This window comes from Chiloscyllium punctatum, chromosome 24 (genome assembly GCF_047496795.1).
Source record: "Chiloscyllium punctatum isolate Juve2018m chromosome 24, sChiPun1.3, whole genome shotgun sequence".
Taxonomy (NCBI): domain Eukaryota; kingdom Metazoa; phylum Chordata; class Chondrichthyes; order Orectolobiformes; family Hemiscylliidae; genus Chiloscyllium; species Chiloscyllium punctatum.
The window spans coordinates 70746898-71000888 of NC_092762.1; the positions used below are offsets into that span (position 1 = coordinate 70746898).

General features: G+C 40.5%; 4 protein-coding genes across 8 annotated transcripts; 2 read left to right on the forward strand and 2 right to left on the reverse strand.

Moving 5' to 3' along the window:
- Window positions 1–7500: 7500 nt before the first annotated feature.
- cimap1d (CIMAP1 family member D) lies at window positions 7501–16709 on the forward strand. The gene is made up of 4 exons (XM_072593590.1): window positions 7501–7608; window positions 13095–13205; window positions 14522–14635; window positions 16231–16709. Exons 1-4 carry the CDS (start codon window positions 7557–7559, stop codon window positions 16707–16709), a joined length of 756 nt encoding a protein of 251 aa, XP_072449691.1. The 5' UTR covers window positions 7501–7556.
- Window positions 16710–26599: 9890 nt separating this feature from the next.
- On the reverse strand, window positions 26600–38156 carry polr2eb (RNA polymerase II, I and III subunit E, b). 2 transcript variants are annotated; one of them, XM_072594154.1, is made up of 8 exons: window positions 37988–38156; window positions 32534–32708; window positions 31521–31636; window positions 30503–30583; window positions 29842–29900; window positions 29032–29110; window positions 28853–28926; window positions 26600–26738 (listed from the first exon to the last, which is right to left on the reverse strand). In XM_072594154.1, the coding sequence occupies exons 1-7, from the start codon at window positions 38042–38044 to the stop codon at window positions 28861–28863; spliced, it is 633 nt and encodes a 210-aa protein (XP_072450255.1). In that variant the 5' UTR covers window positions 38045–38156; the 3' UTR covers window positions 26600–26738; window positions 28853–28860. The 2 variants fall into 2 exon arrangements, with proteins under 2 accessions (XP_072450255.1, XP_072450256.1); XM_072594155.1 differs by lacking the exon at window positions 37988–38156 and adding an exon at window positions 31755–31809 and having other exon boundaries at window positions 32534–32679.
- Window positions 38157–79557, forward strand: LOC140494682 (phospholipid hydroperoxide glutathione peroxidase-like). Of its 2 annotated transcripts, XM_072594152.1 has the most exons (9): window positions 38157–38238; window positions 53083–53173; window positions 64633–64727; window positions 68517–68661; window positions 70203–70354; window positions 70688–70712; window positions 73293–73352; window positions 75156–75254; window positions 79236–79557. In XM_072594152.1, the coding sequence occupies exons 1-8, from the start codon at window positions 38174–38176 to the stop codon at window positions 75216–75218; spliced, it is 696 nt and encodes a 231-aa protein (XP_072450253.1). In that variant the 5' UTR covers window positions 38157–38173; the 3' UTR covers window positions 75219–75254; window positions 79236–79557. The 2 variants fall into 2 exon arrangements, with proteins under 2 accessions (XP_072450253.1, XP_072450254.1); XM_072594153.1 differs by lacking the exon at window positions 75156–75254.
- A 3920-nt stretch (window positions 79558–83477) lies between these two features.
- On the reverse strand, window positions 83478–243552 carry sbno2b (strawberry notch homolog 2b). 3 transcript variants are annotated; one of them, XM_072594157.1, is made up of 32 exons: window positions 243417–243552; window positions 220584–220810; window positions 185562–185647; window positions 164711–164828; window positions 145387–145524; window positions 141249–141326; window positions 139718–139814; window positions 136837–136997; window positions 135096–135229; window positions 133392–133482; window positions 131897–132040; window positions 131071–131206; window positions 127598–127703; window positions 123057–123210; window positions 121028–121204; window positions 119860–119957; window positions 117331–117413; window positions 114655–114861; window positions 112405–112535; window positions 110631–110762; window positions 108611–108746; window positions 107110–107222; window positions 105914–105985; window positions 103823–103931; window positions 103499–103573; window positions 101969–102112; window positions 99617–99711; window positions 97505–97597; window positions 95717–95848; window positions 92603–92679; window positions 91386–91576; window positions 83478–87491 (listed from the first exon to the last, which is right to left on the reverse strand). In XM_072594157.1, the coding sequence occupies exons 2-32, from the start codon at window positions 220698–220700 to the stop codon at window positions 87157–87159; spliced, it is 3960 nt and encodes a 1319-aa protein (XP_072450258.1). In that variant the 5' UTR covers window positions 220701–220810; window positions 243417–243552; the 3' UTR covers window positions 83478–87156. The 3 variants fall into 3 exon arrangements, with proteins under 3 accessions (XP_072450258.1, XP_072450257.1, XP_072450259.1); XM_072594156.1 differs by having other exon boundaries at window positions 145372–145524; XM_072594158.1 differs by lacking the exons at window positions 164711–164828; window positions 220584–220810; window positions 243417–243552 and having other exon boundaries at window positions 145372–145524.
- Window positions 243553–253991: the final 10439 nt, after the last annotated feature.

Below are 253991 nucleotides of genomic sequence, written 5' to 3' on the forward strand. Positions count from 1 at the left end.
TATTGGTAAGACCATTATTTATTTAAAAGTGTTTCAATTTTACGCACCATATTTCAATCTATTTCCCAGTTAGCATGAAACTAAGTACCATGCAATCTGGAATTACTCACTTTAAGTAAGAACTATGATCATGATTAAGAAAGATGTGGGTTTACCATACGCTTATGAGAGTTGAACATCACGATTGCATTCAAAGAAACATCAGAACAGGAGTAGGTAATTAAATCCTTTGAAAGTATTCTGCCCTTCTGTTCGATCTAGACAAGTCTGTATCTCATTTCAATCTACCTGTCTTGATTTATAGATATTTCCTAAACCTGTTTAGAGATGTTATTACACACCTGTAGAGCAGGTGAGACTTGATCCCAGGCTTCCTGGTCCAGAGGTAGGTACACTACCACCACACCACAAGAATTGTCAATTGTCATATTTGGAACATATATCATGCTGATAGGTCAGAACAATATATATAAACCAATGCAACTGGATAACTTGTGGCAAGCAGGAACAAAACCTAATTAAAAATGAGCAAAATAAAGCAGCCAAAACATAAAATAAGGGGGGAAATCACGGTTCCAAATATTATAAATTTGATCAGATACTGTTGTTCACTCTCAGAACTCAATTCTATTGACCTTTGAACAAAAGATTTGAGTTTACTGAGCTTTTCTTCAAAGCTTAAAATGTTGTATCTCAATTCCAACACATTTCATCGGAATGTGGCAACAGTATAATCAAGACAAGCAGATTGAGTTAAGGTGTATCAATCAGGATCTAATTAAATGGCAGAATTTACTCGAAGAACGGAATGATCTAATTAACCCTGGCCAAAAAGATTTGACTAGATAGTACTGCAGACCCACAAAGGCCAGCATTTCCATGGTTGACAATTCCCAGGGTTGTCTCAAATGACTGACTGAGAGACTGTTCACAGCGAAGACAAGGACAGACTCTTAGATCATTCACCTCCTTCCTCTCTCAATCAAATCTTTTGGCAGGATAAAGCCTGGAATGTATTTTTGGAGGTTTGATTTTTAAAAAAGTGATAAGGCAGTTTTTTGAGTATAATGTGATATATATATAAGAATTATTTATGAACTTCAATTGAAAGGAGCCATTACAACCAGGGCTTTTGCCCGAAACGTCGATTTTGAAGCTCCTTGGATGCTGCCTGAACTGCTGTGCTCTTCCAGCACCACTAATCCAGAATCTGGTTTCCAGCATCTGCAGTCATTGTTTTTACCAAACCAATCCACAGACAATCCTGTAGCACTTTCTCCAATCACTTCCTTCACCTCCTTGCAGCATACTATCCTACTTTGCATATTTATGGATAAATGTCACAGTGTTAGTTTACCCATCTCAACTCTTGACCTTGGCTGTGCAGTTATGAAATCTGATCAGTATTTGAATGCATTACTTTGCGGTTCTGATCTCTAAATACCTGCTGCTGGACGAAATAATGATGCGACCACTCACTCTAGTGAAGGGGTGAGGCAGTGCTACATGTCGGAATGGCCATCATGAGATATGACCTTAAATGAGCACCCATTCTGTGTGCCCTGGCAAACGAAGGTAAACAAACCCATAGCAATATTCCAAACAAGAGGAGAGTCAACATCACAAATCTAAATGATCTGCTCATTATCATGTTGCTGGTTACGGGATCTTGCTGTGTGCAAATTGCCTGAGTTTCTGACCTTACAGATGTCACTAGAAGATCGGTTTGCTTAGATGGCTGGTTTGCAGTGCAAAGTGACAGCAATGGTATAGATTCGATTCCTGTAATGGCTGAACTTGACATAAAGGGCCACCTTCTCAACCTTGCCCCTTGCCCAAGGTATGATGACCCTCAGGTTAAATTGCCGCCAGTTGACTCTCTATAATGAGAAAGCAGTCCTCTGGTCCTCTAGGATTATGGCAACTTTGTCTTTCTTTACACTTCAGAAATACTTTAAGTGGCTCTGAAGCATTTCAAAATTACCTCTCGTCATGAAAAAGGCCAGAAAATTGATTTTTCTTTCCTTTGTAACATGGAGAAGAGAGGTTCACTGGTTTACTTAACTTACTTTGGTATGTTGGTAAAACATTGATACAAACATACATACCCCTTTGGCCCCCAAACCTGTTCTGTTATTTAATAAGTTCATGCTGATCCATTTATGTTTAAAATTGCACATTCCCACTTGCCCGATAACTTTTGATTCCCTGCTTTAATATGGATCTATCTACCACTGACCTAAAAATGTTTAATGACCCTGTCTCCATCAGCCTCTGAGGCAGAGAGTCGCTCAACCCTTTGAGAGAAAAACAAATCTCCTCAACTCTGTCTTGAGTGGGCAACTTCTCCTTCTAAAACCATGCCCCTAATTCTGGACTCACCCATGAGAGGAAACGTCCTTTCCAGGTCCACCTTGTTCAGACCCTTGAGGGTCTTACACACTTCAATCAAATCACCCCCTCATCTAAACTGCAGCGAAAATAAGTCCAGCCTGTCCAATCTATCCTCATGAGTCAACCCTCTCATTCCACATATCAATCCAGGGAATGTCCTGTGAAAATGCCTCCAATGTATTTTATTCTTCTTTAAATAAGGAGCCAAAAACTGAACATAGAATTTGAAATGTGGTTTCACTAATGCCATGTACAACTGAAGCAGAACATCCTTGCCTCTATCTTCAATTCCTCTCAGAACAAAGCGTAGCATTCCATTCAAAGGCAAGTAAAGGCAAAATACTGTAGATGTGGGAATCTGAAACAAACATAAAAGATGCCCTGCAAATTCAGCCAGTCTGGCTGCTTTTGTGGAGAGAGGAACAGAGCGAATGTGTCAAGTCTATGGTCTTCAGAAGTCGAACTCAGTTCTGAAGAAGTCATACTGGACTCGAAACATTAACTCTATTTCGCTCTCAACGAACACTGCCTGACATATCGGATTAAAGGTTTCACCTTGTCAGAATTGAAAAATTACACTCAAAATACCTTTGAAATTGTGCTTATGTTACACTTCAGCTTTCTGGTAAAATTCAATTATATAACCTTCTATGATCCAACAAACTATAGAATTCATTTCTTGAATACATTTTTTGCAATTAAGAGTGGTAAGCTGGAATTTGATTATAGCTGAAAATGGGTTAATCACCAAATGTAAGCAATTTTAATAAGTATCTGCTGCTCAGGGAGGGTTCAAGATGGCGGCGATCTAACAGGTCTGCCTTGCTGAGCTCTGCACCATAACTCAGGCAAAGTGGTGCTTTTACCCTCCATATTTTATCTATTCTGGGAAAAATCGGCAATTTTAAGTGATTCGAACAGAGATCTCTTTAAAGCATTCTTGGATGTCAACTTGGGCATAGCCAGCAATCTGTCTGTGCTTTGGGAGACTGCCAAGGCCTACACAAGAGGATAATCATCTCTTCAGCTAGATGGAAACGACAGAGGGGACAGCAGCAATGTCTGCTCGAGGCCCGGCTGAAGGCAGCTGAGATCGTGTACTTTGATAGGCTATCGGTGTTTAAGTTAGAGCAAATCACAACTCTCCGAGCTGCTCTGAAATCCGCACTTACTCAAACAGCAAAGAGAGAGATCTCTTTTGCGAAACAAAGGTTGTTTGAGTATGGGTATAAGCCAGGTAAATACCTGACATATTTGGCTAGGAAAAGAGCCCCCCCCATCTATCACATCTATCAGAGAGGGTACTGGGAACTCTTACTTGAGACTCCAAAACGATTAATATAAATTTAAGGAAATTTTACTTTGAGGTGTATCGGTCAAAAGGCTGTGAGGACAGGTTGGTGCAGATGGAATCCTTCTTTAAGAACCTGGACCTTCCAGGTGTGACTCTGGAGCAGGCATCCCTTTTAAACGTTCCCTTGACAGTGCAAGAGAAACAAGAAGCAGTAAGACAGCTCCAAAGTGCTAAGGCACCCAGCCCAGATAGCCTTCCAAGTGAGTTTTATCAGGAATTTATGAATACATTGGCTAGGCCAATGCTGGACAGCTACAATTATTCATACAGTCAGGACTGTCTCTCTGACAGAAGCTAATATTTCTCTCATCCTCAAGAAGGGAAGGCCCGGAGGACTGTGCTTCGTAAAGGCCCATTTCACTGCTAAACACGGTTTTAAAATTTTATCTAAGACACTTTCATGTTGAGATTGGAGAAGGTGTTGCCCTTTATTGCAAAGGAGGATCAGGCAGGTTTTATTAAGGCCTATAGGCCCTCTAATAATATTAGAAAATTATTGAACATGGCCCAAGATGTTCCAGCAGAGGTCAATTCTGGGCTTGGTGCTCTCCCTTGATGGGGAGAAGGCGTTTGACTGGGTGGAATGGGCGTATCTTTTTTATGTTGTGGAGTGGTTTGGTCTCAGTGGCGTCTTTACCAGATGGTTACTAATGACATAAGATCTTATCATTTTAAGTTTGGTAGGGGCAGCCGGCAAGGTTGTCCCCTCTCACCACTGTTGTTCACGCTGGTGATTGAGCTATTGGCTGAGGCTATCCGGACGGGCCCCAACATAGTTGCCCCGGAAGTGGGATCGGGGCGCAGATGATGTTCTCCTTTTCCTATCAAACCCAATAGTGTCTGTGCCTCATTTAATACAATGTATCAACTTACTTGGTTCTTTCTCAGGATATAAGGTTAATTTTATGAAGTCAGAGGCCATGCCCGTCGGGGGGTCTTGGGGAATATTTTATCTTGAAGGTGAAATGTGATTCCCTTTTAGGTGGTCACAGGGAGATTTTCCTGTACCTAGACACTTTGATCAGTTATAAAAGGCTAACTTTGCGCACTTGCTCAATAAGATAAGGCAGGATCTTCAGCATTGGGAGCTTCTTCCAATATCCTGGTTAGGCTGAATAGCTCTTATTAAAATGAATGATCTTCCTCGCTTAATATACCCCATGCAAATGCTCCCTCTGATGTTGCTTAGGCAAATGTTGCTTAGGCAAACGTTACGGAGATTCAACAGTTGGCTTGGTTCTATTATTTGGTGTCACAGTTGGCCCCTCATTATACTTACCAAATTGCAGCTTCCCCAGGGAAAGGGTGAGGTGGGGTAGACTTTCCAGATATTAAGAGGTATCAAGTATGGTCCCTGCTATTCTTTGTAAATGATTGGATATGAGGACCCGAAGTCAATATGACTGGACATCAAGGCCTACCAGGCAAAGTGCCCTCTTATTAATCTGTTATTTATGGATAAGATGAGGACAGTCATGCAGTATTGTCGGGACCCAATTGTCGTCAATACGGTTGAAGTGTGAACAGCGACGCAACAAAACAAAGGCACTTTAACTAAAACCTCCATTCTCAGTCCTATGGTAGGAATGCCAGGATTTCAACCAGGGGTGATGGACTCTGGTTTTAAGTTATGGGTATCCAGAGGAGTCTGTCATCTGGGAGGGAGGTCATGATGTCTTTTGATCAGTTGAGTTGCAAGTATGAATTGCCCAGCAGGGACCTTTTTCATTACTTTCAGGTCAGGGATTTTATCCAGAAAAAGACTACACTTCTGATTGATCCTTTTCGGTCTGAAATAGAGAGGAGAGTACTTTAGATTACAGATACTCTCTCGGTTAGCACCCTTTACCATTTACTGGGAGGTGGCACCTCAAAAGATATTGAGCGGCTGCATGGGGTCTGGGAGCATGAGTTTGGAGTGGAGATTTTGTCAGAGCTATGGGAGGATATTTGCGAGAATGTGAGGAAGATCTTGATCTGCAACAGGATGTATGTTATGCAGCTGAAGGTCATTCACAGGGTTCATCTGGCCCCGAGCAGCTTGCAAAATACAAAAAATGAGTGTCTCTGTTGTGCCCCAAATGCAAAATAGGTGTATGTACTCTTTACCCATTGTTTGTTGTCATGTTACAAGCTTTACAAGTATTGGGGCGCCATAGTGAGTGTCATGGCAGGGATCCTGGGGGACTGAGGTCAAGGTAGATCTGGTGTCTCTTCTCTTGGGCCTGCCAGATTTGCCTTCATTTGATGAGCATTTGTGAGAGGAAGAAAATTTTGATGAGTTGGGCCCTCTGGGCCTGTCGGGATAGAGTCATAGAGATGTATAGCACGGAAACAGACCCTTCTGTCCAACCCGTCCATGCCGACCAGATATCCCAACCCAATCTAGTCCCACCTGCCAGCACCTGGCCCATATCCCTCCAAACCCTTCCTATTCATATACCCATCCAAATGCCTCTTAAATGTTGCAATTGTACCACTCTCCACCACTTCCTCTGGCAGCTCATTCCATACATGTCCCACCTTCTGCATGAAAAAGTTGCCCCTTAGGTTTCTTTTATATCTTTCCCCTCTCACCCTAAACCTGTGCCCTCTACTTCTGGACTCCCCGACCCCAGGGAAAAGACATTGCCTATTTACCCTATCCATGCCCCTCATAATTTTGCAAACCTCTATAAGGTCACCCCTCAGCCTCCGACGGTCCAGGGAAAACAGCCCCAGCCTGTTCAGCCTCTCCCTATAGCTCAAATCCTCCACATCCCCTTATTCTTCCTTACAAGCACCAGAAAACAGAACTTTTCTACAAGATGTGGCAGCCCTTTCTGAACCATCTAGAAGCAGATTTGTCGGCGATACTAACTAATGTTTTTGTTTAGCCTCAAGGCTTGGGTCTGATGGGCCAGGTGCCCTGAGAGGAAGAATCCTGAATAAATAGGGGTATGTTAACTGATGCTCCCAGTGATGGGGAGCTTCGGTGGGGTTGCATTGAGTGGTGCAATTTAGTTTAATTTAACTTATGTCAAGTTATTTATTGCATTGTAGTATGAGTAGCTTTTCTTTTTGTTATTATTTGTTTTGTAGTATAGAGCAGTAGTTTATTGTAATTGTTATACTCTCAGGTTGTTATATTTTTTGTAATTTTATAATTTTGTAAAGAATAAAAATCTTTTTCAATAAAAAGAAAAAAATAAGAATCTGTGACTCAAGCTGTGAGTAACCCTGATTTGAAATCACTAAAAATGTATTTTAAAAATCAATACAGAATCATTTGTTTAATAGATCCATCGCTGTACACCAGTTAATTTTGTAATAAATCGTATAATTCTGATATGACAAAACTTTCAAAAATGTACCCCAAGGATCTGTCATTCTAAGAAAGTCAAGGCAGTCTCAAACTAGAGCAATTGGAGATAAAAGTGATGATATCAGTCTTTTATTTTCAGGCTGTTAAGACCGGATTCAAATTTGTACACTGCAGTAGTGGGAGATGATCTCATGTTCCCTGGTTAATGGACCAGTAACATAGTCGTGACGCTGCATTATACATCTGTCAGGTATGCATCCTGCTTTCAATAGGACAGAGAGTACAGCCTAGTATAGAAGCGCATGTCCCACTCGAATGCATAAGTAACTGTATGCCTGGATGAGCTAAGTGCAATTGCTTCCATGGAAACTTGGTGGTTGTTAAAAGCAGCAAACATTGTATCATTGCTTCACCAGGGCAGTTGTATTGCAAGGATAACATTTCAGTATCTGTAATCATTTGAACTGCTCAACCCTGCTCAACAGGTTGATATATTCCCAGAAGATGGAGAATAACACGGAGAAAGCATATCCCGCCATTGCAGCTCGTGAGAAAGGTAACGTTTTGCTCTAGCATTAATAATTTCCTTGTAGTAATTAAAACACTATATGGACAACTTTTCTCAATTCAGTCACAATTTACATAAAGTTGTGCTGAATAAGTCCAAAGCTGGTTATTCAAAAGTAATATTTAAGTTACAGTTACTGCTGTAAACATATTTGAGTGTTAAAGGTTATAGAATGGAATTAAAGTTTATACTTATTACATGTTTAATTTCGTAAAGCTGTTTTATTCATCTATATGAGTTGCTTCCATTAATAAGAATGTTGATAGCCAGAGGACACATATTTAAGATAAATGATGAAAGAACCAAATGGGAGGTGAAGAGAATTTGTTTATAGTCAGCTGTTATGACCCAGATTTTATGGGATGCAATCTTGGTGGATCAACAGGTTCAATAATTTTCAAAAGGGAATTGGATATATACTTGAAGAGGAAAAATTATGAAGTGCCATGTGCAAATAACAGAAGACTGTCACTAATTGGATAGATTCACCAACAACCATCAAAGCCCATGCTAAAGTATCCTCCGACTGTGTTGTATGAGTCATCCAAACACTGCAAACAATATTGAAGTAAATATTATTCAATTCTGAGCTACAATGCAGCCAGTAATTACAGTGCCCATTCTATCTTGGGCTTTCGCTCTCAAAGCAAAGCTTCAAATTCTGTTTTAAGATTGCTACCTCCAATACTGATACATTTTATGCAGAATAAAGTATCAGTACTGCAACAATTTGCAAAGTATATGGCAGGAAGAAACTGAAAGTTGGAACTCAGCAATGTTCGAATACAGTTTGAATTATAAATCCATTGGATCAATATATTAAATGCTAGATAAGAATATTGAGATAATTACACTTCATTGATTTTGGAACTTTAAACAAAGGCCTTCTTTTCTTTCAGTTATGGTGCCATTGCAATCTGTGTGTAATTATCGATGTATCCTGTTCAACTTGCTTGTAAATTGTGAATGAACATCTGTTGAATGAACATGATGTATATACCAAAGCCTCAATTGGGAAGGAAAATTTAAGGGTGTCGCACCCAGTCAAAGTATTCTTCCATTTTATATTAAAAAGGGTATAAAACTTTTCATAACAGCAGGTTTCTCTATAGTATAGAAACTCTGAGCCTCTTGACCTCTTCTTTGTAGCTGCAATGGCAAAAACATGGAAGACACAGCACTCTGGAACAGTTTCATAAACATAAAAGTATTGGAAAATATGTTATGAGTCAAGCTGTGCCAAATTAGTTTGGAAACATTCAGCTTAAAGCCAGAGGATTGCAACATTAAGATTCCACCCCAGGACTTGAGGACTTTTGAAGGAATGCTGCATTGTTGCAGATGCCTTACAGTGGATTTGACATAAGTCCCTGTCTGCCTGCTCAGGTGGATGTCAAGGAAGAGTAAATGTGTCAGCCAAAATGTGTCGGGGTGGCACAGTGGTTAGCATTGCTGCCTCACAGTGCCAGGGATCCGGGTTTGATTCCATCTTTGGGCAACTGTCTGTGTGAAATTTGCACTTTCTCCCTGTGTCTGCGTGGGTTTCCTCCCACAGTCCAAAGATGTGCAGGTTAAGTGAATTGGCCATGCTAAATTGCCCATAGTGTTAGGTGCATATATAGGGAATGGGTCTGGGTGGGTTACTCTTCAGAGGGTCGGTATGGACTTGTTGGGCCGAAGGGCCTGTTTCCATACTGTAGGGAATCTAATCAACAAAACAGCTGACCATTAATTTGTTGCTTTTCAGGTCTTGATGAGCACAAATTAGTCTCTTACATAAATAAAAATGATCATCCCTTGGCTATAAAATGCTTGTAGGCACCCTGAGAGATAAGACAATATGCAAATTATTTGTTGGATGCACTGCAAAACCTCATTTCAGAGAAAGATATTACATATATGGGTTAGTTAGCTGAAGACAAAACATAACTCTTGAATAGGCACATGGAAGGTAGTACAATATAGTTAAGACTGATCTTAGAGTAGATGACCAGTGGTGTTCCACAGGGATCTCTTCTGGGACCTCTGCTGTTTGTGATTTTTATAAATGACTTGGATGAGGACATGAAGGGTGGGTTAATAAGTTTGCTGACAACACGAAGGCTGGTGGAGTTGTGGATAGTGTGGAGGGCTGTTGTAGGTTGCAACGGGACATTGACAGGATGCAGAACTGGGCTGATAACTGGCAGATGGAGTTCAACCTGGAAAAGTGTAAAGTGATTCACTTTGGAAGGTTGAATTTGAATGCAGAATACAGGGTTAAAGGCAGGATTCTTGGCAGTGTGGAGGAACAGAGGGATCTTGGGGTCCATGTCCATAGATCCCTCAAAGTTGCCACCCAAGTTGAGAGGGTTGTCAAGAAGGCATTTGGTGTTTTAGCTTTCATTAGCAGGGAGATTGAGTTTAAGAGCTACGAGGTTATGCTGCAGCTCTATAGAACCCTGGTTAGACCACAGTTAGAATACTGTGTTCAGCTCTGGTTGCCTCATTATAGAAAAGATGTGGAAGCTTTAGAGAGGGTGCAGGGCAGATATCAGAGATAGGTTCTTTACGCAGAGAGTGGTGAGTGCATGGTATGCACTGCCAGCAGTGGTAGTGGAGTTAGATACATTAGGGACATTTAAGCGATTCTTGGATAGGCACATGGAAGATAGTACAATGAAGGGTATGTAAATTAGTCTGATCTTAGAGTAGGAGAAAAGGCCGGCACAACATCAAGGGCAATATTGGCTAGGATTTAATTCTTTATAAAATGATGTGTGTATATTGATTTTATTTTTGTTTACAACAAAACACCAATCAACAGCAATTCTCTAGATCACACAATATTCTTGTGTTGCACTAACCTCTCGAAAGTACAATAGCAGGAAAGTTGTTCTTGATGGTGGGGGGGTTCGGAACTAAGGGTCACTCTCTAAGATACAGGGTAAACCATTTACAACTGTGATGAGTAAAATTTCTTCACCCTTAGAGTGGTAAAGCTGTGGAATTGACTGTCACAGAGAGTAGTTGAGGCAAACTATTGTATGATTTCAAGAAGGAATTGGATGTAGCACTGGGGGCTAAAAGGATCAAAGCAGGAAAAGCAGGAAAACTATTGAGTTGGATGATTAGCCATGATCATAATGAATAAACGCTCCAAACGCTAAATGGCTTACCCCTGCTCCTAATTTCTGAGTTTCAAATTTTACTTCCTGATTCAAAGTTACGTCATGTCCAAAATAATTCTGTAAAACAGTTCAACCTGACTCATTTGTCTAAATACTGGATTAGTGGTGCTGGAAGAGCACAGCAGTTCAGGCAGCATCCAACGAGCAGCGAAATCAGGATGAAGGGCTTTTGCCCGAAACGTCGATTTCGCTGCTCGTTGGATGCTGCCTGAACTGCTGTGCTCTTCCAGCACCACTAATCCAGTATTTGGTTTCCAGCATCTGCAGTTATTGTTTTTACCTCATTTGTCTAAATGTTTTGTTGTGATCGAAATAAAAAAGTAAACTTGGAAACATGTAGCACTCATTTTGTTCTATTCATTTGAAATAAAATGATGGAAAAAATATTTCTCACAGATTCAGACTGTGACCCTTCTGTCTCCATGTCTCTACAGAAGAAAGTGCACCAGGAAAGATCAAAGTTGCAGATCTCTAACACTGTCTTATTTTTCCCACATTAAATTTGACCTGAAATTCATAACAGATTGAAACAGAACTGGTTAGACAAATCTTTGCTTAAATGCTTCCTATCAATTAAATAGTACATGGCAAAGTTTATCACCACATTGTGTATGAGTTTTTAAAACAGAATCCCACCTGGAAGCCAGCCTGAATGGCTGAATTTCAGGCAGCCCAGCAATATGTAATTTCAGGCTGATTGGGGTATAGATCACAAAGTACTGGCGAGTGCAGTATGGCTTGTGGGAACACAAGTGACTGCAGGGCGTTGAAATGTGATTGTTGGAGTGACAGTTGGCCACTGTGAGGGGTTTTTCAATCATGGGGGTGTAAGTAGAGGTTGCAGGAGGTTTGAAACATTGGCCCTTCTAATTGTGAGAGAAGGGATAATCACTGTTAGTGGTTCAATTGTGCGAGGGATCTAAGGTAGGTTGAAGAGTCTGGGAGATGCATTCTTGGGTGATTAATGCAATATTCACTGCTAGTGTCTGAAAGGGTGTTCATTTTCTGTAATGAATGACTGTTTCTGCCACACTATTACACTAGGATGAGATATTTGATAAGAGAATGCGATAAGAAACCAGTAGTGATGGAGAAATGTATTAATGCCCAAGAAAACACAGAGCACCATTGCTCCCAAAATTGACAGGAAAATTGATCCAGCAATGAAATATTCCTGTGGGACTGAGACAACGGCACCTCTGTCCAGTGTGTTGCACCCAACTTATGTTTGCCTCAAACATAAATTCATCAGTTACATTATACAGGACTTTTTAAAGAAAATTTGTGTATAGACTTCATTATATTTAAAAAAATGTTTTAAAAGTGTTTTAGATTTATGGGAATAATTAACTTGTCAGTTTTCTTGTTTATTTACAATGTTTGGTGCCTTGGAAAAATACTTCTGTCACATTCACGAAGACCTCCTGTCGTGTGTTTGTGCAGAATCCAGATTAGTTATGTATTGGGAATGTACTGCATGCAGGCAAGTCACAGTTTGGCTCAAAGCCCAGCTTAGGCTTTGAAACCAGTCAGGGCTAACAATTAAAGTAACTATGAACATCTAACAAATTATTATTCTGACTTCACATGAATGCTGTCAAACAGTTCATTCTTTGGTTAAAAAATGAACAAGTGGAAAGTGGTCTAACAAACCACAGGTGGCATAGTGGTTAGCACTGCTGCCTCACAGCGCCAGAGACCCGGGTTCAATTCCCGCCTCAGGCGACTGACTGTGTGGAGTTTGCACGTTCTCCCCGTGTCTGCGTGGGTTTCCTCCGGGTGCTCCGATTTCCTCCCACAGTCCAAAGATGTGCAGGTCAGGTGAATTGGCCATGCTAAATTGCCCGTAGTGTTAGGTAAGGGGTAGATGTAGATGTAGGGGTAGGGGTATGGGTGGGTTACGCTTCGGCGGGGCGGTGTGGACTTGTTGGGCCGAAGGGCCTGTTTCCACACTGTAAGTAATCTAATCTAATCTAATCAAAAAAAAACTGACAAGCAGGTCAATTGAAAATCCTGACTTTGTGGGAGATCTGAAGCAGTTCAGCAGGCAGATGGGTTTGTAGCAGCTAACTCTTTTTCAGTTGCTGTCAATACTGCTGATGGCAAACTTCCATAAACGACAAAAATATGCTGAAAGTAATAAAGTACAGCTCTACAGAATCAATTCATTTGTTCTTAGAGTAGGATGATTCCACTTTTATGTGAAAGATTGCCATTCATCGAGCACCTTTCACTGGACATCTCAAAGCAATTTCTTGTGACCTTTCATTTTGGAGAAAATTCCCATTTTCTCATTTTATATAGGACCTGGACCAGGAACATATGGACTACCCCCAGCAATTGGTTTTGTGGGACATGATTATACCAAACACACAAATCCAGCTTACACATTTGGGAAAAAACACAGCAGTGCATGTAAGTAATCAGAATTCAATTAACAAAATAACTGTCTTTTCATTATAGTGTGACAAAGTGACAAATTTTAAACATATTCCGTCAAAAAATGTAGTATTGAGAGAATCTTATAGGTTATTTTGGATGGTCCTATGGTGCACTGATAATGCCCCTACCTATGGGCCAGAAACTCTGGGTTCCAGGTCCATGTCTGGGCTTGCTGGCTGTGGAAGGGGCATTCATAACTTTAACAAACAAGTTGACTGTCCATACGAGTGGCAGAGTTTTCTGGTCAGCCATCCTGCAGAAGGAAATGATGAACCATTGCAGTTGTCTATTAATGAGGACCAATCCAACGGAAGTCCATGGCCCAAGACTCGGAAACAAGAATGGAAGAATCAGCAAACATATATAGGTCATTGCTTCAGTAAATTAACTAATATTTCAAATCTACTGCCAATAATCTTTCCAGTAAAAAAAAGTCTTCCTCTTAATTATTGAGATTCTATTGTGTGCCAACTGTCAATAGTAAAAATGGTTCTTATAGAAATACTATTCGTAATTTTTAAGAATGTGAAAAACAGAATCAGGACCATCTTGCTGCTATCAGGGACTGCTGTTTTGCCTAATGGACATGGGTGTGAGTCCAAGTATACATCTACACTCACCTATACCCCTAAGTCCATTGTCTGGGCAGTATGTGCAATAGTATGAGATAATGCAAGGATAACAATTGAGCTGGTCACTTGAACTGACCTAGCTAAGGATATCTAAATAACTACCGAGCCATTACTTTGAACTATTCAAATGTGAAGTTGAAATATTTTACTTTAGCATTTTAGGAGTATATCACATAAATGTTCTTTTCACAATATATAAATAACGGATTCTGTATTCCATTGAAACTTTCAAATAGTTTACTTGTATTACTTTGAAAAACAATTCATTTGTTTCTGCAAATTATAGTATGCATACTGGCTGCACAATGTATGCCTATAATTACTTTGTCTGTTATTTTAAAGGAGATTTTGGGCACAATAATTAATTATATGGCTACATTGTGTTATTGTATGCTAATTTTCCACATGATAATTTATAGGCAATATTTTCGTGACAAGTAACTGTGCCTGCTACAGTGATTTATAATCCACTTTTGAGCAGATCATTCCAATATTTCAGTTCTTGAGAGCAAAAGCACTGTCATTGTCAATATTAAATCAAAACGCAAACATATCCTGCAAGAGATAACAAATGAAGAATATGGAAGTATGTTCCAATTCAAAATATTTAAGCAGACACAAAAAAGAAGTTTTAATGTATTTACAATCTCTTGACAGTGTACGAAGTCAACTGCAGTCCAGGACCTCAGTATTACGTTGATCCAAAGATCACACGATTTGGTAGGAGTGGAACACCTGCATTCTCCATTTTAGGAAGAGTGAAAATCTCTGGTGAGAAAAGCTATCAATAAATGCAGTATCAATCCCTTCAGGTTTCTAAAGATTTTACTCACATATTTTTTATCATTTGAGGAGCTTTTGTTTTATTATCATGGAACACTGAGGTAAAACAGAAAATTAAATACAAAATGTTAGAGAAAAACTCATTATATGTTTGAGTTCTAAACTTGGATAAAACACACCGCTGAAGCAATATTGCTGATAGTTATTAATTGTGAAATTAGTCATGAATTTAAGCCCCACCCAGTAAAAAATCACATTAAAGTCTATTTGTGAAAAGCTCTTGAGTCTTTCAAGACATTCCTTTCATTGTTAGGCTGCTTAGTGGCAAGGTGGATGGCCCAGGAACTCTATTCCACTCCGTTAACTCAAAATTGCATGTCACAGGTTCCTGATTTGAATGGATCATGGCACTTCTCTCCATTTTTAACACTGCCTCTGAACTCCCACCCGATCCCAGACCACCAGCAGCGTGGTGACTATTTGGACAGTGGGAACAGAGTACTGGGAACAGGGTACCTCAATTGTGCTGCCATCTCATTCTCACTCTGAAGGAGAATGAAAATCTGCTTTTTAAAAATGGGTTTTAAATGGCCTAACTATTATGATATAAGCTAAAAAGTCTGAGAAGACCACAGGATCTGATCCCTAATCTATTCCTGTTCTGTGCTGTAAAGATTTTTTGGCTAATTTCCATGACAGTTCTCCTGATCTTCAGTCTTAACTGTAAGTCATAGAGATGTACAGCATGGAAAAAGACCCTTCGGTCCAACCTGTCCATGCCGACCAGATATTCCAACCCAATCTAATCCCACATGCCAGAACCCGGCCCATATCCCTCCAAACCCTTCCTACTCATATACCCATCCAAATGCCTCTTAAATGTTGCAATTGTACAAGCCTCCACCACTTCCTCTGGCAGCTCATTCCATACCCGTACATCTGTGTGAAAAGGTTGCCCCTTAGGTCTCTTTTATATCTTTCCCCTCTCACCCTAAACCTATGCATTGGAGACTGGCATAAAAAGCCATCCACAATGTTGTGTCAGGATCTGCAGCCGAAGTTACAATGGACAAGCAGGAAACTCCAATGGAAATTTTACCCGTATCTCATTCGGACCAGCAATTTGGATGATCAAATGCCCTGAGAGACCCCTTGTCTCATACAGTTCAGGTCTTGTACTTGACACTCCAGGGAAGGATTGTGTGAGATAGAAGGGTGATCAGGTTGTTTTAGCTGTTTGAAAGGCCATAGTTTGAAGCCAGTAACCATGAGGAGAATTTTAGGCTCCAACAAATTATAGATCAGGTACTCCCCTCACATCATTCTAGATGACAATTGAGACTCAGAGCTTCAGCTTCTACGCCCCAGGACTGTCTAGAGTGGGGTTCAAACCCCAGCCCACCATCTGCTGTCAAGTTCATGTATGCAGAATGGTCATTTGGTCAAGAAGCCACAGTTAGACAATCTGTGGAGCCTTCTCTTAATGTGAGTTAAGGAAGAAAATTTCAGTGTAAAATGTAGTATTTGTTTTGATAGTATTCTGACTTAGTACCTGGTTAACATTAACCTCTTGGCCTATTCAGATGTTTCGCGGAAACTGGGAACACCTGGACCAGGCACATATAATCCAGAGGCTGCACCCCACCTTAATGAGCACAGATCACCAGCATATTCCATAGGATCTCGAACGGAATATCGCAAGTTGGATGTAGTTCCTGCACCTAATCGCTATACACTTCCCTCTCTATTGGGACCAAAGGTTCCTACCAAGCCTTCCAGTGCTAGTTTCTCAGTCACTGGGAGGACAAAAAGAAATGATCTATCAAAAACCCCAGGGCCTGGCAGGTATAACCGTACTGACCCAAATATTTACAAGCGGAAACTTCCATCTTACTCGATGCTGGGTCGATATGACTTGCCCACCTATTATACTCAAAAGCCAGGACCTGGAGCACACAGCCCTGAGAAAGTGACCGTAAATAAGCCAAGACCCCCAGCATTCTCTATGGGATTGAGGCACTCAGAGTTTGTCACTCCACTTATTATTGATATTTCAGATTGAAGTTAAACCTGTTACCTAAAATCTAACGCAGATTAAATCCAGATTGAGATTTTGTGAGTCTTAACATAGGCATTCTGTAACCTTCAAAGCCAATATCTAATTTATATATTATATATTTTTATTGCTCTGTTTGATGGATTTTGAAGTATATACATTGACTAGAAAGACACAGATGGATTAATTAGTACAATGATCAGTACAACATCGGTCTCAACTGTTTGAAAAATTCAACAGACTATACAGTTAGTAGGCATTGACTGCAAATTTTTCCAATCAGAAAATCAGTTATGTAATGTCAATGATGGTAGTTTTTTTGTAGATGTCACAATTGTCAATATTTTTGAAGGTGAAACTGTTTTTCTACCTGGAAATGGATCACCGCTTGAGATTTAAAGAAATGTATGGTAAAATCATGATAAATCACAGCTCTGTCACTTTACACAAAATTGGAGGTGCAGTGGATAGCCAAGCAGGTTATTTTAGATTACAATGGCATCTTGATCAGATGGGCCAATGTGTATCAGAAACTTAGATGAATGTGAGGTGCTGCATTTTGCTGAGGTAAATGTTGCTGCACAAAGAGATCTTGGAGTGCAGGTTCATAGTTCCTTGAAAATGGAGTCACAGGTAGACAGGATAGTGAAGAAGGCTTTTTGTACACTTGCCTTTATTAGATAAAGCATTGAGTATGGGATTTGGGATGTTATGTTGCTGCTGTATAAGACATTGCTTAGGCCACTTTTGGAATACTGTTCAATTCTGGTCTCCCAGCTATAGGAAAGATTAGATTAGATTCCCTACAGTGTGGAAACAAGCACTTCAGCCCAAGTCCACACCGACCATCAGAAGAGTAACCCAGCCAGATCCACTTCCCTCTGATTAATACACCTAACACTATGGACAATTTAGCATGGCCAATTCACCTGACCTGCACATCTTTGGACTGTGGGAGGAAACCGGAGCACCTAGAGGAAACCCACGCAGACACGGAAAGAATGTGCAAACTCCACACAGGCTGTCACTCAAAGTTGGAATCAAACCTGGGTAAAAACAATGACTGCAGATGTTGGAAGGCAGATTCTGGATTAGTGGTGCTGGAAGAGCACAGCAGTTCAGGCAGCATCCGAGGAGCAGTAAAATCAACGTTTCGGGCAAAAGCCCTTCATCAGGAATAGAGGCAGGGAGCCACCAGGGTGGAGAGATAAATAGGGGGTGAGGGGTGGGGCTTCTCACATAAGCAGCATCGTAAGGCTGCTTAGTGGCAAGGTGGGTGGCCCAGGAACTCTATTCCACTCCGTTAACTCAAAATTGCATGTCACAGGCTCCTGATTTGAATGGATCATGGCACTTCTCTCCATTTTCATCAAACCCGGGTACCTGGCGCTGTGAGGCAGCAGTGCTAACCACTGAGCCACCGTGCAGCCCTAAAGATGTTGTGAAACTTGAGAGGACGCAGAAACTATTTACAAGGATGTTGCCAGGGTTGGAGGGTTTGAGCTATAGGGAGAGGCTGAATAGGCTGGGGCTATTTTCCCTGGAGCATTGGAGGCTGAGTGATGGCCTTATAGAGGTTTATAGAATCATGAGGGGTATGGATAGAGTGGACAGCTAAAGTCTTTTCACAGGGTAGGGGAGTCCAAAACTAGAGGGCGTAGATTTAAGGTGAGGGGGGAAGAAAATTAAAAAAAACCTAAGGGACATTTTCAGGGTGGTGTGTGTATGGAACAGAGGAAGTAGTGGAGTTTGGTAGAATTATAACATTTAAAAGGTATCTGGATGAGTATATGAATAGGAAGGGCTTAAAGGGATATGGACTAAATGCGAGCAAATAGACTAGATTAATTTGGGACATCTGGTTGGCACAGACGAGTTGAACCGAAGGGTCTGTTTGCATGCTGTACATCTCTGACTCTATGAGTATGAACCCCAAGTCCCAGTGGGTTTCATTTCATGAAGTATACCTCACAGGCAATTGGATCGTCAAATAAAAGATTAGAAATGGGAAGAGTAGGCAGTTGCTTTCTATTTGAGGTTGAAATTGTTTGAACTCAGCAAGACAGGAATTGAAGCATTGACTTCCTCATAGGAATGGATTAGCAAAAACCTAAAATTGATCATGGAACATTTCTTCAAATTGGAGCTTTCAGCACCATGATATTTACTGCAGTTATTCTTTCAACCATTAGAAAAAATTCTATTTATTTAGCATAAATTCAGAAGATAGATATTAAACTCAGCCACCAACTATTTTGGAATACTAGTCTCACATACAGTTGTCAGATTATCATTAATAAATTGTGTCAATTATTCTTAGTCATTAATCTTCTTTTTGCTCTGTAGTTATGTTCCTTCTTGATTTTTCCTGTTCTCATTGGTGCAGATTTCACACTGTTTTGCAACAACATTAAGCTTGTTACATATTATTTGAAATCTCATAATCCATTCTAAATCCCTTTGTTTTAAATAGTACTGTTATCTGGAACAGCCTGTCTCTAAGACCTCGCAGACTCCTCAACCAGTGTACAGAATATTAATTTACCCAGGCATCTTAGCATGTATCAGGAAAGGACTATACAGCACGAGTTTGCAGTCAGTGAACCAGGTTGCAACTTTATTTGAAAGCAACAAAGGTTAAGAGTTAAACTTTACATTTTTAACAATTCTATTTCTAACTATCTGATTTTTTAGAAACTTAAAATACTTCCCAGATACTCGTAACTTCTGTCCAAGTGTTCAATTTGTTCCTCTCTTCATGGGTTGATTCTTTCTAGTTGGATAGCAAACTGCTCCGGTCACTGCTGTGTCCTGATGTGCCTGTAGGTATGCTGAGGTGTTCCAGCACCCTCCTGGCTAACTTTCCAAGGACTTGATTAATCAGAGGTATCAAATTAATTGATTTTATCACCTTGAAATGCTGCTAATGGCTCTCAATGGCTTGCTTAACAGCAACCCCTTTGATGTGTCTATTCTTTGGCCTGGATCAGGCATTCCCAGCATGCTTTGTCTTTTGGGCAATTTTAATATCCTGTTTATTTCGGTTGCTGTGCACGTATTTCTGGCCTTTGTTCTTAATGACTTTTAAGAGAGTGGTGAGCATCTAGAATGGGCTGCCAGAGGTACTTGTGGAAAGTGAGTACAATTTTGTCATTTTAGAAACATTTGGACAGATATGTGGATGGGATTGGTATGGAGGGATCTGGACCAAAGATAGGCAAATGGGACTAGTTTAATTGTGAAAAATGGGCCTGTTTCCATGCTGTAGACTTCATGACTTGTTCACTTGAGCAGTTGCAGACTGCCACAATACATAAACAAATAATGTCCTGTGAAGGACAGATCATAGTCAAGATTAGAGTGGTGCTACAAAAGCACATCAGGTCAGGCAGCATCCGAGGAGCAGGAAAATCAATGTTTCGGGCAAGAGCTACGTGAAAACCATAAATATGGACACACACACCTCATTAAATTCCAAATCAGCAATCTTAGTTTATAATCTATACTCTGGAAATGAACCAAGTCAGTATTACATTAAATAGACGTATATAATGTTGACTTTTATTTAAAATGGGATACGAGTTGCTATCATATTCTTTGAGAGTGTGATAGCTGGCAACCTGACAATGACTGTTGGCTAACAATAAATAACTGCTGAAGTTACCAATACAGTGATTCCAATAAGCCTCAAATAACAGGGGCCTTTTGTGCTTCTATTTCAATGCCATTTATTTGAAGGTAAGTGAAAAACAAGGCTGATTTTTAAAAAACCAGTCATGTTCGAAGAGAACATTTCAAACAGATTGGGAGACTATTTCAGGACTTCCACAATACTTTTAAAATATTCTTTCAGAAAATATGAGCACTTCACATAAAAAGAGAATGCAGGTATAATTCTGCTTTCTAGGAGCCATCAGGAGCAAAGATATTGTCATGGACATCTCACTTAGGATCCTTCTTGGTCTCCAGATGAAATAGGAGGCAGATATGAGGTCAGGCATCAACACCAGCTGCTTTAAGACAGGGACAGAGGACAAGGTAAAATCAAACCCTGCTTGAGTTTCCCATAGCATCTACTATTCTAGCCTTTCCCAGTGGAAAGTGCTGTGAGAGGAGCCTTGACAAGTTACTGCAGTGCATCTTATAGATAGTAAACAGCTACTACAGTATGTTGTGGTGAAGGGACTGAACGTTGAAGACGGTGATGGGATGACAATCAGGCTACTTTGATGTCAAGCTTCTTGAGTGTTTTCAGTGTTGCAATCTTCCAGTCTATACAGGATGGAGCTGTGGTGAGGACAGTTCTTCACTTTGATGGAGCACACTCTTCTGACATATATCCATGCATTAAAGGTTCTCATATAGACCACTACTATCTGTTTCTCCACAGCACAAGGGAATGTGATATCTGCTCCTGAAAATTCTCAGCATGGAGTACTTGGGGTGAAAGTCTCCTGGTACTTCTATCAAACAAGCATATATGCAGGTTTGGCTATAGGCAGAATGCCAAGATAATTGCTGTGGAGTGTGGTTCCTAGTTTCACTAATCGTGTCTGAATCTCACAGTAATAATGTGACTTAAGAGTTAAAGGTGAAGCATGCAAGAATAATTGAAACTGGGTAGCGGTGCCTGACAGCATCCTGGGAACATTTACATTCGCTGGCTGTAGAGTTTGAGGAAAGTGCCCAGATTTGAAGACAATAATAATAAAAAAAGGTGATTTTGTAAACATTTCTGAAGTTACAAGGAACTGATAAGAATGGTCAAGGTGGCAGATGGATTTCAATATAAGCAATGACAAGGTTGTATCTGTTAAGATTTAACTGCCCGATACTGATTCACTCGATCAGGTACTATGATGTGGTGATGCTGGTGTTCACTTTAAGGAGTGGCACCCTGAAAGCTTGTGATTTTAAATAAACCTTTGGACTACAAGCTGGTGTTGTGAGACTTTTGGCTTTGATCAGGTACTAGGCAGAGGTAGAGAGATTCTTGATAGACAGGAAATATGAAATAATTAGATCAGCTATGGTCTTACTGATTGGTGGAGTAGACTCAAGTGGCTAACACCTACTCAATTTGTGTGTTCAGTATTGCCATTGAATAAGGGATTCTTTCTGTGCAGGCAAACACACAGCTGGTCGACTTGATCTGATAGAGACCATTTTCACAGCAGCAAATAAAATTTAAAAAGTAGTACAAGTAAATCACTGCTAAATTTGAAAGGACAAAATCAAGAAATGTGCTCTATAAATATAAACCCTTCCTTCAATGTTAGGATTTTCTGACAAACTGAAAATGTTGAAGCTTCTCAGAACTGGCAGCAGCTCTGGAGAAAAAAAAGTTAAGGTTGAGTTTTATGACCCTTTGAGGGTGAAACACCTTCCCAACTGCTCTACCTTCTTTTAAGGCACTAAAAACTTCTCATTGATCGATGATGTTATCTTGCCAATACTGTAGCTCCTACTTTGTATTAAAAAAGTGACAGATCAAAATTATTAATTACTCCCATTCACTTCTTCATTATTGAATTTCAAACTTTAGAGAAAGAAATGAAACCCAAAATTGTGTTAACCAGGGAAAAAAAATCTTCTTTAAAAAAAAAGTTGATGTACAACAAACAGTGGCAGGACTTATATGATGGTAGTACTGTAGAACAAAGAGACCTAGGGGTTCAAGTACATAAATCTTTGAAGTTCGCATCAAATATAGACAGGGTGGTTAAAAAGGCATTTGGGACACTTGCCTTCATTGCTCAGTCCTTTGAGTAAAGGAGTTGGGAAGTCATGTTCAGGTTGTACAGAATATTGAGGCCTCTTCTGGAATACTGTGTCCAGATTTGGTTGCCCTGTTATAGGAAGAACATTAAGCTCGAGAGGGTTCAGAAGAGATTTACCAGGAGTGTTGCTGGGTATGGAAGGTTTTAGTTAAAACAAGTCCCAGACTTTCTTTATAAGAATTGGAGCCCAGGTAGTCGAGAGGTGACCTTATAAAGGTTTATAAAATCATAACGGTAGTATGTCTCCCATTCCCTAGAATGGGAGACATACTATGGCGAGAGGAGAGGAGAGAGATTTGAAAAAGACATGAGGGGCATTTGTTTTTTTAAAAATACAGGGGGTAGTTCACATGTGAAATGAACTTCCTGAGGATGCAGGCACAATTGCAACGTTTAAAAGACACTTAGATAAGTACGAGTAGGGAAGGTTTGGAGGGATATGGGCCAGGAGCAGGCAAAAGGGACTAGTTTAGTTTATGATTATGTTCGACATGGACTCGTGATTCTGACTGTAAGATCATGCTTTTAATTGTGGCTCTTAGCAGTTTGGGACAATCCACAAGTTACTCGAACATACCCCCTAGTGGACTCACCATGTATTAGCGTAATAGTGCAAGTGCTACATCCTTGAAGCTTTGCGTACTGTATGATGTTAAAGTAGAGAAATGTTAAATCTACTAATACACGTGTTTTGTAACTCTAAACTTCAAAATTTAGCTTCCTGATGAAATAGTAACTATTTTTCTTCAGTATTTTTAAAAAAACATTTGATATGCAACATTTGTCATGATGTTAGTGCCTTCCTTTATAGAAAGTAAACATGGTACAGTTAGGCTAAAAACTTTAGAACATTAAGTTTAAATGGTATACATTTCTAAATGTTTTCATTCATAATTAAATAGCTTTCAAAATAAAGTTTGGAAATACATTCGTAATAAAAGTATGGCTGTGCAATTTTAATATACTGTATTTACAAACTATGAAGTTTTAGTCGACCACACTCCATCTAGTGGCAAAGGCTTGACATTGGAGGCAGTGCTCCACCAGATGGGGCAAGGGATAAATGAGGGACTGCAGGCAGGAGCAAGAATAGGAGGAATGTTAAAAGGAAATGGAATGTAGCCTTGAAAATAGGCTAGTTATGGAACAGCAAGTCTGAAGTCAACAATTCAATTTTGAAGTTAAAACATTTTCACTTAAACCATGAAAAGTGACAAGATTTAATCAAGTTTAAAATGCAAAATTACCAGTCCTTCGCATCATACAGGATCCAAATGAGTTATTTTTGGGTTGGCAGTTAAGACCTATCACAAAGCTGTTAATGCCTACACCGACCATTACTGTTAATGCCTACAAAGAGATTGGACAAACTGGGCCTGTATTCTCTAGAGTCTTGAAGAATGAAAGGGGACTTGTCAACACCTACAAAATACTTTTTCTAAAACAGACAGAGACTAGGTAGATACCAGTAAGGTGGCAATATTTCCTCTGGTTGGGAGTCATTAGTGACAGGCACAATTGAAGACAGAAACCAAGAGGGGGTTACAGGCTGAATGGCCCATACTCGTCCCTAACACGGTAGCATAGTCAGAGATGTTATAGCATGGGTGGCACGGTGGCACAGTGGTTAGCACTGCTGCCTCACAGCGCCTGAGACCCGGGTTCAATTCCCGCCTCAGGCGACTGACTGTGTGGAGTTTGCACGTTCTCCCCGTGTCTGCGTGGGTTTCCTCCGGGTGCTCCGGTTTCCTCCCACAGTCCAAAGATGTGCAGGCCAGGTGAATTGGCCATGCTAAATTGCCCATAGTGTTAGGTAAGGGGTAAATGTAAATGTAGGGGTATGGGTGGGTTACGCTTCGGCGGGGCGGTGTGGACTTGTTGGGCCGAAGGGCCTGTTTCCACACTGTAAGTAATCTAATCTAATGCTGAAACAGACCCTTCAGTCCAACTCATCCATACTGACCAGATATCCTAAATTAATCTAATCCCATTTGTCAGCACTTGGCCCATATCAGTCTTCCAGATGCCTTTTAAGTATTGTAACTGTACCAGTCTCCATTTCCTCTGGTAGCTCATTCCATAAACACCACCCTTTGCGTGGAAAAGGTTGCCCTTTATATTCCTTTTAAATCTTTCACCTCTCACCCTAAACCTCTGCTCTCTAGCATCCTCGTTACTGTTCTATGCAAAACTCTCACAATCCTAGTTTGTAAATTTTCTACTGCATACCTGTGGATGTGGTGTATATGGACTTCAGCAAGGCATGTGATAAGGTTCCCCATGGTAGGCTCATTCAGAAGGTCAGGAGGAATGGGATACAGGGGAACTTAGCTGTCTGGATACAGAATTGGCTGGCCAACAGAAGACAGAGGTGGTAGTAGAAGGAAAATATTCTGCCTGGAAGTCAGTGGTGAGTGGTGTTCCACAGGGCTCTGTCCTTGGGCCCCTACTGTTTGTAATTTTAATTAATAACTTGGATGAGGGGATTGAAGGATGGGTCAGCAAGTTTGCAGACAATACAAAGGTTGGAGGTGTCGTTGACAGTATAGAGGGCTGTTGTAGGCTGCAGCAGGACATTGACAGGATGCAGAGATGGGCTGAGGGGTGGCAGATGGAGTTCAACCTGGATAAATGCCAGGTGATGCATTTTGGAAGGTCGAATTTGAAAGCTGAGTACAGGATTAAGGATAGGATTCTTGGCAGTGTGGAGGAACAGAGGGATCTTGGTGTGCAGGTACATAGATCCATTAAAATGGCCACCCAAGTGGACAGGGTTGTTAAGAAAGCATATGGTGTTTTGGTTTTCATTAACAGGGGGATTGAGTTTAAGAGTCGTGAGATCTTGTTGCAGCTCTATAAAACTTTGGTTAGACTGCACTTGGAATACTGCGTCCAGTTCTGGTCACCCTATTATAGGAAAGATGTGGATGCTTTGGAGAGGGTTCAGAGGAGGTTTACCAGGATGCTGCCTGGATTGGAGGGCTTATCTTATGAAGAGAGGTTGACTGAGCTCGGACATTTTTCATTGGAGACAAAGAGGAGAGGGGACCTAATTGACGTATACAAGATAATGAGAGGCATAGATAGAGTCAATAGCCAGAGACTATTCCCCAGGGCAGAAATGGCTAACACGAGGGATCATAGTTTTAAGCTGGTTGGAGGAAAGTATGGAGGGGATGTCAGAGGCGGGTTCTTTACACAAGAGTTGAGAGAGCATGGAGTGCGTTGCCAGCAACAGTTGTGGAAGCAAGGTCATTGGGGACATTTAAGAGACTGCTGGACATGCATATGGTCACAGAAATTTGAGGGTGCATACATGAGGATCAATGGTCAGCACAACATAGTGGGCTGAAAGGCCTGTTCTGTGCTGTACTGTTCTATGTTCTATACCCTTTATAAAGCCAGTCTTGGAGCTGATGGGCAACCAGGGTCCTTCTGCGTGGCCCTGACTCCAAGGTATGTATCCAAGCTGAAAATTTAAATTTGAAAGTTATAGCGAGTTTAACATTCTTGAAAGGATACTGGTTGATACATCCTACACATCACCGAACTAACATGAAGCTCTGTAGAATTCCTTACATAACGAGGGTGCCTGTGCCAGTTCTTTGACAGCAATCGAAAATTATGCCTATTGCCTTTGCCCTACATTTTTGCAGAAATAAGCATTTCATTCAAACTCTTCAAACCCCACAATCATTGAAAAAAATTCCAATTTTGGAATTTTATGAACTCGCTAATCTTTACCTACCTTTATCACATGCACCTTCAGTCATCCAAGTCCTAACTTCAGTTTGAGACTGTGCTCTCGAAATTTCTTGAGTCATGTTTATGTTAAAAGCAACACACCAAGACTGTTACTTAACTTCCACTTTAAACAGTTGTCTTTGCCTCAATTATTTTCTGCAACAAAAGCATTCAATTCCCCAACTTTATGGAAAGAAATCTTGCTTAACTGGTCCATTTATTCTGTTAAAGAGCATTTGACATTGTCAACCCAGTCACTAACTCTCAGTGGACGTCAACTATTCAATTGTTCACTGTATAAAATCCCATGCAGTAAAATGCTCCTACTTCTCAACAGAATTTAATTGATTTAATATTTAACACTTAAATATCTTGCTTTTATGAAAATGTTTATTGATAAAAATTAACCGTGAACTGAAAGACCATCCATTGTTCAAATCAAAAGTCAGTAAAAAGCAGCAACAACTTGAAGTTTTCAATGTTTGCCTTGTGGTTGATGCCAGTTTCATACCTAGAGAGGAGAGAAAAAGATTAGTCTCGCCTTTCCTTTACATTTGACATCGGTTAAATTGGACTAGTTTTAAGTTTGCCATGTGTCATGAAGTTTAATATATGGATTATACAGGATTTCACACTTGCTTTCATTTGAACAAGGATAACAAACAGTTGTTCTACAGAAACTACCCAGGACAAAAAGAAGCCCAAATGGCACCTTGATAGCCATGATAGTCGGCAAGATTTAAAAATCTTTAGTTAATATGGATTTCCTCATTTCTGTACCACTGCCAGCTGGCATATTCAAAACCCTAATCGGGAAGAACTAATATTGTAAGTTTGCGTTTGTTTAAAAAAAAAAGCAGTATCAATAAAGCTTTCACAATGGAACAACTGCATTCCTCTTTCATGTCTTTTCTGACCCCACATCCATCAAAAGCCTCACAGTGAAAATAAACAGAACTTCAAGTACTATTGTGCCCACTCATGGAAAAAGACAAACTTCAATTTGAGAAAACTCCTCCAGAAGATCAAGCTTGGCTACTACTTCACCAAAATTTCAAAACAAACTTTAAATTTTGCCTTCCTATCACTCGAGCCTGGTCTGTTTGCTTACATACTAGTGGGTATATTATGTCATGGAATTCAAGGCATTTTAATCTTTTAATCAAGCTGATACTTTTAACCAAGTGAGTATACAATAAATACCTTAATTTTTGATCAATTTAAGAGAACTGGTTGGCTTGGCTTCTCATTGCCCTTTACCATGTGTAAAGCTAATTAAAATTAACACTTTTTGAAAATTTGAACTGTCATAGCCAATCTTAGGAGAGAAAGATGAATTCATTCAGCACTCTGGACTTGTTCACCACATACCTAAAATTGCATTCCAAGAGAAGTCAGTTATTCAAGATGGTAGATGAGCTTTTTACCCTACTTCACCAATAGATTATGCTGAAAAATTGATGTTCAGGTGAATATAATAGACCGCAGCAAGAAAAACAAATTCTAAAGTTAGGGTCACATACAGTAACTTCCATTTAGCACAGGGACTACTTAGCCTTTGTTCTATGCTAAATGGAAGCTAAAAGTTTGAGTACTATAGTTTTCCTGTTACTGTTAAAGGTTAAATATTTTGTTATTTAAGATGGAATTGAGATTTCTTCACACACAGGGTATCAAACCTTGGAGCTACCCTAGAGAGTTGATAGCCCTCCACCATTAAATAAATTCTAATGAAGTCAGAGATAGAAAGATTTTGACCTCTCAGAATAAAGTTAGGGAAATGGTGCTGAGCTAGAAGAGCATCATTGCTCCAGAGACAATATGGTCTTCTCCTGATAAAGGCCTTATGCCTTATATAGTTAGTTTATGAACTATTTTGAATAAAATTAAATTCCTGGAAGTGGTCACTGGACCCAAAACATTAACTCTGCTTTCCCTCCATAGGTATTGCTTGACATGCTGAGCATTTCCAGCAATGTCTGAATGAGAGGAAATCTAATTAAAAGTATATTAAAATGGTATTAAAAAGGGGATTGGCAAAGTAGGCATAGAATGGCCCCACAATGGCAATGTCCAATCTAGAAAGAGGGGTCATAGTTTTACAATAAGAGGGAAGCAGATTTGAGGATGAGGACTTCTGTAAAGGTTTAAGAATCTGTAGAATTCATCACCCAGCGTACAGGCCACCAAGTAAGTTTAAAGATGATGGATAGATTTTTAAATAATTGGTCAAAGGGTTATGAAACCGGAAAAAGGGGAGTTGGGGCCAAGATTTTTTAAAAATCCATTATGATATTAAATGGCAGAGTAGGCTCAATGGGCCAAACTGCTTCCTCCTCTCCTCATGTTCTTAAGTTTTAAAAAGATGAATGATGGCCAGGAGTGTACTTTAATGCGCAAATCAGGGAAGTGATAAAAAGATATGAATGTGGGTTTTAATGATTATCTGAGGTAGAAGCAATGTTAAAAGACATGTAGCAAGCAACTTAGGTGATTGAGAGAATACAGTTATGTATTTGGTTTAACTCTGATTTTTCTATGATTATAAATACTGGTTGCAAGTGAGAGACAGGCATGAAGAAGTTGATGGGTATATATTTGTCAAAGGTTTTAAAACATACTTACAGTGTGTTTCACTGCACAAGTCTGTAGGTAATGTATCTTCCTGCAGTCTCACTAGGTCTTATAATCTTAACCACCTATAAAAGAAATAGCAAAAAATCTGGAGTGCCACTTGAATGTCTTATACCAATTGCAATGATGCACTTGATGATTCAAGATTTGTACAATATACAGCAACAAACCTGTCCTCTTTTCAATCCAAAGTATCGTGCCACTGGATCACCTGCTTGTATTCTTGGCAACTGGCTCTCCTTTAACTTACTGGTAAACATACTTAAAGCAAATAATTGTAACCCAGCAAAATGTTGAGATAGTTCCTTATTTTCTGTTAAGTGACCAATGTTCATTATTTACAACTTTTTTCTTGGTCACGTTAAAAATACATATCAGTAATGATCTAATGATTACTGCTGGCAGACGGTGTGGAAATCAAGTGAGAAAACATGCTTTTCCTGATGTGGTCATAAAATCTTGCTAATGTTTGTGCTCAAGGGTGACATCACTTGATAAGAATAAAGACATTCAGTAAAGGTAGCAGAAAGGAACCCATCAACAAATCTTTTAAGGAGATCTTACATCTATAATGCCAAATTGTAAATTCAGAAGATTGGTGTTTTTCTTCATAGCAAGGTGAAGAAAGGTGAAGTTCTCTCCATGAACAGGAACGTGTACATTCTAAGTTCTGGAAACAGAGCATAGGATAACTGCAGATTTGCAAGAAGAAGAATACAAAACATAAATACTGCAGAGAAGTTAAAGGGCAGCACAAAGAACAATTCTACACAGTAAAACTTAATGTAAAATTGGGACTTGAAAACACCCATGAGAAATTCCAAAATTCAGTTCGTGTATTACTGAAGTGCAAACCTCAAAAATTAACTTTGGTCACATTGTCAATGTAATGTTTGGAAAAGCACAACTCTGATAAATCAAAGAGCAGAGCTGCATCATTTGAAATGTTAAATATTTTCAATATAACACACAAAGGATACTATCGTGCCAGTAGCTCTGTAACTTCCTCCTTGGTCATGACTATGTGCTCTGGAACAAGCTAAAGGACATAATTACATTCAATTTGTTTACAGAAAACAGGATCTACTTTAGATAGCCTGACAGATTCGATATTCTGATTGTAAAATTTCAAATATTTCCCCAGTGCATACTTATGAGTTACTTTCATCATACTACTATGGGAGAGCACCTGATATTCTTTAAAGAAAAGAAATCAGTGCAGGTAAAAAACTGACCAAGAGAACTATTTTAATGCAAATCATCATTTAGAAAAGTTTACATCAAGGTTTATGCACATGATGTGTATAATATTTGTGTAGGATTTTAAAACAAAATATAAAACCTGCTGAGTATTTCCAGTTTATTCAAAAACAGAATTCGGCTGGATAACGTTTTTGAAATCCAAAATATTCTTGATTAAATAACAAAGCCAAGTTCATGACAAAGGTTACACTATGTCCAATCATATACATTGTGAAGAAAAGTTTTTAAAATGTGAATTAGAATAGATTTGATTAAATGGTTAAATAAAGGTTAGATCAAACATGGAGGATCATTTGTATATTTTGTTGCTTAAGACTCCGAATAGTAGCTTGATCTTCAAACCACTATATATTTCAAGAAAGTTTTTTAAAAACTCACCTCGTGTTCTGTAATGTTAATTAGGAGTTCCTGTTGAAGGAATTGCTCAAGGATATACTTAGGAGCCATGTCAACAAGAGACTGAACAAAAAGAAATGAAATAAAAATAATTTGGGATTATGTTCATTTTACTGTCAAAAACATTGTTTTCCTCAATCGTGTACCACATTTCTCTCTTATAGTCACCAGGCTCAGAAGCGGACAGAACACTCCTCCCCTGTGAGCAAACACTTCTCTTGCTTTTTAAATGTTCCAAAATTTTGCACAATGTAAAGGCATCCAAAACTAACACTGTGCAACAATAAACATAGTAAATTTGAAGATACCAAAGTTTTTCATTTCTCCTTTTCCAGTAAAAGGGAAGGATGCTCTATAAAAATAAGAGTAGGCCATGTAACCACTCCAACATTTTCAGTCATTGCATAACAATAATGCCCCAATCTGTATAATCCCATTTGCCTCACATTTTTAAATAAGTCTATCTATTAAAATCTATCACTCCCAGTTCTAAAATTAACAACTGATCTAGCCTCAAATGATATTTATGGGAAATGTACAAACTGCTAGCTTTTACATGTGAAAGCATTTTGCAACTTCACTATGAATGTCTAGACCTAAGTTCCCTAGTCCTAGATTCCACAATAAGCAAAAACGGTTTCTCACTAAGCATCATTTAGGATGGTACACCTCAATCTAAGTCACATGCTGGTTCACAGCAATCATTAGTATAGTCCAAACAACCACAATATTTAGGATATGAATTTCATCTATTATAGTACTGTCTTGAAGGGAAAAGGACAAGGCAGACATGAAATTGACCTGATTACCTTGTGAGGATCGCTGATACTACCTAACTTCACATTAGCAAGAATTTCTATTTTAATACTCTGCATAATTTAGTTTATTTTTCCACTATCTTATTTGTTTGTACACTTGATAACTGAAAATTAACAGCAAGCAAGCAGAAGAAAAAAATACTTCAGCAAATTTTTGTAATAGTTAAATTTTCACTTTATACCTGCTTTGCTGATGGGGTCATCCCTTGTTGTACCACAATGATGGCTCTGGTAATATTTTCTTCCTGCATGCGTTGACAATACATTTTAATGGTTTTGATCCCAACTTTTGGCTCCTCTAATAAAGGAACATTTTTTAATATCAGTTTCAAACAAGTCTACATTGTTCACAGGGAAAAATCAGTTGAAAAAAGCAACAATATGCTATTTTCATTGAGTAGACTAATAAATACTACCTAGCGAATATAAAACAGAAAATGCTGGAGACCCACTCAGCAGACCTGGCAGCATCTGTGAGCAGAGAAACAGAGTTAACATTTCAAGTCTGATATCACACTCCCATTCATTTTGTAAATGTCACTCATCTCAAGTGGGGTTGGGCCACTTCATCTTTTCAAATCATGTGAGGAATATTAACAGGAATAGAGTTGTCACTATTGAAGTGACACTGATTCTTGATTGAACAATTGAAGACACACACTGCCCCGCCAATTAAACAAGTCAATAGGCTTGCTAGTCATGTTTAGTAGTTAATTTAAGGCAGTATATGCAGTGGGATAGGAGTTGGAAGTGTTGTTCATATCAGAAGAACAGATCTCAAACGCCACGTATGTGATTCCAGGAAAACGTGCGGTATTATAGTTAACAATTGCTATGAGAAGAATGCAAAAGTACCATAATGCAGACATACCTTCTCACATTTGGATCCGGTTGCTTAAGACTAGATATCTACATTAACTTGCACACATTTTCTTATCATCTTGTTCACAGGCAGTGTGTCATATTTCTGAGTGGGTGGAACTTGAACCCAAGCCTTTAGGCCCAGAGATAGAAATACTGCCTTTGTGCCACAAGACCTTCATGACCTTACACATCCATGGGGTAATCATATATTTCTCCTGATTACCAGCTACTGGTAAACATGCTGAGTGATGGTGGAAAGATGGATTACAAGTGATTCAACCCTTAAATGCAGAGGAAAAAGGAAAAACAACAAATACTTTAGCTTAAATACCTGGAAAGAAAACGAACATCTGATCAGTGGGATCATCATTATGAGCAACAAGCACAGTAAGGTCTGAACGTCGTGGCCGCCCTTCACTTGGCTTATCTCCAAATTGACCCCTAAATTCTTCCAGTGTCTGATCCAATTCATCTTGTGTCACCAAATATCCACGATCATGGCAAAGCTGTAAATTCCATAGGATAAAAATTCCTTTAAATACTTATCACCAGTTGTCAGTTTTTAAAAAATTGTTCTAATTATTCTAACTATACTGATCAAGGAAAAAATGTAAAATATATGGAACATGTTGCCCAAAGGGCAAATTCAGAATCCTGTTGCAGCCAAAGGGTGATTTTGCTGATACTAAAATGCAGATTGAAGCAAGGATTGTCAAGATACCGGAAATTGAAAGTTTCTCAAGGTAATAGTTTATAGTCCATTAGCAGGCAATTTATTCACCCGTTTAACACTAACATTAAACACGCAGCAAGAAAGCACTCAAAACAAAATTGTGATAAGGCTTTTGATTTTGGGCTCATCAGGACATTTTGGATGAAGGTTTGCTCGCAGAGCTAGAAGGTTCATTTCCAGTCGTTTCGTCACCCTACTAGGTAACATCTTCAGTGGGCCTCAGCCGAAGCACTGCTGATAATTCCTGCTTTCATGGTGGCTCAGTGTTAGCACTGCTGCCTCACAGCACTAGGGTCCCAGGTTAGATTCCAGCCTCGGGCGACTGTGTGGAGCTTGCACGTTCTCCCCATGTCTGCGTGGATTTCCTCCCACAGTCCAAAGATGTGCAGGTCAGGTGAATTGGCCATGCTAAATTGCCCATAGTGTTGGTGCATTAGTCAGAGGGAAAGGGGCCTGGATAGGCTAGTCTTCGGAGGGTCAGTGTGGACTGGTTGGGCCAAAGGGCCTGTTTCAACACCGTAGGGAATCTAATCAAGGTTGAATTAACCATTTTGTAGTGCGGTGTGGTAGCACAGTGGTTAGCACTGCTGCCTCACAGCACCAGGGACCCAGGTTCGATTCCAGCCTCGGGCGACTGTATGGAGTTTGCATGTTCTCCTTGTGTCTGCGTGAGTTTCCTCCGGGTACTCTGATTTCCTCCCACAATCCAAAGATGTGCAGGTCAGGTGAACTGGCCAAGCTAATTTGCCCATTGTGTTAGATGCATTAGTCAGAGGGAGTGGGTCTGGGTGGGTTACTCTTCGGAGGGTCGGTGTCGACTTGTTGGGCCGAAGGGCCTGTTTCCACACTGTAGGGAATCTAATCACTAAGTGTTAGCCTTGATTTGGGGCAGCACAGTGGCTCAGTGGTTAGCACTGCTGCCTCATAGCACCAGAAACCCGGGTTCAATTCCCCCCTCGGGCAACTGTCTGTGTGGAGTTTGCACATTCTCCCCATGTCCACGTGGGTTTCCTCCAGGTGCTCCGGTTTCCTCCCACAGTCCAAAAGGTGTGCAGGTTAGGTGAATTGGCTGTGCTAAATTGCCTATAGTGTTAGGTGAAAGGGTAAATGTAGGGGAATGGGTCTGGGTGGGTTGCTCGGTGGAGGATCGGTGTGGACTTGTTGGGTTGAAGTAATCTACTCTAATGTTTGGATTTCTTTGGGTGATGATGTCATCTCCTGTGGTCAAAATTATGTCCTTCCTCATCCGAATGTAAGGATACTAGTGAGAGAGGGTCATGTCTTTTTTGTGGTTAGTTGGTGTTCATGTATCCTGGTGGCTGGTATTCTGCCCGTTTGTCCAATGTAATGTTTGTTACAGTCCTTGCATGGTATTTTGTAAATGACATTAGTTTTCTTTGTTGTCTGTATAGGGTCTTTCAAGTTCATTAGCTGCTGTTTTAGTGTGTTGGTGGGTTTGTGGGCTACCATGATGTCAAGGGGTCTGAGTAGTCTGGCAGTCATTTCAGAGATGTCTTTGATGTAGGGGAGAGTGGCTAGGTTTCTGGGCATGTTTTGTCTGCTTGTTTAGGTTTGCTGCTGAGAAAATAAAAAATGGCATACTGTGTTCATTGGGTACCCATTCTTTTTGAATACACGGTATAGGTGATTTTCCTCTGCTCTGCGTAGTTCCTCTGTGCTGCAGTGTGTGTTGGCTCGTTGAAATAAATGTTCTGTTGCAGCTTCATTTGTGGATGTTGGGATGATTGCTTCCGTAGTTCAATATTTGATATGTATGTGTTGTTTTCTTGTAGACGCTGGTTTGAAGTTCCCCATTTGCTGTTCGCTCTACTGCAACATCTAGGAATGGCAGTTTGTTGTTGTTTTCCTCCCTCTTTAGTGAATTTTACGCCTGTAAGGGCATTATTGATGGTGTTGAAGATTTCCTCTAATTTATTTCGTGTAGTGATGACAAAGGTGTCATCCACGTAGTGGACACAAATTTTGGGTTGGATAGTTGGCAGATCTGTTTGTTCAAGTCTCCGCATTACTGCCTCTGCTAAGAACCCTGATATCGGAGTTCCCATGGGTGTTCGGTTGGTTTGTCTGTAGGTTTTGTTGAAGGTGAAGTGTGTGCTAAGGTGTAGGTCCACTAGCTTGATGATACTTTCCTTGTTGATGAAGTTAGTGATGTTTGGTGTATGTGTCTTTGGGTCTTCTAATAGCGTAGTCAGTGTTTCCTTGGTCAGGTTAATGTTGATTGATGTAAACAGGGCTGTTTACATGGGTACCCAATGAAGACAGTCTGCCGATTTCTCAGCAACAAACCCAAAACAAGCAGACAAAGCACGTCCAGAAACCCTAGCCACTCTCCCAACAGCAAAGACATCCCGGAAATGACTGCCAGACTACTCAGACCTCTTGGTAGCCCACAAACCCACCAAAAACACTAAAAGAGCAGCTAATGAACTTGAAAGACCCTATACAGGCAACAAGCAAAACTAATGTCATTTACAAAATACCATGCAAGGACTGTAACAAACACTACATTGGACAAACAGGCAGAATACCAGCCACCAGGATACATGAATACCAGCTAACCACAAAAAGGCATGACCCTCTCTCATTAGTATCCTTACGTACGGATGAGGAAGGACACCACTTCGACTGGGACAACACATCCGCCCTAGGACAAGCCAAACAAAGACATGCATGAGAATTCCTAGAAGCATGGCATTCCAATCGGAACTCTATAAACAAACACATCGGGTTAGACCCCATCTACCACCCCTGAGAAAAGGAACCGGAAGTGATGTCACCACAGGAAATTACATCACCAACCCAAAGAAACCCAAACATATAAAGCAGGAATTATCAGCATTGCTTTGCCTGAAGCCCACTGAAGATGTTACCTAGTAGGGTGACGAAATGTCTGGAAATGAACCTTCTAGCTCAGCGAGCAAACCTACATCCAAAACCTCAACCTGAGCTATAAATCTTCTCAAAGCGTATCAGGGCATTTCACAAGCATACAGTTTGAAAGTACAAACTAATATTATAGTGCAGAAGGAAAAGGAATGCCAAATAGTTGGCAAGTATTCTGACTGGTAGAGGCATTGCCACACAGTTAATGCCAAACTTGACAAATTTTGAAGCAGGCAGTTGACTGATTTTGCTGTTACCTAGCCCAATGCTGTAACCCCTATTTTGCTCAATTGAAACAGGAACATTGCATGTACATCTTCTGTCTACAAACAACAGGGCCCTTTGTATTAGCGTAGCTTCCAATATACATCCCAAATAGCATTTCCCCTCTGCTATTTGCAACAAGCAAACTATGATTACCTAAACAGTCCAAGCATGCAAAACTCACAATAATGTCTAATATTTGATCAAATCTGCAACTGACAAATTTGAAGGACAATCCTAAATGAGGGAGCAATTAGACTGGCAATTAATTTAATTTTGTCATTCAAGTTCAGTGTGGCACATCAGCATGTACTGGATAGTGGCACCAGCAAGCTGACATCTGCCGCTGAAGTGGGACTTGTGGCTCGGCAGCTGCCTGCTTGGCCTCAAGGCCAGGACTCTTGGTTGCAGGAACAGTATGGGTTCAGTGGCATTAATGAAATGTGTCTAGCGGTGAAGAGATAATACTTAAAGTGGGGTGACTCCAGCGCAGGCAGCAACAAGGCAACAGAGGTCTCGCTTAAAGCCAGGTGCCAGTACGCACTGGGTCAGAAAGATTAAATAGAAATAAATTTGAAAAATAAAGTTGTAAAAAGTTCACTATGACCTAAAACAGACTATTTCTTTAGTTTTCTAATTTGCTTTTTTGTTTCCTAAGTATTTGAAATTAAGTATTTGTACCTAGGTACCCTTGTATATAGGATGGTGTTGTAATGCAGCAACTGTAAACTTTTCACTACTCATTTAAAGTACATTACAATAAGGCCAATTCAATTCAAGCTATATTCATTATACAGGGCACTGTTCCTTGCAGAAAGAAAGAACATGGACAGACCCGCTGTCTGTTTCAGACTGTAACAGCACTCAGGTTCATTGAGGAGTGGAAGCAGAAGATTAGCTGAACATAGGAAACTCCTTTGAATTGCTGGTTCTTGTGGTGCAATGATTGTGTCTCTACTTCTGAGCTAGAAAGCCTCAGTTCAACCAGCTCCAGAGGTGGGTCGTAACACAGCCCAACAAGTAAATTAAATATACCTCTCATGATGAATTAACAAAGAGGAATCTTGTGGCACAATGGTCGTGCCCTCCCTGTCTCTGAGCTAAGAGAGGCAAGTTCAAATCCCACCTGGTCCAGAGTTGTATAAACTCTCTGTTCAGGTCAATTAGCAAACTAGACTTTATTAGAATCAGGGAGAAAACTTTGGCTGGAATCATGCCTGGCATGTACAAAGATGGTCATGATAGTTAGTCATCAGTCATTGCAGCTTCAGGACATCACCACAGCAGTTCATTAGTTTGCTAATCGGACCTGTTCTGAAAAGTTATACACCTCCAAAAGGCAGGTGGGACTTGAACCACAACCATCTTCCAACATGCCAAGCAGGACTGCAGCCAAACTTTTCTCCCTAATTCTAATAAAATTCAGTTTTGCAAAGGCTTCTTGTTACTGCAGTCTGTCCACACCTATAGGGATAGAGAGAGAGGCCAAGGGAGGGGGGACAGGACGGGATACAGATGGGCCAAGGGGGTGGGGTGAGAAAGTGGCCAAGGGGATGGAGGGGGGTGGGGGAGGGGTGAGAAAATGGCCAAGGAGACGAGTGTGTGTGTGGGAAGCCAAGGGGATGCGCGGGGCATTGAGAATGTGGGCGAAAGCGAGGATGCAGATGCTGGAGATCAGAGTCTAGATTAGAGTGGCGCTGGAAAAGCACAGCAGGTCAGGCAGCATCCGAGGAGCAGGAAAACAGACGTTTCTGGGCAGGAGCCCTCCATCAGGAACGATGAGGTGAGAAAGTGGCCAAAGTGGGGGGGGGGGGGGGCAAAGTAGATCGCGGAGCGAGAGGGTAAAAGGGAGGCGAATAGATGGTAGGTTTGCTGACGGCCCACCTGCATGATGGTTTTGCGGATCTTCCACAAGCGATAAGTCTCCTCTTCATCGTCCATTCCCACTCCCCCCCGGCGCCCCGCTCGAGGCCGCTCCGCTCGAGACGCTGCTTTACAACGGAAACCCCGAGCGCGCACGTTGGCCGCCTGCGCAGGCGCGATAGCAACAACGCCGAGCGTGCTGTGTCAATGCGCATGCTCCACAGGACTCCTTCCGCGCAGGTCAGACTGTCGGCAAGTGAGAAATCAAAATTGTACGTTAGAGCGAATAGATAGACTTCTCTCTCTATAGTTATCTTCGAGCTCCTCATCGTAGTGTTTTTATTTTGCATGACATTTCTCCTTGCTGATGATATTTAGTCTAGTTTTATTTGAATAGGTAGAAACCCTCATAACATTTAAGAAGTATTGAGATGTGCACTTAGGATACCAAGGCTACTGGCCAAGTGTTGGAAAATTTGTTTAGAATAGTAAGGTGGTTGTTTTTGATCACTCAATGTGCCAAGGAGTTGTGCTATAGACCTCAATGACTCGATGATCTAACGTCCAGTGGCCTCCTGTTTTGTTATCATTAAGAAACACAAGGAAGTCCTAAATTCAACAATTGAACTAACTCCACCAGTCTGTACAATCATGGGTACCCCCAAGCAGCCTCCTCCAGCGGTTGCTAGTATTATCAATTAATTTATAAAATTGAAGGGAGCTCTTTGGAGTGTCTCAATGTTGAAATACCCTTGCTCTTTCTCCCAAGTGCTCATCTGAAGCTTTCTGCTGTCTACTGGGGCTCCCATGTGAAGAAGTCCTGCCCCAGGTCTTCTGCAAACTCTGGCATGAAGGATCTGGTAATCCTCTACCATGTGGTTTGCTTTTCAATCCAATGTGTACACTTTTTTGGATTCATGGCTGTTCACTTAATGATCTTGGACAGTACTTTTTGTTTGCATTTTTTTACACTATCATATACTCAACTTAAGATACAATTATAATGTAAGAATTATTGGATCTAAATCTTAACATACAGACTGATGAACTTGCATTCAGTGTCTAGAATGCTAGCAAGTAATAATATTACTAGGCCACATGATGCATAAAATGTTTATATTTTCCTCAGGAGCTCAGAACTGCAGAAAAAACAGTGGGCAGAAATTGTAAGTTGTAACTCACATGGCTTCTAACAAGGGTGACAACATTGTATAGATTTTCTAATTAATGACAACCTCTGAAGCAGAACTTGAACCCAGGCTTCTTGGCACAGGGGTAGGGAATCTACGATCATGTCACATGAACCCATTTGACAAAGTTATGTACCAACTTCACTGAATATACCTGCCTAGCAATGGTACCTTGCAATTTTTGCTCTTATACCCAATGTAAAAGTTTGCAGCTACTGGGAATGCGCCCTCAATAATGAGCAAATTAAATAAGCACTTATCTGAAAAGAATAGCCCAAATTCGGCCAATCCAGTTTTGATTTGGCAACACAGTGTAGGTGCTCATAGAAAACAGAAAAGCAGGTTCACTGAAAGAGCTGTACAAGTGAACATGGATTACATGCCAGGCTGTCCTCTGTGAAACAAAGGGGTAACTCAATCAACAAATCAGAGAAGACATCAGATATGAGAGGCATTTCTAAATCTGCTAAAAACAAAGCATATAATGGTTGCACTTACTGTGACATCTGAACTGAGCTGAAGGTTAAACAGTGGCAAGATGTAAACAGAAAAATGGAGATGGTTGTATGTGAAGCTTAGAATACTGTATATTAAGAAGTCTATTTATGACTAGAAAAGTTAAAGCTGCAAACGTTTGCTTAAGTGAGTAGTATTTAGCCTTTGTTGATAGAATATTTAACATATGAGTGTTGTGACATACACTAATAATGACTTGATAATGGGAAAAAACAAGCAATAGGGAAGAAATACAGCAAGTAGAGATGTGAAAATGCAGTTAATAGCATTGTATTTATAGACACGTGACAATTTTAGTGTATTTAATCATCTCTTTGAAATACTGCCATGGAGGCCAAAAAATATACAGATTAGCCACTCATTATCATCCTTCTTGCAGACAAAGTTTCCAAATATTAGAACACACTAAATCAATCAGCATGATGATGCAGATGCAACGCTTTACTAAATTCATTTAGGATCTTCACAGGATGGAAGAATAAAAGGTGTTGATGATATACAAACTGAGACATTCACATTTCCTGCACCTAAATGTGTGATCATAAAGTTTATTTTAAATGAGTAGTTTTTAGCAATTTTTCATCAGAAATGTTGTGTTTTGTCCTTGACACCACAACAAGTCTATGAACATACATGTACATACAGTATATGAATTAGGAGCAGAAGCAAGTCTTCTGTACTCACAAGCCAGCTGCCATTTAGTAAGATCAGATCAAATTCCACATTCCCATCTATCCTGATAACATTTGATTCCCTTGTTTAACCAGAATCTGGATCTCATCTGCCTTAAAAATATGCAATGATCTGCCTCCACAGCCTCTGAGGCAGAGTTCCAAAGTCACACATCTCTCAGAGAAAAGAATTTACCTCATCTCTGTCCTAAACGGATGATTCCTAATTTATAACAGTGCCTCCTAGTTCTGGCCTCATTCATAAGACACAATATCCTTTCTGCGTTCACCTTGTCAGGAATGTTTTGGATGTTATACACTTTAATCAAGGCACTCCTTACTGTTTGAAACAAGCCCAGTATGTCCAACCTTTCCATGCAAGATAAGGTATCAAGCCAATAAGATAAGGTATCAAACCTTCTCTGAATTGCCTCCAACACACTGGCATCTTTTCTTAAATAAGACAACCAAAACTGCACAATTAGAATAATGATCCTTCAGAGGAGCATATTTCTCCATACTCTCTTCACTGCTGTCATAAACTCAAGCAAACACCAGGTGCGCATTGCTGGCAAGAACAACATTTGTCATCCATCCCTAATTACCATTGAACTAAATGGCTTGCCAGATTATTTCAGAAGACAGTCAAAAGCCAGCTACATTACTTTGGATCTGGAGTTGCATTCGGACGGTGGATTTCCTTCTCTAGTGAAAATTAGTGAACCAGACATGATTTTAGAAAAATAATTTAATGGTTATCATTACTGCAATTAGCTTTCCATTCAAGACTTTATTAATCAAATTTAATTCCATAAGCTGCCATGCTGGGAGTTGAACCCACATCCCTTGAGAATTAACACAGGCTTCTGGATGATTCATCTGGTGACATTACCATTAACATGGGGCCATTCTGTAGATACTTTAGGTTTCCACCTAGCACAGTTACTAGTTCACTTGAATTTGTCTTTGAGTGATTTAAAGTCTATTGGAGGACCACTTTTCAAAAGTGGTACCAATTAGTGTTGAGACATAAGGTTTTTATTAACATACCCTGTGTCCACTGATAAAAGATGTGTCTCAATGCATTTAATCAAGGTAGAACAAAGGTTATTCAATCTGTACACAGACCAAATATTAAAAGAATTAGGTGCAGTTTCAGGAATAAAAGTTTGAGGCAATAGCACAACAAACTTATGGTATGGTGACCATGCAATATTACTGGCAGAATCAGAAGAGACCCTTACCATGGATTAAGCAAAATCTAGAAGTTTGGAAATGTGGATTTGAGTATAAATACCAATAAAACTTAAAACTATAGCAGTTAGAAAGATTTTTTTACAAACTAGAGTGAAGATTAAAGTGAATACTGTCACAATGGAACATGTTGATAGGTTTAAAACAACAAGGTAAAAACAATGACTGCAGATGCTGAAAACCAAATACTGGATTAGTGGTGCTGGAAGAGCACAGCAGTTCAGGCACTGCCTGAACTGCTGTGCTCTTCCAGCACCACTAATCCAAGTTGATAGGTTTGTCTATTTTAGACAGATGGTAGCAGGAGATGGCAGGTGTGATGCAGAAGTTAGACAAAGGATAGAGATAGAAGTAATTCTGTGAAGATGAAGGATGTAATACAAGCTTGAACTTTCTTGTTAACAGAGGACAAATCTCATAATGTGGTCCATTCCATTGACTTTCCTGTGTGCCTCAGAAAACTGGACAATAAGAGAAGATTTATGGAATAAATTAGGGGTTTTGAAGTTTGGAAGAAACTATAAGAGCAAAGAGGAAAATTATCATTATTTTAGCCACTTGATCACAATTGAAAAGCTGTTCTAGAAAGCAATGTGGAAAGTAGCAAAAGGGGAGTTCCAATTCAGGCAGTTGCATGACAAAAGTCACAGAGTGCGGGCAGACAAGCTATAGTGGAGTGTGAGGATGGTACCAGATAGTCAAGCAGAGCATACAATAAAAGTTGTATGGGCTTTTGTGGTGCAGTGATAGTGTCCCTACCTCTGAGACAGGAGGCTTATGTTGAATTCCCACTTGCTCTTGAGGTGTGTAATAATATCAATGAACAGTTTGATGAGAACGTATCTACCATGACAATAGATTTGCAGGAGTAATTGCAATAACAGCAGAGTAGCAGTATTCACTGACTCCACAGGCATTGTGGTAGAAACTTGTGTTTCTTATCAAACAACCACCTTTTGACCTATCCATGCTTAACCATCCTCCTCAAATGTGAGTCTGTTCTCTTATTATCAGCTCCATTTCCACATCTTACAAATTAACACATTACTAAACAGAAGCCTGGACTGAGATGTAAAATTGCATCAACCTCATCTTTTAAAAATAGTTTTCATTATAAAAATATCGTACTTAAACAATACTTGTTTGGTTTTATAGGAAGTTGTCTGTCTTACAGTTTATTGGCAAAGTCTTATCTCATATATAACAGCTGTGCCTTAATTTGCATCAAATTGACAGATGAAAATTTTTTTTTCTTCTCTGTAAGCTACAAATTGGGAAATTATTGGCCAGGATTTTTTATTTAATATGCTTATTTCTTAGAATCATACAGTAAAGAGGCCCTTTAGCCTATCAAATCTACATCATCAAAGCTACACTAAATCTATAGTGTCTCATTTTCCAGCCCATAGCCTTGAACATTGTGGCATTTTAAAATGCTACTCCAAGTACTTTTTACAGGTTGTAGGATTACCCACCTCATCGACCCTCCCTGTTACCCTGAGGGTAAAAAACATTTCCTCATATGCTCTCCAAATTTCTGCCTTTTACCTTCACATGTTCCCCTCTCATTATTAACCCTTCAACTCAGGGGAACAACTAATTTTTGTTCACCTTGTCTGTGCCACTCAGAATCTTGGAAACATTTATTAGGTTCCCTCAACCTCTCTACTCCAAACAAAAGAACCCAAGCTTATCCAGCCTCCCTTGATAGCTAAAATGAACTATCCTGGAAAATTTCCTCTGCACCCCATCATTTGCAATCCCATCCTTCCTATGATCAGAATGGCATACAATAAAGTAATGTACAACACAACATAACATCTATGCTCTTACAATCTAAGCCTCAACGATAAAGGCAAGTGTCCTTTATGCTTCCTTAACTGATCTATTAACCTGCCATCTTTAGGGATTTGTTTGCATACCAAACACCTTCATTACCAGTGACTCCACTTTCAAGGAGCTATGAACCTGCACTCCAAGGTCTCTTTGTTCAGCAACACTCCCTAGGACCTTACCATTAAGTGTATAAGTCCTGCTAAGATTTGCTTTCCCAAAATGCAGCACCTCACATTTATCTGAATTAAACTCCACCTGCCACTTCTCTGCCCATTGGCCCATCTGGTCAAGATTCTGTTGTAATCTGAGGTAACCCTCTTCGCTGTCCACTATATCTCCAATTTTGGTGTCATCTGCAAACATACTAACTGTACCTCCTATGCTCGCATCCAAATCATTTATGTAAATGACAAAAAGTAGAGGACCCAGCACCGATCCTTGTGACACTCCATTGGTCACAGGCCTCCAGTCTGAAAAACAACCTTCCACCACCACCCTCTGTCTTCCATCTTTGAGCCAGTTCTGTATCCAAATGGCTAGTTTTCCCTGTATTCCATGAGATCTAACCTTGCTAATCAGTCTCCCATGGGGAACCTTGTCGAACACCTTACTGAAGTCCATGTAGATCACATTTACTGCTCTGCCCTCATTAATCGTCTTTGATAGTTCTTCAGAAAAACTCAATCAAGTTTGTGAGACATGATTTCCCACGCACAAAGCCATGTTGACTACCCCTAATCTGTCCTTGCCTTTCCAAATACATGTACATCGTCCCTCAGGATTCCCTCCAACAACAGGAAGCATTGTCTGAGACAAGCTGTGGTCAGTTCAAGTATGCAGCTTTTATCAGGGTTAAAAGCCATTTTATGCAGCTTTTAAGCAAAATTGTCAATTTGTAGCCTAGAAGCCATTTTGTCATGATACTTGCATTAAGAAGCCATTTTACTGTTGCCTATGTTAGCAAGAGCATGTATTAAATGGTTGTTCCTGACAGCAGCCTGTATTCAGATTTCAGATCCTCACATTTAGACCCAATTTGTCAAATTATCCTTTGAACCAATATGCTTTTACCTTCTTTATCAGTCTCCCATGTGGGACCTTGTCAAAGACTTTGCTGAAATCCATATGAACTACATCAACTACCCTCATCAACACACTTGGTCAGCTCCTTCAACAATTCCACCAGACTTAGATAAATGTGAGGTACTGCATTTTGAAAAAGCAAATCAGAGCAGGACTTAAGCACTGGTCTTAAGGTCCTGGGAAAGTTGCTGAACAAAGAGACCTTGGAGTGCAGGTTCATAGTTCCTTAAAAATGGAGTTGCAGGTAGATAGGATAGTCAGGACCTGATTAGGTGTATGCTAGAACTCTGTGGGAAGCTAGGGAAGTGAATGATGGGCCTCTTACTGAAATATTTGTATCATCGGTAGTCACAGGTGAGATGTTGGAAGACTGGAGGTTGGCTAACGTGGTGCCATTGTTCAAGAAAGGTGGTAAGAACAAGCCAGGGAACTATAGATCAATGAGCCTGACATCGATGGTGGGAAAGTTGTTGGAGGGAATCCTGAGGGACAGGAGGTACATGTATTTGGAAAGGCAAGGACTGATTAGGGATAGTCAACATGGACTTATGCGTGGGAAATCATGTCTCACAAACTTGATTGAGTTTTTTGAAGAAGTAACAAAGAGGATTGATGAGGGCAGAGTGGTAGATGTGATCTATATGGACTTCAGTAAGGCGTTCGACAAGGTTCCCTATGGGGGACTGATTAGCAAGGTTAGATCTCACGGGATACAGGGAGAACTAGCCACTTGTATACAGAACTGGCTCAAAGGTAGAAGACAGAGGGTGGTGGTGGAGGGTTGTTTTTCAGACTGGAGGCCTGTGACCAGTGGAGTGCCACAAGGATCAGGGCTGGGTCCACTACTTTTCGTCATTTACATAAATTATTTGGATGTGAGCATGAGAGATACAGTTAGTAAGTTTGCTGATGACACCAAAATTGGAGGTGTAGTGGACAGCGAAGAAGGTTACCTCAGATTACAACGGGATCTTGATCAGATGGGCCAATGGGGTGTGAAGTGGCAGATGGAGTTTAATTCAGATAAATGTGAGGTGGCTGCATTTTGGGAAAGCAAAACTTAGGAGGACTTATACACTTAACGGTAAGGTCCTAGGCAGTGTTGCTGAACAAAGAGACCCTGGAGCGCAGGTTCATAGCTCCTTGAAAGTGGAGCCGCAGGTAGATAGGGTAGTGAAGAAGGCATTTGGTATGCTTTTCTTTATTGGTCAGAGTATTGAGTACAGGAGTTGGGAGGTCATGTTGCGGCTGTACCGGACATCGGTTAGGCCACTGTTGGAATATTGCTTGCAATTCTAGTCCCCTTCCTATCGGAAAGATGTTGTGAAACTTGAAAGGATTCAGAAAAGATTTTCAAAGATGTTGCCAGGGTTGGAGGAGTTGAGCTATAAGGAGAGGTTGAATAGGCTAGGGCTGTTTTCCCTGAAGCGTTGGAGGCTGAAGGGTGACCTTCCAGAGGTTTATAAAATGTTGAGGGGCATGGATAGGATAAATAGACAAGGTCTTTTCCCTGGGATCAGGGAGTCCAGAACTAGAGGGCATAGGTTTAGGGTGAGAGGGGAAAGATATAAAAAAGACCTAAGGGGCAACCTTTTCACACAGAGGGTGGTATGTGTATGGAATGAGCTGCCAGAGGAAGTGGTGGAGGCGAGTGCAATTGCAAAATTTAAAAGGCATCTGGATGGGTATATGAATAGGAAGGGTTTGGAAAGATATGGGCCAGGTGCTGGCAGGTGGGTCTAGATTGATTTGGGATATCTGGTTGGCATGGACGAGTTGGACTGCAGGATCAGTTTCCATGCTGTCCATCTCTATGACTCTATAAAGAAAGCATTTGGTATGCTTTTCTTTATTGTTCAGAGCAGTGAGTATAGGAGTTGGGAGGTCATGTTGTGGCTTGACAGGACATTGGCTAATGCCCGAAACGTTGATTCTCCTGTTCTTTGGATGCTGCCTGACCTGCTGGTCTTTTCCAGCAACATATTTTCAGCTCTGATCTCCAGCATCTGCAGTCCTCACTTCCTCCTAGGACATTGTTGGAATGTTGTGTGCAAATCTGGTCTCCTTCCTATCGGAAGGATGTTGTGAAACCTGAAAGGGTTCAGAAAAGATTTACAAGGATGTTGCCAGGGTTGGATGATTTGAACTATAGGGAGAGGCTGAATAGACTGGGGCTTTTTTTCCCTGGAGTGTTGGAGGCTGAGGGGTGACCTTGTAGAGGTCTACAAAATCATGTGGGGCATGGATAGGGTGAGTAGACAAAGTATTCAGTGGGGGAGTCCAGAACTAGAGGTTTAGGGTGAGGGGGAAAAATAAAAAAAAATTATAAAGGGGCAACTTTTTCACATGGAGGGTGTTGTGTGTATGGAATAAGCTGCCATAGGAAGTGGCTGGAGGCTGGTACAATTACAACATTTAAAAGGCATCTGGATGGGTATATGCATAGGAAGGATTTAGAGGAATATGGGCCAAGTGCTGGAAAATGGGAATGGATTAGGTTAGGATATCTGGTCAACATGGATGAGTTGGACCGAAGGGTCTGTTTCTATGCTGTACATCTCTATGACTTTATTTGTTAGGCAAAGCTATGCTGGCTATCCCTGATCAAACTTGCCTCTTTAGATGAAGATTAATTTTCTGCTTCGGAATTTTTCCAATAGCTTCCCTACCGCTGATGCGAGACTCCTAAACCTGTAATTCTCTGGCTCATCTTTACCATCCTTCTTTAAAAGGGGAATCATGTTAATTGCATGATGTACAGCACAGAAACAGACCCTTCGGTCCAACTCATCCATGTTGACCAAATATCCTAACCCAATCTAGTCCCATTTTCCAGCACTTGGCCCAGATCCTTCTAAACCCTTCCTATGCACCTACCGATTCAGATGCCATTTAAATGTTGTAATTGTACCAGCCTCCAGCCATTCCTCTGGCAGCTTATTCCTTACATGTACCACCTTCTGCGTGAAAAAGTTGCTCCTTAGGTCCCTTTTAAATTTTTCCCCTCTCACTCTAAACCTATGCCCTCTAGTTCTGGACTCCCCCACTGCAAGGAAAAGACTTTGTCCATTCACCCTATTCATGCCTCCAGTCCTCCAATCCTCTGGCACCTCCCCTGTGGCTAGAGAAAAATTAAATATTTAGGTTAGGGTGATTTCCTCCTTTAACTCCCACACCAGCTTGGAATACAAGTCATCTAGGTTTGGGATTTTTAAACCTGCCAAAACCTTCATTACTTTCTCACTCCCTATATCATCTGCTGAAGAACCTCACAGCCCACCTTCCCAAATTCTGTACTTGTAGCTTCCTTCTCCCAAGTGAAGATGTGAATTATTTGTGTAACATTCTACCAGTTCCACGTACAGATTTTCTAATGGGCCCTACTCTTTCTTTGATTATCCTCTTCTCCTGATATATTTGTAGAATATCATGGGATTCTCCCTAACATTACCAGTCAGTATTTTTTCATCCTTCCTATTTGTTCTCCTAATTACTTTCTTAAATTTCCTCTTGAACCTTCTACTAGGGTCTCCATTGATTCTCCCCCTTTGTACATCTTACATACCTTCTTTTTATCCAGTCCTGAGTATTTTTAGATATACAGGGTTCTTTGGTCCTGTTGCTCATTCATTTGCATGTCCTTGGGGGAGTAGGAGGGGCAGTTGATGAGGTTGGCGACAGAGGGTTGTTGTGTGCATGTCCCAGAGATGGTCCCTGAAATGCTCTGTGAGTTGACATCCTTTCTCCCTGATGTAGAGAGGACCACATCAAGAGCAGGGATGAGGTGGGTGGATGCGCAGGAAAATCTGTCCCAGATGTGAAAAGATCCTTTGGGGTCTTGGAAGGAGATGAGGGGAAAAGTTTGGGCGCAGGTTTTACACCTGCGATGGCAAGGGAACATGCAAGTCCTCGGACTCTTTCACCACCAAATCAAAGCCAACTACCAACTGGATGAAGAACTCCTCATCTTCTCCCTTGGGACCCTTCAACCACATGGCATCAACATCGAGTTCACTTGTTTCCTAATCTCCCCTCCCCCTACCTCATCCTAGATCCAACCTTCTAACTTGGCACTGTCCTTTTGACTTGCCCTATCTGTCCACCTTCTCACTGACCTATCACAATTACCCCCTACCTGCATCCACGTATCGCCTTCCCAGCTACCTTGGGCTCAGCCCCTCCCCATCCCCCATTTATCTCTCAGCCCCTTTCCCCCTCCACACTCCTGATAAATGGCTTATGCCTGAAACATTGACTCTCCTGATCCTCAGATGCTGCCTGACCTGCTGTGTTCTTCCAGCACCACACTTTTCGACTTTGACCCTCCAGCACCTGCAGTCCTCACTTTCTCCCAATTTACTGCAGTACCAGGCAAGGTTGTTTTCACAAAATGGTATGACTGCCAGTTGGGACCTGTCTGTCATTTAAAGGGTAATCTTGCATTGAATGAAATTAGCTGCTGTGGGCTTTTTTTATTTCACTGGACTCAGCAATCAGCATTTTTAACCTTCTACATCTCTGGGCCCTTGTACCGTTAAGAATCTGGGTTTTTGTAGCCCATTTCATGCTAGACATCCCATTACAGTCAATGAAGTACATTTGAAATGCAATCAGTGTTATCATTAAGCCAATTTATACACAGCATGATCAACGAATGGTAATATGATAATGACCAGATGATTTGTATTTATGTTGATCATTGAATAAATAATAATTAGGATATGGAATACACTGTCTTGTCCTTCTTCAAAATAGAGTCACAATCTCTTATGTTCACCTGGGAGCAGATTGATTTAATGTAAAACATCAGAAATTATAGAGGTGCGAAAGCAACACTGCCTTGAATTGCACTGTAGTTTCAGCTGAGATTTTTGTGCCCAAAGGATGGTTTTTCAGAATAGGACTTAAGACCCAACACCCAGATGAATCCTAGTTCCTGACATTGCTTCTTGCTTGTATTGCTCTTGTAACATAATATATAAATGCAAGTTGCCCAACCAGAGGACAGTATATCTCCAGAAAGCAGGAACTACCAGCCAGGCACCAATGACAAAGATGGGCAACAGCTATTTTGGATGTTGCTGTTGTCTTGCCAAAGAGAGCAAGTAACTCTTATTCCAGGAAATTCAATGCCGTGGAATGTGGCCATGCATATCAAGGTTAGGACCAGTGACCATAGTACATTTGTGAGCCCAAGATTTGGTAGATTAGATTAGATTACTTACAGTGTGGAAACAGGCCCTTCGGCCCAACAAGTCCACACCGCCCCGCCGAAGCGTAACCCACCCATACCCCTACATCTACCCCTTACCTAACACTACGGGCAATTTAGCATGGCCAATTCACCTGACCTGCACATCTTTGGACTGTGGGAGGAAACCGGAGCACCCGGAGGAAACCCATGCAGACACGGGGAGAACGTGCAAACTCCACACAGTCAGTCACTGTGGAGTGAATTGAACCTGGGTCTCTGGCGCTGTGAGGCAGCAGTGCTAACCACTATGCCACCGTGCCGCCCACAAGGTATAAAAATAACTATGAAGAAATTTGGTTGGACCCCACAGGGACCCCAACATCTGTACACTAACGTACACAAGACTGTTCCAGCTCGCCAGGAAAAAAAGTACCATTGCAGTCCCAACAGACAAACCTCTGAAGAAGCCCCTTAAGAAGCTTAAGGAGGTGTTATGTAGATGTGATTTCCCCCAACCCCCAGGTCTCAAACTCACAGCCCTTTGAAAATGTGGCACCAACTCTTTGGAGTGGACATCGATAAAATAGCTTCAGGCACAAAGGCTAATCTAATATTTTAAATATCAGAAAGACATGTCAAATTGTATTCATGTTAATTTTCAATATCATACAATAACTATCCTAATTATTAATTATACAGTTAACCTTTTGATTCTTTTGCGTTTGAATACAATTTGATAGCAACTCCTGAAGAAAAGTTTGCTCTGTAATATGCATTGCATCTACTAAGCTTTAGGTTAGACCATCCAAATTACTTTAATGTAATCTTATCATAGTCAGCAGACTAAAGTTTTGCAATTAGCATCTGGCCTGTATTTAACTTCAAGCCACATGAACTGAGCTGATTCAGTGTGCTGGCCTGTCCTTTATGGAACAAGTACAAAATAAAAGACTGCAGAACAATATTATAAACCAGATTTAAGTTGGTAAATTTAATTGCTAAATTGCCACCCAATTACAGACTTGAACATAGCATAATGAATAACAAAGCTAAATTTTTTTTAACCCAGTTTATACGTAAGATAAATTTAGCAATGTGATCGACTGAGTATTAATTTTGCTACAAATTATGGGATTTGTGGTGCATTATTTAATAAAAGGCAAATAAAATCTCCCGTTCTCAGCCTTGGGCCATTACCACCCAAGTTTTAACCTAACTTCCTGATGGGATTAGGGTAAGTTTGGAACTGATGCCTATTTTACATTCCCAGCTAATTTTAAGCTGTGTTAAAGTAATATTAATTAAAGGATCTGTACTGAAGAGTTAATGAAGATTAGGACAAAATCATATGTTGCAGAAGGGGATTTGATAAAGTAAGTCAGGTAAAGCTGTCTCGACTGGTAAACGAGTCAAGGTGGGAGCAGCAATAAGATAATCTCTAAAAGAAATAAGAGAAGGTAGAATAAAACAGAGAAATTTCTTCACTCAGGTGAATTTCTAGAATTTTGCAGAGGGGTATGGATGCTTAGTCCTTAAGTGCATTCAAGTTGAGATTGATAGGGATTGATTGGTTCATTTAGTTGTAGTGCGGTATAGAATAATGCCAACAGTGTGAGTTCAGCCCTTATATTCGTCAAAGTAATCCTTGGGGGGTCTGTGTCTGTCTTTTGTCCCATTTAATGATATTATGGTATGAGTTATGACTAGCAGTCCTTTAACGATGTGGACACCAACATAGCTGGCAGGAAGAGCATGCTATTCATAGCTCAGCTTTGATTGGTCGGTCATATTGTTCACATGGAGGAATCCTGTATATAAAAGACTGTACTCTACAGTAAGCGGAATTCAAGGATCTTCACCAGAGGGCATCACAAATTCCAATAAAACCAAGTTCTGAAAGCCAACCACAGAGCTTGCTAGTGGGATCCCAAACATGGACAAAAGCAATCTTGAACAGACTCAAATGGAGAAGTCTCTGCCATCAAACTATTTCAACTTTTGAGATGAGAGTTATTTTCTCCACCGTATGCATGCAGTGGTTATGCAAAATGAACTTGCTCTAACATCTCACAAGACAGACATCAACCTAGACTCTAAGCTAGTTTTCTTTTTCTGTTGGTTCATGAAATCTGCTCACCACAACTTTCTCAAGGTCAACTAGGATAGGTAATAAATCTTGGATCAGCTAGGTATGCTCATGGTACCAAAAGGATTATGGATCACAAACCCACTCAAGTTGATCTACAACAGATTCCGCTGAGAGACTTTGCCGTTACACCTCTCGCAAACTCCTCAATCATCTCGTGCACCAACTCTACAGCAGGTCCCATAACCTTGAAATCAAGTTAGAATCCACACTCTCAGCTTGCACTCAGGATTCCTGATGAAGGGCTTATGCCTGAAACATCGATTCACCTCTCTTTGGATGCTGCCTGACCAGCCGTGCTTTTCCAGTGCCACACACTTTAATTTTGATCTTCAACATCTGCGGTCCTCACTTTCTCCTCAGGATACAGCAGTCCAGTTATGAGGCACTGCCTAATGGACAAGTTGGCAGAACTACACCACGTGCATGCACACCAAAAACAAGAAACAGGAGAAACTTGGCATCACCACCAGCAGTAGCCAAGCCTCCCCTGGCACCAGGGTTGAAAACATTATCACCAGGGGGAAATCAATCAAATTTATTGGACCACGCCCTTCAACTGGAAGGGACTGAAGTTCTCAGCTGAGGGCTCAATGTGTGCCCCACCATCAAAATGGACCACATTGGGTCTTGGGGTAGACACGGAGGATCAGTCCAACACAACCTATGAGTAAATAAAATGAACACATCCACCTAAGCAAGGGGGAAAAAAAAAACATTATAATTGGGATTCTAAAGGAATAAAGTGGTTGGGCAGGAAAATATAGTCGAAGTCGATGATAAGCCATGACTATCAAATAGTGGAGCAGGTTTGAAGGGCTATCTACCCAAAGCACACAGCTCCTGTTTGATATAAGTTTCCCTCACAACGCCCCAGTCAAAAGGGCAGTGGGTGCAGATTCCTTAAGATGTGATTAAACACTTGAAGATAAAAGATCGTCTGTTCCAAGCGCAGAAGATTGAGACTGGGTTTTGTTTTACCCCAGAAACCCTGTGCAAACATTAACACCGAATATATGCTTTAAGATTGACTAAGAACGTTTGCATAGATTTAAAAAAAACATTTGTTTGCTGGTGATCAGACAATGCAGGGAATCAATAGGCTGAACTCGTTCATTTGTATGTGCTATTTTTTCCAGTCCTGTTCGTGAGAAAGAGCCAGTGGAGGCGAGTTTAAGTGTCTCTGGCCCCGCCCTCACGTGACTCACCATCTCGTGTTGTTACAGGACGATGATCAGTTGTACTCAGCGATTTATAAAGCGAGCGTTTTTGGTGAGTCTAGCAACGTGCAAGGAGAAGGCAAGGACAAGAGCAATGGTGAGTGTTTGGTCTACCACAAAGAACTGCGGATGCTGGAAATCTGAAACAAAAACAGAAATTGCTGGCGAGACTCAGCAGATCTGGCAGTAGTCTCTTTTTACAGTATTTTGAAAGACCAGCTTGCACAGAGCAGTTCAAACGTGATTAAAACGTAGAGCCTTTTTCACCACGCTCTGTCTGAATCTGTTCATTTTACCCATTTCAAGGGGCTTTCAAATCCTGGAGCATTGCAAGAGCTGCATTTTTCAACCTCCCCATTTCAGGCCTGCTAATGCTGCTAACCGCCTCTTTGAAACAAAACGGATTAAACCCTCTCGCTGGGTTTTATTCAGCGTTAACCCAAAAGGATTTAGAACTGGAGCATGCTTTAATATGACAAGCTGGGGACATGGGATTCTGTATGAAGAGTGTAACAAATTGCGGTTACATTTAACGATGCCCCCCCCCCACTGGATGGGGGCCAACGCACGAATTGTGAAACACCGTGCAGGAACAAAAACAGAAACGGCTTCAAAAGCTCCGGTCTGGCAGCATCTGTGTAGAGAAATCGGTTAATGTTTTGGGTCAGGTGACCCGTCCTCCATAAAATGCAGAAACTCACCAGCTCTGGCAGAATCTGTGAACAGCAAATCAGTTTCATGCCCAGTGAACCCCTGCGTTTTTCCATTTCTTTCAGATTTTCAGCATCCGCAGTTCTTTATTATGAGCGGATGAAATGGGGTGTTCCTTCCACAACATGTAGGGTAACGACAATCATTGAAACCTTTCAATTTCGCTTCGTTTATTGTCTTTTCGGGGACACCCGATATCGTAGGAGCGACATTAGCAGAAACTTTTTTTTGTACGTTGCGGGTGGCAATGCTGGAGTTGCACCTCAAAACAGCTGTTCTTCCAAATGAATAGGTAGTGGTCAGGTGTAAGTTGCTGCAATATGCAACCCCAGTTGCACCTACCTCAGACTGCGTGGCCTCCCTATTTTCCCTGGCTGTGATGGTGAAAACATTTTACAAAGTGCCTGCAAAATACATTTCAGATTTCAGTATATTTGAAATTAGGTACAGTGCCATGCTCTTCCAAACTGATTTTCACCAGTTTCCTAATCTACTCTCACCATGTGTCATCCAAGCGTCCCAACTCAGCACCACCCTTTTGAACTGTCTATCTTCTGTCTCACCTGAAGCATTCCACTTCCCTGTCTACCTTCCCTCCGCCTCCTTCTTTCAACCCCCCCCCATTAAATATTGCAACATCCACATGCCTGAACCTATCTCTACCTTTGTGTAAACTCAAAATGTTGATCTGCCAATCCTGTCCATCTTTCAGCGAAGTCTCGATTGTATCTTCGATATCAAATGATGAAGGGCTTTTGCCCGAAACGTCGATTTCGAAGCTCCTTGGATGCTGCCTGAACTGCTGTGCTCTTCCAGCACCACTAATCCAGAATCTGTGATATCAAACGCCCACCTGCTTGCTTGTGTTCTTTGCTCATCCTATCTATTTTGTGTTTTGTTTTCTTCATTGCAGTAGTTTTCTTTTTCCCATTGCTTCTAAAGTCTGCAAGATTTGCCTGATCCCTTTAGTGATCCACACTAAGCCAACTTATTCTGATGCAATTCACAAACAAACAAGTTATGATTGCATGTGCCGATAACACCTCTCTTGCACCAGCAAGCATTTTCTTTCCAAAAAATCAAAGAACTGTGAATTCTGGAAATTAAACTATTTTGAAGGGTCACTGAACCTGGAAGGCTTAATTCTGCTTTTTCTCCACAGATGCTGCCAGGCTTGCTGTGTTTTTTCCAGCCATTTCTGATTTTGTTTTTAAGCATTTTCTTTTCATACCTAAGTTTCTTTTGCAGGTCTTATTGTCAAAGGCACAACATACGTGAAATTGTCAGAATTAAGCTCAGTAAAGAATTTTAACAAATACATTTAAAAAAAATCCACAGCACTTCAGTGTAATAAACAGCACCTTGTATATGTCAAAACAGCAGCATATCAAGTGAGAACCAAGTAGAAAAAAGAAAATCCAATTTGCTATTTAAATGCTCCTCTTAGAGGCCCATTGAACATCTGCATTTGCTTTAAAATTTACATCACTGGTAGACAGGGTCGTTAAGGTGTTTAGAATGCTTGCCTTCATCGCTCAGATGTTTGTGTAGAAGAGGGATAATGTTGAGATTGTGCAGAATGTAGGTGAGGCCTCTTCTGGAGTGTGGTATGCAATTCTGGTTGCCCTGTTATCAGAATGGTATTATTCAACTGGAGAGGCTTCTGAAGATTTAGCAGAATGTTATTGGGAATGGAGGGCTTGAGATATAAAAATAGACTGGAAAGTCTGTGTCTCCTTTCACTGAAGTCTAGGTGGCTGAGGGATGGCCTTTATTGAGGCTTATAAAATCATGAGGGGCATAGATGAGGTGAATGACCATGAGGTTCAAAACTAGGATGCATATTGTTGAGGTCTGAGGAGAAGGGTTTCAAAAGGACATGTGTAACTTAGTGGTTCATGTGTGGAATGACCTGCTAGAGAAAATGGATGCAGATGCAGTTAATGTTAAAAAGATATTTGGATAAGGAAAGGATTGGATGGAAATGGACCAACCTTAGGCAGGTAGGACTAGTTTAGGAGCATGGTTGGTGTGGATAGTTTGGACTGAAGGGTCTGATTGCATGCTGTATGACTCTGACTCGAAGTGTTGGTGGAAAGTTTGAGGAAGGGATTTCCAGCACCTCAGGCCAATGCAACTGATGAATGGAGTGATTTTTTTTTTGCAAATTGGATGTGAGAGGCTTCAATTACAGGAGCCCATCTAGCTCTGACACCTCCCTCCCCTTCCTGGACCTCTCCATCTCCCTTAATGACGACCGACTTGACACTGACATTTTTTTACAAACCCACCGACTCCCACAGCCACCTGGATTACACCTCTTCCCACCCTACCTCTTGCAAAAATGCCATCCCGTATTCCCAATTCCTCCGCCGTACCTGCTCCCAGGAGGACCAGTTCCACCACAGAACACACCAGATGGCCTCCTTCTTTAGAGACCACAATTTCCCTTCCCACGTGGTTAAAGGTGCCCTCCAACGCATCTCGTCTACATCCCGCACCTCTGCCCTCAGACCCCACCCCTCCAACCGTAACAAGGACAGAACGCCCCTGGTGCTCACCTTCCACCCTACCAACCTTCGCATAAACCAAATCATCCGCCGACATTTCCGCCATCTCCAAACAGACCCCACCACCAGGGATATGTTTCCCTCCCCACCCCTTCCGCTTTCCGCAAAGACTGTTCCCTCCGTGACTACCTGGTCAGGTCCACGCCCCCCTACAACCCCCCCTCCAATCCTGGCACTTTCCCCTGCCACCGCAGGAACTGTAAAACCTGTGCCCACACCTCCTCCCTCACCTCTATCCAAGGCCCTAAAGGAGCCTTCCACATCCATCAAAGTTTTACTTGCACATCCACTAATATCATTTATTGTATCCGTTGCTCCCAATGCGGTCTCCTCTACATTGGGGAGACTGGGCGCCTCCTAGCAGAGCGCTTTAGGGAACATCTCCGGGACACCCACACCAATCAAGCACACCGCCCCGTGGCCCAACATTTCAACACCCCCTCCCACTCTGCCGAGGACATGGAGGTCCTGGGCCTCCTTCACCGCCGCTCCCTCACCACCAGACACCTGGAGGAAGAACGCCTCATCTTCCGCCTCGGAACACTTCAACCCCAGTGCATCAATGTGGACTTCAACAGTTTCCTCATTTTCCCCTTCCCCCACCTCACCTAAGTTCTAAACCTCCAGCTCAGCACTGTCCCCATGACTTGTCCTACCTGCCTATCCACTCCACCCTCTCCTCCCTGACCTATCACCTTCATCCTCTCCCCCATTCACCCATTGTACTCTATGCTACTTTCTCCCCACCCCCACCCTCCTCTAGCTTATCTCTCCATGCTTCAGGCTCACTGCCTTTATTCCTGATGATGGGCTTTTGCCCGAAACATCAATTTCGAAGCTACTTGGATGCTGCCTGAACTGCTGTGCTCTTCCAGCACCACTAATCCAGAATCTGGTTTCCAGCATCTGCAGTCATTGTTTTTAGCTCCGATCTGAAAGACTTGTCTGGCCTTGATTAGAGACCCTTGTACAGCCAAGGGTCAATAGCCCAAGATTGAACTGCTGGAGAATGATGGTATCGTGCTCCATTTTGGAGTGTGAAAATATTATTGGAAGTGACTTTTTGCTCATCTAATGTCTTGGGTTCTTGGACTCAAATCAAAATTTAAAAAATTAGTTTGCATATGTATGGCTGTGATCGTTAACATGTTAAATCACAAATATTTGAACCAAAATAAAAGTATGCTTTTTACAATATATATTAATGATATAGAAAATGGTATTAGTAATAACATTAGCAAATTTGCTGATGATACTAAGCTGGGTGGCAGGGTGAAATGTGAGGAGGATGTTAGGAGATTACAGGGTGACCTGGACAGGTTAGGTGAGTGGACAGATGCATGGCAGATGCAGTTTAATGTGGATAAATGTATGGTTATCCACTTTGGTGGCAAGAACAGAAAGGCAGATTACTACCTAAATGGAATCAATTTAGGTAAAGGGGCAGTACAGAGAGATCTGGGTGTTCTTGTACACCAGTCAATGAAGGTAAGCATGCAGGTGCAGCAGGTAGTGAAGAAGGCTAATAGCATGCTGGCCTTCATAACAAGAGGGATTGAGTATAGAAGCACAGAGGTTCTTCTGCAGCTGTACAGGGCCCTGGTGAGACCACACCTGGAGTACTGTGTGCAGTTCTGGTCTCCAAATTTGAGGAAAGACATTCTGGCTATTGAGGGAGTGCAGCGTAGGTTCACGAGGTCAATTCCTGGAATGGCGGGACTAACGCTGGAAGACTAGAGCGACTGGACTTGTATACCCTTGAGTTTAGAAGACTGAGGGGGGGGCATATGATTGAGGCATATAAGATTATTAAAGGATTGGACACTCTGGAGGCAGGAAGCATGTTTCCGCTGATGGGTGAGTGCTGATCCAGAGGACACAGCTTAAAAATACGGGGTAGACCATTTAGGACAGAGATGAGGAGAAACTTCTTCACCCAGAGAGTGGTGGCTGTGTGGAATGCTCTGCCCCAGAGGGCAGTGGAGGCCCAGTCTCTGGATTCGTTTAAGGAAAGAGTTGGATAGAGCTCTCAAGGATAGTGGAATCAAGAGTTATGGAGATAAGGCAGGAACAGGATACTGATTAAGGATGATCAGCCATGTTCATATTGAATGGTAGTGCAGGCTCGAAGGGCAGAATGGCCTACTCCTGCAACTATTGTCTATGCTCAAGCATGAATTAAATTTGAAGATTTGATAAAGATGCGCACCTTTAAGTGCTCTGCCTGACTCTGGTGTGTGAAATTTTGCCTTGGGTTTTTTGCATGCTCTGTACAAAAGCATTCCCCTGCACTGCTTTTTTTTTTGACATTGTTACAGTGTTATTCTTCAACATGTTCATGTATATCTTTCAGCTTGTTTCAATCCAGTACACAGAGTGCCAGATATTTCTCACAAATAATTAAATCTTTACTACAACAATTAGATTGTGTTCTTCTATCTAAGAAAATAAAGTTAATTAAACCCAATTTGTCTGCTAACTGCTTGAAACTGCTGCAGTAATAAGCTTCTTTTGAGAAATGTCAATACCTACATTTTTCCCATCTCCTTCAGAATTGGTCAGTTTGATTTTCTGATGCTTTCTGTTTTCAGCATCAGAGTTGATTGGTTGCAAAGGCACTTAATCCCAAAAACAAAATAGCACGTCAGGTACTAACAGATTTTGCTTGTTTAGAAATGTTTCTGATAAAGTTGGGTAAATTTAGTAATTCTTTAATGTTTTTCCATGAGATTTCAAATTAGTTGTCTCTCCAGGCTGTTGGCTACAGATGGTGTGGGCTTTTGTATACTTATAAATAAAGCAGACTTTTGTATTGTGCATACTGTGTTTTTAGTGAAGTATAGGTGTGATTGTTTTTTTTGTCAAACACCAGTTTTATCTTGCCATTAGACTACAGAAACATTTACACTTTCCTTCAGTGTTCAATCCCACAAATGTTGACAGCTCTTGGTCTAATCTTTATACATGTTCCCAGTACATGAGTAAGCTGTACTCTTCTGGAGAAGGACCCCCAACCTTGTCTATTTGTGAGGCTTGCAGCACTTTTATAAGTCTCCAAGCCTTGACATGGATCTGCTGTGATTTGGATTTTGAAATGTCTGCAAATTAATCATATAGGATGGCCCAAAACAATGGGATGGACTATCTTAGTTTGCCCAAAAATTAGGACAACTGTCGCTTCTTGCTGAAGTGCACTTCTTTTTGCATTTGTGAGCAGTTGTTAATGATGCTGACCCTAACTTCATTTATTCATCTTTCTTTAAAATGAAAGAGCAAGTAATTCAAAAATCTGCACAATGGATTTTTAATCATGAATCAGCTGGAGATGATTTTACTGATTATAGAACAATGACTAATATGATAAAATTTGGCTTAATTCAGACAAATTTTTTTATTTCATGTATTTCTCCTTTGACTCTCCATTCTCATGTGAACCAGAAGCTGAATGGAACGATGAGTAGCAAATTTTGACACTAATTTCCAAAGGCCTCGGGTTTTGTGGCATTCTTCTGTGGACAGTGTTCTAGGTATTGAGCTAGTTTCTAAGTGTTTATTTTGCACTGTAACCTAGTTATTCAAATTAGTAGAACCTATCACAGGTGAGGTGCCGGAAGACTGGAGGTTGGTTAATGTGGTGCCACTGTTTAAGAAGGGTGATAAGGACAAGCCAGGGAACTATAGATCAGTGAGCCTGATATCGGTGGTGGGCAAGTTGTTGGAGGGAATCCTGAGGGACAGGATGACCATGTATTTGGAAAGGCAAGGACTGATTTTAGGGATAGTCAACATGGGTTTATGCATGGGATATCATATCTCTCAAACTTGGTTGAGATTTTTGAGGAAGTAACATAGAGAATTGAGGGCAGAGCAGTAGATGTGTTCTGTATTTATTTCAGTAAGGCATTCGACAAGGTTCCCCATGGGAGACTGATTAGCAAGGTTAGATCTCACTGAATACAGGGAGAACTAGCCATTTGGATACAGAACTGGCTGAAAGGTAGAAGACAAATGGTTGTGATGGAGGGTTGTTTTTCAGACTGGAGGCCTGTGACCAGTGGAGTGCCACAAGTAATGGTGCTAGGTCCTCTACTTTTTGTCATTTACATAAATGATTTGGATGTGAGCATAAGAGGTGCAGTTAGTAAGTTTGCAGATGCCACCAAAATTGGAGGTGTAGTGGACAGCGAAGAGGGTTACCTCAGATTACAACAGGATCTTGACCAGATGGGCCAACGGGCTGAGAAGTGGCAGATGAAGTTTAATTCAGATAAATTCTGTTAAGAAACATATAAAGTTAAAAGAGAAAAAGTATAACCTAGCAAAGATAGGTGGGAAACGGAGGACTGGGAAGGTTTTAAAGAACAACAGAGGATTACGAAGAAGGAAATACGCAGAGGAAAAAAATGAGGTACGAAGGTAAACTGGCCAATAATATAAAGGAGGATAGTAAAAGTTTTTTTTTAGGTATGTGAAAGGCAAAAAAATGGTGAAGACTAAAATTGGGCACTTGAAGACAGAAACAGGGGAATATATTACGGGGAACAAAGAAGTGGCAGAAGAATTGAATTGGTACTTCAGATCTGTGTTCACTCGGGAAGCCACAAGCAATCTCCCTGAGGTAACAGTGGCTGAAGGACCTGAACTGAAGAGAATTTATATTTGCCAGGAATTGGTGTTGGAGAGACTGTTTAGGTCTGAAGGTTGGTAAGTCTCCGGGGCCTGATGGTCTACATCCCAGGGTACTGAAGGAGGTGGCTCGGGAAATCGTGGATGCGTTGGTGATTTATTTTCCAGAGATCGATAGATTTGGGATCAGTTCCTGCGGATTGGAGGGTGGCTAATGTTGTACCACTTTTTAAGAAAGGTGAGAGAGAGAAAGCAGGAAATTATAGACCAGTTAGTCTGATCTCAGTGGTGGGAAAGCTGCTGGAGTCTACCATAAAGGGTGAAATTACGACACATCTTGATAGTAGTAACAGGATAGGTCAGAGTCAGCATGGATTTATGAAGGGGAAATCATGCTTGACTAATCTTCTGGAATTTTTTGAGGATGTAACTCTGAAGATGGACGAGGAAGATCCAGTAGATGTAGTATACCTGGACTTTCAGAAAGTTTTTGATAAAGTCCCACATAGGAGGTTAGTGAACAAAATTAGGGCGCATGGTATTGGGGGCAAAGAACTAACTTGGATTGAATGTTGGTTGGCTGATAGGAAACAGTAGTGATAAACTGCTCCATTTCGGAATGGCAGGCATTGACCAGTGGGGTACTGCAGGGATCAGTACTGGGACTGCAGCTTTTTACAATGTATGCTAATGATATAGAAGATGGTATAAGTAATAACATTAGCAGATTTGCTGATGATACTAAACTGGGTGGCAGGGTGAAATGTGAGGAGGATGTTAGGAGATTACAGGGTGTCCTGGAAAGTTAGGTGAGTGGGCAGATGCAGTTTAATGTGGATAAATGTATGGTTATCCACTTTGGTGGCAAGAACAGAAAGGCAGATTGCTACCTAAATGGAATCAATTTAGGTAAAGGGGCAGTACAGAGAGATCTGGGTGTTCTTGTACACCAGTCAATGAAGGCAAGCATGCAGATGCAGCAGGTAGTGAAGAAGGCTAATAGCATGCTGGCCTTCATAACAAGAGGGATTGAGTATAGAAGCAAAGAGGTTCTTCTGCAGCTGTACAGGGCCCTGGTGAGACCACACCTGGAGTACTGTGTGCAGTTCTGGTCTCCAAATTTGAGGAAAGACATTCTGGCTATTGAGGGAGTGCAGCGTAGGTTCACGAGGTCAATTCCTGGAATGGCGGGATTGCCTTACACTGAAAGACTGGAGTGACTGGGCTTGTATACCCTTGAGTTTAGAAAACTGAGAAGGGATGTGATTGAGACATATAAGATTTTATTAAAGGATTGGACACTCTGGAGGCAAGAAACATGTTTCTGCTGATGGGTGAGTGGCGAACCAGAGGACACAGCTTAAAAATACGGGGTAGACCATTTAGGACAGAGATGAGGAGAACCTGCTTCACCCAGAGAGTGGTGGCTGTGTGGAATGCTCTGCCCCAGAGGGCAGTGGAGGCCCAGTCTCTGGATTCATTTAAGAAAGAGTTGGATAGAGCTCTCAAGGATTGTGGAATCAAAGATTATGGAGATAAGGCAGGAACAGGATACTGATTAAGGATGATCAGCCATGTTCATATTGAATGGTATTGCAGGCTCGAAGGGCAGAATGGCCTACTCCTGCACTTGTTGTCTATTGTCTAAATGTGAGGTGGGAAAGCAAATCTTAGCAGGACTTATACGCTTAATGGTAAGGTCGTAGGGAGTGTTGCTGAACAAAGACCTTGGAGTGCAAGTTCATAGCTCCTTGAAAGTGGAGTTGCAGGTAGATAGGATAGTGAAGAAGGCATTTGGTACGCTTTCTTTTATTGGTCAGCGTATTGAGTACAGGAGTTGGGAGGTCATGTTGTGGCTGTACAGGACATTGGTTAGGCCACTATTGGAATATTATGTGCAATTCTGGTCTCCTTCCTATTGGAAAGATGTTGTGAAACTTGAAAAGATTCAGAAAAGATTTACAAGGTTGTTGCCAGTGTTGGAAGATTTGACTTATAGAGAGAGGTTGAACAGGCTGGGGCTGTTTTTCCCTGGAGCGTCGGAGGCTGAGGGGTGACCTTTATAAAGGTTTCCAAAATTGAGGGGCATAGGGTAAATAGGCAAAGTCTTTTTCCCTGGGGTTGGGGAGTCCAGAACTAGAGGACATAGGGGAAAGATATAAAAGAGACTTAAGGGGCAAATTTTTCAGAGGGTGGTACATGTATGGAATGAGCTGCCAGAGGAAATGGTGGAGGCTGGTACAGTTGCAACATTTAAGAGGCATTTGGATGGGTATATGAGTAGGAAGGGTTTGGAGGAATGTGGGCCGGGTGCTGGCAGGTGGGACTAGATTGGGTTTCCATGTCTGGCCGGCATGGACGGGTTGGACCGAAGGGTCTGTTTCCATGCTGTACATCTGACTTCTGTTTTGAGGTGATATTTGGATAGGAGTAATGATTTTTCATTTGAAACATTTATATACTAAGCGTTGTCATTGCCAAACAGGCTGCCATGCTAATAGTGGGTTGTATTTAACATTCAAGTTGTGCATTAAATCTTTAAATGGCATTTAACTTGGTTGTCTTAAATATTATAATTTCTTTTTCTGAAGTAGCTGAGAATCTCTCTAGATAACAGGAAACTGCATTTCTAGAAGTGCTTCAAGATTGCTGTAAATTACTTGAATTATTGACTTCAGCTAGGATTCTTTCCAGGGTTGTTTTCCTCTTTCATCAAGAGAATGTCTGTGGACTGTTTAATCTTGTGGCTTGCCATGTTCTGATGGTGGTGTGGTAACTAACCTTTGCACTACAGAGTCTTCCCTTTGACTGCTACCCTGTGAATCACAGGGATCAAAAAAATTTGATCTGAGCAGAAACAAAAATCGGGGCAAACTTGGGTCTGACAGCATCTGTGGAGAGAAATCAGTTTATGTTTTGAGTTTAGTGACCCTTCCGAACAGTAGTTTTTCAGAACTGACCTGGTGTTCTGAAGAAGGGTCACTCAGACTTGCTGAGTTTTGCCAGCAACTTGCATTTTTTTTGTTTCGGATTTCCAGCATTTGCAACTCTTTGGTTTTTCTGATCTGAGCAGCACGCTTGCTGGAAATAAAATTCCAATTTCATAGTGTGACAGGTTTTCACCTGCACAGTGATGGAGGTGAGTTAAGGCTATTAATTAATGGAGCTGAGCAAATGAAGGTTTTATTCTCTGCCAAATTTAATTGACCTTGAGGTGACCGTGCTGCAGTTGTACCATAGCAATGACTGGGGCTTGGCACTTTCCACTCATCTGGTAAAATAGTACTTGTCTGCATACTTGCAAAAAAAAATAGTAAAAAGTATGTACAGTTGTGGGACAAATCTGCCTGTGGAACAATAATCTAGATTGAATGTTTGTTTATTTTTATGCATCCTAATTGGGTATTAATTAAAACAACTTTGTTAACTTTAACATTCAGTATGTTCTCAGCATCTATCTTTGTCCATTTTCAAGATGGACAGAAGGGGTCCAAATAGCTGAAGTATTTGACAATACTTACGGGTTTATGTTGATGTGTTTGTTTGATTACAAAGAAATGTACATGTTCCCTTTTTTTTAGCTAGATGTAAAATTAGTTTCTAATGAATGGATTGGACACTTTTTTTCTACTCATGAAATTTCTTTCAGAGTGCGCAACCAGAAGACTGGAGTAAGGCCACATCTGTTTATCAGTTTACAATCACGGACATAGATGGCAAAGAGGTGAATCTGGAAGAATACAAGTGAGTGAACAAGCATGTTGCTGCCTTGTTCAGTTCCATTTACAGAATACTTGAACTGCTTCTAAAAGCTTGCTTACAAAGTTTCCAGTGTCTGTCTGAAAGTTATGCTGTGTTCCTTCATTTCTTGAGAAATACAAGCTGTTTACTGAGCAGCCTGTTCAGAATTGCTATCTGGAGCAGGAGGGACTTGTACCTGGGCTGGAGATGGGGCCACTGCACCATTTCTCTCTTCTGAAATGGTCTTCGAATCGCTGTGTATTTCTGATCAACACAGCATTTATTGTCCTCTTGCTTGAACAACTGCAATCTCCATGTGTAAAGAAGGGGATTCTAGGGTTTGAGCAAATGGAAGTGAAGAGATTGTCATAGTTCCAAGTCAGGCTTGGAGGGAAATTTGTAGGTGGTGTTATTTTGTATCTGTTCACCTTCTCTAGGTGACTGCGGTTGCAAGTTTGGAAGGTGCTGTCAAACGACCCATGGTGACTGTCATTGGAGGAAGTGAATATTAGTGGTTGATGGGATGCCATTCAAATGGGCTGCTTAGCCTGAGTGGTAGTTACCTCGAATGTTGCAGCTGCACTCCTCCAGGCACCGACGGTTTGTGCCTTGGAGACGGTGGATTAGTGTCCCCTTCTGACTCCCCAAAGTCTGTAATAGCTGTCTGTGCAATCTACGAAGATGTACTGTAGAAATGTACAAAGATTTGGAAATAGCACCTTCCAAGCTGTTGACCACCAACATCACAGAAGGAGAAGGTAGTAGCTACATTGGAGCATCACCACCTGCAAGCTTTCCTCCAAGGCACACTTCATCCTGACTTAAATATATTGTAATTCCTTCAATGCTGCTGGATCAAAACCCTATTCTCTCCCTGACTGCATTGTATGTCAGATGGACTGCAGTGGGCTGAAGAAGGCATCTCTCTACCTTCTGGAGAGCAACTAAGAATAGAAACTAAGTGCTGGCTATGCCAGCAACACCCACTTTCCATGAATGAATAAAACAAATCCACTTTGGCCATTGCTAATGTTTCCTTCTCACTGACGGCTTCCTGTTTGTCAAGTTGCTTTTGGTTTTCTGGCATGTATTGGATTTCCAAAATAGACCATCTCTACTACCTGTCTTTGCATTTCCCAGGAATTCCCCCACATGGTTTTGATTCAGGCACATAATCCATTCCACACGCAAGCCTCTTGGAGAAGCTTTGCACACAAATGCATTAGATATTCAGTTTTATACGAGGTTATTTCAAGTGAAAGGTCCAGCCCCTGCAAATTATGTAGCAGATTTCTAGACTATTTGACTGATATTTAGAAATATTGCAAATGCAATTAAATGAAAATATGGAGTGACTTAATTTGAAGAAGAGTGGAGTGGAGGGCTGAAGAAGGGTTTACTCCCGAAATGTCGATTCTCCTGCTCCTTGGATGCTGCCTGGCCTGCTGTGTTTTTCCAGCACCACATTTTTTAACTCTGGTCTCCAGCATCTGCAGTCCTCACTTTGTCCCACTCCACTGTTCTAGGAGAATGTAAATTAGTAGAGAAGTTGCAAGACCAGGGGCTTGCATATCCCAATCTTTGGCAGGACAGGTTTGCTGATTAACAAACCTACAGGATATTTAACTTTTATGATTTAAAAGTACAGTATAAAAATGTTTTGTCTAAAACTTAAGTCACTTTCTTTACTGATTTTGTTTGCTGTTGACCAGTAGCATTCTTGCTTGAGGGACATCTTGTTTCATTGCTCCTTCTCCATCTCCTTTCCCTGGAAAATTGGCTTTGTCATTCAATCTATACCCTATCTCTTACACACACACTTCAGACATTATTCCACTCACTCCTTGCTCATAACCTAGTTTGGTAGAAGGTCACAGGCCTGAAGCATTAACTAACTTTTTTTTCCATGCTGTTGTTCAGATCTGACCTGTTTATTTCCAGCATTTTTCTTTTATGCCAGAATTAAAATAATTGAGAGCTGAAGAATTTTTAACGTAACAAGTTATGAACTGGAATGTATAGTGAAAGGATAAGTCTGTAGAAATCCTGTACTCTTTTATTAAAACAAATTGCATTTCTACTTGAAAGAGAATTTACAAGAGGCTAGACTAATTTAATTAGCTAGCTTTCAAAAACTAGGCATAGTTGCTCCCATTAAGAAACTGATTGATTGTAACTGGATTATTCATAGTTATACATTTTCCCCACCCAAACCTGACATGAATCAACATATTTTTAAAATTCAGTTTCACCATTTGTCTTGGCAGGATTCAAACCCAGGTCCTCAGAACATTGCTTGAGTTTTTGGGATTAATAGTCTATTGATAGTATGCTTAGGCCATTGCCTCCTTACTAAAGTACACTAATTCTAATTTCCATTTGATGTCACCACTTAATTGTTCAGTGTTTCAAATTTTGCTTCTGTCTTGCAACAAGCCCAAATTTGTAATTTGTCTGGCTTGAGTAAGAGGGCAGAAACCCAGTTGTGGTTTTTCTTTTCTCCTCTAGCATTTACCATTTGAAAAACAAGTTTGACCAGTTTCAAACAAGGTGATCTGCAAGAGATGATAAGATTCTGAACCAGTTCTTCAATTCAAAACTTTGGCAGGATTTTGGAATGACCTTGTGGATCTTTGGCATTCCTTTCAATGAGTTCTCATTGGGCCCAAAATTGGCTAAAGATGAGTCTGACTCTGGAGGGTTTTAAAAATAAAAGCATTGGCATTAGACTTAAACCAAGAGACGATAAATTTCAAGACCACTAACATTGTTCTAAAACCTAATGCACCATAACACACTAAGGGGCTCTGTGCCAGAAGACCAACATCTCCTTGTAACTTGACAGCTGTGTTCTTTTCACTACATCTGACCACTCTAATGATGTTCATAGAAAATAATCCACACTTTATTCCGTAGTGATTCACTTTCACTTTCTAATTGTTCCCTGTCACTTGGTAACACTTTGCAATTCAGTGGAAAACAAAATATGAAAGATCTCATTCTGTGCTGGTGTGGATCAGTTTGATTCCTAAATTTCAAGCAGTCTGAAAATCTTGATATGCTGTATCTCTGGGGTCAAAGGCCTTTTTCTTCACCTCAATTATTTTGAGTTTCAAATTTTATTTTTGTTCAGAAATAGGCTTTTTTTTTTTTTGCTTTGCTGTCTCCAAGGAATTTTATTTTAAACTTGTAGGATGCGTGTCACAGGCTGGGCCAAGGTTTTTGTTTGTTTTGAGAACTGCACTAACATAGCTTTTTATAAAGTGTTTTTTTGTATTTGCCTACGCTAAGCAACTGCAACCTTTCAGTCTATGCAATTCCTAATAGAATGAAAACCTGTTCCACCCTTGATGTTTAACTTGTGCAAGTTCCAGTAGTTAGCCTGCGGAGTGGCTGTACTTTCGTGCATGTTGTTATTCTTGAGGAATTTTTAACCCAGAAATGCTAAAGTAGCTGCCACACAGACCACCACTGACAGCCTGCTGCAAACAGTCACAGGAAATCTTTACATGCATGCTGTTGATATAATGAGGGGCCCTTCAGAATCCGAAATACTTCAGAGCCACGGCTGCGTACTTGGATTTTCTTTACTGTTCCTCACTGCTTCTGTTAGTGATGTATCTCCTTGTTCAGATGTCAAAATGGCTGCTAGTGCATGCATTCATTAGGATCCATGACCACTTGACTATGACTGTACCCCACCAGTCAACTTGTGGTTAGCATCACTGTCGTTACTTGATTTGTCTGTATGCTTGAAACAAATATGTCACAGTCTTGTTTATTTTTTTTTAGGGGACTTGTCTGCATTTTTGTAAATGTGGCCTCCAAATGAGGAAAGACTTCCGTAAACTACACTCAGCTTGTTGAACTGGATAGTAAATATGCTGAGAAAGGTTTACGGATTTTGGCTTTCCCCTGCAATCAGTTTGGTAAGCAGGTAAGCTTGGGAAAACACCATGTTCAGCATGCAGATTTTCTCCATCTTTCCAACCTGTTGGTTTTAATAGCATCATGTTGCTGTTTCTTCATATACAGCCCTAAAAGGGTGTATTTTATTAGATTCCTATCCCCTCTAATCTGTGTAAACTCAGTGGAAAATTATGGGAATAGGAGTGGGCCATTCAATGCCTTGAGTCTGTTCTGCCATTCAACAAGATTATGGCTCTTCTGTGGCTTAACTCCATATGCCTGCCTTTGGCCAGTTCCTTTTATACTTTTGTTTGACCAAAATTGATCTAACTTACATTTTAAAACTAACAATTGACCTAGCATCAATTGCTATTTTTTTTTCCAGGAGAACATTCGAACATTCCAAACCTGTTTGCATGTAGAAGTGCTTCCTAATACCTTTGCTGAATGGTTTGGCCCTAATTTTTTTTAAGACTTTGCACCCCCCCCCCAGTTCTGGAACTCCAAATAGTGGAAATCTATTATCTTTATCTACTCTGCATTTTCCTGTTAATGACCTGAACTTTTGATCAGATCATCCCTCAATCTTCTAATTTCTAGAGAAAACTTGCTTAATTTGTGTAATCTGTCCTCAAAATTCACCCTTGAAATCAAGGTATTTATTCTCAAATGTACTTTGCAGTCTGTTCAAAACCAAAATCCTTCCTTGTTGCCCAGATCCATTTGCAGAATTCCAATTGGACTGCAACCAGAGCTGTACACAGATGCAGTAGAAAGTCTGCATCCTTTTACTCCTGTCTTCTCTTTTTTTTTCTAAAGGCCAGCATTCCATTTAGATTTCTTGATTATTTTTTCTTCTGCAACTGTTCATAACATTTTTAAAGATGAGCTCCCCAAATTTGTTTGGGTATCCAAACTTTGTACCATCTAGAAAGTACCCTGATCTATCCTTTTTTGGTCCAAAATGGATAACCTTGTATTTTGTTACATTGAAATCCAATCTGGCACAACTTTGCCCAATCATTTAGACTGACATTATCCTATTTGTAATAGAAGTTATCACTGCTGTAGATTTGGAACTGAAATGAGATGGAATCTCTTCAGCCAGAGGGTGGTTAATCTGTGAACTCATTGCTGCAGAGAACTGTGGAGGCCAGTCAATAAGTGTATTTAAGACTGAGATTCTTGACTGGTGAGGGGATCCAGGGTTACAGGGAGAAGACCGGAGAATGAGAACATATCATCAGGCAGAGCAGACTCTGGGCTGTCCGGCTTGCTTCTGCTGCTTTCTCTTGTGGTCTTATGATTTCTGATTTGAACTTACTTCAGACTGAATGAACTGTTTAACAATTCTGACTGCCTCTTTTATTTTAATGATTTATAGATGTTGCAACAATTATCCATCCAGGTACTGGTGTATTATCTACTGAAGTTGCATTCCCAACACTTTCTGGATGGATACCTAAAGCTTTTGATCATTGGAATTGTAATTAATTGAGTTTTGGACACTAATGAAATCGAAATTTAAAAGTACAGACTAAAACATTTTAATATTGCCATTTGTTTCAGGAACCTGGAGATGAGAAACAAATAAAAGCATTTGCAAATACATACAATGTAAAGTTTGGCATGTCCAGCAAAATTGATGTCAATGGGGATAACGCCCACCCTTTGTGGAAATGGATGAAGGAGCAGCCAAAAGGGAAAGGACTCCTTGGAAAGTATGTTTATATCTAATATTTTGCTAAACCAAGAATTTCTATTATTTCTATTAAATAGAATCCTTTATTTCAGCTGTGTATCAAAGGCACCTCTCAACACTACTTCAGCCCAAAACATAGTGGTATCTTGCACAATTATAATTAAGAAATCCTTAATTCTAAGTGCTAAGTCTCTCTCTTTATAGGTGCATACCCAATTCACTTTTTTTTAAAAGAAAGCAGCTGAGGTTTGACCAAATTCTAAATCTCTTTAATGTAGAGTTAGCACTTAATATTAAACTGAGTAAGGTCTCTCTCCCAAAACAATTTAACACTTGCATTTTGTTTTTACAGTGCCATTAAGTGGAACTTCACAAAGGTATGGAAGCTATTTATTCTAGTATTGAGCATGTATATTTTCTATAAAGGGCATGTAATAAAAATCCAGAGTCATCGAGATGTACAACATGGAAACAGACCTTTTTTGGTCCAATTCGTCCATGCCGACCAGATATCCTAACCTGACCTAGTCCTATTTGTCAGCACTTGGCATGTATCTCTCTAAGCCCTTCCTTATCACATACCTATCCAGATGCCTTTTTAAATGTTGTAATTGTACCCGTCTCTACCTCATCCTCTGCTGCTTGATCCATACATACACCATCCTGTGTAGAAAAAGTTGCTACTTAGGTCCCTTTTTAAAAAAAAATAATTTTTTTTCCCCTTCCCCCTAAACCTGTGCCCTCCTAGGTCTGAACTCCCAAACCCCAGAGAAAAGCAATGTCTATTCACCCTATCCATGCCTCTCATCATTTCATGAACCTCTATAAGGTCACCCATCAGCCTCTGCTCTAGGGGAAACAGCCCCAACCTTTTTAGCCTCTCCCTATAGCTCCAACCCTGGTAACATCCTTGCAAATCTTTTCTGAACCCTTTCAAGTTTCACAACATCCTTCTGGTAAGAGGGAGACCAGAATTGCACACGACATTTCAATAGTGGCCTAACCAATGTTCTGTACAGCTGCACCATGACCTCCCAACTCCTGTACTTATACTCTGACCAATAAAGGAAAGCATACCAAACACCGCCTTCACTATCCTATCTACCTGCGACTCCACTTTCAAGAACAATGAACCTGCAGTCCAAGATCTTTGTTCAGCAACACTCCCTAGGACCTTACCATTAAGTGTAGAAGTCCTGCCCTGATTTGCCTTTCCAAATTGCAGCACCTCACATTTATCTAAACTAAATTCAATCTGCTATTTCTTGAGCTTTTTTTTCTCTCCCGTGTTTGAAATATTTCAAAGTGTTTTTAACATGTCCCTGACGTTTGTTCAGAAAACAAGTATGACCATCACCTCCGGTACAAGAAAAAAGCAGATGGATTACTAAGGACAGAAAGGGAACTGGCGGGCAGTGCAGGGAGCCCCGGTGGCTGGTCCCCTCAAAAACCAATATATGGTTTTGGATACGGTTAGCGGGGAGGGGGATGACTTTTTATCAACGGTAAGCCATAGGGTACACCTCTCTGGCACGGAGTCTGTCCCTCTTGCTCAGAGGGAAAGAGAGGAGATGAGCAGATTTAGTTATTGGGGACTCCATAGTTTAGGGGACAGATAGGAGGTTCTGTGGGAACAAGAGAGACTCATGGTTGGTGTGTTGCCTCCCAGGTGCCAGGGTTTGTGATGTCTCTGATTTGTGTATTTGGGATCCTTGAGGGGGAGGGAAGCAGCCCCAAGTAACTGTCCACACACCTACTAACGACATAGGTAGAAAATGGGATGGGGATTTTAGGCAGAAATTCCGGGAGCTAGGATGGAAGCTTAGTGCTAGAACAAACGGTTGTTAGCTCTGGTTTGTTGCCTATGCTACATGCTAGTGAGGTGAGGAATAGGGAGAGAGGAGTTGAACACGTGGCTACAGGGATGGTGCAGGGGGGAGGGTTTTGGATACTTGGATAATTGGGGCTCAGTCTGGAGTAGGTGGGACCTCTACAAACAGGGTGGTCTACACCTGAACCAGAGGGCTACCAATATCCTGGGAGGGTTTAAACCACTTCTGCAAGGGATGAACACCTAAAATGTAGCTCCAGTGGTGGCAACTAGTTTAATGCAGAAAAGTGTGAGATGATTCACTTTGGAAGGAGCAACAGGAATAGAGTACTGGGCTGATGGGAAGATTCATGGTAGTGTAGATGAGCAGAGAGATATGTGTCCATGTACATAAATCCCTGAAAGTTGCTACCCAGGTTGATAGTTGTTAAGAAGGCATATGGTGTGTTATCTCAATCCCCCTACTAGTAAAAGTCTTGGAGCCACGAGGTCATGTTGCAGCTGTACAAAACTCTGGTGTGGCTGCAGTTGGAGTATTGCGTACAGTTCTGGTCACCACATTCCGGAAGGATGTGGAAGTTTTGGAAAGGATGCAGAGGAGATTTACCAGGATGTTGCCTGATATGGAGATATGGATGAAGTGGAATACAGAAGCAGTCTTTTTAAAAAAAAAAAAGTGCCTCTACTTTTGAGAGGGTTCAAAGTCTAGGGCTAACATGAGCATGGAGAAAGAATTCTGAAGCTGAGACACGGGTGGAGATCAGTCCTATCAGAAATTGCCTATTCCAACCTTGGTGATCAATGTGTTTGAAAGATCACTGCCTATGTCAAGAATGACATGATGCCAAAAGTTTGCTTCAACCTCTACCCACTAGGTTAAGGGAATATGCAGAACTGCAGATAATATCTTCAGCCTTTTCAATATATAACTGGAGATATAACCTGCTCATGCCAAATGTCTGATCTCTCGGAGGTGGTGGATTGAGGAGATGTTGCAATAAGGTAGAATTGAATTTCATGGGTGCATATTGACATGTTTCTGAATGTTGCTGATGGGTGGCTTGTGGAAAGACTTTGGACTCTGCATATGATCCCAAGTGGCAACTTTATATTTAATCTCTTCTAGTTTTTGATTGACCGTGAAGGTCAAGTTGTCAAGAGATATTCCCCCATGGATGACCCTGTGGTAAGTTACTTTTTTTTTGTTTTAACTTAAACCAACCTTGTGAACTGTGCTTCCAATTTGAGGAGGTAATTATTAGACCAAATTGGTGCCCAACTGGAACTGAAACAGTACCAAACCAAATGTGCACAGCATGTGTTCCTCTTGCTGATACCTGCCTAATTTCTAAAATCATCATTGTAACCATAAGACAGGAGCAGGATTAGACCATTTAGTCATCGCTGATATAAACACACAGTTCCAAACTTGTGTTGCAGCATCCTTTTTTCAGTAACCTTTCTCTTCTCTTCCTTCCATGAGAAGTAAAAGTACATTGTCCAGCACCGGGTTTAGATGCTCATCCAATGTTTTAAATCCGCAATATTTCAAATTGTCTCTGAAAAGGTAAATTTTACTCTTGGGTAATGCAGAGAACATTTTGATATTTTACTGTGAACAATTCCATTCAGTAAGTGAGTTATAGCAGCTAACGTTTCCCTTAACCTGTTGCCATATTGATGGCTACATTCGTTTAGAAGTGAAATATTTCCCCTCATCCTCTTGCTTTGCTCTTGGTTTCTTTTTATTAACATACTTAACTTTAGGCCAGGTTAAACCCAGTGTGCCCAAGCTGACTCCAAATGCTCCCCTGGCAGGGTGGTAGGATGCCATTAATGGGTGCCTGGACAAATTTGATTGCCCCCACTGGCATCACTATTTTGATCACTAACCACCCAAACTACATTTAAGCCCAGAGTGCAGTGCTGGCAGTTCAGAGCTGGATCATTTACCTGTAAATAGCTGGGGAGACACTATTCCTAACTAAGGAACCATGGCACCTTATACCGCACGTGGTGAGAGTGCGGTGGAGGCACGCTTAATGTCCAAAGTATTGGATTAGGCAGAATGCTATAGAGATTATGTGGGGAGTGAGTGCAGACCAGATGATTTGAATGACCCACTTCTGTACTGTGTGAAATTTGTGCAATTCAACCTTTTAAGTTGTAATCCAGCTGTTGAGAATGAGCTCTTCCTGTATTTAATGTGCTGCCCGTACTTTCTAGAAAACATGTCTCTTAGTTGATCTGGTTTGACACATCTTGGTAATAAATGGTCATCTCTGTAGCAGATTAGTGGACTGATTAGAAGGCTATTTGGCTGAACAACGTAACTGATCCAGCACCAATCCTTCTGCCACATCCCAGCTGGAAGTGTTTTGAGATCAGTGAAATTCTATTCTTGCCTGCTAATTGTGGCACCACCTCCTGTCCTCTGAATAGTCAATAGCACATAAAATTTAGACAGGAATATTTCTCAATTTATGTGGGTTTGCCACATATTAAATTGCAGACTGAACCATCAAGAGATGATGGATGATAAGTTTCCTTATTTTCATTTTATCTCCTGGCTTTAGCCCCATTCAGTACTTTCAAATAATAATCAAAGTATGACATGGTGATATTCAATTTTTTTTTTTGGTGAATTCCTGTATCTTTGCTTCTGTTATGTATAATACAATGTGGGATTGAGTTACACCAGAATTATTCAGCATGTAAATATAGCTGGTGTAAAAATATTTTCTTTATAGCTGGTGCATCATATTTCTTTGCTGTAAAAGATGTTGAGGACATTACTTTGCAGTTGGTTCCTCTGGTTCTTGATTTAGCAGTAAACTAACTTTTTTTTTGTGTGGTGTTTTCTTGTGGAGTAGCTCCTGCGTTTTGAAGCTTCACATCACTTCCCAGAAGAGAGACTTTAGAAGTTGTCATAGTTTTGGCCTTATATCTTGTAGGAAAGTTTCTTTTTCTTTTTTTGTTTGAACTTCAGTGCAGTGAGGGTCAAAAGAGACCAGCAGAGCAAGAGCATTGGCAGAGAGACAAAACCAAGTAAGTAGAAAGGAGAGGAAAAAAAGACAATGAACATCAGGTAATGGAAAATAGTACTTGGCTTGAAATCTAATGGAATCGTGACGTTCTCACTGTAACAATACTTGCAGCTTGAGTTTGTATCTAGACATTTTGCAGTTGAACCATAGCCACTAATAGAAAATGTATCATTCTAACTTTTTTAAAAAAAATCACCACTACTTCTCATTTGACCCTGTACACTAGCTCTAAATATTGCAGTTGCCCCTGGATTTTGTCTTCCAACATCAAGGATAGAAATGTTTAGTGACATATAGTTGCTTTCGTACAGGGAATATTTAGTAATCTCCATATTGATGGATAATATCCTTCAAGTTATCCTTCTTCCTTCATTCTAATTTTTGGGAGGAGCTGAAGTTGATACAATTCATGCAAGACCTTTTTTTTTTGTAGGTTTTTAGCTGAGTCAGTTATACAGCATGGAAACAGGCCCTTCAGTCCAACTTGTCCATGCTGACCAGATATATCCTAAACTGATCTAGTTCCGTTTGCCATTATTTGTCCTATTTCCTTCTAAACCCTTCCTACTCATGTATCCATCTAGATGCTTTGTAAATGCTGTAGTTGTACCAACCTGCTCCAACTCCTCTGACGGCTCATTCCATACACTTTCCACCCTGTGTGGAAAAGGTTGTCTCTCCAGATCCCTCTAATCTTTCTCTTCCCCTTTAAATTTATGCCCTCTAATTTTGAACCTCCCTACCCTGGGGGGGGGGAACAGACTGTGTGGCTGTTTACACTAATCATGTCATGTCATGTCCCTTACCCCTGATGACCACTCTAGAAAAATGTTCCAATATCCCACCCCTGTGCTTAGTTTGGTACTTTTTTTTAAGAAGCAAAAAATCTGCCACCACAGAATAGAAGTCTCAAAAATGCCCTAGTTAACATTTTCTGCCAAACTGTGTGAAATTTGGTTGTTTGCCTATCAGTGATTGCACTTTATAAGCTTTTAAGTATAAAGTGCCCTGGGAAAGTAACTACTGTACATAGAAATTAAGACTTATTTTAAAATCAGAATTAGTTATCCCATTTTACTATTGATTAAAATAATTAGTGACCTGAAACTTAGATGAAAGTGCTATGGATTCTGGAAATGTGCAAAATAACTTAAAAAGGTATGGTTCTTCCTGCAAAATATCAAAGATATATGAAGGAGTTAGATTACTGATTGATTATAACTGTCACAATTGTTGCTATACCTGTGTCCCATAATTAGTGCCTGTTATAAAAATGAAGTTTGCGTTGAGTCAGTTAAACAAAAAAACCCCTTTAATTACTGTAGTTTCAGGTTGAGACAATTGGGGGGGGCGGGTTTCACCTCCATCCCGGGTGAGGTTGAGAAGACAAGACTTTCATGGTAACCTCAGCTGGTATGGGAAATGAATGTGTTTTGGTGGCACTCAGCATTGAAAATCAGTCAACGAAGCTACATGATCTCCTCCACTAATTATATGCACCAATAAAGTGAATATTTTATATAGGTGACACACACTAGTCACTTGCAAGTAACTAATATACAAACTTTTATTTTTTAAAATTCACTTCCCACAAATCCAGAGGGGCTTTTTAAAAAAAAACTAAGCGTGAGAAACTTTAGTAACATTCCATCCAATAAATGGTTAGTTATCAACATACTGAGCATACAGGATGCCCATGTAAAGGAAGAATTGCCAATTACAGCAAACTTTAACTGGCACCAATAAGACCAGGAATATACTGGTTGATTTGTGGATGTACAAATCAGTCTTAAACACACAGTAGTAGAAACATCGCACAGGATATAAACATCACTTGTACTTTATCTACAGCATAAATCGGTTAGTAATGCACCTTTTTGTCTTACATAAAACTTAACAGTATAGGACCTTCTCTGAAGGCATTTGGCTTTCAATTTAATGCATTCATAACCTCCCTTTCAAATTTCTTTTTCTTTTCATCCATGTCCTCTGCAGGACATGAGATACAAAGAAAATCTACAGCCCAGGAGCAGGCCCTTCGGCCCTCCAAGCCTGAGTCAATCCAAATGTACTGTCTAAACCTGTTGGTCAATTCCTAAGCATTTGTATCTCTCTGCTCCCCACCTACTCATACATCTGTCCAGATGCATCTTAAATGAATCTACTGTGCCTGCCTCTACCACCTCTGCTGGCAATGTGTTCCAAATGCCCACCACCCTCTGTGTGAAGTACTTGCTGCATGTATCCTCCTTATGCTTTCCACCTCTCACCTTGAAAGCATGACCTCTCGTTATTGAATCCTTCACCCTGGGAAAAAGCTTGTCTGTACCCACTGTGTCTATACCCTTCATGATTTTGTAAACCTCAATCAGGTGCCCCCTTGATCTCCTTTTTTCTAATGAAAATAAACCTAACCTACTAAACCCCTCTTCATAGCTAGCACCTTCCGTACCAGGCAACATCCTCGTAAACCTTCTCTGCACCCTCCAAAGCATCCACGTCCTTTTGGTAATGTGGCGCCCAGAACTGTACACTGGTTCAGCCGCATTTAGAATACAATGTCTTGTACAATGTTAACATGACCTGTCAGCTCTTATACTCCATACCCCTTCCAATGAAGGTAAGCATACCATATGTCGTCTTGACCACTCTATCCACCTGTGCAGCAACCTTCAGAGTACAATGCACCTGCGCACTCTGATCTCTCTGCCCATTGACTTTTTTCTAAGGCTCTTCCATTCATTGTGTAATTTGCTCTATAATTAGACTTGCCTAAATGCATCACCTCACATTTTGTCTAGATTGAAAGCCATCTGCCACTTTTCCACCCAACTCTCCAGCCTATCTATATCCTCCTGTATTCTGACAGCCCCTTATGCTTTCTGCTACTCCACCAATCTGTGTGTCATCTGCAAACTTGCTGATCATAGCAACAGTGCCCTCTTCTAGATCATATATGTATATTACAAACAACAGTGGCCCCAATACTGATCCCTGTGGAACACCACTGGTCACCTTTCTCCATTTCGAGAAACTCCCTTCAACTACTACTGTCTCCTGTTGCTCAACCAGTCCTTTATCCACACACCATATGACTTCACTTTCTCCATTGGTCAACATTGGGAACCTTATCAAACACCTTACTAAAGTCCATGTATTGACATCAATGGCACTTCCTTCATCTAACAACTTGATCTGTTTCTACTTTTTCCATTTTCATCTCTTTAGTCTGTCTCCCCTTCTTGCTACCTGACATCCAGGGCTGGCCTTTTGCTCTTTCATTTCCCAACATCCTTGTGAGCCCACTTGCCTGGTCATTTGCTCCCCCAAGGCAGGCAGGTGGCTAAGGAGATTTGGATTTCAGCTCAGTTCAACTCATAGTTGAGCCCTGTAATCCTCATCTCCATGTACATCTACCATTCCCACACTTCCAGTTTCTAGTCACCACAGTCCTAACTAATCACAAGGCTGCATTCACATTTTAAGTGATCCATCTGTCCTCTCCCACCTCCCAGTAATGGGAGAGGTTGAGAAGGAGTCCTTCACGGTAACTTAAGCCAATGCAAGCATTGAATGCACTGATGTATCTTTAAAACTAGCCATTTAGCTAACTGACCCCCTCCAGTCTCCACTGTACAGAAGCAGTGAACTATATTGACAGTACAGTTGATGGGCCAAAATGCTTTTTTCTGTACTGTATGATTCATATTAACATTGACAGGTGTTTTAAATGCTCTGAAACCTGACCAAATAAGAAATAGCCCTCATGCTTTGGATGTACTTTTTTTGTGAATTGACAATCGGATAGTAGTTCAATAAGAAAACCAGTAGTCCTCAAGTCAAAGCAAACAACTGCCATTTGAACAATTTTTATTACAGTAGAGGTCAAACAAAGCTGGTACACATTATTTTGCAATTGTAAACATGAAGGTTGAATGCATCAGTCAGTCCTAGAACTTAGCAAACATTTCATGATGAGGCCATCCATCTGAAATTTGTCTTATTGTCTTTATTTCAAACAGGTGATTGAAAAGGATCTTCTGAAGTACCTATAATTGACCAATACAAGCAGCTCATGGAAATATAACTCAATCTACTGAATTTATATCAGCCTTTCGGTCCAGCTAATGATGGTCTGCTCTTAAACCACCTGATGTGGAAAAGTGGATCTGATAAATGTGACTTGCATACCTGGTGGAAATTCTGATGTATATATCAAAATTGAGTTTCTTGGCAATAATGTATTTCAATAACTTGTCTGTAATAATTAATACTAAATAGTAACTTTAGACTGTTTTGTTGACTTTCTTGTTTTATGGCAATTAAATAAAAATTATCACACTAGTTTTGGGTTGAATGCTTAATGGTTTGTCTATAAAAATGGTATAGGTGAAATGAAGGGCTGTTGCCCGAAACATCAATTTTTCCTGCTCCTCTGATGCTGCCTGATTTGTGCTTTTCCAGCACCACACTATTGACTATTTAAAAAAAATGACCGACATCTCCATAACTGAGACCCTGAAATGTGCTTTCCTTTTCCTGCAACTGTGAATCTCTCTGTTTGTTACTGCAGCACTTGCTAATCAGTCAGATACAAATTTCCTTGTAACCTTGGTGAATTTTGAAATTACTTTCAAATCAAACCTATTGAGCTTGAGTTGGGGTAGGAAAAGGTGTCAGCCTCTTCTGTGAGGTGACGATGTTTAAAGCTGTTTTAGCTTTTATACCCAGGCAGTCCAGTTTCACCAGGTACCTAACCACTGCAAGATTTAATTGAAACACCAAATAAATCATGCTGTACAAACTTGGACATAGACACTTGTAGTGGTTTAAAATGGTGCACTGAAACAGCTAAGATAATTGTAAACAGTTTCTGCATTTTAAATACAGACCAACAGATACATTCCAGCGTAGTTTGTTTAATTTGGCATTATCTACCACAGCTGACTAATCATCCTGATTAGTAATGCTATGTTTTATGTCTATTTGTCATCCTGACCTCAACAAGGTAGCTCATTTGAAATGTCAGTGTGGCCTTAGCTTTGAAGCAGCTACAGAGAGGACTTTGCCACAACCTCCTTCCTTCCACCCAACCCTCTCCTAATGACTTTTTGACTTGTGTGAGAGTGCTGTCAACTGTAATTTATTGATTTGCAGTTGTACAGGCTGTATGCTTGAGGCAAACTGGAAGATAAGGTGTTGTGGTTCTGTTCACCGAGCTGGGAATTTGTGTTGCAGACATTTCGTCCCCTGTCTAGGTGACATCCTCAGTACTTGTGAGCCTCCTGTGAAGCGCTTCTGTGATGTTTCTGCCGGTATTTATAGTGATTTGTATCTGCTGCTTCCGGTTGTCAGTTCAAGCTGTCCGCTGCAGTGGCCAGTATATTGGGTCCAGGTCGATGTGCTTATTAATGTCTGCAGGACGAAATGTCTGCAACACAAATTCCCAGCTTGGCGAACAGAACCACAACTAGTACCCGAGCTACAAATCTTCTCTCAAACCTTGGAAGATAAGGTGTAGAGTGAATCTGCCTTGCTCCATGGTCTCTTGCTGACTGTAGAAATTACAAGATATCACCTAGGCCACATTGATACTTTCCCTCACTTGATAATTTGATTGAGGTACTTAACAAATCCAAATTTTGAAGGTTAAACATTCTAAAGGCACAACGGCTGTAGAGGTGTGTAATTTAGATCTGAGGTCTGTTAGAAAATGGATATTTTTAAAAAAAAAAATTATAGTAACACAGAAAACATTCAAATTGAACTCAATATTTTAAATATCAGGCAGATAACAGGTATCCACTGGTCTCTAGAGACAACTAATCCTTCTGAAGACTGCATGCTCCCTTGGATGGGATGAACTATAGTGACGTGCTGATAAAGTGGGAATTAAAGGCAGCTAAATTCATCACTGCTGATTACTTGAGTAGGGGGCTCTTGTGATGCCAATTGTAACATTTCAATTTCTGAATGAGGCGAGCTGGGTTTAATTCCCACCTATTCTAAAGGCATAGGATTAATTAGATCTGAACAGGTTGGTTGGAAAATAGGATCACTGGAGTAACTATTTTTCAGCCTACAACTCTGTCCTCTTACAAATAATAAATTCTTACTTCTCCCACTTTCGATCCTGCTTCTTTGATATTGTCAGCTTATTGTATTGTTGGCTTTTATACAATAGGATGAGCTTTGAACAGTTCACTGCTACTTGCAGGTTCCTCCTGTGACCCCATGGTATTCTTAACCAATTTTTCCTCATTGCGATCCCTGATGGTCCTTCTCATTTCAGTATTACCTTTTTGTTACAAGTAAGGTTTCCCTTTTATCCCTGGAGCCTGATTTATTAAAATGTCTGTGCCCTTGTATGGCCAGGTTCCCTTCCCATATCCAGACCAAAGTGACCACAAACTACCTTGAACCCCAACTTCAAGACGGTTCTAGCAGATCCTACCTGATTATTCAACTTTTGGGTCTATCACATTGATCATTGCCTCTGCTCGTCATGACTTAACTGGTAAATGCACAATGATGATGTTGCCCTAATCTTCCACAGACTATCACAAAAAATAAAATTTCAATTACTGCACTATATTCCTGGCTGTTACTGTGGGTCAAAATTTACACCAGGTTTCATCAGTAACACAAAAACTAGTATCATAACAATTTTAACAAGTGGGTAAACAAAATTTGGAAGATTGAATTTTCTCACTAATTTTTCATTTTGACCATAACATCACACTGATATTTGTAGAATGATGCACAACCATCAAATTAGAAAAGGTTTTTTTTGGTCTGTTTTCATAGGGAAATGGATGATCTTTGCAGGCTGTGTGGAGGGTTTCTCCTTTGCTGCACAAATAGTTACAACTTTCGTATTATTCAGCAGCTCCAGAGCTGTTGTCAGGCAGAATAGTTTTAACTCTAAAGATTCTGTTTCTCTTGGTCTCAAATTCTTTTTCCCCTTCATTGCTTCACAAAGCAAAGTTGTATTATGCCAGCTCAACAATATACATCCGTGGAGAGTTTAAGTTGCAAAACTCTTAGCACTTTCATTAAAGCAGTTCAATTTGCAATTCAATTTATAAAAAAGGAAATTTGTCTCTTGTGTGGTGAATATGAGCCAGCCAATCACCAGACTTGAGCTGCCTCAATGAAACCATGGATGGACCCTAAAAAACCCACTGGTTCATGAATGGTCTACCCCCAACTAACCATGGCCTATAGCCCAGACACATTGTGCAAAATTGCCCTGAATAACCACAACATACCCTGGAATGAAGTTGCAGGTTGCCCTGCATGACTAACCATGGCCCAATCAATGCTAGAATGGAGCAGATTCCCAGACTTCTGGTAGATGGACTGTGGCGAACTCCCTAGACTAGAAATAGACCAAGAGCTTGGATTGGCTGATGGAAGTCCACCCTCACTCCACTATACATGCCTCCATTTTCGTTTTGACACATCACAATGCTCTTCAGGCATGTTATTTGCTATGTAAACTACAGGCTTTTAGACCAACCTTTATGTTGATACAACACCATGCCGTAACAATATCTTTCAGATTGTCTTTTTAAATTTTATAATCACATGATCCTGCTTTGCATTCCATTCTGAAGTGGTGTGTACTGTGACCATCTGCCATAAGCTATTTGCATTTCTTCTGCATAAAAGTAGTGTTCTAATACAAAAGCTACTGCTGGAGTTGTATGCTAACATCAGCCATAGAGCTGAAGCAGGTTTGTTGCCATTCTCCAGCTTGGTAGAGCAATGGATCAGGGATATTTTGTGCCTTAGTCTCCATGGTGTCTCACACTGCAGTTGCAGACATTACAGAGAAAGTGATGGCAAGGATCATTAAGAAGGTATTGGCAGAGGTAACCAAAACACTAGGTAGACCTTGGTTTATTGGTGTCAGGTTTCTAAAGGGTTGAATAGCTCCATAGGCAAAAGTTAAGTGAAAATGGGAAGAGCTCTGATGAAAAGTCATCTAGACTCGAAACAGGAGCTTGCTCTCTCTCTATGGATGCTGTCTGACCCACTCTGATCTCCAATATTTGTTGTGTTCACTACACTTGTCATTATTGTTGCTACCTCAGTGGAAAATCACATTCCTTTATGGGTTTAAGGCTTGAACAAAGCAAAAGGCAAAAACATTTGTACAGGGTAATAAGATACAGGTATAAGAACTGTCGATATGCATCCATTTACTGATGCAACCAAAACTGAAGTTATATTTAACTGAGGCAATCAGTGACATAAAATTTCTTTACAGAAACTTTATTATTGTATGCTACAGAATAATACCATAAAACTGTAAAATGAGGATGTTTCATTATGCATACATAGACATGTAGTGCAACTGTCTTGGGATTTGGCAATTTACCATGAAAGCAAACTGTTCAGTTTAGTATTGGTAGACATTTGCTTATTATATTACAAGAAATTATTGCTAAATAACAAGGACACATTCAGAGACAGTGAACTGCAAGTTGTAAAAAAAGATAATTGCAGGATTTTTTTTATTTATCATAAAAATGAAAGCATGCTACTATTTTCCTCCTTTGAAAGTAGAAAATTAAGAATAATTAGTTTAAGGCACATTTTGATAATTTTTTTTACATATATACCACTTCATTTCCTACATTTATAAATACAAATAGAAAACAGAGACAACCCAGTAAATTGTAAGTAGGCAAAAGTGCTTGCATTGTTTACAGATACCCACAGCATATACAATAGCTACAATCAATAGAACCTTATCGGTTAACAAAATAATTTATGTAAAAAAGTCAAAATGTATTGTTTAATGAACAAAAGCAACATGAATCATTCAATTCATGTAGACAACCCTGATATAAAAAGTAGAAAAGGGCCATTGGATTGGTTCCTGAGGCAAAGAGATTTCATAAGCAGGCAACTTAAGATGGTGAATACTTTGGTATTTGTGTTCTATCCTTGTTAGAATACTTTGTGAAAATAGTAATGTACGGGCACAGAAGCAAATAATATCTGGTTTCTAATATTACAGTGCATTCAAAATTTTGAATGACAGATTAATACAAATTTTTAAGTTTTACAGCAGTCCCTGAATTAAATTTGTTTAAACTTACATTAAGCTGATAGAACATTTGTAGTTGGGTGCTTTTCATTAGCAAAAATTACATACATCTTCCCTATTTCACCATCTTCTCATTGTTCCCTGTTACATGCACACAACCTATGTTAATTGTTCCTTTCTGTATATCAAGCAAACAAATACAACTGGGCTTGTGATTACGGAGAACAAATAATGCAATGGCTGGAGCCAAGCTTCAAAATGAACTGAAGCAAAAAGGATTCTGGCAATGATCTTACAATCTATTACATTCAGGAAGAGGAAGTGATCAAGATATGCTTTCTTTTAATCCATTAGATATCAACTATTATGACTTCAGCAATTTTCCATCAATTAAAGGCTGAGTGCGTTGGTTTGGTTCTTTACTTCTAACCTACCTGTCTAATTCCCAGAACTCACTGCTCCATTCAAAGAGCTTCTCTATCAAGCAACAGCAGCATTAATATGAATACCATAATGTTTGGTTTGAAAGTGTTAATCATTTATTCACAATATCAAATAGTGGCTATTACGCATTCTTCTCACACTAAATCAAGCTGTCATGTTTATCAATTCGCCTAAATTGGTTGACAGTTAAAGGCCACTATTTTGTTCTTTGTATTGTTCCAAACCATCCTTGGTCCAAAGGTGCGATAGGTCAGTTATAACTGTGAACTATTACTTTTATTTTATTGAACTTCTATTTGCTTGAATTTATATCCACCAGAACTCTGGAGTCATCAGCAGGAATGGATATATCAAACTATGTTTAGGCACTGGATTAGTTATCTTGGGTATTGTAACCCTTACATGCTTAAAAAAATTAGTGAATCTCACAAAATTCACAAGCTGAGCATCAGCCTTGAATAAAGTGATTTATAGAGTACATGCATGTCAGTTTAACTAAAAAATTGTGATGCAGATTTTAGGCAAATCTTATGATAGCAATTATGTCAGATCTTAATTTCAATCTATAAAAAATGACTTCTTAAATATCACCATTCTGATTCTGCCATGTTTCAGAATGCATATCCACTGGATCGAGATAACTTTCCTGTACCTGAGTTAAGTGATGCAAGAGTGTGTGAAACCAATGAAAGGGTTACTAAAGAACTGAACTGCTTCTTGTCCCCAATGATTACTCCCAGTTTTGAATGGCAGGACAATGAAAGGAACTTTTTACCTATAAGCAAGGAACCAGGCTTTCATAAAGTAATCTTTAGGTCACTCCAAATGAATCAGTAGGTTTACAGTACCAATACTGACAATATTCTGAGCAACAGTTTTCACTTTACAAGAAGCCTCCAGCATGGAGTCATTTACTTTAAAAAGTTGCATATTTTTCCAACCATTGCAGCTCCTTTGCTCTACAACGGTATTGCTAGTGAATTACTGAATGACTGAAGAACATAAAGATTTCTACTGCATTTTTCTGAAGGAACAGTGATTAGTAAGAGATTAGTGCAGTGTAACCTGCAGGGTAGACATGAATAGAGAGAGGGAGAAAAAACCATAAAAACAACATTTAAAAGGATAAAAATAAATAAAATGACAAAATATGACTTTATTTCTTTTTTTTAAAAATGAAGTAAAACAAATTAAGACGGTTTTTCTACCAGAATTCACATTCTTGTCAAATCAGTTAGGTTTTGAACACACAACCAAGTTACTCTTCTGTCTCCAACTGGCTTTCAATTTTCTAACATGGTTCCTTACAAGATTCAGACAGAACAATCCGACTCAATTTGCTTTAACTTCAATTAAAATCAAGGGCTGTAAACTTTCTCAATCATCTGGAGTGGCTCTATACAAGAGTGACGATTCCAGGTTAAAGTAAATATTTCAAGGGGGACATATATAAGCATATAATGATACTTTAACCAGCAATTTCTGTAACTACACTCTTATAAGCTATTGCATAGTTGTTCCAATATAGTTAAAGACATGACTAACATCCTTAAGTCAGAAAGTTTGTAACTCTGTGGATGCATACATCATGTCTTGCTGCGTTCCACAACATATATTTATACCACATGCTTAAAATATATAATTTAGAAATAAATTTACATCTTTATGATACTACAAGTGTGGCAATAAGAAACATATCACCACAGTAACCAGACCATGTGTGGTATAAAACTGTTACAATCTTTTTAAAAGATGGCAGAGTTTATATATTTATATACTTGTACATTACAATGTTGCACTTTGTTAAAGCATATTAATTGTACATGAACAGTTTACTGCACTGTAATCACACTGCTGTTAAGTGCTTAAATAAGCCCCCCAAAAAACGTTTTACATAAAAGAACAGCAGTTGCTCGACAGCAGAGAAAATTATACTCTATCTTGGAAATACAGCTTTTTGAGCAGGTTCCCAAATGAAATGGCAGATGTTGGGAAAGCTGGTTTTCTGTTTCATTAGGTTGGGGTGAACTTTATTTTCCAACCATTGAACCTTCTTATCTGTTATTTTATACAATTCGCCCTTCTCGTAGGTTTTTGATTGTGCAAATCCAGAGGTCTCATCTAATATCCAGGTGTAAATGAGCAAGTGCTTGATTGATTACAACAGTACCAAAAATACAATGCGAGAAGGAAAGAACCATGTCAGCTTCTGATAACGCCATATCAAAGATTCAAAGGTTGAAGAAATTCATCTTCAAAGCCCCCAACCTTCAAGAAAATTGTCAAAAAAAGCAGCCTTGTCTCAGTTGGATCTTTAAATGCAGGCAGTGTCACTGAAGGGGTGAATCTATGACTTGTCAATTTTCAGCCTGCATGATGAGAAGGATTTTGACTGGAATCAGGCACTTTATTAGAGCAGTCTTCTAGCCTCCTGCTATTCAGCCAGCTTCCCAGAGGTGCGATGGTTGGCCATACTGAATAACACTTTGCCGATCTTGATTTAGCATTTGCTCCTGTTCTCCGAACGCATCATAATCATGTCCTAACAGCTCTTGTAAAACTTGAACAGGGTCAAAAGTGTCTGTTAAAATCTGAGTGTTGTTAGTGAATGCTTGTTCTACAGATAAACTACTCTGTGCTTCACTTTGACATATTTGTAGTACTTGGTCTGCCAGCAGCTGCCGACTCTCCTCCTGCTTCTTCTTTACTGCCATGTCCATTTTCTTCAGCTCATTAACAACAGCATAAACACAGGCTTCAGGAATCTTTATACCTGCAGAAAACAGGAGAATGTAGAACAATTATTGCTGAACTCAACTCTGCCAGAAAATAGTTTTATAATTGATAGCAACTGCCCAATCACAGTAAGCACTGCAGTATATCTTGCATGACTCGATGCAGTTAATTGCATTATATGGTTGCTTGATGACTTAAAGCGTTTAGATTTGTGGACTAGAAACTATAAACAAGGCTCATTGTGGTCTCCATCGTCTGTTTAGAGAGCGTCCCCTAACAATTCTGTGGCTGGATTGAAAGTGAAACTTTGCTACTGGATTGACAGGTGACTGGTAATGGTACTAGAACAATAACCTACAGATCATATGTTTATATCTGTTTATTTAGTGAACTGGTATCAAACAAATGACCACAAAAGCTGCTTCAACATCATTTGGTTCACTGTGATCCTTCAGGGAAAGTAAATGTAGGACGAATGGAAGAAATGGCAGGGTATTTAGAAAAGCCTAATGTAATTAAATATAGTTAACATGATTCTGTGAATGAGAATTCACATCTAACCTATTTGCGAACATTCTGAGGATTTCACAAGCAAAGTTGAGAAAAAGGGAACTGGAATATGTAGCACATTTGAATTTCCAGGAGGCATTCAATAAGATGCCACAGAGAAGGGTTAGTGCACAACGTAGAAACTAATGGCAAGGGGACAAGCGTCATAGTATGAATTGAGAACTGGTTAACATATAGAAAACAGCATCAGGATTAATGGGTCCTTTGGAAAGATGCCACAAGGTTCAGTCCAAGCGCCTCAGTTACTGTCTACATTAATGTTTTGGAAAGAGAGTGCAGAGTGTAATCTATTCAAATGTGCTGACAATACAAAAATAGATGGCGGTGGGGGGGGGGGGGGGGCGCATTTTGCAGTGACAGGATAAAGAATCTGCAAGGGGATTTAAATAGATTGAGAAACTGGGCAAACACCAGGTCGATAGAGTGAGAAAGTGAGAAATTGGAAGAATCAAAAGACAGAACATTGTTTGAATGGAGAGATTCTCCAGAAAGGTGCAGCACAAAGGGGTTTGGATGGTTTTCTGTATGCAATGTAAGTAGCATAGGGTAGGCTTGATGGGCAAAATGGCTCACTACTACCCCTATTTTTTATATTCTTATAGAAGTAGCTTCAGTCTTGTTCTCAGACCTCAAAAGGGGCCAACCAGATCTTGTCAGGAGAATTATGATTGAGCAATAAATATCATGCACAGCCCAAGAACAAAAAAAGTCATGAGCTACTGGGAGTCTGGATCACAAATTAATGAATTTTGTGTTCTCACGAATGCTCAGAAAATCCATAATATAGGAATGCAAAACACTGGGATATGTTCAGATATAACACCTGCCTCTGATTCTCTAGACAAGGAGTACCAGTTAAAGTTTACGAGCACGTGGCGGAGTCCTTTGTCCAGAGAGAAACTAACTCTTCTCTGAACATTCCATTCTCAGCAAGCACTCGGAAAATAATGCCACGATCTTCAGAGGCTATGCCTGAAACATAGTATTCTCTTACTTGTATTTTTTTGAAGAGGTGACAAAGTTGATTGATGAGGGAAGGGATGTAGATGTCATATCAAATGCCTTACTCAAGTCCATATATAAGGTCCCCCATGGTAGACTGATGAAGAAGGTGAAGTTGCATGGGGTCCAGGGTGTTCTAGCTAGATGGACAGAGAACTGGTTGGGCAACAGGAGACAGAGAGTAGTATTGGAAGGGAGCTTCTCAAAATGGAGACCTGTGACCAGTGGTGTCCCACAGAGATCCATGCTGGTACCACTGTTTGTGATACACATAAATGATTTGGAGGAAGGTGTAGGTCGCCTCATTAGCAAGTTTGGAAATGACAGTAAGATTGGTGGAGTAGCAGATAGTGAAGGGGACTGTCAGAGAATACAGCAGAATATAGATAGATTGGAGAGGTGGGCAGAGAAATGGCAAATAGAGTTCAATCTGGACAAATGTGAGGTCATGCATTTTGCAAGATGTAATTCCAGAGTGAACCATACAGTAAATGGAAAGGTGCTGGGGAAAATTGATGTACAGAGATATCTGGGTGTTCAGGTCCATTGTTCTCTGAAGGTGGCAACACAGGACAGTAGAGTGGTCAAGGCAGCATACAGCATGCCTTCCTTCCTCGGACGGGGTAATGAGTACAAGAGTTGGCAGGTCATGTTACAGTTGTATAAGACTTCGGTTTGGCCATATTTGGAATACTGCATACAGTTCTGGTCACCACATTGCCAAAAGGATATAGATGTTTTGGAGAGGGTGAGAGGAGGTTCACCAGGATGAAGAGAGGTTGAGTAGATTAAGATTATTTTCATTGGAAAGGAGGTGATTGAGGCCTACAAAATCATGAGGGGTGCAGACAGGGTGGATAGTAAGAAACTTTTTCCCCGAGAGTGCAGGACTCAATTACTAGGGGTCACGAGTTCAAAGTGAGAGGGGAAAAGTTTAGGGTAGATATTGGTGTAAAGTTTTTTATGCAGAGGGTGGTGGGTGCCTGGAATGCATTGCCAGCAGAGGTGGTAGGAGTGGGAACAATAGCGTCATTTAAGATGTATCCAGACGGATACATGAATTGGCAGGGAGCAGAGGGATACAGGTCCTTAGAAAATAGACAGCAGATTTAGATAGAGGATCTGGATCAGTGCAGGCTTGGAGGGCCAAAGGGCCTGTTCTTGAGCTGTAATGTTCTTTGTTCTATGTATAGTATAAATATTTGTGAATGGATGAATTCAATAACTACAATGAAATTCTTCTATTAGGTTTGTTGATTAATGAATTAGCAAGAGTGTTTGACAGATTATATTTGGAGACTGGTTAGCACTGCTGCCTCACAGTACCAGGGACACAGATTCAATTCCAGTCGTGGGTGACTGTTCAAACTCCACGCATAGACATTCTCCCCATGTGTGCGTGAGTTTCCTCCTGGTGCTCCGGTTTCCTCCCACAATCCAAAGATATGCAGGTGAGATGAATTGACCATGTTAAATTGCCCATAGTGTTCAGGGTTAGGTGCATTAGTCAGGGGTAAATATAGGATAATAGGATGGGGGAATGGGTCCGGGTCGGTTACTCTTCGGAGGGTCAGTGTGGACTTGTTGGACTGAAGAGCCTGTCTCCACTGAGAAGGGATTCTATGAACTCTATGAAAATACAAGTGAATTTGAACCAAAGTATTCTGCCAGATTTGAGACTCTAGTGCACTCAAAACATGCACAAGTACTGGGAATACTGTTTGTTAGGGAGTGAATCAGTGTAAGTTTGTACAAAAATAAGCAAACGTCCTACCAACTACTCCACCAAGGGGCAAGTTGGTATATAAACAAATTTGGATGTAGGCTTGCTCGCTGAGCTGGAAGGTTTGTTTTCAGACGTTTCGTCACCATACTACGTAACATCATCAGTGAGCCTCTGGATGAAGCTCTGTTGGCATTGCCTGCTTTCAATTTACGTTTAGGTTTCCTTGCGTCAGTGATGTCATTTTCTGTGGGGATGTGATTTCCTGTTCCTTTTCTCAGAGGGAGGTAAATGGAATCCAAGTCAATGTATTTGTTGATAGACATTGATTTGGATCCCATTTACCACCTGCAGAGAAACAGAACAGGAAATGACATCACCACAGGAAATAACATCACCAACCCAAAGAAACCTAAACACAAATAGAAAGTCGCCCATGCCACCAGCGCATCATCCGGAGGCTCAATGATGTTACCTAGTATGGTGATGAAACGTCTGAAAACAAACCTTCCAGCTCAGTGAGCAAACCTACATCCAGCACCTCAACCTAAGCTACAAATCTTCTCAAAACTCGATAATCAAATTTATTTGCAGAATATCTCAAATTCAATCCCTGAAAATTAAACATTTACTTACCAACTTGCTTTCTCTGGTCCTTGGTTTTTAGACGCACAATTTGCAAGTGACTAGAACTTGTAACATCAGACATAATGTTTCCAACTTTGTTCCAAACCCTTAGAAGAGCCCCACACAACATGTAGTAATGGCGCAACCGCATTCCTTGGACACACTCCTTCCCTTGTTGCACTATTTTACACTTCCCATTCCTGTCAATGACCAAACATGTGTTATTTTAGCATGCATAACACTTCCCATGATCTGTTTTGAATTGGAATACAATAATAATGATGTCCTATCACGTGTAGTAGGAATGAGGGAGAAGACAATCATAAAGTGCCACAATAATTATATACCAATTGTACCAAGATATAATGACTGACATGATTCAGAAATCATGACATTCCTATGTGCACCAATTTAACAGACAAAATTATTAATAGTTTGGTTAAAAAATAAGGGCAAAGGTCAGTTGTACATCAGTTAAGCAAATAGACTCTAATACTGAACATAGTTATGTGTAATCTTTCATGTTTAACCAGATTCATTATGCAGAATGCAATGATGTAGGTACCCAGACTATATAACAGAAATTGTGCTGAGCAAATCACACCTAGATTAAATATCAGCCAACAGAAAGAAATTGGGGTGGGTAGATAGAACAGCACCCGGGATCATTAAGATTGAATGTTTTTTTTTATTTGGTTGCTATGCTGATAAATTTTGAAATCTGTAAATCCATGACCAAATAAAAAATAACTTATACATCGATCAAAAATACTTTAAGTTTACAAAATGGTAAATATGAAAATAAATATATAAATAATAGAAATTAAGAGAATATAAAAATGATAAGACTCTTTTCACATTGTGGTAATTTAATCATAGTTTATGTGCTTTTTGCAAACATGAAAATAGTGCTCACTCAAAATAGATATTCACGACTCTAGTTTTTATTATCCTTCAAAGCTGAATGTGTACAATAAATACGCACCTTCAGTATATAGGAAATATCAAATTACATCACACAATACAATTGAACGAGTTTTGGAAAGCTTTAGTGGTTGTTTGAAACAAACATATGTCAGAGTTGCAAAAAGATCTGAGAAGCAATAAAAACTGATTTGTCATCTGAACTACGATATTAATTAGCTAATTAAAGTTACTTCTCTACACTAGGTTAACTTTTGAAGGACTAATTATGAACCATTTCATTTGAACTAGCAAAGCCTTACCAAGCTGCATGGCTGCATTTTCTGAATGAGAAACTATACAGGTTTTGCCAAATTTCTTTGGCTTCTTCTGGTTCAACCTAAAATACATAAAGAAAATAAGCAATAAAAGTTTTAAATTAAAATTGCACAACTGCTTAAAATAAAGCTAAAAGACAATTTTTCTTGTCTTTAGTTTGTTTTTGTAGAATTGAAAACGTGTCAATAATTAATACAAAACAATTACAATTGGAAAGTCAAAAATTCAAATAAAAAGTAGTGCTAGTAGAGAAAGTTTAGTTACTTTTTATAATCCACACATGAGAGTTAACTACGAGCATTTAATTAAATGTATAAAATTGATTGTCGATTCGTTTAAAATATATTTAAAGTACTCTTGGCAAAGATAATCTTTAACATCCTATGATACCCACTCAAAACTCATTACATTATATTGCTTCAGAATTAAATCATTTAAATTTGTGTAGAACATAACTAAGATGTTCAAATATTAACAATATTAAATAAGATTTTCAGAATATCAGTACTAATATTTAACAAGGTGGCGAGTTATCTTGCTGACGATGAAGCAACCCAAATGCAAGCCAACAACAAATTTACCGGTGACAATCTCAGCGTCTGTTACGCTATTCCTCCTTCAAAAACATGTTCCTAATCATTAGTTTCGGTTACTGCAAGTTGACAACTGCTTTATTTCTAGTGCCAAATGCAGTTTTATTTTAAAATGTTTAGATAGCAGTATTTGCAAGTCTTTAAATTTTCCAAATTTTCTTATGACTTCCTTCTGTTTGCATTCCTCACAGCCACAATGTAACTGCACAATGGGAAGCGTGTCAAAGTTGCACTGATCAGAGACTTTAAATTTTATATTTCCCCTGTTCTATAAGGTAATAGTTTTTTGCATTTGTTAAGTACATTTTCCTGATAGTTTAGGTGAGTAAAGATGTGAAGGGGATTTCATCATGGGCAGAAATCAGGGATAAATATTCACAACTTTATTGTTGCAACAGGTATTCGTACAGAACCATTACTTCAAATGGGAGACACATCTGGCGACAAGAGATTATATATTATTTACTAACTCACATTACTTTAGTTATCTTCACAATTTTAATTGTTTTGACAGAATAGCTTGAGTTTTTGCATTTACATTCCAAGAACAAAGATTTGTTGGGGAATTTGTATGAAAAGTTGGTTGCTTTGGTCCAAATATTGCTTAACTGTCTCTCAGAGAATTGTTACATAGCAGAGAAAACAGCTGATCAAATGCCACTTACTTATTTTACCATGATTAAAGATATTGAAATTAGTTTGGTTGTCTATGTTGGTCAAACACTTGGATGCAATGACATAATTTGTATCAAACTACTGCAAAAATATAAACATATCTCTTGTTCTTGATATGTTTGCCTTGAAGACAACTGACATTTTCTTTTACAAACTTTCATTTAAAAATGTTCTTCCCTGGATATACTGTCTGTACTTTAAATTTTACAGAACCGTAATCCATGCAGCTGAATGCTTTTTGAATATTTACTGTATTCATGGTGCTAGCTGTGGCTCAGTTGGTAGCATTGCTACCTCTCAGTCACAAGATTCTAGATCCAAGTCCCTCTTCAGCTGTTGAGTAGAAAATAAGAACTACATAAGAACTAGGAGGAGGAGTAGGCCACCTAGCCCTTCGAGCCTGCTCCACCATTCAACAACATGGCTGATCTTTTCGTGGACTCAGTTCCAATTACCTGTGCTCTTATCATATCCCTTAATTCCTTTATTGTTTAAAAAAAAACCCTATCTTAGTTTTAAAAATGTTTACTGATGTAGTGTCAATTACTTCACTGGGAAGGAATTCAATAAATTCAAAACCCTCTGGGTGAAGAAGTTCCTTCTCAATTCAGTCCTAAATCTGGTCCCTCTAACCTTGAGGCTATGCCATCTTGTCCTAATTTCACCTGCCAGCGGAAATATCCTCTCTACTTTATCTTGTCTATTCCTTTCTTAAATTTGTTTCTATTTTTCTAAATTCTAATGAATATAATCCCAGACTACTCAGTCTCTCCTCAAAAGCCAACCCTCTCAACTCCAGAATCAAGGTAACCAAACTCCTTTGCACCCCCTCTAGTGTCAGTACATCTTTCTCAAGTAAGGAGACCAAAACTGCATGCAGCACTCCAGGTGTGGCCTCACCAGTACCATGCACAGCTGCAACTTAATCTCTCTGCTTTTAAACTCAATCCCTTTAGCAATAAAGGAGAATCAAAGTTAACACTCAGTGTAAATCTGAGTGAACACTGCATTGTTGGAGGTGCTGTCTTTTGGATGAGACATTAAACCAAGGCCACATCTGTCTGCTTGAATCATTATAAGACTTTACAGCACCATTCTGAATAGGGACTGAGGAGTTATCCCTCAATGAGCATGACAAAAACAAATTATCTGGTCAGGATCATATTACTGTTTGAGGGAGTTTGCTGGTTGCGTACTGGATGCCATCTCAAAAACACCTTTTGGAGTGTAGTCACATTGGCTGTAAGATGCTTTGTGTCATTCAATACGCCTGAAAGGCACTGTATAAATACACATTTCTATCTGGGATAATGGGAGCAATAGAGCATGGAAACAGACCTTTTGGTCTAACTTGTCCATGCTGACCAAGTTTTCCAAACTAAACTCATCCCAATTGCCTGTGGTTGATCTATAGCCCTGTTTTTTAAACATTGTGACTGTGCCACTTCCTCTGGCAGTTCACTGCACACATGAACCACCTGCTGTGTGTAAAAGATACTCTTCAGCTCCCTTTTACATCTTTCTCCGCTCACCTTAAACCTATGCTCTCTAGGTTTGAACTTCCCAACTCGAGGGAAAAGACCTTTGCTATTCACCTCTCATGATTTGCTATGCCTCTCATGATTTTATAAATCTCTATAAGGTCAGCCTTCAGCTCCCAATGCTCCAGTGAAAAAAACGCATGAGAATAAACAGTATTAAAAAAAACACTTGATATTCACATGTCCGAGCTCACGCAATCTAATGGCAGCAACTCAACTTACTAAAGAGTGAGGCAACTTCTCATCGACTGAATTTTGCATATAACTAAAACAAAAGACCAATACTCACTCTTTTGTATTTCTTCCTTAAGTTATCAAAACTTTCTGGTTGTATTTGTTTGCCAATATTTGGTTTATACAACACATAATGCTTCACAGTGATTTGCTCAGCCAAAAGTGCAAAAGGCTCATTTCCTCTAAGCTGTAAGAGAAAAAAAATGCATTAGAAATGTCTGAAGATACAAGATATCAGCTTAAGAACCAGTGAAAAACATGCAGGATTGGAGAGCATTTTGTTTGGCATAAAAACACCATAATCTCATTGTGAAGCAAAGATAACGCTACAATCTTAGTAAAATCATTTGTTTTTCCATACAAATGTACAAAACTTCAAATTCTCAGACAAATATTCAAATTTTATGTTATTACTCACTGATAAAGTGAAGTAGCACCACTATCATTTAAAGGTTATTTGTTAATATTATACATTTCCTCTCATTAAACAATAGGCCAATTGTAACTCTGGTAAGTTAGTGGCTCTATATTCAGAGTACTGCAGAAGTCCAAACTGTCTTGCTCAGATTCTGCCCAAACTATTTTGTCAACGGTAGACAGTTACCTCAATAAATTATACAGATTTAGGTTCCTATGATGTACAAAAGACCCTGGATAATAAAGTATGAATGGGTGAAGTGCATACTGTGCACTTCATTGCTTCGTGTCAAGCACACAGTCCTTAAACAGTTGGAGGCTGCTTGCAAAGTAGCCCAGATGATTTCTTTCAGCAGTGCCTAAGGGAGCTGTACTGACTTGCTTGTGTCCAAAATTAAACATATCCAGGCCACTTCCGGCTCAACAAAGGTACCTCGTACACCTATGCTTACCCCTACCCATCAAGCATCAAAAGTTGGCTGGACCAGTGTGACAATCTAACAATGTTCTGCCCTATCACAATCAAAGACTTGCAGTAAGTTACATGTTTTTCCTTCATTATTTCGTGCTATGACAGTCAGGTCCAGGCCTCAAAATGGCTCAGACCCTTTGCTGCGATTAAATGCGGGAAGTAAGTATGCTCCGAATGCTGCCACATATTCCTTGATAATGAAAATCAGCCATCGTATGGTCAAAGTGAAAACTTTGAAGACTTGCATTTTCTGCCCCTATCGTAGTGTTGTGTGAATTCTAAATATTGCGTTATGACTAATTTTAACTCTTTTTACTGTTGGAAAAATTATAGAAGTTTAAAGAAATTATTTGTGCTTAGCTTTTCATAAAAATAAATATTGCTCCCACCAAAACTCTGGAAAGTTCCTTTATTCACGAACAATCAGAGGAGGATCTCTCCCTCAGCTAGCCTGCTCTTGTGATATCAATAGTTTCCCAGAATAACTTCATTGCAAACAGTAAAAGGATCTGTCATTAAACCAGCCTGGAAAGCATCTTTGAGCACTCTAACCTCAAGAAAACATCAAGTAAGTTGCAATCTTGAAAATCTAAAGAATGGTTCCCTTGGATCAGTGCTGTTCATGATGGATGTGAAGTCACCCACCCCCTATTACTGGAGTAATTCTTGCAACTGATGCTACTGAAGTGACCTAACAAAGAATAAGTCCAGACTAGAAGTTGTCCATGGTGCAGGCAAATTGAGATTTAAATCATATTTTACTTCAAATGTATTTGTTTACCTGGCAAGTATTCAGAATATAAAGTATTCAGGTTAAACTTTATTTACTGTATTCCATTTACACCATTTGCATCACAGAAGAAACTACAATTCAATTCCAATAATTCATTTCCTAGATTATTCATCACAATTACATGGCAAACAAGTAACAAATAACAAAACATTGATACTAACCCGGTGCGAAAGGTAGAAACCATCATTAGGTCCCGTTAAAGTGAGTGACTTCTGATAAGCCTCTTCCCAGGGCATGCCTCTGTCCACACTTATCTACAGAAGACAAAACAAATTGACAATTAATTACCAATATTTATATTCTTTATTTCCTTTACTACCATCCAACATCACATATCTTATTTCAGTATTTAGTTGCAGATTGCTTTCAAACTAATAGCAGTATGGTCTACAATCAATGCAAGGCAATCTTCTATCAAGATTGATTAGATGGTCTTTCCAGAAACACAATTCCTTGTTCCTATTATGTAGGTTAGCCAGGAACTATGAAAATTTATGTTATATTGGTTGCTACAAATGTAAGATACCACAGGTGCTGTAAGTCTGAAACTAAAGAAAAAGTTGCTGTAACTATTCAACAGATTCGTCAATATCTAAAATGAAAGAGACACAATTAAGATTTCACCTTCTTGTCAATTCAAAAAAGTGAAAGTTATAACATTTTGAATTAGTAACATATGTCCAAGTCAAATTGGTGTATAAATTGAAAGAGAACTTGGAGTGGCAAGTCTTCCCTGTAAACCTTCTACATTTATTCTAGCAATGCAGCATCTAATTTTTTACCTCAGTGTGCAGACAATTTGTTTAAATACCCTGCTCCTTTTGTGCATGCATGGTGACTTAAAAAGACGGACTTGGGTTACCAAAAATAGCAAAATATTGTAGAGTTACTTCCCCCATTGCTTGCAATGTAATTTGTTCTTTCTCCAACATCCAATTGTTTAGGCTGTAAAACCTACAACCCATCCAAGGATCCCCAGCTGATAACTTGAAAAATACAGAACTTCCCCCTTCTCTTTGCTGCTCTCACCATGCTTCACTCTTACATTCTCTCTCTCTCTCTCTCTCCTCCCTTTCTTGTCACAAAGACCAGGTAGTTATCAGGAGTTGGACATGGAGGAAGAGGAAGGCATATCAAAGATACAAGACAATAGATTGTTTAATCTAAAGGTTTCTTTAAGGCAAAAAGATAGATCAATAAAATAAAGAAATTTAGAGGAAGAATTGAAGAAATGGGATGAAAAGCCAAAAAAGTTAACTTCTGATGGTAAACACAGGAAGGATGCTCTCGGTGGCTGGGGAATTTAGAACAAGGTATCACAGTTTAATGATACAGGTAGGCCATTTAGGATTAAGATGAGGAGAAATTTCTTCACCCTCAGTGTTGAACCTATTAAATTATCTGTCACAGAAAGTAGTTGAGATCAAAATATTGAAGTAGATATGGTTCTGAGGGTTAAAGGGATCAAAAGTTATGGGAAGAAAGCAGGAAAGAGGTACCAAGTTGGATGATTAGCATGACCACACTAAATGGCACAGCAAGCTCAGGAGGTGAAATTTTCAATGTTTCTACAATGCATTGAACAGTAATGTAGAATACTGTTCCTGGTTGGTGGAGATTGCAAATTTAGAAGTAGCTGCTCAAAAAGCTTATGCAACGACACATGCAGTTACAGCATGTCAATGGTGTAGCAATTAGATGGGTGCCAATCAAGTGAACAGTTTTGACACCCTTGAGTATTGTTGAGTGATGAGAGCTGCGTCTGTCAACATGAGTGGGGATCTTTCTGTCATGCGTATGACTTGTGCCTTAGAGATGGCAGAAACACATTTGGGAGTCAGGAAGTTGAGCTCACTGCAGAATACTGAGCTTTTCTTGCAATTATGTGGCAGGTCCAGTTCATTTTCTGATAGATGATCATGGATTGACCTGTTGTGTGACGTGAACATCATTTAACAATTCAGGGAGGATATTCTCCAGGTCTTGCTACGTGCAAAGGCTGGTTTCCTGATGAACTACAAATACTGAAGACTGCATCAGCAAACTGCTCCATTTCTAAACTTATAATGAAAGAAAGATCACTGATGAAGCAGTTAAAAATTAACTAGGCCCAAAATGCTGCTCCATACCTAAACATAATCATGACATTAAACTCAAAAGTTAAAGCATCCAAAGGATGCTTTGTTTCTGCAACTCAGTTAGATGAATTTGGAGGTAGGGATATAGTGTCAGAAATAAAGACAGAGAAAGAGTGCTGCACAACAATAATTTACATTATAAAGAACGACTTGTCCATCCTGTGGATGTCCTGGTGTAAGGAAGATCTGCTGACTTTCCTCGTATATCTCTTCTACTCCTGGAGCTAGATCTGAAGAAACAGAAAAGAAACAATCAATTAAATTAATTGTATTCAATATACTGTATTAAATTTAAGAATGGAATAATAATCAACAAAGAGACCTCGAATGCAGGTTCATAGTTCCTTGAAAGGGGAATCCCAGGTAGACAGGATAGTGAAGACGACAGTTGGTATTCTTTCCTTTATTAGTCAGTGCATAGAACATAGGAGTTGGGAGGTCATGTTGGAGCTGTACAGGACAGTGGTTAGACCACTTTTGGAATACTTGTGCAATTCTGGTCTCTCTGGCACAGGAAAGACGTTGTGAAACTTGCAAAGGTTCAGAAAAGATTTACAAAGATGCTACCAGAGTTGAGCTATTCAACCAGAGGGAGAGGCTGAATAGGCTGGGGCTGTTCTCCTTGGAGTGTCGGAGGCTGAGGAGTGACCTTATAGGAGGTTTATAAAATCATGAGTGGCATGGATAGGGTAAATAGATATGGTCTTTTCCCTGAGGTGAGGGAGTCCAGAGTGCAATGGCAGAGGTTTAAGGTGAGAGGGAAAAGATTTAAAAAGGAATTAAAGGGCAATGTTTTCACAGAGGTGGTGAGAGTATGGAATGAGCTGCAAGAGGAAGTGGTGAAGGCTGGTACAATTACAACATTTAAAAGGCATCTGGATGTGTATATGAATAGACAGGGTTTAGAGGGTTATGGGCCGAATGCTGGCAAATGGGACGAGATTTATTTAGGATATCTGGTCCGCATGGACGAGTTGGACCGAAGGGTCAGTTTCCATACTGTAAACTCTATAACTAATACTTTAAACTCTAACTTTCCTATGTAAATACTTCAATTCTTCCATGAAGTACAATGGCAAAGATAAGACACAGGTTTAAAGCTTCGAAGTGTGGATAAAATCAGTGATGTGATTGCTTTGTCTGGCCACAACCTGATTTAGACTGACTAAAATTTGGCATAAGAATCCAAATCAATTAAATCGGTGAGCCACAGACGGCAACTGCATTGTTGCAATGCAGCTGACTGGTTGGTGCTTGACTAACTTTAGCTGTTGACCTGCAGGCAGACACTTGGCAAGTGAGCAAGAGGAAAGGGATGATTCCAGGCTAACAGCAGCAGCCTCTGGCACTTTACTGGAACATGCCTGCCCAACCTGGTGCTAGAAAAATGGAAGCAAAAATTGCAATTTTTTCAGTGGCCTTCTGACTAGAGTATGTATCACCCAGTACAACTAGACAGAACTCAAGGATCAAATTCGCCCTACTTGTCCAATTTCAATCACCAACATTAGGCTTATTTATTCAACCAAGGCCTCATGCATGCACTCTGAACACTTAAAATCACTGGATTCCAATTCGGTGGCTGGCCCAGTTATAGAGAATGAGAGAGGTTGTCATTTGCCATTTGTCTTCCTACCTCAGAACTAAATCTTCTTATAACTGAAAACATATGCTAAATACTGCAGCATTGTCTCTTATATAATAGGTTTAGGGATGTCAACCTTCCTTCTCCCACTCCAGGTTAGTACTGTCACCAGCTTAAGACCTGTATCACTTTAACGCATGCTTGAAACAAAGGTAAGCTAAAGTCAACCAGTAAACAGGTGAAGATGCAGTACCTGTTGGCATTCCGACAAACCCATTCACTAAAGCTTCACTTTAAAAGTATTCCTGCTATAGTTGCAGAACAATGTATTACATGTTACATAGGAAATAATACACTATTATACCATTGTCCTGAATAATGGGAAATCCTTCAAATACAAATATTGACAATATACAAGGTGAACTTTGAGATGGAATTATTAATAATCGAAGTTATCTTTTGTTCATTTGCAGTTAATTATTTTCTCTATCCATTTGGCATGTATTGCTTATATTGAGAAGGTTCACTTTCTTGCTTATTTTAAAAAACTCTTAGAAGGTCTGAAACATTTTTGCTTTAGTGGGTTTTAATCATCTATGGCTCACATGCCATCTCCTCCACTGCACAACTAGAACAAACTTTCCTGTTTATTTCAAAAACAACCATAAGGCCTGTGAACCATTTTTGATTTAGTGGGTTCTAACCATTTGTGACTCTCATACCATCTCTTTGGCGACTAAACTAGGACATAAATCAGCAGCAGCAAATTCTGCATGAGCAATATTAATGTGAGAAAAGCATCGACTGCACTTTTTTTTTAAAGCATGTCAGAGTACTATAGAGTCAAAAGGTATGGGGAAAAATTGGAGAACCTTGGGTTTTCGCAAACTACTAGACCATACCTAGAATTCCCATGTCATATTTTCCATCTTTTTTGTCCTTCTCAATGAGATAATCAAATGTGTCTGTAAAATACTGAAAAAGTGCATTTTGTTTATGAACCTCGAGTCCAAGAATTCGATTCAGGAACTTTGTGATGCTGCAGTCTGAAACAGGAAAAAGAAAACAAAATTCATATTGAATCACTTCTGCTTTAGCTTTATCTTACTTTTCTTTGACAAGCAAGCCTCTTTAAATGAAGCAGCCCACATCAGCAATGCCACCTCTGCTGGATTTCCAGCAGCTTCTCACAACTGAGGTCTGATCTCTGGGGTACAGATGTGAGCAAACTGGAAAAAAAAGCGCAATAGTAGTGATGGAATTGTGATGGGCAAACATGGAAATTAATCATCAGAAATTTACCAAAAGTTAAAACTTAATGTAACCAAAAGACTGCAGTAGAATGTCATCTGGCGATGGAAAAGTGGAGACATACTGACTGTGAAAGTTGCTAATGGTATCAACAATTTGTGATAGATTAAAAACTCCAGCATAGTTAGTAAACACAGGGAACATGCCATTCTTCAATTTAGTGTATAATTTGAGTATATGATAAACATCATTGCCTCCACGTATGGTCAAATTCCCAACTCTAGATTACAATTGCTATCTGAGAAGCTGATTGCTCCTAGAATGGACCATGTTTGCATTCTTGGATGTGACAGAGTCAGAGAATACAGCGGACAATTTATGAGTGCATTCAAAATTTCCTAATACCAAGTTTACTCTTGTAACTCAAAAACGGTCTTGTAGGTTTATAGCAAGTCAAAGGACTCAGCCACAATAAAATAAAAGTAATAACAGTTGTCAACACTGATTGAATGCCACGTGGTTAAACGTCCAAGAATACTTCCAATCAGTGAAAAAATGAATTGCTAACTTATTCAAGGAATACAGAGATTGCTGGCTGGACCAGCAGGTTGTTTTGATATGGATGATTTCAAGCCTCCCAAGTGTCACTGGAGCTGCAGTCATCCAGGCAAAGGGCCATATTTCATCACTTTCCTGATTTGTACTTTGCAGGTGGTCGACAGGTTCTGAGGAGATAGGAGGGGAGTTACTTTTATAGGATTCCTAGCCTTTGACCTGCTCTTGTAGCCACTGTAGTTATATGGTTGGTCCAGTTCAGTTTTTGGGGTCATTGGTAATCCTCACAATGTTAATAATGGGATATTCAATGATGGCAATGTCATTGAATGTCATGGGATTTTGGGTCAGTTCTCTTTTGTTAGAGATTGCCATTTTCTGTGGTGTGAATGCTATATACCACTTTTCAGCCCAAATCTGGATATTGTCAAGATTTTGCTGTATTTAAAGATGGGCTGCTTCAGTTTCTGAGGCATACTGAATGATGCTGAACACTATGTCATATTCATCTCATTTGTTCAGTGTAGCCATTGTCTGTTATAGGGAATTGACTGTGAAAAGAATTTTTGATTCCAAATCCTTAATTCAAATTGATAATTTGGTTTAAACAAATACTAAATTCTCACCTTTTTCCACATTGATACATCCATAACGATTTTCTTTGCAAAATATCCCAACAGCCATCAGTCCCTGTCTCATGTCTACAATACAGATGCTTCTTGTTAGATTTTCTGACTGGTCATTACATTCTACAGAACACAGCTGCTATAGACACGTAAAGATAATCTCTCTCCACTTTTATATGCAGAAATTATTCCAGATGTTCAGTTAATTTAAATTACCAAAATAATAATAGGAATGTTTCAAAATAATGCAAGTAAGAGCCAAAAAAAAACTTAGTACTAACTTTAAACATGTTATTAGACATTTTCTATTACCTAAATACTTACCTTCTATAAAACAACTGGGACCTCCAATGTAATCTTTTGGTGGTTGTACTTTGTTTTCAATTTGACCCAAGATGGTTTTAATTATCTTATCCAGTGCTTTAGTTCCATACTGTGAGAAAGGAAGAATTAAAAAAAAATTCAAGAATCAACTGATCTCAAATACTAGTTAAGCATTTTAATTAAAATTGCAAATCATACAAATTGCTAACTACCTCTGGCATTTGAATAATATAAGCTAAAACAAAATTGCTACTTCATTCTGTACATTGTTCAGTTTTGTTAAAATTTCCTTAAACGCTTTCTTCATACCCTCCAGTTTTAAACCACAATAATCAGTTAAAAATAAGAACGTGTTTTAAAAAACGCAATTTCCAATCTAAACGCTAGAAGGTGCATGAGAGCACTACATGAAGACTATTTCTGGTCTTCCCTGCTTGTGCAAAAAATGTTCTCTCAAGCTTTGGTAAATACATCCCCTAATAGTCTAAAAATAAAAATGGAGATTACTGCTGTGAACAGACCATTTACAGACTTATATTTTATAGCTCTGTGATACACAGTCCTATCAATTTTACATGAATATTTCAGGTTTTAAAGTTTATTTTTGACATTTGAGCCTCCTTTATATCCTCGGATATCTTACGTCACAATCTACTCACCTCAGTCCTTTGCCAAAATAGTTACCAGCTACTTTCACAGATGAAAATAAGGAAGCTACGCTAAAGCTTACAATCAACAGGTTGAGATAAATGGTTATTCTGATTCCGTACCTGCTGGTGCTGTCCAACAGCAAGCTCACCAGTATGCCAAGTCAGTAATGAACAACCTTATTTGTATGGAGTACTGTGTAAAGGGCATTTCTGACTCTATTACTAGTAATTATAAAAGCTAGAAATTCTGACTACTGTCTACCCTGAGGATGGAAGGCATAAAAGTGCAAAGGAAAATTTGTTAGGGAATCTTAAACCCAGCTGCACTTTTCATAATGAAATATGATTACAATCTTTTAAGAAGAATTAAAACAAAAAAACTCCTTTTTGTCAGTGCACAAACCAATGTTTGGATATAGAATCAGAGTCATTCAGCATATCAAGATGGGTTCCAACTGAGCCAACAGAACAACACCTCCTGGCAGAAGCAATCTCCTACACTGGCTGTTATTTGCCTTGTAAGAGGTGGATGTGTGTTATGCCCCTTCAATGAAAATGGAAAACTCCTTAGTTTACCATATTCTACAGTTAGGGAGAGAGGCTTGAGAAATTCTTTCAGGATTAAGCATCACAAAACATATATCTAAAAGAAAATAATGGCCAGTGACTGACGTACCTAAATTTTGTTCTCGATTTTTAATGTAATAGACATAGCGAAAGTGGCACTTTATGCACATAAGAAAAAAAATTGCTACTACTGCCTTCCTGACAGCATTGTGGGTGAACCTACACAAGACAGATGGCAGCAATTAGGAAGGTGGCTCACCACCACAAACGCTGCCCTTTCCAGTAAGGCTTACATAGTCGTAAAGATATATAGCAAAGAAACAAACCCTTTGGTCCAACTTGTCCATGCTGACCAGATATCCTAAACTAATCTAGTTCCATTCTCCAGCATTTGGCCCATATCCCTCTAAACCCTTCCTATTCATGTACAGATGGCTTTTAAATGTAATAATTGTACCAGCCTCCACCATTACTTTTGGCAGCTCATTCCATACACGCAGCACCCTCTGCGTGAAAAGAGTTGCCCCTTAGGTTCCTTTTAAATCTTTCCACTCTCACCCTAAACCTATGCTCTCTCATTCTGGATTCCCCCACCCCAGGGAAAAGATCTCATCTATATACCCTATCCATGCCCATCATGACTTTATAAACCTCTATAAGGTCACCCCTCAGCCTCCAACGTTCCGGGGAAAACAGCCCCAGCCCATTCAGGCTCTCTCCATAGCTCTAACACTCCACTTACAACTCAGAAAATAATTTTTAAAAATGTTGCTCTGAATCATTTTCACAGTGCACAATATATGTACTTTCATTTTTGATTTTTCGTTATTTGAGGCCTTGGTTAAGGAAGTAAATTGTAACAGAGAAATGTTACCTTGTTATCAAAGTTGTATTTGCTGAGGTCTCTGGATTCTGTTGCTCTTCGGTCACCATGAGTCAAAGCACCCTATGACAAGAATACATATCCAATTTTAAAACAGCACCTAGAAAGCTTTAATGTTACACTATTTATTTAAAATGATTTGGAGGTGCCAGTGTTGTACTGACATGTACAAAGTTAAAAATCACACAACACCAGGTTATAGTCTAACGGGTTCAGTCGGAAGCACTAGCCTTTGAAGCACCAGTGAAGGAGCAGTGCTCCGAGTGCTAGTGCTTCCAAATAAACTTATTAAAAATGAAACTCCTTCAATGTCTGTTTGACCAAATTTCTAGGAATTTCACATTTCTACAACTTGACAGAAGAGTACAAATGTAGGATGGAAAACAGCTTTTGAATTTTGTGACCACAACTAGGACTATCTTGAGGTGAGTGGTTGCATGATTTCATGGTGTGGTACTGAAGTATTTACATGAAAGGAGAGCCCAAGACTGATGACTGGTCTGCAATGAGTTAGTAGATCTCAGCCATTCCACTACAATTAGTCAAAAGTTCCCAGATTGGGAATAATCAAGAAATTAAATCAGTAAGCATTCTACATGAACTCTTCTGGAAAGCAAATTTGTATTGAAAATCTTGGTCATTTGTAGAGGCAAGAACTATATCTAGCAAGAACACCAATGTCAGGAAAAAATTACTTGGGCTCAGGGAAAAGAAAAAGAATGCGCCACTTAAAAAGTGTCAAGTAATACATGGGCATTTTACATTTACAATGGAATACATCCTGATTTCAAACGTTATATACTCATGTTAATATAATGCAGTGTTAATTAAAAAAAGGGGACATGAATGTCAAACATAGCCAATATGAATTACTAATAGTGTGAACTGAAAATTGTAGGACATTACAATAAAAAGGATTGTTGGAGGAACCAATCACCACAACTGATGAGTTACTTTTATTAAACCATCCAAACTCTGCAGATAACATCAGTGGCTCTGTTTTTATTTCTGGCTAGAGTATCACGTAATCACTTGTAGACTATTACTGAATATTTCTTTTATCTACAGTGTGTAAATGAGGTGATAATACAGATTCTTGACAGCTTGTCTAACATGGTGCGTGAATTATCTGTATAAATAAAATTAAAGCTTTTACATGCTGCATTTAGTAAGATGAATGAAATTACCAGACTTTCCAGACGCTTAGCAACAATGGAGGCAAAACGTCTTTCGCCTGCAAGTTCAGAAATGAGGAATATATATTCTGGAGCTGACACCTGGTTTGATCTATGAGTACGACCTGAAAGAGAACAAAAGACACCGAATAAATGCAAGGCAAATGAAATTTTAACAATGGGTTAAATTACTAGACACAAAACCAAAACTGCATACCAGGACATCATACTGTGATAAATAACTTACTTTTATTGACTGATGCCAATAAGTTAGTTTTTTGCAAGCATGATTTACAAGGATGTTGCCAAGGTTGGAGGGTTTGAGCTATAGCGAGCGGCTGAAGAGGCTGGGCTGTTCTCCCTGGAACACTGGAGGCTGGGAGGGTGACCTTATGGAGATTTATAAAATCGTGAGGGGCATGGATAGGATAAGTAGAAAAGGTCTTTTCCCTGGAGTAGGGAAGTCCAGAACTGGAGGGCATATGTTTAGGGTTAGAGGGGAAAAATTTAAAAGGGACCTAAGGGGCGACATTTTCACACAGAGGGTAGTATGTGTATGGAATGAGCTGCCAGAGGAAGTGAAAGAGGATGGTACAAATACAGGTGCACAATCCTTTATCTGAAATGCTGGAGATCAGCTGGTTTTAGGAATTCAGAATTTTTGAATAAGTGACAGTTTGATGGTGAAATTTTTAAAAATTTTACCAGAGGAGCACACTCACTGAATAAAATGCGGCTGTGAAACAGAACTGAGGCCTGCCAGTGTTGGGCCATGCCCGCCCCACATCATATCTGAGTGACATTCATTGAGTGGGCGTGGAGTTCGGTCAACTGTTTGTGCATCAAACAATCTTGTCAATGAGAAAAAAACTTTACATTAAAACCTTTGGACTTTGGGATTTCCGATAAAGGGTTGCCTACCTGTACAACATTTAAAAGGCATCTGGATGGGCATATGATTAGGAAGGGTTTAGAGGGATATGGGCCAAGTGCTGGCAAATAGGACTAGATTAATTTAGGGTATCTGGCTGGCATGGACAAGTCAAACTGAATGGTCTGTTTCCGTGCTGTACATCTCTTTGATTCAATGTCAGCAGCCAACAGAACAGAGATTTGAAAAACTGTGCTGAGATTAAAAAAAGTAGAAGCTGTTAATTGTTTGACATCAGAAAGTAAGAACAAATATTATCTCTGACCTACCAAAGTGGATTAAAACTTTCCTGTGTTCAATTACATAGTAAAGGTTAAATAAACACCGATTACAATATTACAACTATAACTGGTAAACAGTAGCCCTTCAACATAAGGTAACCATGAGTGTACAACAGATCTTTTCACCTCAGACATTCTATTGCCTACAGAAGTAAGTTCTATAACTGTTACAGGCATTTGATGTCTAGATTACAATCTTTTGTTCAGCTATAAAATTACACTGGTATTATGCATACAAACAACTTTCAAGTACTCTGTACTTACTCTTGCTATTAATCATCAAATACTATCTGGCACTTACCAAATTGTTGAACTGCGCGATCTGCACTCCAAGGCAATTCTAGGGTCATGTGCACTCTTCTTCGTTGGTTTTTTATTCTTTTATCAGCCTGCAGTGAAATTCCCGAACTGGCTGCTTCAGAGATAATAGCTACAAACTTGACAAATCAGAGTGTTCATTTTAATTTTAGAAGATGCATCATCTATTAAAAATGCTTATTTTTGTGAATCAGGTATAACATATATATTACAAGAACTTAATTTTTAAACCTTAGCACAATGTATTAGTGGGAGGCAGGACATGGGTTCATTCTCATGGCCCAGTAAATGACAAGTTGGCAATACAAAGTCCAAAGTCGAGGTGTTTCCCTGCAGAGAGGTGGGATAATAGTAGGGTGAGGTACATTGACTTATCTAAGATGTCTCAGAGGCCTGCCTCCTGAGTCACAGGACAGTCTAACAGTCAGAGGCTGTGGGAGATTGGGGGATGAGACTCAGGTCTTCAACCTCTCGATGTAAAGGCAGTAGCCGGTAGCAGGCTATGAGGAAGCCTGCATTGCAGAGCAAGCTAAATTTGTGCATAGTAGGACTTCTACCATTCTGCAAGAAGTCCTATCATCTTTTGGAGTTAAGGTTGACTGGCAGCCTTGGCAGACCAAACAGTGCTAAAGCCCAGTGGTGGACGCTGCCAGGACTGCAGACATGACTAAGGCAGCAGCCCAAAGGAATCATGGGCCCAGATAAGTAAGGTGCACTGATGGGATGGATTTAAGAACTATAGAAAACAAAACAAGAATGCAACAAAAACTAGAAACAGGATAAGTAATAATGGTAAAAAGTCAACACGTAACAATTCATTTAAATGCATACAGCATCCGTAATAAGATAGATGAGTTGATGGCAAAAATACAAAATGATGGGATAGATATTATGGATACATGGTTGCAGTGTGGCCAGGATGGGGATCACAACACTGAAGGGAATTCGATGATATGGAATAATAGGTGAAAAGGTGGGAGGTAGCATTCTTTACAAAGGATGGCACTAGTGTGATAGTGAATACTGATGAATTGAATTAGATTGTCATATGGAATCAGTCTGGGGAGAAATATAGAACTGCAAGGGAAAAGAGGGAAATGTAATAGTTGTTTGTAAGCCTTTGAGGAGTTGCCTCACAATAGGATAAATTATAAATCAGGAAATAGTGAAAAAGGGCATTACAATTATCACGGGTAATTTTAATCCAAATGTCGACTGGACAAATTAGGTGGGTAAGTGTAACATGGAAGACAATTTCTAGATTGCATCAGGGATGATTTCTTAGAGCAACACATTGCACAACCTACCAGGAACAGGTTATTTTAGGTCTAGTAATATGTAATGAGGTAAGATTAATAAGAGATTTAGGATCTATTAACAGGTAGCAATCACAACATGGTGGAATTTTAAATTTAGTTTAAGGGAGAGCAACTCGGATATTCATTCATTCATGGACATCAATTAAATAAGGGCAATTACAGAGGTATGAAGAGAGAATTGCTGCAAGTTAGCAGAATGATTTTGTTGAATGGGGTGCAGGCTCGAGAGGCCTCCTGCTCCTAAGTTATTAGAGAATGTGACATAGGGAGGGGAATGGGGTTTAAAATTCGAGCTGAAAGGGAGAAGGTATACAATCTTCTGGGGGTGATGCCCCAATATGCAACTCACACCCTTCGAAAATAGAACCCCATGACTTCCTGTCACACCCAGCATTTCACGCCCACTGAAGAAGCTCTTGAGAAAGTCAAAAAATATCCTCTACATAATGTGTGTCAAAGGTTCTTACATTTTGTCTCCACCCTTCACATATCTGTGTAGCCTAATGGAATGGCACAGCTTTTTACTGAAGTTGCAAAAATCTACTCTCACTAAAATTAGCGGAGGAAAATATGGTATTCCTGAATTATCAAGGTTGGGAAATGAATACTTCAGCGTGTTGCTCTATTTCAAAAACAAATTAATGCCTACCATATGTGATCATACAGAATGACAAAGATATTTACCTTATCCCCATTCATGAACCGCTCCTTTTCCTTTAAATTCACATGGTCGATGGACAAATTTTGTTCTGCTCTTGACTCATAACAAACTGAGCCGTCTGGTTTGCGAACAACACGTCCCTTTCTTCCAGTCATCTATTAAAAATCAATAAATACAGAAATCAACGTTCATTATGACATTACAAAGACCAACAAGTTTAAAAGAAAATTGTGCTCAGTAGGATGAAGAAAATCTATTACAACCAGAAAGTTTTTTTCCAAACTTTACACCTAATATCAGCACTGAGGTTTCAACTTTTCTACACCAACAATGTGGTTAACCCTTAATTATGAACAGAACTCCCTGCCACAATTATGACATATTTAAATTCTGGATTTCAATCATTCTTAATGTTTCCCAAAGTGAGACTGGTCTGAACTTGGTCTGAATTCTACATCGTTTGATTGTGCACTCACTCTGCCTCAGAACTGGGTTGACACCAACAATAACCATGAGTTTCCTGAACAACAACAAATAATTATTTATCCCATCTGTAGAAGATGGACTGAAATCAAAATCCTAGCAATAAACGTTCACTGCACAAATTCCCTACAACATAAATGAGTAAGCATCAGTAGATCTCATAAGAATTTAAATTCTGCTATTACATATTTGTGATGCTATGATTATCTTCTGCTGTTCACATACTTATCTTCAGCATAAACAATGAAATACTACATTTGTAGTATTTTTATGAGTACACAGTTGAGTAACATCCCAAGTTCTTGCTTACCATGTGACATTAGCTGTCAAGCAACTAGTAGGCTGATCAGATCTTAGAATACAACCTTAACTTACAAGGAAATCCCAAAATTTTAACAACTGAGGTCGTCAATTAGAGCATATTTCAAATTGTTTGCATATTTGCGAACCACACAAATAAAATTACAACTTTCAAATTCACTAATGTTCTTACAATCAATTCTTGGACCATTTAAAGGTGTAGCAGGTTATTTCAGAACTTTGATGTTCGCTCAAGAATTTCCAAAAAAGTCAAATTTACTTTGACGACAAGTCCCCAGGCAGGAAGTCCTTAGCATGCCAGAATTTCAAAAGGAACCCCAAGTATGATAAGAAGTTATGACACATTTTATCATTGCACTCAAATACTAAGTTAATTTTATGGGTGCTTACAAAGACACTTGCATGTATATCATTTTCAACATGTCCACTATATTAAATCCTTCATTGACTTCAGCCAAACTTTAAGTGTCTCAGCCAATTAAGGCAATGGGTAGCAGTGTCACACAGTTGGGGCAGTCAGTCTTGACACTCTTGGGTTATGAAAATCAAAATCATTCAAGGTTCCCATGCCCAATTGTTGGCTAATGAAGTCTGTTGCTTATGCATCAATGATGAATACTGGATTAGTGATCAAATATGTCATACTCTAATCTTAATCAAGAAGCAGAAAACTACTGCTAAAAAGGCATGAAAATAAATCTCCCACTGTTTCTTGCCTCTCCTGGAAACATTCTAAGTATCAGTATCCATTTTATGAGCGGTAAAGCTAAATAGCAAACAATGGCAAGCTATTTTGCCAGGAACAACAACGAAGCCTACATGCATGCACATTTTAATAGGAGTTACTGGACAGCAGTCAGGAGGGGAATCTTAAAATAATCTCTCTCTCTAGCCCAAAGTCAAGTACAGCACTCTACAATATTCTAATTGGTAACTAATGCCAGTGACCATTTGCTCATAAGAAAAGCAGTTTGCAAATTCTTGGAAAATTACCTCAGCGACTTGCTCAGGACCACCGAACAAGTCAATCAGTTCATCCAGTGTATTCAGAGGTAGTTCTTTTCCTAGTAGTTCAACCTTTACTAACAGATCCCATTTCATTTTCTCTACATAATCTAGTGTTGCTGCAAGCAGAAAATAATTTAAGTTAATCAAAACGTTGAAGGTCACTAATGGTATTAGTTCATCAACATCTATAGGACATCAATGTGTATACAACCAATTTGCATTATTCAGTTCAAAAGGGAGCATTCAGAATACTGTCTTATATTTAAATAGGCAAAAGACTAAAGAAAAATTTGGAAAAATAACCAGGCCACTCTTTGCACTGACCAGAAATATTCATGCAAATGGGGAGGAAATTGAATAGTAGGTGAAAACAAGAAAAGTACACATTTTTCAGGGCTGTATTGAGGACCAGTGTTTGAAATTTGTGTCTCACTGGAGTAACACTAGGTCTACTTCTTTTAGGATTACTCAGTTTACATGCATCCTTAAAGAGAATGCCAGTTACATTTTTGTTCAGATTTACCTTAGTGTGGAGCCAAAAGTGTATTCCTCTTTTCCCTTTAGCAGTACGGTGGGTCGCTGCTGGCTGCACCTTTCCCATAAACTGTCCAGGTGCTACTGCCAGCCTGGAAAGGGCTGAAATTGCAAGGTTTCAAAAGGCAAGCTGCCTCCAGAATAGTAACAAGCTCACTTCAATTATTAACATGCACCCTAGGAACAAATTAAGGGTGATCTTTGGGCCAGTCTCATTTTCAGCAAAAATGAGACTACAAATTAGTCCAGCTGGGGAACAAAATACATCACACTGGTGCACAATGCAAAATAACCTGATCTGTATTATAAATGGACAGCAATCAAATTCCATAAGAATCTTCCCACTGAAGATTCCATCAGCATTAATTACAAATTCAACAATCTGTTACCTGAGCCAAGTAGCATTGCTTGTGACCAACTAATGCAGCGTAATGTTAGAAACATTAATATGGAAGTAACAAAAGATATACACTTTAACAATTAACGATGAATGCTGTAAAATGCTTTTATCTTCTTTTCACACAGTTATATCTTGAATTTTACCTTTTCCAATTACAAGAGGAACAGTAAAAGTCCAGACTGTCCAGTGTACACTTGTGATACAACCAGTCACAGTTTGTCACATAGACTGAAACCAGTTTTTACAACAGACACATGCAGTGCATAGCGGGGAGTGTAACTAGTGTCAGCAATGTCACCTGCTTAATGAAACACAAATGGCCCAATATGGCAAGCAAGACCTTGGATACTAATCCACAGAACAGCAGGAACGTGGCCCAACAATGCTCTTTGATTGATTTGTGGCTTTGTACCTAAATATGGCGTGTAATATATCTTTTAACAAGTGTAAATTCTTTCAGAAGAGAATTTTTCTAGCAGATTCCTGCGGCTGGTGATCCTGCCATTAAATTCTGGACTCTTGAGAGTAAATAGTGCTCAAAATGTACCCTAGAATGTTTGAATTGGGTGACCAACCCCCATGACTAGGTTCATTAATTAGTTCTAAGGCTCAATTACATAATTTAATTGACAAAGAAGTTAAAGCTTATACTGTTGGACAAAAAATTAGAGTTAAGAATAAAATCACATCAGCCATGATCTCATCGCATGGCAGAGCAAGGTTGAAGGGCTGACTGGCCTACTTCTGTGACTAATTCATACACTCATTGCACTCCACAAACTTTGGTGAGACTCAGGACTGGAAATCATTGTTGGGTGCATTCCATATTTCTGGTAATATAGCTCTTTGGTACAAAACATTTCCTGTTTCCTCCAATCCTCCTTGACCTCACTAATCATTCTTGAAGTGGGATAATTTTATTAGAAAGAGGATTTGTGTTCCAATAAAGATTCTGCCAATTAATTTGCCTGTGAATGTGTGGCTAAGTCACAGTGTTAATGTTATTACTTCTCTAAAGCCATTGAATTCAGAATGCCCTAAGTTATTTTTAAGGTTTGTTCTCGCTCAGGTCCTGGGGATTATATCTCATTCAAGAACGTAGAATGATGTACTTGCAGCGCTGATCAATTACAATGAAATGTTCAAACTACAAGTAATGGCCAGGTGTGACTCTCCCTTCCTTCGTCCAGTGAGAGCATCACCCTTGAATGTTTGATTTTATTGGCACAAGCAAAACAAAGTCATAAATCCATGGTGCATTAATGAGCTCCAACAACTTGTGACAATATACTAACTGATACCTTTCTCTGTAGATCGAAAGTCATTTGGAATATCCAAAGCAATGAGATCATTCTCTTCAGATATCTCCATGGCAGATGAAGGTGACGAGTTCGGGTCACTGTCAGTATCAACGTCCGAATCACAGCTGCTGTCATCACTGCTTTTCAACAAACATACATATTCTGGTACAGTTTTCAAGTGTTTTACGTTGCGAACGTGTGGTTTTCCTGCAGTAAAGGAAATAGTAATGGCATAAAAAGTTACTTTAAACAATACAATAATACTTAAAAAGAGCAAGAAGATAAATTCATCACACTGAAAGGAACCTCTTTCAAACTTTCATTGACCAAGTTGCCTTCACATGTATACAATCTTTTCTACTCTGAAGAGAATTGTGAAGCATGATACATTTATAACATTTCTAACTAAAGAAATTCTACTTTCACCATTATAGCTTAAAGTATGAAGCTGTGAAAGTCGATAGTAATGTGCAAAAATAGTAGTGAACAATGAACAAAATAAACTGTCCTCTGTAGAAAATAGGGTTTTATTTCACACTCTCCTTTTCTAGCTATACCCAATGAAAACTACAGTTTTGCAGCTACCCGAATGCAAATAACGTTTGTGCACAGCTTACAGAACTGAAAAATGATGTCTTGGTTGAATTGCCCATTTCTATTTTGCAAACAGCTACTCAACTACAGCAGGTGTTCAAAGGAGTGTTAATACAGCAAACGTGAAAATACTTGCTGTAGCTTCATTGAGATACACATTTTGCAGTGTTGAATTTCCAGAATTAAAATAATGGTGTCATCTGTGTGCTGTCAACATAATATTCAGACTTCTATCAAATATTTTTTAGCTTTGTATTACTTTAGTGGGTAAGCTACGCATAATGACACAACCAGAAATTCTGGAGAAACTCAGCAGGTCTGACTGCATCTGTGGAGAGCAAGCAGAGTTAATGTTGAGTCCAGTGAACATTCTGCAGAATCTTTTTTGTAATGTCTATTATTGCTACAACAGATCTCCACTATTTTATACAGCTGAAAAATCAACAAAGCAGCAAACACCCACATCCCAATACAGAAATATGAATGACAAAGTACACATTAGTACATCTTTGAAACTTCAAAAGAAAAAATTAGGAAGATGAGTCATTTCATATATACATACTTAGATCCCATTGGTTTTTAACAACAAACTGAAATGAGCTTTTTTAAGTCTGTTAATTAATGTTCCTGTACATTGATGTCCATTAATGTTGTGTACTGGCTTTATCACAGTATGTAGATACTTGTGTTCATATTTCTAAAATTGCTGGAAAGATCAAACAGAATATTGACTGCTTTCTCTTTCAAATGTTAAATGCCAATTTCTTATTTTACAAACTCAGGTTTACATTTTGTTAGTGTACCCTCAAGTTTCTAAGATTGCAGATAACTCAAAGAGCAAAGTTAATCAACTTGTACATCAGCCTTTCATACTGCTTAAATGGCAAGAGTAATTTAATCTCCAGTCAGGCCTGTCCATTTTGTGTCTAACAAATACATAGCTACTGTCACCCTGTGGTTTCTTACTTAGTAAACTACCAAATACTTTTGTGCATTTTATCGTACAATCAGGATCATACAGCACAGGAGATAGCCATTTAACACAGCTAACCAACTCCTTTCACTATCCTGCTCTTTTCTCATAACATCGTAATTATTTTTCTGTTATGTATTTATCCATTCTCTTTTTGAAAGTTACTACTGAACTTGTTGCTGCCAGTTTTTTCTGAACACAATGCCATTCCAGAATACAACTATTCACTGCAAAAAAAGTCATTCTCATGTCACTTTTGGCTCTTTTGTTAATTACCTTCTATTAAATCTGCCTCTGTCGGTTATTGAGCCTTCTGATTCCTGAAAATTCCTTCCTTACTTCATTAAAATCATTTGTGATTTGAAACATTTCTATTAAACAATGTCCTAAGATGACCATTTAAAATTGTGATGTTGCTACATAGTGTTACCACTTTCACAATGAAAACCCCAAAATTCTTTGGGCAACTTCTCTGCCAATGTAAATGAGGCAGTGGAATCTCTGGCCTCCCTTTCTCCAGCTGAATAGCCTTTCTCCCAAACCCTAGAGACCGTGTTTATTTGGCATTATCTAGGTATTTTAGCTGTGCCTATCTCAGCTTGATCCTCCCTCCAAAGCAGAGCCATTCACAATCACTTAGGGCTCAACAAAGCAAAGCATACCTCTTCACCATTCTTCTTTCAAAGTAACTGATTACCTTGTTCTAATAAATATTTTGGACTTCAGAAGACTCTTTCTGTTAGCAAAACTACTGCTGAAATCTTTCGAAGTAGCAAAGTTGTAGAAACATTAGAGTTCCAATAATAGATCTCCTTGACTTAGGAAGTGGAAGATTTGGCCATTTCTCTACTGGAATATAGGAAAGGTCACAGAAAACCCAGTGGAATCCTGAGAAAGATTTGGTTCCATCTAAATTCACCCAAGCAACCCTCCAAATCAAATATTTTGCCACCTTTAGCCTAAATAACTAAGGTGCCAAATTTTCTGTCCAAGTTTCATGGAATCAAAAGCTGTCCTTGAACAGATAACAAGAACGAACCAAAGCAACATCACAAGATTGCTTAACCATGGGTTAAAAAAACCTTGAATTGTCAGTCATATTCTCTTACGTTTTCTTTTCATCCCTGTTCCTTTTTCTTTCTTTCTCTTTATTGAAGGAAAGTGCTTCTGAATGAGTGACTTAAAGACACCTCTGTAAAGTTAAAGACAAAATTTAATTTAGCTACAAGACTTTTAAACATTTGAGATGCATGTGCCCTTTAAAGCTGATTTGTTAAATTTTACTACAGAAGCATGTACGATGTCATGTTTGTCAAATACAGAAAAAAAATTTGAAAAGTCTGAACCCATCACCCATGGTAAAATCCAAATATTTCCTATTTCGTTCATTGTAAGTTCCTGAGTGAAGCAGGTACAAGTTATGCAATGTCCTGGTACTTATTCTGTCAAAAGAAAGAATGTTAACGCTATCAATCACTGGAGTTGCGTAGTCATCAATCTAGCTAACACAACATGTTGAAATTAATTTGAGAGGAGTTAAGTACCAATTATCCATGTGACCCGAAATGGTAAATGGGTCAGAGTTGGTTCAAAAGCTCAATATCTAGCATACTTCCTTCAAGGTAAAGCATTAATTTTTGGGAGTTAAACAATAATATACTTACCTGCAGCTGAAAACTATATTGGCTATGCAGCCAACATTCTGCAACTTCCTCTCAGACTTGAGTATCTCAAGTGCAAATGCAAATACACCCACTTACTATACAATATGCTATTTATACAGGGCCCATGAAGAAAGGAATGTCAGGAGATGTCAAAGCATCAATATATGCTGCAAGCATAATTTGCAACATGTATTTTATACTTACATACTTGCAGATTCTTTGTTAATACAAATGCAAGGGTAGGTTAATTACAAACATCAGCTATCACATTGCTACTACGACAAGAAGTATTTTTTTCTACTGTACTTTTGGCTTTATAACGGTTATGACAGTCACCCAGGTGATAGCAGAAAAACAGGTTTGGAACATTTATGGGGAATCTTCAATCCTGCAATAACTTTCTGGTTTCTATAATTTTCCACCAGAGTAAAGAATGTACAGCACCACACTGGAACTTTAGTCAATATTATCTTTAAGCAGGGGGAAATCAACTCCTAAGACTTTAAGCAATATTGCTTCCAATTTTTTTTTGCTATTTTGAAATGACTTGATTCATGATTTGTTACAGTTCATTGGGCACCAACAGGTACTCAGCTATGTGGTAATTTCTTGAGTGTGAGCCTGGAAAGTGAAAACACAAGGCTATCTGACGCTGGTGGACATCAATGTTAATGCTGATGCTGCTGTTACCTCACATCAGTGTGAACGCTTTGAAGCAAGGAATCATTGACTTGAGTTTAAAAGCTACAAATCCAGGCTAAATTTTTATTTCTCCAGTTTAGTCCTTTGAAGTCAATTTACAGGAACTCATTGCTGAAGACCATATTATCAGCCAGTTCAATATAGACTAGTTTCAAATCTAAACCCTCCCAGTCTGTCAGGTTTCGAATCCTATCCAGCAATGATTTCAGGATAATCCAACTAAAGTATGAGTATATAACTTTATATTTTTGTAATTAACTGCAAACATTAAATTCTCAGTGCCCCAATTATGAAGTATTAACAGAGGTCATATCTATTTATATTCATACAAAATTTAAAAGTGCACAGTGATGTAAATAATAGTGGAAATATCAGGAGAATTTAAATGTCAATATGCATAACTTATGCTACACCGGAGACTCACCTTGGCTACATTTAGTTTTATCATTTTACAAACGAAAGAACATATCAGAAAAAGACTGGCCACTTTTCCAAATTTTCTAGAAAGATGTCAACATGAAACAACATGCTAAAAGATGTTGTTCCTGGGGGAAAAAAATATGGAGTTGACATACTCATGTTTTTAATGAAAAAATTATAATACATAAATCACATTCTGAGGTATCAGTACTCATTAAAAGTGAAATAAAAATGGCACTTACTTTTGATTAGCAAAAAAAAAGCCAAATAATTTTGAAGAACAGTAGACATGCAGTCAATTCTAATTAAACGCTTGTTATGAATTCAAGGGATAACTGGAACATCCAAAAACTATTCAAGAATTGACTTGCACTACACAATAGCTTTGTGTTCAAAGTTTTCTTAATGGTCTAGTGGGCCTCAAAGGTTCCATCCACCCCTTAAAAGCAAACAAAGCTTCGAGCTAGGGAGGGGCAACGATTCCAAATAGTCCAGTTCCTGCTCTGTGGTTGTAATTAGAACCTAAAGTAAAGTATAGTTGTTTCTGGTATGCCTGAAATACAATGGCAATGAACTCCATCATGGGGTTCTGGCCAGGACTGCTGGTCAGAGTCCTGACAAAAAGAACTTTCTGCCAGCTTCTTTTTAAGTGGACAAATCCTTTAATAAGCAGGTACAGATACATTTACATATAATGTCTTTGAAGTAGAATGTGTTTTAAATAAAAGCATAATAATCTTTTTTCGTTTTAATTTCTGGAAACTGCAAAAAAAACTGCAACAATTATATAAACATGAGCAATTTTATTTAACTTTTCAACAGTCACTGAAATGACATGACATTTTTACTTACTCTGCAGCAGATACAAATTGGTTAAGGTGGCCATCATTCTCATCAAGTACTTCTCGTGTCCGAGCCTCACCTGTGGATTGCAGTCCGATAACAATGCACTGGAATGAACAAATGGTGAAGCTCCATTACATAAATGTGAAGTTGGTCCATCTTTGCTTTTAATGTCACTTCTCAAAACTTGCTAATGTCACTTCTTTCTGTTCCACATTTCTATGGGCTGTACTCAAGGTAGCTGGACTGAATACTGCAACTTCATACATTTGTTAGTATTTATTAAGTACCTAATTACAATGATTTTGGAAGTTGCGGGAAGTCAAAGACTAAATGAAGGGAGAATAATGAAAAGCGTGGTAGAATTCCGGAGTTCAATTGCTGAAAAGATGAATGCTGGTTCAGTGAATGCTCATGATTGAGAATTTAAAAAAAAGTGAGACTAGAAATATGGACTGAGACAAAGACATCATCTATTTAAAGGGAAGTACAGGCACGAGGGACTGAGCAGCATAGTCATGTTCTCATCTATCTCTCAGAAAAGGACAAATAGTATCAATATTGTTCTGTGATATAACCAGAAGTCATGCTTTCTAGCCTTGCAGTATTATGTTTCCAATGAATCACTGATAATTGTTGTATTGAATGTTAAGATTTTGGAAAAGTTGTGGGTAATATAGAAGAAATTTATAAAATACATCTATTGAAAGTGACATGGGCCTCATACCTACTTACATTCTTTTAACATTGCACAATTACAATGCCATAAACCTACTGTTATCAGCAAGATTTTATGTATATATAGCATGCATTTATGTGCCAATGGTTATTTCATAAAGGTTGACTAGATTTGAATAGAATTGACTTAATGATATCAAATGCATGTTTATAAATGTTAACTATTTTATACTTATCCAAAGCTGGTACTTTGCGAAACAAAAAACTGCAGAATGGAAAACAAGTTTATGGAAATCAATGTTAGTCACCAAGATAGAACTAATGTTAATTTAAATAGATTCCATTTGGGGACCAAAAATAAATGTCAAATACTTTCAAAATATCTGAAGCCCTATATCAGATCCTGTGACCTATATTACCTGATGATATAGTTATATGCCTGAAATTTTTAAAAAAAGCTGTCTTCTACACAGTTTGTAAACGGAAAGTGGCTCCTTACCTTGCCCTTGTGTAATTCTTGCTTGCCTATTTCTACTAAACGTTTGACTTTGGCAGCAATACACAGATACTTGAAGAAACGTTGATGTGCTGACCAAAACTGCCCCCAAAGAGATTTTCTGGATTCCAAACCAATTAGGTCTGCTGATTGTTGGAAAACATTCATTGCTTCAGCCCACTGAAAATGAAACACGTTTTCAGGCATATCAAAGTAAACTAAACAAAAACAATTGCAAAAGTTTCAAAAGAAATTAACAGTTCAGAAACATTGTAAGACAGAAACAGTAGTTTTTTTTGCATCACATTTAACAAATAAATTGAACACTTGCTCTTTATATCAAAAATGATTTCTGTTTGATCATAAGAACAGTGAATTTGAGAAAGATTTTAATTAATCTAACTATTCCTAACAAATTGCTGTTTTTATTTAAATCTTGCATTGTTTTCAATGCAATCTGAAGGAGCTGTAAACTGTCTCATAGCCCTAATTATTTTTGGGAAATATTTCTTCATTTGCTTCAAAGTTAAATTTAGCTTCAGTCTGCTTTAAGGATGATGATGAGATAAACCTGTCATAATTAGAATGTTTTGCACAGTCACAAAAGAAAGGATCTATTTATTATTTCCCCTTTTTAGATTAAAATTATACACATCTTTACTTCTCTTTTATAACTTATTTCATTTGAGCATGACAATCAGAACATTGGACCATGTTTTGACTTGGATTAGAAGAGTGAAATTCAGGATTTAAAATTCAGAGAAATTGAATTAATTTAGGCAATACAGAATATGAGGCTTGAATTTTATCACTATAAATACTCAAAAGCAGATGTAACCTGGACACGTATTTGAGGCAAATTGGTTGGGACTTTTCAGCAAAAGTGAAATTGAATGTATAATAACACCGTCCATAAGACCCCAGGTGTATTGAGATATCAAATTACAAATTTCTGCCATTTGTGCTCTGGCTAGATCGAATGCGTGGGACATTTGTCTACCTCTGGCATTTGGTGTTGCTGCATGCCAGATGGGTACAGGGTGTTAACTTATCAGCTTACTTTGTGCCATCAATCACAATATGCAAATTTCAAAATGTAAAAATGTGGTTTTAGATCTTTTGTCAATAACGCATACCAACCTACATCACAAGAAAAAGTTGCGGTAATTGGGCACTCATTTAGACATGCACCGAAAAGCCGTAAATGATTAGCACAACGACTCCTAAGTCATCAGGGAACTTGAGCCCATAAACAGAACAGGGTTAGAAGTGGATGGAAGAACAATTAAAATTTCTCTTTGTAGTAAATCTGGATCATTATGAATAAGAAACAAACTCCTTTTCGTTGTAGACTATTATCTGCTGCCTTCAACTTTGCCTGGATTTTAAGGAGGAAGAGAAGCAATAGTGAGCATAAAGGCTGAATTTAAACAATGAACTGAATGCAGCAATAATCAATCATTAACTGCGATAGTTTCAGTGCCAAACCATCCCGATGATGATCTTTTAAAAATAAAATCAAATCCTAACTGAAGTGAGCACTGAAATATCAACTAAATCAGTTCAGAACCAATGTGTTGGGCTTCAATTGTAGTTTTAATTAGCAAATACAGCTCCAGAAGCTGAATGTGTTGATCTATCCAAAAATGGAGAAAGAGAAAGCTGAATAAAAAAAAGACGACACAATGGCCAAGTTTGGAAAATCTAACTATTGTCATATGTTCTTGTCACATCACTATAAGGATAACTTGCACCTTTACTACTTGGGCAGTAAAACCTCATGAAATGGATTACTTGTTATAGAACTCAATCCACTTCAAATTATGTTTTTGCAGGTTCTGTTCCAATATTTTATTGCCCAGCCAGGTGAAAATTAACTTGATAATTGCTCAATAATTGGTAAGCATACTATTTCCGAAAAGTATTATGGCATACTTTACGTTCACAGCTTACATAACAACATGTTTTCCAAGGCGTTTAACTTGTACCAGCCAAAACAGTGGAATATTGGTGAAATAAGTGGTACTCTTACCAGCACAGCTGCTTTGTTGTATACAAGTTGGAAACTTTGATCCAGAGGTATTTCTTCTATTCTGAATGTCACTCCAGCAAAGCTCAGTTGCCGTGCAATATACATGCCACTAACTTTCATATCCATGGCAACGATTTCCATAGCACCCACACCACTAAACGAAAAACAAATTGCAATATGCTGATTCAAATTTGTCATTTTGTATTGAAGATCAAACTATTTTACCTTGTACCCACATTACAAGATTAACTACATATCAACAAGTACTTCACTGGATGGAAAGTACTTCTGAGACATCTGGTAGTAAAGAAAAGCACTGGAAAATGCTTTTTTTCCCCGTTACTGCTGGGTGGAATTGTAAACAATACTGGTGATGCGAAACATTGGCAATTGCATTAAAATACCACATAGAATTTATTAGGATCATGTACAGAACTGTTCTTGTTCTACCTCTTTTAAATAAAGGAATTGACTACTACTGGAGAGATATTAAGATTGTCGGCAATATTAAAGATGTTTCTAAATTGTTTGCTCTCCAATTGGGCCTTTTATAGTAGTTCTTTTTGAGCTGCAACATGCCATTCTAATATCTTTGCACTGGTACAGACACCTCCATTTGAAAATTGCAGATTATGGAATGGAAAGTACCAGAAAATGGCAAGAAGAATTCCTGACCAACACACTTCTTTCCTTGCAAGGTTTATGTTAACTGGTAATAATCTGGTCTAATTCAATTCTGTAAGATTATACTAATCATTAACTGACATAACACAATAATTATGTCTCCAAAGCTGAAAAATGTTGTCTTTTTTTCTCCCATACATTGTTAAAGTATTTTAAGACTTATAAAATGATGTAACTTGTTGATTAAGTAGACTTATCAAAATGATCTGAGATCAGCAAAATCAAACTGACTCTACTACAAAGAATACTCTGCTACTTAGAATAATATATGGACAAATTAGTTTTGTATTTTGTACTGCTCTGTAACAAGTGCCACATAAGTATGCAAGTTCACTCACTGAGCTGGAAGGTTTGTTTTCAGATGTTTTGTCACCATGACTAGATAACACCATCAGTGAGTGTCTCCAGTAAAGTGCTGGTGGTATGTCTCACCTCTCTATTTATAGGTCTTGGTTTCTTAAGGAGGGTGATGTCATTTCAGTTTTTTATCAAGGGAAGGTAGATGGGATCTAAATCGATGTGTTTATTGATGGAGTTCAGGTTAGAATGCCATGCGTCTAAGAATTCTCGTGCATGTCTTTGTTTCGCCTGTCCTAGGATGCACATGTTGTCTCAGTCAAAGTGGTGGCCTTCTTTGGCTGTATGGATGGAAACTAGTGAGAGTGGGTCGTGTCTTTTGGTAGCTAGTTGGTGTTCATGTATCCCGGTGGCAAGTTTCCTGATTGTTTGTCTGATGCAAGAACTGTAAAAAAAACACTGCATGGTATCTTGTAAATAACGTTTGTTTTGCTGGTAGTATCTAATGGATCATTAGATTCATTAATCACTGTTTAAGTGCATTGGTAGGTTTGTGGGCCACCATGATGCCAAGGGGTCTGTGATGCCTTTGATATAAGATAACGCGGTTATAGTTTTTGGTTGCATTGTGTCTGTTTGTTTGGGATTGTTTCTGAGGAATCGGTGGATTGCATTTATTGGGTACCCATTTTTCTTGAAAATGTTGTATAGATATTTTTATTCTGCTGTTTGTAGTTTTTGGGTGGAGTGTGATGTAGCCCATTGAAATTATTTATCATATTTATTGTAACTACAACTCAATTCCTGGTCAGATCTTGCACATTGAACCATTCCTGGCACTTTTATATTCTGCCTATAATGGGATGTCTCTCTCACTGCACAATATTTACCATGGACTCTCTACCTCCTTTCTCCATTCAAAAGCTAACAATTTAACAATTACTTCCATTTTCAACTTGCAATATGGATATTCTTCAACAAGTTGCAGTCATCAATCCTAATGATCTTTGCATCAGCCTGTAGCCTTTATTAATACAGGGTGTACAGTATATGCTACAATTTGCAATATTGTCATTTGATGGCTGTTCTCAATCCATATATCCAGATCATTTATCTACAGTATATAGAAACTAAGTCCAAAGCAAGTGCCTCTTGTAGAATATTAATTATCATTCACATTTTGAAAAAAAAAGTCTTTGTTTTTTGCCATCTGATCATCATGATTAATACGATTAAGTCATTAATCTTCAATATTTTCTTTCATTAATCTCTGATCTGGTCCCTTATGTACTTTTTGTACATACAAGCTTCTGTTGCTTTGTTAGCAGCCCAAGCAATGTCCACAAAGAGAAAGCACACCAGCAATGACCTCTCACAAAACAGGTGAGGACAACTATCACAACAAACAGGACCAGATAATATAACCATAATTCCTTACAGAATGAACTGCCTCAAATCCTCAACAATGGGAGAATCTGTACACACTACACATTCAAGTCGCTTGCAATCAAATGTACAATGATTTCATCAAGCATGAACAGTACTCACAGTTAAATAGCTGAAAATTCAAATTAAAAACAATCCATGGAATTGACTACGGATTGCTTGAACAAAGATTTCAATTTCAGTTGATCACTTCCAATGGAAATTGTTTATTTTGCATGATTCACAGTATACAATAAAGTACAATATGATGTAATTCATTACACAATTAAATCTACTGTTAATAACAATGTACTAATAAACAAACACGGTATACATGCAACATCTTCGCAATCAGTTTTTATTTTTAGGAAACACTTTCCTTTTGACTGCCCAATAACAAGAACCACAACACCCAAAAGATCAGTGGTGGACTCTCCCCCGTGAATGTCACAGCTAAATGTGTAATACAACTTGCACCATGTAGGATGTCAATCTGCATCTTATCAGCCTGATGCAGTGCACTGAACTAAACTCCTACAGCAATCAGCATGTTGCCTCCCACATCAAACAGAACTTCGATTCAGAAAAAAGACATTTTCACTGACATGCTGTTCTGATGAAAGGTCATCATACTGAAATACAACATCAGTTACCAATGCATTCTAACACACAGAGCATTTTCCAGGACTTTATTTCAGTTTACATACATTGTATGTACAAGAACAGGCTCTTCAGCTGAACTAATCCAAATATATGATATTTCACCATATTTCATCAATTTATTTTTCAAATTCTCAATTTCATTCAACCATGAAATCTGGAATAAATGGCGCCGAATGGTGAGGAACTTTGCCTTAGAAGGACAATCCTTGATTTCAGATCAGGGTGTACAGATGGAGTCTTAAAAATTCTAAATGCTAAAACACACATTAAGTCACCACAGTCCCAAAGGACTATAGACTGCTTTTTTATTGAAAGATGACTGGTGGTGGTTTAACCTGACGGCCAACATGTCTTAGGCAAAAGGCGAGGTTGAGAAGGTAAGACTTCATGATAATCTCAGCCAGTACAGGCATTGAACCTGCGCTGTTGGTTTCGCTTTGCATTGCAAACTATGCCATTAACTGAGCTAACCAATGCCAAATGACAATACTATATATCAAATGGCATGACCAAAATACAGAATGTAAAATCACAAAAGGTAAGTCTATTTGGGTTGTGCTCAGTACATAGGTGATATTCAAACCTTCTGCCTTCTTTTTAATGCTCCTTAAAACTAAACTTGTTGGCCAATCTTTTGGGCACTTAATCCTAATATATCCTTATGTGTCTTGCAGTCAAATTTTGTTTAGTAACAATGCTGCAAAGTGCCCGGGGACTGTTCATTACTTTAAAAGTGCTTTTTTTAAATGCCTGTTGTTATGTAATTCTTGTGACTAGGATTATAAGCAGGGAATTCCTGGACGTTGACACAATGATGATGATGAAATTGCGATATATGTCTATATTTTGATGGTGTGTGAATTGGAGCTCATGGTGCTCCCACAACATCATCTCTCTTATTCTCCGTGGTAGCCCTTTCTTTCCCAAAAATGAAATAGGATGAATTATCAAATAGGTTGCTGATGGTCTATCTTAAATTTTCACTGTCACCAGAAGTGATCTTTTTAGCCAACAGTATTCTAATTTTATACCCCTTTTTGTTCAAAGATTGCTGAATGAAATGCCATATAAAATTTACCTTTTTCATAAGTGGCTGGCATAGAGTGAGAAAATCAACCCTTACAGGGAAAATACTTAATCTCATCCATAACATTCACTAAACCAGTGAACTAGTACAGCACAGAAGGTCATTCAGCCCATTGCATTGTGCCAGCTCCTTCAAAGGCAATCCAATTTGTCCTATTTCTCCTCTCTTCCCCACATTCCTGTACTTTTTCTTCCTTCAAGCAGTTATTGAATTTGAAAGCTAATGTTGAAATTGTACTGACCATTTTGTCATGCACTGCATTCTAAATTTCAACCATGGAGTTGCTTAAGATGAACCAGCTGCTCATGTAGAAGATGAAGCAATCATTACTAAAAGTACTTTCCAAACATTGGTACTTTTCTTTAACGTTTAAATCTAAGCTCACCGTTTCTCAATAGCATGAAGAAAATCCTCAAACTGGCGGAAGGGCGTGCCCTCTCCCCAAATACCCAAGCGGCACATGTAAGCCATGTTTTTTGGTTCCGAGGCACCTTTATAGAATTAAAATGCAAAAATATTTTAAGGGATAGAAGTAGAAACATTGTACAAGTGGTAGTAAACATTCCAGACACGTTAAGCGAAATGCTGCCATTTTTCTCTATGTTAATTCAGCAACAGTAAAACACGACAGATGCTGGGGATCTGAAATAAAAACAGAAGTTGGTGAAGAAACTCAAAGTCTGGCAGCATCTATGGAGGGAAACAGAGTTTCAAGTCTAGTATGACTGTACTTCAGAATTGGTGAGAGAGAAACCGAGAGCGTATATGCAGCTGTGCATGGTACTGAATATGGATCTCAGCTTCTGACAGTAGCAGCTGTCTGCGGGGTGTTGTTACCTCAGAGGTATCTGTAATCTACCTTGGGTCTGAAACATGACAAATAGAATTCAGCTGGAATTTGTGTGAAGTAAGCAGCAGCCAAAGTCAGAGGATTGGAAAGATAGCTGTGCAAGTGTGTTTTGACAAACACTATCAAACATCATGTCAGAAACAGAAAACAAGGAAGGTGAACAGTATGACTTTTCTTTGGACTGGGCTCAAAATGTTAACTCTGTTTCTCTCTCTACAGATGCTGAGTTCCTCCAGTACTTTTTTTTTTAAAAACGTGAACTCAATAACCAATGTTTCAAGACATAGACTTAAAAAGTGGCAGACAATTAACATTCAAGTATTTTCAGAAAGTTAAATTCTGGCAATGGTGGATAAATCACACAAATGAACAAGAGGGTGGTTATCTATGCAACTCATTGCCAGAGGTCTGTAGAGGCCAAGTCAAGGATAGATACGTTCTTGATTAGTAAGGGACTCAATGATTACGGAGAGAAGGCAGGAGAATAGGGTCGAGAAACATATCAGCCAGGATCAAACAGCAGATTCAATGGCCTATTGTGCTCCTATATATTATAGAGTCATAGAGATGTACAGCACGGAAAACAGATCCTTTGGTCCAACTCGTCCATGCCGATCCAATCTAGTCCCACCTGCCAGCACCCGGCCCACATCCCTCCAAACCTTCCTGTTCATATACCCATCCAGATGCCTCTAAATGTCACAATTGTACTAGTTTCTACCACTTCCTCTAGCAGTTCATGCCATACACATACCACCCTCTGCGTGAAACAGTTGCATCTTAAGTCGCTTTTATATCTTTCCCTCTCACCCTAAATCTATGCCCTCTAGTTCTGGACTCGCCCAACCCCAGGGAAAACACCTTGTCTATTTATCCTATCCATGCCCCTCATAATTTTGTAAACCCCTATAAGGTCACCCCTCAGCCTCCAGGGAGAACAGGGTGGGGCTGTTTAAATATAGCTCAAATCCTCCAACCCTGGCAACATCCTTGTAAATATTTTCTGAACCCTTTCAAGTTTCAGAACATCTTTCCAATAGGAGACCAGAATTGCATGCAATATTCCAACAGTGGCCGAACCAATGCCCTGTACAGCCGCAACATGACCTCCCAACTCCTGTACTCAATACTCTGACTGATAAAGGAAAACATACCAAATTCTCAGAGTTTTATTATGATGCTGCAATTTTGTGCAATTTTATCATGAGGTAATATGATAAGCTGAAGGAGGAAAACATTCATAAATATATTAACTACAAAATCACATGGACAATTGCCCACTGGCTTCAATTTTGCTGAGACTACTTGGATGTCCCACTCAATCAAATGCTGCACTGATGTCAAGGGTAAGCACTCTCACTTCATCTCTGGAACTTACCTCTTTTGCCTAAACACATTTTGTAATGAAGTCGAGAACCCAGTGGCTCTGACAAAATCCAAACTGAGCATTACTGAGCAGGTTATTACTCATTAGGTGCTGCCTGATGGCACTGTTTGCGACAGCTAATTAATGATAGTGGGCCGAAGAGGTGGTAATTAGCTAGATTGGATTTGTCTGGCCTTTTATGGACAAGATATCTCTCTGCAATTTTCCAAAATGCTGAATAGATGCTAGATTGTGCTGTAGTGGAAAAGCTGGTTATACAGCTGCTCTGAGTTCTGAGGAACGGTCATTGAACCTTAAACAGTAAGTTCAATTTCTCTCCACAGATGCTGCCAGCCCTGTTGAGCCTTTACAGCATTTTCTGTTCTTGTTTCTACAGCTGCTCAGTTGGTTGGACGGCTGATGCCAACAGTGTGGATTCAATTCCTATACTGCCTGAGGTCAACATGAAGGTCCCATCTGCTCAAAATTGCCCTTTGAGGTACCATGACTGTCAGGTTAAACTCATCACCAGTTAGCTCTCCAATGAGAGAGCAGGCCAATGGTTCTCTGAGACTTCAGAGTATTTACCATTTACAATGTGGTGCCTTGATAAGTGAATCAGCCTATAGCATGCTAAAAACAGATGCCATATTTTTATCTAGCCATAACCAAAGTTTTTTTTTGTTGTTCTTTTGGTTAGGGCAATTCTCTTTATTTTACTTGACTGGAGAGAAATGTGTTGAAAGCACTCCTATAAAAAGGATTTCATTAACACTTTGTGTGAAGTAAAATCACAAGTCTTAGCAATTCTGTTGTCAATTTCTGTAAAAAAAAATCTGCCAACTTAATTATTATGAACAGTAACAAAAAAAACCCAAACTAACCTAGGCAATGGGACAGGCAAGCCTGGGTGTATCTGTACCCAGTCTCCAGTCTGGACAAATGGGGTGGGGGTTAGTGGCAGGAAGGAAGCCTGGCTGCAAAATTATCTACCAAACCCAACAACAATGGTTGATTTAAAGGCAGCTGGCCAGCCTTGTAGTGACCAGATATTACAGGAAGCAAGTAGCAAAAACAAGTTCATGGATTATGGAAATGTCATAATTTTCTTGGATAAATTAGCTTAACAATGTTCCATTTTAATTTATCTTGGGTATGAATTAACATTCAAAAAGTTAACATTCCTGCCTGGAGAAATGCATCACTGTAGCAATCTTACACGGCATTAACTCCCTAAAAGCAGGCATCGAGGATTCTCAACATTAATGAAGAAAGCTGCACTAGTAGCAGCCTGTGGCTCAACACAAACGTAACACTGGTGTTACGCAAACAAATTACTCTCTCCTCCGCTTCCAATATATTATGACGTTTTGTTGCTTTAATATGCTGTATGATGCTAATATATTATTAGTACACAAACAATTGTAAACCAAGTCAACATGGGATTATTGTAGATCTTTCTAAAACTGAGAAAATGCCATTGCACAGATAGCTATTTAAGAATGAAACAGTATTGTCTTGTTGAAGATAATACTGAAGATTCTTGATATACTCATGCAATACACTCACACTAATACAGTTCTATTAGTATTAGCCGAGAATACACAAAAATAAGGGTTTTTTTTGGAGAAATAGATCATACCTGTGGCACTTGCATAAACAACTCGTGCAAATGGCAATCTGTTTTGCAGCTCTAAGACAGCCAGGCCTGTTTTGGTGGATTTGGTACTGCCATTCACACAGACATTTTTTGCTTTGTGACATTCATCAAATACAATCTACGGAGCAAAAACAGTCAAGGAAAATCCAAACGATGTGAAAATTTTATTTTGCAGTCAGAAAATAGAAGGAAAAGAGGATTTGCATTCTTTTAGCAACTTTTCATATATCTTAGAAAAGCTTCAAAACACTACCGGTGAAACAATCTGAAGTGTTGTGATTAATGTTCCATAAATCCGAAGACAATGATATGAATGATCTTCTTTTTGAACAACATTAGAAGCCTATGCATCGATGGGATTATAGCTGATGAAACCATGAGTTTACACCCTTTCATCTAAAAGTTTCTCCAAGAAACAATCTCGCAAGTAGTAAATAATCAGAATTAATCAGATTTGTCTCGTGCCACCTGATTCTCCTAGCTTGAATCTATCAGATATCAGAGCACAAATAATCCATTGTAACATGTCTATCTTAATGTTCACGCATCTTTGAAACATGAAAGGACTGTTGATGTCACAAGATCTAATATTCTTGAATTATACACAAGCTGTAGCATTCCAGAAGACAACTAATTGCAACACTTATTAATGGTGCGTGCAACTTATTGCAATTTGTCATCATTTTTGAAAGTTTAAAACAGTGAACTTTATTAATATTTCACAAGTCATTGAAAAAAAATTAAAATATCAATAGTGTGTTTCTTTAATGAAACTTAATCATTTACAAGTCTGATAATTAAAGGATACAACACCATCAAAGTGCTCCCCACACCAATCCAGAATCTGTTTTAGCCTTGTTCTGTGTTGACCACCAGCCTGACTTTCACCAATCAATGCAGAGTACGTTGCAAACAATACACCTTCAGAAGTAGCTGTATCACCATACTTTATCTGCAATAAATTGATAAAATTACATAACCAAGCATAAAATAAATATTTGCAACTTACATTGTTCCTTCCAAATCTTCAGAATGCTCTAAAGGGGCTTTACTGTAAATTAAATATTTTGAAGTCTGTTGTTGTAATGCCAGAAATGAGGCAACTAATTTGCATGCAGTGGCTTTCCATAAAGAGCAACATTATGAAGGTCAGATAATTTATTTTTAGTAATAACGATCAAGGATTAAATATAGGACAGGACAATACAAATATCATTTCCCGTTTTTTTGCAAAACAGGGATGTGGGATCTTTTATATGCATCTAACAGCAAGCAGACAGGGCCTTAGCTTAGTATCTTTCCAAAAGATGGCATCTCCACTAGTGCAGCATTGAGAGTACTGTATTTCACATGAACCAAAATATCTCTGCTAAATCTGTGGAATGGGATTTGAACCTGGGACTTTCTGATATAGAAGCGACAAAGCTTCAAAACCATCACAGCTGACAATCTTGTCACCAGTTTAAAAATCACACTTATGAACATAGATGTCACAATATAACATACTTTACAATATTGAGTACCTTCAGCTTAAATAGGTGCAAAGGGAGAGAGAAAGTAAATTAGAAACCCAGTCATGCTCGCTGATCTTTAACACCAGTTGTTGATCTGGTCAAGCGTTGCAAGGCATTTTTCTGTCCCTTAGGCCAGCATGAGATTAGATTAGATTCCCTTCGGCCCAACAAACCCACACTGATCCTCTGAACAGTAACCCACCCCCTTCTGACTAATGCACCTAACATTATGGACAATTTAGCATGGCCAATTTACCTGACCTGCATATCTTTGGACTGTGGAAGGAAACTGGAGCACCTGGAAGAAACCCACAGACACGGGGAGAATGTGCAAACTCCACACAGACAGTCGCCCAAGGCTGAAATTGAACCTGGGACCCTGGCGCTGAGAGGCAGCAATGCTGACCACTGAGCCACCCATATAAAGAGGGAAATTTTAATCTAACTCTCCTAATGGAAAATTGGCAGGATTGATTCAGGTGGTCCTTTTATTCTCCACCTTATTTTACTTCTTGTTGATGTCAAAGGAGATTGAAATCAGACAGTGTACAAAGTGGGCAACAGATGGGTTCAATTAAAATTAGGCAGATTGCGTGTTTCGTAGATGAACTAAGGGCAGAACAACAAATTTAAAAAGCTACTTTGCAGTCAAAATAAAAAGACCTATTTCTAATGTTCCATAACTTATTTAATATCATGTGCTTTTAATTCAAAGCAGACTTGGAGCTATGATCTGGTATATTATACTGATCATAGATAAATAACCTTATGCTAGATCGCTCTTCATACCTTGTTGAGAGCATGCACTGGAATATTTGAAGCATCAATGTCTCTAAGATCCCGTTCAGCATCATATTTCAGGTCATTGGAGACACTAAACCTATAACATGATAATATTGAATCCAATTAACATGAAATTTGGATTAACAAGTACATTTCAACAATACTTTTTAATTACTCAATATTTTTCTTAAAGCTCCATTTGTTATCCAGCATTTTATTATTTACTTCCTATGCATCAATAGGTGCTGGAAGCACAGGAACGAGAGAAGATCATGCAGTCTATCAAAGTTAGATTTCAAATCATATTGTGTCACTAGCTACAGGCTATAACATACCTCTGCGATTACAGTATTCCCTCAGTGGAATTATAAAAGGATGGGGTATTCAATGAATTATATGCCTTTAAAGAAATTACTGCAATTCTTTCCATTGCAAACACTTTTCTGAGTGATCTTGTATCACATCAATGTCTTAAATGAGGGGAGTAAAAGCATGGTAAATAAATTTGCAGATGACACCAAGATAGGTAATAAACCATGTTGTGAAAATGACAAGGAAATTCAGAGAGATATGGATAGATTTAGTGAGTGAACAAAATCTGGGAGATGGAATGTAATGTGAGAAAACGTGAAATGGTTCACTTTGGTAGGTAGAATAAAAAAAATACACTGCAGAATCCCAAAGTAGAGGGAAACTCTCTGTGGTAGTGCATGAGACACAAAATGTTAGCATGCAGAATACAGCATGTAATCAAGGCAGCTAATGGGATGCTATCCCTTTATTGAATGCTAAAGGAAAGATGCTATGTTTCAGTTGTACAATGCATTAGTGAGACCATATCTTGAATACGGTGTGTTTTTTTGGTCTCCTTATTTAAGGACGAATGTAAATGCATCAGAGGTAGTTCAGAGAAGGATAACTTGGGTGATATGAGAATGAGTGGGTTGTGTAACAAGATAGATTGGACAGGCTGGCTAAATTGCAATTGGAGTCAAAGTGTAGCGCTGGAAAAGCACAGCTGGTCAGGCAGCATCCGAGGCGCAGGAGAGTCGACGTTTCGAGCATAAGTACTTCCGTCGATGTTTCAAACTGTGGAAAAGTGAGGGTGACTTGATTAAAGTGCACAGGATCCTAAATGGCCTTGTCAAAGTGGACATGGAAAAGATATTTCCTCATGGGTTAGATCAGAATTAGTAGGCACTATTTAAAATTAGGATCTCTCTTACAGAACAGAGACAAGGAGAATTTCTTTCCTCTGAGAAGGTTGAGACATTTTGGAACTCTGCCCCAGAATGTATTAGAGGTGGGTCATTAGATATTTTTAGGACATAGGTAGATCGATTCTTGTTATGCAGGGATATTAAGGGTTCTCAGGACTAGATTGGAATTTGGAACTCAAAACACGAATAGATAAGCCATATCAGATCTTAATGACTGGTAGAAAAGGATCAAAGGGCTAAGTGGCCTACTTAAGCTCCTATTTCATATTAGTTCTGGTAATGCACACAGTGTTTAAACCACCCTCCAGTTCATATTGAGGTATTGTAAAGGCAGGAAATGATTGACGCATTGGTTTAACTTGTACAGGTAAGCCAAGATAAATTTATAGGAGTCAGTTTAGGTCAAGGTAAAAGAATTCAAACCATTTTTATTTTCCAGAAACAAAGAAAGGTCTATTTTGCATACATATTACAATTACATTATACTTACCACAATGACTTTTTCCTGCCCTTTATATAATTTTCATAAATAATACCAGCCACGGTTCTTCCCTTTCCAACACCAGCTCCATCACCAATGAGGAACCCTGCACGATGGTTATTTTCCAACAAAATTTCATGTTGCTAAACAGACATCAAAGAGAATACTAGATTTTTCCATTGCACAGTAACAACTTAAATGGTAGATAAATGAACATTTAAATACACCCTCCCAATGGCACAATGAATAAATGTACTACTAAATGTGATAGTGTTACACAGATGACTAGGTCCTAAGTTTCCTTCCTAGTGTAAATGAATTAACGGGTCTTGGTCAGGATAGCAATTAGGGTATTGCAATCTGGAGGAAAATAAGACAGTATTTTCACCCCATTGCTATCCAGTGACTTTAGAAATCATGCATGAGTGGAGGTTGAGTGTGACAGGATCAAGTTTGGCTATGACATTGCTGTGGTTGAATTGCCAGGCAAAACTCACAGTCACGGTGCACAAATGAGGATTGCCTACTTGGTCCAGGTACCAATGGGATGCGGGATCCCATATTAGTGCCTTCAGAGAAAGATGAGAAAAAGAGAGTAACTCTTCACAGAAAATACTGCATAATCGCTGCATTTTAATAAGCTTAATTTTAGAAATGATCATGAACTTCAATACATACTCCAGAATTTTTTTTTTATTAATTAAGCGAAAGTTAATGGCACCAGCAGGGCCACTGGCTTGCTTGATGCATCGTCAGAAGAAGGGTGCGTAAGTCATGTTAACAAAGCTATACCCATAAAGTATCAGTGACTGAGTTTATTGAAGTCAAACGATCTTTTACTGTAATTAATATTTGCACTCCTATCAGTTCCAATTGCAGTTTAAAAAAAACAGATGAAAAAGCACAGAGGTTCAGGGTGGTGGGGAATTGATCTTACTGCCCAGATATCAAATTATAATTGTGGATCACCACTTCTTCAGAAGTGATCCAATTTTAATTTTCATTGAATCCAAGGTGCACAACAGTTTTATTAATGAGGAGCAAGCTTAAACATTTGCCACTATAAGTCTTTTCAGCTGTGTTAATTTTGAATTGAGGTCCTGCAGCTAAGCACATTTTCTAAAATGTGAACAAAGACATTTGATATTTAAAATGAATTTCTTTTTTCCTATAGTTGGGAGTATCAATTCATTCTTCAACAACATGCTTTCGTAGCAATTTTAATAATCTTCCTCAAAGCAAACATTGAGAATATTCTGTAGAAAAGTCTGGAGTTGTGTAACAAAAACACTTTTATTGTTTTTGTTGACTGATTTAAGTCTTTTACATGAAGCATCATTAGTAACCTCTCATTGAAAATAGAATTAAAGTAGCTAATATGGGACCTGGCAGCAGAAATAAGATGCTAGATTAGTGGAAAAAACCTGACTCACTCATTCATGCTCTTCAGGGAAAATAACTAATTAATCCTACATATGACTTTATTGGAACAATGCTTGACTCATAATTTAGTGGTTGCAAAAATATAGTAGCAACAAAGCAAAGAGAAGGGCCAGCACCTTCTTGGGACAACTTTAGGGTGGTATAGATGTAGTCTCATCAGGATCATCTATATACGGAGAACAATTACATAAATAATTGTGTTTGAATTACACTTTGGGAACTTAACAATTCATTGTCAATATAAAACTACAGCACATTCAGAACTCCCTTCCAGATAAGCCAAAGAAATGCACTAAATAAAACATACCTGACATGCATATATGATTGCTTCTAGTTGTAGTGCAGACAAAGAGCCATTTGAAATTGTAGCTTCAGGAAGGCAGAGTGTGTATCTGATATTCGGAGGAGGCACACTTGATAAAGTACTTGTTTCAACTACTTTGTCTGGATGGCTATTTCCAATTTTAGCTGCATATGAAAATATAGTTATTTCTATCTTCTATATATACAGCCCTTCTAAAGCAAATAGCATTCAAATTCAAAAATATGCCAACTGAATAACAGGATTATTAAATATAAACATCTTAGATTATCTGATAACTAATTTACTTCTGCACATTGAGTAAGTTCCTGCAAGTAGAAAAAGTGCCAATTAAGCACAAGTGTTGAGAGGATTCCAGAGAACAGGAAAATAATTGTTAAAGGCGTAATCACTGATGACAGTGTAAAGGCACAGTGCTGGAGCACTAAGGCCAGCCTTTCAGACAGCTAACCTCCATACCTAGCAGATTTTCAGTGTTGGCAGACCCAACTCCTACTAACATTTACGTCCTTCACATTGAATCCCTCAAATCAAAATTAGACTATGCCAGGTCAGAGATATAAAGCACGGAAACAGACCCTTCAGTCCAACTCGTCCATGCCAATCAGATACCCTAAATAAATCTAGTCCCATTTGTCAGAATTTGGCCCATCTCCCTCTAAACCCTTCCTATTCATATACCCATCTAGATGTCTTTTAAATGTCGTAATTGCACCAGCCTCCATCATTTCATCAGGCAGCTCATTCTAAATACACACCACTCTTGGTGTGAAAAAGAGTTGTAAATGGCATCAAAGTCCGGATTGCACCCTGGGCATTTTCCTAATTCTATGCAGGAGCAAACATCATTCATAGAGATCACAGAATTCCTAAAGTGTAGAAGCAGGTCGTTCAGCCCATCGAGTTCACACTTATCCCCTGCGAATAGTCGCCAGAGGCTGGAATTGAACCCGGGTCCTTGGTGCTGAGAGGCACCACTGAGTAACCACGCTGCCCTAGTTGAAGAGGATATTTAATGGAAAGCATAGGTGGATGTTATTTCTTATGTAGAAAAGAGCAAAATTGTGTAAAGGTTTTAAGGTAAATGAACCAAGGACAATAAAGATATCTGGAATGCCAACATGGCTCAGGAAGGAAAGTTATGCCAGATTCCAAATATCTTATAGCTAATGAGAGGTGGGAGTAAGGAAGCTGTTGGAGAAAGCAAGTGTTGAGAAAATCAGGACAATAATTAGGTTCTGGTCACAGAAGGCAAGAGGCAGAGTGAAAATTGGTGATGTAACAGAAGACAACAGTGCGTGACAGAAGTTTGGACATGGGTAGGAAGTTAAGATTAGAGCTGAACAATACATGAGATGCACACTTTTGGGTATTATTTTTAACTTGGGGCAGAACATTTGGTGAAGTACCTTAACTTTTATGGAAGTCAAAATAAAAAGATTCGATATTATCAATATTAATTTGGAGATTTAATACTTCAACAGGTTTTAATAGCAAGTAAAGTAATTACACCAAGTGACAACAGCCTTGACAATAATGGAAAGTGGAATAAAGGTAAATACTATCCATGTAGAAGTGGAAAAAGCTAACAATGTTTCTGGTGGATATTGCCTAAGGAAATCAAAAATAAGAGAAGAGGGAAAAGGATAAGGCCATTAGCTACTACAAGGGCTATGGGGATAAGGCAGGATACTGATTGTGGATGATCAGCCATGATCATAACGAATGGTGGTGCTGGCTTGAAGAGCCGAATTGCCTACTCCTGCACCTATTGTCTATTGTCCCTACTTCTGAATCAGAAGATCTGGGTTCAAGTCCATTTCAAATAATAAAATCCAGTTTGGTAAGCAATTGTTGCAGCAAATGTAGTATCCATCATGTAACAGGGAGAAAATGAATCATGGAATACCATTTAGGTGGATTAAGAAAGATTTGGTCAAGTAAGAGCAGTAGTTAACTGTCATATAAAATAGTCACTGAGCATCTTAATGCATCATGGCAGTGTTCCTACTTGTGGGTCAAGTGGTCAACAAACAAGTTCTACCTCAGGCTGTAATGCCACAGAGAAGTGGTGTAACATGTCCATGTGGGTAATAAAAAAAATTTGAGAGACATTTTGCTAAGACTACTGTCCTTTATGTGTTGCATGAAAGGAAAGGAGGTTAACTCTACATGAGGATGGAAGTGACCTTACAACATAAACAGCCAAGGCAGTACCAAGTGATTCTGGATTAGTGGTGCTGGAAGAGCACACCAGTTCAGGCAGCATCCAAGTAGCTTCGAAATTGACGTTTCGGGCAAAAGCCCTTCCTGATGAAGGGCTTTTGCCCGAAACGTCGATTTCGAAGCTACTTGGATGCTGCCTGAACTGGTGTGCTCTTCCAGCACCACTAATCCAGAATCTGGTTTCCAGCATCTGCAGTCATTATTTTTACCTCAGTACCAAGTGATGTCTAACTATGTTATACCAAAAGCAGTGTAGAGATGGATAGAGCTCTTAGAGATAGTGGAATCAAGGGTTATGGGGATAAGGCAGGAACAGGATACGGATTGTGAATGATCAGCCATGGTGGCGGTGGCTTGAAGGGCTGAATGGCCTTCTCATGCACCTATTGTCTTTGTCCCTACTTCTGAATCAGAAGATCTGGGTTCAAGTCCATGTAAATGTGTGAAAACAGGTTTTTACAGATTGACTAATAAAAACTTTCGTGATAGTTTTGTACAGAAATTACATTTCTGAACAGTTTAATTTCCTTACAAAATAAATTCCATATAGAATAGAGAGTTGGTGACCAAATATTTTAAGTACAAGTGCTTCACAAATCTATTACGAAAAATTTCCAAACAGAAATTTTTCATTACATACATTTGGAAGGTACATATTCTGCATATGTTTCTGCGTGGCCCAATTCTTCTGTCTCCTCATCATCAGCATCTTCTTCCTCTTCTGGTTGGGGTGGAGTCTATTACAGCAACAGAAGTGTTAGAGCCATTCAGATATGGAGAATCTTCTGAGAAATGTACATTTTTTTCAATATTGGTCATGCTTTCAATCATTAGTTCACTGCCAGCTTTAACACATGAGGATCTTGTCAAACATTTCTATCATTCCAACTGTAACACTGGCAATGTGGCATTTTAAATTACAAAAAAAAAATCTCCAGGACAGGCAGGTAATAACATCCAAACATCAATCATCAAAAAACTGATGTGACTTTCTATTTTCAAAACAACAAAATCCAATTTGGTAAGCACCTTTGAACATGGATGAGTTTATGTTCGAGAAACTTCCAGCAAACAGTCTACATCATTTATAATATAAATGTCTGCTGTCACATTGTGCTTCCAAAAGGTGTAAAAATGTCCCTTCCTGTCTTCCAATGTTCTGAAAAAAAATCTAATACAGTACACGTTCCTTCTAAATTTGCTTGAAACATTGTAGAATAGGATCACTATTTTCATAAAGTGCTTCAGTTATATGAATTAAGTTACATAACAAATGTCTTCAAATAAGACTAATGGACACCAAATTGTCAATAATATGACACTAAAAGTAACAAAATTATTTAAGAGTCCTCATTTGGATAACCTTGAACTAGGTCTAGGTATGTGTCAGGATTTGTGTAAAAACTCTGTTATGTGCATCTAAGCCATGTATAAACTTTCATACATATTCCATATTTATTCTCAACTTTTCAACAAGAAAAAAATGCAGTGTTGGGTGGTAATAATCAAGTTCTAGGCATGAATTCTCCGCGTGTCATGAAAGGCATTGAACTTAAAATATTTGAAAGAGATTTATTGAACTGTAGCTGCTTCTTTAAATTGCTATATTTTCATACCTCATGTTTTGAGATCCAAATTGCAGTTTAGTTCAATATATAATTTAATATTTCTCTACTTTTGCTTTAAATGGGTCTTTTACTTATTTTCTAAACTTTTGTTTGATTCTGGTTTCTAAACTTCCTTTTGCTTTAAGTATTAACACTTGAAAGCCTACTTAAAGCCTTTATTTCTCAAGATTGTTGAAAATTCCAAAGGTATATCTGTACTACGGTGGGGTCAAACTAGTTCTGCTTTATTGCATTTGGAAGGATAAAGTGCGATGCTCTACTCAGACTCAAACAAAAATGCAAGTTTAGCAAGGCCCTTGCATCTCATTTATAACAGTATAACAGGCACACTCATGTCAATATAGGCAATCTGGCCAATTCTATGAAAAATTGATCACCAAGCAAAATCTAATCCAATCTTTATTAACAATTGCCTTCTATTATATTTTTAGAAACTGTAGCTAAATTTTGTTTTTAGAAAACTCAACCATTTCAAAGATTAACAAGAATTACATGCTATATTTCTGGAATGTGAATACTAACTACCGAGAGTAAAAGAAATACCTGAAAAGAGTGAGTCGGCCCATTATTGATTTGTAGATGATTTGAAAATGGCAGATTTAGTGGAAATGGATGTGCAAGCTGTAAAACAAACAGACAGGAATGAGTTTTGAAATGGTACATCAAAACAATAACTCTCATACTCAAAATCCATTTCATCTTTGAATTTCTTCCAAAAAAAAAGGGTAAGCAAGATCTCCAGATACTTATGTGGAAAGAAGGATTATATGATTATCAGTTCAAAACTGGGTTGGTCTCTGCTCAGATATTCTTCTTGAATTTGTATTTTATCAAAACATTTTGCTCAAACTCTCAGAATAGCCTTGGATGGAGCAAGGATGAGAACGGATTCTGACACTTATAACCATTTTTCAGTAAAATGGTGCATTTACAAGAGGATATGAATAATCCTATGTCCTATAATTGACTCTTAACATATATAAAGCAACAAAATTATATTGTTTCTTTTGCATCCACCATATATCAAAGCAGGAATGTCCCCAACTTTCACTAGTGACAATAACAACGTGCAAACATCAGAAAAAAACACAGACAGTAGGTCATCTGCTCACTGAGCCTACTCTACCATTTCATTATATCGTGGATGATGTGTATCATACTGCCACCGACATATCTCAGTTCCAAGGCCCTTAATCTTGTGTCCAACAAAAACCTAGCATTTTCATTTTTGAGATGTTTACAATGAGAGAAATTTTCCACAAATTTTTGACAGAGTTCTGGATTTTCCCTACCATGGTGTAAATAAAATGCTTTCTGATATTATCCAAGAACAGCCCAGCCCTATTTCTCAGTTTATATCAGTTCCATTAATCACCTTAAATACCTCAATGAGATCATTCCTTAATCCTCTGTATTAAAAGGGAATACCAAAAACACTTAGAAGTTAATCATTAAACCAACCCCCACAACATACATACAGACTAAAAATCTACATGCTGCTAGCTCAAACTCCAATCTCTAAAAATCAATAATTTTAAATTTATCTATAAATCATACACCTTACATCATGCAAGCTCCTCACAATTTTATAGGTTTCACTAAGATCATCTTTTCTAAACCTCAGTAAGTATCACTCAACCTATAGCGGCAGTGTCCATGCTTCTAAGCCATAAGGTCTGAGTTAAAGCCCAACTTGTTCAAGAGGCCAGTCACAACATCTCGAGATGGTTGATTAAAAATATTTATTTCTCTGGAAATCGAAACTGTTTGTAATAACCTTGGTGTGATCTCACCAATGCTCTGTGGGGTTGCAGCAAAACTTTTGTATTTTAATTCACCATTCTCCTGGCAATAAAGATGAACATTCCTTCCGAGTTATATAGCATATTAACCTTGCGTGTTTCTTTTAAGTGGGCACCCAGATCCTTCTATCTCAGCAGTTACTTCTTTTAAACTCCAGAATACATTTAATCAGGTACAGGCGTGCCATTTAACCTTTAGTACAGTTAGCCTCCTACTTTTGAGAGATATTGGTGTTTTAAAAATTCTTCCCTCGAGGTTGCATCCAAATTTTCTACTGTTATTGGGATTTAGTGTGTTTAAACAAACATTTTCTATTTCTTTCACAGCTGGTGTCTCTGCCATACTCTTGTTTCCCATTATTATATCCTCAGTCTCATCAGCTAAGAGACAAATGTTTATTTTCTCTGTTCCATTTTGTATGTTACTAGAAGCTATTAATCTGTTTTTACATTTACTTCGAATTTGCTCTGACAATCTATTTTTCGAGGAGTTATTCTTGGCCAGTTTCTAAACATATTTCCCAATATCAATTTTCATTGTAGCACTTTATGCCTTTTCTTTCAATTTTAAACCTTCGTGAACTACAGGTGATTCATCTTTCTCAGAGTCTTTCTTCCTCAAAGGAATACTTAATATTGAGAATCTGGAAATACTTCCTTAAAAGTGATCCATGATTATTGCAGCACTTTTCTTACCAACACCCTTATTACTTCATTTCTGTCTCAGAGGGCTACGACACTGGGGAGGTGGGGGAGAAGAAGTCGCGGAGAGATTTATAAACAAAGCTTAAAAACAGGATGTTACATGATCTGTAGCCAATGTAGGTCAGCAAGTACAAATGTGACAGATGAACATGACCTACAAGTCAAAATATAGATGGCAGGGTTCTGGAGGTATTTAAATGAGGCAAAATGTGGGGGATCATGCAGGAGTTTGGAGGATAGACTTAAAACAGAAAACATTGTTGTTGAAATGCAACCTTTACCCCCTAAAATGAGTAAAGCTTGCAGACGATCTTGAGTGGCAGCCAAAATATCTAGACAATGCCAAGCTGCTAAAAACACATGGATTAAGCGTCACATCATCATCTTGGACTTGAAGAACATCCTAGCCAATGATCAGCTTACAATGAGTCTCAATGTGACAACATTGCACTACAATTCTTGAGATACCTTTGCCCCTGTGCTTACACCTCGTTGAGCCAGTTCTACACAAAAATCAGCTCAAACACACTCTTGTACATGTAGTATATGGTAAAAATCATTACTATTCCAAACTTTCAGAAAAGATTTCCCATGGGCAATCAAATACTGACTGTTTTCAATAGTTTGTGTATTTTCAAAACTTTGAGCGCATTACCTTGCAATGCACATCTCTGGAAGTAAAGACCATCTTTAAAGCTGACCATGGTAGTTTCCATAAGGGATGCAGCACATGCAACCAAATTATGGTGCTTACCAACTACATCAAAAATGTCTTCCAAAAAAACATTTAGACAGACACAGAGCCACTGGCTATCACAGCTACCCATGACACTGACGGATTGGCTTGGTCCTAAAGTTGCTCAGGGTGCTTCCAACATGACCAGGACAGTTGTTGAAGCACCCATTCACAACAGTCAATTTACAGTCGACCTCAAAGAAGTGCATAGAGAAGACTTGTCAATAGACTACCATGGAAACTATCCCTCTGCTCTCTAAAGTACCTACTTAATCAAAATGGCACAAAGTTACAAAGGACTATTGCAGCAAATGTCGTCTCACATTGAATCCCTCTAAAATCATATCCAGCACATTAGACCTCCACAATGCCAGTAGCAAAAAAAAATTGTACATCTAAAATGATTGTTTGAGATTAAAATATGATCCCAACCCAAAAAAAGGTGGGAATGACACTCGATAGGTCTTCACCTTCTGGGAACATCTGGGGAAAAAAACAGAGTCAAAAACAGAAACAACTTATTAACCAAATCTGCTGGATCCACATGGGTTGCTACTTACACAATATTCTGGACGTCAGCATATACCCCATCACCCCTGCACCAGAGATCTGTGTATCTTTCTGGCATAAGTTACCACATACACATTTTGTTGATACTTGACTGAATGCAGCAATGTGCATTATAACTGGAACCCTCAAACCAACACCACCACCCTCCCTGGCTTCCTGTCCTCACAAGCAGTGTTCCTCCACACATTCGCCAATTGATGAAAACCCACAAGTTGGGTGAAACAATTGTGCTACACCTTACTGACACACTCCATTGTGACATGTTTGATCAACTTTCGGCCCACCTTCTATTCCAACGCTCCACACTGAACAACCTTCCTGAGCAAAGATTCTCGTGAACATTTACTGCAAAATGTCCGATGGGGTCAACTCATTATGTTTTGAGTCCACTAAAGGACTATTACAGTTGATCCTAAAGTTGACTTACATTAGAGTTAGAAGTGACTGGGTAAGGATTTCTTCTCTACATTATGTGTAATAAAATACTAACTATATGTTTTATGAAGAGTATTCTAAATTTGCTCCATGTGGATACTATCTGAGAACAGGTCTGGATGGGTGACATATCAAACTTGCCCTCTTCTGCCAGTTATGCCATCAAGTGTCTATTTTTAATACAGGGTCAGACATAGACTTCTCAATGAGGTTGCTTAAGGACGTGAGTCTGTTCTTTGATAGAGATCTTTTTGCTGGTGTATCCCAGTGAATACCATTACACCAATGTAACCATGAACTATTTAAAGCACTGCACAAATAAGTGTCAAAATGACCAAAAGTTTAATCTGTTTTGAATTTTCAATGTTAGTAGTATTATCACTGCTATCAATAATCTGTGAAATATATCCAGACATACCCTTTCAATACAGACCTCTAAACTGGAATCTAGTCTTGAATCCCAAATACTTGGATTAAGAACATCCAGATTAAAATCCTCAGTATCAGCAATATCAGATAGTGATGGATCAGGTGATGAGAAAAGGGAATTATCATCCATACAATTGAAATCCTGCAAAACAGAGATGAAGAATCAATAAAAGAAAAAAATAAATATTGGAACACTTCTTGTTGAATGCTCAAACAAAACTTTTTAAAAGGCTTTTGGTGCTATAACTTTATATGGTAACACTATGAAACTTAAAAAGGTTATCTATAAATTACTACCATTAGTCAAGATTGCTGTCAAAAAATGTTTAAAGTCATACATTTTACTTTTAACATAATGCTTTCTCCGCAGGTTTAGAAATGTAATATATTTTCTCACGGAACAACGAACTTACAACACCCATGAAACTAATGTCCGAGTTCCAGAGAAGGAAGGGGTTTGACTCAACCATGTGAATATTTTTAATCACATGTAGACTTGAAGCAATTAACAGATTGGTTATTCAAAGTTGTTAACGTCAAATGTCTAAACAATTATACTTCAGAGAATATAGCCAATTTAGAAACTTAGACCTTGATACTGATAGACATTTTCTAATCAATCTGATCAGAAATGTTAGTCCACACCTTAGGAGCAGGTGGGGCTTGGACCCGAGCCTCCTGGCTCAGCAGTAGGAATTCTCCCACAGGACCATGCGAGTACCTTCGATTTCCATTGATGATTTGCTACTCAACAATAAGTATACATGTCTAGTAAGCATTCAGGTATCACAACTCTACTGGCTGCAACGTGTCTTGAATAAACAATTGCCCGTAGTGTTAGGTGCATTTGTCAGAGGGAAATGGGACTGGGTGGGTTACTCTTTGGAGGGTTGGTGTGGACTTCTTGGGCTGAAAGGCAGGTTTCCACACTGTAGGGAACCTAATCTAATCTAATCTAATCTAATCTAATAAGTAGTTCATGACCAATGATTACTAATTGCTCCTGAAGATTTGGCATGAACTAATTCACAGTCAACAGATTTACTGTAAACTAAATTAATTTTAATCTAGATACAAATGTGGTTGGGTTAGGCATGGCTAACCTCTACAATAGCTTGGCACTAAAAAGCACAAAAAATTCTTTAGTATGGAAGTAAGGAGGGAACTATGAGCTCCTTGGCATGTTAATGTCAGACAGGAGAAATCCAGAACGGTCCTGGGAAATAGAACACAGCAAGACAGGGTGTTGTGGACTGGGAACACAACCACCAAGGGTAAGCTGATCACTACGAGAGGTGTTGCAAATGGGATTGGAGGAGTGCACTGTCTTGCTGAAATCCCACTACTGCATTAGTCGCAGCATATATTAAAATAAAAGCTCGACACAGCAATTGACACATCTGATTATAGATGCTAATCTCTCCATTTAATAATACAAATCTGCCAACCAGGTTGCTTTAATAAACAAAGCTGATTTATAGAATTCAGAGAATCCTACAGTGTGGAAACAGGCCCTTTCGACCAACAAGTCCACATCAACCCACTCAGACCCATCTCCCCTATGTTATATTTACTCCTGACTAATGCAACTGACCTACTCAACAGCAGCAACAACCAACGGGAGGCCTGAGCATGGAGCTGGCAAAAGGTTGGAGGGGAAGACGCCTGGGGCTGAGAGGTGACCTTATGAGAGATGACCTTATGAGGGGCATGGATAAGATAAATAGACAAAGTCTTTTCCCTGGGGTGGGGGAGTCCAGAACTACAGGGCATAGGTTTAAGGTGAGAGGGGAAAGATATAAAAGAGACCAAGTGGCAGCTTTTTCACGCAGAGGGTGGTGTATATATGGAATGAGCTGCCAGAAGTAGTAGTGGAGGCTAGTAGAATTATAGCATTTAAAAGGCATTTGGATGTGTATATGAATAGGAAGGGTGTGGGAGGATAAAGGCTGGCAGGTGGGACTAGATTGGGTTGGGATATCTGGTTGGCATGGATGAGTTGGACCAAAGGGGTCTGCTTCTGTGCTGTACATCTCTATGACTCTAATTTGCAAAAGCAAGCACTGGACAATGTTCCTGGAAGTGGGTTCAGAAGAGATTTACCAGGATCTATATCCCTTATAAATTTACAAACTTCTATCTGGTCACCTCAACCTCCTATGCTCCAGTGAAAAAAGTGCGAGCAATGGAAAGTACGGAAGGTTTGAGTTATAAATAGGCTGGAACTGTTTTCACTCGAGTATAGGAGGGTCCGGTGACCTGATAGAAGTTTGTAAGTTTATAAGGGGATAGATTTAATGGTTGTGGTCTTTTCACTGGGATGAGGGATTTCAAAACTTGGGGACACATTTTTAAGGTGAGGGAAAAGAGATTTAAAAAAAAGACATGAGGCACAGTTTTTTTTTTAAAAGCACAAGAGGGTGGTTCACACATGGAATGAACTTCCTGAGGAAGTGGTGGATGCGGGTTTAAATGTTTAAAAGACATTTAGATAGATACATGAATACGAAAGGTTTAATGATATGAGACAGGAGGAGACAGGTGGGACTAGTTTAGTTTAGGACTATGTTTACCATGGACTGGTTGGACTGAAAGGTTTCTTTCTGTGCTGGTGACCTATGACTATGAGGAAGAATCTCTTTTCTCAGAGGTTGAGTGTCTTTGGAACTCCTTGCCACATGGAGCTGTACAGACAGAGTCCTTATGTACATTTAACGATGAGGTAGATTCTTGATCAGTTGGGAACTCAAGGGTTACAGGAAAAAAGGCTAGAAAGAGCACATTAGGAACACTGGATCAGCCACGATCCCATTAAATGGAGGTGCAGGTTAGAGGGTCCTACTCCTGCTCCTATTTCTTATAGTCTTGTGATGAAACTCTCCAAATGAGAAGCACTGTTTTTATTGCCAAGTGTTCAGTTAATTCCATAAAGCTCAGAATAAAAATGTATTTTTAAAATCAAACAATACATCCAATGAGAAAAAAGGCACTAAACAAATGCAGCTCATTAATCCACATTCTAATCCACCTTGCTCATTACTCAATAACAGTAATTTCATGTTATCCTGAATTTGTCTCCATGAAATCATGGGTTCAAACATAGTTAGTAAACTTGAGCCATGTACATTATCTTAGAAATCTCATATCCATTCCAATATAATAATGGAACAGCAGAGTAAACAGTCTGAAAGCAGAAGAATAAATGGTGAAAGAGAGAAATACCATTGCAAAAACATCACAGGCTCTATTAGCTTGTCCTGTAAAATAATGTACTGTTACTTAGTGTAAAAACATTCAACTGGCAGGGAATATTATACACTATGTTAAAACTGGTCTCAAATCCTATATTTGCCAAATTTAGCTTCTTGCTGCCTCTCAAAGTATAAGTCATACTTGTCATAAGAAATATCACAAGCAAATTGATGTATTTTTGCAATGATCTACTTGAATGATGCACTTATTTACAATAAATGGGTACAACACTTGCTATTCATGTAGAATAAACCCCTCCATAATTCTGGAAAAAAAATTCAAATTACCTGCATAATTGCATTTTAACTGGCTAAATATATTATGTTTGCCTGGCATGTCAATATTATAATTGCAAATAACATATTTGTGCAGTTTAAAATAATCCAATGGCTCAGATCAAGAGTAGTATACAATATTTGTGCCTGAATATGTGGTTTCCATACTGTCAGCTGTACACCCCTTTGCTTAGCAAGCTGTAAATTTTATTTCATGGTTATCTAAGAAAATCTATTTCCTTACTGTAAATGGATGATGCCCGGTAACCCATAAATTCTTTCAAAATAATGTGTGTATTCAAATGCACTGAACTCCCAAATATTTACTGTGCAGCAAGCTCAGTGTTTGTTTCTGGCTGCTGCTATCTTTATTTTACATCGCAATCACATGATTGGATAAGAAATACACAATGGAATAGAAGTGAATTTCGTGCAAACATCAGCCAAGTTTAACAGATATGAAACCAGTGGGCTGACAAAAAGTAAGACAGATCCTAAAAGAAGTTTAAATTATATTGGAGTAAGAGAAATGCTGCACTTTTTCAAGCTTTAAATGGTTCAAAGGACCTTTTATAATATTATTCATTGCTTACACCCTGCCCTACCACGATGGGGGTAGGTTCTCTTTTGCTGCATTTTGCTTTCTCTATTGTTCACCTCTTTCTCAACAGGTTTTTCCACACACACTTTTCTATTTCCTATAATTTTTTATTTCATCCTTTCTTTCACTTCTATTTCTTTTGCTACTCTTTGACTGTTGTTCATGCTGTTCTGATATCTGCTTCTTACATTAACTAGGTTTCAACCACCCTCTCAACTGGACATAAAAAGTCCCTCGGCACAACTTGAAGGAGAGGGCATCATCTCATTTCCTGACTAACAGTTACTAACAATCAACTTTTAATGAACAACACAATGCATTTGATTCTCATTTACGTTATTGCTGTCTCTGGGACCTTGGAATGTTCAAATTCATTGTTGTAATATCTGACAATACAAAACTGGCTATATTTCAAAGGTACATAATCTGCTCGCTTTCTCCTGCCATCATACTTCTATGCCATTCACATCTAATTTTGCTCAACTCTTTTTTTTCTTACTTTTCAACTTCACTGTTTGCTTACTCTGTTGCATTGATTATAGATTTACTTCCCCTCCACTTCCAAAAGCATCAGGGTTTCCACGTAAAGGGAACAAGGAAATATTGGAAGGAGGAGAATGTGGTCAAGTCCTCAGTGACACAAACTCCCGGGGGGGAAAAAAAGCCATTAAAAACATTAAAAGGAACTGGAGAGAATCAATTTGAAAGGAGCCAAGAAGAGAGTTGCTTAAATAAAAAAGTAATAAGTCAGTTAGATGTCAGACAGGATTTTGCTGATCATCGACGAATTGGTTGTATCAGTGATTCTAGCACATCATCTTGAATGTGTTGTGCTTTCAGCATTTTCTGACACCTCACTGGAGATTTTCTTTTGGACTCCAAAGTTGGAACTAAGAGCAGCACACAGCACATACTAGCAGCCAATGCTTATATTTTCAGATCACTAGATTGATTGTTACTTGACACAGTGAGGTTAATCAATCAACTTGGACTGGTCAGAAATACAGTACATGTCCTCACATGGAAAAAAAAGCTCTCAGGAGGTCACAATAAATTTGTTATTGCAATGTGACCTATGAGTGAATATTTCCCTTTGCGGCCAAGGAGAAGAGCACCCTGCTGGTGAGTGGGGGTGATCCAACAGAACCAGGAGAACAAAAGCTTACAAATTGTGCAAAGTTACTACTCCCATAAGTTCTCTATGTTTCAAATGACCATCCTTCTCTATTCATTAGAAAGACCATTCTGAACTTGGGTTATTTTTCATCAGTCACATTTAAAATAGAATAAATTATTAAAAAGCTGAAAAAGAGCTAATGTCACTTTAAAGGCACAGAAAAATTAACTGATTCCTCCTGAAGTATATATGTGTAAAAATGAAACTAACAAATTTGACCTCTTATCTTGCAAACACGTGAATACATATGATTGCCAGTAAATATTTCTCAATATATGGGCAGGGCAACTATATTGCGCAACACTTGTGCAGTGTGTCTGTACCGTAATTCTAGAAATATAAGATCCACTTGAAGTTAAAAGCACACATTCTGCTAATGTATGAAAACCAATAAGACATATTAGAAAAACTGGGCATTACTTATTCCACTTTCACTGTGGTTAACACTGTTGCCTTAGGAGTGCCAGGGACCGAGGTTTAATTTCAACCTTGGGTGACTGTGTGGAATTTGCATGTCCTCCCATGTCTGTGCAGGTTTCCTCTGTGTGCTCCAGTTTTCTCCCATAGTCCAAACATGTACAGATTAAGTGGATTGGCTATGTTAGTTGCTCTGTAATATCCAGGGTTGTGCAGGCTAGATGGATTAGCCATGGTAAAATGTGGGGTTATGAGGATAGGGTGGGGAGTGGGTCTGGGTAGAATGGTCTTCGAAGGGTTGGTGAAGATACGATGGGCTGAATGGTCTCTATCTACATTTTAGGGTTTCTATGATTCACTATTTGCCAATTTATGGTTATAGAACATGTACTGAATATGAAAAACTCTCTGTACAGAAGAACTTCATTTTTAAAAAATTTCCCAGTTAAAACTCAGGGCAATTATAAAACCAGGTAAGAAAAAGAAACATAAAAATCATAGCTAATACACTGGTAACAACTCGCTATGACAGTCTTTTGCAATTGCTGAAGCTATTAGAACCATAATATAACTATTGTTTGACACCGCACAACCAACTGTTTTTGAACAGCTTTCGCCATCAGCATGACCCTTAGCAGGCAACTGGTGCTGAACTGCTCTTCTCACTCGTACCACTGCTAGTTTTACATTCAATGGTACTTATGATAACTCACAGAAAGCCACAGGACTCGAGCATAATTCTGTAACCTCAAAGTTGAAGGCAACAACATTAAACAACGTTAAGTAAAAACACAGTAAACGCCATTTGACTCATCATTTTGTGTTTTAAAATTCACTCATGGGATGTGGGCGACACTGACTGAGTGCACATTTATTGCCTGTCCCTTGTTGCTCTTGACATGGTAATGTTAAGTTGCGTAAATGCCGCAGTCCTTTGACAAAGCAATGTAAAACTAATTCTACTGCTACATCTATACAGTCTGTATTTTCCTTTGCTTTAAATTGCAGCAACAAACTTCTTGCATAACTAATTCCTCTTGTCTCATAAGTGGCTTATTACTACTCCTGTCCAAAACAAAGGGAACAATCTTCCCCTACTTACATGAGCAAAAATTCTTCAGCATTTTAAAAACCTTGAATAAATTTAATCTTAAAACTCTGCTCCAACGGGGAAAAAAAGTTTCCCCTATTTTTTCTTAGTATCATTCTGGTGAATCTATGGTTGGTCCTGGTGGCTTTAATGTCCTGGCAGAAGGCTGGTATTGCAAGTGAGTTACCAGAGTAACCGGTACACACAAAACACAATTATCACCATTTAACTATAGCCAAGATGTGTGTGAGAAGAAGCCCTGCAAATTAAAAACAAAGAAGCAAAAACTTATTTGATGTTTAGAGTGCAAAAACATTTGTACGTGCTGACATCAATTGTATACAGCAATAGTGAGGTCCTTGCATAAGTATTATGCTTATTACGAATGTAGTGAATACTTAAGAAACTTGCAGATGTGGCAGCATCTGCGCAAAGAGAAATACAGTTAACATTTAGAGTCTGGTGGGAGACCAGGCCTAGTGAGGAGTGGAGCTAGACTTGAGGTGGAAGTTTGCTGGAGCACATCCCTGTGAGTTGGTGAAATTAATTTTGGAAATAGTTCTTAAGGCCTGTCCTCTGCATCACTTTACATTCCAAAGACCTTAGAACACCAAACATAAGAGTTTAACTGACAGCTCCCGTAGCAAATTAGGTAATTCGCACAAAATACAACAGTGGCTGTTTTTCCCTCGCAAAAACTTAATTTGCTTCCATCTTTGCACGTGTACTTGAATGCTATATAGATTGCCTGATTCTTTCATCAAGATTAGGGGGTGTCAAAAGAGTGAGGGAGTAATGATCCATTAGAATGTGCTTTCATGTAACATTTTATTGGTGCTGACTTAAAAATGCTATTAAAAATCCAATAGAAGCACAGACAACAGTAGAATCAGTCAATGTAATCTTAGGCACCACAGGTAAATGATTAAAATGTTTTAGTTCTGTTCATGAAGCACTGTGGCAACAACACAAGGCGGCATGAATTCCTTATTGTACTTGTCTTGGCAGAAACAAAAATTTACACTTCACCTTCCTGAATTGCACGAATAGAGTTCTGTAAACTGTTCTGCTTTTAACCTGGTTAGATATGCAACTTGTGTCATATTGAGAATTTCTAAGTGCCCTCCTCCTCGTTATAACACCAATACTAGGACAAAATTACTTCATAACTGGCTACAAACAAGTGCGTAAGAGTTGGGCAAATGGGAAGGCAGTTTTCACTTCTTACTGCCCCTAAAGTACACTTGCCCGCAAGCACCAGAGATAACTAGTAATAGATTGGAGCTCACAGATAAGTAAACATATTAGGAGATTTAAGTTGAAAATGCTATTAATAATCCAATTTTGTTTGAGACCATTAACAAAGAGTATCAAATTCAGCCACGCCAATCTTTCCAGAGTGTAGAAGTTAAAAACTCATTTAAACCAGTGTTTATCTAAGATCATCAGTAGTTTTCTGTATATACCAAGGTTATTTCAAGGTGATAATTTCTCAAACCAGTATCAAAATTTTAAGAATTTATTAACATAAAACATCATAATTCTATGTCATGTAGACTTCAAAATTAATTGCTGCTGAAATGTAATTTTGGGAGCACTTGGTACAGCATGCAAAGTTATGATTTTATTTTCAACAGGAGTTTCAAATAAATAACGTTTCAAAATGCATGAAGAAACAGGAACTAGAATTCACTTTATAACCACTTTTAATAACACAGGCTTGGTTTTCAAATAAAACAAGATGCTTCATTTACCAACACTTGAGCTGAAAAATCAGTATAAACAGCACCATACAGACACTGTGTTTCAATGAAATAAAACTCAAATCAATATCTCATAAATATTGTAGATAAAAGTGTGAATGTTACCTTATTGAAAAGCCTCCAAGCAGATTCTATTTTATTATACAAATGCATTTTAGGTGAGAGGTCCATTCCAAACAGTGCTAAGAAATATTTAGCCACACAACAGTACTAACAAGGTACTACCTGTGAAAAGAAACTTCATCTATAAAAAAAAGAGAAAGGATAAGCATGTCATAAGGCTCCTCCTTCCTTTTACTGTCACCTTTATTTGCATATCTGCCCGAAGGTTAGTCATCAGTCTGGCTTAAAACTTCCTTTTAGGAAGAGAGTATTTACAGGAAATGATGCTCATTTGGTAAGCTAAATTACCGTTAGTCATCTGCAAGTTACTGTAAACTGCCCAGTTTAACCACCGCAACACTGTAAACAAATTGGACAGGCAACTACAAGTGCTAAGATCTCTAAAATGTTATTAAAGATGTGTTTGCGCATATATTTAAAAGCATACTGTTTTCCCTTGCTATTTTAAATAACTGAAAAAACTTTCCTTGTCATTTTGCCAATAATTAACATTAACTAATCTGGCGACAGTATTCTGTTGTCCATTCAAAGAATGCTTTGCTTAAAACGTAAAAATATTCCAGAACTTGAAAACAATATAAACAATGGAATACTTGCATATACATTGCACTTCTCATGTCCAGCAGATGTCTCTAAGCATTATATCACCAAGAATTACCGGCTACTGCTGTATTGCAGAAATAAAGTAGCATAGGAAGCTTTTTTTTCCGTAACGTCAAATCAACAGCTAGAGAGTCATACAGCATGGAAACAGTGCCTTCAGTCCAATCAGTCCATGCTGACCATAATCTCAAACTAAACTAATCCCACCTGCCTGTCTTTGATCCCTATCCCTCCGAACCTCTCTTATTTGTGTACTTATCCAGGTGTCTTTTAAACATTGTTATTGTACCCACATCCATCACTTCCTCTGGAAGTTCATTCCACACACAAACCATGCTGTATAAAAAAAAAGTTGCCCCTCATGTCCTTTGTAAATTTTCCTCTGCTCGCCTTAAAAATATACACCCTAGTCTCGAAATCCCCCTCCTACACCTTATTTATACCCATGATTTTAAAAACCTCTATAAAGGTCAGCCCCCAACTTCTTATGCTCCAGTGGAGAAAATTCCCAGCCTATTCAGCCTCTCCATATAACTCCAATGTTCCATTCCAGGCAACATCCTGGTACATCTTTTCTGAACCCTCTCCACCTTGATCCTATCCTTCTTATAACAGGGCAATCAGAATTGGACACAGTACTCCACAAAAGGTCTTACCAACGTCCTATACAACCTCAACATGACTTCCCAACTCCTATATTCAATTAATTTAAATAATTTCAAGTTAGAAGTAGACTATAACTATCAAAACTGACCTGAATAAATACATTGTGGAAAGCAATAATTCAAATATACTTGTGTGTGATACTTACTGCAGTGTAAAATATCGAAGATAACATGGCATTGGCTTTGTTGCTTTTGGTTCAGTGTGCATCAATTGCCCACAGTACAGGAAATGATACTTTAGGTTGAATTTAAACTAGAAAATTACAAAAAGGGTATATCAAATCAACTGCTGAGTAATTAATTTAATTGATATCAACAAACGCAACACTTATAGATGGTTGCGTTAGGGTGAAACATGCCATACTCAATATTGAAACATGAGAAAGGTTTTGCCTGGTGAACTGTCTAGGTCACTGCATTAGTTACAGGCCATGTCCTCTCAATGCAATTTCCATTTGGAGTCCATTCACTACTTCAAGACTGAAAGCACTTCTTAAAAAAACTGATTGCTTTCACTGAATCTAAATACCACAGAAGTCTCTAAATGGAAGCTGTTAAAGTTTGAGAATGACTGGCAAAGTAAGGTAATCCTAAGTTTGCCAATACATCCCTAAAGAAGCTGGTGCCAACTATAAGAACCAGGACAGATGCCCTGTTTTGCAGTACAAAGAAGCAGCCCATCACACTTACCAAGAAAGTATAGCTGTTGGAAGCTGTGACCAGCAGAAGAATCATTCAGAGAATGTTGACCCAGTGCCAGAATTGATTCAAGGGTTTCAGACAAATTCAGTTCTTCCATTACTATCCTTTTACATTGCATCAGCTCAGAGTTCTTTTTCACTCTTCACCATTTACACGAAACCCCAGGCCTGCATCACTTCCCTCAAAGCATACTATAGATATTTTAGATCTATCTTCATTATAAATTTATTATCACATGACACCAGGTTATAATTCAACAGGTTTATTTGAAAGTACGTTCCAAAAGCCTGTACTTCCAAATAAACCTCGGACTATAACCTGGTGTCGTGTGATTTTCAACTTTGTACACCCCAGTTCAACACCGGCACCTCCATTTCATTTTAAATACTCCCCAGAAATAGCTGCAAATCAAAAAATAGGAAGAAAGAAGAAATTGACTTGGATTTGTCTATTGGAGTTTAGAAGTTCAAGTGGTCTTGATGTGGTACATATTGCAAAGATGTTTATTCTTGTGGGAGAATCTAAAACTAGAGATCAGAGTTTCAAAATAAGTGGTCATCCATTTAGGATAAGGCTTTTTTCTTCTCTCTGAAGTCAGAGTCTTTGGAATGATCATCCAGAAAAGGTGGTAGAATCAGAGCCCTTGAATGCTTTTATGCAGGGATGAACAGATTCACGTTAAGCAAGAAGGTAAATGGTTATCTCAGATGGGTGGAAATGTGGAGTAATCAAATCAGCCAAGTGTTTATTGAAAAGCAGGCAGGCCTGAGGCCAAGTGGTCTACTCCTACTCCTAATTCCTGGAATTATATTCATCATCATTACTATTAATACAGTGATCTCTTTGCCATCATTTTCTAATTGTAATTATTTAATCTGAACATCCTCTCACCATCCCTGCTCATTTCACACACAAGCCACGTTACTTTGTTACTTTTACTACTTAAATTTCCACACTCATACCATGTTCCTACTATTCCCTCTCAACTTATGCACTACATCTAAAGGCATCAGAGACTAGCCTCTCTCTTTTGCAGAAGACTGTGCACAATGGTAGGGACAGAAACATACTGAGGAATCACAGCACCTCATGATCCTTATCCAAGCTGAACCAAAGTCAATGGAGATTAGTGCCAGCATTTCAGATAGTGGTCAGTGACTTCCCTGAGCAAGGTGCCTCTTTTATACAAGTACCCCTTCATCTATCATATGCAACTAAGCCTTTAAATGAGATGTTTTATTACCTTCCCATAAAATTTACTTTTGTGCACATATTAAAACTTTTTTTTTACTTTTGATATTTTTATTTACCCTGCATTTATAGTGTAATTAAACCTGCATTGTAAAGATGTTCTTGATATAAACATTTGCTGACTGATCTTAAGAGATGCAAAATTTGGGATTAACGAATTAATAAAGGTGGCTGTTCTTCATGCCTTTCAGAGTGATCTTTTACATCAGATTAGGACTGTTCCTTGTTTAAAAACCACAGCAAACCATGATGATTCACTACATTCTAGCTGGAGAGCATTGAAGAGACCTGTTAAAACATCTAACAATGTGTACAGGAACAACGGGTACACGATAAGCACAATCTGCCAATTCCTACACAACAGAACTAACAAGACGACACAACATGCCCAGAGACTCTAGCCACCCTGCTATACATTAAAGACATCTCTGAGACAACGACCAGACTACTCTGGCCCTTAGGCATCATGGTGGCCTACAAACCTACCACCACACTGAAATAGCTTCTGATGAATTTAAAAGGACCTCATATCAATAACCAGCAGTACAAATGCCATATACAAAATAAGGAGATGGAAGGACTGCAACAAACACTACAATGGACAGATGGGCAGGAAACTAGCCACTAGGATACATGAGCACTAACTAGTCACCAAAAGACATGATCAACTATCACTAGTATTCATACACACATATGAAGAGGGACACCAGTTCAACTGGGACAATACATCCATCCTTGGACAGGCTAAACAAAAGACAGGCATGGGAATTCCTAGAGGCCTGGCATTCAGACCAGAGCTCTATTAACAAACATATCGATTTGGACCCCATTTAGCAACTTCTCAGAAAAAGAATCAGAAGTGATATCACCTGCCACAACTGACCAAGACACACAAATAGCAAAACACCAGTGCTTCATCGGAGGCTCACTGATGTTACCTGACATGGTGACAAAAAAAATCCGAGAACAAATCTACCAGCTCAGTGAGCAAACTTACAACCTGATCTACAAATCTTCTCCAAAATAGAAAACATTTAAATCTTAGCTTGAAGAACAAGATGCTCTACTCAATGTACATCGCAAATATTTCAGGCTGATTATGTTTCTATGTTTCTCTCCTGTTGCATATTTGCAGTGTTTTCTCCTTTTATTTATTGCACCTGTAGTTAAAACCGTTCTGCTAACAAGTGATGGGGTTTCAAAGGGGTGTTTTTAGCCATAGTAGAAAATGGTGACCTTTGTTGCCAAGAAATGATTCACTAAGACTGGAAGGGTGCAGAGATATTGGAATGTTTAAAAGCAATTTGACAATTTGCTGTGTAGCAGACAGGAACTTTCACTAAATTATTCCTATGATCTTATCAAGACAAGCTGCTCATTTATTAATTAAAACTCTCCACTTACTAAAACTTCTGGCTCATCTTAAGTCTTCTGAATGTCTTTAAAAGCAAGGATCTTTCATTCTTATTATTTTGCTATCTCAACTATTCCAATGATTTGGGAGTGCCAGTATTGGACTGGGGTGTACAAGGTTAAAAATCACATAACACGGAGGGGGAGGGAGAGCTGAAATGTTCGGCCACGGTACAGTGGGGTTGGTTGGTGCAGGAGTCCTGGAGAAGTTCTCTAAAGCGCTCTGCAAGTAGGTGTCCTGTGTCTCCAATGTAGAGGAGACCACATCGGGAGCGATGGATATAGTAAATGACGTGGTGAAATGCAGATAAAACTCTGATGAAGATGGAAGGCTTGTCTGGGGCCTTGGATGGAGGTGAGGGGGGGTGTGGGCACAGATTTTGCAGCTCCTGCGGTGACAGGGGAGGGCAGACTGATTGGTGGGTTGGGGGGGGGAGAAACCTGACAAGAGAGTCATGGAGGGAACATTCTTTGCAGAAAGCGGATAGAGGTGGGGAGGGAAACATACCTCTGGTGCTAGGGTCCGTTTGTGGGTGGTGGAAATAGCAGAGGATGATGTGGTGTATCCAGAAATTGGTGGGGTGGACTAAGTTGGGGGGGGTGGGGGGTTGTGTGTGGTGTGTGTCCTTCTTGCAAATTCTGCAAGTGCAAATTCACTCCACAAATGTGTATGTGTGCGCGCGTGTATGTGGGGGTATGAGTGTTCGTGTGAGTGAGAGTGTAAAGGGGTATAAGTCTGTGAGATAATGCATACATAATAAGTGCATGGGTGTGTATGTGTGAGCATCTGCAAGAGTGTATGGGTCTGCAGGTGTGTGTGCACGCGTGCATGCAAGACAGAGCATAGTGCAGTGGGGTCACCTGTATTGAAATGAACCCAAGGTCCTTGTTGAGGCCATTCCCATGGGTACAAAATGGTTTGGTATCCATGGGGATGGCATCAACTGGGACCCTGGGTTCATTTCACACTACTGATGACCCACTACACACCCACTCACACAGGTATGTGCATGCACGCGTGCACACACACTTACAGACCCATACACTCACACAGACCCACTCTCATATACAAACGCTCTTTCATACGCTCACACATACATACCCATACACTTACACATGCACCCTCTCACAGATGAATACCCCTTCACACTCTCACACACCCACGATTGCACACGCACACACACATGTTTGTGGGGTGAATTTGTACTTGCAGAATTACATTTTACTTTGCTCAAAAATGCATGAATCCAAGGAAGATTCTGTAAATCCCTTTTTTTAGTAATAGAATACGTCTGAACATTGAGGCACAGACAGCCTCACACAGGGCACCTCACACCTTCAATGCATTATCTGGGCTGGCATGGCACCAATTGTTAAAGTTCACTTGAGAATGTAGCTTTTAAAAAAAAGCTCTGGGAATCACATATGAAAGAACTGAAACCAACATGGTCATTCGAAAAGATGAGAGACTTAACAATCTAGGTCTTCTTCAATATATAATTTCAATTGCATCCCGCTGTAAACATTTGCTATAAATTCTGTGTCTTAACGATCTTATACTCTACAACCACCTGATGAAGGAGCAGGGCTCTGAAAGCTAGTGCTTCCAATTAAATCTGTTGGACTATAAGCTGGTGTTGTGTGATGCTTAACTTTGTAAAACTATTCCAAAGCACTCTTGACTGGCCTCCTATTTTCTAATGCTTCGAAGTTGAGTCATTGAATATTCTGCTGCTCTTATCCTAACCCACATCAAGTTTTCCCCACAGACCACACCAGATGGCTTTCTTCTTTAAAGACTGCAATTTCCCCTGCCACATGGTCGATGATGTCCTTCAGCACATTTCATCCACTTCCACCATTGTCCCCCCTTAAACCCCACCCCTCCAACTGCAACAAGGACAGACCTGAGGTCCTCACCTTCCACCCCACCAACCTGTGTATGTCACATCATCCTCCATCATTTCCGCCACCTACAAATGGACCCTAGCACCAGATATATATTTCCCTCTGAACCTCTATCCTCTTTCCGTAAAGACTACTCCCTCCGTGACTGCCTTGTCAGGTCCATGTCTCCCCACCAACCCATCCTCCCACCCAGCACCTTTCCCTGCTATCGGAGGAATTGCAAAACCTGCATCCTCACCTCCATCCACAGCCCCTAAGGAACTTTCAACATCCATCACAGTTTTACTTGCACTTCCACACCTCATTTACTGTATCCGTTGCTCCCGATGCGGTCTCCTCTATGTTGGGGAGACAGGATGTCTACTCGCAGAGCATTTCAGAGAACATCCCCAGGACACCTGCACCAAACAACCCCAAAGCTCCGTGGCCGAAGACTTCTACTCCCCCTCCCATTCAGGCAAGGACACGAAGGTCTTGGGCTTCTTCCATTGCCACTCCCTAACTACCGCCTCCTGGAGGAAGAACGCCTCATCTTCCGCCTTGGGAACCTCCAAACACGGGGCATCAAAGCGGACTTCACTAGTTTCCTCATTCTCCTCCCCCCACCTTATCCCAGTTCCAACCTTCCAACTCAGCACCATCCTCATGATCTGTCCTACCTGTCCCCATCTTCCTTCCCATCTATCAGCTCCACCTTCCTCTCTGACCTATCACCATTACCCCCTCCATCTACCTATCACACTCTCAACTCCCTTCCTCCCAGCCCCACCCCCTTCCCATTATCTCTCAGCATCCCCCCCACCCCGGTTCACATGCTTCATTCCTGATGAACGGCTCTTGCCCGAAATGTCAATTCTCCTCCTCCTCAGATGCTGCTTGACCTGCTGTGCTTTTCCAGCACCACACTCTCAACTCTGATCTCTAGCATCTACAGTCCTCACTTTCTCCCACAAAGTTTAGTTCAACCATCAACACTTACTTCTACGATCTACCAATTCAGCAAAACTTTGATTCTAAAATTCTCAATTTGGTTAAAAATGATTTTAACCTTGCCCTTCCATCTCTGTGACCTCTGTCAGACCTCAGAGACATCTTGATTCCTCCAATTCTCATCACTTTGACATTTCCAATTTTAATCATTCCATACTTGGAATACAATCTTTCATTCATTAAGGCCCTAAGCTCTGAAATTCCATCTCACAATCTGTCACGCTTTTCCTCCTTCATTGTACTCCTCAAAACCTATTAATGCCTAAACCTCTAGGTATTTTCCCAATATCTTTATATGCATCTCAGTATCATGCTTTGTTTGGTAATGATCTTTTGGAGTTTCAAGACAGTGTGCTAAATTAAAGACTCTTTACAACTCTAGATGGTTCTTGTTGTTCACATCTGTCATAAGCATCATCAGTTAATCTGGGAAAATAGTGCATTTTCTCCACTCTGAACTGCTTGACCCACTCTTTAGTGCCTAAATGGGGTATCCAGGATGTCCTCTGCATTAGCCTAGAAAGATCTCAAAATATTAAAGTTGAGGATTTATTCTATCACCCATTGCGTGACACAGCACTCCAGCATAGCAAGCAAACGTACTTTATTACAAGACTGGGTAAAAACAATGACTGCAGATGCTGGAAACCAGATTCTGGATTAGTGGTGCTGGAAGAGCACAGCAGTTCAGGCAGCATCCAAGTAGCTTCTTTGTTACAAGACTGCTGAGTTCAGAGACACTCCTGAAGAGCAAGAGCTTGCTCAGACATATTGGTCCAGAAATAGGACTCTTCTGTGAGGTGGATATGGTCGTATGCATACATGCCCGCCTTTTTACTTGCTCATTATGTGATCAGTATGGAGATTGAAGATATATGTTTACTGTATAACGCTCTTCAGAACACTAAAATATGTAAGTTATTGGTTAGCCCAGTACTTCTGATACATTCTATTTTTAAAATGTTTTCAACGTGGTAACCTGTGATGCTCACTTGTGCAATGGAATTGTGTCCTGGACTTGTGCAAAGCTATGAAGTAGCAAGAACCAAGAATAGTTACTATAAATGCAATAAATCAAAACAAATCCGTGAAGACCAACTGCAAAAATGAAACAACTGCTTGCAAAGTAACAATAGCACTGAAATTATGGAAACAACATTGTCATGTAGCAAAACCTTTTCCCCTACACTTCTTGTTTAAACTTATTGTGAAACAATTTTTGTACTAATATTCAGAAGGACATGAACGTACCAAATTTAGTGCAGATAGATTCAACTGAACAGTGAAAAAATAAATGATAAAAAATCATTGCTATAAAAGACAACTTGAGAATGGCTAACTTACATGCTTGTTAAACCACCATGAGGTTCAGCCAACTATTAGTAGATAACTGGAGTACATTCTGTGCTCTTGCTTCCTTCAGAAGTTGGCAAAACTAATGAGGAATATTAACTCATCAGCTTGCTATAGTCCAGAAAGCCAGCTGGTGAAGGATTGAACTGGATCCAGTCTTTACATTTTTTTTGGTTTTCAGAATTATGCATTAAAAATATACACTACAGAAACAAAGAACCACAACTTAATTGTGCGTTGATTTGTACGGACTCAAATGCAACCCTAGTTGAAGCCCATCACTTGCATACAATTAAACACAATTAACAAATTTAACAACGTGAAGAGGGCAGCAGTTGGAAGGCAATTTGATGCTGTTTAGTTTTCTTTGAAACCTTTTATGGGTTTCAAAGGCAATATTAATATACTCACCCAGTATACATCACCATGTTGTCCATATGAACATATTAAATAGGAAAAGTAGACCATTTGGCCACTCGAGCATGATCTATTTTCAATAACATCGTGGCTGATCTAATAGTAATCAGAATTCCATATTCCCATCTATATCTGATAAGCTTAGGCTGCCTCTACCTCTAGCTAAAAAATATTCAATGATCCTGCCTCCATCACCTTCTGGAGTCAGAATTCCAATGTCTCTCAACCCTCAGAAAACAAATTTCCTCATCTCCATTATAAAAAGGGGCAATTCTTAATTTTAAATTCTGCCCCCACCCCCCCAGACTAACTCAAGAGGACGCTTTCCACATCCACCTTGTCAAGAACATTCAGGATCTTATACACATTAACCAAGTCAACTCTCACTCTTCTGAACTCCAATGGAAAAAAGTCCAATTTATCCTGACAAGACAACTCAGTCATTCCAGGTATCAATTTAGTCAACCTTCTCTGAACTACCTCCAATGTATTTACATCCTTAAGTAAGGAGACTAAAAATGCAAAGTATTTGAGATGTGGTACCACAATGTCTTGCATAACTGGACTATAACATCCTTACTTCTATTTTCAATTCAATTCTTAATAAAGACTACCATCCCATTGGCCTTCTTGATTATGTGCTGTGCCTGTGTACCAAATGTTTGTTCCTTATCCACGAGAATGCACAAATACCTCCGCACATCCGAATTCAACAGTCACCACCATTTATGTCAACTCTACTTTTTCATGCATTTTACCAAAATGAGTAACTTCATATTTTTCCACATTATACTTCATCTGTCAGATTTCTGGCCACTCAACCTGTCTGAATTAATCTGCAATTGCATTATATCATGTGGAACTGGTATCAAGCATCAGTGTCAGCAGATACCTTTTTTTTCCAATGACCTTCGTTAAATGGTTAGGCCTTTGTAACAAATCAAAAACTTCAGGTTATTTTCCTGGTCCAACTCAACAAATGCAAATTCAGTTTCACAACTTCTTATGGTAAGACTGAAATGCATGATATTCAACTTTCTTGTCCACTAGCATAACTGCTATACCACCATATGGAACATTTCCGATTTGAAAGTAGCAACAAACCTAACATTGGGTAAATCTATTGTTTGGTAGCAAACCTGAAAATAAATCTTGTAAACATCCAAATTATAGCTCAATCTTTTTAAACAATATACAAGAATTTAAATACAACAGCAAACTATTGTGACATACTTGAATAATTCAATGTTAAACTGCAACGATTGGCAAGTAACCTCCATTGTACGTTTCTTTGAAAAATTATAACTTATTTGGAAAGGATTACAGACCTGTATATGTTCTCCATTTCTAAACTGGAATATTGATTCCAAGCTTGACTCTTCATAGTTTTGACCATTGATGGGTAAACTATCTGAAAATGGTTGATTTGGTGTACGAAAAATCTGCCTGCAAAGATAGAAAAAAAAAGACTTTTTTTGAAGAAAAAGCAAGAAATACCCTAACCTGTAGCATTTATTTTAGACTAAAAATAACTATTGTATATTACCATAAATGAACTTTACATCACGACATATGAAACTATGGCAAGACAGATATTTCTATGACCGGTTTAGTGACATGAAGTTTTAGATTTTGACAAACATTGAAAAATAGGGTATTGTGTATCAACTGAGACCAGCTGCAGTTATTTTAAACTATTTCCTAAGAACAATCATTTTGTTTTAACAAATAATGGCAATCTCATTGTCATTTGGACAAAGATACTAATAAACGCAGCAAGGCGCAGGGCATCACTAGAATACTTAATAAGTTCTTTGTATCGGTGTTTACTCAGGAAGAGAAGTCTGACAAAATATTGGCTGAAGCAGAAACAGCAATGGATTGTTTGAAAACTGAAAAGGTGGAGTTATTGTCAAGACTGATTATGTTTGGGAATAGATAAATCACAGGGTCCAGAGAGCTTACATCCCAGATTGATAAAGGAATCTGGGTGGAGTTACTGGGAGAGCTTGCCTTAAATCCTTCAATCTTCGCTAGATATGGTCAGCATGGATGAGTTTGACCGAAGGGTCTGTTTCTGTGCTGTACAACTCAAAGACTCTATGAGGGAAGTGCTAGGGAACTGAAGAATGTCAGATGTGACATCATTAATCAAGGAAAAGTTATAACAACAACAAACTGATGAGTTTGACATCAGTGATAGATAATGTTTTGTGATCTACAATCAACAAAAAGGACATCAATAGGCACTTGGAGACTTTGGAGATCAATTTTTAAAAGCAACTTGCTGTCCATGAGGGCATTAGAAGAGGGAAAAAGAAATTAATGGTTTGAAAATGAAGTTGGATGGACACTTGACAGAAATAAACTTGCAAAACGATATGGATCTGTCAAGGAAGTGAAACCGATCGGAAGGTTTTGCAAGTAGTCAATATGAACTTACTAGTTGTTTTCTGTGCCTTAAAGGACTTTATGACTCTATTCCTGTTTGACTAAAGGTAAAAATAGGAAAGAGTTTCAAATTCATAATACTGGTTCTAAAATAGCAACCTAGCTTTAAGATGGCAACCTTACTATGAAAGGTCACAAACTTTAGCATCATTCATGGAAATGCCAGGTTAGTAAAGAATGTGGTATTTTTGAACCTATGAAGCTGTATTAGCTTTGTCCTTACATCATGAATGGCTATCTATGAATGATAGACATTTTAACAAAGGCTTCTCTCACCCACACTTCAGAGATTCAATATCCATGGCATTTGAAGAAGTTTTTTCTCACAGGTTTAGGCTTGCTTCTAAAGAAAGAGGTATAATGACAGCACCAGCAATCTCCAGTTCTTGTAATGCCCTTTTTGCATGAAATGCATAAATGAAGTTTGGGGAAACAAGATGCCAAGCAAAAGGCAAAATGATTAAAAGAGGTGATGAAAAGCTTGGTCAAAACGTAGTTTTAAGGACAGTCTTAAAGAAAGAAAGAAGAAAAAGAATTGCTTTTACTCAGCACCTTTCACAAGCAGTGGACGTCTTAGCCAATCTAGTTTTTATTTTTAAGTGCAGACATTTATTATCTAGGAAATAAGGCAGACAACAATTGCATAGCTAGATGCCACAGACAATAAGATTAAGTGGCATTATGGAGGAAATTCTGGAGAGGTGAATGCATAGCTATCAACAGTACACCAAAGGAAGCGAGGGAGAAATAAGGACTGCATAGAAAATTTGATGGCGGGCACGCTGGAGGGTTGCAAGATGTTAAATGCGGGATGGGGCAGGTCCACATAAGAACTAAACACCAGAATGAAAGTTTTTAAGCTTAAGCTCAAGAAACCAAGAGCCAATTTCAAATCAGGGAGGATGGGTATTACAGCATAGTAAACTCCAGGTTGCCCTCTCATTACACAGACACAATGGGCAGATCAATGGGCTCCGTGGCTAGCACAGCTGCTTCACAGGACGAGGGATCCAGTTTCAACTCCTGACTTGAGTGACTGTCTCTTTCTCCATGTCTGCATAGCTTTCCTCCTGTTGCTCTGGTTTCCTCCCATAGTCCAAAGATGTGCAGGTGGGATGGATTGGCCGAGCTAAATTGCCCATAGTGTCTAGGGGTGTGTAGGTTAGGTGGATTAGCCATGGGAAATGCAGGGTTACAGGGATAAAATAGGAAGGTGGGTCCGGGTGAGATGCTCTTTGGAGAGTTGGTGTGGACTTGATGCACCGACTGGTTTGCTTTCACACAGCAGAAACTCTATGACTGGTGATGGTTTAACCTAAGGGTCATCATGACAGGTTGAAAAGGAACTACTTGAGCTAAATGACCCTTAGCAGGAGCTGGACAGCCAGCTTCTGATGCAGAGTGATACCAACAGCATGGATTCAATACCATACCAGATGAGATTATCATAAAGAACTCTTCTTTTCAATTGCTCCCCTCACCTGGTGACCCATGGGTTAAACTATCACCATTCATCTCTCTCTAATGACCTGCCTGTGGTCTGGTAAGGCTATGCAGCGTTAATAGGCACACAGACATAGAACATTACAGCGCAGAACAGGTCCTTCGGCCCTCGATGTTGCGCCAAACTGTGAACTATTCTCAGCTCACCCCCCTACACTATCCCATCATCATCTATATACTTATCTAAGGATTGTTTAAATCTCCCTAATGTGACTGAGTTGACTACATTAGCAGGCATTCTACGCCCTTACCACACTCTGCATGAAGAACCTGCCTCTGATGTCTGTCTTAAATCTATCACCTCTCAATTTATAGTTACGCCCCCTCGTACAAGCTGACATCATCATCCTAGGAAAAAAGTCTTTTCTGTCTACCCTATTTAATCCTTGAATCATCTTGTATGTCTCTATCAAATCCCCTCAGCCTTCTTCTTTCCAATGAGAACAGACCAAAGTTTCTCAGCCTTTCCTCATAAGAACTTCCTTCCAGACCAGGAAACATCCTGGTAAATCTCCTCTGCACCTTTTCCAATGCTTCCACATCCTTCCCGAAATATGGTGACCAGAACTGTACACAATATTCCAAGTGTGGCTGCACTAGCATTTTGGATAGAAGCAGCATGATATTGCGGCTCCGGAACTCAATCCCTCTACGAATGAAACCTAACATACTGTATGGCTTCTTAACAGACTATCAACCTGGCTGGCAACTTTTAGGGATTTACGTACATGGACTCCAATATCCCTCTTCAGATCCACACTACCAAGAACCTTTCCATTGACGAAGTACTCTGCCATCCTGTTATTCTTCCCAAAGTGCATCACCTCACATTTAGCTGCATTGAACTCCATTTGCCACCTCTCAGCCCAATTCTGCAGTTTATGCAAATCCCTCTGCAACCTGTAACATTCTTCCAAACTGTCCACTACTCCACCGACTTTAGTGTCGTCCGCAAATTTATTAATCCATTCACCTATGCCTGCGTCTAAGTCATTTATAAAAATGACAAACAGCAGTGGTCCCAAAACAGATCTTTGTGGAACACCACTAGTAACCAGACTCCAGGCTGAATATTTTCTATCAACCACCACTTGCTGCCTTCTTTCAGAAAGCCAGTTTCTGATGCAAACTGCTAAATTACCCTCGATTCCATGCCTCTGCAGTTTCTCCAACAGCCTACCATGTGGAGCCTTATCAAAAGGTTTTTCTGAAGTCCATGTATACCACATCAACTGCCCTACCCTCATCTACATGCTTGGTCACCTTCTCAAAAAACTCAATGAGGTTTGTGAGACACGACCTGCCCTTGACAAAACCATGTTGACTATCTGAAATCAAATTGTTGCTAGCTAGATGATTATAAATCTTATCTCTTATAATCCTTTACAAAACCTTTCCTATAACAGAAGGAAGGCTCACTGGTCTATAATTACCTGGGTCATCTCTACTGCCCTTTTTGAACAAGGGCACATTTGCAATCCTCCAGTCCTCAGGTACTAAACCTGTTGACAATGGCGACTCAAATATCAAAGCGAACTCAAATATCAAAATCAAAGGCTCTGCTATCTCCATCCTAACTTCCCAGAGAAAACTCGAATAAATCCCATCCGGCCCAGGGGACTTGTCTACTTTCACTCCTTCTAGAATTGATAACACCTGTTTGTAACTAACCTCGATCCTTTCTAGTCTAATATCTCGTACCTCATTCTTCTCCTCTACAATATTCTCCTGTTCCGGAGTTAAAATCGATGAGAAATGTTCGCTTAGCATCTCTCCGATCTCCACAGAGTCCGCACTCAACTTCCTACTTCTGTCTTTGACTGGCCCTATTCCTACCCTAGTCATTCTTTTACTCCTCGCATACCTGTAGAAAGCTTTAGGCTTTTCCTTTATTCTATTTACTAAAGATTGCTTGTGTACTCTCTTTGCTCTTCTTAACTGTCTCTTTAAATCCTTCCTAGCTGATCTGTAACACTCCCATCGCCTCATCTGAACCATCTTGTTTCATCAACACACAAGCCTCCTTCTTCTGCTTAATAAGAGATGCAATTTCTGTAGTAAACCATAGTTCCCTTACTTGATCACTTCCTCCCTGCCTGACAAGGACATACCTATCAAGGACATGCAATATCTGTTCCTTAAACCAGCTCCACATTTCCATTGTCTGCATCCCGCTACCCCATCAACAACTCTTGACCTGTGGCATGTATCTGAATTATGGTCACTCTATTCAAAGTGCTCATCTACAACTAAATCAAACACTTGGTCTGGTTCATTACCAAGCATCCGATCGAGTGTGGCCTCTCCTCTTGCCGGCCCTTTGACATACTGTGTCAGGAAACCCTCCTGCACACATTGAACAAAAACTGATCCATCTGACGTACTAGATATATAACATTTCCAGTCAATCTTGGGGAAGTTAAAGTCCCCCATAATGACCACCCTGTTCCTTTCACTCCTACCCAGAATAATTTTTCCAATCCTCTCTTCCATCTCCCTGGAACTCTGTGGAGGCCTTTAAAAAAATCCAAGCAGTGCGACCTCTCCTCTCCTGTTTCTAACCTCAGCCCACACTACCTCAGTCGACAAGTCCTCGTCAAAAGTTCTCTCAGCCACCATTATACTATCCTTGACTAACAGGCCACACCTCTCCCCCCTTTTATCACCTTGCCTGTTTTTAATGAAAGATCTAAACCCTGGAACCTGCAACATCCATTCCTCACCCTGCTCTATCCATGTCTCTGAAATGGCCACAGCATCAAAGTCCCAGGTACCTATCCATGCTGCAAGCTCACCTACCTTATTTCAGATACTTCTGGTGTTGAAGTAGACACACTTCAAACCAGTTTGCTGTTTGCCAGCACATTCCTGTGACCCTGAAATCCTGTCCTTGTCCTCCCTATTCTTATCCTCCTGTGCACTGCAACTACACCTCAGGTTCCCATCCCCCTGCTGAACTAGTTTCAACCTACCCGAATAGCACCAGCAAATTTCCCACCCAGGATATTAGTACCCTTCTGGTTCCCACCTTCCCCAGAATGAGCCCCAATTATCCAAATACCTGAAACCCTCCCTTCTGCACCATCCTTGCAGACACTTGTTCAGCTGATATCTCTCTCTATTCCTTGCCTCGCTATCCCATAACATGGGTAACAAACCAGAGATAACAACTGTTTGTTCTAGCTCTCAGCTTCCACCTTAGCTCCCTGAAATCCCGCTTTACATCCCCATCCCTCTTTCTACCTATGTCATTGGTACCTACATGGACCACGACTTGAGGCTGGTCACCCTCTCCCCTCAGGACCGCAAAAATACGAACCGAGACATCACGGACCCTGGCACCTGGGAGGCAACACACCAACCGTGAGTCTCGTCATTGCATCAACAACATTTTAGATGAACTAGAATTTGTGTGTCATGGAAAACCATTAAACCTGACATTGAAGGCATGTATAGATTTGCAACAATGGATAAAGGGAGGAAGGTTTGGGGGTGGGCAGTCCAACGGACATTGAGGTAGACAGCCTGAAATGAAGGACAAAGCTTTGGAAACTAGTGTTTGGACTGACCAGGACACTGACAATACGATTGCCCAGTTCAACTTCAGATAGTGACCTAGAAGGAGGCGGAGGAAGTGGAAAAGAAGTGGCGAATGTTGTGATGGTCAAAGATAATATTCTTAACTTAGAGTCATAGAGATGTACTGCATGGAAACAGACCCTTTGGTTCAACCCGTCCATGCCGACCAGATATCCCAATCCAATCTAGTCGCACCTGCCAGCACCCAGCCCATATCCCTCCAAACCCTTTCTATTCATTTACCCATCCAAATGCCTTTTAAATGTTGCAATGGTTTTAGCCTCCACCACTTCCTCTCGCAGCTCATTTCACACACGCACCACCCTCTGCGTGAAAAGGTTGCCCTTTAAATCTCTTTTATATCTTTCCCCTCTCACCCTAAACCTATGCGCTCCCTCACTCCAGGGAAAAGACTTTGTCTATTTATCCTACCCATGCCCCTCATGATTTTATAAACCTCTATAAGGTCACCCCTCAGCCTGAGATGCTCCAGGCAAAACAGCCCCAGCCTGTTCAGCTTCTCCCTATAGCTCAAATCGTCCAAACCTGGCAACATCCTTGTAAATCTTTTCTGAACCCTTTCAAGTTTCACAACATCTTTCCGATAGGAAGGAGACCAGAATTGCACACAATATTCCAACAGTGGGCCAACCAATGTCCTGTACAGCCGTAACATGACCTCCTAACTCCTGTACTCAACACTCTGACCAGTAAAGGAAAGCATAACAAATGCCTTCTTCACTATCCTTTCTACCTGTGACTCCACTTTCAAGGAGCTATGAACCTGCACTCCAAGGTCTCTTTGTTCAGCAACACTCCCTAGGACCTTACCATTAAGTCCTACTAACATTTGCTTTCCTAAAATGCAGCACCTTGCATTTATCCAAATTAAACTCCATCTGCCACTACTCATCCCATTGGCCCATCTGATCAAGACCCCGTTGTAATCAGAGGTAACCTTCTTCACTGTCCACTACACCTCCAATTTTGGTGTCATCTGCAAACTTACTAACTGTACCTCTTATGCTCACATCCATATCATTCATATAAAATGAAAAGTAGTGGCCCCAGCATTGATCCTTGTGGCACTCCACGGGTCACAGGCCTCCAGTCTGAAAAATAACCCTCCAGTTCACTATCCAATGGCTAGTTCTCCAAGTATTCCATGAGATCTAACCTTGCTAACCAAAATCCTACTGGGAACCTTGTCGAACACCTTACTGAAATCCATACAGATCACATCTACCGCTCTGCCCTCATCAATCCTCTGTTACTTCTTCAAAAAACTCAATCAAGTTTGAGACATAATTTCCCAAGCACAAAGCCATGTTGACTATCCCTAATCAGTCCTTGCCTTTCCAAATACACGTACATCCTGTCCCTCAGGATTCCTTCCAACAACTTGCCCACCACCAACGTCAGGCTCACTGGTCTATAGTTCCCTGGCTTGCCCTTACCACCCTTCTTAAACAGTGGCACCACGTTAGGCAACCTTCAGTCTTCCGGCACCTCACCTGTGACTATCGATGATACAAATATCTCAGCAAGGGGCCCAGCAATCAGTTCCCTAGCTTCCCACAGTGTTCTAGGGTATACCTGATCAGGTCCTGGGGATTTATCCATTTTTATGCATTTCAAGACATTCGGCCTCCTCTGTAATATGGACATTTTTCAAGATGTCAAGATATTTCCCTACATTCTATATCTTCCATGTCCTTTCCCACAGTAAATACTGACATAAAACACTTGTTTCGTATCTCCCCCATCTCCTGCGGCTTGATGCAAAGGCCACCTTGCTGATCTTTGAGGGGTCCTTTTCTCTGGACACAAGTAAGGACTGCAGATAGTAGAGACTGGAGTAAAGATTACAGTAATGCTGGAAAAGCACAGCATAGTCAGCATCTGAGGAGCAGGAAAATCAACATTTTGGGCAGGAGTCCTTCATCAGGAATCTGGGCCCTATTCTCTCCCTAGTTACCCTTTCGTCCTTAACGTATTTGTAAAATTTGGATTTTCCTTAACTCTATTTGCCAAAACTCTCTCATGCCCCCTTTTTGCCCTCCTGATTTCTCTCTTAAGTATACTCCTACTGCTTTTGTACTCTAAGGATTCACTTGATCTATCCTGTCTATACGTGACATATGCTTCCTTCTTTTTCTTAACCAAACCCTCAATTTCTTTAGTCATCCAGCATTCCCTATACCTACCAGCCTTTCCTTTCACCCTGACAGGAATATACTTTCTCTGGACTCTTGTTATCTCATTTCTGAAGGCTTCCCATTTTACACCAATCCCTTTACCTGTGAACATCTGCCTCCAATCAACTTTTGAAAGTTCTTGCCCAATACAGTCAAAATTGGCCTTTCTCAATTTAGAACTTCAGCTTTTAGATCTGGTCTATGCTTTTTCATCACTACTTTAAAACTAATAGAATTATGGTCACTGGACCCAATGTGCTCCACCCACTGACATCTCAGTCACCTGCCCTGCCTTATTTCCCAAGAGTAGATCAGGCTTTGCACCTTCTCTAGTAGGGACATCCAGATACTGAATCAGAAAATGTTCTTGTACACACTTAACAAATTCCTGTCCATCTGAACCCTTAACACTATGGCAGTCCCAGTCTATGTTTGGAACGTTAAAATCCCCTACCATAACCACCCTAATATTCTTACAGATAACTGAGATCTCCTTACAAATTTATTTCTCAATTTCCCTCTGACTATCAGGGGGTCTATAATACAATCCCAATAAGGTGATCATCCCTTTCTTATTTCTCAGTTCCACCCAAATAACTTCCCTGGATGTATTCCCAGGAATATTCTCCCTCAATACAGCGGTAACATTCTCCCTTATCAAAAAGGCCACTCCCCCTCCTCTCTTGCCTCCTTTTCTGTCCTTCCTGTAGTATTTGTATCCTGGAACATTAAGCTGCCAGTCCTGTCCATCCTTAAGCCATGTTTCTGTAATTGCTGTGATATCCCAGTCCCATGTTCCTAACCATGCCCTGAATTAACCTACCTTCCCTGTTAGGCTCCTTGCATTGAAATAAATGCAGTTTAATTTATCAGTCTTACGTTGTTCTCTGCTTTGTCCCTTCGGGCCATCCTTGTCTGGTCTACATGTGACTCCAGGCCCACAGCAGACTGAAACCTAGCAGCGGTGTCATCCAGAAATGCAGCCTTAAAAATAAGGGACATCCCATTTACAGTGTAGTTGAGAACTTTGTTCTCCCTTAAATGGCCATTAGTTTATGGAATTCCACTTCCCAGAGAAGAGTGGAGGAAAGATCTTTGAATATTTCTAAGGCTGAGCTACTTAAGAATTTTGACTGACAAGGAAGTCAACATAGATTTAGGGGACGATATCAAAGTAGAGACCACAATCAGATTAGCCACGATCTCAAAGCATATTATGCCTCAACAGGCCAAACAGATGACTCCTGCTCTCAATATATATGCTCGTATAGACCACTGCTGAGTGCAACCATTAGTTATAAAATGACAACTGCAAACTGTTCGCTGCTTATTTACACAGCATAAGCTATTACATCGGTACCAACAAGGTACAATGACAATGCTTCTGTTGTTTTGATCAGCCTATTTAAGTTGAAATTATGTTTAACATTTAAACGAAGAACATGCTTCAGGTGACAAAAGGCCATTTCAGTAATAATATATCAACATTATTTTAAAATATAGCAAATACAATCAATAACGAGTACTCAAAGTAGGTAAATCACTACCATAGCCGTTTCTGCGCTCACTTACACAAGATGTCAGTACTTCATTTTTATTTCCCTACCGGAAAAATCACTTGAAAATGCCATAAGTCTGGTCACTTGGTTTTGTTAAAGAATATCATGACAGTGCAAAAAAAAAATCAATCATGGCTAAGTATGCTTCTCAGAAATGGATGTGTAATTACTGTATTCGTATTTCTCTATGAAATTACTGAGCTTTAAGGGAAGAAAAAAAGAATCCAACCAAAATGACAGCTGCTGGGAATACAACTGACACTCATCTCCCCTCCAACAGCAAATTAAAACTCTAGAAATGTACTGCAAAAATTGGAAGTGAATACAGCTTTAATTTTATCTGCGTAGCAATACCAAGTCAAAAGGACAAAACTACGTTTAGCATTATTCCATGAAAAATGAAAAGAGGACTGTCCTTGAAAAGAGGACTGACTTTACACTCAAATGAGAAATGGGGGCAATCAGACATCAACTTTGCTTCAGTTATTTCCTACATTCCCATCCCCAACAGACCACCACTGTCACCACCACTCACCATCAGTAGAAAGTACAACTGAAATGAGAATGCAAAGTGATGAGCTGCACACTTTCACTCCCTCCTTCAACTGTGATGTGAACCAACAAAATCATAGAGCTGCATGTACCCATGAATACTCACCTTAAGTCATCGTGGTTAGAAGTCAACTTCTTCATTGGAATAGATGGGCAATCAAACAGCAAATTAACCCCTTGTTGTAACCTGTACACAAACTCACGAATAACCTCAGAACTCCTTCTACTCTGATAGTATTACTCTGCCAGTGCAATGGGAGTATCTGAGGAATTTGCTAGTCTTTCGGACTGGAAACAAACTACCCACTCTCTTCTTAGTCCAGAAAGATTGAAGTTCACAGGAAATTGAGTGCATTAACTAAAAAGGGGAGGAAAAAAACTTGAAATAAAAGAACCAACATAATCACATTCAGTGAGTTGTTTCGCATTCAGCTTGGGAATTTACCATCTACCAAATTATTGTTCAGTCAGAACTGCAACTGACTGACTGCATGAACTTGCATTTCTAGTGCCCAAACAGAAATATAATCAAGGCATAATATGGTACAAATAAATACTACTGGTATTGCAAATATGTAGTTTGGGTTCTGGAGCATCTGATGGTCTCTAACTGATAGATGAGGGATTCTCTGTGGATATAGTCTTAGACAGGTGCAAGAGTTGAATTAACAGATAATTGTTATTTTTAGCCTTTTCCCCCCCTTTTGTATGCAACTATTTGGCCCTTTCCTTCTAAACGGACCCCATTTTATAACGATCATGAAAAATTGCAAATAATGAATGGCTTTCTTTCTCATTCTGACATATATCATAAAAATGTTCAACTTTGAATCAACTTTTTTTTAAATGTGTGACAAATGTGTCTTGAAACATACATAAATTCTTGAACTTGTACGGTTCAATTTACTTATGTATTTAGCATCTACTCTACTTTTCTCTAACCTATTACACAAAATATTAAAGCACTAAAAGGACAGCTGAATGCAATGACTATAAAAAAAGACTAACTGGTGCAATAAAAGTAGGAAAGGATCATTAAGCAAATATCAGAATCATTAAAAAGATTACATCACAAGAAACAACCATTTGGTTCATCATACCAGTGCTGGCTTTCTAAGATAGTTATTTATTTTGTTCCAATTCCCTGCCTTCTTAAAAAGGTTATTTAATACCTTCAAAGCTATTATGGTTTCTGCTGTCTGTTGCTAGCACGGTTTCTGATAAGGCATTCCAATTCCAAATCAAAGTCACATACATTTCTTCTAACTGCTCATGTCAAGGCAACACCAATAGATTTTTAAAGAATGACTCTTTAGCAACTTCTGCACATCAGTAATTTTGTTTTCCATATATCATTCTTGGTGGGAACAAATCAAGACATTTCCTAATGAAGCTGTCAGACTACTCCAACAGATATCACCTTTCAATAATCAGGTCCAACAGCAACACATCTTCATGGCTCTGAAGTGATTAAAACTACTAGTAGTTCTCTTATAAAACACTAATGTTAGGATATACAGGACTCAGTCTCTGGTTTCAAATTGGAGATTATTAGCATAACCACTTTGCTTCTTTAAAATTGCATTGAATTGTAAGCCATTTAGAAATCCTGAGCATTTTAAAGATACAATATAAATATAAGCCTTTCTTTAGTCACAGCCTATGCCAGAGAGCTAACAGATAAACTAAAATGACACAAAAGATCCATACTGATATGTCGTTGTGCTTTTCTTGAAGGATAAAGAACTTCAGAAAACTTTCTCTAAGCTACAGTAGAAGTTCCCATGTAGCTGGCTTGATTGACCTAATTGCCCTATCCCAGCAATTTAAAATATCTGTTACTACCATCAGTGGAGATAGCAACTGCATTATGTATAACTGTCTGTATGCTGCACACCAAATGGTTTATCAATGTTTGGAAGAATAAAATTTCATTCTTGTAATACTCCCAGATTCCAGGAAATCGCTATCACAGTCAACTTGCAAGCTGTAGCATGCGATGTTGACAAAGGCTATTTTTCAAAAAGGAATTTAAAAGCATTTTAAAAGCAACACAAAATTGATTTTACAGATCATACTACTTAACATTCCAATTTAAAATACTTCTTCTTCATAGAATCCCTTCAATTTTAGCAGGTTTGATATTTTGTGAACAATTCTGCTACAATATTATTATATGCTGACTTCCTGCACATACCCCAAACCCTGTTCGAAGCAGACAAGCACAAAGGCAGTGAAATCAGATTCTGATCAACAAACAAGTCTTGGCAATTCTTAGAAGGCTCACAGGTACAGAATTTCATGCTTCCATGACAGTTCAGCATATAACCTTGAAAAAATATCAGCATTTATATAGCACTTTATTATATTCTCAGGATGGCCAAATCATTTCCCATTCATGCAATGTTTTGGACATACGGTCACTGTTACTGTGTGGACCAGTGTGGCAGCCACAAACAACAGATTAGATCATTCAACAATTATTATGAGATGCGGGTGTGGGGGTGGTTTAGCTATTTTTCTCAGTGGAAGCAGCATGAATCAGAATAAATTATCTACTATTAGTTGATACACAGGCAACAAGCAAAATTGTAAGATAATCACTGAAGTTGAAAGGTACTCAAAAAAATGACCCCCACCAGTTGTGTACCTGTTAGTAACTGGCAGGGATGAAAATCAATATTTTACCAGAGATGGGGATTAAAATTTGTGGAAATAATTTAAATATCCAAGGTTAGCTCTTTCACAGAGTCATAGTGTCACAGAAACAGACCCTTTGGTTTAACTCATCTATGCTCACCAGACATCTAAATCTGACCTAGTCCCATTTGTCAGCATTTAACCTAAATTCCTCTAAACCTTCCTTTGTAATATGCCCATCCTGACGTGTTTAAATATTCTAATTGTACCCGTCTCCACTATGTCCATTGGTAACTCGTTCCAAACACACACCATCCTGTGTGTGGAAAAGTTACCCGTCAGGTCCTTTCTAAATCTTTCCTTCTCAACTTAAATCTATGTCCTCTGGTTTTGGACTCCCCCACAGTAGGAAAGGGCTCTTGGCTATTCACCCTATCCATTCTCCTCATGACTTTATAAATCTCTAAGGTCACTTCTCAGCCTCCAATGCTCCAGGATAAAAAGCCCCAGCCTATTCAACCTTTCCCCAAAAATCAAACCCTCCAGTCCCATCCCTGTAAATCCTTTCTGCACCAGGACAAAAGACCCTAAACGCAATCATTTGCAAGACTAACGTAATTTACAAGAATCCATTGAAAGACTACCATAAGACCATAAGACATAGGAGTGGAAGTAAGGCCATTCGGCCCATCGAGTCCACTCCGCCATTCAATCATGGCTGATGCGCATTTCAGCTCCACTTGCCAGCGTTCTCCCCGTAGCCCTTAATTCCTCTAGACAACAAGAACCTATCAATCTCGGCCTTGAAGACATTTAGCGTCCCGGCTTCCACTGCACTCCGTGGCAATGAATTCCACAGGCCCACCACTCTCTGGCTGAAGAAATGTCTCCGCATTTCCGTTCTGAAATGACCCCCTCTAATTCTAAGGCTGTGTCCACGGGTCCTAGTCTCCTCGCCTAACAGAAACAATTTTCTAGCATCCACCTTTTCAAAGCCATGTATTATTTTGTACGTCTCTATTAGATCTCCCCTTAATCTTCTAAACTCCAACGAATACAACCCCAGTATCCTCAGCCGTTCCTCATATGCTAGACCTGTCATTCCAGGGATCATCCGTGTGAATCTCCGCTGGACACGTTCCAGTGCCAGTATGTCCTTCCTGAGGTGTGGGGACCAAAACTGGACACAGTACTCCAAATGGGGCCTAACCAGAGCTTTATAAAGTCTTAGTAGTACATCTCTGCTTTTATATTCCAACCCTCTTGAAATAAGAGACAACATTGCATTCGCTTTCTTAATCACAGACTCAACCTGCATGTTTACCTTTAGAGAATCCTCGACTAGCACTCCCAGATCCCTTTGTGCTTTGGCTTTATTAAGTTTCTCACCATTTAGAAAGTAGTCCATTCCTATATTCTTTTTGCCAAAGTGCAAGACCTCGCACTTGCTCACGTTAAATTCCATCAGCCATTTCCTGGACCACTCTCCCAACCTGTCTAGATCCTTCTGTAGCCTCCCCACTTCCTCAGTACTACCTGCCTGTCTACCTAACTTTGTATCATCGGCAAACTTCGCTAGAATGCCCCCGGTTCCCTCATCCAAATCATTAATATATAATGCGAACAGCTGTGGCCCCAGCACCGAACCCTGCGGGACACCGCTCGTCACCGGCTGCCATTCTGAAAAAGAACCTTTTATCCCAACTCTCTGCCTTCTGTTAGATAGCCAATCCTCAATCCATCCCAGCAGCTCACCTCGAACACCATGGGCCCTCACCTTGCTCAGCAGTCTCCCGTGTGGCACCTTATCAAAGGCCTTTTGAAAGTCCAGATAGACCACATCCACTGGGTTCCCCTGGTCTAACCTACTTGTTACCTCTTCAAAAAATTCCAACAGGTTTGTCAGGCATGACCTCCCTTTACTAAATCCATGTTGACTTGTTCTAATCAGACTCTGCATGCAACACTATATAGGACAAACAGGAAAACAACTAAGTTTACATCCATGAACACCAACTAGCCACTAAACGCCTTCCTCATGAAGGGCTTTTGTCTGAAAAGTTGATTTTCCTGTTTCTCGGATGCTGCCTGACCTGCTATGCTTTTCCAGCACCACACTCTCGGCTCTAATCGCCAGCATCTGTAGTCCTCACTTTCACCATGACCAGCTGTCCCTAGTAGCCACACACACAGATGACGAGGACCACAAATTGGGACAACACAACGATCATAGGACAAGCCAAACAGAGGACAGCCAGAGAATTTCTAGAAGCATGGCACTCATCCATGGACTCCATCAACAGTCACATAGACCTAGACCCAATATACCGGCCATGACAATGAACAGCCAGAACTGGCCATTGTAAGCAGCAGGCATGGCAGCGCATCACAGGAGGCTCCAAAGCACTGAAGATGTCACATGGACAAGGGACAAAATATCTGCAAATCAGGTTCTCAGCTCGACAAACATTCTAAAAGTGGCCTGACCAATGTCCTGTACAGTCACATGACATCCGAACTACTCTGCTCAAATGTTCTGACTCCATTTTCAAGGAATTACACACCTGCATCTTAGACCTCTTTGTTTAGCAATACTCCCAGAGCCAGACTATTAACTGCACAAATCTTGCCCTAGTTTGTCTCTCATTATCTACATCAAACTCCATCTGCCTCCTTGGTCCATTGGACTATCTGATCAAGGTCCCACTGTGCTCAGAGATATTCCTCTTCATTGTCCACTACACTACCGACCATAGACTCTCCTGTTAAATCGGATGTTGCCTGACCTGCTGTGTTTTTCTAGCGCCACACTCTTCAACTCACCAAGTTTGCTGTTGGGTGACTGTGTATTGTGGCTTTTGTGCATTTTTTCAAATCTGTGGATTTGACACAGATATCAAAAGAAGGAATAGGCTGTACCAAAGATGAACAAGAAAACATGGGAACTCTCCTGAGATTGTGCAAAGGAGAGATAAAGTTGTTGTGGTTCTGTTCGCCGAGCTGGGAATTTGTGTTGCAGATGTTTCGTCCCACGTCTAGGTGACATCCTCAGTGTTTGGGAGCCTCCTGTGAAGCGCTTCTGTGTTGTTTCCTCCGGCATTTATAGTGGTTTGTCCCAGCTGCCCGCTGCAGTGGCCGGTATATTGGGTCCAGGTCGATGTGTTTGTTGATAGAATCTGTGGATGAGTGCCATGCCTCTGGGAATTCCCTGGCTGTTCTCTGTTTGGCTTGTCCTATAATAGTAGTGCTGCCCCAGTCGAACTCATGTTGCTTGTCATCTGTGTGCGTGGCTACTAAGGTTAGCTGGTCGTGCCGTTTCGTGGCTAGTTGGTGTTCATGGATACGGATCATTAGCTTTCTTCCTGTTTGTCCTATGTAGTGTTTTGTGCAGTCCTTGCATGGGATTTTGTACACTACGTTGGTTTTGCTCATGCTGGGTATCGGGTCCTTTCTCCTGGTGAGTTGTTGTCTGAGAATGGCTGTTGGTTTGTGTGCTGTTATGAGTCCTAGTGGTCGTAGTAGTCTGGCTGTCATTACTGAACATACTGGCCACTGCAACGGACAGCTGGAACTGACAACCGGAAGTGGAAGAGACAAACCACTATAAATGCCGGAGGAAACAACACAGAAGCGCTTCACAGGAGGCTCCCAAGCACTGAGGATGTCACCTAGACGGGACGAAACGTCTACAACACAAATTCCCAGCCTGGCGAACAGAACTACAATGAGCACCCGAGCTACAAATCTTCTCACAAACTTTGAAGAGATAAAGTACCATCTTCAGTGGGCAACACTATATTAAAGAAATCTGTTCTTCCATAAGAAGAGAGGGGATACAAATAATGGTCTCAAATTCTCTCACACAAGAAATACATACCAGTGCCACAAGGAGATCAATGAGCTGAGTGACATAAGGAAACTAATACAGCAAATTTGCATGGTGCAACATTACTAACACACCCTCCCAAAATCAAGAGCTGTGCCACCAAATTTCTTGAAACAAATGCTGCTCAAGTCAGAGGCATTTGGGAACATGAACAGGATCTCACAGTACGTGTTGAAATCTCCTCCAACAAGTGGTGGAACACAAGACCTAATGTCTCTTTCCCTGATTAGATTAGATTCTCTCCAGTTTGGAACAGGCCCTTCGGCCTAACTAGTCCACACCGACCCTCCGAAGAGTAATCCAGCCAGACCCATTTCCCTCTGACTAGAGCACCTAACACTATGGGCAATTTAGCATAGCCAATTCACTGACCTGCACATCTTTGGACTGTGGGAGGAAACCGGAGCACCTAGAGGAAACCCACGCAGACACGGGGAAAATGTGCAAACTCCACAAAGACAGTTGGCTGAGGCTGGAATCGAACCTGGGACCTGATGCTGTGAGGCAGCAGTGCTAACCATTGAGCCACCGTGCTGCCCCTTAAAACTGGCAATATTAGCTTGGATGCATTGTTCTAATACTAGTCATAACCTAATTCACAATCTTTAATGAAGGATGCTAGCAGAGTAGGAAAGTTGATATTGTGCATAAGGACCTTCAAAATCTATTTGACAAAGTACCACATAATAGGCCAAAGGTAACCTTGGTGTGTACTCCACCTTAATATGCAAATCTAACCACATATCAATTGTATTATTTCAAAACATGCTACACAAATATAAATTGTTGGAGCAAAGCCCAAAGGATTGAAACAGGAAATATATAGTTGTAATTATTAAGAGTCTACGTTAGAAAAATATGTTTAAAACAAAATATAGTGAAGAATGAGAAGGATTAGCAATAAATTTCTGAAAGACAGACAAGTCTGTGAAATGGGGACACATATGGCAGGGACAATGTAAATCAAACAAGCATGAAATTATATATTTTATTCACACAAATAACAAGAGGCAATATATAGTGAATAGTATAATTTTAAAGGGGGTATAGGAACAAGGAGACCTGGGGCATTGAAACATAAATCTTTGAAGGTGGCAAAACAAGTTGAGGAGGTTATTTTAAAAAAACAACATATGGAATTCTTAGCTTTTTTAAGAGGGCTACAGCATAAAAATGACGAATCAATATTAATCTTGATTAAAATGCTGATAAGGTCTTAATTGGAGTAGTGTGTTTAATTGGGGCTCTAATCTTTCGATAGTACGTCAAAGTATTTGTGAAATTGCAGAAGAAACTTAATAGAAAAGTACTAGGCTTGAGGGACTTCAGTTATATGGAAAGACTGAATCAGCTAGGAGCTGTACTTCAACAGGATGACTAAAAGTAAACATGCACAGGCATTCAAAGTTATTCAAAACAGAGAAACTGTTCCCAAGGGCAAATGCTATCTCAATCTTATGCCAGTTGGTGAAATACTGATACTTTTCCTCACAATAGGTTTGCTGACGAAACAGAGTATTACATTTGCCTGTATCATATTCAGTGTTCCAGTTACATCATCTCTCTCTACACTATTTTAAATATTATTTAAACCATCCAAAACCAAAATAAAATATGACAGCACCTTAAAATGGGTATTATTACAAAGGTTAAATCATAAAAGCTTACAAAATTTAAATTTGTTCTTGGGGAATAGTTATGAACTCCAGACCAAACCAGCATGCAGTGATATCAAAGAGTCACAGAGGGGCTGAAGTGTACCAATGGACATGCATGCTCAGTGTCTCTTCATAGGTGCTCCTAGATATTTTCTAATCAACCTATTTAGAACTGATACGACACATCTCTGGAGAAAATGGGAAGTGAACCTGGGCCACCTAATTCAGTGATAGGGAAAGTACCACTGCACCACAACACCACCACCACCCACCCACCACCAACAACCACGCTTCCTCCACCTTCCCCCACCCCCCACATGCTTTAAGATATTTTCCAAATCAACCTGTTCAGAAATGTTATTACTCACTTCTGGAACAGGTAAGACTTGAACCAGAGTCTCCTGGTTGAGAGGTAAGAACACCACCAGTGTGCCACAACAGCCCCTACATGTCCTAAAAGATGTTTTTAACCTACCTGTTCAGACATGTTATGATACACCTCTGGAGCAGGCGGGACTTGAACTCAGGCCTCTTGTTTCAGTAGTAGGGACACTACCACTGTGCCACAACAGACCCTCCTACACGTTTTAGAGGTATTTTCTAATTAACCTGTTCAGAGATGTTATTACACATATCTGGAACAGATGGGATTTGAATTCAGGCCTTCCAATCCTTGGATAGAAACGCTAACTTAATATAATTAACAGAAGAAGTCAGATTTCAGGTGACTGACAAAGGAATCAGAGGAAAAACGTGTTTTGTACAGAGAAAATACGATGAGCAATTTATTACCTGTGGAAGAATATGTAACAGTGAAATTCAAAAGGAAACTGCATAAATGCATGAAGGTAAATAACGTTCAGAATTATGGTGAAAGACTTGGGGAGAGAGACAAACTGCATTCAGGCTGTTCTGATATAACATGATAATTCTGTTCTCGGAAATCACGTAATCGCAGCACCATATAAACCAATGGGACCGGAATTGTGTAGTAGCCAATATATGTAAGGAAAGTTTGCATTCTACAAATAATAGTCTAAGTTTTTCAATCGCATTATAGCCAATTTGCGTTGAGAAACATGTTATAGCAGAACCCGACTTTAGTTCTTTCAAAGATATGTGCAGGTATAATGGGCTGATTAACTAAACTCTATGCTGTATTGAGGGAAATATTGCACATGAAATCTGAGAGAGGCAGTAAATTGGAGTTGGAGTTTATTTCTATTAAAGAGCAAGCCACAGAATTGTTGGAGGGGCAATCTACTCTAGTCCTAGGAAGTGGCATAATGCCACTGCTAGCTTTGTGACTAATGTATTCACTGAAACAGCTCTACAAAACAACATTTAAGCTTACACATTATCATCTGTTTTGATAATCCCAATGAGTGTTATACTAATTCTTTTCTGAACCTTAAGGGAGCAAGGAATAAAACATTCAAATTTAGAGGACTTTGTAGCAAAATTAAAAGCAAGGTAAGAAACAAAATGCAAAGAGAATGTGAAAGCCTAAAATATTTGATATCAAATTAAACTTAGCTTGAAGAGACTTGCTTCAACTAGTGAACTTGCTGATAAAAGAAAAAGGTCTTGGCCTTGTTTTTATAAGGCTAGTTAACATTGCATGAAAGCGACCTTAAAGCGGATAATTTACTAACGCACAATATAATATTCTACTGAAGTATTTTAATAAATCTAACCATTATTACATCATTCTTTTGGCTCTCATCACCAGTCTGAAAACTGGGTTCTCCATACTCGGGCACACAATTTCAAGTGCACGGTTTATTGCTTATGAAGTTCCACCAGTGCAATCTTGCACAATGTGTGCAAACTATGGCAAACATGTAAAAGAGTAATTTTTATAAAAACATTCATAAAATAATTTGACAAAAATTACAATATCAAATTTTATGAAGCCTTTTTAAATACCACAAATTCCTTTAAAAATCCAACTTTGAGAATGGGTTTGATTTTAACATTTCATGGACAATCTCCCAAAACAGTGCAGCAATATTAATTCATCTTAATAGAAAATACACTTCATGCACATATAATTCGCTAACAACTGTGCACATTCCTTTACAAGATTAAAAATAATTCAAGTGCACAAATAATGCAACACTTTACTGATGAACATATCATTGAATAATTACCGGGGATCATTTAGAGGTACTGTGGCAGGGTATGTTGGATACGAGTATGGAATATGGTTCCATATACTGGGATTCAGCATCTGATTCTGAAAGAAAAACACAGAATGAAAACAATTACCTCTAAAGCATTTGTGATCTGTCACACCAAAGTCAAGACAGGTGATCTCAAATATTCTGCTTTCCTGTTTTAACAAGTGAATAACTTTACAAAGTGAATTATCTTCTACTTCCTTACAGCATACTCCGTTTACCCACTTTGCTGCCCACTTTCTTAATCTGTTTGTCTCTTTTTAACTTTGATCTGTCTGTGTTACAGTTTACACTGAGAGGTTATGCACTGTGGTAGGAAGAATGGAGGCGTAGACTCTTTTCTAATGGGGGAACGTCTTCCGAAATCTATAAAGGGATTTGGGAATCAGAGTTCAGGATTTTCTTAAGGTTAACAAGCAGGTGCAGTTGGCAGTTAGAAAGGCAAATGCAAGGTAAGCATTCATTTCAAGAGAGCTAGAATACAAGAGCAGGGATGTACTACTGAGGTTGTATAAGACTCTGGTCAGACCGCATTTGAAATATTGAGAGCAGTTTTCGGCCCTATGTTTTTAGGAAAGATGCGCTGGCATTGGAATGGATTTAGAAGTGGTTGACAAGAACGATATCAGGAATAAAGGGCTTATCATATGAGGAACAGTTGAGGACCTGGGGGTCTGTACTCAGTCGAGTTTAGAAGGATGAGGGTGATCTGATTGAAACTTGATTTAACATCTTAAAACGAGTGAATACCTTATATTGATTCTAGTGTCATTTCTAACAAGGCATACATTTCAAATTATGGTCTTTCTTTCGGCTTTAGTCATACATCAAATTCTTGCATTGCAATACTATCCACTAAATTGAAGAAAGAAAATTCACCAAAAACATTTTAATCAAAAAGAGGCAATCTCAGGCTGTTAGCTCATTTGCAATGGCTCCCTTTTTCAATTCTGTGCCAAAATTCATTTACTAACCCAAACTTTCTAAATTAAGTTATTAAGTTTAATTTTACTCTACAATATTGGGCTGTCCTTCAATTCTGTGCAAGCTGGGTTCTTCCTACCAGTTCCTCCATTATTAGCATGCAAGGCTCACTGGTCTTCTGTCGTTGGGGTCAGCCCTCTTCCTTGTTTTGAGCAGGCGTCTAAAGTTTGCAATCCTCTAGCATTAGATAAGAAATAGAACAGAAAAGTTGTGGCCCAAGCCTCTGCAATTTCCAGCCTTTAATTCCCTTGATAACTCAAGTGGCATCTGGAATTGGTGATTAGTTTTAAGGATGCTGATCTTTTAATTATCTTCTCTTTATTTCATTTTAATCATACCCAATATTGTTATTAACTCTTTCTTTAACTTTGGCATTGATAGCATCAACTTTTCCTGTGGAAACAGATGCTAAGTGCTCCTTTCACACCTCAGTTCTAACTTCAGCATCCACAAGAACACCTCCTTTTTGTTTTTAAATTGGCCCCATCTTTCCTTTGATGATCAATTATTTTGTGATTCCTTTTATGCAAGCCACTATCTATTTTTGTGCTCTTTGTGTATCCCTATTGTGATCTTTATTTGATCTCCTTTCTGCATTCAGCTTGGTCTTCTACAGTACTTTGTGCCTTAAATTTGTCACGTGTGTTCATTTTCCATCTTATTTCAAACTCAATATCACCAGTCATTCACAGAATTCTACACTGGATGACTTTCTTTAAGTTCTCGTGAATGTGAATCTATTGATGACATATTTATAGAATAACTGCTTGGTCAACAGGAAACCACTCACTGCTGACGGTGATTCCAATGAGGTCAAAGATTAATTTCAAACTTTTGAAGTATCAAATATGTCATAAATCAGCACCAAGAATCACAAGGTGACACATTAACTGTTTCCATGACTGGTATTGCATGTTCATTTGGGAGAAAGTGAGGGCTGCAGATGCTGGAGATTAGAGTCAAAAAGAATGGTGCTGGAAAAGCACAGCTGGTCAGGCAGCATCTGATGAGCAGGAGAGTCTATGTTTTGAGCATAAACTCCTCACCAGGAATGAAGAGCTTATGGTTGAAATGTCAACTCTCCTGCTCCTCAGATGCTGCCTGACCGGCTGTGCTTTTAGAACATAGAACATAGAACATAGAAAAATACAGCGCAGTACAGGCCCTTCGGCCCTCGATGTTGCGCCGACTGAAGCCTACCTAACCTACACTAGCCCAAGAACCTCCATATCCTTATCCAATGCCCGCTTGAATGACCATAAAGAGGGAGGTCCACCACTGATACTGGCAGGGCATTCCATGAACTCACAACCCGAAGTCCAGCACTCCTCTTTTTGACTTGCATGTCCATTTGTTGATTTATTCCACAGATGGTGAAGACCTACATCATTGTTTCATTACAAATGGTATCTTTTGATTGGCTGGAATTTATTTTACTTTCACTGCACAAAAGGTAGAATTTACGCAAAAATGATCAGCTACACTAAACCTACTACAGAAAAATCTGTATTTAAAGAACGGTCAGTAAAGTAGTATTTTTGGCAGGCATTCTGAACTGGCAGGTATACCTGATAGTATTATAAATAGATGATTTGGCTGCTAAGTGATTGACAATGTGTGAAAAACAGATCTAAATTCTTCAAGTCTATTCATTGCTCTATTGTATAGTTTTCAGTTTCTCAACAGTTTGAAGGTTCAATTGAAAACTATATTTGATGCACAAAAATACATTTCGTAATCAGAAAATATATTGCAGCACTGTTGAACAGATTTACTGTGATATTTATGATTACAAAATACAACAGACTACAATATCAGAGAGAGCAAGCTTGTTCAATACAGCATTTGCACACCCTCAGGACATCTCAAAATATTTAAGTCAATTATGCATTCTTGAAGTTGAGTCACTTGTAACATAAAGAGAACGTCAAGACAACATATGAACAGATAAGTCGGGTTTACTTTGGTGATGCTGCCTTAGGGACGAAAACTAATCAAGAGAACTGCAACCTTGTACTGCGGGCTATTTTGTGTTCTCCAAAGCATGAAGACAAGGAATCAGTTTAGGTCTCATTTTAAAAGTTCACACCTATGATACCACAGCAATATTGACTGCCTAGCTGCTTATTCAGAATCGTAAGTCAGTTTGAACTGACAGTCTTAAGCCACGTGCTATTCCTGAATCAAGGTTATATTAACCATCTAGGACTGACAGAAAACCTTCCTGACACACCGAGCAACATTTTCTACATGGAAAATGCAAACTATTATTTTGCATGCATGTGGAAAGAGTGGTGGTCAGTAACTGGCAGCAAGAAATTCTAAAACAAGAGGTTAATTCACACTGTCTAATATCATGCAAAGATATAAAATGTCAATTCATGGTTTGCACAAATACAATTGAAACAGAAGAACAGATCAGACCAATCAACACAGAGCCTACCATCATTCTAGATCATGACCAATCATCCCCTCAATGCCATTTTCCTGCACTCCATTAATGTCAATTGCCAGAAACCTACTGACTTCTGTCTCAAACATGCCCAATGATGGAGCTTCCAAATATTCTCAGGTAGAGGATTCCAAAGAATTGCCACACCTTAAGTGATGAAATTCACAGAATCCCAACATTGTGGAAACAGGTCATTCAGCCTAATGGGTCCACAGTGACCCTTTAAAGAGCATTCCACACAAACCTATCTCCCCACCCTATCCCTGTAGACCTGCATTTCTCACTGCTAACTCATCTATACCCCTGAACATTATGGGCAATTTAGCATGGCCAATCTACCTAACTTGCATGCCTTTGGACAGTGAGAGGAAACTGGAATACAGGCCCTGTTTCCATAACTCCATCTCATAAAGCAATTCTGCTATCCTAGGGAGTTGTTAGATTCCCTTCTTGAATGCTTGATGCAACTGCAATATGCCAACCTCTGAACAGCCACGATTTATTTGAGCAAGTACCAACTTTTGGAGGATCACTTAACATTCTTTGTGGTGCTTGCGAAGCATGTGAAGCAAGGCTATCTGAACAAGGGCCGTCCTCCCTTTATACAGGGTTTTACATCACAGTCAGTCATGCACGCAAGACACAACCCCCGGCACTCCCCATAGTCACATGTCACCCAAAAACAATGTGATTAGATTATTCCTTAAAACAGTGTGATGTCAGGTTATTCCTTAAGCTGCAGCATTTACAGAATATGATTAGATTGTCACATCCTGCCTGCAAAACAGAAAAACATCCCTCTCCATAAGGGTGGCATATGACTATGGATTAGTGACAGGGTTTTTTTTAGATTAAATTCCCTACAGTATGGAAACAGGCCCTTCGGTAAGTTTTCAGGTTTCTCTGACTTTTTTTCTTCTCTTCCTTTATTTAGTTCTGTGCGGGCTTTCAAAGCAGCGGGATATTGATATCAGGGCAGTTGCATGTTCCTCCTGCAGAATGTGGCAAGTGAGAGACACTTCACATGTCTCTGTCGACTACCTCTGCGGGAAGTGCACCCAACTCCAGCTCCTCGAAAACAGAGTTAGGGAACTGGAGCTGGATGAACTACGGATCATCCGGGAGGCTGAGGGGGAAACTGAGAGGATGTACAGGGAGGTGGTCACTCCCCAGACACAGGATAAGGACAGCTGGGTTACTGTCAGGGGGAAAAAAGGAAACCGACAGTCAGAGCAGGGATCCCCTGTGGCCGGTCCCCTCAGCAATAAGTATACTGTTTTGGATAGTGCTGGTGGGGACAGCCTACCAGGGGAAAGCCATAGTTGTCAGGTCTCTGGCACTGAGGCTCAGAAGGGAAGGGGGGGGGGGGAATAGAAAAGCGCTAGTGAAAAGGGGGGACTCAATAGTTAGATGGATTGACAGGAGATTTTGTGGTCAGGAACAGGACTCCCGGAAGGTATGTTGCCTCCCTGGTGCCAGGGTCCAGGACGTCGCCAATCGGGTTTACAAGATTCTGAAGGGGGAGGGTGAGCAGCCAGAAATCGTGGGTGTGGTACATATTGGCACCAATGATATAGCTAGGAAAGGGACTGAGGATCTGAAAAGTGACTACATAGAGTTAGGTTGGAAGCTGAAGAGCAGGACGAGTAGAGTAGTGATCTCAGGTTTGCTACCAATGCCACGAGATAGTGAGATGAGGAACAGTCAGCAAATGCAACTTAACATGTGGTTCCGAGGCTGGTGCAGGAGGGAGGGCTTCAGATACTTAGACCATTGGAATACCTTCTGGGGAAGGTGGGACCTGCACATGAAGGATGGGTCGCACCTGGAGGGGTACAAATGTCCTGTGTGGGAGATTTGCTCATGCGATTCGGGAGGGTTTAAACTAGTTTGGCAGGGGGGTGGGAATCGGAGCCACATGTCTTAGACGGGGTCAGTTGCAGTCAGGACAGTGACAGGATATACTAAATCTATCAGGAAGGTTTCTCACACGATGAAACAAAGGGATCGGTTAAAGTGTGTCTCCTTTAACGCAAGGAGTGTCCAGAATAAGAGTGACGAACTTAGAGCATGGATCAGTACTTGGGGCTATGATGTTGTGGCCATAACAGAGACATGGCTTTCACAGGGGCAGGGATGATTGCTTGATGTTCCAGGGTTTAGAATGTTTAAAAAGAGCAGGGAGGGTGGAAAAGAGGAGGGGGTGGAGCATTGCTAATCAGAGGGTACATCACAGCTACAGAAACAAAGATTGTTGAGGAAGGTTTGTCTACTGAGTCAGTGTGGGTGGAAGTTAGGAACAACAAGGGAACAGCCACCTCATTGGGGATTTTCTACAGACCATCTAATAGTAGTAGAGTGATTGAAGATCTCATAGGCAGGCAGATTCTGGAAAAATGCAAAAGTAGCAGGGTTGTTGTTATGGGTGATTTCAACTTTCCCAATATCAACTGGAACCTCCTAAGTGCAGATGGTTTGGATGGAGCCGCTTTTGTCAGGGGTGTTCAGGAGGGTTTCCTTACACCGTATGTAGACAGACCGACGAGGGGAGAGGCCATTTTGGATTTGGTGCTAGGCAATGAGCCAGGACAGATGTCAGATTCCACGGTGGGAGAGCACTTTGGTGACAGTGATCACAACTGCCTCACATTCAGCATAGCCTTGGAGAGTGAAAGGTGCAGTTACCGAGGGAAGATATTTAATTGGGGAAAAGGAAATTATGATGCTATCAGACAGGAGTTGGGAAGTATAGGCTGGGAGCAATTGTTCCTCAGAAAGGGCACTGCAGACATGTGGAGACTATTTAAGGAGCAGTTGTTGAGAGTGATGCACAAATTTGTTCCTTTGAGACAGGTAAGAAGGGGTAAGATTAAGGAACCTTGGATAATGAGAACAGAGGAGCTTCTCGTCAAAAGGAACGCAGCAGCTTATGTAAGGTGGAGGAAGCAAGGATCTAGCACAACTTTAGAGGATTACACGCTTACTAGAAAGGAGCTCAGAAATGGACTCAGGAGAGCCAGGAGGGGGCATGAAAAAGGCTTGGCAAGAAGGATTAGGGAGAACCCAAAGGCATTTTACTCATACGTGAGGAATAAGAGAATGATCAGGGAGAAGGTAGGGCAATCCATAACCGAACAACCCAGATGGCCTCCTTCTTCAAAGACCACAATTTCCCCCCAGACGTGATTGATGATGCTCTCCACCACATCTCCTCCACTTCCTGCTCCTCCACCCTTGAGCCCCGCCCCTCCAATCGCCACCAGGACAGAACCCCACTGGTCCTCACCTACCACCCCACCAACCTCCAGATACATCATATCATCCTTCGTCATTTCCGCCACCTCCAAATGGAGCCCACCACCAGGGATATATTTCCCTCCCCACCTCTATCAGCGTTCCAGAAAGACCACTCCCTCCGTGACTCCCTCGTCAGGTCCACACCCCCCACCAACCCAACCTCCACTCCCAGCACCTTCCCCTGCAACCGCAAGAAATGCAAAACTTGTGCCCCACACCTCCCCCCTCCCTTCCCTCCAAGGCCCCAAGGGATCCTTCCATATCCGCCACAAATTCAGCTGCACCTCCTCACACATCATTTACTGCATCCATTGCACCCGATGTGGCCTCCTCTATATTGGGGAGACAGGCCTCCTACTTGCGGAACGTTTCAGAGAACACCTCTGGGACACCCGGACCAACTAACCCAACCACCCCGTGGCTCAACACTTCAACTCCCCCTCCCATTCCACCAAGGACATGCAGGTCCTTGGACTCCTCCATCGCTAGACCATAGCAACACGACGGCTGGAGGAAGAGCGCCTCATCTTCCGCCTAGGAGCCCTCCAACCACAAGGGATGAACTCAGATTTCTCCAGTTTCCTCATTTCCCCCAGCCCCCACCTTGTCTCAGTCCCAACCCTCGAACTCAGCACCACCTTCCTAACCTGCAATCTTCTTCCTAACCTCTCTGCCCCTACCCCCACTCCGGCCTATCACCCTCACCTTAACCCCCTTCCACCTATCGCATTCCCAACGCCCCTCCCCCAAGTCCCTCCTCCCTATCTTTTATCTTAGCCTGCTTGGCACACTCTCCTCATTCCTGAAGAAGGGCTCATGCCTGAAATGTCAATTCTCCTGCTCCTTGGATGATGCCTGACCTGCTGCGCTTTTCCAGCAACACGTTCTCAGCTCTGATCTCCAGCATCTGCAGTCCTCACTTTCTCCTGATCAGGGATAGCAGAGGGAACTTGTGCGTGGAGTCTGAGCCAATAGGGGAAGCCTTGAATGAGTTTTTTGTTTCGGTTTTCACCGAGGAAAGGAAACTTGTTGTAAATGAAAACTTAGAGGAGCTGGGATACAGTCTTGACCAGATCAAGATTGATGAAGATGATGTGCTAGAAATTTTGGAAAACATTAAGATTTATAAGTCCTAGGGCCAGACCAGATTTATCCTAGGCTACTCCAGGAAACAAGAAAGGAGTTTGCTAAGCTACTGGCGAGGATCTTTGCCTCCTCACTGTCCACGGCAGTCGTACCAGATGATTGGAAGGAGTCGAATGTTATTCCACTTTTCAAGAAGGGTAATAGGGAAATACCTGGCAATTATAGACCAGTCAGTCTCACGCCTGTGGTCAGCAAAGTTGTGGAAAGACTTCTGAGGGATAGGATTTATGACTATTTGGCAAAGCATAGTGTGATTAAAGGCAGTCAGCATGGTTTTGAGAGGGGCAGGTCATGCCTCACAAATCTTATCGAGTTCTTTGAGGTGGTGTCAAGACAGGTTGATGACGGTCAAACAGTGGATGTGGTGTATATTGATTTCAGCAAGGCATTTGATAAGGTTCCCCATGGTAGGCTCATCCATAAAGTCAGGAAGTATGGGATATAGGGAAATTTGGCTATCTGGATTCAAAATTGGCTGGCTGACAGAAGGCAGCAAGTGGTTGTAGATGGAAAGTATTCTGCCTGGAAGACAGTATTGAGTAGGGTCCCACAGGGCTCTGTTCTTGGGCCTCTGCTCTTTGTAATTTTTATACATGACTTGGATGAGGAGGTTGAGGGGTGGGTTAGTAAATTTGCAGATGACACAAAGGTTGGAGGTGTCATCGGTAGTATAGAGGGCTACTGCAGGCTGCAGCGTGACATAGACAGGATGCAGAGCTGGGCTGAGAAATGGCAGATGGAGTTCAACCTGGATAAATGCGAAGTGATGCATTTTGGAACGTCAAACTCGAATGCTGAATATAGGATTAAAAACAGGATTCTTAGCAATGTGGAGGAAAAGAGGGATCTAGGTGTGCAAGTACATAGATCCCTCAAAGTTGCCACACAAGTGGATAGGGTTGTTAAGAAAGCGTATGGTGTTTTGGCTTTCATTAACAGCGGTATCGAGTTCAAGAGCAGTGAGGTTTTGTTGCAACTCTACAAGTCCCTGGTGAGACCACACTTGGAATATTGTGTCCAGTTCTGGTCACCCTACTATAGGAATGATACAGATGCTTTGGAGAAGGTGCAAAGAAGGTTTACCAGGATGCTGCCTGGACTGGAGGGCTTGCCTTATGAAGAAAGGTTGAATAAGCTCGGACTTTTCTCTCTGGAGAGAAGGAACAAGAGAGGAGACCTGATCGAGGTGTACAAAATAATGAGAGGAATAGATAGAGTCAATAGCTGGAGACTTTTCCCGAGGGCAGGATTGACTGGTATGAGAAGTCATAGTTTGAAGATATTAGGAGGAAGGTATAAAGGAGACATCAGAGGTGGGTTCTTTACCCAGGGAATTGTGAACGTATGGAATGCGTTACCAGCTGAGGTGGTGGAAGAGAAGTTATTGGGGGACATTTAAGCGACTGCTGGACATGCACATGGATAGCAGTGAGTTGAGGGGTACGTAGGTTAAGTTATTATATTTTACATTAGGATTAAGTCTCGGCACAACATCGTAGGCCTAAGGGCCTGTTCTGTGTTGTACTTTTCTATGTTCTAACCCTCTGACGAGTAACCCATCCAGACGCATTCCCCTACATTTACCCCCGACTAACATACCTAACACTATGGGCAATTTAACATGGCCAATTCACCTGACCTGCGCATTTTTGGATTGTGTAAGGAAACCCATGCAGACACTGGGAGAATGTGCAAAGTCAACACAGACAGTCGCCAGAGGCTGGAATCAAACCTGGGTATCTGGTGCTGAGAGGCAGCAGTGCTAACTACTGAGCCACTGTGCTGGGTTGTGTCTTGCGTGCATGACTGTCTGTGACTTAAAGCCCTACATAAAGGCAGGATGGTTCCCTTGTTCAGACAGTCTTGACACACTCCACAAGCATCGCCAAAAGTGTTAAGTGATCCTCCAAAAGCTGGTACTTGCTGAGATAAATACTGACTGTTCACAGAGGTTGGCGTATTGTAGTTGCATCAAGCCTGCAAGAATCTCAAGAAGGAAACCTAAGATTATTCTAGTAAAACTTCGGCACACTCCCTGGATTGACAGGTACATCGTTGCTTAAAGAAAAACCAACTATACACAATATGTTAGGAGAGGTCTCAACAAGGTTTTACAGCTGTACATTTTTATTTTTGTACTAAAATCCTCTTGAAATGCATGCCATTTGCCTTTCTAATTGCTTGCTGCACATAAATGCTTCATTTTAAGACCACAGGACTATAAGAAACAGGAACAGGAGCAGCGCTCGGCCCCTTGATCCTGCTCCACCATTCAATAGGATCATGGCTGATCCACCTTTCCTCGATGACTTACCTCATTTTTGTAATAACCCTAGATCTCCTTACTGATCAGGAATCTATTTCTGCATTAATAATATGCAAAGACTCTGCCACCACAGCTCTCTGCAGCAAGAATTCCAAAGCCGCTCAACGCTCAGGTAAGAAATTGCTCTCACCTCAGGCACCCTTTATTCTGACATTATGCTCTTTGGTCCTTGACTCACTCATGATGAGGATAACCCTCTCATAGCATTTATCCTGTCCAGCCCTTTAAGAATCCTTTACATTTCAATACAATCACCTTTCATTCTTCTAAACTCCAGTGAGCAGAGTTCTGACCTGTTCACCTTCATTCATAAGACAATCCCTCTATACAGAGGATCATGCTTGTGAATCTTTTCTGAGCTGCCTGCAATTAAATGATATCCTTCCTCAAATAAGGAGACCAAAATGGCTTATGATACTTTACAATTGTAAGATGTCCTGACTCTCTCACTCCAACTCCCTTGAAATAAAGACTTAACATTCCATTAGCATTCCTGATCATCTGCTGCACCTGCATGCTAACTTTCTGCATTTTGTACACAAGTACCTCTAAGTCCCTTTTCATGATTTATAGACAGTGAGACCAAATTCTTTTAGACACCAATACTTCTCACCACTGCAGTTGCATACTACATCTGTTTTTTCTACTGAAATGAATGACTTTACATTACATTAATCTGTCATGTCCTAGCCCGTTTCATTTGCCTCTCCAAGCCTCAATGTGCTCTCCTCATAATTTGTTCTTCCATTCAGTTTACTGTCAGCAGTAAATTTGAAAAACGTTTCAATTGTGAACCTAGCGCTGAGCCTCGCACTACCAGACCAGTAACAACCTGCCATCCTGAGAATGATACGCTTATTTTTGTATTCTGTTTTCTGTCTGTTCGCCAAATCTCAATCCATACTAATGTAACTCCCCCTATGTCATGTGCTCTAAATTTATTTACTAACCTCTGCCTCGTCAGAAGCCTTCTGAATATCCAAATATACCAAAACCACTGGTTCTCCTGCTGTCTATCCCATAAGGAAAGGTCAAAAAGACTAAGTGTTTCAAACATAATTTCCCTTTCATAAATCCATGTTGATTCTGCTGAATGTTAGAATTCTTTTCTGCATGCTTTATAATAAATACTAACATTTTCCATTCTATGTGCATCAAGCTAACGGGCCTATAATTCTCCACACCCTCTTCATTCTTAAACATTTGCTACCTACCATAAGAAGAAACATTTCCAGGATCTATAGAATTACAAAAAATAATCAATCAATCATCTCTATTGCTAAGTCCTTCAGTACTCAGATGAAGCTCATCTGGTTTAGGCAATTTATCAAGCCCCAGTCCAGCTAATTTTCAAGTGTTCTCCTTAGTAAAACTAATTTATTTTAGTTCTTCAGATACACAAATCCTTTGATTGCCTGGTATTCCAGGGAAATCTTCGACATCTTATCCCTTGAAAACAGATGCAGAGTAATTGCTATTTCCTTGTTCTCCAATACAAGTTTGCCTGTTCCACCTGTAATGGGTCCACATTTATCCTTGCTAATCTTCTGGATGTCACACAGAAATGTTTACAGGCAATGTTTATGTTCCTTGCCAGCTTGCCTTCATATTATCTTTTCCTGTTCCTTATCACTTCTGACTCTTTTTTCCTCTCCTCCGCACTGTTGTATGATAGTAAACTAAAATATTAAAATAAGTCATTATCTGATTACATAGAAAATACGGCACATAAATACGTCAAGTTGACAAAAAATAGTCCAGGTCCATGCATAAATTTCCAATTGAGCCTTTCCCATTGTTATCTGAATTTGCCATTGTAACCTTATATTCCTTCTCCTTCCACTACTTGTCTATTTTCAATTTAAATATATTATTAGCTTCAACCACTCCCTGTTGTACAGATTTCAACATTCTCATTAATCTTAAGATGTTTCTTTTGTATATCCTATTGGATATCAAGGTGATGTTATACTGATGATCTCTAAGTACAACAGAAAACATTCTCTCTATATCCAAATATTTTTTTTAAATGCCCATTGTCATCCCTCTTAATGTTCACCTATTGCTCTTGCCCAGCCTTCTTTCGGATACTGACACACCTGCTTTTCATTGACAACATTGTCTTATTTGAGCTTGGTATTTTTGCTGTAAATGTCAAACTTGGTTGTGGATAGTTGAGGATGGTTACTTCTCAGCAGCCATGTACCATGATATTAATTTGACTGCATTACAGAAAACTAGGCAGGTTGCAGCATTGTTACCCACTTTTAAATAAAAGTTATGTCCATATTTACCACTTTAGTTGTAAATTCATCAGGTACTCTTGGCAGTATAGGAACACAGGAGAATAGGGTTGACAAATATTTCAGCCATGCTTAACAGCAGAGCAGAAGCGATGGGCTGAATGGCCTAATTCTGTTCCTATATTTTGTGGTAGTATGACAGTAAACTAAAATATTAAAATAAGTCTCACTATCTAAATAGCCCAAATTAAAATGGATTCCTATAACAAAGAGGGAATCCAATGAGAAACAATGCTTTCAGTACTAGGAAATACTCAACATGTCATATCATTTGATGAAAAGTTTAAGATGATAGGTGGATACAAGAAAAAAGGGGGTCAGCAGCATCTTCACAATGCTGTTACAAAATCTGAAAGCAGGATGGTTAAACAGACTTCTGTAAACTGTATACTCTGGCAATCCTTGACTTCTATTTCATACAGATGGTTTAGATGGTAAGTTTGTGTGGATCTAAATAACATTGGGAGCAATTTTAATTTAATGTAAAATGACAGGATGTGAATGCTAAACACAACTGGAAATTTAAATAAAATACAAGCTAGCAAATATCAGTCTCAATTATGTCCATAAGAAATATGAACAGGACTAGGCCATTCAGCCGAATGAGCCTGCCCTGCTATTCAACAGGATCTTGACTAATCTAATGGCAGTTTCTATGTCTGTCTACTTTATTTGCAATCTATGAAGTTTTCCCAATATTGATTAATTTGCTGCAAAATACCCTTTTGCTGTTTCACTCAAATTCCATTGCACGAAGGTATTGTATTTTAAAATCACTTCCAATGTCATGAAAATGACCTAAAGAACTACTGAATGAGATCCACAGACAATGATGATCGGAAGCAATTTGGAATCTTTGCAACGAATATGAAAACAACGCATTTCACATTGGTACTTGACTTTGTTACAATGCCACTGAAAAAGTCCCCAGAAGTTGAAATAAATTTGTGAAACTTCCATGTACAAATTACAAAGATGTTAAAAGCTTTTGGTACATTTAAATAGTTCTTAAGACTTCCCTGGCCGCGAAAAGTTGGTTGCTAAACCATTTAAACTAAAACTGCACTACAGAGAAAGATCAATTCCTGACTTTACCTAGATAATTCATGAACAAACTGACTACATGTAAGTTATGATGACTAATCCAAGCTGCTGCAACAGCATCTTTCAAATGCACGAACTCTACCACTCGAAGGACAGGGCAGCAGACACATGGGGGGACATGAGCATTCTCAGGTTCCCCATGAAGCCATGGATCATCTTGACTTGGAACAGTATTATTATTCCTTTCCTGTTGCAGTTGTTACCTACCGAACAGGGCTTACTCAACATGAGGTGGTTAAAAGGTGGCAGCTCACCACCACTTTCCCAATGGCAAAGTGGGATGGGCAACAAATGTTGGAAAATCTAAGGACCCACACATTGCATGAAATAATGAAATCCAGGCAAATCAATTGCAAATAAACTTTCATGTCACCTGGCTTGGATTGATGCATCTTTAATACAAGTATATTGAGGTTGTGCACATACTGGATTTATTTTAATAGAAATGGTCCTTACAAATGCAGTTCATCTTGCTTTCTTACTGATTGATGCACCATGTATGAATTTAAAGTTCAACTTCAATTTTAAATTTGTTGCTCGCCAAATCAATCTCTTTTTCCTTTTAACTAGATGTAACAGCCTGCTTTATTGCATATCACTGTGGAATCAACCATATAGATTCTGTTTCGTCTCACCCAGTTATGAACACACAGTTGTACAAGATTCTACTCTCATACTGCAGATTGTTTATCATGTTTTTTTTGTTTACATTCCATCCATTTTTATTATGGATGTCTTTAAAAATTTTTTTTGTCTCAAGCGAATTTAAGTACATCTACTCTCAATAAAGGAGAAAGAGCAGCAGAATAGATTATTTAATATACTCTTGGAAAAAGCTTGTATAGATTTGGACCTTCTGTGCTGTACCCTATCGCTTCTTGTGGGGTGGAAGTAGAAAATAAAGAAAACGGCTTAAAACAGATTGGAGACAAATTGCTGGCACAGATTTGCTGCCCTATTTACTTACATTACTGGTGAATTGCATATGAAATTATTTGTTTCTAGTGAATCACAGAAACCCTACAGTGTGGAAACAGGTCTTTTGGCCCAACGAGTCCATGCTGACCTTCTGAACAGCATCCCATCCAGGCCCACCCCTCTACTCTATCTTTCTAACCCTGCATTTTCCATAGCTGATCCACCTCACCTACACATCCCTAGACACTAGTGCAATTTAGCATGGTCAATCCAGCTAAACTGTACTGGACTGTGGGATGAAACCAGAGCACCTGGAAGACAGACACACAGATACAGCGAGAAAGTGCAAACTCACAGCGAGAGTCAACCAAGGCTGGCAAACAACCTGACCCTTGGCGCTATGAGGCAGCAGTGCTAAACAGTGAGCCATTGTACCACCAGTGCATTTTCACAAATTATGACAAATTTATTTTGCAAATCAGAAACATAATTACACTCTTCAAAAGAAAACAAAATTGTTTGATTCAGTGAAAACATAAGACAGCATTTTAGTTTCTGACAGGTTTAAAAAATAAAAGGTTAAACTACGCGCATAAATTTTACAGTCCCTATGTACAACAATGAAAAATGGACACTCACCAATACCGTCAACCACCTGTAGGTCAGATTAGCAAAAGTCAGATGAACAGCAAAGTTCCTTCTACCCTCTTCCCATCTGTATATCTTAATCTCAATTGGAATAAACTATAAATGCAGTGTTACTAGCATCTCCCACATCTAGGGAAAAGGAAATCAAGAAAACAAAGCCTTGAAGTTTGGTGAGAAAGGTGTGATACAAGTGCAGATCAGAACAAGTTTACATTGGATCACCCAGTAAAGGAAATAAGTGACACACACTGTTTTCTAAGCAAACCATGTGTGATGATGCTGTCATTTTAACAAGGTTATTTATCCTTGGGTTTTTTTAAAAAAGAAAGATCATAAAAGCAGAGGTGTCAAGGGGTTTAGAAGGAGCCTAGTTTAACAATGCAGGGGAGTAGCCAGTTCTCCCAATTCAGGATTTTATTTTAGTTTGGTTTAGCTGTAGCAGGCACAAGATGCTGCAGTCCAGAAAGGTTCCAGGCTTCAACAGATGATTACTGACTGACTTTTTCTCTCAAATCTCTCTATGTTGTTCCCTCCTGTCTGTAAGAATCGGTGTTTTAATTTACCTTCTTGTCAAGGGGTGTATTTATGGGACATTACTGGATTGGAACAGCTTCTTAGTTATGTTGCTGTATCGGGTCGGTTAAGTTTAAGTTATTCCAAATTCCATTTTCTTTTGTTCATGTTTCAACTGTAGTGTTTAAATAAATTCTGTTTTGCCTAAGCCAAGTGGGTTGACCAGCTGCAGTACACCTGGAATATCCACTTCACGTATGCCATTAAAGTAAGAAAAAGTTAGAATCTTAAAATATTGAGGGGTCTGGCCTAGTCCACAACATGAAACTCAAGCTCAAATTATGCCAAACCATAAGACTTAGGTGGAAAAGATAGTTATTCAGTCCATCAAGTCTGCTCTGCCATTTGATCACATCATGGTTAATCTGATAATCCTCAACTCTACTTTTTGCCTTTTCCCCATAATCCTCATTTTCCTGAATAATTGAAAGTCTGTTTATCTCAAATTTTAATGTAATTAATGACTCAGCCTTTACAGGTCTCGGTAGAAAATAACACCACAGATTCATTGCCTACAGAAGAAAATTCTCATCTCCATCTTAAATGGATGATTCCAAGACAATGCCCTCTGGTCCTAAACTCTCACACAACAGGAAACAACTTTCCTGTTTTTACAATGTCAAATCCCCAAAGAACTTTGTGCACTTCAATAAAGCTGTGTCTCATTCTTCTGTGCTCCAATGTACATGTTCTACCTTCGCATCTTCCCTCAGTTCCTCCATATCTAGGATCAGCCGAACTAACCTTCTCTGGACTGCCTTCAACATCAGTACACCTTTCTTTAAATAAGGGGCCCAAAAGTATTCACGTGCTCCAGCTCTAGAATGGATACTTAATTTCAAATATGTGAAATTAACTTAATCTACTTGGGTGGAAATGAATGTGATCATGTCGACAGCCATTCTACACACCACCCAAAGTAACGCAACAGATATAAAATCAGGCAGATCTGATAATCTTAGTTTTTCACCAGCAAGTTAGGTTAAAATTATTCCAATATGTCACTATAATGAAAATTAAAATTTAGAACTGATAACGGATTACTGGAGTTCAGTTGTCACTGACAAAAGATACACTTCTTAGAAGATCGAAGCATTAGATTTTCATTTTTAGATAATGAATAGGGGTTATTAGAGTGCAGCCTATTTGTGAGTATTACCATCAGTAAAAGCAAGCTAAATAGACTTAAACCTTAATTTATGATCATTATATCAGGCAGATGCCAGAGTTGAGGTCCTATTTGAGTCAATGGAGTCTAAAATTGGGTAGGATGTAAAACAAGTATCTGATCAAAATCAGACAGTTTAAGATAAAATCAGTAGTACTGCAACAACCATAATGAAAGTAAATGGAACGTAGTGAATTGCTTCAATATGTATATTTGACAGGGCAAAGCATTTTGTAGGTTACAATTTTCACTTCTCCTGAATCAACTTTACAACACAAGTAAAGCACTATGGGAATCAGCTTTTATAACCAGAAAGTTTTACTTTGTTGAAATTTATCTTAGTCGCTCAGCTACCTGAGGGCATATGAAAAATAACGCACTTTTCTGGAAGCACCTACAAGAACTTGGTTTAATTACCTAGAGCCAAATAACTGGCAAAAATTGTGCATGTGGATCAATGTGACTGAGGAGTTCAGATCATTGACATCAGAAATCTATACTTACCAGCACAGACCTGCAAATATAGCAGATAGAGTAACATAGTAGCACAGCACAGAAAGAGACCCTTTGGTGTAACCCATCCATGCCGATGAGATATCCTGAACTTAATTGGTCCCATTTGCTTGCATTTGATCCATATCCCTCTAAACCTTTCCTATTAATATACCGGTTCAAATGTCTTTTAAATGTGGTAATTGTACTCGCTTCCACCACTTCTTGCAGTTGATACAAAAATTCAGTGGAACTATACCATATGGCTCATGATGTGCTAAATCATTGTCAGAAGTTTGTAAAGCAATAGCTAAGTGTTGGTGTAAATGCAGAGTCAGATAAGTGGAGAAGCTGAAGAAATATCTGCAAAGCATCTAATTTGAAAACAAATGCCATAATGATGATTGAACGTAATCATACATATGCATGTAGAGGTCAGAGATGCCAAAAAGGTTATACATGACAGGGTGGATAGCTTAATATATCCAACACAAACTAATGCAGTTGCAATGTAAACTTAGAAGCACGGGTTGAGAATTGGAATTTTTTTTTAAGATGACCCTCTTTAGTTGCCCGAGAGGAAAAATTCAGCAAATAAAAATAAAGCAAGGTGCTTCTGAAAGTCAGAGAATACTCTGTTATATAATGACATTAGCTTACAGTCTACTTTGAGCCACTTTGAAACAACATTACATAACAGCATCAGTTGTTTCTTGAAGAACAGTACACAAACTGCCAAATCCTAATTCTTGAAAATGTTGGTGATGTGACACAATTGTATTACAATGTGGCAGAATAACGTTCATCGATAGCAATTCCAATTTTCACTGAACCAAACTAGATTAAGTTTTCTTTTTAAAACTTTTAGGCATAATTGATTGATCTTGTTTTATCCACTGAAATGATATAACATACTGATACCAAGCTTATTATTTTAGTTAAAATGGCATTTCTCTTTTGCAATAGTTCTCTCAGGATTGTTGAAAGAACAATTTATTGAATTTTTTTGCACTCATCAGGGCAATTCTCAAGAATATCAATTCACGGAGAAAACCAATATTTATGCTATATGAACGAAGCATGCCAACTAGCTGGCAAGTGGACTGATTGGTGTGGGTTGCCAGGGATTATGCAACAATTAATGTGACTGATAATTAGCTGCATTATTGTGCTTAAATTTTAATCCAGGCATACTGGCTGATTTCTTAGAACAATATCCTGCCCATTGAATTAGCAAATGCATGTCACCTATTTTGTTGAGTCAAAACAGGCCAATGTTCTTTGTGTTTGCAAAGAATAGGGCTCTGTGTATTAATTGATGTAGCTTCCAGTGTTGCACACTGCAAATCCAACTGACAATCCTAATTTGGCCATAGGTGCAATTCTTTGCACATACTGGATTATCCAGCAAAGGTTTTTAAATTAAAGAATTAGATCTCATGCAGGATACTGTGTTGCAGGTTATGCAAGTGGTTGTGTATGGTTAGTACCTTGCCTGATGTGAACAACTGAAGGGATATGCTGTTTGATACGATTAGCCAGTCTTAGAAGCACAGCTTACATAACTGGCATCACACAGGCTTGATATTCTTACTTCATAATTTAAATACAACTGAATGCATCACAAAGACTGGCTTATCATATTAAATAGCATATCCCTCCAGCTGCTCACATCAAGCCAGACACTGACCGTACCCAAACCAAACCTCATGTGGTTTAAATATTAGTTTTCCCCTCGAATTGCAAATTGTCCTGAGGAGTGCAGAATGAAAAGTTTCAAAATGTACTTTTTTTCAGCAATACTGGATTTTTAAAAAGCTATCAAATGACTAAAAGTTAGTTAAGTAAAGAATGCAATAAAGAGGTTGGGTATGGCAGTTCGGGATGGAAAAGAAGCAGCTACTTTGTGTTCCGATAGTACTACACCACCTCCAAGGTGCTCAGGTGCAGTGCAAGAAACTAGATGATCATTCACAACCACAACGCAGCAAGTTATTAAAAATATTGTTTTTACATTTTCAAATACTTAACAAAAGTTATTTCCTTAATTTTACCTTGTCATCCTTTCTGCTGGAATATGTGCAGGTGTTATGTAGTGGATATGTGCATGCCCTGAGAACGCAAGAAACACTTCAATAAAAATATCTCAAGCATTTCAATTTATTCCAACATTATCCATTCAACAAACCAGACTTACTCAGGATGTATAATGCAAAATAAGCACTGGTTGGTTTTGGAGGGCAATATAAAGCTTCACACTTCCTCAAACATTATTCCATTGTGTAGCACCTCATTGTTTACTGCAAGTTCTTATCTGGTCAAAGTCATGCTAGTTGAGCCTTTGCCAAACAACCCTAGACTTACCTCTTTCTCTACATCTTCATACCTTACACACTTTCTCACAGGGACAAGATGTTATCTGCTATCACCAGTAGGAACCTATTCTCCTTGGTCCAACAAAAAACATAATGCATCTTATTTGACAGCATTTGTTTATGGGATAGATCGTAAGGTGACATCCTTGCATGTGTACATAAACATTGTGGGTAAAGGGAATTGTGCAAATAATAATGTTAGAGGAAGTGTGAAGCTTTATAATGCCCTTCGAAACCAACCAGCACTTAATTTGCATTGTACAGTCTGAGTAAGGCTGGTTTGTTGAGTGGATAATGTTGGAATAAATTGAAATGCTGGAGATACTTTTACTGAAGTGTTTCTTGCGTTCTCAGGGCATGCACATATCCAGAGTATAACACCTGCACATATTCCAGCAGAAAGGATGACAAGGTAAAATTAAGCAAAGAACTTTTGTTAAATATTTGGAAATGTTAAAACAATACTTTTAATAACTTGCTGCATTGTGGTTGTGAATGATCATCTAGTTTCTTGCATTGCACCGGAGCCTTACTTGGATGCTGCTCCCTTTAAGAGACTATGTAATTCCTTAAGAATCTGCTGTTCAAGAGAAGACTGAGAATTCATGTCCTTGTGTTCATGGGCTATCATGCTCTCTCCAGGGCTTAGAATAAAGATGAAGGAGGTAGAGCCATACTGTGTCTCAGTGTTTGCTTCGACTGATATAGAAATGGAATGACAATATTGACAAGCCAGCCAGGAGACCAAATTAATAGTTATGATCAGACTATGTCAGCGATCGCCCAGAACACCAATATCTCTGGATGAACAGCCCCACAAAGTAAAATTTTAAACCTTGGTCCCTCTCAATATTCCTGTGTTGGAAACGATCCCCTCGTACAATTGCTTTCTATCGCATGGATTCCTCGAACAGCAATTTTTTCAGTCAAGAGACAGTTTTGTAAACCCGCTTAAAACAGGGGCTTGTGTCCCCTGGGCTTAAGTGGGATTCAAGTCCCCAGACACAGTAAGATAAGGGGTTCAAGTCCCCATGAGAAGTAAAGTGAGATAAGGGGTTTCAGTCCCCTAGGAGTTTGGATTCCTCTAGTGGCGAGATTTGAGACTCTGGAGCAAAAAGAAAAGTTAGAAACCAGGAGCTTCAAAGAAAATCATCGAAACAAAATTTGGTACTACTTAAAGTTATTGCCTTTATTACCCACACTTCCCCATAGAAGCACTTTTAGGGCGACATGGTATCACTGTGAAAAGGGAATTTTGGGGGGGGGGGGGGGGAGAAAGAGAAGTGGACCCAATTTGCTCCGATCCCGACAGTGAAGTGCATTGACTGCCAGGGAAGCTATGTCCAGGTTTTTGTTGTGGGAGTTTCACTTTCTAGGCTGTGCACTTGACTTGGCCAGTCTTTGTTCTGGGGCAGGGGAGTGGCATGGACTGCGGCACTGTGTGATCCGCTGTGAGGGTTTTCTCTTTTTATCAGTGTAATTTTATGGAGAGAATGCAAAAAAAGTGAGAAATGATAAAATTAAGGTTGTACTAATTCTTGGGTCAAGGTGGGTGGGGAGCTTCAATGTAAATTGTGTCATACTGAAAGTGTTTGATATTTAAATATTTTGGTTTGTTAAAATACTGGATCAGAAAATATCAAAGTAACTGTTTTGCTTTATTTGAATTATGATCTCAATTCAATGTGTTTTGTGGGTTATGGTAATAGAGCAGATTTTATTTTTACAATAATATACAACATTGTCTTTTTTGAAATGATCAAACTTGCAACCTTAAAACAAATTGATGAGTGCCTTGAGCCCCTGATTTGTTTGAAATTCTACAATGCCTGCTAAAAATAATTGTGTCAGTGGTCATGCTTTAGCCAGATGAGAGCATTGCATTAAAATTTTCGTTTAATGCAGAATGTTCACAAAAAGAAGAGTGCATTTTAATTTTGATGTTAAGATTTTAGCGAATATTAGAACTTAAGGCCAAGCTGTTTCAGTTCTGTCAATTATTGTTAAGACTTCATTGGTTCCCTTCATATTGCAAATTCAAAGAATGGTGATCTCTATCAAAGTTGTCACTGTAATTTTATTTGGGAAGTTTCAATTGGAGAACATATTTTTAAATATTCAGCATTTGTTTCACATGGATATTTGAAATTTAAATCTGAACTGAAACTGCCTCTTCAATGGTTAAAGCACAGGAAATTTTTTTTGTTGTTTTCTTACTGTTCGATTTTTGAAATCCTTTTCATGACAGCTTTCATATTAGCCAAGTATTAATTTTCAAAGGAAAATAATTTTTGAATAACCTGCATGGGATTCCCAGAGCATTTGATTTTAGGACCACTGATTGTTTTTTATAATGGGCTGAATTGTTTAGACAGTACAAGTTAAAAGTTTATGGCTTGTATTAAACTTGATAATGTCATCAATAGTGAACAGAGTAACAGACTTCAAGACGAATAAGAATGTTGAAATAGGCAGACATGATCTAGTGTAGTTAAATGCGTGACTGTCTTCATATTGATACCCACCTTGGCAAGGAAGGAATGAAAGAGGAAATGCAAAAATACTTTCAGCAGCTAACATTGTCTCTAGAGTTTCTCCATTCACAGGTAAAGGACACCTTCGGACCACCGCCTGCCCCTCCACAATCTGATTCAAAGGATTCAATCAGCTCCCCAGTCATGAGCATGAAAAGTGAAGTAGCTAACAACAGTGAAGAGGAGGTCCATACACCTTTTGTCAGTGGCTTTTCTGTGGACATTAAACCATGTGAGCTTTACCTTCTCTTCCAATCATTTAACGGATATGATGGTTCACTGATCAAGCTAACATCAACACCGCCATTTGGCTTTGTTACACTTGACAGCAGAGCAGGAGCAGAAGCAGAAAAGAATGCTGCATTCACCTAGCCTGTTGCTGCATTTGCCACTACCACGCTTCAGGCTCAGATGCGCTAGCATCCTCCATCTGAAGCATCTCTGCAAGGGGATGGAAGTCTTGTCAGTTTTGTTAAGTATTTAACTGCCTTTCAGATTTCTCCGTGGAGTGATCCAGAAGAACATACTGGATTTTGTTTTAAGGTTGGACTTTACTGATGGATATCTTGGATAACTAGCTTATTTCTACTCGACTTAGAGGGGGTGGAGTGGTAACGAAGGACTGTGGATTTAAGAACTTTACTGGTAAATTTTTCTTTCCACATGGGAGCATTCTGCAGATTCTATCTACTGCGTGGACTAATAATTTTTATTGTTATAATCACTGTATGTTGTGTCAATAACTTGCTTAAATACAGGCAGTAAGATTCTTATGAATAAGATGGTCACGTCATCTAGGTGATTATTATGAAATGATAAAAGGAAGGAAATGAGAAATTGTATAAGGTATGAGGAGGTAGGGAAAGAGTTAGGTTTAGGATCGCTTGACAAAAGCTTAGCTAGCATGACTTTGACCAGATAAGAACTTGCAGTAAACAATGAGGTGCAGGAGAAAAGAGAAGTGGTTTAATGAGGTGAAGAACATCTATTGTGAAATGCCAGATGGCTTAATCTTTATTGTTGATGCTTGCTGATTGTAACAGTCACCCAATCAATTTAGATGTTGCCCTATTTAGATACTGCTCCATGTAAGTGACTATATAATTCCTTAAGAACCTGGTATTCGAGAGAAGACCAACAACTCGTGTCCTTGTGCACACAGGTGATTGCTCTCTCTCCAGGGCTCAGAATAAATTAGAAGGTAGAGCCATGCTGTGTCTCTGAGTGCTTGCTTCAACTGATACAGAAATCGGACGACACATGCCAAATATTTTAAATTGCCTTAACCAAACATTAACTGTTCATCCTATATGATGCAGGTACTCAAGTCTTAAATGTGAAAAATGTTTAACTAATTATGAGAAGATTTTATTATAGTTCTATTCTACTCTCAGCACAGCTCTAGGTTTCTGCACAGAGATGTTCAAAAATGAAACAGACTGTATAATGAGAGGAATGCATAACCAGGGTGCTGATTCAGTTTTGCAGCAAAGATCAAGGCAACTTTGTGTAAGGAAACAATAATTACACAGCATTTTCCAAGGTTTGGAAATTGGCTTTTAATAATGGTGCTGATGGCAGATCAGGTAAATTTGTTTCATATTTGTTTCATAATTTACCCTATTATTACATTTCAAAGATTAAACAGAAGCAACTTCTGTTCTAGCTGCCTTCTACGTTGAAGTCTATATCAATATTTTTCTAGCACTGGACAATTTATGGGCGGAACGGTGGCACAGTGGTTAGCACTGCTGCCTCACAGCGCCAGAGACCCGGGTTCAATTCCCGCCTCAGGCGACTGACTGTGTGGAGTTTGCACGTTCTCCCCGTGTCTGCGTGGGTTTCCTCCGGGTGCTCCGGTTTCCTCCCACAGTCCAAAGATGTGCAGGTCAGGTGAATTGGCCATGCTAAATTGCCCATAGTGTTAGGTAAGGGGTAGATGTAGGGGTATGGGTGGGTTGCGCTTCGGCAGGGCGGTGTGGACTTGTTGGGCCGAAGGGCCTGTTTCCACACTAAGTAATCTAAAAAAAATCTCAGATCATGAGTAACAACCACAACTTAGGGGATCAATTTTAACCCTTCAAACTTAACTAGGCAGGTAAGAAGGATAACACCAGGAATTTACTGACACAATTTTTGCCATATCCAATCTCAATAACAAGGCAGGCAAAAGATAGAAGGAAATCAGAATCTTACTTTGTTAATAGGAACATAATACAGTAGTTACCAAAACCTGAAGGAGGAAATTGGGGAAATGCTTCAAAGAAGTTTCTACAAGGCAGATGCAGATCTCCAGAGTGCTGTATGTAAATCAAATCTAAAACTTCCCTGAGGCTAGGAGTTGCATTCCTAACTGACCAAGGATTTAATGAGGAAGAGGTGCTTATGCAAATGGCAGTAATCTTGAAATCAATGATGCCTCTCTACAAAAAAAGTTTCTCAATATTGAAAACTTTCACACCACTATAATCCTAATAAAACTTCTTTCAGAAATCTAAAGTAGAAATTCAAATATTAAATCATCTCTAAATATTGAAAGAACAAGGTGCCAACTGTTTGTGTGTGTGCACTGTTGCTAATTGTTTAGATTAATCACATTAAGTTTAAAGCAAATGGAAGGTTAAGATCTCGACACAATGTAAAAGACAATGCCACCACAGAGGTTCACATGCAAAATAATTCAAACATTGTCAAGTTTGCATTAATAATCAAACTAATTCTGTTCTCTCTTCCAAAGGATCAGTCATGATTGCTTCTTCATGTTAGGTACAGAAAGATCAAAACATGGAGACAACACAAATTACTTCAGTTTCAGGAATCTGCATAACCAAGGTCCATTATGCAATTCGCAAAAGAGAGACACATAAGCTAAAAGGTTATTTTAATAGCTGCAAGTTAGAAATTTGAGCTTCAAGTTAAACGTAACAGAATGTTTGGGGATTTATTTGTGAAAATAAACAAACATTACATTGTAGTGTTAGAAATGCCCTACATGGATATTTTAAGTATTGATCCATTATATGAGCTATAATAAGCATTTAGAATAAGCACATGTATTTCTCCTTTTCAATAAGAAGACTAAAATGCCAGATTCATAGGCCTAAGGCTGACATCCACAATTCCCTTTAATAGCCAGCCTTCAAATCGTGGGAAGGTGCATGGGTCAAAGACAAAACACATGCATGCAGATTTTGTTATTAATCATATTTGGGGTATGGATATCACAGGTAAAGCCTCATTTGTTGCCCATCCCAACTGCCCTTCAACTGAATGGCTTGCTTAACCAATTCAAAGGCAGTTAGTGTCAACCATGTTGTTAAAGGCCTGGAGTCACAAGTAGGCCAGGCTGAAAGGCAGAGTCAAAGAGTGTGGTACTGGAAAAGCACAGCCAGTTACACAATATCCAAGGAGCAGGCGAATCGACGTTTTGAGCATAAGCTCTTCATCAGCCGAGCTTGGATGCTGTCTGACTGGCTGTGCTTTTCCAGCACCACACTCTTCGACTCTGATCGCCAGCATCTGCAGTCCTCACTTTCTCCTCCTGGATAACAAGGGCAGATTATCATGATGTTAGTGAATTAAATGGGCTTTCATGACAATTTATAACAGTTACAGGGTCAGCGTTAGAGTTGATTTTAATTCCAGATTTCACTGAATTCAAATTTTACCATCTTCCATCGTGGGACTCAAACAATATCCCAAGAACATTATCTTCCAGCCCTGGATTACTATTCCAGTGACATTATAAATATCCCGTGGCCTCTCCAAAAATTACTAAAAATTTTTTTCTTCACATCTCTTCAACATTCTTGCTGAACTGAGTGATCAGGTGATAATTCATACAGCCTTTGGTCAGGAAATGGTTCCAGTCATAAGGAGCCAAAAATAACCAAACAAAATTGTTTGAGAATGGCTAGATTTATCAGAAAGCATTACATCAATTATTTTTAAAAATTAAATGTGACATTCATGCTCTTTGATGAAACACAAGACAGATCAAAATTAGGCTTTAAATATAATAGTAATAATTAACACACATTACTTTTCTCCTTTCCAACTGCTCATGCCCTTCTGTGGGCTGGCTGGTTTAAATCATGATCAGTGAGACAGTGGAGAGACAAATGTCCAGTGTTGATAAGCTTAGCTTCCAATCTTAAAATGATCCATTTTAACATGAGAGAATGATTGCAGAATTAGAGGCATGCACTTTTTTCCCTTCAGATAATCCAATTTTCTTTGAAACCAATGATTGAACACCCCCTCCATCACATTTTCAAGCAATGCAGTCTAACCATTAAACAGCTCTCAAACGCTTTTGCTCCTGACATCATGGCTTCCTTTATCAATCATCTTAAATCATTTCTGATTCTAGATCCTTCTGCCCACAGAAAAGATTTCTCACTTACTCTGTTTAGACTATATGAGTTTGAATATCCCTATCAAAACCACTCTTGATCTTTTTCTTCAAGTCAACAACCCCAATTTCTTCAACCTATCAACGTGACTGACATTCCTCATCCGTGGAACTGTGAGCTCAAATCTTTACTGCATCCTTTCTACCAACTTCATAACCTACCTACTCATCCTTACTATGTCTGCAATTTCTTCTAAATTGACAATTCTGACAAATCACTGTGCTTCTCCAGTCTCGTGCAATCCAGATTTCCACTGCTCCATCATAGGTAGCCATTTTCACTGGCAAGGCTTCAAACTTGAATTGTTTCCACAAAGCTCTTTGTCTCTCACCTCTTTCAAGAGGGTCCGAGATCAAATTTTGGCCATTTAGAGTCAGAGATGTACAGCACGGAAACGGACCCTTCAGACCAACTCGTTCATGCTGACCAGATATCCCAACCCAATCTAGTCCCACCTGCCAGAACCCGGCCCATATCTTTCCAAACCCTTCCTATTCATATACTCATTCAGATGCCTTTTAAATGTTGCCATGGTACTAGCCTCCACCACTTCCTCTGGCAGCTCATTCCATAGGCGCACCACCTTTTGCGTGAATCTTTCCCCTCTCATACTAAACCCATGCCCTCTACTTCTGGACTACCCACCCCAGGGAAAAGACATTGTCTATCCATGCCCCTCTTGATTTTATAAACCTTTATAAGGTCACCCCTCAACCTCTGGCGCTCCAGAGAAAACAGCCCTAGCCTATTCATCCTCTCCCTATCGCTCAAATCCTCCAACGCTTGTAACATCTTTGTACATCTTTTCTAAACCCTTTCAAGTTTCATAACATCTTTCTGATAGGAAGGAGACCAGAATTGCACGCAATATTCCAATAGTAGCCTAACTATTGCCCTGTACAGCTGCAACATGACCTCTCACCTCCTGTACTCAATACTCTGACCAATAAAGGAAAAGCAACACTCCCTTGGACCTTACTATTAAGTGTATAAGTCCTGCTAAGATTTGCTTTCCCAAAATGCAGCACCTCGCGTTTATCTAAACTAAACTCCATCTGCCACTTCTCAGCCCATCAAAATCCCGTTGTAATCTGAGGTAATCTTACTGCCAATATTTAGCTGGGAAATCTATTTGGACATATAAAAGTGATGCGCCTTGGACGATGCAACTTAAGATGTGATTGCGAAAACTTCAAAATACAAACTCACACGGAAATTAATGAAAATCTGTTTCGACTATTATAATGCATAATGTTATGTCAAAACAAACATGTTTTGAAAGTCAGAAAACAACATTGTTTTCCTGTGTCCTTCCCTTGAAATGTGACAGTAGGGTCAGGCTCTAATGTTTTATTCATAAGGCTTTATTACAAAGCTTCCAAGGAGGAGTGATTAAAAATGTATAAAGAAATTTCCTGTATTTTTTTCTCTTTCATGAAGAACTTGCACAGCCTTAGGATATCCCAAAACACTTCACTTTGCTTGAAGTCTAGTCACTGTTATAATTTACAAATTATGACAGTTAATTTTCACATAACAAAATTCCACAAGTAGCAATGAGATAAGTGACCAGATCACCTATTATTAACAGTACTGGTTGAATAGCAACTGTCAACCAGGTCACCAATACTCTTCTGATCTTCTTTATACAAAGTTTATGACTCTCAGGAGGGCAGTCAGGATCTCTCAATATTTCACGCAAAAGACAGCATCTCAATCATGCAGCACTCAGTTAGAGAACATAATTAACTTCTGGAGCATGTCTTAAATTTGCTGTCTCAAAGGTAGCAATGCAACTGTTGAGCCAAATCAGATGTGATGGATGATTTCAAGGAGTTTGATGTAGCATTTGGGTCTAAATGGATCAAAGGTTATCGGGGGGTGGGGGGAGACAGGAACAGATTACTGAGTTGTATGATCAACCATGATCATAATTAATGGCACAGCAGGACTGAAGGGCCAAATGGCCTAATCTTGCTCCTCTTTTCTACATTTCTATGATTATTGAAGCACTCTAGCCAGACATCACGCATGAAAAGTCAGCACCTAGTTTTCCTACGTAGTGCTACCATGCATGCTGAGAATGTTTTATTGTTCACTACATGTTGAACTACTTCTCCACTTTACATTGTTGTTCTCATCTTCTTAATTCCTTTCTTTTGCAATACTTTGTTTTGAGATACTGTTACCATAGTTGATGCTATAGTTACTGCCCAATTTACTGTAGCTATTGCACTGCTTATTTGTTGCATATTTTGGAAGTGAAGCACGTGAATAACAGAAATTTTTTTAGATTATGCTTGGGCTTTTGGAAGGTAAAAATATGAATAAACCAGAACATTTTCTATAAGCACTCAAAAACATTTAAACTACAAATTCTACATGAAGAATGGAGAGAATGGTTGGCATTGGACAAGTAATTTAGAAGTACAGAATAATGCACTGCGGACATGGATTCAAATCCAACCATGGCAACATGTGATATTTAAATTCGATTGACAAATCTGAAATTTTAAAAAAAATTACAAGTAAATCTCCAAATAAAGCTAGTCTCGGTAATGGGGCTATGAAACTATTGATTGTCATAAAAATCCATCTGGTTCACTAAAGCACTTTCGGGAAGAAATATTTACCATCAATGCCAGGTCCAGCTACATCTAACTCTAGAACCAAACAATATAGCTGATTCTTAACTGTCTCTGAAATGGCTCAGCCTCACTTATTTCAAGGTTAATTAGGGATAAGCAACAAATGCCAAAAACACCCACATTGCATGAAAACGTTAAAACTAGCAAATTTACCTTAGCAGTGCTCACAGCGAGATGACAAGGGCAAACACTGCACTATGTACTATTTTGATATAAATTCATTGATGTGTTGTTTTAGGGTTACTTGTTTTGGGTTTATGCTTTTCTGAGAACAACTGAATTGTAACAACATCTATTCTCACTTCCAATAAACCAGCAGAAAATGAATGGTTTGTTTTTATATAACTCATTTAGAAGTGTAAGCAAGATAAATCTGCACAGGATTTGCTTGTTGGAGGATTTATACAGACAAGCACATTGTACCAGGAGTGGACAATATTTTAGATTATTGCTGCAGTGGAGGCGTGTCTCTTTAAGGCAGGGATTCTTAAACAGTGGCCTATAACTCCACAATCCTTTCCTCCTCCAAATCAGCAAGTCACACCAGAGATGTGATTTGAAAGGAATAAAACTCCCCTGGTGTGTTCGGATAGCACAAAACTGGCTAGTTGCCACTTTTTGCCTTGAATTTGATGTATCAGTATCTATTTAGATTTTGGCATGCAGGGGACAGTTGAAAAATTTGTAGATTACACAAAACATGGAAGAATTGCAAACTGTGAAGAGGATAGTATAGAACTTCAAAAGGGCACACGTAAGTTGGTGCAATGGACAAACAGCAGATGAGTTTCAATGCAGAGAAGTGTGAGGTGACGCATTTTGGTAGGAAAAACAGGAAAGGCAATATAAATTAGGGGGTAGAATTCTAAGGAGGAGAGGGACCTGGCTGTATATGTACACAGATCATTGAAAGTGAAGGTGAGGAGAGCAGTACGTAAAGCATACAGTACCCTCAGCTTTAATAATAGAGGCTGAGAGTACAACAGCAAAGAGGTGATGTTGAATTTGTATAAGACACATGTTAGACCTCAGCTGGAGTATTGCATATAGTTCTAAGTGCCATAACACAGAAAGGTTGTGAATGCAGTGGACAGAGTGCAGAAGTGATTTACAAAAATGGCTTCAGGGCTAAAGATCTTCACTTATTAGGATAGATTGAAGAAGTTGGATCTGTTCTCCTTAGAGAGAAGGCAACTAAGAGGAGACTTCATGGAGATTTTCAAAATAGAGGGCTGAACATGGTAAAGTAGTAATTGTTCCTGCTTGCAAAAGGAACAAGAACAGGATGGCATACATTTAAAGAGACTTGTAAAAGAAGCAAATGAGAAGTGAGGAAATACCATTTTCACCCAGAGTAGTTGGAGTATGGATTGCACTGTTTGGAAGTGTGGTGGAGGCAGGTTCAATTGAGCATTAAAGTGGACATTGTATCATTATTTAGATTAAAATAATGTGCAAGAGTGTGGGGAAAATACAGGAGATCGGCACTTGATATTGATGCTCATTTAATGCTTTGGTGCAGGCATGGTAGGCTAAATGGCCTCCTCCTGTATCTTCAGCAACGTGTTGTGATAACTTGTCTGGACCACGATCCTTATCAATGTTGTCTATATTTTCAATGGCTAACCCAGCTGAACTCATCAAGTTTCAGAATTCAAACTGCTTCTGAGCCATTTCAGACATTTGGAAATAATTTGGAATGAGCAATGACATTGTAGAATTCTAGGACAAGAAAAGAAGTTCTCCATAACTTTAACATTATCTTGAAGGATATGAGTCAGATATTAAGTTTGTACGTGATGGTTCATGTGGGTCAGACATCATTGGCATATATTTAGCTGAATGGCAGCTTTTTTTTGAGATTCCATACAAGTCTGAAATTGATTAATTTTCATTAACAGTTGCAATATATGCTCTGAAAAGCTATGCTCAGACAAAAAAATTCCACTGCTGTCTTCAAATAGCATTTGAATTTAGAGGTGTAAAAGGAGTTGAAGAATTCTCAATATTTTAAAGTAAGCAAACAGCTTTAAAACATCACATGCATTTTAAAACTCAAACAGTTATGATTTTTCACAGCATAACTCCTGTCTTATTTTGGGAATCAGGCCAAGTGGAAACAAAACTCATTATTGGAGACGAGGTGGAAATTTAGTGGCTATAGGAAATCATCATGGAGCACTGCATTTTGGAAAGAAGAGAAGGAATATTAAGGGAAAATTTGAAAATGGTTACAGGATCAGAGGTCTGGTTTTTAACACATCATTGACTGAAAGGCTGTTTAAAAAATACCTGCAAGATCCTTGGCATTGTAAACGGCAGCATGGACCACGGAAGCAAAGAAGGCACGGTAAATTTTTATAAATCACGGACTCTGCCTCAATTACAATACTGTTTCAAATTTTAGGCATTACATTCTCAGGTGATATACAAGCTTTGGCGAAGTTGCTAAAGAGGATTACTGGAATGGTATGAAGGACAAAGAACTTCAGTTATGTGAAGGGACCAAGGAAGCTGGCATTATTTTCTGAGAAGTCCTCTGAGCCTAATGGCTTTCATTCTAGCGACTTCAAAGAAAGGCTGCTGACATTGTAGATACAAAGTTCCCTGTATTCTGCAAAAGGCACAACAGATTGGAAAACAGCTAACTTAATACCTCTACTCAAAGAAAAAGACAGACAAAACCCAGAAAATTATAGGTCACTTAACCCAATATCTGCCTTGGGAAAAATACATTATCCATATCCAACATGATCTTTTGAAAGGGAAATCATAATGGACAAAATATTATTAACTTGACAAAGTATTAAGCAAGGTAGATAAAGGGAAACTGAAAGGAATTTGATAACGTGCCATGCCAACAGCTCCTATATTAAAAAAAACTCATGTTTTTGGGGCAACATATGAATTAGCATGAATGAAGGGTTGTTTAACAAACAGGAAAGAGAGTGGGGATAAATCACTTACTTTTGGTTAGACAAACTGTCACTAGTGGAGTGCCATGGAGCTCAGTGCTGGGGCCTGAACTACAGTCTATATTCATAACTTGGATAGAAGGGCCAATGCATAGTCGGTAAATTTCCTAATGACAAAAAAAGGTTGCAAAAGTAAATTGTCAGAGGTGCACAGTGTATAGAAGGATTTAAAGAGGTTAAGTGAGTGGACAAAATATTGGCAAATGGAATACAATTTGTAAACTTGGACAGGAGCAAAAGAAAGAGCAGGGAAAAGCAGAACTCGATAGGATGTCCTGCTACATGAATCACAAGATTGGTATGCAGGTACACCAAGTGATTAGAAAGGCAAACAGAATGTTCTGGTTTTTAATTAAATGAGGAATCGAGTTAACAAAAAGGGAAATATTGCTGCAGTTGTACAGCACCTTAATTAGATTGCATCTGAAGTACAGGGTTTGATTTTGGTTTCCTTACAATAAATGCATCAGAAACAGTTCACAGACAGATTCCTGCAATGAAAGGATTATTTTATGGAGAAAGATTGAGCAGGTTGGGCACCCAAGAGAATGGAGGGTGTGCAACTGAATATTCAAAACCAAATTCGATAGATTTCTGTTAGACGGGCAGTTGAGGGTTATGGGGGGGGTCGGATAGCAAAGTCAAGTTGTGTCCACAATAAGGTTAGCTACTAAATGGCAGAGAAGATGCGAGATGGTGAATGGTTTACTCCTGAGGGCTCTTAATTTAATTGTTGTATACCTTGACGTCACATTCACTCAAATGTTACCTTGATATCAAGGGCAACCACTCATCTCTTTCATCTTCTGAGTCCAGTTGTTTTGTTCTTTTTGATTGGATCAAGGCTCTAATAAAGGCTTTACCTGGGGCTTTGGTAGAACTCAAACTGTGCATCAGTGCCCAAGTTACTGCTATGTAAGAGACACCCAACAGCACTGTCAATGATACCTTCTAACGTTTTGCTGATGAGATAGTATTTTCAGGTGGACTTGTCCTAATTTTTGTGGACAGGATATAGCTGGGAAATTTTCAACATTGCTGAAAAGGTGCCAGTGTTACCTCTCGTACTCAACAGTTCTGAAACACAAGTCATCAGTAACATTGCTGGAATATTGTCAAAGACTTCATTCATATCCAGTAACTTCAATCATTTTTAATACCACATGGAACGAACACATCGACTGTAAACTGATATCATTTAAACAACATTTTACAGCAAAGAACTCAGGCAATTCTAAAGCTGGTAAATCAGTAGAAAATTCCAATCTCAACTATTACATATTATTTTGCATCCTTTGAAACAATGAGATTTCCAAGGAATTTAAAAGCAGTTACAAGCTTGGAAATTAGATTGTTCGTACAATTCCATTAAGTTCATTCCTGCATTCATATTCAAAGTTTGCTTCAATTCCCTTCTTATGCACTAGTGCTCAGCACAATACTGACCACACACAGCTCATTTTACATGACAGTATGTTATCAGACAGTGTAGTCATGGGTGCGTAATGATTATGCTACCCATCTAATAACCCAGATTCCAGGACTATAAATCAACACTGGGTGTTCCAATCCTATCTCAGTCTATTCACAGGAATTAAGCACCTTTAAATCCTTGATTCAGATGGCTTAGCTTCTAGGTTGTTGTTAATACATACCCAGTTGACTCACATTAGGGAAGTAAACCTACTGTCCACACCCAACCTGACCTAAGTATGTGCCTTCAGGCCAAGTGATGCAGTTGACAGCTCTCTGGAATTTCCAAACAAGAAATTTAACTACATCAAATCTCAAAGGAACTACAATCCATATAGAGTGCAACACTTCAAAAAGGTAGCTCACCACCAGTATCTCAAGAGTAATTAGGATGAGCAATGTAGTAGCACCCAAGTCACATGAATGAATACAAGATAAAGGAGTCTACCAATAGTGAAGGATGGCAATGATAAGAACCAATCTCTTCTGTTATTCTGTCACTTCTGTACACCCAGCAGCAATGCAGAACACTCCATATGTTTCATTCTACCTGCCCTAATAAAGTGTTTTATCTTAAACTTCTGAAACGTTTCTTCCAGAATAAATGGCAGCATGGTAATTAGGGTTCTTTTATTTACCATTCTAATATTTGAAATTGCAAAAGAATAGGGAGTTTGCATGTTGAATGGGGAGATGGTGTCTTAGTTGTAATGTTATTGGACTAGTAATTCAGAGGCTCATGCTAAGGCTGTGGTGGCAATGGGATCAAATTCCACTAAGTCAGTTAATGGAATTCAAATGCAATATAAAAGTATCCCAGTAATGGTGACCACGAGAACAGTCATTGCTTATTGTAAAACAAAAACCCGTCTAGTTTACTTCGGTCTTTTGTGGGAGGTATTACCTGGTCTGGCCTAACATGACTCCAGACTCTCACCAATGTGACTAATACTTAAGGACCCTCTGAAATTGTTCAGCAAGTCACTCAGTCAAGTGCAACTCAATGGTCAACAAATGCCAGTCTCATCAGTGACAATCAAATCCATTAAAAAAATGCAGAAAAACCTGCGCTAGCTAGAAATGAGATTGAGAGAGTCTGCCCAATCTTTAGCCATATCCACGTCTGCCACCCCTGCTACACCTACCCCCAAGGACACTTACCTCTGTTGCTTGAGAGCAGAATGTGGTTTGGATATTTGGCAGAGCATACATTGCAGTATCAGTTTGATGGATGTGCTGGTAATTCTGTCCGTCCATGACACAATGTACTTTAAGCATTAGGCACTGTCCAGCTGCATTCTGCACAAGATCAAAGTGTGCATCGTACCAAAGACAAAGAATAAAGGGTACAATCGATCTTATCTGCCAGAGTCTTGGCACACCATGACCTAAAAGAGAGGGAGACATAAGGAATGACAATGACTGAAATTCAAACTTGAGAAGATCAATATTGTTAACATAATTTAACTTATGCTTGCAAAGGACGTTCTTATTTCACAACTGAATTTGCAATTGCTTTGGAATACTTTGTCATCACTATGCATTAGAAAAAACTGACATTGTGTTATTCCTGTAACTGTGCACTGGTATTAATGAAGCTTTTCTATTACTTCTGCAAATCCAATTCATTGACAGAATTAGTTTAGAGAATAATGCTAATGCTGAAAAAATAATAAGCCTATTCATTATCTTAAATGCTTATTAAAGAAAAATTTCTACAAATAATGCCAAGTGAGTTACAATTTGTCACAAATCGATTTAATTTTCATTCCTCTTGAAAATACTTTCTTTTTTACACAATTATTAAAATCTAGCATCTCAAAAATTATCAACTGAATATGATTTTCTTTATTTTGCAATCACCATAATAGTTCTTAGAATGAAGACAGGAGAATTCTTTTTGTGCCTCAACTTCAATACTTTTTAAAAAATCATCGTAACCTTTCTTCTTAGTTTTGTAATAATGGTTTCTTATTTAGATTTTCCTTGTCGACTTGCGTTAGGTCAGTGACCTGGTGGATAAAGAGGTGTTATAATTAGTCAAAACAAATTTGCTCTTTTCTTTTAGCAACTGAAATGCACAATTTACAAAAGAAGATTCAGGGACTCGGTAAGATGGCGGTTATTCTGTAGAACTGCTGTAGACAGCTCTGCCTAACGGCCAAGGCATACTGGTGTTTTTTTTGCCATCCCTGGCCTACAAATGAAGATCCAAACAATAAAAATGAAATATTTCACAAACGTACAATTATCCACTGAATTTGTCCCATGATATACACATTATAGTCTACACCTAAAGGCCTCAGCCATTTCAAAAAACAGAAATTTGAGTAGGTATTGGACTGAAACTGGAAGAGAAAACCAACATGGTTGAGGAAAGAATTAAATTCAAACTGAAGCCATGATCCCAATTGATGTCAAAGCCGGATAATTCAGATTCCAGAGTGAAACTTGATTTGATAGATCACAAGTTTTATTTTTGAAGTTTGGTTACTGTGGTCAGTCATTGAACATCTTCACACAAGGTGACCCATGTACTTTTAATAAAGATCACATATTTGTTACACAGAAGAGAAACACAGCTATACAAGGCAATTCTTCATATTTTAAACAATAAAAACAAGAGTTTAAACCTTTTCTTCTCAATATTACACTTATTTTAGCTCTTTAATTTCTTAGGATGAGCTTGCAACCATTTATTTTGGCTACTTTCTATATATAGAGAGCATTCATTCCATTTCTCCAGAGACATAAAAATCAGACCAGACCCCCAATTCTCTCCAGCTCTGATGGCTTTGGAGACTTCATTCCATTCTGACAGCCTGAAAACTTATTCAAAACATAAACTCTTCTTGTGTTACTATGAATCTTTTCTTTATAATTCTTTTCATTGCCCATGATATTTCTGTGCAGATCACAAAACTCAACTTGGTTTTAACTATTAACTACCTTGGCAGTTCATCGAGTCATTTAGCTTTTCACATGCTTTCTTAGAAAGGTTGCCTCGACCTCTGTTCAAAATAGCTTTCTGAACTATTTCATTTTAAATTAAAAAAAACCAAAACCAAAATAAACATTTCATCTACTTTAGAATCCAAATTCCCAAACAACAATAATATGTTATAGACTGTTGTCACACGAATCATACAGTTATTTTGAAACAGTCAGCGCAGAAACAATAGGTGTAATCACTTCTTTCTCCAATGTCTTGTAACAATTGGAACTTTTAAAGCAGGTGCTGTTTTTGAGCAAGGAGTCTCAATTTCCCAGTGTGCAATTTATGAAACAGGTAATTATGAAACAGAAGGATATGACTATTTATTCTGTTAGGGATTTCAAACAAATTGGGTGTTGAAATCTTAAAAATTTTATTTCAAACAAGTGACTTATTTAAATGTACAACATCAATTATTGTGCATAGCTTATTACTAAAAAGCATAAATAGCATCGTGAGCAGCAATAGAGTGAATGGTCAGAGCTATGATTTATGTCTTTATCATCCATAAAGGAACTATGTTTTTAAAATCACTTCAACTAAAATATTTTCCTTTTGAATCACTTTTGAGGCTTAATTCATTAATTTGGCAACTGCAGAGATAAAAACGTTTAAAGTTCATTGTTAAATAAAATGCAACAACTAATTAAAACTAAATAAGCTGTCTAATGAAAAGTGCAGAGAAATTTCCAACAGCGGCACACATCAGAAAACTACCAATTTTCCATCTATTCATGACAAGCAAAAAAATGCTTTGGAATGTAAGGAACTAACTAATGATGCAAGGGCACAAAAGAGGTAGAGAAATCTGTGCCAATATAAGGTGAATGTGCAGGGCTTTTGCGTAAAAGCACTTCAATGGTTTGGGTTATATTCTTCCCCAAGACTGTTTTGCCTATTTCCTTAATATTTCCAGATTTTGGCAATCACAATGGTGCTAGATTTGGGTCTTTTCAGCATTCTAAAATCTTATCATGTCCTCACAAAAAAGAAAAAAAAAAATCACACTTTCATCCCAGATTCTTTCAGCCGAACAATTCACAAACCTCTAGACTTCATTCATTCACTCTAAGTTCAGAACCACTTCATACTCTTGATATTTTATCATTAAACTCCTTCCCAATGCCCATGCAAACCACAGAACCCTGCCTTACTGAAAGAAGGATGCAATCCCTAAAATCATGTTTTTCTTGACACCACAGGACCACTTTCACAGAACATAGTTTTGCTCTATTTTTGAGAATCCATTTCAGTGCTTTCAGACCTTGAGTTTCCTCTCCAGAGCTGTAACAATACTGATAAGTCTGGCAAGACCATTTGACAAACTTAAAACTTAAAGTGGTGTGACTTTTGAAGTAATTTGAAAATAAACAGACAGTTCTATGTAGAGTTTAGGAGAGAAAAACAGGGGGAAACTAACAAGACTGCAAAATTCAAATTTAAAAATGAAATAAAAACATGATGATCCATTTTCCCCCAAATATACAATATCAGAAATAAAATATATTGACTGAGTAGCAGAGGGAGAGCATGCTATTTTAAGAAATTTAAGCACTTGCCCATCTTTGTTTGTGTGCTTATTTAATCCTAAGATATGTTACTTTAAGGATTTTGTTAAGAAACAAGGAAGAAAAAGGAGGCATATTAAGAACAAAGGTAACAAGGGAGAGAATAGGGCCCCTTTAAAGATCAGCAAGACTGCCTCTGTGTGGAACCACAGGAGATGGGGGGGATTTGAAATAAGTATTTTTCATCAATGTTTACTGTGGAGAAGGATATGGAAGATAGAGAATGTGGGAAGTAAATAGCGACATGTTGAAAAATGTTCACATACAGACAGGGAGTCTTAAAAAGCATAAAGGTTGATAAGCCCCTGGAACTTGATCAACTGTACCCTAGAACTCTTGCGTGAATCCAGGGAAGTGATTGCTCAGCCCCTTGCTGAGATATTTGTATCATTGATAGCCACAAGTGTAGTGCCAGAAGACTGGAGATTGGCTAATGTTGTGCCACCATTTAAAAAAAGGTGGTAAGGAAAAGCCAGAGAACTATAGATCGGTGAGCCTGAAATCAGTGTTGGGCAAGCTATTGGAGGGACTCTTGAGGAACAGGATTTACATGTATTTGGAAAGGCAAGGACTAATCAAGGATAGTCAACATGGCTTTGTGCGAGGGAAATACTGTCTCACTAACTTCATTTTTTTTTCCAAGTAAAAAAAAAGGATTGATGAGGGCAGAGTAGTGGATATGATCTATATGGAATTCAGAAAAGTGTTTGACAAGGTTCTTCATGACAGACTGGTTAGTAAGGTTAGGTCAAATGGAATACAGGGATGTTAAAACCCTGGAGAAAGTGCAAAGGAGATTTATTGGAATGATACCAAGAATGAGGGGTTTTAGATAGTGGAAAAGATTAGAGAAATTGGGCTTATTCTCCTTGAAGCAGAAAAGATTCAGAGGCGACCTCACTGAGCTGTTTAAAATTATGAACAATTTTGACTGAGTAAAGGATATTCTGTTTCCTTCAGCTCACATTTCAGAAACTATGAATTACAATTTCAAGAATGTCAGCCAGACAACTAGGACCACGACGACGAGAAACTGTTTTTACTCTGTTGTCAGGATTTGGAATGCGCTGCTTCTGAAAGTGGTGGAGGTAGATTCCATACGAGGTTTCAAAAGAGAGATGATTATTTATTTGAAAGTGATGAATTTAAGGGCTACAGAGATAGGACTGGAGAATGGGACTAGCAGTGTAGATCTTTTGGGAGCCAGTAGACAATGTGTCAAATGGCCTCCTCCTGTACTGTAAAATACAATGATTCCTCGTTCTGAAGAAGTGCTCAGCTTCCCCAACATTTTGTGTTTAAGAAGAATTGGTTCTGCATTCCCCTTGCTTTATCATTCAACCTAGAAAACCATTAATTCATGTTCACTAGGTTGTACTATCCTGAAACTCCACAATTTATTTGCTAAATTTATCAAACATTAGAAAGAAATTAACTAAAATATTCCAAACAATTGTCAAAGACAATTTTACAATTACTTTCATCGGTAATTATTTTTCTCCACATTAAAATTCAGCTAATGTTGACCTCTTCATTGCCTATGGATAAAACGGAGTGAGAGTTATCCACATAAGGTCTTTAAAATGAAGCTATTGAGTTTAATCCGTATACATCCATAGCTTGCATTTACATTACACTCTATAATGTTACTGAAACATCCAAGTTCTTACACAATCAAATCCTTTGCTGGTTTGAAAGATTTCAGACAAATGACATTTTAGTTATACATATCTTGAGGTTCCCACAATGATAAGAGCGCTGTAATGCATTAATGGACCAGGTCTCTCATAACAGTCCCAAAAAGCATCTTTGGAATAACAGACAATCTCAGCTAGATAGGCAGGAATGGTACTACAACAACTTGCGCTGGAAGCTGTAAAAAAGAAAATCCAACTAGGATTCCCAACATCCATGTCACTACTCAGCTCTGAGATAGTATGAATGTACTGCTGTTGGGAGAGGACACAAGGTTTTGATAAAAACGTGCAAGACCCTGATCAAAGCACAGCAAAATGATCTGAAAGAGTTCTGCTATCCTTATCTAAGGGTAGAAATACTGCCATATACAGGCAGACAGAGGAGGTTTTTTTCTCCTCCCTCACAGTGGTGATCTGCGCAAAAATGTACAATTAAGGGCTGCAAGGCTGGGTCAATAACTATATTAAAAGGTTGAGGTAGACAGATTTCTAACCAATAAGAGAATCAAGAATCATGGAGGAAAATGTAGGAAAGCTTTCCAGCAACACATTTTCAGCTCTGATCTCCAGCATCTGCAGTCTTCACTTTCTCCTTGAGGATTATCAGATCAGCCACAATCGCACTGAACAGCAGAGTGGATTTAATGGGCCAAATAGCCTACTTCTGTTCCACATCTTACAGTCTAATGGAGACTACCATTATACCTGGAAACCACACTTTAGGCTTCTAAACAGGAAAACAGGAAAAAAAAAATCAATTTGAACTCACTTCAGGAAATTTTCTATTTTCGACATTTGGTGAATTTTCAGAACTTTTGGATGAGAATTTAGGAAGCATCGTTAGTAAGGTTGAAGATGACATCAAAATTGGTATAGTGGACAGGTAAAGAAGGTTATCTAAGAATATAATAGGATCTTGATCTATCAGAAATAAAATGCAGAGTGTCTGTCAGGAAGGATACACAGTTGATCGGGCAAAGGGATGGGTTAAAGTGTGTCTGTTTCAATGCAAGGAGTGTCAGGAATAAGAGTGATGAACTTAGAGCATGGATCAGCATTTGGAACTACGATGTTGTGGCCATAATGAAGACATGGATTTCACAGGGGCAGGAATGGTTGCTAGATGTTCCAGGGTTTGATTTTTAAAAACAACAGGGGTGGGGGAGTAGGGAGAGTGCATCACAGCTGCAGAAAAGGAGGTTGTTGAGGAGGTTTTGTCTACTGAGTCAGTATGGGTGGAAGTCAAGAAGTCACTTTCTTGGGTGTTTTCTATAGACCCCCCCAATAGCAGTGGAGAGATGGAAGAACAAATGGACAGATCTTGGAAGTGTGCAGATGTAACAGAGTTATTGTTATGAGTGACTTCAACTTCCCCAATATTGATTGGAACATCCTCAGTTCAGATTGTCTGAATGGAGCCAATTTTGTCAGGTGTGTCCAGGAAGGATTCCTGACTCAATACGTTGATAGGCCGACTCAGGAGGAGGTCATATTGGTTTTGGTGCTAGGCAACAAGCCAGGCCAAATGTCAGATCTCTCAGGGGACAGCATTTCAGAGAGTGACTACAACTGCCTCACCTTTCCCAGTCATCGAGATGGATAGGAACAGATTGTATGGGAAGTTATTTAATTGGGATGGGGAAATTATGCTGCTATTAGACATGAGCTGTGGAGTATAAATTGGAACAATTGTTCTACTGGAAATGCACAACACAAATGCGGAGATTGTTTAAGGAGCACTTGTTGCAAGTGTTGGATAACTTTGTCCCACGGAGACAAGCAAGGAATGGTGAGGTGAAGAAGCCTTGGATGACAAGAGAAAAGGAGCTTACTTAAGGCTGAGGAAGCAAGGATCTGGCGCAGATTTAGAGGATTACAGAGTAGCTAGGAAAGAACTCAAAAATGGACTGAGGAACTAGGAGGGGGCAGGAAGAAGCCTTGGCGGGAAGAATTAGGGAAAACCCAAAACCGTTCTACATTTTCATGAGGAATAAGAGAATGGTCAGAGAGAGGGTAAGGCCTATTAGGGATAATAGAGGGAACTTGTGTCTGAGTCTGAGGTAAGGGAGGCCCTACATTCATTTTTTGCTTCAGTATTCACTAGAGAGAGAGATACCTTGTTGATCATGAGAACACCGTGGACCAGGTTAATAGGCTTGGACAGATTGGTGTTAAGAAAATGGACTTGCTGGAAATTCTGGAAAGCACCAAGATAGATAAGTGTCCAGGCTGGACTACGGGAAGTGAGGAGTGAGATTGCTGTGCCTCTGGAGATGAATGTTGCATTCTCACTCTCCATGGGAGCAGTACCGTCTGATTGGAGGGAGGTGAATGTTGTGCCTTTGTTCAAGAAGTGGAAATCCCTAGGAATTACAGACCAGTCAGTCTTGCATCTGTGGTAAGCAAGGTACTGGAAAGGATTCTGAGAGATAAGATTTATGACTATTTGAAAAAAAGAGAGAGCATGGCTTTGTGTGGGGCAAGTCTTACCTCAGAAGGCTTAATGAGTTCTTTGAGGACATGACGAGACAAGTACAAAAGTCGAGCAGTGGATGTGATTCTGTATGGATTTCAGTAAGGTATTTGATAAGGTTCCCCACAGTAGGCTCATTCAGAAAGTTAGGAGGTATGGGATAAAGGGAAATTTGGCTGTCTGGATACAGAATTGGCTGGCCGAAAGACGACAGTGAGTGGTAGCAGATGGAAAGTATTCTGCTTGGAGATCGGTGACCAGTGGTGTATCGCTGCTCTATGTTATAAATAGACTAGTGGGCTGAAGAATGGCAGATGGAGTTTTAATGCAGAGACATACAAGGTGTTGCATTTTGGTAAATCAAACAAGGGCAAGACTTCATGGGATGGCCCTGGTTAGTGGTGTCAGATACACGTAGGCTACACAATTCTTTGAAATTGGCATCACAGGTAGACAGGATAGTTAAGGCGGCATTTAGCATACTTGCCTTCATTGCTCTAACTGAATAAAGGAGCTGGGATTTTATGTTCAGGTTGTACAAGATGTTGGTGAGGCCACTTTTGGAGTATTGTGTACAATTCTGGTCACCCTGCTATAGGAAAGATATTGTTAAATCGGAATGGGAGCAGAAAGGAATTGCCAAGATGTTGCCAGAAATGGAGAGTTTGAGCTATAAGGAGAAGCTGGATAGGTGGGATTTTTTCACTGAAGCATAGGAGATTGAGGGATGACCTTATAGAGGTTTAATGAGAGGCAGTGGCAGGTGAAAAGCAAAAGGTGGGGGAAGTTAAAGCTTGGAGGCATATTTTTAAGGGGAGAGGAGAAAGATTCAGAAAGGGACCTGAGGGGCAGCTTCTTCCACAGAGTGGTTCGTATGTGAAATGAACTACCAGAGGAAGTGATAGATGCAGGTATAGTTACACCATTTAAGAGACATTTGGATAGGTACATGAATAGGAAAGGTTTAGATGGATATGGACCAAATGCAGGCAAGTGGGACTAGTTTGTTTTGGGAAACTTGTTTGGCACAGATGAGTTGGACTGAAGGGTCTGTTTCCGTGCTATACGAATCTATAACTGAGAAGTTATACTTAAATCAATCATTTAAAAGGCCTTGACCTTTTCTTTAGAAATACAGAACTGAAGTGGGTGTTTAAGATTTTGAGAGGGTATGCAAAGTTAAGCTTAGAGAAGATGCATTCATTTATCAGAGGTGAGGTGAGATCAAATCTAGGGGCCATAAATAAATATAAATAAGTTCAGTAACAAATTTGGGAGATACTGCTATACCAAGAGACTTGTTAAGAGTACAGAACTCTCAATTACATGCAGCAGTTAAGGCAATTCACACAGGATGTAGTTAAGGGAAGCTAGACAAATACATGGGGGATGAAAGGAATAAAAAGATTTTGCTTATATAGTTCACCAAAGCAGGTTGAGAGATGCCTATATGAGGCATAAATAGAAAGCAAAATCTGAATGACCCATTTCTCTGAAGTACATTCTATGCAACTGGATGTGATGTTCAGAATTCTCAAAACATTGCTCATGGAGAGAGTTACATGGGAGTCTCAAGCAGGCAGGCATTTTATGGCTTTGTAGACTTCCTCAGGGTTCTTAGCTGGCTCTTTCAGTTTGCATGATATTTCTAACTTGAGAAATAAACACCAGCAAAAAGAAATAAGTTTGTAACCCAGTACTTGCAGAAATGAGAATACTCAGAAGTGCACTGACTCTAAAGTTTAGGCACCAGAACTACCAGACAGTATATAAAAAGCCCCTTAAAATTTAATGCAAGCATGAATCCACCAAGCATAATAAACAGAAAACTATTTCAAGAACTCACAAACAAATATTTGTTAAATGTCACTTATAAAGCTTCCTGCATTTGGAAACACTATTATAATCATTTTCTGGCTTCAATCTATTTGAACCAGAGGCTGATCTTGCTGGGGAGAAAGTTACATGAGGCTTGTACTGTTCAGTATTATTTATGCTCAAACCCAACAGCAACTTGCAGTGAATGCATACATGCAGTTAAACACGAATCCAGAAATTCTTGTTCAAGGTGCACTGTCCCTCCATAAGCTGCATGTAATGGCATCCTGCTATCTTGTTCACTATTTCCAAGTAATAAAAGACATGAAGCTCGTGCATCACAAAAGCTTAGTACTTGGCAATCCCAGTTTAGATGTTCTTTTATTGTGTGGTAATTCCCAAGTTAGTGATCAGCAATTCCTGTATTAGGAATGTGGGATGCATGTGGCAGAATTCATCCCATTATTCTTTAGTGCTTACACTTAAATCATGAAATTTAATATAGGATCAATACTTTTAAATTTCAAAAACCAGTTATACAAACACTGGTGCTAAAGAACACATCAGTGACTAGGAATCCTGCAGTGAGCAATTCACCTCCTGACTCACTAAAGCTTATCCACCGTGGAACATTCTCCACTTGCCTTAATAAATGCAACTCCAATAATACTCAAAGTTTGACATCATCCAGGATAAAACAGCCAGCTCAACTTGTATCACATCCGCAACATTCACTCCCTCCAACATCAATGTTCAATAACAGAATTACCATCTACAAAATGCGCTGCAGAAATTCAACAAGGCTCCTTAAACAATATCTTCTGTATCCATGACCACTACCATCGAGAAACACAAGGACAGCAGATACATGAGAAACATGAGAATCTGTAAGCACTCCTCCATGCCACAAACCATCTTGATTTGGAGATACAGTATATTGCCATTGCTTCAGTATTGCTTGATCTAAAACTTGGCACACTCTCCGTATCAGCACTGTGGGTCTATTGACACCAAATGGACTGTAATGGTTCAAGCTCACCACCACCTGCTCATGAGCAACAAGGGATGAGCTGGAGATGCTGGCCCAGTCAGTGACAATTATATCTCATTAGTGAATGAAAGAAAGTTAAAATATGCCCACGTTTTCAGGGCCTCTTGTGGCACAATGGAAGTATCTCTGCCTCTGAGCCAAGAGACCCAGGTTCAAATCCGACCTGTTCCAGAGATACATGATAGCATCTCTGTATAAGGTGACTAAAGAGCATCTGTGCACAAGTTTAAAGAGATGTGGATTTTTTTTAAACCAGAAAATTGTATATTAAGCAATAATTGTTAGCACAGGACTTAAGAGTTTGCTATATCCGATATTTAAAACACCTAAGGTAAAGTCAGTTAAATGACATTTTAAGAGAAGATTCTAAGGATTTTGTTTCTTAAACACAGTTACATCAGAAAAAGTACTACACACGTATAAGAAACAGTATCCTAGTAAAGTGACCATGTCACACTACCAGTCCTATCAACAAGGTCACAATATCACCAACTGTGCATAAGCCATTGAGAAAACATTAGACATGTCCAATAAAAATGACGCCAAGTAGATCACATTACATCAGATATTGCAATGCCTGCTATACTGATCAGCCAATGATAGTGAAGTTCACATCAAGCGAAAACTGCCTGCAGATGTACTTTTTAAAAATTTTCACACAAGGTGAAAAGCAAAAGTTTGCAGTTCAAAGGCCAAGATGATTGAAGAAGAATGAGAGGAGCAACAATAAACAAGTGATTAAGTAATATTAGGCTTAAGATTAAACTTCCTGAAGATTATAGGGGACTGGAAAGACTAAAAAGGCAAAAACTGTCCACGTACTGAGACAAAATAAAGCAAAAGGAAAAAAAATTAGTGTAGCAAATTTTAATTACCAATTCTTTATTTCTCAGTTGAAAAACTAGAGACAAGCAGTTAAACTTTTGTCATTAGAAGGAGGAAATCAATGCCCTAAGCTTCCCTGACATGATGTTTATACAAACAATCTATATACTTGCCTACTTCTAGCATGGAACTACTTAGATATGCAAATACTGTAAAGATATGAGGCCAGTGGTATGCAATGGTCAGGTATAAATGGGCAGTCACAGACCTGGCACTCTGAGTTAAGCAAGGATTCTTAGAGATCACTGACAGCTGCTCAGAACAAATAGTCAAAACATTTAATGCCTCATGTCCTAAACAAACACTGCAGATCATACTCAACTCTTAGTACAAATTGCATGAAATTTGCAGCTTTTCAGATGTGTTTTTAAGTGTGTTGTATCCTATATGACTAAGTTTAAATGACATAGATAGCCATTTCATATACTCCACAAACCTATGATATCTGGACTTCACACAAGCATATTTCAGAACCAGTGATGTGAATTCAACTAACTAATGCTTTCTCTCTTTCAGCAATCGAAGTATAACATATATTAGTTTGATACTTGTGCTGCTTCTCCACTACTTGGAGTCAACATGAAGTTATTCATCCATTTAATTACAATGGTTTAAATTATGGCATCTTTTTGGGACAGCGACACTGCTCAAATTGTTCGAAAGACTTCTTAGGCTATCAAGCATACATACTAAACCCTGTCCACCATTTACAAGGCACAAGTCAGAAGTGTGGTGAAACACTCTCCACTTGCCTGGATGGGTGCAGCTCCAACAATACTGAAGGAGCTTGACACCATCCAAAAGGAGGTAGCCCCCTTGACTGGCACTATATTCACAAATATCCACTCTCGCCACCACCGAAGCTCAATAGCAGCAGCGTGTACTAGTTACAAGATGCGCGACAAAAATTCACTGAAGATCCTTGACAGCAACTTCCAAACCCATGACGACATCTACCTAGAAGGAGACAAGGGGAGCAGTTACATAGGAACACCATCACCAACACTACATGTCCCTTTCCAAGCCACTCATTATCCTGTCTTGGAAATATATCAACGTTCCTTCATTGTCACTGGGTCAAAATCCCAGAGTTTGCTCCCTAATGGCATTGTGGGCCAACCTACAGCACATGGACTGAAGCAACTGTAGGAAGCTCACCATTACCTTCTCACAGCAACTTGGGATGGACAATAAATGCTGGCGAGCCAACGATATCAGCGTCCCACGAAAGAATAACAAAATCCACAAAAATGCGGGTGTCACAATTTCACTTGTAGAAAGGAAAGCCAGGCACCAGTTTTAGTATACTGAGTTGATTCGAGCTTTAAGAAGTACTGTTGATTAAGTGGTTAAAAAGTGAAATTGCTGAAATATAGATCAATAGATTTATGTTGGGTATGTGTACCAAGAAACATTAAGATGCTGGATTAAAAGCAGAAAATAATGCAGTCAGAAAATATAATTGATGGAAAATGTAATAATTAAGGTGGTAATCTCAAAAATTCAAACAGAGTTCAACACAAGTGTTCATCCATCTTTTTTCTCATGGATGCCACCTGTTATATTTCCAGCAATTTCACTTTTTAATCTGAACATGAATCGTGCAATCCTTGTCACTTATTCTGCCAAAGACCAGTTCGTTAGTTTTGCCTGAACTTCAGGATAACCACTTAATCAATTGTACCTTTTAATGAGATAAAACGTTTTCATGAAACAATTTTGTTTTAATTTAAAATTTAGTGTTCGGCAATTTAAGTTTTTCAAACATATTTAAAGAAAGAAAAATATGCAGAAGCAGACAATCTATACACCAGATCCTATGACATATTCCAAAATTCTATGGTGTCAGCCACAATGCCATGTAATCTCTCTGTGTTGATGACTTCGAGTGTCCTATTTCAAAAGGAAGACTGAAAGTTGAGCTTCTACAAGGTACTATAGATGGGCCTAGGCCTATGAACCATAAAAATAATTTTGGTGCATTACTTAGACTATTTTCAGTGATCAATTTCTCTACAGTTTTTCATTCAGATTTAAAAATTTTAATTAATTTTAAAATTGGAGACAAAAATAAAAATGAACCGCATCAAGCAGTGCTAAAAATTATATGATCCTTCAGTAATGTGAAACCAAGATATGATAATTGATTGCAGAGTCAATATTACATCACTTTTAAACTGAGTCAACAGGAAAGTTATTGGGACCAGACATTCCACATCCGTTTCTCCAGTGGTTATAATAGGTACAAAGGGACAGGAGGAGCTCATTTAGCCCCTCAGGCATTCTGCCATTCAATCTGATTCCAGATCTGTACGGTACCTCAACTCCATTCACCGGCATCTGCTCCATATTTCTTGGTACCCACACCCAACACAAATCAATTGATTTTAGTCTTTAAAGCTTGAATCAACCTAATATACACAGACTTTTGGGGATAGCAAGCTCCAGATTTCAATTATCCACAGTGCTGATTTAATTATAGATGACCAACTTGATTTTTTACTTGTTATGTAGTTTCCTGCAGGAACTAAGTATTTCTCTCTATCGTCACTATAAAATCCCGTATTTTCAATACTTCAAGTAGATTATGATGTGGAGATGCTGGTGTTGGGCTGGGCTGGACAAAGTCAGAAGTCACAACACCAGGTTATAGTCCAACAGGTATATTTGAAATCACAAGCTTTCAGAGCACTGCTCCTTCATCAGGTGCAGTGGAGAGATGTGTCAAAGGAGCACGCTCTGGAAGCTTGTGATTTCAAATAAACCTGTTGAACTATAACCTGGTGTTGTGTGACCTCTGACTCAAGTAAATTAAACCACAATCTTCTAAATTTATGGGAATATAGACCACATTTGTGTGACTAGTTGCCACATCTAGCTCTAAGCCCTCAAGTCAAACGGTACTATACCCCTAAGATCAATATATTTTTCCCTCAAGATTTTGTGCTCTAAATGAAATATGGTACTCTAAAAAGAAACAAATCCCGAGAGCAGGCCTAAGTGAAGCTTGGTTTGATGGACCATAATTTTTATTTTTACAGGGAGAAAGTGAGGACTGCAGATGCTGGAGATCACTCAAGTCAAACTGTACTGTACCCCTAAGATCAATCCGCTGCACCCGATGTGGCCTGCTTGACAGTGGCAACACAGGCCGCCTACTTGCGGAACACTTCAGAGAACACCTGCACCAACCAACCCAACCGCCCCGTGGCTGAACACTTTAACTCCCCCTCCCCCCCTCCCACTCCGCCAAGGACATGCAGGTCCTTGGCCACCTCCATCGCCAGGCCATGGCAACATGACGCCTGGAGGAACAGCGCCTTATCTTCCGCCTAGGAACCCTCCAACCACAAGGGATGAATGCATGATTTCTCCAGCTTCCTCATTTCCCCTCCCCCCACCTTTTCTCAGTCCTAACCCTCGGACTCAGCACTGCCTTCTTGACCAGCAATCTTCTTCCCGAGCTCTCTGCTACCAACTAACATATTATAAACCTTCATCATACAAACAACATTTCAGTGATGCTTCTTTTCTACTTTTAATCTTGCCAGTCTAGCTCAATTGTTTTCTCTCTTGCCCCGTAGACACTGGCTCACAATGCTGCACCATTGCAAATTTACCAGTAAATATGCAATCATTCACCTGAATAATACTAAAGCCAAACTGTGTACGTGGAAACAGGTTATAACAGAACTTAAAGTCAGAGTCATACAGCGAGCATCCAAATCTTCATGGACAGTAGCACAGAAAGCAGTTTCAGCATGTCTCTTGCTGCTCCAAAGAAGTGCATACTTTAAAAAAGCAACTTAAACTGAAGACCTGTTTAACTAAATGCTACATCAGGCAATACCTCTACAATCGAGGAAGTGACACCCTCCATTTCTTTACATGAAAATATTAAATTATGCCAATAAAATGGCATCTTAATGGTATTTGTTTAATACAAGAGGTGTAAATCATATAACAGCAGCTGACAGACTATGTTTATAGCTTAAAGATGTGTTGCTGGAAAAGCGCAGCAGGTCAGGCAGCATCCAAGGTGAAGGAGAATCAGGTTTTGGGCATAAGCCCTTCTTCAGGAATGAGGAGGGTGTGCCAAGCAGGCTAAGATAAAAGGGAGGGAGGTGGGACTTGGAGGAGGGGCGTTGGGAATGCGATAGGTGGAAGGAGGTTAAGGAGAGGGTGATGGGCCGGAGAGGGGGTGGGGGCGGAGAGGTCGGGAAGACGATGCTGAGCCTGAGGGCTGGGACGAAGAAAGGGGGGGAGAGAAAGAGGGGAAATGAGGAAGCTGGAGAAATCCGCATTCATCCCTTGTGGCTGGAGGGTTCCTTGGTGGAAGATGAGTCGCTCTTCCTCCAGGCGTCGTGTTGCCATGGTCTGGCGATTGAGACGGCCAAGGACCTGCATGTCCTTGGCGGAGTGGGAGGGGGAGTTAAAGTGTTCAGCCACAGGGTGGTTGGGTTGGTTGGTGCGGGTGTCCCAGAGGTGTTCTCTGAAACGTTCTGCAAGTAGGTGGCCTATCTCCCCAATGTAGAGGAGGCCACATCGGGTGCAGCGGATGCAGTAAATGATGTGTGTGGAGGTGCAGGTGAATTTCTGATGGATATTGAAGGATCCCTTGGGGTCTTGGACGGAAGTGAGGAGGGAGGTGTGGGCGCAAGTTTTGCATTTTTTGTGGTTGCAGGAGAAGGTGCTGGGAGTGGAGTTTGGGTTGGGGGGCGTGTGGATCTGACAAAGGAGTCGCGGAGGGAGTGGTCTTTCCGGAACGCTGATAGGGGTGGGGAGGGAAATATATCCTTGGTGGTGGGGTCTGTTTGGAGGTGGCGGAAATGACGAAGGATGATCCGATGTATCTGGAGGTTGGTGGGGTGGTAGGTGAGGACTAGTGGAGTTCTGTCCTGGTGGCGATTAGAGGGGTGGGGTTCAAGGGCAGAGGAGCGGGAAGTGGAGGAGATGTGGTGGAGAGCATCGTCAAGCACATCTGAGGGGAAATTGCGGTCTTTGAAGAAGGAGGCCATCTGGGTTGTTCGGTATTGGAATTGGTCCTCCTGGGAGCAGATGCGGCGAAGGCGAAGGAATTGGGAATATGGGATGGTGTTTTTACAGGGGGCAGGGTGGGAAGAGGTAGCTGTGGGATTTCTCCAGCTTCCTCATTTCCCCTCCCCCCTCCTTTTCTCAGTCCCAGCCCTCAGACTCAGCACCGCCTTCTTGACCTGCAATCTTCTTCCCGACCTCTCCGTCCCCACCCCCTCTCAGGCCTATCACCCTCACCTTAACCTCCTTCCACCTATCGCATTCCCAACGCCCCTCCCCCAAGTCCCTCCTCCCTACCTTTTATCTTAGCCTGCTTGGCACACCCTCCTCATTCCTGAAGAAGGGCTTATGCCCAAAACATTGATTCTCCTTCTCCTTTGATGTTGCCTGACCTGTGCGCTTTTCTAGCAACACATTTTTCAGCTCTGATCTCCAGCATCTGCAGTCCCCACTTTCTCCTAAACTAGGTTTATATTCCTCTTGCTGGTAACGAAATTCCAGTGGGTTTTTTTTTGGGGGGGGGGTGGGGTGGAAGTACAGGAAGAGGAAAAAAGAAAAAATTAAACTTGCAAAATTTAAAACATTATTTTCAAGGCAGCCAAACAGTTAACTCTGTTAATATTCTTCACTGGGATGTGCTGTCCAAGACATAAATACATCAATCTGATTGCTTAAGTTATTTTATTTCTGCTGGAAATAAAATGAAGGGAATAAAAATCACAATGCCGCACCTTTCATATCACTAATTAAAAATTAGTTAACTCATCTACATCTCACCAGATAATGCACAGGATAAAAGTACTGCATCAATTCAAAAAGTGGTTCCAAGTTGCTTTTAGTTTGTCAACCAAATCTGGGTGGGAACTAATTTTACCAACTGAACTCCATGCTCTAGTTTTGAACAAGAAAGCCATAGTTCCTTATTCTGACAACCATCTGGTGACATGTGTGTGGTTGCCTAATAAGGACATGATTAAAACTAAAATGCTTCCCATGGTCGAGTGACCGGCTAACATGGATAAATAACAGCCAATTGAACCTGGTACTGGAAGACAGCAACCACCAGCAGGCCATTGGCAAACATACTTGTCACTCACTTAAGAAAGAACACATTGCTTTAAAAACAGGATGAAATATACCTTTTTACTGAAAAAAGAAACATTCTAGAATGCACGAAAACGGTTCTATCTACAAACATTATACCACTGAGGAAAATCAACATCAAGAAATTATTAAGAAGGATACCACAATGTGGTATAATGTATCATACACATGCTAAATATATAATGTATCTTGGTTACAAATGTAAATATTAATACAGCTCTCACATTATTTTCAAAGATAGTTTATCTAAAAGTGTTACGCCCTAATTTACAACATAAATTCAAAGAAAACCAACATGAATATATAAATTAACTGCGGAATGCTCAGTTTGATTCCAGTCTTTGCTCATTTCTTTAAAAACATTGACAATAGATTCAAGACATTATTTGCTTTCAGATCTAAATGGATCTAGGGTTAGCAAAAACGAACAATGTTTAGACACTATGACTGCATCTAGATAATGTGGAAATGTTAAAAAATGACAAAAACTAACATCAGGTTGCTGTTGTGGTATCACATTAATACAGCTAAATCAGTAAAGATTACAATCACATTGCTGATATTAATCTCAATTTCAGTCCATTGCAAGTCTCCCATTATCTCTCAAAACAATCAGTTCTCATCAGTAAAATATTAGCTACGTTAGGAAATTTTTCTGCTTTCCAAACTGATTTCTTTTATTAAACAAACATTTAATTATGTCATTGTCGACCCAAATTGCATCATGATTGTTAAGTTCATAAACTCCTGGTTTATTTAATTAGGAAGGTTTAAAACAGAACAAAAAAAATAATATTCTCAGGAGTGCTTCTCTTCACCTTTGGGGCTTGGATTTAAATTTAATGAAAAAGAGACTAAGTGAAAGACTTATTGCTTGTGAGGCTGCTAGAGATAACGTAAAAAGAAATGATCAGCCATGATCCAATTGCCAGTAGGCATGTTGGTCATACAAAAATGCAGTTGACACTCTGACCTCAGCAGGACATTGATGGATGTAACGTCATTTCTATAGCAGACAGTTTTCTAAGATTTTTGTGTTATATCCAGAAAGCAAAGGTAACTGTACTTCTGCTCTAATTTATTATCAAGTCCACCAAGCATGACGCAGACCTAAGCAAGAATTTCTGAACATAATAGGTAGTATGATTTCAAGCATAAGTGTACTGCAACCAGATGCAGAGTAAAGCTTCCTCTACTCTGCACTAATAATGAAGATATCCCAAGCAAAACCTCAGAAGGTAACTCTTTTTTGCACCAATTTGACCCCTTTATGATTTCATGTAAGCTCAGCAGTAGAACTTGCAGCAAAGAAAGAAGCCTGAACAAGGCTTTGAAGCATAAAGGGATCTACTACTGAGCAATAATTGAGTGCTCCATTATTAGAAATTTCAACTGAAAGTTGACACAAAGTATAATCCTGTTTCACAGCTTAGGTGGACACAAACAAATGAGAGGAGTAAGGAGACGTTTAAAACAATCTTCTCAAGAAACATTTCTCTATTGCAACCACTGGCTAATTCAGCCACTGCTGAAACCTTCATCTATATCTATAATACCTTCAGAATTGTCTATTCATATGCATTCCTTGGTTGTCATTCCCATTGTACCCTCTGTAAACTTAAAGTTTTCCAAATCTCTGCAGTGGGTGTCATAACTCACACCACCTTTCATTCAATTACCAATCCTGTGCTGACTGACACTGGCTCCTTGTCTGGCAATGCTTTGATTTTAAAAATTCTCAATCTGGTTTTCAAAAAGCCTTTGTGGCCTTGTTACTCTTCATCTCTTTAATCTCCTCCAGTCTTGCCACAGCCCGAGATATCTGCACTTATTTCATTCCAGATCTTAGCCATTTTCAATTTTAATCCCTCCATCATTGACTGCGTTTTCAGCCCCTAAGCCCTGGAATTCTCCTGTACAGCAACCTGCTTCTCTTTTCTAAAAGGAAACAAAACCTTTTCGACCTACCTCTTTTGAGCAAGCTTTTGGAAACCTGCCCTAAAATCCCATGCGACTCAATGCCATATTTTGTTTTATAATAATGCTTTTGAATGTTTTATGTTAAAGGCAGTAAGTTAATAGCTATTGTCACTGTGTTTGATTTATAATATTCCAAAAAAACAACTAAGAATTTAACTGATGCCGAACAAATCAGTTTCAAATCATCTAAAAAGTAGAAACTTTATTTGGCTATTTTCAATTTCACCAATATGATAGTTATACTTTGTATGTAATGATATTGCTACCCACCTTAGAGCAACCCAATGCTTAATACACCTATCGCAAACGTGCATGAAAATATGTTTTCATGTGCAACTAACTGCAGCTTGCAAGAAAAGTAGGGGACTATGCTAAGATGAGGCATCTTTAACCTATTTTCCACCCTTGTGTTATTTGGAAGGCTCTGTTCACAATTTAGGAGTTTTATTTAAACTATGACCTTTCCTGGTACACAATAATAAAACAACACCAATCTAAAATAGCTATTTGCAGCAGCAGAATGGATGTAGGATTTTTCTTATCATGTCTTAAATGTTCTACAGGCTATTTAGATGTCAGTGATCATGTAAACAATAAGAAATTTAAACCCCAGATAAACATATCATCTGTGACAAAAGGCAACAAGGCGAAAGACAGACATATGCAGAATTATGAAACTAAAAGTGGCTTTGAAGAGGAAGGGTGGGAATGACTCTACAGAGCCTTTAAGCCACACATTATTTACAATAAACACATTAAACGGTCTGTTTGGAGCAGCCAACGGTGAGGAATTCCTAGCTAGAATTTAATGTTGAATTGAAAACATTGCAGGTAAAGAGAGACAGAAAATGCTAATTTTGTTAACAAAGTAGTTGTTGAGTCTTTCAAATAAGAATAAAAATGACAGTGTAAAATCAAGATGAAGAACACAAAAATTGAGACTGCAAGTGGCTATATTTTCCATTTGTTCTGTATTATTAAATCAAGTTCACTAACATTTTCATTGAATAACAAAGAGATGCTCATAAAACTCATACATTAGACAAGGCCATTCTGCCCTTCATGCCTCTACCAATTATCTGAAATGGCTATTCAATTAGCCCCACTCCTTGCTGCTTGCCCATAGTCCTGTAAACATTGGTATATGAAATACTAGGTTGTACAGTAAACTTAATTTTAAAATCAGGTCAACAAGTGCTGATTTGTAATTTTGCAGAGGAAGTCACATAAGAAAAGAAGTAAATTTACCTGAAGTGCTTCAAGCAACACTAAAAAATCAGCTTGGACGAAAAAAAACAACAGCTGCAATTATGCACTGCAAAAGTGGTCATTTGTTTTCTGAATACATGTTGATCAGCACATATAAAGAGTTATAAACATATAAAAATGTTTTAAACATTAGAAACAGTCTGATGTAGGACATTTAGTGAGTTCACATTCTGCTATAAGAAGATCCAAGAAAAAAAAATGGGATTTCACAAAATTCAGCTTATTCCTTCTGCCAGGAGAATACGCTGGCAATGATACTATGACAGAAGAGGCAATTTGGCCCATCATGACTCCACTGTCCCTTCAAATTAGCATTATCTTGTACCAAATTGAGTGTGTTTTGTTACTTTCAAATATCAACCTGAAACTATTTCAAACAACCAAAATCGAATGCAGCAGGAGAAGTACACCATATGAGAAGCTGTAGTTTACATATCCAGATTAAATTTTTTAAACAAATCGTATTAGGATTGAACTGCATTAAATTATTCAACGCTGCCATGGGAATATATTACTGCTGTGCGCTTTGGAGTACTCTAACGCAGACAAAGAAAGTCAGAATTCTCCCTGGGGAAAACAGGTCAACATAAGGTGAGAGCAACTGCTGTTTTTTTGAGTTTTGCACTAACTCAATCCTAGCTTGTACTCGTGCAACGGGAAAGCGCACAAATTGTGTGAAACTAAGAGACTTCGCAAAATGTCCCAGCTTCACAAGACCCTGGAGTCTACTGTTCGGTGATGGTGCCTTAAGAGATCATGTGTTTCAAAAGGTCGGCTGGCACACGGAAGCCGCTTCACTCCAGAATGTCGCACGGCCAATACAAACAAGACACTGGCGTGCCAAATTTGTCCTTGTCGGAAGAAGCTTATCAAAAATTATCCGGTCACTTTTTCATCAAATAGCCCAGATGATCTTTCACAGACAAAAAAAACACTAAGTGACTCAAATTTACCGTTTATATGTATGACCCATCAGAACTGGACCCCGATGCATAATACAACTAACAAAAACATCTCAAATTAAAACAATACTACTAATACGATCTCATCTCGTCAAACACATATCGATTGATTATTTCATAGGGCTACTTTTCGTGGAAATTTAAATTGGTTTAGGGAAGCAAATGACAGTTTGACTAACAACCCACATATTTCAAATCAGTTCCTAAAAACATAATCCAATGCTTCGTTTCAACTTAGAATCAAGACGCCAAATGAATTTTTTCCCCCTATTCACTCAGAATCCATCCCACCCAACATGATGCAGTGCCGAAAAAGCGGAAATAAAAGTTACAAAAAGATTAAAGGACAATCTAAAGCTAACAAGGAAGGAGTGCCCACTAAAGCTTTTTAGCGTTATCAGACAATTATCTTCTAATTTCGCGACGCTTGACGCTTACCAGGCGTTTTCTGATAAATAAATGATTGAGAAAGGGACCAGGTAAACTAGGGTTGTTTCTGTGGAACTGCATCCAGGTACAATTACCATTTTTTAAAGAAGGAAAAAAGGCAGAAAACGGCAAAAGAAAAAGCTTGAACTATTTCCTAGTGTTGGACGCCAGAGCTCGTCTTCTCAGACTGTTTGTACCAATAAAATCCTGAATGTTTGCACAATAGAATCCTTGTCAGATCATCTCGATGAGATCACTTCCCTGTCTATTAACAAATTGTTTCAATTTAAATTACTGAGTTGACTGTCAATTCGATACTTCCAGGACCCCCCCCCCCCCCCCAATTCCCTGGGAAGGGCCGACTGAAGAAACTTTAAAAGAGACAAAACAAAGTGAACTTTTTTTCTCGGCGAGACTGGGTCAAACTTTAACAAAAGAAACGTCAACACGTCTCGGACGTAGTTTCAAAAGTCACCACAACAACACGAGCCGTATTCAAGTGCGATCGAACAGATTTAACTTCATAAGCCTTTTGGTTTTTGTTTTAAAATAAAAGTTGTTGTTTGAAAACTGGGAAAAGTTGTAGCTGGAGCTACTGAGAGTCACAGGCGAGATTAGCGAGAGGCCTACACAGCCTGCCGCTAGATTTAGCCCCGATGTCCGGCGGACACTCCGCCGCTAACCCACCCTCCGCTCGGCGAACGTACAAAAGGGGTGTCAGGCACAAACCTATGCGATAAGGAGAGGGCGGGTGATGCCGCGGGCCCGGCCGTTCACATCCATCAGGTGCGTGTGTATCGGGCGGCTGTGCTTTCCCTGTCAGCCCCGAGCTCAGGGAACTTCCTGCTGGAGCGCCATTACTCCCCGAGAGACTGCTTCCTGTCGGTGACGTCAGGCTCGGCGGCGGGGAGAGGCCCGGGGGGGGGGGGGGGGTGACAGGGGGAGGGGAGTGGAGTGGGGTGGGGGAGGAGTGGAGTGGGGAGGGTGACAGGGGGAGTGGAGTGCAGTGGAGTGGGTGGGGGGAGTGGAGTGGGGGGGGTGACAGGGGGAGTGGAGTGGGGGGGGGGTGACAGGGGGAGTGGAGTGGGGGGGGGTGACAGGGGGAGTGGAGTGGGGGGGGTGGCAGGGGGAGTGGAGTGGGGGGGGGGTGACAGGGGGAGTGGAGTGGGGGGGGTGACAGGGGGAGTGGAGTGGGGGGGGGGTGACAGGGGGAGTGGAGTGGAGTGGGTGGGGGGAGTGGAGTGGGGAGGGTGACAGGGGGAGTGGAGTGGGGGGGATGACAGGGGGAGTGGAGTGGGGGGGGTGGCAGGGGGAGTGGGGGGGGTGGGCAGGGGGAGTGGGGGGGGGGACAGGGGGAGTGGGGGGGGTGACAGGGGGAGCAGGGGGGAGATGATGCGGAATGGGGGGGGGAGACGATGGGGAATGGGGGGGGGAGACGATGCGGAATGGGGGGGGGGGGAGACGATGCGGAATGGGGGGGGGGGAGACGGTGCGGAATGGGGGGGGGGAGACGGTGCGGAGCGGGGGGGGAAGAGACGGTGCGGAGCCGGGGGGGGGGAAGAGACGGTGCGGAGCGGGGGGGGGAGAGACGGTGCGGAGCGGGAGGGGGGAGAGACGGTGCGGAGCGGGGGGGGAGAGGCGGAGCGGGGGGGAGACAGTGGGAGTGGGGGGGGACAGTGGGAGCAGGGGGGGGGGGGGACAGTGGGAGCGGGGGGGAGACGGTAGGAGTGGGGGGGGACAGGTGGAGCAGGGGGGAGACAGTAGGAGTGGGGGTGACAGTGGGGGGTAGGGGGGAGCCGGTGCGGAGTGGGGGGTGGAGACGGTGGGGGGAGACGGTGTGGGGGAGACAGTGGAAGTTGTGGGGGAGACAGTGGAAGTTGTGGGGGAGACAGTGGAAGTTGGGGGGGAGACAGTGGGACGAGTGGGAAGGTGACACGAGTGGGAGACAGTGGGAGTGGAGGGGGACAGTGGGAGTGGGGAGGGGGACATTGGGAGTGGAGGGGGACATTGGGAGTGGCAGGGGGTAGACAGTGGCACTGGGGGGTAGACAGTGGGAGTGGGGGGATGACAGTGGGGGGTAAAGGGGAAGACAGTGGCGGGGAAAGACAGTGGGGGGTGAAGGGGGAAGACAGTGGGGGGGGGAGAGAGTGGTGGGGGAAGACAGGGGAAGAGAGTGGGGGGGGAAGAGAGTGGGGGGGGGAAGACAGGGGAAGAGAGTGGGGGGAAGACAGGGGAAGAGAGTGGGGGGCGAAGACGGGAAGAGAGTGGGGGGAGAGAGTGCGGGGGAAGACAGAGGGGAAGAGAGTGGGGGGGAGAGAGTGGGGGGGAAGACGGGGGGAAGACAGGGGAAGAGAGTGGGGGGGAAGACGGGGGAAGAGAGTGGGGGGGAGAAAGACGGGGGAAGAGAGTGGGGGGGAAAGACGGGGGAAGAGAGTGGGGGGGGAAGACGGGGGAAGAGAGTGGGGGGGGGAGAGAGTGGGGGGGGAAGACGGGGGAAGAGAGTGGGGGGGAGAAAGACGGGGGAAGAGAGTGGGGGGGGAGAAAGACGGGGGAAGAGAGTGGGGGGGAAAGACGGGGGAAGAGAGTGGGGGGGGGGAAGAGAGTGGGGGGGAGAGAGTGGGGGGGAAGACGGGGGAAGAGAGTGGGGGGGAGAAAGACGGGGGGAAGAGAGTGGGGGGGAGAAAAGACGGGGGAAGAGAGTGGGGGGGAGAAAGACGGGGGAAGAGAGTGGGGGGGAAAGACGGGGGAAGAGAGTGGGGGGGGGAAGAGAGTGGGGGGGAGAGAGTGGGGGGGAAGACGGGGGAAGAGAGTGGGGGGGAGAAAAGACGGGGGAAGAGAGTGGGGGGGAGAAAGACGGGGGAAGAGAGTGGGGGGGAAAGACGGGGGAAGAGAGTGGGGGGGGGAAGAGAGTGGGGGGGGGAAGACGGGGGAAGAGAGTGGGGGGGGAAGACGGGGGAAGAGAGTGGGGGTAAGAGAGTGGGGGGGGAAAGACGGCAGAAGAGAGTGGGGGGGAAGAGATTGGGGTGGAAGACGGGGGTAGAGAGTTGGGGGGACGATGGGGGAAGAGAGTGGGGGGGAGGGGAGGAAGACGGGGGAAGAGAGTGGGGGGGGGAAGACGGGGGAAGAGAGTGGGGGGGGGAAGACGGGGAGAAGAGAGTGGGGGGGGGAAGACGGGGGAAGAGAATGGGGGGGGAAGATGGGGGGAGAGAGTGGGGGGGAAGACAGGGGAAGAGATTGGGGGGGGAGAGTGTGGGGGGGAAGACAGGGGAAGAGAGTGGGGGGGAGAGAGTGGGGGGGGAAGACAGGGGAAGAGAGTGGGGGGGAGAAAGACGGGGGAAGACGTCAGAAGAGAGTGGGGGGGAAGAAAGTGGGGGGGGGAAAGATGGGGGAAGAGAGTAGGGGGGAAGACGGCGGAAGAGGGTGGGGGGGGAAGACGGGGGAAGAGAGTGGGGTTAAGAGAGTGGGGGGGAAGACGGCAGAAGAGAGTGGGGGGGGTAGAGAGAGTAGGGGGGACGCTGGGGGAAGAGAGTGGGGGGGAGGGGATGAAGACTGGGGAAGAGAGTGGGGGGGGAAGACGGGGGAAGAGAGTGGGGGGGAAGACGGGGGAAGAGAGTGGGGGGGGGGGGGGGGGAGACGGGGGGGAGAGAGTGGGGGGGGAGACGGGGGGGAGGAGGGGGAGGGGGGGGGGGGGGGAGAGCGGGGGAGGGTGGGGGGAAGACGGGGAGGAGTGGGGGAGAGAGGGGGGGGGGGGAAGACGGGGGGGGAGAGGAGTGGGGGGGGGAGGACGGGGGGAGAGGAGTGGGGGGGGGAGACGGGGGGGAGGGGAGTGGGGGGGGGAGAGAGGGAGGGGGGGAGAGGAGGTGGGGGAGGGGGGACGACGGGGGGAAGAGGAGGTGGGGGGGGAAGAGAGGGGTGGGGGGGGGAAGACGGGGGGAAGAGAGTTGGGGGGGGAAGACGGGGGAGAGAGGTGGGGGGGGGGAAGACGGGGGGAAGAGGAGTTGGGGGGGGGGAAGGACGGGGGGAAGAGAGTTGGGGGGGGAAGACGGGGGGAGAGAGAGTTGGGGGGGGAAGTCGGGGGAAGAGAGTTGGGGGGGAAGACGGGGGGGAGAGAGAGTTGGGGGGGGAAGACGGGGGAAGAGAGTTGGGGGGGAAGACGGGGGAAGAGAGTTGGGGGGGGGGGAAGACGGGGGGAAGAGAGTTGGGGGGGGAAGACGGGGGAAGAGAGTTGGGGGGGGAAGACGGGGGAAGAGAGTTGGGGGGGGAAGACGGGGGAAGAGAGTTGGGGGGGAAGACGGGGGAAGAGAGTGGGGGGGAAGAGAGTGGGGGGGGGGGGGGAAGACGGGGGGAAGAGAGTGGGGGGGGAAGACGGGGGAAGAGAGTGGGGGGAAAACGGGGGAAGAGAGTGGGGGGGGAGGAGAGTAGGGGGGAAGAGAGTGGAGGGGGACGACGGGGGGAGAGAGTTGGGGGGAAGAGAGTTGGGGGGGAAGACGGGGGAAGAGAGTTGGGGGGGGAAGACGGGGGAAGAGAGTTGGGGGGGAAGACGGGGGAAGAGAGTTGGGGGGGAAGACGGGGGAAGAGAGTTGGGGGGGAAGACGGGGGAAGAGAGTTGGGGGGGAAGTCGGGGGAAGAGAGTTGGGGGGGAAGACGGGGGAAGAGAGTTGGGGGGGGAAGACGGGGAAGAGAGTTGGGGGGGAAGACGGGGGAAGAGAGTTGGGGGGGAAGACGGGGGAAGAGAGTTGGGGGGGAAGACGGGGGAAGAGAGTTGGGGGGGAAGACGTGGGGAAGAGAGTTGGGGGGGAAGACGGGGGAAGAGAGTTGGGGGGAAAGACGGGGGAAGAGAGTTGGGGGGGGAAGACGGGGGAAGAGAGTTGGGGGGGAAGACGGGGGAAGAGAGTTGGGGGGGAAGACGGGGGAAGAGAGGTGGGGGGGAAGACGGGGAAGAGGGTGGGGGGGAAGACGGGGAAGAGAGGTGGGGGGGAAGACGGGGGAAGAGGGTGGGGGGGAAGACGGGGAAAGAGGGTGGGGGGGGAAGAGAGTTGGGGGGGGAAGACGGGGAAAGAGAGTTGGGGGGGGAAGACGGGGGAAGAGAGTTGGGGGGGAAGACGGGGGGAAGAGAGTTGGGGGGGAAGACGGGGGAAGAGAGTTGGGGGGGAAGACGGGGGAAGAGAGTTGGGGGGGAAGACGGGGGAAGAGAGTTGGGGGGAAGACGGGGGAAGAGAGTTGGGGGGGAAGACGGGGGAAGAGAGTTGGGGGGGAAGACGGGGGAAGAGGGTGGGGGGGAAGACGGGGGAAAGAGGGTGGGGGGGAAGACGGGGGAAGAGGGTGGGGGGGGAAGACGGGGGAAGAGGGTGGGGGGAAGACGGGGAAAGAGGGTGGGGGGGAAGAGAGTTGGGGGGGAAGACGGGGAAAGAGAGTTGGGGGGGAAGACGGGGGAAGAGAGTTGGGGGGGAAGACGGGGGAAGAGGGTGGGGGGGAAGACGGGGGAAGAGGGTGGGGGGGGAAGACGGGGGAAAGAGGGTGGGGGGGAAGACGGGGGAAGAGGGTGGGGGGGAAGACGGGGAAAGAGGGTGGGGGGGAAGAGAGTTGGGGGGGAAGACGGGGAAGAGGGTGGGGGGGAAGACGGGGGAAGAGGGTGGGGGGGAAGACGGGGAAAGAGGGTGGGGGGAAGAGAGTTGGGGGGAAGACGGGGAAAGAGGGTGGGGGGGAAAGAGTTGGGGAAGACGGGGGAAGAGGGTGGGGGGGAAGAGAGTTGGGGGGGAAGACGGGGGAAGAGAGTTGGGGGGGAAGACGGGGGAAGAGAGTTGGGGGGGAAGACGGGGGAAGAGAGTTGGGGGGGAAGACGGGGGAAGAGAGTTGGGGGGGAAGAGAGTTGGGGGGGAAGACGGGGGAAGAGAGTTGGGGGGGAAGAGAGTTGGGGGGGAAGCGAGTGGGGGGGAAGACGGGGGAAGAGAGTTGGGGGGGAAGAGAGTTGGGGTGGGAATACGGGGGAAGAGAGTTGGGGTGGGAAGACGGGGGAAGAGAGTTGGGGGGAAGAGAGTTGGGGGAAGAGAGTTGGGGGGAAGACGTGGGAAGAGAGTTGGGGGGGAGAGAGTTGGGGGGGAAGACGGGGGAAGAGAGTTGGGGGGGAAGAGAGTTGGGGTGGGAAGACGGGGGGAAGAGAGTTGGGGTGGGAAGACGGGGGAAGAGAGTTGGGGTGGGAAGACGGGGGAAGAGAGTTTGGGTGGGAAGACGGGGGAAGAGAGTTGGGGTGGGAAGACGGGGGAAGAGAGTTGGGGGGAAGAGTTGGGGGGGAAGAGAGTTGGGGGGAAGAGAGTTGGGGGGAAGAGAGTTGGGGGGGGAAGACGGGGGGAAGAGAGTTGGGGGGGGAGAGAGTTGGGGGGGAAGACGGGGGAAGAGAGTTGGGGGGAAGAGAGTTGGGGGGGAAGACGGGGGGAAGAGAGTTGGGGGGGGAAGACGGGGGAAGAGAGTTGGGGGGGAAGACGGGGGAAGAGAGTTGGGGGGAAGAGAGTTGGGGGGAGGACGGGGGAAGAGAGTTGGGGGGGAAGACGGGGGAAGAGAGTTGGGGGGGAAGAGAGTTGGGGGGGGAAGACGGGGAAGAGAGTTGGGGGAAGAGAGTTGGGGGGGAAGACGGGGAAGAGAGTTGGGGGGGAAGAGAGTTGGGGGGGAAGACGGGGAAGAGAGTTGGGGGGAAGAGAGTTGGTGGGGAAGACGGGGGAAGAGAGTTGGGGGGGAAGACGGGGGAAGAGAGTTGGGGGGAAGAGAGTTGGGGGGGAAGACGGGGGAAGAGAGTTGGGGGGGAAGACGGGGGAAGAGAGTTGGGGGGGGAAGAGAGTTGGGGGGGAAGACGGGGGAAGAGAGTTGGGGGGGAAGACGGGGAAGAGAGTTGGGGGGGGAAGAGAGTTGGGGGAAGACGGGGGAAGAGAGTTGGGGGGAAGAGAGTTGGGGGGGAAGTCGGGGGAAGAGAGTTGGGGGGGGAAGACGGGGGAAGAGAGTTGGGGGGAAGACGGGGGAAGAGAGTTGGGGGGGAAGAGAGTTGGGGGGGAAGAGAGTTGGGGGGGAAGAGAGTTGGGGGGAAGAGAGTTGGGGGGGAAGAGAGTTGGGGGGAAGAGAGTTGGGGGGGAAGACGGGGGAAGAGAGTTGGGGGGGGAAGACGGGGGAAGAGAGTTGGGGGGAAGACGGGGAAGAGAGTTGGGGGGGAAGACGGGGGATGAGAGTTGGGGGGGAAGAGAGTTGGGGGGGGAAGACGGGGGAAGAGAGTTGGGGGGGAAGACGGGGGGAAGAGAGTTGGGGGGGAAGACGGGGGAAGAGAGTTGGGGGGAAGAGAGTTGGGGGGGAAGACGGGGGAAGAGAGTTGGGGGGGAAGACGGGGGAAGAGAGTTGGGGGGGAAGAGAGTTGGGGGGGGAAGACGGGGAAGAGAGTTGGGGGGGAAGACGGGGGGAAGAGAGTTGGGGGGGGAAGAGAGTTGGGGGGGGGAAGAGAGTTGGGGGGGGAAGAGAGTTGGGGGGGAAGACGGGGGAAGAGAGTTGGGGGGGGAAGACGGGGGGAAGAGAGTTGGGGGGGAAGACGGGGGAAGAGAGTTGGGGGGGAAGAGAGTTGGGGGGAAGAGAGTTGGGGGGAAGACGGGGGAAGAGAGTTGGGGGGGGGAAGAGAGTTGGGGGGGAAGACGGGGGAAGAGAGTTGGGGGGAAGACGGGGGAAGAGAGTTGGGGGGGGAAGACGGGGAAGAGAGTTGGGGGGGAAGACGGGGGAAGAGAGTTGGGGGGAAGACGGGGAAGAGAGTTGGGGGGGAAGACGGGGAAGAGAGTTGGGGGGAAGACGGGGGAAGAGAGTTGGGGGGGAAGACGGGGGAAGAGAGTTGGGGGGGGAAGACGGGGGAAGAGAGTTGGGGGGGAAGACGGGGGAAGAGAGTTGGAGGGGAAGAGAGTTGGGGGGGAAGGGGGGGGAAGAGAGTTGGGGGGGGAAGAGAGTTGGGGGGGAAGGGGGGGGAAGAGAGTTGGGGGGGAAGACGGGGAAGAGAGTTGGGGGGGAAGACGGGGGAAGAGAGTTGGGGGGGAAGACGGGGGGAAGAGAGTTGGGGGGGAAGACGGGGGAAGAGAGTTGGGGGGGAAGAGAGGTTGGGGGGGAAGACGGGGGAAGAGAGTTGGGGGGGAAGACGGGGGAAGAGAGTTGGGGGGGAAGACGGGGGAAGAGAGTTGGGGGGAAGAGAGGTTGGGGGGGGAAGAGAGTTGGGGGGGAAGGAGAGTTGGGGGGGAAGAGAGTTGGGGGGGAAGACGGGGGGAAGAGAGTTGGGGGGGGAAGAGAGTTGGGGGGGAAGACGGGGGAAGAGAGTTGGGGGGGAAGAGAGTTGGGGGGGGAAGACGGGGGAAGAGAGTTGGGGGGGAAGAGAGTTGGGGGGAAGACGGGGAAGAGAGTTGGGGGGGAAGAGAGTTGGGGGGGAAGACGGGGGAAGAGAGTTGGGGGGAAGAGAGTTGGGGGGGAAGACGGGGGGAAGAGAGTTGGGGGGGAAGAGAGTTGGGGGGGAAGACGGGGGAAGAGAGTTGGGGGGGGAAGAGAGTTGGGGGGGAAGACGGGGGAAGAGAGTTGGGGGGGAAGAGAGTTGGGGGGGGAAGACGGGGGAAGAGAGTTGGGGGGGAAGAGAGTTGGGGGGGAAGACGGGGGAAGAGAGTTGGGGGGGAAGAGAGTTGGGGGGGGAAGACGGGGGAAGAGAGTTGGGGGGGAAGAGAGTTGGGGGGAAGACGGGGGAAGAGAGTTGGGGGGGAAGAGAGTTGGGGGGGAAGAGGGGGGAAGAGAGTTGGGGGGGAAGAGAGTTGGGGGGGAAGACGGGGGAAGAGAGTTGGGGGGGAAGACGGGGGAAGAGAGTTGGGGGGAAGAGAGGTTGGGGGGGAAGAGAGTTGGGGGGGAAGACGGGGGAAGAGAGTTGGGGGGGAAGAGAGTTGGGGGGGAAGAGGGGGAAGAGAGTTGGGGGGGGAAGACGGGGGAAGAGAGTTGGGGGGGAAGAGAGTTGGGGGGGAAGACGGGGGAAGAGAGTTGGGGGGGAAGAGAGTTGGGGGGAAGGAGGGGGGAAGAGAGTTGGGGGGAAGAGAGTTGGGGGGAAGACGGGGGAAGAGAGTTGGGGGGGAAGAGAGTTGGGGGGGAAGACGGGGGAAGAGAGTGGGGGGAAGAGAGTTGGGGGGGAAGACGGGGGAAGAGAGTTGGGGGGGAAGAGAGTTGGGGGGGAAGACGGGGGAAGAGAGTTGGGGGGGAAGAGAGTGGGGGGAAGACGGGGGGAAGAGAGTTGGGGGGGAAGACGGGGGGAAGAGAGTTGGGGGGGAAGAGAGTTGGGGGGGGAAGACGGGGGAAGAGAGTTGGGGGGGAAGAGAGTTGGGGGGGAAGGACGGGGGAGAGAGTTGGGGGGGAAGACGGGGGAAGAGAGTTGGGGGGGAAGAGAGTTGGGGGGAAGACGGGGGGAAGAGAGTTGGGGGGGGAAGAGAGTTGGGGGGGAAGACGGGGGAAGAGAGTTGGGGGGGAAGAGAGTTGGGGGGGAAGACGGGGGAAGAGAGTTGGGGGGAAGAGAGTTGGGGGGGAAGACGGGGGAAGAGAGTTGGGGGGGAAGAGAGTTGGGGGGGAAGACGGGGGGAAGAGAGTTGGGGGGGGAAGAGAGTTGGGGGGGAAGACGGGGAAGAGAGTTGGGGGGAAGAGAGTTGGGGGGGAAGACGGGGGAGAGAGAGTTGGGGGGGAAGAGAGTTGGGGGGGAAGACGGGGAAGAGAGTTGGGGGGGAAGAGAGTTGGGGGGGAAGACGGGGGAAGAGAGTTGGGGGGGAAGAGAGTTGGGGGGGAAGACGGGGGAAGAGAGGTTGGGGGGGAAGAGAGTTGGGGGGGAAGACGGGGGGAAGAGAGTTGGGGGGGGAAGAGAGTTGGGGGGGGGAAGACGGGGGGAAGAGAGTTGGGGGGGAAGAGAGTTGGGGGGGAAGACGGGGGAAGAGAGTTGGGGGGGAAGAGAGTTGGGGGGGGAAGACGGGGGAAGAGAGTTGGGGGGGGAAGAGAGTTGGGGGGGAAGACGGGGGGAAGAGAGTTGGGGGGGAAGAGAGTTGGGGGGAAGACGGGGGAAGAGAGTTGGGGGGGAAGAGAGTTGGGGGGGGAAGACGGGGGAAGAGAGTTGGGGGGGAAGAGAGTTGGGGGGGAAGACGGGGGAAGAGAGTTGGGGGGGAAGAGAGTTGGGGGGGAAGACGGGGGAAGAGAGTTGGGGGGGAAGAGAGTTGGGGGGGAAGACGGGGGGAAGAGAGTTGGGGGGGAAGAGAGTTGGGGGGGAAGACGGGGGAAGAGAGTTGGGGGGGAAGAGAGTTGGGGGGGAAGACGGGGAAGAGAGTTGGGGGGGAAGAGAGTTGGGGGAGGGAAGACGGGGGAAGAGAGTTGGGGGGGAAGAGAGTTGGGGGGGAAGACGGGGGAAGAGAGTTGGGGGGGAAGAGAGTTGGGGGGGAAGACGGGGAAGAGAGTTGGGGGGGAAGACGGGGGAAGAGAGTTGGGGGGAAGACGGGGGAAGAGAGTTGGGGGGGAAGACGGGGGAAGAGAGTTGGGGGGGAAGAGAGTTGGGGGGGAAGACGGGGGGAAGAGAGTTGGGGGGGAAGACGAGAGTTGGGGGGAAGACGGGGGAAGAGAGTTGGGGGGGAAGAGAGTTGGGGGGGAAGAGACGTGGGGGAAGAGAGTTGGGGGGGAAGAGAGTTGGGGGGGAAGACGGGGGAAGAGAGTTGGGGGGGGAAGAGGAGTTGGGGGGAAGACGGGGGAAGAGAGTTGGGGGGGAAGAGAGTTGGGGGGGAAGACGGGGGGAAGAGAGTTGGGGGGGAAGAGAGTTGGGGGGGGAAGACGGGGAAGAGAGTTGGGGGGGAAGAGAGTTGGGGGGGAAGACGGGGGAAGAGAGTTGGGGGGGAAGAGAGTTGGGGGGGAAGACGGGGGAAGAGAGTTGGGGGGGGAAGAGAGTTGGGGGGGAAGACGGGGGAAGAGAGTTGGGGGGGAAGAGAGTTGGGGGGGAAGACGGGGGAAGAGAGTTGGGGGGGAAGACGAGTTGGGGGGGGAAGACGGGGGAAGAGAGTTGGGGGGGAAGAGAGTTGGGGGGGAAGACGGGGGAAGAGAGTTGGGGGGGGAAGAGAGTTGGGGGGGGAAGACGGGGGAAGAGAGTTGGGGGGGGAAGAGAGTTGGGGGGGAAGACGGGGGAAGAGAGTTGGGGGGGAAGAGAGTTGGGGGGGAAGACGGGGGAAGAGAGTTGGGGGGGAAGAGAGTTGGGGGGGAAGACGGGGGAAGAGAGTTGGGGGGGGAAGACGGGGGAAGAGA

Bases quoted from the DNA above. Each gene is read 5' to 3' on its own strand.
- polr2eb (XM_072594154.1), bottom strand. From the start codon at position 38,044: ATGGACGATGAAGAGGAGACTTATCGCTTGTGGAAGATCCGCAAAACC. The intron at 31,637-32,533 runs GTATTTAAGCTA...TTCCTTTATTAG, and splicing joins GATGTTCGTTTTCTTTCCAG to AGGAGCCAAAAGTTGGGATC. The intron at 30,584-31,520 runs GTATAAAGTGAA...CTTTTTGTTCAG, and splicing joins TGACCCCATCAGCAAAGCAG to TCTCTTGTTGACATGGCTCC.
- cimap1d (XM_072593590.1), top strand. From the start codon at position 7,557: ATGGAGAATAACACGGAGAAAGCATATCCCGCCATTGCAGCTCGTGAG. The intron at 13,206-14,521 runs GTAAGTAATCAG...ATCTCTTGACAG, and splicing joins GAAAAAACACAGCAGTGCAT to TGTACGAAGTCAACTGCAGT. The intron at 14,636-16,230 runs GTGAGAAAAGCT...TGGCCTATTCAG, and splicing joins AGGAAGAGTGAAAATCTCTG to ATGTTTCGCGGAAACTGGGA.
- sbno2b (XM_072594156.1), bottom strand. From the start codon at position 220,700: ATGCTTAAAGTACATTGTGTCATGGACGGACAGAATTACCAGCACATC. The intron at 164,829-185,561 runs GTAATTATTCAA...CTATCTTTGCAG, and splicing joins GTACCTCTAAATGATCCCCG to GCAGATTTTTCGTACACCAA. The intron at 141,327-145,371 runs GTATGTCTGGAT...TTTGTTTTACAG, and splicing joins TAGAGGTCTGTATTGAAAGG to CTTGCACATCCATTTCCACT.